Here is a 205,040-nt window from a genome sequence, read left to right on the forward strand (position 1 = left end):
CCTCCCAGTGCTAAGAGAAGGAAATGAAATGTAAAAGATATGCAAAGCGCTTTAAAGTCTGGCACCCTGTAAACCCTCCAAGATTGTTCCCTTAAATCTAAGGGTCTCCAGAAGATGGTTTCTTGAGCACAATATCCAAGGATGAATAGGCAGATAAGAGAAATACCACGAAGAGGAGAAAAGAACTAAATAGAAGTTAAATAAATAAGTGAATCTCTGCTCACCTCCTCCCTTCAACCCCCTTCCCAATATCTGAGTCCAAACATCTTCCTCAGTCCATAGCTTGCTCCATGTCTCCCTTTCCCTCTGCTCTCCTCTCTTCCTGTCTGCCCCATCAGATCAACCAGATCTACATCTTCATCAGCCTAGGACCCTTTACTTAACAACCCTTCTAATTTTGCGTTTTCTTTTTAAAATTGCAGTTATTTAATTAATGTACTGATCTGTATTCAATTAAGGCAATCTGGTACATGTGTTTAAAAATAATTTGCAGGTGAAAAAAATAATAATAATTTGCAGGTGAAGAACTACTTTCTTGCGCCTTCGTGTTATGATTGACCCTGCCTTCTCTTTAACCCTACCAAGGGTTTTGTATCTAAAATTATCAGGTTTGGGACATTTATAGTCTTGTTTTCTCTTTACAATTTAGGGATTTTACTTCCTTTTCTGCTGAGGTGGCAGCTAGAGAACAAAGCCATGGGAATCTATCCCAGGCCTAGATATTAATGATCCCAGCAGCCCTCCAGCACCCCTCTTAAGATGAGTGTGAATGAACTCCTCCATTGTAATCCCTCAGTGTCTGCACACAGGCGTGGGGCCGAGCGGCACCATTCATTAGCACTCACTGCCAAGAGCAAGGCACCTGGCAGTGTAAAACACAGACTAAATAGAAGGACAGAGGAAAGGGGATGGAGTTGTTTTCACTTTTTAAAACCATCCAATTAAAAAAGTACTCTTAGATGTAGCAGGAGGGGAAGAATGAAGGGGGGGAAATCGGAGGGGGAGAAGAACCATGAGAGACAATGGACTCTGAAAAACAAACTGAGGGTTCTAGAGGGGAGGGGGTTGGGAAGATGGGTTAGCCTGGTGATGGGTATTGAGGAGGGCACGTTCTGCATGGAGCACTGGGTGTTATGCAATGAATCATGGAACACTATATCTAAAACTAATGATGTAATGTATGGGGATTAACATAACAATAAAAAAATTTAAAAAAAAAGTACTCTTAGAGCATTGCGCAAAGTGAGACAAGTCAGACATAGAAAGACAAATACTGTATAGTATAATTTATATGTGGAATCTAAAAAAGCAGAACTCAGGGGGGCCTCGGTGGCTCAGCTGGTTAAGCGTCTGCCTTCGGCTTAGGTCATGATCCCAGGGTCCTGGGATCAAGCCCTGCATCGGGCTCCCTGCTCGGTGGGGAGCCTGCTTCTGCCTCTGCCTGCCGCTCCCCCTGCTTGTGCTCTCTCTCTCTCTCTGACAAATAAATAAAATCTTAAAAAAAAAAAAAGCAGAACTCTAAAAACAGAGTAGAATGGTGGTTACCAGGGGCTAATGGGTGAGGGAATCAGGAAGATGTTATTTAAGGGTACAAACTTACAACCAGTAGGTAAATAACCTGAGATCTAATGCACAGCAAAGTGATGATAGACAACAATACTGTATTATAAATTCAAAGTTGCTCAGAGACTAAGTATAAATTATTTCCACCACAAAAAAAGAAATGATAATTATGTGACATGAGAGAGGTGCTAGCTAACGCTACAGCGGTAATCATTTTGCAATATACAAGTGTATCAAATCAACACGGTGTGCACCTTAAACTTCAACAGTGTTATATGTCAATTATATCTCAATAAAAATAAACTTAAAAATCCACTCTCGTGTGTTTTCAGTGTTCAGAACCTAAGAGAATGCACGTGAATAATCAAGCATGGCCAGATTACATGGGAAAAGTGGTTCCACCTTCTCTATAAGTGACCATGTTTGGGAACCCTAACATCCCACCCTACACTTGAGACACATTTGCATTCAGCTGTTCTTGGAGACAAGGCCTATTAAATCATGTGGAATATACCACAGATAATTCTGGATAATAACCATTAGCTAGGAGGAACAAACCCTCTTTTCTCACACTGGAGAGCCCCTCCCAACATTCCCACCAGGTCTTCATCTTTAAAGCAAACTGGAGCTGGGCTTTTCAACACTGGCCACTCATTAGAATGCACTGAGAGAGCTCTTTAGAAAATAACCACACCCAGGCCACCTGCCAGAGATTTGGGTTCCATCAGCCTGTGGTGAGGCCTTAATTGGTATTTTTAAAAAACGTGCCCAGGTGATCGACTCTACTATAGCCACTGGACTAGAGATGGTTCAACAAAATGGCGCCCAGAAGTAGTTGGAATTAATTGGTGTTTTAGCCTTTGGAAAGACATGATACAAGGTTGACCCTCCTCTCTTCACATACAGGGAACTAAAAAATCTATCAGGCAAACACAGAGCTCTCTTCTTAGGTTGCACATGCAGGGAATACTGAGGATGAGCCACTCTACCACACAGCCTCAGTGCTAGATGAGAACTCAGCTATGGGTCAGGCAGACCTGCATTAAATACTGCCCTGAACCCATATTAGACTCTTATGTTACCTTAGGCTGGGCACTTTAGGTTCCCAGCTTCCCCATCTAAAAGCTGGAGGACATAATAATACCCACCTCAGGATTGTCGTGAAATTAAATGGGATAATATGTGGGAAATGCTTCGCGCTAAGCTTGGCACATCTTGAGTGCTCAATAAAGGGTCAACCTCCACACATGGGAGCAGCGGTGTGCGTGGTGTACCACTGAGCCCACTTGAAAACCTAGCCTCTGCTAAGCCACCTAAAATATGATCCCCTAAATTCCTCTATCCTCACAACAAACTGCAAGTCTCCTAGCCAGCAGCATGAAGTTGACAGAGACCTGACAGAACAGGAAAAGGTCAACCCTACAAGCTAGCAGGAATGTTTTTGAATTTTCTAGCATCTCTGTCTCCTCTAGGGATTCCACGCTTATGGCCAAAGCAGAAGGCATGGGAGGCTCTGGGGTTTGCACATACATTTTTTCTTTCTCGGATCTAGCTTGAGGGTTCTCAAATATAACGTAAATAAGAACTACTCTGCAGGACTGAACACACAAAAAAAATACACTGTACCGTACTCTGATAGGTGACTAAAAGACTTGAAAAGTTAATTTTTGCCACAAGAGATTTTGTTTCTTTTGCCTTATCGATTGTTTACTTAAGGTCTAACCCAACTATGAGAAGTGACTTACCACAGTTGAATCAAGGTAGTGTCTAGGAACTGCATAGTATTCATGGTATTACCCTAACGCTCACCGAGTCCTTGCTGTATCTTCAAAGTACCGTACTATGTATAACCTCATTTGATCCTTTAAATGACCTTCTACAGAAGATATTATTATTATTAACTCCATTTTACAGAGGAGAAAACTGAGGGCAACAGAGATTAAGGAATTTGCCCAATGTTACATAGATAGTGAGTGGTCATATCAGTCAAGGTGCTAGCCAGAAAAAGATGGCGTATTCAAATTAAGCAAATTGTACAGAGTTGAATCAAGGAACTATTTAGAAGGATATGAGAAGGGTGTAGGAAAACTCCAAGGGATAGTGCAGACCCCCTGGGCTGGTAGAAGTAGAGCACTATTACCTGCCCTAGTCCTGAAGGGAGGTGACTGGAACCTAGAGGTGAGGGCCATATGCAGAACAGGACCAGAGACCTTTGCTGCCACAGCCACCTGCTGGAAGGGGACCCGCGAATAACTAACCTGATCCCACTTCCCTCCTGTTCTTCTCTCCCCTCTGGGGCTCCCTATTGGCCAAAGCTGGAAGCCTGAAAACACACTGAAGCATCTCAGGCCCAGTCCTTGCAGCCTGACCTCCCTGGGGAGGATAGCAGGACGGAGAAAAGTGGAGGATGGAACTCCAGGGCCAATGGATGAAGCTGGGGTGGAGCTGGGATGCGAGTGTGGCAATCTTCCTGCAGAACCTCGCTTTTAACCTCTCACTGTAATAACAACGCCATCGTTATTGGAACAGGCTGCCGCCTTGACATGCAGGGACCTCCCCACCCAGAGGATCTTCCAGCAAAGAAGACTCAGCTACACCTTTAGCTAGAAGAGTCCCCAGATGGCCTCAAAGGTTCCAGTCCTAACTTTGATAATTTTCAACATTCTTCTGCAATCATTATATCATTAGTGGAGCTTAGTTGCACCACAGGGAGGGATAAAGACTCTCCCTTCTCCTATTATGCTCTTCTAAGGGATGCATTTCCTGTCTTGGTTCTCTTTCAGATTGCTTGAGATTGGTTACTGCATCTCAGTGTAGGGTGAGGGGTGGGGGAGATTCCTAATATAGAAAAGAAAAAAAAAAAAGTCCTACACCATTTTCCCATAAAAGGCTGTAAATAAGCCCATTCCCTCTCATGATGACAACAGAGGAGAAATGTTTCAATGTTCAAAGTTTATCAGAAGAAAGTGACCTAGAGAGAGAAATGGCAGTCAAGTGACCCAGGGGTTGCCCCCTCCAAAAGGGACTGCCATTTAGTAATGTCTGAGAAATCTAAATTTGACTTTTGTCCCCTGTATGCAATAACCAGTTCATCAGACATGCTCTTAAAGATTATTGATGTTCCCTAGAATTTAGGAATGAGAAACCCCCCCACCATCAGCTCATTAGGTGAGAAATACACTGCTGTGGTTCTTTGCGAAGTCAGAACCACCCAGCGAACAAATCTGTGTTTTCAGGTTCCGTGCAGTTTGTTCTGGTGCAGCACGTGTGGGTGCTGAGTCGAGCAGGCCTGTGCGTCAAAGCCCAGCTCCTCCCCACGTGGCACTGAGTGGGCCACCTCATCCCTTGGAGATGAAACTCCCTCATCTATGAAATGGAAACCATTCTTGCAGCTGCAAAAATTATGTCTATAAAGCAGATGTCACACACTAAATGAACACACTGTCTGCCCCACACCTTCCTAAATAGCCAAGGAATCATAAGCTGCACATCTGGATCTGTCTTTTAAAACTTTGGCCTGATAATTGGGGTGCCTTGGTGGCTCAGTCAGTTAAGTGTCTGACTTTGGCTCAGATCATGATCTCGGGGTCCTGGGATGAAGCCCCGTGTTATGTAGGGCTCCGGGCTCCAGGCACAGTGGGAAGTTTGCCTGTCCCTCTCCCTCTCCCTCTGCCCCACCCCCTGCTCATGCTCCCTCTCCCTCTCTCAAGTAAATACATAAATAAATCTTTGTAAAAAATTTTAAAAGAATAAAGCTTTGGCCTGATAATTAAGACTACAAGACTAGACCCCTTTAGGCTAGGTGTGTGTGTTTTTTTTTAAGGTTTTATTTATTTATTTTAAAGAGAGAGAGAGAACGCGAATGTAGCGAAGAGGGGGCAGAGGAGAAGGGAGAGGGAAAGTGTGCAAATCCTAAGCAGGCTCCACGCTCAGTGCAGAGCCCAACACCAGGCTCAGTCTCACAACCCTGAGATCATGACCTGAGCCAAACCAAGAGTCAGAGAAATCAAGAGTCAGACCGAGCCACCCAGGTGACCCAAACGTTAGGTTTCTTTTTTTTTTAAATATATATAAAATAGAGGGGATATTGGAGGCCCTTTCATCCAGACAATTAATGTGGGTATGCTAATTTTTCAAATAAGTGAGCTATTTTTAGGATGAATGAAAATTATTGTATAATGCTCCTATTTTAGAAGAATGAGAGTATCCTCAACAGCGTTGTCCCCGAAGCCAAGAGCATTAGAGAGAGAAACTGGAGAAGCCTGACACGACATGGAAAATGAAAAGGTTTTGGAAAGAGAGGGGGGCTTAGGGAGGTAACCGGTAGGAGGAGAATTTTCGCATGGCAGAGAATGCCCCAGGTCAGTGTATTAAGAATGCTGAGGTGGGGGCGCCTGAGGGGCTCAGTCCGTTAAGTGTCTGACTCTTGATGTGTTGACGCAGGTCATGATCTCGGGGTCATGAGATTGAGCCCCGTGTCAGGCTTTGCACTGAACTCGGAGCCCGCTTAAGATTCTCGCTCTCCTTCTCCTTCTGCCCCTCCCCCTGCTTGCTCTCTCTCTTTCTCTCTAAAACAAGAAGTGCGGAGGGGGTCACAGCAGGAGCGGGAGCATAGGCTTCAGAATCAGACTGACCTGGGAACCACTCATCTGTATTTGGAGCAGTGAGTTTCAAGTTGAGCTCATCAATCCTCTTGCCATCTTGAATGAGCTTGAGTAGGTCACTTAACCCTCTGGACACCAATGGGGTGGTAATGAACCCCCCCGCCCACTGGGCTTGGATGAGAACCCAGCGAGGTAACCTCACATAAAGCACTTCACACCGTTCCTGGCACACGGTGAAGCCACCATCATCTTTATAATGTCAGCCTCCTGGTTGCGGCCGCTCTCATCACTCAAAGGTGGTGAATAGTGGTGACCCTTCGGATCCAGCGACACAGTATAGTGACAGATGAGCCTTGCCTGCGATTCTGTTTGTCCCACTGTGGTCACTGAGGAGAGAATAAAGGAAATCATCCATCTCCCCGGTATCTGGAGCAGTAAGACGCACGTTGAGTTTATTCACTCTTGTTAACACACATTAGCAGAAGAGGAGGGAGTTCTATTTTTACTTACTCTCTACGCTGATGAGAAAGAGATGTTACTTCATAGAAATCTCAATTCAGACTGAGAATTTGGTCTAAATATAATCCATTCTTGAGGCAGAAACCATCTCATTAAGTAGAAAGCTCGGGAAGACGAAAATGTTTGTTAGCTACACTTATGTCCCGATGAATTCTAATGGGAAGAGTGTGACTTCATTCCATGTTCTTAGTACAGATGAAAGAAGAAAGGAGACAATGGGGAAAAATGAACTGTGAGTTCTTGGTATATCATTCCTGTATGTCAGCATCTTCCACTACGTACTACGTACGACATGGCTTGAGGCTAAATGTCAGGGTTGGCACAAATTCTTTACGCCCACCATAAAAACTATAAAAATCTGAATTAGAATGACTGTCTGTTTTTTAGCAGCTTGATCCTATATAAAGTCGGAAGTATTTTTTGAGAGTGATTGCTGGTGTTTTAATTTCTACCCCCCCCCCCCCCCCCGCCATTTCTTCTAATCATGGCAAAGAATGCCAGTTATGCATCTTTCCCTTTGTTCCGCTGGGACATTTTACAATATTCCATAGTGACATCTTTCTGCTGGGCTAAGGGTGGAGCAAAAACTGTTTATCTTCGGGGTGATTTCTCCACTTGACACCAGCTCACTGTGGTTAAATGCGAAATGATTTGGCCAAAGGACTCAATTAAGGACCCAAGTCAGGCTCTCGTGACCTCAGAAAATCCAATGATGGGATTTGTTCTCTATTCTCTATTTGCTTCTTTATGAAATTATATGATTATTCTAAGAGAGGCTTTGTACCAAATCCCAAAAGTATCTTTCTTATAAAGTTATTTTCCTTATTAAGAGAACGAGAGTTAGCAACCAGGTAATTTACTTCTAAATTGAGATTATAGATTCAGAAATCTTTTTTTTTAATCAAAGGCTGAATTATGCCTTTGCATAAGATGCGTACATTAGAAGCATCCCAATTCACTTGGAGGTTTCATTTATTAGCACGTGGATGTTGTTTTATTTCCAACACCCTGTTTCCCTTTGCAGATAGGGTTAATGAAGTCCTTTCTTTCTTTTTTGTTTGGAATTACCTTTTCCTAGAAACCATAAATGCAGGAACACAACCCTGGTTTTTTTTTCCCCCTCTGAGATGTCAATTTCTAATGTTATTCTTCACCCCAGAAAGCTATTCCCTAATTTTATCTACTGACTTTTTTTTTTCTTTGTTGACAACACTTTCCCTCCAACCTAGTCCACAAGCCTCAGCATAAACACTCAGTGAATTGGAATACAAACGTGAAGTGAGCCCTAAAAAACTCAGCCATTGAGACAGTCTTCTTCAAATGCTGGGCCTCCACCGCACATCCGGGCAGGGCCCTGCCAGGGAAAGCAAGCCCTACTGCCAAGAAAAGCAAAGAGAAACCACAAATTGCTACTAAACCACTCCAAAATGTTCTCGTCTTTCCAACAGCCCTGAAAAGATAAACTTCCTCAAGCCCTAGGGATCCAAAGTATTTCACTCAAAATTTTCACAGGATACTAAAGAAGGAGAAAAATATATGGCAGGCAGGAGCAAAATCCCAAAGCTAAGTGTCTCCCTTCTTTGCATCTTGCACTGGCTGTCAGCCTTCTTTTATCTCCTCTCCATTTGCAATCATTCTCCATTAGAACAATATGTGATTGTGTCAGAGCAATGCCACTCAAGGTCTTCCTGTCCAGGTTAGAAGTGCAGTGGAAAAACCCCAAGTCCAAGCCAAAGGCTACACTGGATGGGTTGATGACCTCACAAATAATTCCTAGTGCACATGTAGGAATTCATGGGGTTTGACACGGACAGGGGGATCCCGGCCGTGCCCGCTCACCTCGTCCCCCGAGCCTCCCGGGTGGCAAGGGACCATGGGACTCCATCTCCAGCTTCATACCATACCGTGGTCCTCCTCATGCTTGCCGATCTGCAGCCTTCCTGGTTTCTAGAAGTTCCTCGAACCTGCCAGGAGGCCTGCTTCTCAACACCTTTGCACATGCTCTTCTCCCTATCTGGAATGCTCTTCTCTATGGCCCCACTCTCCAGCTGGTAGGTAACTCAGGGAGGCAAGTTTGACCTGACCCTCTAGATTAGATCAGCTTCCCTTGCTACACAGTCTTACAGCACGCCGTATTTTCCTTCCTAGTCCTTACCATGATTTCTCATTTCTGAAATCACATGACTGAGGGCAAACACTGAGCCTGTTTTGTCCACCTTTAGTATCTCGGTCCTTCGCACATAGTAAGCACTCTACTAATTTTTGTGGATTAATGAATGACAGGCAGGTAGAAAATCAATGAACTCACAATTTTTTATTGAATTCAGGATGGAAGAAATTGTATCGACTAATATTCGATATAGGATGTAAATATGGAAGGCCCATTAAGTTTTGAGTAGGTGGCGAATTTGACAGCATGAAAATTCTGAAATCCCAAAGAACCATAAAGATTCATATTCAAACCCCATACCCATAACTTCAGAGGACAACATGTATGATGCTGGAAGGGGGTTGGTGGGATAGCTGCACATTTCCTACCTGTCCAGCGGAGCCCGGTCCCTTTTAATAAATCCAGCCCCCCATCCCACTCTGTCCCCCCCCACACACACATACATACATGCAGATGGGAAATGTAGAAAAAACCACTGTAAGACCTAGAACTTCGTCTCAGAAATGTGTCCAGACACCTCCCACTTACACAATCCCATTGCTCCTTGCTCTCAGCCTTTCGGTTCTTCTAACCTGTGGTCCCGTTTATTTCTGTCCACCCTTTCCTGCAATCAACCCCACTCCGCAGATTATCAAACTTATTTCCGCATGCTGGGATTCTAAGACTTCTCTTCTCCTCTTGGACCCTTGTAAGTTTTCTCCCAACTGGTTCCTAGATCTCTAATCTCCTGCTCTTGAAGAACAACAAAACGACAACCATAACATCGGCCGATATTGACAGAGTGCAATGGGTCAGACACCGTCTTACATGCTGAATTCATGTACGCGTTATCCTCATATCATGTCACTCCCATTTACAGAGGAGGCAACTGCAGGAGAGAGATGGAGCGTCACGCTCAAGGTCACAGTGTGCAACTTGAGAGAGCTGGAGTTTGAGCTCAGGCTGCGTCTTCTAACCACTGCCTCTGTCTGTACAACCAGCCTGATGGGACTTTCTAGGATTCCACTTCTATCCTTTCCCTCCTGGAGACATCCCGTGAGCTTGATATTTGCCAATGGGCAATAAGAAGCCAAATTATTAACACTAGCATTTGCGATCCACCACCAGCTGACTTCGCCTTGACTGCCCTTTTGCCCTGGCTGGCCAGCCTCACCCGTCTCTGTAATAAAGGGCTCGTGTTGGGAAATAATTGGCCCTTCTCCAGGCCATCCCTCTCCAAGCTTGAACTTAGGTACTTGCCAAGTTCTTTCTGTACTTATAATATCCTACTTCCTTCCCATCCACCACTCCAAAGACTCAGATGAAGTGCTAACTACCCTGTGAATGACGAGTTAAATGGAAATGTTGGCCTGTGTGGATTGCCCCTTCGTCCCAATCCCCGCTGGAGTTTATGTGAGAGAACAGTGTGACTTGACTAGTCAGTTGACTAATCAGTTACTAGTCAGTCCGCTTGATGTGTAAGCCTGGCCACTCCTAGGGAAGGTGAGAGTCTTGCCTAAGTCATACAGACTTTACTTACATTTTACATATCAGGTAAATGTCATCATAGGGTATATAAAACTTAAGTAAGATCTATATGACTTAGGCAAGACTCTTACTTATATGCATAGAAGTATATATATGTGTATATACATTTTTTTTTCCAATGACCTCCAGCCAAAGACCGCCAGAAACACACCAACAGTTAAGCAAGTCAGACTTAATTACTCTCTGAAATACCAGAGAGTGTATTTCAAAGAGTAATGTTCATAGGGAGCTGTGGGGTATATTACCAAAATAGAATTAGAAAGAATGTGTAGGATTTGAGCTTCTATTAGGTGATTTGGGGGAGGTTTCAAGGAAGCGGGGCTTTGTTCTGGATTGGGTCCTATCAGTAAGGGGAGGCAAATTCTATAACGGCTACCTTAATAAATCTTATCTAAAAGGAAAGAAGACTAGCTCAAGGCTAAACTGTAATTGGTAGAAGCAGTGGTCACACATATTAACTGGAGGGAATATTTGGTATTTTTGTGGTTTGTATGGTGACCTTGCTTTTGTCTGTTCATAGACAAGATGATGTGGTCTTGTTGGTGTCTTGATCCATCACAGTCACAGATGATCTTGACCGATATTGGCATTTTGTGAAATTAGTGACCTTCAACATGAGAACACCACAGCCTAGCTACGAGTGCCAGGCCAGCTCCTCAAGAACACTCGATGTTGGGGGCTGCACGTGCATAAAAGACTAAAGAACTACTGTAAAAGGAATTAGAACCAAACTCTTCTGGCTGAAGCAGGAGTCTTCTCAGGCTTCCCCCAGACGCATTCTGAGTTGACAAACATGGGTCCGGCATTCATATTCCGTGACTTGCGATGGTTTTTTTCTAGGTCAACTTAGGGGAAGCTGGAACTGTGCAGAGTTCCCTTCCTTGCATGATTGCAGGGGAGAGCGGGCACAAGAGAAATTTACATGAGATTTGAAGAGGAGAGTGGAGCAGCTACCTCCATGCTCTGAAAGTCGGTGGCACACCAGTCGCCGTGACAGTTCATATACATTGTCACTGATCCCCCAGCTCACCTTGCTGGGGAGGGACAGCACCCGGGCCCACAGCTCCTCTGGCACCTGCTGGAAATCCTCTTCTGGCTTCTCTGAGTGTCCTGGATCAGGTGTGTGTACAGCTACATGCAAGGGCTGTCAGCTTCTCCTGAAGGTCATTGAGATTGGGGACAGCAAGGGAACATGTGGGCTTCCCTTCATCCTCGGAGGTCTCAGCTTGTCCTTGGCTCTGCCAACTTCCCATCCAGCTTTCTGGCCCTATTGACTTCAGGTTCAACACCAGATGCAAAGGCAACAGCCTCCCACAGGCTTCCCTACCATTGCCCACAATTGTATGTGGTCATTATAATCCCTTATTCTATAGGATTCGTAGAAGTTCTGATTCTCAGAATAAACCCTGACTGGTGGACCACTCCAGATTCCCAGCTGAGAAAGAGATCTCTCATCCTTAGAGCTCCATCCTAGGATGTCAGGGCCATGTCATAAAGAGATGGATAACACTCCTATGGCACCAGATAGGGCCAAGGGACAGGCTGCTGTCTGACTCTCGTCCTGACCTGGAGGTTTAGGTCAGTGTGGCTGGGTGCTTGTAGCCCAGGAGAGCAGTGCTGGGATGGGAAGATCTGGGGGGTGGGGTGGAAATGATCAACCAAGTACCATGAGGCAGGATCACCAGGATTTGGGGCCGGATTCAGCTTCTGAAGGGATCAAAGTCATAGCTGAAATGACATAAATGTGAACCAAATCTGAACGGTGGGGCAAGGATGGAAAATGACACTGAGTAGGGATGCCAAGAAAGTAGGGCACTGATGGTCCGGGTGGGGGGTCAGGACAGAGTTAGAGAATAAGGTGTGCACGCGCACGCACCCACGTGGGATGTGCCCACAGAAGCACAGGTGCAGGCTCTATGGATCTGTGCCCAGCTGGACAGCCCTGTCCCTGCCAGGTACCCTAGGCACCAGCTGTGAGCCCTGTGCTAGGCTTGGCGCTCCACATGATATTTCACTAGGTCATCACAGCTACCACAAAAGACAGATTTTATTATGTCAACCTAACAGTTAGTGAAACTGAGGTAGAGATGTTAGGTGACTTGCCCAAGGTCACTTAGAAAAAGAAGTTGAAAAGCAGAAATTTAGGGGCACCTGGGTGGCTCAGTTGGGTAAGCGTCCGCCCTTGGCTCAGGTCATGATCCCAGTGCCCTGGGATCGAGTCCCACATCGGGCTCCCTGCTCAGCAGGGAGTCTGCTTCTCCCTCTCCCTCTGCCTGCCACTCCCCCTGCTTGTGCTCTCTCTCTCTCTCTCTCTGTGTCAAAATAAATAAATAAAATCTTTCAAAAAAAAAAAAAAAGAAAGAAAAGCAAAAATTTGAATCTAGATCTCTTTGCTCAGATTTCCACCGTACCTCTCAAGATCCAAGTTTTCTAGGCTTAAAAAATAGACGGAAAAAACCTTCGAGCAACCTGGTCGAACCCAGTATTTGTCGAACCCAATGCTCCAGCCCCAGTTAAGGCCTCAGATGACTACAACCCCATGCCAACCTCAGTTCCCTAATTCCTGACCCACTGGAGCTCGGAGAAAATAAATACTGCCTGTTCTAACCCACAAGCATTAGATGTTTGTTACTCAGAAGTCGATAACTAATACATTGCTCTTAGATTAAGCCAGGAGAAAGGAGGGGGGTACAGATTATGGAAAGCCCCAAGAAAGCCTGACAAAAAGATAAGGTACCAGAAACTGTCTTCTGGCTCTGGGGACGATGTAAAGACACAGAGTTGGTAAGGCAGTTTGGAAGACAAATGTATCCTAACCTCCTGTGTTGGGGTTAAAGACCCAGAGATCAAAATTCTCTCCAATAGGTTGAGAAGGAGTAATGTTCCTGTTTGGGTGTATAGGAGGTGAATGCCTTCCAGGGTTCCCTGTCCCAACCCTGGGCTCTCAGCCCTCATGAAGTACAGAAAAGCCCCCACGGTAGGAAGGGGAGGTCACGGAGAGTCTGGCTGGATGGCTGGCCGAGAAGGCTCTCAATGGGGCAGTGAGACCCAAAGCAGGGTCTCAAAGGGGGTCACCCCCACATCTCAGGAGTACCAGTGTCAGCCAGGGGTGAGGAGGAGCCCACACCAACAAGGAGGACTGCCGGGACCCAGGGAAGCAGAGAGAACACGGCCCAAGTTTCAGTGGTTACAGCCATAGCACCTGAGGTCAATGTCAGCGGAACGGCCAGGAATGGGAAAGACCCACCACACACACCTAAAAAGCCAGCAGGCCCTCGGGAGTCCTAGTGTGTCCCCATGCTTGAGGTCCCCAGCCTCCCCAGCACCATCTGGGAGGGCAGGAGACTGGCCAGGAGAGTAGGGAAAAAAGGATAAAAGGGTGAGTAACCCCCACCCCCAAAAGTGAATGTTACTGAAAAGATCGCTTCAGGGACTGGATTGAATTCATTTTTTTCCCTCCACTATCCAGTGGGAGCCAGGTGGGGCTTGAAAGGAAAATCCCATCAGTTACAGAAAACAGGGAAGCATATCTCAATCTAGTGTGAGTAAAGAGGTGATGACAATTCAGAAGCTATGAAAACATGTCATCAAGATTGACGGAGGTTCAAAGCTGAGTTTTGTGCTTGATCGAGGACATGAGAACCAGAGGGGACACTGGAAATCATCTAATCCTTGGTATTTTCCTCTGTTTGTGCCTTACCTGATGGCCCCCCATGTCGCTCCTCCTCCAGCCCATAACTCAGCACATTCAGGGGCTGGTATTGAAAAGATGGCATCAACTTTGCCGTACTCATTGTTTGGAAATAATAACTTGAGGAGCTATTCTAAAGGGCTGTCACCAAGCCATTGCCCTGAGAAGCAGCGTGCAGAAATCAGAGCCACAGTCCATTTGTTCTGTAGCTCAGAAGCCAACCCTCGTTTTATTAAAAGACGTACAGGGGATTGAGAAAGAAAAGGACCACACTTTACTGTGGCAATGTACACAAACGCCGAGGCCACATCCAAGCCCTGCCGTCCTGGGCTGTCCCACACGCAGCTTTCTGGAACGTGGTCTGGCCAGAGTCTTGGAAGAGACCTCATGAATCTCAGACTTCTTGGCCAAGCCTCTCTCGGCCAGAGCTGGCCATGACATTGACTGCAGGGCAGATGGGCAAGGTCACCGGGCTGGTGGAATGGGGACCAAAGCTTTGCTCTTTGCATGGTCTCTTTGGCGGGGACTCGGTTCTCGCAAGCAGCCCTGGTATCTTCCACATGGCCTCCACAGCCAGGGACGCAGTGGCCGACCCGAAGGTGAGCTCTACTCACTCTCCACTGAGTTTCGATCCTGAAGTCAGAAGCCCTGGGCCGGCCGAATTCACAGGCAGAGTCAAGCTTCAGGCCCACACGGCCTCGTGCAACACACGTACGGATGGGATGGGCGCCCGAACAGCGTCTCAACGGGCCTGAGGCTCACTTCATGTTTCTCTCGATCCAGTCTTTAAAAGGCAGGACCCTGCTGAAGGCCGTGGAGAGGCTGTGGCTGCAGGTCTTGTCATAGCTCCAGCTGACCAGCCCCACCAGATGCCAGCGCGGCTCGGGGGACGCCCGTCCCGGGAACGACACGGCAGCGATGCCCCCCGTCTCTGCCGGGCAGATATCAGAGGGGGCGGCGGGGTCCCGGTTGGCACAGAACATGTTGTCCGTGACACTCACGGGGATGCCGTGCTCTTCGTGCTGCTCCTCACACAGCAGCGAGTCCACCACCCTGACCGCCCCCGAGCGCAGCGTGTCGTTCTTGAAGCCAGGGCTTCTCGCGTCTGCCAGCACGTTCCAGCCGGCCACAGTGATGCGGGACTCCTGGAAGGAGGCGCTCAGGTCCCGCGGGGCTGCGAGGCAGATGGGCTGGACGCGGGTGCTGACGCGAGCCTTGTCCAGGAGCTTCAGGATGGCGATGTCCGTGTCCAGCAGGATGGGGTCGTAGTTGGGATGCAGAATGACTGCAGAAATCTATAAATGCAAGAGACGGACAGCAGTGCTGAGCCATGACTGCACAGGGAATAAGAACAGGCAAGCCCCGGGGCTAAATAACCGGGGGAAAGTGTCTTGGAGACAGCTGCAGTGGTTTGGAGAGACTCTGCTTCAGGGGTCATAGAAAACAACTGCTTTCTTTGGGGCCTTGCGAAGTGAAATGCCCACTGTTGCCCGGCAGGTGGTGTTAACTAAGTGGGGTGGCAGACGGGGCTGCAGAGGACGGTGGTGCCTACCCCACTCTAAAGTGGGGAGTGGCCCCTCTGCTCCAGTGACCACTGCCAGGCCAAGAGGGGGCCAGCTTTCTAACTTTGTCAGAGAACAGACTCCAGATCTGCATCTGAACCTCCTGATTTTTAAATGTTAGCAAATAACTGGTTAAAAAAATGTATGTTAGCACTACGCAGACACAAACCCCTAAAAGGCTACCAGACTGCAACCTCTGGCTCGCTGTAAACGTCTCATTCATCGGGAAGCCAGTAAGACAGAGCCACACCCAGAATGTTCCACAAGACTTTTCCACAGTCTTTGCTCATTGTCCCAACCCTTGCTGATCACCCTCTTTGATGGGGGCCTCTAGGAGCTTACATGTGTGATACATTCTAACATTTTTATGTACACGTTCTATTACTTCAACTGTATTTGGGCACATTTCCTCAGGGCTTCTCTTGTGTCAAACTAATCATGATATGCTGGTCTGTCTCTTCCACTAGCCTGTGGATTCTTCAGGGCAAAGACCATGCCTTATTCAGTTCTGTATCTCTTCCCTGTGAATGGCATACTGTGGGAGCTCAACAATGAATGGATAGATGGACAGATGGATGGACAGATGGACAGATAGAGAGGTGGGTGGGTAGGTGGATGGAAGAGAGGGAGGGAGGGAGATAGAAGAATATTATAGATTGATTAGGAGTATCTTGGATAAAACCTTTCTAAGTCCTCGAAGCCTACCTCATACAATGCCCTAAACATAATAAGTGATTAACTTTTGATGACCACAGTGATAGATGATATTTATTATAATCTTATTTTGAAAACAAAAGGAAAAAGACTCTGCAGTCTTTTTTCCTTTCTAGTCTCTATGTGAAATACTGGACGCCTGCCCCCTGCCAGGCTCTGCCAGGCTCCGGGCTGGGAGCTAACATGCCAAGGTGTCGGGACTGACAGCCACTGCCCTCCCAGTGCCTGGAGTTTGCTGAGCCAACACCTGGTTTCCAGGTTACAGCCCTCTCTCACCCGCAAGCTCTGGATGGTCTTCTCATCTCGGTCATCATCCCGGTAGAATTTCCCCAGGACAACTTTGAGGTCTGCTGTCTTGATCATGGTGACCCTCCCCAGGTCAGTTACGCAGTGGGCAGCCACCACCACGGTGCGCTCATTCACCAGGGCGCCGCTGCAGACCAAGAACCACGTGCCCTTGTGCAGGCTGCCACCATGCACCCCGCTGGCCCTTCTATAGATGGCCGCCTGCCACGGCCAGCGCAGCCCCTGGCTCTTCGGACCAGTGACGTTCTCAGTTTTCCCGCAGACTGTGGAGAAAGCACCAGCTCAGTCAGATAAATTCAGACTTTCCCATACAAAGGGGAATGTGTGGCTCAACCAAGAGAACACACATCTGGAAAGGTGGGCCCCATGGGTGTGATGACCACTAAGCATCTAAGATGTTTTCCTTTTCCCATTAAATAGTAATCAACCATCTTGACATGGTTGGCTATCAAGTCTGGGGTTAAGATGGAAGGCTTGGGATCCCAGGCACTTTCTATCAATAGGACTTTGGACAAATTGCCAAATCTCTTACAGCCTCAGTCTTCTTGCCTGCAAAATGGGTCTTGTAATCACATTTGTCTCATAGGGTTCTTAACGAGACTGGATGATGATCTATGTAAACAGTCAGACTCATAATATCATGACTATCGTTACAAACTTGACCACAAAGAATTAAGCCATACTGTTCTCCTTTGACAAAGAGGGTGGGGAAGGTAGAATTTAGCATGTGCCAGGCTCTTTTCCAGATACTTTCACGTATTACCTCAGTAATCATCACCATAATCTTATGGCTACTTAATACCTCATCACCTAATCAATAACTACCTATTCAATACCATGGGATGATAAGCATGAAAACGGGCTCAGACAGGGTATCCAAGATGGCATAAGTAGAAGCCTTCTGGTATCGTTAATCCCTCCCCTACTTGGTGCTTAATGATGGTTCTCTCCCTTTCCTCCAAGTGAACATGACAAGAGTTATCCACAAGGAGGGGTGCCTGGCTGGCTCAGTCGGTTAAATGTTAAATGCCTTCAGCTCAGGTCATGATCTTGGGGTCCTGGGATCGAGCCCCACAACGGTCTCCCTGCTCAGTGAGGAGCCTGCTTCTCCCTCTGCCTCTCCCCTGCATGTGCGCACGCACTCTCTCTCTCTCAAATAAATACATAAAATCTTCTAAAAAATAAATAAAAAATAAAGAATTATCCACAAGGAAGAATGCCCCTCTCCAAAAAAACTCATCAAAGACCTAATGAGTTAGTTTCTCCCGAGTTAGAAGTTTAAGGCAAAGGAAGGAAGCTCCAACTGTGGAATATGAGACAGAACCAAGCTAGGGAATTAGCTGGAGGCCCACCGGACAAGGACCCTTTCCCAAAAAGTCTTCAACTGGGTCGATGGCTTTTCACAAGCAGCCACGGAAGCCGGACGCCGCGCCCGCCCCCGGACAAGGCCCGACTCACTGGGGACGCAGGACGGGGCTCGCCCACTCCACTTCCCGGTCCGCAGGCACGTCCTGCGGCTGCTGCCCAGGCGGCGGTAGAAAGGCGAGATGCACTCGTACTGGAGCTGGGTGTGCAGATGCTGGAACCCGGGGGGCAGGTCTCCAAAGGGAAGGGCTGGCTTCCTGGTGGGGGCGCCCTGCAGCTTCTGCTTGCTCAAGGAGGCCGAGTAGAGCTGGTGCAATGGCGTCTCCCTGCATGGGGGCCCAGAGAGGGTCATTGTGGCCCCTGTGGTCTACGCGCCCACCCCCACGTAGACATTTGGTCACAGCAGAAAAAAACATGGCTGTCTCCTTCTCTGTGTGTCTCTCTCCCATCTGCCCCTTCCCACCTCCCCAACCATGCGCATGCGCACGCACACACACACGCACGCGCACGCACACACACACACTTCCCCTCTACCACCGAGCAAATTCTCTTGCACGCCTCAACCTTCGTTCCGTTCCTCCATTTCCATTTCTGGCATGCCTCCCGCTGCCTACGATTTTAACCAGAGGATAATATCTGGCATAATAGCTGCTATCCAAGGGTACCTGGTCCATGTGCACAGAGAGAAATTAACTGTGAAATTAAACAGGAAAGGAAGTTCCTTCTGAAGACCGGCATCTTTTTTTCCTCCAAACATTATCATAATGGGGCAATATCAGGAACTGACTTGAACTAAACTGTGTAGATACAGTAGCTGGATTTCGCAATCAGCGTCTGTAATTAGCACACCTCAGAGAATAGGACCTTCTCAGGGCACACTGATTGGCAGAAATACAGAGCAGTGTGTGTAAATGTGAAAAGGCCTTTTAAATGAGCCCTAGAAGCTGAAGCCCCCCAGAGACCACTTGGGGATTCTTGGGGGAAGATGTACACACGTTGGACAACCTGCGTTCATTTTAATCAGCACATAACAACCACTAACTGAGAAGTCAGAATTCCTCTAGGAAACAGTGTGTTCATCTCTGTTTAATGAATGGGGAAAGGAGGGCTGGAGGGGGAAGTGGGAGTAGAGAAGGGCACACAGGAAGCTAAGATGGTACCCAAGGCAGCACTGAGCAATTACGACTCCCAACCTGGTGTCTCTACTGTGCCATCCGATGTCATCCGAAGAAATCTATTTCATGTGTCTGTATAGCGCTTCCCTCAGAGCAAATGTTCCATCCACATTGATTTCATTCAGTGAATCTTTAGCTCATGTTTAGAACAAGGTCTGCCGTTCAAGGAGCTTCCGAACTGGCAAACCAGCTCATCTTTTGGTCCATCTGTTGAAAGACTACACTGCCTCCTGGGGTCCTTGGGTGACTGGGCTGCTGGAGATAGGTGTATCCATATTCCAGCAGCCTATCTTCCAGAAAGATCCTTAAAACCAAGTGTTAGGCTTGCTTTTTCATCCACATGAGCCACCTGGCACCTCGTCACCTAGCCTCCCATTATAATTGCCTTAAAAATGCAAAGCCCAGGGGTCTTTTTTAGTAGTTCAGGGGCTCCTCTACAAGACGTTTCGTTGGAAAGAACAGGTTCATCCCACTTAGTGGAGAGTCCAGCTCCAGGCAAATCATAAAGATCAGGAAAAGATGGAATTTGTATTTCACTGTCACTGTTCCCAAGGAAATGCCTTGCCTGAAATGGGAAAGACAGAGATAGAAGGAAATATCCAGAGGAAAGGTGAGAGATTGATGGCTATCCTGCTTTCGGAGTATTTGAGGTCACTTGGCTGGGGTCAGTTCCAATCACTGGGATTCGTTGTTACCGGTCCCGAAGGCGATAGCTGCCGCTAACCGCTGCTCATTTGCGTGAGTGGTCGGCTAAAGCCTTTACATGGGGCTAGGCTGCAGCTTCGCGCATACGGGAGCAGACCCTGAAGACGCTGAAGACTGAAGATCCTGGATTTGCATCCTGGATCCACATTTTGCAATGTGACCTGGGGCGAGTTAATTAATTTCTCTGAGCCTCACTTTACCCATCCATAATAAAACTGGTAATAAAACCGACCAGAAAACGCTAATAATAGTAATACCTACCTCAGAGGTTGTAGGAAAGATTAAACGAGCTAACAACGTGGAAAGCACTCAGAAGAGTAACTGGCACATGGCGAACACTCAATAAATGCTAGCTAGCTCTGTGTGCTGCATCTAATCCGTACAACAATCCCCAGAGACTGGCGTTTTTAGAATTGCCCTTACTTTTCAAAGGAGGAGACTAAAGGCTTAGCAAGTTTAGCAACCTGCCCAAGAATACAGTGCTTAAGAAAGACTGAACTCGGTCTTGAGCCATTATTTGTCAATCTTGTTCATTCATTCATTCACTGTTTGGGACGGTTATTTTGGGTGGGGGGGTGCCTCCCCTGCAGCAAGCATTGCTCTTGGTCCCAGAACTTGAGCATGAACGAAACAGAAAATGTTCAGGTAACTTTGATTTTTGTAGGGTTAGGTAGAGACAGAAATTGAACAACAACAACAAAAAAAACGTAGGTAGGATGACAAGTAGGGCTGGAACTAAGCTGAGACCTGAGGCACAGAAAATGCAGGAGAGCAGAGAAGTCAGCTTTGCAGTCAGGGCTGAGGTGGGGTTATGATTCTTCTTTTAATTGATCGACTCTTTGAGGTTGATGATGGCTTTGTTTTTATGTAAAGTGTAAAAGGAGAAAACATTAACCAGTACTATAACATTTTGGGGGGGGGTTCTTTTTTTTTTTATGTTCAGCTAGCCAACATATAGTAAGTACATCGTTAGGTGTTTTTTTTTTTTTTAAGATTTTATTTATTTGACAGAGAGATAGAGCCTACGAGCACAAGCAGGGGGAGTGGCAGAGGGAGAGAGAGAAGCAGGCTCCCCACTGAGCAGGGAGCCTGACACAGGGCTCGATCCCAGGACCCTGGGATCAGGGCCCGAGCCGAAGGCAGACGCTTAACTGACTGAGCCACCCAGGCGCCCCTAGTACATTGTTAGTTTTGGATGTAGTGTTCAACGATTCATCAGTTGCATCCTTCAACAGATGAATGGATAAAGAAGATGGGGGGGTGGTTCTTATTTTCCAAAGGACAGTCAGGGAAGGTCTCTCTGCCAGGTAAAAACTGAGCAGGGAGCGGACGGCAGCACGGCTTTAAACCTCACGGAAACGCAGCAGAAGCAGGGTCCAGACAGAAGGGCCAAGGCTCTGATGCAGCACTTTGGGGGGAGGGGGCGGGGACAAGCTGGGCGGCCCGTGGGCCGGAGTGGAGGGGAAGAGGAGAATGGTATGAGATGAAGTGAGAACAGTTTCTCCTACAAAACGAGGAGAGAAGAAGCAGAACCGGGCCGATTCTCTGCCCACCGGTGGTCCCCACCTCTGTCTTCCCAGGAGGAAGGCCGGGCAGGCATATCTGAGGGCTCCCATCCCTCACTGGGGCTGGTCATTTATCTCTATTTCCTGGGTGCCAGTGGCCTGCCTCATCTGGTTGATTACCACCAAGAAAATCTTGGTTGCATGGTTGCCAAAGCTGCTTGCATGTGGCAGGAAGGCCACCTCCCTAGAAGCTGCCCTAGGCAACACACAGCAATTTCAGGAAGACTCAAGTATTAAAATCCAGTTCCTCAAAGGTCATCTTCAAGTCTCAAGATCCACCAACCACCTACTTTCCCACGATCCCATGAACTGTGTCCACGTTCCAGCAGTTGCTACCTCTTGGCCAAAGGCAGCTGGCTCATCAGCCTCCCTCTAACAGGCCCTATTCTTTCATGAGCAGTCAGCATTGAGTGTCCCTAAAAAACCCCAGACTGTCTTTGGCCAAACACAAGTGGGGAAAAGGGGCGGGAGGGGACACACGCATTCCCCTTGAAAGCAGAGCTCAGGTGTTTCGACCTCACCTTGACTGAAACTGCATAGGAAGAACTCTGCGTCTCACCAAGTCTGAGATCTTTGGTTCTCGGCAGGCTAGAATGAAGGAGAAAAGAGGGCATCAGCTTTTCCCATATTAACTGCTCACGTTCATTCAGTTCAGATTCATCCCTGACCACCCTTTCTGGACACCCCACAGAGGTCTGAGAGAGGAGGTGTGCCAGCCAAGTTTGGACAACCCCCCCGCAAAAGAGCATGCTGCCTTTCATCGAAATTGACAACCCCCTCTGAAGAACCCCCATGGAGGACGCACCTCTGAAAAGCCACTCCACCTGGGTGATGTGAAACCCTGGCAGTCATTAGACTGGGACTCTCTGTTCCCACAAATATCATCAATGAACTTGATGGCACGTGGAGTCACAGTCAAAAATGAAGGTTCTAAAATATATTCCAACACAGGGAACTACAAGGCTCTCATTTAAGACCAGATGGCAGTGTCAGCCATGGGTAAGTCTTGGGTAGCTGCTTCCTCTAGTTCCTTCCTCTGAAACCGAGGCTCTTAATGATTATTTGAAGGCACCTCAAAGCCCAGGCTTAATTTTGCTGAAGTGTCTTTTTCTTCACTTTCCCAATCAAGCAGCCAACATTCATCTAATTAGCAAACTAGAGAACTTTGGTTGTTATTAATTTGTAAGAGAAGAGTTGACAAAAATCTCCAAGGACATATGAAACACTGTTTCCATACTTAATGAAATCAAGAATCAGAGTCTGTGCTGGTGGGGATGAAGGTCGCTTCTGGCTAAAGTCTAAAGTGATTTATTCCTTTCACAAACCGTTCTCTTTTATTTCTTTTCCCATGAGCTGGGTTGTTGACAAACACCCAGAAGGGAAAGTGGAGGATTAAGGCAATTATCTGGGTAATCTAGGCCAAGGACATGCTTTTCTTCCTAGGAAACAGCCAGATAATTGTGACCTGCCCCTAAAATACAGGGGCTGTTGACCTGGTTCAGTAAAAAACTACGCATCCCCACTGCCAAGGGGTAAGTTTCAAGCTTCTCTATACAACGTTCCATGTTTCCTGGTCCCAAACCAACCTTTTCAATCTACTTTCCAGATTCCCAGTTGGCCCCACTTTGAGTTTACCATGATCCTTTCACTTCTGCCTATACTCCTTGTCTTGTTTTCCTTTGTCTTATGATGGGAATATCATCCCAACTGCTCTGCACCTCTTGCAAACCCTTCCCAGCTTCCCAGATTGGCTTGGCTCCTACCTGCTGCCTACAACTGTCCCTATTTCAAGCAGTATTGATCGCTCCTTTCTCTCAACATACACTGCTCATCCATTTCCTCTAACTCTGCCTTGAATGCTGGAGGTCTTGCTATCTTATTAAGATGTCTTCCATTATGTTAACATCTTAAACCTCCCACCACACAGGCTGGCAGGGATAGTGTGTCTATTTTGTTCTTTTATTTCCTGCACCAACTTCCTATTTCATAGAGAGTAGATAAATGTAGCTACATTGGAGCCCATTGACTGCCTCAATTTTGTTCTTGGGTTTACATATATAAAACCCAGCCCTGTCATCTCCCCTAAACTGCTCTGATAACTTTGTAACTCTTCTTGATCACAGTGAGAAGCTGTGATTAGGATAAGCAGGTCCTCTGGAGGTCCGAAAAAGAAGCGTATGTTTTCAGGGATGGCCTTCCACCTAGGAGTGATAGATGGTTCCAGTGAGAACCTAAGAGGGAAAGGCATTTTTTTAGGGGCTCACACACATGTAGGGAGCTACCAAAAAGTCCAGCCACTCCATCTATTTCTGTGGAAATATACTTCACAAATACTCGTCAGTTACCTTTTAGGCAGATGGGCTGTTTCCCCGACCACTCTCCATTCTGCTGGCAAGTTCTCTTCTCATTGCCACTAAGAACGTATGAGTTATTACAAAAGAAGGACACGATGGTGCCAATTTTTGCATAGCGCCCGTTGATAAGCCCCGGGCCTCCTGTTACTTTCTTGTACCCATTGACTGGGCCCCCAGGGTCTGAGCAGTTACTTTCTTCAAGGACTAAAAGAAAATAAAAGGGGGAGGGGGAAGAGCAATTAAAAGTGTGAAGCGTTCCATTTTAGAACCGGATCTTTTCATGTTTCACTGAATTAAAAATGCAGCAATGTGGAGCCTGCTAACGATGGTGCCCACAGGACTCAGCAAGAGAAAACTCATAACAGAAAATGCATGTGTGAGACATGCCCTCCCCTTGCTTTAACGATCTGTTCTTAAATCGGGAAGTATTTCATTCCCCATATAAATAAATTTGACACCACAACTGGCTCTCCTGTGACCTTGTTCATTTCTTTCTCAAGCTGTGGGAGCTGGGCAGGCCTGGACAACACGAACATTGCACCTAGATTTTATGATCAGTACACAGGGATGATTGTTTCCCAGTGTCGTTGTATTATCTCCTTCATTCCCTAAAGCTTGGGCAATTAAACAAGAGTCTTCAGTTTCCTATTTGTGCTGTACCCAGAAAGCAGAACTTACTAGAAACAAGGCTGCGTATATGAAATGAATTTAAGATTTTATATTTCATCTGCAGGGACACAAGTGTGCTGAGATGTATAGTTCGAAAATACTAGAAGATGATAGAAATTCAGAGATACAAAGAAGTTCCCCTGATCTCCAAAAACATGCTTTCCATCTAAACATTTAACAATATCCATTGCAAAGGCATTTCTTTTTTAGAAAGAAAAAAAGATTTATTTGAGAGAGAGAGAGGGTGCATACGCATACAGGTGGAAGGGGCAGAGGGAGAGGGAGAATCTGAGGCAAACCCCCTGTTGAGCATGGAGCCTGATTCAGGGCTTGATCCCACGACCCTGAGGTCATGACCTGAGATCATGACCTGAGCTGAAATCAAGACTCGGATGCTTAACCAACTGAGCCACCCAGGTGCCCCACCCCCAAGGCATTTCTATTCTCTAACTCGTGTGGAACAGCTATGCAAAGTAAAAGTGGCAACACCAGCTATTCTGAGCACTGAACAGATATTAGACAAATCCTGGAAAGATTCTATCAGATAACATATTTTTCTCAAATGGATTACAGCACAATGGTGAATATTACTCGCCTAAGGACACAGAGTAGGGCCCCTGAGGAATTCAACCTTTAATTACTGCGTTTGGGTACCAACTGCTCTGTAAGCCTTCCTGGTCTCTTTTTAATCATTTCTTCTAAGATACAGTCTCATCCCTATGAAACAGTCCCCAAGCAATGTGATCATGCATCTGACATGCTTTTCTTCCCGTAACTGTCCCAATTACCTTTTAAGCAACTTGCATGCTTGCCTCCAGGCAAGAAAAGAATCTCCATTCATATAACACTTCTAAAATATTTGAGAATGGGCGCCTGGGTGGCTCAGTTGGTTAAGCGACTGCCTTCGGCTCAGGTCATGATCCTGGAGTCCCGGGATCGAGTCCCGCATCGGGCTCCCTGCTCGGCAGGGAGTCTGCTTCTCCCTCTGACCCTCCTCCCTCTCATGCTCTCTGTCTCTCATTCTCTCTCTCAAATAAATAAATAAAATCTTTAAAAAAAAAAAAATAAATAAATAAAAAATAAAATAAAATATTTGAGAACCGACAATTAGTAAATTTCCCTATGTGCAATTTGGCAAGGTTGCTAATATTAGCCAAATTACTCGTTTGTCTACTCTAAGATTGCTCATAGACCATGTGGCAGATGATTTCAATGATATTCTGTGTGCTTTTGGGCTACTTACTATAAGCAGTTTCCATGGCGGGGGACTCCAAAACCCCATTTTAATTGTAAAAAAATGGACCTCACTGAGGGAGTCTTTCAAAATACCAACATGGCATAGGGAGGGCAATGCACCTTTTGAAACATCAAGTGTACTGAGAAAGCCCCCTGGAAAGTGCTTGCATTTCCAGGAATGCCTCTATGATGGGGGAGGGGGGCAGGCAGAGAAAGCATTCCATATTGCGTCAGTGATGGGATACCTTCTTTTTTTTTTTTTTTTTTTAAGATTTATTTATTTTAGAGAGAGAGAAAATGAGTGCATGAGCAGGAGGAGGGGCAGAAGGAGAAGGAGAGAGAGAGACCCTCAAACAGACTCCATGCTGATCACAGAGCCCGATACGGGGCTCGATCTCATGACCCTGAGATCATGACTTGTCGCAAAACCAAGAGTTGGTTGCTTAACTAACTGAGCCATCCAGGTCTCCCAGGACTACCTTCTTATAGTAGAGGCTCACTTAATGCTAAACATGTAGCCCAGAAACAACCAGCAGGAGCCCACAGCTGCAATTATCTCAAAAACACGGTGTGTCATACCTGCAAGTTTTAGAAAATGGAATTCACTGCCAACATAAAAATCAGGAGATTGCTCACAAAAATCCGTTTTACCAGCTTCTGACAAAATTCAGATCTGGAAACCCTGGGCTGTATCACCACACAGCAACAATCAACTGGTATTGTGAAGTAGCTGTCTGCTTCGGGGGGGGGGCGCTGCATGCTTCCCTTGGCCACAGCCCCTGCCTGCTGCCTGACCCTGGTAGGGCTAGACTCCGTGGTCAGTTAGCCTATCAAAGAGCTATGTTTTGTGCAATGCAAGCACAGTTCCTCCTTCATTTTGAGTTTTGCTTGCTAGAGCTCATGGCCAAGAAAAATTCTGGTGATACTTAAGACCAGTCCTAGAATATTAAAAGAAAATGAACAACACTCCAGCCACATCAGCTTCAGCAAAAGGTAAGCAATCCCTTCTACTGTGAGCCTGAGAGGTGGGTTTTCCTCCTTTTGGAAGTAAGGACTTCCGTGGTGCACCAGGCTCCTGCCCCATGATTTCCTAAGTGCAGGATTCTCATGGATCCTATTTCTAACTACATTTAACGTGGGTTTAATCAGCAGGAATGCTGGAGAGTTCTTGAGCCTTTGGAGGTAACAAAGCCTTAGGACAATTCCGGTTATGTGTGTTTCTCCCTGAGGAGGCTTTAAAAGGAAACTTAAAGAGAAACTGAGTCAGGATGTATAAACAAATCTGCCCAAGGCTGGGGAATTCTGCCATATTTCTAGAATTCTTAGATGCCTACTCTTTTATAATGAGACATGTCTGAACTCAGGTCACACGTGATGTTTCAAGTAGCACGTCTTTACTTCCAACTCTCAGAGAAGCTATAATTAAATCAACAGTACACCTTAAACTTGATGAGATCTTAGAATGGAGAACTGTTATTTGATTTTAAGTTATTGCTCATGGATGGTCACCAGGATAGAGCTTCCTAGTGCCGAATGATGCTTACGAGTTAGGGTCTAATGGAACTTAAGACTGTATGGCTGGGGGTGCCTGGCTGGCTCAATGGGACTCTTAAGCTTGGGGTTGTAAATTCGAGCCCCACATTAAGTGTAGAGATTACTTAAAAACAAAATCTTAAAAAAAAAAACAACTATATGGCTAAAATTCAAGAGAAACACAGGCAATAGAAACAGATTTAAGAAGGATTCAGATGCTGTAGTTGAAAATAAATATGGCGAGCATGCTCAAGGAAATAAAACAGAAAACTGAGAGCTTCAGTGGAAGACTGGAAACCTTAGAAACTAACCAAAGGAGCAATCTAGAACTAAAAAGTGACAATGGCAGAAACGTAAAGCTCAGTGGGTGAGTTTAATAGCAAATCAGATACAGCTCACGTGTATTAATAAACTGAAACATAGCTTACAAGAAAGAATTCAGAATGAAGCCCAAGAGTCAAAAAAGTGGAAAATGTAAAGAAACAGTGAGAAGCTTAATAAAGGCATGTACCTGACGTCCCAGGAGAAAAGAAATGGAGTAAAATTAGCATATAGAGATAATGGCTGAAAAAGTCCCCAAAACTGATAAAAGACATCCCCCTACAGATTCACAAAGTCCCAAGACAGATAAATATGAAGAAAACCACACACAGACCTAGTACACAGAACTGCTAAAAGCCAAAATCAGAGAAAAAAATTTTAAGCAGCCAAAGCAGAGAAAAATGGAGACGGGAGAAACATACTCTAAGATAATTATAGTCATATCTCTGGCTTGTAACATCAAAAATGATTTTTGTCTCTATATACTTTTTCCCCCCATGTTTGGTAATCAGAAAATGTAAACATTAAAATTTTTTGTTGTTTATTCTTTTTGTGGTTGTTCGTTATTTTCATTTTTTAAAGTAGCAGGCAAAATGGTTCGGGTCCTCCCTGCTCAGCCTATGAACCCAGCATGCAGTCTGCCTGCCCTGTTTGATGCTCCCAGACCCCCCACTCCCTATACATCTCACGACCGACTTGCATAATCATAGAGTAATCCAACTTCCCTCGAGCTCAGATTGAAATGATCTTTGTCACCAGACTCTGGGGGAGAAAGAACAGCTTTCAGAATCAGAAGATACAGGTTCAAATAATTATTTGGTTCCCCAGTGTCCAGAGTAAGTACACAGTAGGTCCTCAATAAATATTTGTTAGTAGATGGAAGGGATAAAGGGTAAAATTTATCCATTCTTCCACTTAATGAACCGGAGCATGGGAAAATTATATAATTCTCCAAACCTTGCTTTTCTGGTCTGTAAAACGGGATAATAGCACTTATCTGGCCGGGCTGGTTTTGAGGAATAATTTACATAACACATAGTCTCCTTTTCCCCTGTTTGCCTTTATTTACAAAGCACCCGACTTCTTTTAAAAACCAATTTCTCGGGGCGCCTGGGTGGCTCAGTGTGAGGTGTCCAACTCTTAATTTCGGCTCAGGTCACGATCTTGGGATCCTGGGATCGAGCCCCGCATTGGGCTCCCCACTCAGCACTGAGTCTGCTTGAGGATTCTCTTTCCCTCTCCCTCTGCCCGCCCTTCCTCCCCCCCACCCCCGCCCCAGGCTCGCTCTCTGTCTAAAATAAAAATAGATAAACCTTAAAAAAAAATCAATTCCCCAAATTCATACACCTTAAAAAAACCCCACAAGGAAATCTAAAGTCTTATTATTAGGTCTATTTGGATATAAAACAAATATTACACTCTATTTTCTTGGTAATGTCTATGCATGATGGGCCTGCAGACCGGGATTCAGTGTGTTGACTCAGACTTCTGAGTATCAGCCATGGTCTCTATACACTCATCTCTTTTAATCCTGCAAAATGAAGCCTTCAAATTGTATTCTTGTATCAAACATCCACTGGGCATCATTCCCTCTTCCCTCTCATCTATTTCCCGTACTTGCCAAAGCTGTACACTCTCCTAGCATGCTTTTGAATAGAATTCTAAGACTTCCTCCACCCGCCTCTTTCTCTCCCAGTTTAGACATCGACCTGTTGGGTCCATAGACCATCTGCATCTCATCAGAGCATGCTCCCCGGGGTTACATTTCAAAAACTACCTCTTTATTTCCCCTGTGGTTTCTCTTTTTAGAATCCTTTGTGTCTCCCCATTGAACAGATCCTTGATTCGTTTCTATTTGATTTTTCAAGGGCTTCGTGCTTCCTTTCTCCTCAGTGGGATGGATGTTTTCACACAAAGCCAAGTGAGAATGTAAAACATCTGCATCCCTGGCTGAAGGAGCATCAGGCTCCTGCTTTGCTAAGTAAAATATTCCAGGATTAATAATAAATAGCACATTGCCCTGGTCCTTTTGGGACTCAGCCTGGGGACATAAACACACTAAGTTTAGCATGCCCCTACATGCCATTTCACAAACAGAAACAGTACTTGGGGGTGCATTCCTGTTTCAGATAAACATTTAAAGAAAGGTTCGCTAGCCTTGTCTTCTTTTTTTTCTCACGGCAACAGGATGAGGTGGTTCCCTGTGATGCCACTTTACTGAAGGATAGATGGTGGCTTTGAGATGGCCCTTGTAGTGAATGCTATTGGTGCCCCACCCAGGTCCCCTCATATCCTTTTACCAGATCAGCTTCTACACATGAAGCTGGCACCTGCCACCTTCAGAGGACTGCCCTTGGGCATGGGCACCACCTTGCCTATATGAAGAGCTGAAAAATGCCAAGATTTTTGTCCCCTTGCGCCCACTCCAGGGTTGCCTATAGACTGACCGCAAGGTGTATAAATAGCTCAACTCCTATTCCTCAGGGCATCATTTACACTCCCCAGTACCCCACAGGATTGGGCTGAGTCTGGGAGTTGAGCTGAAATCACTCTTGCTTGGTTTCCTCCTCTTTCCCATCTTGCTTCCCCAACTCCCTTACTGGTTGATCTTGGGAGTACCTTCTTTAATAAATCATTTGAGCCCAAATGCTTGGCTCAATGACTGGTTTGGGGGAAAAACTAAGGACAGCTCTATTTTCTTAGCCCTGGGCTTCAGGGCCCTTCATGCCTCCCCATGGTGGCACTCCTAGGAGGTGACAAGATGCCAGAGGGGCAGCCTTCTCAGCCCTGGGCGTGAAGCCCTGCATGCCTTTTAGCTCCTGGCAGATCTCGGGGAGGATGACTGGCAGGGCATCTAGAGAGGTCGGATCTCATCAGAAGGGCCTCCAGCCTCCACAGCTGCTCTGGCTGCCGGTCAGCCCCACACCAGCAGAGCCGTTTTACCTTAGGGATCAGGTGCTCTGAGACAATGGGCTTCTCCACACTGACCAGTGTGCATCCAGAATCTATCATGGGAGGAGTCAGTGCTGTCTGCGTAAAGCCAGCAACCGTTGTACAACCTGAAGGCACAGAGGGGCCCCCGACAAGGACACACTGAATTTCTCACAAGTCCGAAGTATGGGTGTTAGACTTGCATTGAAACTGACTTAAAGCAAATAAAGTTACATCTTTCTCTCCCCTGACTGGTACACTAAGATCCATGCTGGACAGAAGGTAGGTGAGGTGACCAGGTCCAGAAGGTCTACAGGAAATGGACATGATGATGGAGACATCAGAGAGTATGTCAAGATCATGTGGAGACATTTCTAGGAAACACGATTATTCAGTGCACACAAATAACACCATTTTTTTGTGCCCTCTGGTCAGTCAATTATATTGACTATGACAAAAGGAAGTCCACACTCTTCATTCCTAATTTAGGAAGTGGACCCACCTCCCCCTCCCCTTAATAATCACAAAACTCGGGAGGGGGGCAGATCCCAGCTGTGGCAAGTAAAAAGATCCCTTCTTCCATCACATTACTATCCACCAGTATATCTTTGCTCACAAAAATATCTTTTTACAGATAAATGTAGAATTTCAATATGATACACCAAACACCCATGAATATCTGTCTTTTCCTTTTGCTTTGGTCTCGAAGCTGCAAGTTCAAATTCGAAGACAAGATCTATAAAAAGCCCCTAGGAGGTGGAGAATCCAATCACTGCTTTGCCTATTGGAAGTCCGGCATGCCTCTCTGTACAGAAAGACTGGGGGAGGGCCGTGCACTACTGATTTCATGGCCTGATTTTCTTGCACTGTATACTAAGTGAGTGCTTCCTCAGCAGAATAAGGCACCGGAAGATGTTTTCCTGAAGCTTTAACATAGCAATGTTTTTATTTAAACCCAGAAACAGAAGTGATGTCAGTTAACGTTTATTGTACTAAAGTACTTGAGATACCTCAAGGCGCCCCCCAGCCTCGCTAAAGCACTTATTTAAAAAAAAATGGTTTGGAGACTTCCAAGTACCTATTCCCCAGGTCGGATTTTTACCAAAAAAAAAAAAAAAAAAAATTCAGAGGAGTGTATATACACACTATATATATTGTTGTTATATATTTTTTCTTTTTTTTTTCTTACTAGCACCAATTTATCCTAAGTGACTAGTGTCTTTCTTAACTTTGCTTCTAAAATTACATCAGAGCATAGGATCCTAACCAAGGAATAAAAGCAAAGGTAGTCATGGGGGCCTTGAATGAATCTGAAAGGGGAATGGGGTCTCCGCACACACTAGCCAACCCCAGCAACAAAGACCTCATCAGGCAGAGCTGATTGAACTGGGTCGCTACCACCTAGCCTGCTGTGTTATCTGAAAGAAAACGTGCTCCTCTGGAGGGGGGAAGCTGCGTGAAATGGAACCAGGTACTAATTTAGATGCTTCTAAGAATAACCGCTGGGCATTTGCTGGGATGTCTTATCACATTTGTGTTCTCCTTGTGGTACTTTAACCAGGACCCATGTTGAAATTAATGCCGTATGACCAGTCCATCAAGGGCACGATTACAAAAGACCATTAGTGAAGGCCCAGGGATATTTCCTTAGGTTGGGACCACCCACTTTCTAACCCCTGTCAGAAAAATGCTAGGTGGCAGAGTTTGCTCAAATCCTTTAGAAGATTCCAAGTCTTTTAGGAAATACTACAGGCTCTCTTCACAAACACCACTGGGGTCTCCACTCACTTCCACCACCCCACCCAATAAAGAGCTGGGCTGGTTCTCATGCACACACACTTTGTGTGTGTGTGTGTGTGTGTGTGAGAGAGAGAGAGAGAGAGAGAGAGAGAGAGTGCTCATGAGAGAGAGATATCAATTCTTGGGTCTAACACTGGATCTTTTAAAATCAACAGTACAATCATATTTTGAGCATCCTTCAGACAATGCAATCCTGAAAAATGTTATTCAGCATTGATCAAAGGCTTACCTAATATTGTAAAGAAACAAGCAAATGCTGATGGAGCTGACCTGAGCTCCAGTCCTCTATTAAGTTAGCCTCTCAAAGAAATATTTTCATGAGGTATCTTAAGCTGAGTTCTCCCAGAAGCAGGCTGTGAGACAGAGATTTGAATGCCAGTAGTTTATTTAGGTGGTGGTCCCAGGAAGGACAAACTGTAGTTAGACAGGGAAGTTCCCATTATCAAGACAGTCACCACTGGGGGCCACTGATGCTCAATGCCATTGGGAAACTCTGAGAGTGCAGAACCTGCCTCCGTCTTATCTTACCTAAGGGTCAAGGGGTATGATGAATGCAATGACCAAATGCAATCAATCATTTGTTGAAGGATGATGGGATTAACATTAATTTCTCAGCACCTCCTGTCTGCCCATATATATGAACCAGTGGGCTTTGGGAGCCCAAGAAAACCCTTAAGCAGAGTTGCAGGAGTGTGGGTTGGAAGCCAGTGGGTCAGCATACATATTAATGGTGTAAGCTTAAAAAAGCCCAGCTACCTTTTTTTTTCAGGGGAGGTGGAAGGATCTAGGTTTTAGAAATATTTGGTATAAAAAGAGATTAAATCTGTCATTTACAAGACAGAAGTAGAATACATTTCCCCAACACCCATCTTTAGATAAGGAGAAAAAAAGGAGTAGGGGATGTAATAAAATGGGTAATATTTGCACCTCCAGATGAACTTGTGTTCACTTTCACTTAATATACAATTAGGGCCACACCATCTAAGGCATTTCTCTGTTTGCCTTTGCTGCCAGAGAACTCAGAATCAGAGACAGTTGAGGCCGATCATTTCACCAGATGCAAACGTGGACGCTCCATTTCACTCTCTCGTCCCCTCTAATGTTCTCTTTCATTCATTCTTACCCTGCTTCTAAATCATTTTGATTCCTTGTAATTACTATTATTTATACCTTGCTTGCTTTCAGAAATGGTTTGATATAATTTACAAAACTGCACATCAAAAAACATACATTTCTTTTCTCGAAATGTATATGAATGAAATATATTTGTAGTAGCTAGACAGCCCCGGTTAAAAAAAAACTAAGCCAGGGTACTACTTTGTCTCTTTAATAAGAGCTGAATTTCAGAGGTGTAAGATTATCTGAGAATGTCGGCAAAGAAAACAGATCCAAAGTCAACACAATTCGTGACCCCCTTACCTAGCTGGTCTTGGGGGCTGGGTGATGGAGGCATGTTGGTCTCAATTCTTAGTATACTCTTGGTATCCACCCATTCTCACTTGTCACCAAAATCAAGGAAACAGTTTGTGACAGAATTTCCATTCTGTTTGGAAAAGGCTTTAACTTTCCCACTGGGCCTTTGTTCATTCTGGAAACCTGAATGAACATGAGAGCAACACCCAGAGACAAGCACTGGCTGGGCCCTCCTCTCTTCTTCATTTCTCCTGTTCAGCTTATATTTGAGTGTAGTGTCTTTGGGTCAAACCCATTATCTTTAACCTCCACAAAGGTCTCCCCCAACCAGGCATAATGACACCAACTGGATTCCCCACCGCAAACCCTTTTTATCTCTTTCCAGCCAATGGAACTCTGTCCCCCTGAAGTTTTCCAGCCCTCTGTGGGTGCGAATGAGACAGTATCCATGCGAAATTATGCTTGGATGGCACACACTGCTATTTATTCATCCAGCAGCAATTTGGAGGCTGAGGCTTACAATTAGCTATTTGATCTTAATCAGTATTGTCCTTGGCTCCTGGTACACTGTGTCTTTCGGATACCACTTTTCCGGTGTTTGGATGGCCTACTTAGACAGCAGACACTGCCTGGGTCTAAGAGACAGGTCAACTTTGAAAAATGTTCAGAAAGTACTGGCCATTTTACTTTTGTTCAAAATCAACCTGACACATCCTTATTTGGTGGAGTAAATGAGTAACCTACGTAAGGGGTAGAAACTTAGCTACCCTCCACCTGGTGGACCTGCTCAGTGACAGTCTTCTCGAGGCTTCCCCAAATCTCAGGTTTCTGAGTCAGCTACTGGGAATGAGGTGGGAGGTGGATAACAGTGCTAACCTACTGGGGAAAATGTCCCTGAGCAGTGTTTATAGTCAATTTTTCAAAATATAAGAAATACTCAGCATGGAAATCACCCAAACTAGGCAGTTCTGTTCCATTTAGCCTTGGGGATGAAGAGAATGAGCTGTCGAGCACATCTGAGTCCTAAAAGACTTTGCCCACTTAGTAATGCTCATTGCCACCGTCACCATCTCCAAAGGCTTTCCTACAGGAAGTTGTGGCCAGGAACCCTGTGGTATGTGACACTCTCCTCTGCCCTTGAGAAAGGCTAAGACTGGAGTTGTTTTATGGTTCTGCCAAATAGGAGGGAAAAAGTATACTGTATGGCCCTGCCTTATTGTCCCAGTTCCTCGTACCTAACAGACACTCAAAAATGTTTGGCTATATGGGTCTGTAAAGTGACGAGGATCACAGCACCTACCCCGTGGGGACGCTGAGACAATGAAATGAGACAAGGTCAAGTAAAACACATAGCCTGGCCCATACTGAGAACAGAGATGGTAGAGACTACTGTTGTGGTTTTTAATACCTGGATGCCAGTGGAAAGGTCTTATGTTTTGTAGAGGAAGATTTTATCATCTGAAGCAGGGTGAGGGACAGGTAGTGAATGCACCACAAGGCAGGAGCCTTTAGAGAAAAGTGAGGGGGGCCTCTAGCTTCTGTCAAGGGGCTGGTGACGGTCTCCGGGCCCATGGAGGCAGGGATGTTTGTTCCTACCAGAAGTTAATTCTGCTTTGCTCTCACGTTCTCCCACTCTTTGCATCCTCCAGTCTCTTCCCTCGGTGACAGGCAGCCCACCCCCCCCAATGGATTACCTCTTAACCCAGAACCAAAATAAAATCTGCCTCCTGCATTAAGTCCTGCCTCAGTGACCTCATCTGCCAAAGCAAAAGCCAAGAGGGCCCTGTCAGGGGCAGGCAAGTGGAAGGAATTCTTAGTAAAACGATGGTGGGTCTGGCCCTCTCCACCCTGATGGGTGCTCCATCCTGAGCTCTTGGAGACAGTCAGGCTGGAAAGTTGACCGTGTGGCCTCACCTGTCCTCTTATTATCTACTGGAATGATGTCCATAATGAAAAGGATTGCTGGCTCACAAAACGCACCCCTAATATGCCAGCCACCAAGCATCTGACCCTGAATGGGGTATAGCAACGCTTTGGTTAGGAGGCCAGAGGCCAACGCTTTGGTTAAGAAGCCCATGGAGCCCATCAAGGTTAATGCTAAAATGTGACTTCATCTACACAGACTCAGGTTCATCCAACAAGGAATGATTCAAATGAAAAGGAAATGTTTCCCATGAATTATAAAACAAATACCTTGATAACTATATAAAGGCAGCTTTTCCTGTGTTCAGTAATAGTTTTTGCTTTTCAGATATTAATCTAAAGGGGATGGCATTCCTCTAAATACACCAAAAAGGACGTCAGATATTCATTACCATGTCAGGAAGGGAAATAGAGGGGAGGCTCAGGTGTAAGGAGGTGTATGAGAAGGTAGCAGTCCATTAGCTCATGGTCTTCTTGGGCCTCCTCCAATTTCTGAAGGCTCTGGGCTATCAAGTACGTGTGGGTACCAACTATGGATTCCTCAGGACTCTTCCATGGAATTATCCCTCTACCTCTCAAGCCATCTCAAGCCAGACTGCTTATTCTCTTTATTGCCATGTCCCTCTAATAAAACATCTAAGTGATGGTCTGGAGCACCAGTCTCCTACATGACCCCCCGGGGACTGACATACAGCCTACCCCATGTTAAACGAGTGACTTCTGAAAAACCCCATGAGAAAAAGGGAGGCTGACCCCTAACATGATGCTTGGGTAACCTACCCTGGAGCTTCCAAATCCAGTTCCTCCCAGGCATTACTCCATTCATCATTTCTCACAGCCTCATCTCTGGGCTGCCCTGGTTACAAAGGCTCCCCATCCATCATGCCCAGTGTGGGTGTCTTCTGGGATTTAGGATTCCTCTATGACAATGACATTGGCAGTAACTACTTGCCCTGTTAAAACCAGATCCTTCTGCCTGTACCTAAGTGCAGCGGTAAGCAATACTTAGTATCGGCAATGATTTGCAAAAAGCAGTTCACAGAGGAAACTTAGAAAGTTGAGGGGAGAATTCTCCTAAACCCTGGAACCCCAAGACAGGTGTGTCATAATCATCTAGTTTGTAGAAACTGGTGCTGTTCTCCTAGCCCCTTATCTGGAACATTCCCTACTTTCTGCCAAACTTTTAAATGGCCATAGCAGGGGAGGCAAAAGAGGGTATTATGCAAAATGAAATAAGACCGAGAAAGACAAATACCACACGGTATATACACTCATATGTGGAATCTAAAAAAAACAAATGACTAAACAAAAAAACCCAAAAAGCAGAAACAGACCTATAAACACAAAGAACAAATGGGTGGTGGCCAGAGGGAAGGAGGTGGGGGATGGGCTAAATGGGCAAAGGGGAGTGGGAGACACAGGCTTCCAGTTAGGGAATGGCTAAGTCACAGGGATGAAAGGCACAACATAGGGAATACAGCCAATGATACTGTAGTAGCCTCGTACGGAGACAGATGGCAGCTACAGTGGGGTGAGCCTCCCATAGCCTATACAGAAACTGAATCACTACGTCGCACGCCTGAAACTAATGTAACGGGTGTCAACTATGCTCAAATAAGAAAATTAAAAAAAAAAAATGGCTCCTATGATTCAACTCAGCACCTTATGTGGATTATTTCATTCCATTCCCCACAAACGCTCTGAGAAATACGTGGTATTATTTTTCTGAACTTTATAAATGGGGAAACCGAGGCTCTTTGGAGTGAAACGGGCTGCTCAAGGTCATTCGGCTGGTAAATGGTAGGCTAAGAGTCAAACCAAGGTCTTTCTGCCCAGAGAGTCCAAGCTCTTCACCCCAGGATGTACCATCTCACTACGGACAAAGGGGGCCCTGTCTTCCATAAATTAAGGCTAAGCCCTGCCCTTGGAACTGGGTAAAAGCCAGTCCACAATTCCATGTTTACAATGCCTCCCTCCCCTGAGAGGTCTTGGGACAATCTGCACGCATCCCACCACAGCCTAGCATCTTCCGTCTGTGACGGGAGAGGTGAGCATGACCCACTGGCGGGCTTGGCACATTCCCACTGCATCAGTGTTACTGTTTCCATGAAAACCCCAAAGTGCCTAATCACTTATTCTGATGAGAAATGCGGTTGCCCCTTTGAAGCTAAAGTATAAAGTGTGCCTCTCATCTGGGGCTCTTTCTTCCCAGTCCTTGGGACAGGCTAGTGGGAAACCTTCTGGTGCTCCAAACCCCAAACGAATCCGGATTCCCCAGTGTTCTTTAATTGGTGGAAGCTGATTTGTTTTGTTCAAAGCGCGTCAGAGCCCGCAGTGTGAGCATTGTGCCCCAAGATTTAGCCCATTTCATCGTCCTTCATTAGGATGCAGGGGAAAGCCCGGGCATCGATAACTGGGCCAGGGAAACAAAGGCAACATGGAAACTGGAGCGAGGCGATGAATCCCTTGCTCTCCACTTGTACAAAACAAGATTCCCACCATTTACTCAAGAACTTATTTTGTCCTTGTGTCCCATACAAAGAAACAGGAAACTTCAGAGGAGGAAAAAAAGTGGGGGGGGGGACTCGTGGTTTCTTACACAGTGGCCCAGGGAGGTTGGGGCCACTGAGGGTGCTGGCAGGAGGCAAGCTTGACCCCAGAGCTGAGGAGGGGGCCACCCCCCATGTTTTGCTCTCAGAGGAGGTCACCTGGGAGCAGGGGAAAGTTGCTCCTCCTTAGGAAACAGCAGGAGGAGAGATCTGGGGTAGCGGCAATACGGACTGCACGGGGACCTTCAGCCTCTTGACGACTGAAAGAGCCCAACCTGTGTGGGTCGCTTCTTCCTCTTCCTTTGCTACCCCAGGAAGTCCGGGAGCCAGACCTTTCCTCGGAAAACGGAAAATAAATCCATTTTCAATTTGACAAGAAGAGACCCTCGTCTCTCAAATGTGAGTTCTGATACTTATTTTGAGGACTGGTGATTATAACGGCTCATCTTGTAAACTGGTGAAACATTTCGGGGACCATTTTGGCAACACCTCTCCAAAGTTTAAATCTAGGATGCTTTGACCTACCAGTTCAACATCTAGGAATTTCTCTTACGAAAGTACCTCTAACATATGAATCAAAAAATCGGTGTTAGGATATTCATCTCTGCCCTCTTTATAATAATAAATTAAGTATGGTATCAAGTCCATCTTAAGGGATTAGATGAACATATATGATGGTATATACATCCCTACAAGGGAATACTAAGAAAATCACTTGTTTTTAATGAGGTAAACCAACATGAGCTGGCCTGGGGAAAACGTCCATGATGCAGGCACTGAAAACCACAAGTTAAAAAACTGCATGTATACTTTAATCCACTTTTGTCTGAAACAGGGTTTCTCAACTTGGGCATGGCTGACAGTTGGGCCAGATCACTCTCTGGTCTGAGTCTGCCTGGTGCCTTGCACAATGTTGAGCAGCATCTCGGGCCTCCACCCACTAGATGCCACTGACAGCCTCCCCCCTGCAATTAGGACAATTAACAATGTTTCCAGATGTTTCCAAAGGCCCCTGAGGGCGGGAGTGGGGGCCAAAATCACCCTCAACTGAGAATCACTGGTTTAAAATACTGATTTATCGGGGTGCCTGGGTGGCTCAGTCATTAAGCGTCTGCCTTCAGCTCAGGTCATGATCCCGGAGTCCTGGAATCAAACCCCACATAGGGCTCCCTGCTCAGCAGGAAGCCTGCTTCTCCCTCTCCCACTCCCCCTGCTTGTGTTCCCTCTCTCGCTGTCTCTCTGTCAAATAAATAAATATTTTAAAAAATACTGATTTATCAACAACTTAGGTTTGCACATCATAGGAAAAAAGTCCAGAAGGCCCACAGTAACAGTGATTCCACTGGGAACCAGCATGGGTCAGGGAAAATAATATTCTCTTTTTATTTGATACACTGCTGGACAATTTGATTATTTTTACAAGTATATCTTTCTTCTGTAAGTAAGCAGAAAATCTATTTCTATTCCAGTCCCACTCACATTCTTAAATATATACCAAGAAAAGAATGAGAATAGCTTAAATCAAGAGACAGGGAATCGGGATTCTCTTTGGAAAAGAGTGACAGGCAGATTTTACCTGGGAAGGAAAGTCCTTTGAGAGGACTAGATAATGGGACAATAGGACACGATGACATGACCAGAGCTTATCAATTGTTCATCTGTCGAGAACTGCGTCTGGGAAACTGAATAATATGGGAACTGTGGAATTCTAGCCTCGAATTTTGAAGTTGATGGAGATCAGTGCCTTGTGCCCTCTGCTTCAAATCCTTTATCTGCTAAAAGAAACATCCATCCACATTCTCACAAAGACTTAGGGAGGACAGACCACTAAAGCAGCATCTATGAAGTGGTTTCCCCTCGTCAGATTTGGTGCAACTTAAATAAAAGATGGAATTCTCATTCATATTTGATTTGGTGCTTTTAAAGCGATTTTGTAAAACAAATGCCTAGTTCAATTTGGGCATTTCAAGGTTTAGAGAATCCCAGAATACTTGAGCTTCTTGTTCATTTTGAAGCAATTTCCTCCAGGGATATTTTTCCAGTTCAGTGGTATACTCATGAGGAAAACAATAAAGTAAATCTTTTTTCCCCCCTTTTTGTTTTTCTAGCTAATAGGCTACTCTAGAAAACCACTAAGGTTTGTTCGGAAATGACAAGGTAAACTGTCACAGCCAATTTTTGTAATGCTTCCCTCATTGAGTTAGTTGGAACTCCTGCTGAATTTCCTAGAAGAAAAAACAAATCTAAATCTTACAAAAAATAATAAAACATTTGGTCCCCCACATGAATGCCAACAAATGATGTATCAGATATCCACCACCAATACTTTCACCTAGTTACAACAACAAGATACTAAGGAAATTTGGGGTTTTGAATGACGTTTTAAAAAGTGGCTAGAGAGAATTTTCTTGTCCGTCTATGCTGGTGTTCTGAGACCAGAAGTGATTTGAGACAGTTCGTGACTCAAGTTATGAATCAATTCATAATGACACATTTTACATTCTTTTTCATTATATATATTTGTTTTGTTTTGCTTTGTTTTCTAGATAGAATGACAATGCTGAAAAGTCCATGTTTGGCTTGTAAGCAACTCATTAATATCCTAGTCACAACTTTTGATCAATTTCTCTCCCCCCCCGAACCCCCATCCCTACCCCTGCCCTGATTTGACCCAGCTTCTTAAAGCATTTTGGCTTATTTGGTGATATTTTACTTCTCTCCAATTTCACCTTGTTTTTCAAAGCTCTAGTTATTGTGCAATTAGTTAGTTCATCAAGAAATTAAGCTTCCCCCCCCCCTCTTTTTTCTCCCTCTGAATTTAAAAGGTAAAGCTCAGGATTTGCCATTGTTAAGATTCCAGATTCACTCTATACACACATTTTTAAAACAAAGAAAAAGCAGCATTTCTCTTCTCTGCCTCGCACACAATACACCAGGTTCAAACAAGACGGGAACCATGAAGCAGAACATCTTTTTCTAAGCATCCAGCATAACCACGCTGAGGTCACCTGTGCTAAGCCAAAGCAAGGGAAGCTTTCAGCAGAATGCTGTGTCACACTCGAGAGCTCACTGTTGACACTGTGGCTTCCGTCTGCCTTGTTTACAAGGAAAACTCATGAAATTGATTGAAAAATGGATGAACCTTATAGAATGCTATCAGACCAGGGCTCGTTATAGGATGACCCCAAAGTACCTACGCCTGATAGTTACAAGTGGTTGTAGCAGATGCTGCTCGTGATCTGCCCTCAGATGCCTTTTCACCGCTTCTGTGGGCCCCTTGCCTTCCCCATCCCCCAGTCTACATTGTTTTGCTCCTATTGGCCTGCACCTGAGATCTCTTGGACTATTCAAGGGCTACTGGAACCACTCGGCCCACATGCATAGAAAATCAGGCATGTTCTCCTACTTGCCCAGGGCAGCGCCTGGCCAATGGCTGATTGCAGGGGGGCCATGAAAGCCCAGCTGCCTTGCTATAAAGTCAGGACCCACCCAGAGATGTAATTCACATGCCAGATTCCATTGAGGCTGGATTTTGCCTGAAATCACACCTTTGCTTGGCTTCCCTGCCTTCCCAGCCCAGCTTCCCCACTCCCTTGCCAGCTTCTCTGGGACCATGTCCTAATACATCACCTGCACCCACACTCGCCACTCAGGATCTGCTGGGCAGAAACCCTACCTAGGCTCTTATCTGTCCTCCTTTGCCTTTCCCCCAAATTCTGAATCTTCTCGTTCTTCTGTACATCTCATTCCGTGCTGATAGCTGTAGTTCATGACACCTGTTTCCGGTCTCAAATCTCTGTTAGGACACATGTCACACACAAGCCTTGGTTACCAGAGACCCCTGAGAAATGACTTCTGGTCACGGTGTTGAGTTCCTCCTTGCCAAAGGCTTCAGACCATACAACAACATCCTGGAGTCTGTGAATGCTACCTGGAGCAGAACTCCAAAATTCAGATCTTACCACGGACAGGGAGTTCAGACTGAGAGCCACAGGAGGCTCTATGATGGCAGCTTCCTACTGTTGGCCCTTCTTCCGTGGTTTTGAGCTCTGGATATTATCTGAGGCCATCGAAGGCTTATCTTTTTGAGGGGTACTTGCAGCAGGTGAGGAGGTCTGGAAATGTCAACGGGAAGACCTGGGTGGTTCCAGATATCCTGACTCAGAGGCTGCCCAGCCCCGAAAACCACTCGATGGGATTGTCCATATTGCGTGCCACCCTGGACAGACCATCCTAAACATCAAGAAACAACAGACTTCACAAGTTCCCAGAGCCCTCTCCATGCCAGCCCCACGGACACCCTAACTCCCACTCCAGAGGCATACTCACGATTTTCACAGCGCTGCCCGGTGTAGCCTGCCAGGCAGGCGCATTTGTAAGATCCGGTTTTGTCAAGGAGGCAAGTGCCATCATGGAAACAGGGAGAAGAGGAACATGCTGTAAGAGAAAAGGCAATTTCCCTCAGTGTCACTGCACGGTGAGGCAATCTCTTCAAGCCTGGAGCCTTGATCAGAGTCTTGCTTGCCTCTTAAAGTCTTCTTCTTGCAATACTTTTACTTTTTTTACTGGATTCCTGCAACCATTGTTTGAGAATGCCTAAAACAGGTACGTATCTGTTGTTATGTGATATTTTCAAAGGCTCCATAAGTATGCTCCTATGGTCTGAAGAGCCTAAAGCCAACACAAAGAGGTATGCCACATGATTAGGGCAGAAGCATGCCTTTACCCCTCCTATAGGGACTCCAAGGGAGGGAGGCAGCCTGTGGGAACTTTTGATCATCTTTTTTCAAGAAAGCATCCTGGGTATGGAGGGAAACGAACTGGAAGATCGTCATGACACCGTTGAAAATGTACTTGAGAATTTCCCAACATGCATTCCGTAAACATTAGTCCCTCGAGATGTTGATGTGTTAAATGTGTTATTAAATGATAATTAACCAGATTTCTTTACTGCAGAACTTCTCAGAATGTTCCACATCATAATTTGCACTGCATATTTCTCAGAACGCACATTAATGCCTGGCCTTTCCCAAGCTCATCTGACCTCAGAGCCTGCGTCTTTACAGAAGACTATTTTTCTACAGAGAACAACTTTGGGAAACAGTGGTCTGCGTGCTAACCACTAACCCCACATTCATTTACCCTGATATGGAAATACACCGCCGGGCCCAGGTCCACAAGCCCGTACTGAGTGCTCATCCTGCATGAGGCACCGGAGTCGGACATTCTGCTTACCAAATCAGAGCTTTCGGACAAAAAATATACAAGGACTATCGCCTGAAGCATAATAGATTTGGTGTTAGGAAAGAGCAGAAAGTGTCCTAAGACGCTCCAACGGGGGCAAAGTCACAACCCACTGGAATAAGAGAAAAGGTTTAGCGGAGGACAATGAATGGGATACAAACCCTGAGGGCTGGGATTGGATGGGCAGGTGTGGAGGAGCTGACCTTAGCCTGACCTGAGTACAAGCACACAAACTGGGGAACCGGAAGGCTGCTATCTACTTGACAACGCAGACCAGCATTTCCCAGAGTTCTCCGGTGGGGGTCAAGGAACCCCTTCCGAGGAGGAAGAGGCCCTCCTGGTCCTTCCCTTAGTCCCAGGGTCACGGGCTGGTGAGCCACTGCTGCTTCTCCCGGGCTTCCCTGACAGCCAGCCCTGCTGACTGCCAGAAGACCCCCACACCTGTCTCAAGTGTGACCCTACCCAGCCTTGGCTGGCCCTATATTCCCAAGGGCAAGGACCAGCCACAGGCTGACCACACCACAGCACAGCAACCCAGCCTCCAGAACCCCCAGGCCCCCACATCCTCGGAAGGGAGCGGGCACACAGATGAGCAATAACTGTGGAGAGCTCCCGTGAGACAGTCTAAGGGAAGGGCAGGTGGGCGGGGGGGGAGTGTGTGTGCCAATCTTGCCGAAAGGACAAGGCTGCAGAAGGATGACCTCCCACCCCCGCCGCCACCACCACCTTTCCTGAGGCTTTTGTATCATACCTTCCATAGGAAGCCATAGCGATCAAAATGCCACTACAATGCTTACTTGAGTATTTTTAAAAAAACAGAACTTGAAGCCTGAGCTTGGTTTGGAAAGCCGGATGCAGTCCAATCTCAGAACAGCAAGAGTTGAGGGTCCTTCCCTAGGATTGCGCATTTTGCTCATTTTGGTCCCATCCTACTTCCCGATATGAACAGGGCAAGAGTTCAAGTCAGGCTTAGAGTTACTCACAAAGTAAGTGGCATTTACCACTGAGTGAAACTCTTTTAATGCCTATTTTGCAGATGCCAGAAGGAGGCCCAGGGCACACCTGTGGTTGGGCAGCTACTGAGTGCGTCCTATGTACCAGACACAGTGCTAAGTTCATCTGTTTCATCTCCCAGAACCTCCTTAGTGGAGCAGGATCTATGCTTTTTTCCTTATTCACTGATTAGGAAACTGAGGCCCAGAGAAGTAGGAGAATTTACCCCAGGTCACACGGCTTCGTCTGCCAGAGCTCCAAAGCTAATGCTCTTAACCATTAGAGGCCCCCTGGAGGTGAGCCGTAGAACCAACTGCTTTGTGACCTTGGGCAAAGGGCTCGGCCTCCCTCTGCTCCAGCATCTATACAAGGGCATCCATCATAGCTACGCTTTTGGTGAACATTTCTGAAATATACCTTGCCATCTCTTTCTTCCTTCTCAATGTGCAGGTTGCTTCCAAGAACCCAGCTCAGCGGGTTTTAATCAGGCTGAGCAGGGAGAAGGGGAGGAGCACAGAAAGGAGAGGTCTGCCAGGAGTACAGCCATAAAATGCTACATTTGTCTCCGTGGCCGTTACCTGTGATCTCCTCAAAGATGGCATGGAAGCCATCGAAATTCTTGGAGCCATCTGAATGGAAGAGGATATGGAGTGAAGAGTCCGTGCTCCGGATGGGAGCTGGCCGCTCATTGCCGCAGAAGCGCTTGATGATCTGGTCGCTGCTGCTGTCCCCATCACGGATCTCCACATAGTCATACTGGCACATGTAGTCAAACTCCAGGCTCAGCATGACGAACCTGTGGGTAGAGAGGGGGACAGCAGGCAACAGGTGGGCCCCGGACCCTCGTGCGATCCCTGAGCAAGTTCAAGGCCAGATGATGAACAGGTCTCGGAAGAGCGGTGCCACTGGTCTGATCTGACAGAAAAAGGGTCCTGGACAATGTGAGGTCAGAAGAATTTCTTTTAGCCGAGGGGTACCTGTGTGCTTGCGTGCCCAGGCGGAGGGAGTCCCTATTCCTTCAGAGCATCTCTGCACATGCTGGCCTCTCTTCCAGGGGCACTTTCCTCCCAAGCGGCATGGCTGGCTCCTTCCTATCCTCGGGCCTCACCTGAAATATTCTCTCCTCAAAGAGGTTTCCTTGACAACTCTTTCTAAAGGACACCCCCTGTTCTCTTCATAATGGGTATATAAATTTAATTTATCTTCTTTATCTTCTTGATTTTGTGAGAGAGAGAGAGAGAGAGTGTGTGTGTGTGTGTGTGTGTGTGTGTGTGTGTCTGCAGGCACATGCGTACATGCCTATCTCCTTCACTAGGTAAATTTCTTGAGTGTAGGAGAGAACATCTGTCTTCTTCCACCATTGTTTGCATAGGGCCTAGCACAGTGCCTGGCATACAGAGATGCCAAGCAAATACTGGTGAATAGATGGCTGAATGGATACAACAGTAAAATTTTACAATTGGAGGATGGAAAAAGGACATATTGTCTTGCAAAACTCAATAAAAGAACAAAATCTCTGCACATTCCTCTGTTTGATGGAAGGATGAGAAGGCAATGATCTTCTGGGTAGCACTAATTCTTGCCCTAAAGAGTAGAAAAGGTAGCACTGTATCAGAATTTCAGAACTAGGGGAGATCTGATAAATCTGTGATTGCCTAGAAGGGTCTTGGGTTTGGAAATACGTGAATACATCAGATCCAAAAAGCAGAAGATGACCCCCAGCATTCAATTCCAAGGGACAGGATAGGAGGCAGCCCATCCCAGACAAAGAGAGGAAAAGCCACTTTTCAGATAATTTCAAAGGGAATGCCTGGGTGTCAAGGTCACAGAATGTACATCTGTATCTTCTCCCTCATGTTTTGGAGAAGAATTAGGGAATAGACAGAAGAGCTCACAACTGCCACCTGAAATGCTGGGACGGAGGCCTATTTCTACCACTTTGGGTAAAAAGTTCAAGTGCCAGGATTAAACACTAGACCATAGTGACAATCAATATATTTTGAATACACTTAAAGGTCTTCCTAAAAAGAAACCTTTTAACTAGTATTTTACAAAACATTTATCACAAAACCTTTTTGTAAGGGAGTATAAGTCGCATTAATCATGCTTCGTGAAATGTGGTCTAACATCTAAGGACCTGACTTCTCATCCAGATGCCACTGCTTGCTCACTCTGGGCTCTGACAGGTCCGTCCTTTCTCTGGATGTTAGTATCTCTGTCTGAAAAGGGAAGGAGCGGGGACAAGGCCACCACCCAACAGAGACCACAGCTTTCTCCTGAAACCAAAATATGAGATATTGCAAGTTGTATTTATATCTGTACCTTCGTTTGTTCATGTACTTAACATAGATCCACGGCAGGCCTGCTCTGTGGTGGGCGCTGTTCTAGGTGCTGAAAGCACAGCAGTGACCCAACTCGATCCACCCAAGTAGTGCCAGCCCTAACAGGAAGGAGTTCTGATCTGGGGGATGAACAATAAGCAAGGAAACCAGAAGACAAGGTAATTTCATAGAGTATTAAGTGCTGTGAAGAAAATAAACCAGATAAGAGCATAAAAAATGACTGGAGAGGATAAGGTTTTTATACAACGTGGTCAAGGAAGACCTCTCTGTGAACTTGATATCTGGGCAGACACTTACATGATGAAATAGAGCCAGCCATGTGAAGGTCATGAGGAAGAGAGGTCCAGGCAGGGGGCTCTGTTAAGTGCAAAGGCCCTGAAGCAGGAATGAGTTTGGCGTATTTGAAGACCTGAAAGAAGATCAGGGATGCTGCAAAATGGAGTGTAAAGGGGAGAGTGGTATGAACTGAGGTCAGCCAGGAAAGCAGGAGCCAGATCCTGCATGGTGAGGGGGTCTGGATTTTATTCCAAGCCTGACAGGAATGAACAGAAGGTTTCAACAACAGAATCATGACTGGATTTAGGATTTTAAAGGATCACTCTTGTCACAGAGGAGAGAAGACAGCAGAACTGGCAAGAGTGGAAACATGGAAGCCAGTTAGGAGGCCATGAGAGAGTCAAGGTGAGAGATGATGGTGGTAAAAGGAGAGTAGTGGCATCAGAGTCAGAAGTGGATGTGCTTGAGATTATTTTACACGTAAGAAGATAGATTTTGTGGGAGATAGATAGAAGGGGGGGCACCAGGAATGACCACTCACGTTTTGGTCTGAACATTGTACATGTGCATTAGTGTTTCTGTTATTATTATTATTATAACTGGCCAGCAGGTCCTGGTTTGACTGGAGGAAAAGAAATCTATATATTTCCAAGCCTCCCTAGGGGCCTCTCCTAGGCATGTGTTGTGCTTGTCCAATCACTCCACCATTTTGGATTTTTGTTTTGGGAGAGATTTCCTTTGCATCCTGGATCTTGGAAAAGCTCCTCAGAAGCCCCTAAGGGGACCACTGGCCTGGTCCCTAAGGTGCTGAAATAATATGTGGCATTTAACACCTGCCCTTATCATCCCTGGCAGACACCACCTGAAGCCCCTTAAGCAGAATGGTGTGGCCCATCAGGTGTTCCTTATGTTAACCTCCTTCTAGAAAAGTCCAATTAATGAGCCTCACTCCCAACCCCAGATCCTCAAGGAATGAGGAGATCAGCCACTGAGGGCCAGCTTTTGTGAGGAGAATTGAGAAGGGGACCTGTTTTACTGGATCCTTCCAAGGCAGAGTGCCATATGTTGCCCCTCCTGGAGGACAGAGAGCCATCTGAGGAGCCAACTGGAATGTGGAAACCTCCATTAATCCATCCAGAAAATACTTATTGAAAACCTGTGCCCTCGAAGATTAGAGATTTCCATCACTGCCAACCTGCTTACCGGGCAGAAAGGAAAGAACTAAGTGGACAATGTCCCTAGAAATCCCAGAGGTGAGTGGGCCACACCGCTTCCCTAGAGAGGAAAAGGAGAGGTATTTGCCAGGAGAGAGGAGATATACTGGAGACAGGGAGAAGTTCTTTCAACATTTATTCATGCAACAAATATCTATCAAGCTCCTATGGTGTGTACTGCACCATCAAACATCTCAGCATGATGACATTTCGGCTGTTCCTGGCACTAAGATGCAGCAGTGAACAGTTCTCACAGAACAGGACTCTCTTGTGTTGTTTATCGAGAGTTACAATAAAACTGGGTCTGTACTTTGTACTATGACATAAATTAAATATTTGTGAGGACCCCAAAGCTCCATAAGAAGAAATGGCTTATCTTCCACACCAGGGAGAAAATTGGTTTATTTGTTATGGGGTGGTAGTTGTTTTCTGAGAACATTAGTGAAAGGAGCTGATGAGCATACACCCCAATCTGGAGTATAAATTCCTTGAAGATTGGATCTGTGCCTTTTATTTCTTCCCTTTCCTCCTGTAGAACCCAGTCACTGGGTGAATAGGAAGACTTGGTAAAGATTTGTGGGTGGATAGATTGCTATCAGTATTTTGCTTTGTTGGTATTAACCTTGGGTCAAAATTACCTAAGCCCACCCTCCCCCCCATTGTAGGGCAGTGAATGACAAATATATAATTGGCTATAGTTTTCCCATGGAATCGCCAAGAGGTCAAAAAAAAAAGGGGGGACTCAGTGTACATTTCCTGCTTTTTTTTTTTTAAAGATATATCCATTTATTTGAGAGAGAGAGAGAGAGAGCACGAATGCATGAGTGCGAGTGCACGAGCACATGCAGGGGAGGGGCACAGAGAGAGGGAGAGAGAGAAACTCAAGCAGACTCTGTGCCAAGCAGGGACCCCAACGGCAGGGCTCGATCTCACGACCCTGAGATCGGACCTGAGCCAAAACCAAAAGTTAGACACTTTCACCAACCGTACCACCCAGGCACCCACATTACCTGCTTTTAAGAATAAACTGCTGATGGTTAGCCTGTGGTCACTAGGATCCAGGGCCCTCAGTCCTCTTACTGTGTTTCCTTATAACCCCAAACTCCCTAATTCTGACCCAAGCCCCTTACCTTAGCTGGATGATGAACCCAGGCTTGGCATGAATGGTCCATTCGCAATGAGCATTTAGAGGGTAGCTCTCCAACAAAATCTGACCCTTGGAGGCTCGCAGAACCTGGCCACATCCTGGGAAGAGAAGATTGGGGCATGGAAATGGGAGTCAAAAGGAAAGAGACGGTAGAAGGTCTCAAAGAGCCTTTGAACTCACCCCACACCCCTGAGAACAGAGTGGAGAAGGAAATTACTTTCTCAAGCACCTGGCAATATGCTAGGCAATTTGCATAGGTTAATTCACTTAATCCTCCCAACAGCTTGAAAAAAAAGGGAAGTAATATCATTCCAGTTTTCCAGCTGGGAAAATGCATAACAAGAGAGTTAAAGAAATAGCTTGTCTAGCCACTAAGTGACAACGGAGCAGAGATTCAAACCTGTGTCTGAATTGAAAGTCCAAGCCACTCTATCATCCTGCCTCTCCAAGACTGCCATATGCCAACCTGCTGACTCCGCCCTAAAAGGCTTTGGAAGTAGACACTGCGGTCTTTGTCTGAAGCCTCAACCTGCATAAGAGCCCTGGTCTGTGTGCCCTAAAGGTCCTCTACCCCACAAATATGACCCCAAAGCAACTCTTTCCTGACCCCTTTCCATCCAGTTAGAAAATTTGTGTCAATTTGTTCTATATGTAATTATGTAATAAATGTGTCCCTGACACATGACACCAAAAAGGGAAATGATCTCCAACCATTTGGACTGGATTACTGGTTTTCTGGGGTTTTTTCCCCTAGCTCCCAACCCCTTTTTTCCAAACAAATTCTTTTGAATGCCACCAATCAAAAAAACATGCACCCAAGAAGTTCTCCTGCTTGAGGTGTGGGGGTCCAAAGCCCTCTTCCCTTGCTATCACCTTGGTTTCCCCGAGTTACCTCCAAAGAATCATCAAGAAAACCACTGGACTGAGTCATCATTAACTTACATCATATTTCCTAGTGTTAAGATAAGCACAGGTGTGTAAGATCCATCCTAGTTTTACAAAAGGGTTTGGGGGGAAATGTCTCAAATTGGTTTTATAGAAAAAAAATTATCTGGGTCATATAAATAAATGATATCTCCTACCAGAACTGCCAAACTATAATCCTTTGGCTGAATGTGGCTCACTGCCTGTTGTTGTGCATAATGTTTTATTGGAACAGAGCCATGCACATTCTTAATGCCTTTTCTATGGTTGCTTTCCAGCTACAGAGGCAGAGTTGAACGGTTCTGACAGGAGACAGCAGGGCCCACGAAAATATTTACTATCTGCTCCTCCACAGAAAAAGCTTACAGAAATCCAGTTTGACCTCATAAAGTTTAGATACGCAGTTATAGTCAGTAACCCCCCAAAAGTATAAATTCTCATTGTTTAAAAGAAAAGTATTAACATCAGTTGCTACTGCCCCATAGCCGGATGATGGTGGTGATCTTTCTACAACGTTAGGAAAAGAGCTCAAACTCCGCTTTTGACAAGCTGTGAGGTCTGAGGCTTGTTACTTTTGTGGAAACCACTGGTGGGTTGGTTGCGCAAGTCCTGTCTTCATTTGGATTTTTATTGCTGCTGTCCTGGTCTGCCAATGGGAAGCACCATCCACCACTTTCCACCGGGGTTTCTTGTCTTGCTTGGCCTCGCTCTGCCATCCCTCTCTGCAATCCATTTCCCCAGTATTTAATTCTCCACACAGCAGCCAAAGCCACCTCTTAAATAAATAAATCAGATCACATTACTCTCTCGATTCAACCCTCCAAAGGCTTCCCACTATGCAAACACCTTCCTATAACGTCCATGGCTCTGCCTCACTGAGGGCCCAGGCCCACGCCCGCTCATCTGCCTCCTCACACAGCCCCAGCCACACCGGCCTCCTTTCTGTTCCCAACTCAGGGCCTTACCCTTGCTGTTCCCTTAGCCTGGAAGGTTTGACTTCTTCCACATCTCCTTTCTTTGGGAATTAAGTTCAACTGCCCTTTCTTCAAAGAGGCCTCCCTTGACCACCCAGCTACAGTGGACCTCTGTGTCTCTATAGTAACTGTCCTTACTCTATTTTTTCTTTTCTCCATAACACATATCACTAATTGAAATTATCTAGCTTATTTGCTTACTCTCTTTAGAGGAGCTGGGACCTTTTCTAGCTTGTACACCAAAATGGAACCTGGCATGTAGCAGGTGCTCAGTAAATAGCTGTTGAATGAATGAATGATGATATTATCAGCCAGGCCAGGCACTGGCTGAAAGATTTACAAACGTCCTCTCATTTAATGCTCATGAGAAAACTAGGAGAACAACGTTCATCTCCCCATTTCCCAGAGATGGAACACTAAGGATGTAAGAATTTAGTGACTTCCTCAAGGCCAGATGGCCAGGAGGTCAAGACTGTAAGTGACTGTTTTAGCTGTAAAGCACTGGTTAAGAATGGAGACTTCAGGGGTGCCTGGGTGGCTCAGTCGTTAAGTGTCCTGCCTTCGGCTCAGGTCATGATCCCAGGGTCCTGGGATCGAGCCCCACATCAGGCTCCCTGTTCAGCAGAAGCCTGCTTCTCCCTCTCCCACTCCCCCTGCTTGTGTTCTCTCTCACACTGTGTCTCTCTCTGTCAAATAAATAAATAAAATCTTAAAAAAAAAAAAAAAAAAAAAGGAATGGAGACTTCAGAGCCCACTGCCCTTGGTTTGAGACTCAGCTTTATCTTCACCGGCTGTGTGCTTTGGGCAAGTTACTTCCTCTCTCGGAACCACAGGAAACCTGAGTCAAATGGGAATAAAGCTGACACCTACTTCATATGATTTTGTGAGGCCTGAATCAGATTATGGGTGGAAAGCCCTTAGCAGAGACATCAGTAAATGTTAACTCTTGCTGGTTGAAGGCAGAGCAGGGATTTGAACTTGGATCCGTCCAGTACCAATGCTGGGTCTTGGCTGGTACACTCAACTGTCTTGGGGGCTTACTGATCCAGCCCTGTCCCATACCATTTTGAAGCAGCAGGATTCTTCCACCCCACCGGAGAGATACATTGAATCTCCCCGCCTTCCCCCTCCCGGTCCCATTTTCTGAAGTGCACGTTCCTTCTTCCTGCACACCTCACACGCCATCGCCCTCATCCGCCCATCTGCTGGCTACGGAAGTGATCTTTGGGTGTGAGAGACAAAAAAAGAAATCTTCCTGCACAGCCTCCACCCTTTGGGGACTGGCAGCTTCCCAGCCTGCAAGGTGTTAAATCCCAGCTCCCACTGCAAACCTCCTGCAGGGACCCCAAGTTAGAACCAGCAGCAAATGCTGCCAGTCTGCTTCCCTGCAAATGGAAACTGGTCTCAGACAGTAGGGAAACTGGACCTCTCCTCATGTCCTGGGGGAGCTGGTGCCCATCCCTGTCAGGTCCCCTTGGCAGGACCATTCAGGCTTTAGCCAGACCCAGGATCTCATGCGGCCTCTGGAGAGGTTAGGGCCACCATTCCCATCCAGGTGCTGGCCCCTGGCCATGTGAGATGCTAGACCCCTTGTTCCGGGGCTGTCCTTCAGAAGTAGCCAGGATTCCAAATCACATGCCACAGCTCAGTTCTTCACGATGTTTTCCTTCTCACTCTAGGTGGGGAAGGGAAGAATTGGCCCCAAGATGGTGGACAAGTTCCAACCAACCAGACACAAAGAGGCCACTTCTCAGAAATGTGCTCGGGGGAAGGGTATAAGGCACCAGGAAGAGAAGGAAGGAGCCCTACTCCCTTCCCACGTCAAGGGGCTCCTTCAGCTCCCTGTCCACTCTTGTCTCTTCTCGGGGAGCTGGCGGGTCCGGGTGCAGGGCAGACTAAGTGCACCTCTCTGTCTAGGACAGAACAGTGAACACAGCTGAGTGTCCCCGCCAAGGAAGTACTGGTGGCCAACCAAGCAGGTGGTCCTGAGTCTGAAAGACCAGAGCAGGCAATGGGCCCAGAAACGTGCTCAGATTCCCTGACAATGTCTTGCTGCGGGGGAAGTGGGGCGTGTGTGTGTATATGTGTGTAGGGGGTTTTGCCAGGGAAGCCAGACTCTCCCCTGGGCTCTCAAATCCTGGACTCATCTCCAGCCCTACCACCCCCCGACCCTTCTCTGTTACTACAAGCCAACATAGGAGAGGCAGCTAGACAGACCCTGCTTCTGCAGAGCTGAAGGGAAATCTCCATTAATTTCTAAACTGGCAAGAGAGCTGGAAGGTTCCCAACAAAAATGAACACCCCAGCATTCAGACAAAAGTCTCGCTATCTCCAGCATGGGGGATGGGGAGGGAAGAGCAAGAGACAGACACAACACACTTTAGAGACGTGGTTGGGTTTTGTTTTTTTTTTAAACTTTCCTCTTAGGGGTGGTGAGGGGGAAGGACTAAAGAAAGCAAGCATTCAGACATAGAGACATTTGCATTTCCTTCCCTCCTTCAGAGATGACTTGGAAGCAGGACTCACAATGATTAAGGGGCAGTTCGTGAAGCCAGGCTGGGTCCACACTGCCATTCAGCCTTTTACTAGCTGTGTGACCCCAGACAAGTTCTCCAGATTCTCTAGACCCAGGCTTCCTCACTGGAAATGAGAATAATACTAGTACCTTCCACCATGTTGCTGTTTTCTTTTTTCTTGTAAGGATTAAATGAGATAGATATTTATGTAAAGCAATTAGCACAGTACCAGATACATAAAATGCTCAATAAACGGTAACTAATGGTGTTATTTCTCTTGAGTCTTGTCTGGATCTGAGACACTATTTTGGTACAAGACTCATGGCGGACATCCCATGTTCTGACCCACTGCTCCACGGCTCCTAGGAGCCTCCTTACAGCACTGGCTACAGCCCTAAACCCATCAGACACTGGAGCCCGCACACGGATGTCAGAACAAAGACCTCGATGAGGACATGGGGATGACCCACATCCCAGGCCAGGAGCTAGAAGGGAGTTCACACCTTCCACGTGACTTGGTTCATCCTACCATGCCCTGCTAGGCCCCTAAACAGGGACTCGGAATGTGGACCGCAAGTGCCTCCCACATGGAGAGATGATTTAGGACAGAGGATGAGAGATGGGGCTCTGGGGCCTGGCTTCTGAAATGGCATCTTCCCTTTGCTACTTACAAGCTGCAGGACAGAAGGTAAGTTACTTAACCCTTCTGTGCCTCAGTGTTCTCACCTATAAAATGGCTCTGATGAGGATCAATGACAGTATGTGAAGGCACTTAGAACAATGCCTGGTTCATAATAAGTGCTAAGAGATGGCTTTTATCAGGGGCTCAGGTCTTAACCTGGAACAGTCACATGTCCAGGAATAATTCCATGGCTCACCCTATGATATGGCCTATAATCCCAATTAATTTGATACTTGACAGTGATTGTTTTTTTAATTGTTTGCCTCCCCCATGATGTGAGAGCAGGGACCTTGTCTGTCTTATTCATCCCTTTACAGGCATGGAGCAGGTGTTCAGTTAATTGTTAACTGAATGACTATGCCAGATAAAATCAAACACCTCCCTGCTCAGTCAAACCATTTTTAAAGCCCCTCCTCTTTGTCTCAAGTGGTTTGTCCACTCAGGTGAAATAACTGGCCAGCAAGAAACAGCATCTACCACTTTGCTGCAGAAAATCTGTCCTCCCCAAAGTCATCAGAATCTTCGCAAAAACAGCAGAGAGATAATGGAGCCAATGCAACTCAAAAGGGGCTTGGGTAGCACCGAGAATTCTGATTTCTTCATAAAAAAGGATTTCAGTCCTTTTTCCCTGAGCTTCAGTTTGGTTGATTTCTATTAAATCTGTGTTTAAGTTCCCTGATCCTTTCTTCCATTGTGACCAATAGGCTGTGAATCCCCTCCAATGAATATCTTAAGATCTCAGATAGTATAGTTTTCAGTTCTGGAATTTCCATTTGGTTCTTTTTAATACTTTCCAAATCTATCCTGAAATTTCTCATCTCTTCTTCCATTATACCTTTTCCTATAGAACCTTTAGTATATTTATTTTAGTTATTTTATTTTTTATTTTATTTTTTTAAGTAAGCTCTACGCCCAACATGGGGCTCAAACTCATGACCCTAAGATCAAGGGTTACATGCTGTACCAACTGAGCCAGCCAGGTGCCCTATTTTAAAGTTTTTTTAAAAATTCCTTGTCTGAAAATTCCAATATTTGATCGTGCATGGTCTATCTCTTCTGATTGATTTTTTCTCTTGACTGGAGGTTATATTCTCTTGCTTCTTCACAACAGAAAATATATATTTTTCTTTTGATTGGTAATATCCTTTCCTCTATTAGGCAGGGAGGATGAGGACTGATCATTTAGATCCAATCAGAAATTAACCTAGTATGAAGCAAGACCGAAGCTGATTCTTCTAGAGGGGTCTTGAAATTCAAGTATCAGAAACCTAACAAAATCCATCTTTGATTTTCAACAATCTCCGAAATCCCCACCCAACTTCCTATACCTCCATAATTGTAAGACTGGGAAACTGTGAGTTTTAGAGGCTTTGAAATCACCAAGTTTTTGAAGCTGCAAAATGACAACATCCCACGATCTTCTGCTTTCCAGTCTTGCCCTAGTCTCTGCTTGCTCAGCACAAATTTATTGAAGAGAATACTTGGTAGAAAGGAATGTCTTTACTCTGGGGTCTCCTTTAGATGCAAGTTCAGCCACCCACCCACAGATTATCACAAGCCTGGCTAGCCCTGCCTCCTTCTCTGGTTGATCCCGCCCTTCACTGCCCTGCCCTCAGCCTCATAGCTGGCCCCTGGTATGAAGCATCCTGGATCACTACACAGGAAGAACTTAATCCTCTGGAGTTTAGATTTTTTTAGATTTTGTGTTCACAGATACTTGATGGTTTAAAGAAAACTGAATTTTCCTTGGTTTATCAAGTGATTTCTTGCTGTTTGAGCAGCTAGGAAGGTCTTTTTCATGTTCTCCTACACCTTAGCCAGGAACTGAGCAATGATTAAGGAGTTCTTTGACAACGTTAAATCCTCTGCAAAGGCTCAGACATGAATTCCCTGCAGTCAGAGCTTCAGCTATATATATATATACATATAATACGTATATATATAATGTATATAATTTTCATATAATTTTATATGAAATGTAAAATGTTATTTACCATACAATCCTTGTTCTAGGAAGATTACCTCCCCATGTCCAGTATATACTGTCTTGTCCCTAGGGAATTCTACTTTATTATTTTTCCTCTCTGGCCCTACATTGATTTTCTTCTCAAACAAGAAAAAGAAAAGGAAGAGCTCACTTCATGGCTCTGAGTTAGGAGTAATAAGAATAGTGGCCACCATTTATTGAGCATTTACTATGAACCAGGCTCCATATTAAGGGATTTACAGACCGTGCTTCTTTTAACCCTCACAAAGATCCACAGAGGACCACCATTATTATCCCATTCTGTAAATGAGGAAACTGAGATTTATAAAGATTGAGTAACTTTGCCCAAAGTCACAGAGGGAATAAGAGATTCAAATCCAGATCCTACTGGTTCCAAACCCAGCGGTTAACCATCATATAATACAGTCCCCAATTTGGATCCACATGGGCCTCGTTCCTTTCCTGGAAGTGTCAGGACACATAAGTCCAGGACAAGATGAGCCAGTTTTCAGTGACTCCTCCCAGATGATTCTATGGTTCCCTAGGAAGACAGCTCCATACATCAGTAACACACAGCTTTGTGGGCCTTTCGCTCTATCTCTCTCTCTTTAAAATTTGCTCTTGATCATTCCCCATTATGGCTCAAGGACCAGCCTACACAAATCACCATCCTCTCTGATATTCTAGCCCCACATTTTTAGGTATGGCTCATGGCCAGCCCCTCTGCTCTATCCAAAATATGGCTAAGAAGATAAAATGTATTAAGGGTCTATAATTTCTCCCCATAAATCCTCTCTCATCTGGGTTGACTTGCTAACCTTCCAACCCCTAAATTCTCCATAGTCTCTAAGTCTGGGTCACTGCAATGTGAGCTGGAAGTGTGGCATCCTGGGTATCTCTTAGGCCCTCTCATTGCTCATCTCATTTTGGTGGCTAAAACACAGCCTGAGGGCCACGATGAATAAGCTCCACTCTGAAGCTCAGTGGACTGGTTCCACTTAAGACATCAACTTTCCATTTACGAAGCTTTGGGAGGAAGCCTGATTTTGACTTTAAATATCAGCGCCTCTCATAGCCAGCATCTAGATCCCAGTTCCTAAATACTATTCCGCACAAAAGGAACCAGGATTCATAGAGAAATGGCTGGTTCTAGGACCTGGACACAATCAAGGTGAACTTGAAACATTTCGGGGGAAGGGGAGCAGAGGGAAAGCAAGCAATTGCCTAAAGAATGATGCTGTAGAGCTGGCTTGAAGGGTAATTCTGGGACCATTTGAGCATCAAAAAGAAAAATGATGATAACATTACAAAATGTAGAAAAAAAATTTAAATTCATGAGTTCATAGTGCCATAAAAGAGAGAGAAAGTCAGATTTGAGAAAATGATTATTGGTGGATCCAGGTGAAGCGCCTATGAATGTACTATTCTTTCAAATCTTTGTAAATATAACATTTTTCAAAATAAAAAGTTGGGGGAAGGAAGAAAGAATCAGCTCCTTTCCGAAGCCTGGATATTCTGAACTTACTAAACCAATCTTCCTTGGGCAAGAGGACGTGAATAAAGTCCTCTCCTGGGCTCAGTGACCTCCGGCCCTTCTCCTCTTATCTTGGGTAATACAACCTGCCAATGGTTAAAAATGAATCAATCACACAAGGGGTTCTAAGACTGTCGTAAGTTAGACTAATGCTAATTATCACAAAGATTTGTCAAGGACAGTGAGCAAATACAGGGGCTCTAACATTTGCTCAGTACTGAAAGCTCTATAATTAAATATAAAATAGTATGATCCTCTCTGGCATTTGCCTGTCGCTTCTGCTTCCCAGGTTCTATATGGCACCCAAGAAAAAATGCCAGGGCTCGACAGATGCTACTCAGCAGGAAGCCGTCCTTCAGGATTAAACAGCCAGAAAGGATCACTTGAGTGCCATCTACCGGCTAAATGCTTGCACTGCCTCAGCCGGGAACAGGCCGCCAAGTGTTCAGCGTCCTATTAACAGAGGCAGGCGGCACAGGGTGCAGCCTCAGGCAGGCATTCAACAAACGGGGAAATGAATTACTTCCTCCTTTGATTTCCCCTCACGTTTATTCAATTCCAATATGAGGTGCAGGTGATCAGAACCTAATCCCATCATACTGATGTCTTCGTATGGTCCAGCCCTGTTTCCATAGATGGACTGTAAACTCGGTGAGGGCTCATTGTTCTCCCTGATGACCAACCCATAAGAAATGCTCCATAAATGCTTATGGCTGGGATCAAATAACACACAGTGTGTGCAAAGAGGCTTTCAGAACAAGTATAGTGAAACTGAACAAGCGTAACCGAACCAACGCAGAATGAGAGAGGAATCTGACCATTATTCTGTTTGTTTCATAGCACTGACCACATTCCAATTTTTTTTTTTTTGGTCTCTCCTCTCTAAATTGCAAGCTCCAGAATTGCAGGGACCACGTCTGTCTTGCCCATCATTGTACGTCCAGCACCTAGGAGCATCATTCAAGAAATATGTTTTGAATGGATGGGTAGAAAAAGGAATAATGCTCTCTGTTCTCTTTCCTAGGGACGATGACCAGTTGCCTTGAGCCAGTTCTGCTATCCTCAAGAAAACCTTGATTCTAGACATGGACACCATCACTATCCAACCAGTCAGACTCCATATACAGCCAACTTTTACCCGGAGGCCAAACCCAAGACTCAACCAATGGGTGTTACTGGGAAAGGCACATGTACAAGATTTCCCTGGGCGACTGCTATCCTCTGTCTTGTTACTACTTGCTTTAGCACTCTCCTACAGGCGAATATTCTTCCCTTTCTCTGCCCTGTCCCCCTCCTCCTTGGGATGGGGTATACTTCCCTACTTGACTGATCTGGGGCTCGGCCAGTTCGTCGATATGATGTGAGCAGAGGCCTTAAATGTGCCTGTGTGTTTGGCTTGGCCCCTAGTGTTTTTTCAACCCACCCTGAGAAGAATATGTCCCAAGGAGCTGCTCTTCTTTGGGCTAAGCCCTGAAGCTGGAGTGCAACGCAGGCCAACCCAGCTGAAATCAGCTGAACCCCAACCAACCCACAGACCCATGATAAAGGAAAATAAACATTTGTCCTTTTGAGATGGGTTTGTTACACAGAAGAAAAACGACTGGTATAGATGAGCACATTATCACCCCTACTCCCAAAAGCTTTCACTTGGAAATTCTGTCCTATGACCATAACACTCCTCCTGCCTCCGTGTTCAACTACTTTATTACCACTCCGCCTACTTTTCCATCCCACTGACACCGCTAGTCCTCTCCCTTCTCCAGGCTCTTTCTGGTTTCATGTCCTCCCCAATCGGGACAACCCTGTCTCAGCCAACTCTGGGATCCACCAAATGACTGGTTTTATTCACCTCTGCTCCCATGCTGCTAGAGAGCACTGCCCCACTGGCCAGGCGGCATCACCTCTACAGGAAATCCAGCCTCCACTGGGTCCTCAGTCTTGCTTGGACAAGCTTTAATTTATCATGAGCTGGTGCCTCTCCTTGGTCCTCCCATGGCCGTCCCAAATCTCTGGTATTCTCAAGTGGCAGCCATACGTCCACTCTTGCTCTCAGCAGAGATTTCGCTTCCCACTGGGGGCCCCACCAGCGGAGGTAGGATGCTACCGTGGTTAAGAACAAGCCGTCTCGAATCACAGACACTTTGGCATCTTCCTGTTTTACCCACAGATGAGCAAAGGCACAGCTCCGCCATCAGCCCCTTCCGCAACCTCTCCTGTCCCTGCCTCCCCAGGATTAGCTGTTCTCTGGTCTCTAGTCTGGAGCACTCAGCCATACCCTAGTTCCCAGCCTTTCCATGGCTTCTCAGTGCACTTAGAATAACACCTGAACGCTTTACCGACTTTCCCTGCTTCTAAGGTCATGGGTGAGCCGACGCCAGCAGATGGCTCCACCCCCTACCACAACCCCGTTCACTCAGACCGAAAAAGAGCCACCTCCCACATCCAAAGGGGAGAAAACCCCAAAGTTATCTCCTATACCACAAAGGTCAATGTGAAATCTAAAACTGTGCATTATATCTCTAATTATGTCTTTCTTAAACTTTCACTGAAAGTAGTTTTATTTCTGGACCACCCACCAGCTTGGCAATTAAGGAGCATATAGAATAATAATGACATATTTATTGCATTAGTTGAGCTTTTACTATGTGCCAGACAAAGCATTAAGTGCTTCACAGGCATTACCTTACCAAATTCTTGAAACAACCCTATGAGGCAGCATTATTCCCACTGTAAAGAAAAGGAAACGAAGCTGAGCAAGGTTAAATGACTTGGCCAAGCGCACAATGCTAGTGACTGGCAAAAGTATAAAACCCAGGTGTGTCGGGGCGCCTGGGTGGCTCAGTCGTTAAGCGTCTGCCTTCGGCTCAGGTCATGATCCTGGAGTCCTGGGATCGAGTCCCATATCGGGCTCCCTGCTTTGCGGGGAGTCTGCTTCTCCCTCTTCCTGCTTCTCCCTCTGCCTGCCGCTCCCCCTGCTTGTGTTCCCTCTCTCGCTGTGTCTCTCTCTCTGTCAAATAAATAAATAAAATCTTTAAAAAAAAAACAAAAAACCCAGGTGTGCAGCATTCCAGAGCTTGGACTCTTGATCCTTATGCTATACCATCTCCCGGAGCAGCTGCCAAAGGAAGACCAGGGTTAAATCCCACAGCTAACCTACCTAGAAGATCATCTACCAACTACTAAATTAAGTTTTCTAGAACCCGCCGAAAATGACTTTGAAGTTTTAGAGCTGCAACCAAGACCAACACTTTAAAAAATTATCTGTATTCTGGATAATTTAACTCCCAGGTTCATCCAAAAATACCAATACACCCCTTCTCCTCCAGGTAGAGCTCAGGTCCTTGGCTGCAGACCACACAGCTCATCCTTTGCCTGAAACTCTCGAAACTCATGGCATTTTGCTACAGGTTGGATCAGGCAAAGAATACCAATAGTACTCCATCTTCCATCTCTGCAAACTGGAAATATCATTCATAAGAGGGAATTTGCTCAGACTGTCAGCTCATCCTGGTTGCTTCTGATTCAAACAGGGAGCATGTAACATAGGTTTAACAAAATAACAGTTTGTACATTGCTCCAAATCCAGACTCTCAGAGGGATACTCACCGTTGGGGCACTGCGGAGGGGAGGTTAGATTTCCACTCTATATTCAGAGGATTACTGAAACTCAGAGGGGAACCCTAATAAAGATTAAGTAATTCTTAGAGAAGAAGTCGAACCCAGAAAGAATCCCTTTCCTGGGATAAGTGGCATGCTGACAATTTGATGTGGGTTCCGGGAATTGAACTCAGGAGTCCAGAAATTTACCAATAGAAATTCAGATTGAAAACACACTCCAGGACTTAGCATATTTAAAGCCTTATTCACTGCTTGCTGACCACTGTTAACACACAACTGCTTCTGGAATGGACACGAGGCATGCTGTGTGCAGAATGTCTTGGCTGCAATTAGGAGAAAGGAGAAGATTTAAGAGCAGACATAAACCTCCTGTCGCCAATTCCAAACAGATGTCCACAATCCACACCCAGCAGATGGAAACACGTCTTTGTTTTTTATAGTCTTACCTAGAAAGCCCTCTGGCCAAAGCTTTCCAGAACTCAGATTCCAACCAGCTAAACCTCAGTCTGTTGCAAGCTGAGCCTTGAAAGCAGCATGCACCAGAGGGGGGAGCTGCCTTGGGGTCTACTTACGCATGCAGTCTCCTCCGTACCAGCCCGCGTGGCACTCTGCGCAGTAGACCCCCTTCACGTAGAAGTCATCCAGCGTGCCCCCCCATGAGCCATTTCGGCAGGTCTTGCAGTTTTCAAAGATGGTACAACCTGAAACATGTCCCAGCACAAGGATGTTAGATTATGCACTTGCAGGTTCTGATGGGCGGCATGTGAGAGCAACTGGACCTTCTCAGGGCCTCACCTCCACCGAGGGCCTCTGCCCCTAGAAAGGTGCCAGAGCCCTTGGGAAAAAATGCTCATTCCTAGGAAAATGCCAGAGTCACCAGAATTCGCAGCAAGGAGTCTAGGAGGATGGTCTGAACCATCTTCCAAGTCAGTGGCTGATGTTCCACATGCTTATCATGGAATATTGAGAAAATTCAGACAAGCAAAGAGCATGAAATTAAAAATACCTAGAGGTCCATCACCTGGGAACAACCACTGGTAACACACTCTCTCTGTGTATACAGAAAAACAATTTTTAAAAAATTAGACTTATGCTATATACTGTACATTCTGTTTTTGTCACTTACTTTTTCAGGTCCTAATAGAGAGTATCTTCCTGTTCCATCAAATATTCTTCCATGTCCTATACTTCTATAACCAAAGTATGCCATTGGAAACAACCTTAATGCCTAATAATGGGCTTACCCTGGAAAGTGCCGGGCTACCCCCACTAGCAGGCCACACCAGAGAGGGTTGAGTGGTTCCCAGATAGTGGTCATTTTTATAACATGGTCTCTGGGGGGGGGGGGAGGAGACAGTGATGAAAGAGATAATCCAATCCCACTTATCAAAATGGAAAGCTACGTTCTGGCTCTGCCATTGTCCAGCTGTGTTTCCTTAAGCAAACTGCTTAAGGTCTCTGTGCCCCAATGTCATCATCTGTAAAAAAAACGGTTAAAAATTGTACCTGCCTCTTAAGGTTGTCTTAAAAATTAAATTAACATATATAAAGGGCCTGGCACATAGTACATACACCCCAAATATGAACTATGATTCTTATTCTGTGTTCTCATACCTCCACTTGGCTTATCCCTACTATTGCATATGTCATGCTCAATCTTAACTGCCTATTATCTGTTTTCCTATAACAGACTGAAGTCAGGAACTGCATCTTGTTCAACAATATATCCCCAGCACTTAATATAATATCTACAAAATAGCGAGTGTTCAATAAATACTATTTGAGTGAATGAATAAATGGACATATGGATGGATGGATGAACTGCTAATCCGGGCTTCTCAACCTTTTGAAATAACTGGCATTTCCTTGAGCTAATAGCACACTTCTTTGATTTTGGCTGAAATTAGGTTTTCCTTGGCCCGTAGTGTATACATGCAGCATATGACTGTGTGGTTTCTGGAGGACAGAGGCTCATAGTCCTCTCCTTGCACACCACCCTGACGTGGCTTCCCTGTCCCAGTGCTTCTTCCCACCAGAGAAGAGATGTTAACATGATTCATCAGATTCCAGTAAGTCATGTGGCCCACAACTGGGTCCCAGTGGAGTCACTGTGCTTTCTAAAGGCCATCTTCACCCACGTGCCACTTTCCCCTCTTTGGTTCCCTATCCACTGTGCCACTGAGGAGGCAAAGGGACTCAGAGTGTGCACCCAGTGACCCTGCCAACCTTCTCTCTCAGCCCGGTAACTTCAAAGACTTTAGGTCCCAAGCCACAAAAACCAGCCAGGTGATGAAGGTGAACAAGGCTATCACGAAAATACACTCAGGAGCTCACAGCATTGCCACAAAAGCCAGAGGACCGAGTTCAGAGCTATGTAGCCTAGAACCACATGAAAATACACAGGAAACTGGGTCCACAGAGGGCCCCAGGTCTGCTGGAGACCACTGACGTCACTCCTGACATCCCCACCACAGTGCCCCCGGATGTTGGTCTGCCTGCAACCACCGCCACCGGCAGAGATGCTTGGTTGTCTACCATGATGAGCGAAATAACAGAAATTCTAAAACCATGCCGAGATCCCATCTCTCACCCTTGAGGTTGACAAAAATCCACAATGATTGGTGTTGCAAGGCTTTGGAGAAACAGCGCCCTCATACCCAGCTGCTGCGAATGCTAAGTGCAAGGGGGACAAGGCAAAGTTGGCAAGGTGACATACGCACCTCTCTTGGACTCAGCAATCTCTCTCCCAGGGACCTACCCCAAAGAACACTGCAAAAATATGAAATGATGTATGCCTAAGGCAATTCGCTATAGTATTATTTGTAAGAGCAAAAGTCTGGAAACAACCCAAATACTCATATACTATAGCAATCCACACAATGCAGTTATATACAACTGTAAAAATAAATGGAAAAAAAAAAAAAAGGCTTTATACTGTCAGAGAGTGATCTCCAGCAGATATTGTTAAGAGAAAAAAAGCAAGATAGTTAGCAGTGTTTATTGTAGGCTATCTTTTGTGCAAGAAGGGGAAAGATATATAAATGTATATACAAACGTATATTTGCTTCTGTTGTCATATATAGAAAACAGATGGAAACAATAAATCTATCTACATATCAAGTAGGTGATATAACACCACAGACAAAAGGACAACATCGGTTGGCTTTAAAACATAGAATTTTGACTATACATATTGAGTGGGATATATATAGTCTAAGGTCAATAAAAACCATAATCATCAGTGGTCTTGTTAGTATTAATGGTGCTATTACAAACAAAATCAGCGCTATTGCTATTTTGTGCAATTATATTATGCTGTAAGAAAAAGCAATAAGTGATCAGGTTAATATTATTAGGAAACAGGCTGTCCACCATGATGGAAAAGACATACAAATATAAAATCAACAAAGTTAATTAAACAACGCCGGAATATTATTACATTTGAACTTGAGTATCAGCATAGACTCATTTTTTTTTAAAATACCTATTTCCTAGCCCCATCCACTTTAAATAAATAAATAAATAATAGCCCTAGTAAAACGATGACAGTCCAGTAACAAGGAACACGTTAGATGCCCAGAGTGTGGCCTCAGATCAGAATTCCTTAGAGAAATGGCCGATTCCAGGCCTGGGGCAGAAAATACACAAGAAGAGCCTGAAACATCTCGTCACATAGGAAATCAAGGAAGTTTTCAAACACTAGTGTGGTCTTGTCTGAAGAAGACAGGACACAGAGGGGTCTCCAGGGTCCTGAGATGGGGGGGATGCATGCATGAAAATGAATCATGACTGCAATAGATTAAACCACATAAATAAAAGTACCTAAATTCATAATCTCACACACACACACACACACACATACACACACACTCTTTGATCACCAAAAGGGACTGTTAGGGTATCACCTCACTATTTTGAAAATTAGAAAAAGAAGCCTTTAGACAGCCTTCCCTTTCAGGGTAACCAGCTCTTCACTACTTAGATCCAAAGATCATTCCCAGCACCGCTCAAGGGGGTGATAGCGGGTGCCTCCTGGATGACCTAACAGGAAGCTATTGGGTGCAGTTGAGGCAGGTGATGACTGCCTTCTGTACAATGCAGTAAGAAGCACAAACACCACCTCTGGAGTTCTCTTACTTATCATATCATAAAACCAAAGCCCTGCCCTCACCCCAACGGGGACCGCTAAGCTTTTGAAAATATTGAAAATAGTTCAAAGACTTTAATACAACTGCCAAGGACCCCTAGTCGGGAGATCCTGGTTAAGCTCTCAAAATGACCCTATAAAATTTGGAGGTATTCCTCCACTATGTCCCTACAAAGCACACTCACCATCAGGGAATTGGGGCAGTGGGATTTCTTTTAAATCAAATATACAAAGGCTATATACTGAGGTCACTCCAATTTTCAAATTCAGCATTGCTTGCTCTCTTCTAAGAAAGAAGATGGTTTAAAAGTATCATTTGTTTACTTGAGTCCCATTTGCTTTCCACTTCTATAGCTTCCCGCAAAAGAAAGTTCCTGGCAGTTACATGCGTCATTCTGTGTGTTTGTAAAAAAGGGGAAAGGCAGAAATGAGAGAAATTCCCCCAAATACACTTTTGACATCCTTTCGGTCTTCAGCCTAAGGGAAGTGTGTTGGAAACTCTCTGTGTCCTCCTTTTGATCCGGCCTAACAGGGAAAGGTAAGACTCCCCTGGGAAAAGTCAGATATGCCAGGCAGCAGGTAGGAAAGCACCTAGAAATTGTTCAATGACTTGCTAATCACGCTGTAAACATCTTCAGTCTGAGGCTCAGTGTCCACACGGGCCTCTAGGCAGATAGGCACTTCAGTGAAAAAGGACAATCACTGTCCCCTAGATGGTGGGGACAGAGAGCAAAGGAATGCACACTGTGGCCTGGGAAGGTCCCGCTTCACCCTCAGATGCTCTCCTATTACTGGGACCACCTCCTCAAAGTCCAACTCTGAGCCAGAGCATCATGCTTGATTTCTGCTCTTCCTTTCCCCATGCAGCCAATCTCAAATTGTTGTCAATTCCACTCTCTTGCATATCTCTGAAATCCTTCCACCTCTCTCCATCCACAGGGCTTCCTCATTCATTAAGGTCCCCGTGATCCCCTCCTGCCTTCTGTCCTGCCCTTCCTCCAATCCTTTCTCCATACTGCAGCCACAGAGAAAATCAGCTCTCATGTCTTTACACAAAGATCTCTGATGTTGCTAAAATAGCTTCAGGAGATGGCCTGAAGTCATCGCACAGCTTGCAAAGCCTTTCAGGGTCTGGCCCTGTTCTCTCCCTGAGATTGTTCTCTTATAATATTTTCTCTTTGTCTATCACTCTCCATGTTTCTCATCACACACACACACACACACACACACACACACCCCTTCGGCCAGACCAAGGAACTTGCAATTCCCAAAACCCGATGCTTTCTCTCACCACAGGGCCTTAGCACATGCTCTCTTCTATGGCTTGATCTCTCTACCAGATCCCCTCCACCCTGTTCGGTTTGCTGCTTCCATCTTCGGCACACATATCGCCTCCTCCAGGAAGTCTCCACCGCCCCCATCGCCATCCACGCTCCCATGGTACCTCATGCTTCTCTCTCACAGCGCTCACCGCACTGTATTGCAGCAGCCTGCTTACTTCTCCATCTCCCCGGCCAGGCTGCAAGCTTGGGAAATGCAGGGAATGTGTCTTTTATTTAAATCATTGTATTCCCAGTATCTGATATGGTCCATAGGAGCTGCTGAGTCTTTTGTTAAATGAATGAGTGAGTGGATGAATTCACAGCCTTATTAGGGTAATGGTGACAAGGGTCCTAATTCTTCTACTCCCTTTGCCTGAAGTTAGAACAGTCAGGATTATGCCGCTTTTCATATCATGGCGTCGTAGCCTCTGATCCCTGCCTGCCCAAAGGTAAGTGTGCAGCCTCTTCCCGTTCATGACCTCAGAAAACACGAAGGCAGCCTGAGGCCCCCATTCCACACTCACCTGGGTGAATGAGGCAGGAGTCACACTCATTCTCCTCGTTCCTGCAGCAAGGGATGGTGTAACCCACTACTTCCTTCTTTCCAGGGCAGACGCACTCAATCTGATCGTATTCACAGCACTCCCGACACATGATATTCCACTCGGCTCCAGGGCAGGCTTCATTAATGACTGTGTACTCTGAAATGGGAACCAGCAGCTGAAGACAGAGGTTCTGGTAGGAAGGGGTCAGACCCATAAGTACTCTGTAGCCACAAAGCAACCTTGCCTTACAAATGCATTGCCCTGCCCGAATGGGAGAGAAGGCCATGGGACTTCTTCCTAGGCCGGTGTCTCCAAAGTAGGGTGGCCTAACCTGAAGGGTGTTCAAAACCATCCACTGGGGCACAGATGAAATTCTGTTAAAAATAGTTTCATTTTTATTTTTTAAATTAAAAAAAAAAAACAAGGAAAAGAACTCATGTTTTATCAATATATAATCTAAGTGGATATGCACATAAATAATTTATAAACGAGCATACATTTCTTGAGGGTCTATGTTCATTTCTATTTTTGCTGGAGTATATCAGGCTACTGCTTCCAGCTACGTGGGTCATGCCCTGCACAACTCCAAGAGGAACCATCCAACTGAACGACTGTCCAGCACAGCCCAGGCACTGGGGCCACCAAACAAGTTTGGGGAACACTCTCTAGACTAGGCCATTCAAGTTCAAGGCTAATTGCCAAATAGAGACCATGTCATTTCCTCCAAACTTGGCTCCTCAATTTCGCAGCATGCCATTTTTATCGTATCTTCAAAGCTAAAACCAACAGAAAAGACAAAAAGTATCTTAATTAGTATGTTTGGGAGAATTTCAGTGCTTTACCAGGGTGAACTCATTGGCAGAACTTCATTCAGTCCCCAAATACAACTGAGTGTTCTTTCCCATGAGAAAAAAAAAGAAGTATTCCTTTCTGGGTAGGACTTCTGTCTTTCTTTCTTTTTTAAAACATACCTTAAGTAAATGAAAAAGAAAAACCATCTGGTAAAATCTATAAGAGGAATCAGTCGGCGGCTGCCCAGGGGAACCCAGTCCAAGAAACAGACTGAGCTTTGATTTGCTCTTCTTTCTTCCCCACTCTCCATGTCTAAAAGTTTTGCACAAAGACGATGACTGAAGAAGAAATAGGTCAGATATTTGAGGGAGAAAGTGCATCTGCTCTTGTGTGAAGCCTTCCCTTAAAACCCTGGGCAGGGATCCCCCGACATGCTTTGCAGGTCCACAAAAACCCACGGTAGCATCTGCAGTGGCTTCTAGCCTCTCGAATTTCACCGTTTAGCTTTCTATTTTCCTCCTGTAGATTTGGAAGTCTGACACTGAGTTGATCATCCTTAATCTGCCAGGTAGAACCATCTAGAAAAACCATCACCATCTCCTGTCAGCCTCAGGTCATAAGAACATTCTAGCATCAAAGAAAGGAAGCACTTGCAGAATAAGGGACAGTTCCTTAAATGGAATAAATTTAGCTGTATGAAAAATGCTCTTATTTCTTTTCCCACAAACTTTGGCAGACCAGCCAAGATCCTCACACTGGCATTTGGGAATGATTAGGACAGATTATTGTGACACTGTCACTAGCGAAGTTCTCTTTCCCCCACTACTCTGTGGGCCCCTGCAGGACAGACACCAGGACAGACTTAGCTGAGCTTCCTATGTTTCTGATATCAGCTGGATGACATGAACGACATCTAAAATGTATAAAAGAACTTAATGGTTAAAAGTGAGAAAGGGCAGGAGAAAACACAAGGGTAAATCTCCATTGTATTTTGCAATCAATCCTTAGAAATGACACTTAAACATGAACAACAAAAGAAAAACAGGTAAGTTGGACTTTATCACACTTTAAAAATGTTGTGCAGTAAAGGACATTGTCAAGGAAGTAAAAAGACAGTCTACAAAATGGGAGATTTGTAGATTAATAAATATGGGTTTAATATCAAATTAAATATTTGATATGGGTTTAATATCAAATTAAATATTTGATATGGGTTTAATATCAAAAATACGTAGAGAACTCCTACAACTCAACCACAAAAAGACAAACAACCCAAGTTTTTAAGTAGGCAAGTAGCATGAATAGGTATTTCTCCAAAGAAGATAAATAAATGGCCAATAAGCTCGTAAGATGGCTGACATCACAAGGCACTGGGGAAATGCAAATCAAAACCATGAAGAGATACCACCCCCCAAGACTCGGATGGCTATAAGAAAGGAAAATAACAAGAGTTGGCAAAGATGTAGAGCAACTGCAACCCTCATGTATTGCTGGTGGGAATGGAAACTGACTGATGCAGGTGCTGTGGAAACCAGTGTGGTGGTTCCTTCAAAGGGAAACCTAGGGGCGCCTGGGTGGCTCAGTCGGCTGAGCATCCATCCGACTCTTGGTTTTGACTCTGATCATGATCTCAGGGTCATGAGATCAAGCCTTGCATTGGACAGCACTCTCAGAGGGGAGTCTGCTTGAGGATTCTCTTTCTCCCTCTCCCCTCGCCCCTCCCCAGCTCACAGGTGCACATGTTCTCTCTCTCTAGAATAAATAAATCTTTACCAAAAAAGGAAGGTAAACATAGCAATTCTACTCCCATGTATATACCCCAAAAATTAAAATATGCCCTGGACCTTACCTATAAAGTTAATATAATGGGCTTGGGAGGGCAGAGGGGAGCAATGTCCTAGCAATTCTATGTCCTAGCAATTCTACTCCCATGTATATACCCCAAAAATTAAAAACAGGGACTCGAACGGATACTTGTATGCCAATGGTCATTACAGCACTATTCCTAATAGCCAAAATGTGGAAAGAGCCCAAGTGTCCATCAAGAGATAAGTGAAAAAACAAGATGTGGTCTATGATACAATGTTACTCAAGAGTGGGGGATATTACTCAGCCGTGAAAAGGAATGAGATACCGCTACATGCCACAGTATGGATGAACCATGAAAACACGCCAAGTGCTATGCTACGTGAAAGAAGCCAGTCACGAAAGGACAAAGATTGTCTTGAAAAAGTTTTGGAAATAGTGGTGAGGCTTCACAACACTGGGAATGTAATTAATGCCACTGAGCTGTATACTTTAAATGGTTCATATGGCAAATTTTACATTACATATATTTTGCCACATTTGTTTTTTTTTTTTTTAACATAAAGAAAAGCGAGAGACAACAAAATGCTTAGAGGCTCAGGCATTGAGGTCAGACAGACCTGGGTTTGGAATGTCGCCTCTGCTACTTACTGAGAGTAAGAACTTGGCCGAGTTACTTTACTCACTCAGCCTCCGTTTACCATCCAGTAAAATGAGTACATTTTCTCCAACTCAGGGGCCTGCTTAAAGGACTAAATCAGATCATGTCCATAAAGAGCTTAACACAGTGCCCGGTATGTAATAAGCATTCAATAACTAGTAGCTTATAAAGGAAAAGAGCACAGAACACCCACATTTCTCAAGGATCTTATTTTTTAAATGTATAGCACAACAGTTTCTTACTTAAAATGTTTGTGTTGGTTCCCACTGCATTCGGAACAAAGCCCAACTGCTCCCTCTGCTGAGAACCCCTCACTCCCTATCCCTCCAACCCCTTTCTTGACTACGGTCTCCCACCTTCTACAAGTTTCTCAGAACCACCAAGCTCTTGCCCACCTCAAGGCCTTCACATTCGCTTTTCCCACTGCCTCTGTTTCATCCTTTAGGGCTTATTGTAAATGACACCTGCTCAGAGAGGTCTTCACTGACTTTCTCACCCAAAGTACATACCCCCGCCTACCCCTCCACGCTAATCTCTACCACAGTAACCCAGTCGTTCCCTTGCATAGCCCCTACCACAATTTATACTCACTTTCCATGCTTCCACTTACTTGCTTATTGTCTATGTCCCTTATAGGACCATAAGCTAGTAGGAACCACATCTAACTTGTTCACGGCCATAGGGAAGGGTCTGGCACACAAGAGGCGCTCTATAAATACGTGTCGGATGAACCCGCCTTAATGCTAGACCTACGCTACCCTCTATTCAATAGTCAAATATTTCCATTCAGTAGGTCTGGCTTGGAACTACAAGCCAGGGGAGCTGGCTTCACCCCATAATTTCCTAATATCAGAGCTGGGGCACTTTCCATCCATAGAGAATTACTTGGAATAGATGGTCCAGTTTGCCTGTCTTGGGTCCAAATCCCTTGTCTCTAGCCCCCAGCTTGTCCAGCAAACATGCCTGTGGGGTGTGGCTCATGTCTTACCCCCTCTCTCTGTTCACCTTAGGGCAAGCACTACATCCTTCTAGGTTTTCTAAGAATTTAGAAACACTAATAACTCCCGGGAGGGCAATGATAGGATAAAAGTAATTTGCAACTTTTATAAGACTTTATATTTAAATGTAGAAGGCCAAGTAAGGTCTGCTCTACTCCAACAGAGAGCGAAGCCTATCTCCCCCTAAGCAGCAGGCTTGTTCACCTCTGGCCCAGCCGTGGAATATTCTGGGTCTCCTTTTTACCCAGGAATTAATTCCCTAAAATGCCTTCATTGGCATTTCTTTTAACGTCAATGAGCAAGCTCCCCTCTGCCCTCCCAAGCCCATTATATTAACTTTATAGGTAAGGTCCAGGGCATTGTATCATCTTAGCCAAAGGGAATGATCCCCGAAAGCCCATTCTGTCTGGCAGTTCAGCCACCTGGCTCCTTTTCAAGGATTCTGTGTGTGGCATACAGAACAATGGCCCTCCCAAAGATGCCCACATCCTAACCCCTCCAAACTATGAAAGTGTTGCCTGATATGGCAAAATGGATTTTACAGATGTAACCAATTTAAGGATCTTGAGATGGGAGAAGTACGCTGGATCATCCAGGTGGGCCCAACGTCATCGAAAGGACCGCTATAAAAGGGAGGTAAGGCGGTCAGAGTCAGAAAAGGAGATGTAACAGCAGAAAGAGAGACCGGACTGATGTGCTCTGAAGATGGAGGGAGGGACCACAAGCCAAGGAACGCAGACAGCTTCTGGAAGCCAGAAAAGGCCAGAAGACAGATTCCCTCCTGGAACCTCCAGAAGGAATGCAGGCCAACTGATACTTTGATTTTAGCCTTAAAAGACTCATTTCAAACTTCCGACCTCCAACACTAGAAGAAAGAAATGTGTGCTGTTTTAAGTTACTAATAAGTCTGTGGTAATTTGTTACAACACCCATTGAGAATTTGTGTCTTCTCAAAAAAAAATGGTTGATCCACAGCAAGTCATTTAACCACTGAGTTTCCCCACTGAGCACAGTGCCAAGAGTATGGGTGAAATGATGAATCCACTCTTCCGTTGCACAAGTATTTACCAAGTATCCTCGTGCCCCAGTAGGAGGCTGGGTGCTGGGATATGATGGAGAGAAAAACAGACACTGTCCCCAGCCTCATGGAAGTCACGGCTTTACAGAGGCGGCGGCTTTGGGCAAACAGACTCTGCAAATACACAAGCACCAACCATGATAAGGAAAATGTAGGATGCTGAGAACAAATGGATCGTCATAAAGGGGCATTAGCACCAAATCTACAGGACTCACCGGCTCAGGGGGATTTTAATCAAATCACAGGTAGACACCTGTGGAAGTGCTAAGAGGAAGGAATGGTTTTAATGGTTTTGTGACTCGAGCCTGTCCGCTCTGGTCTGGCAAGTCCATCACCCTTCTTTCTCCCCGGCTTTAACAGAGACAAGAAAATGCTCCCAAAATATATGTATAAGAAATTAATGGGTAAGTGAAATGTTCTATAAGAAATATTTAAAGTTGACCACCTGAAGAGATTTAAAAGCGCAGTAAGCAGACAAAAGCAATCTCCTAGGCTTTTTTTCCTCCATTTATTAGAATTATCTTTGCAGAAAGGGCATATTGGTCATTTGGCTTTAGCTGCACAGATTTCAGGGAATCTCAATATGGCGCCGAAGGCCAGTTCCAGAAACTAGCACTGGGAGAAGCCCCAAGAGCAGAAGTTACTGAATGTTGTCATGTGTGTATACTCCAGCACATTAGCATTTGTGTAACTAAAGTGCTTTTATATTGTTCATGTAACTGAATCTTCAACAGGACCCAGTGAGATCGGTAACATATTTTCTTTTAAGTTAAAAGGATGTAGCCCTACTTCCTCACTTTACCAGTGAGGAAAAGCACTAGGTAGGAGAAGTAAAGAGAAATGTCAAAGCTTTTCTAGGGAATTAATTCTGGGAGGAAGAGAGGCCAGTGGATTGTGGCCCTAGGGAGCAGGTGAACAAACCTGCAGCTCAGGGGAAACAGGCCAGGACAACAATTTAAGGATCTTGAGATGGGAGAAGTACGCTGGATCATCCAGGTGGGCCCAACGTCATCGAAAGACTTAGCTTGACCAGCTCCTGGAGGTGAGCACATCTTACTTTGCTTTCCACATTTAGGAACAAAGCCTAATAAAAGCAACCAAGGCGTCCCATCAGTGCTTCCCAGGAAAGAAGCACAAAGAAAACGCCCATGACAAAATCAAGCTCAGAGAGTTCTGGGCACCGTCACATTTATTCATCCCGAGCTCTTTGGCTGGATAAAATTTTTTTTTCTTTAATGAAACACGACACATTTTAACATAAAAGATTTCTTATGAGAGCTTCAAAAATACAATCATAAATAAAGGAATAAAAACTATTCAGGAATAACGTTAATATTTTGCTGTCCATCTTCCCAGTTGTCTTATTTCAATGGACATGTATATCCACATGTAGATACTGACACATGTGGACATATAGTCTTCTTCCCCAAACTGGTAACATATAATGTTCGGTGTTAGAAACTGCTTTTTTTTTTCTTTTCTCAGATCAAGGATGTCTTCTCTTGACACTGCATAGTCTTCAAAAGTGCTTTTAAATTGCTGCATAATTATCCCATGTGTGCAGGTGCCCACCCCTCTCTTTTTTAAATCAGGGCCAATGAAAGCAAGAGAGTCACAAAGGACTTTGGTATCCTGAGCTTAGCCCAAGTGGCCCCCTCAGCTGCCCAGGCAGAAGCCATCCCGGTGTCTCCTAACCAGGGTGGAGAGTCCAGTTATATTGGTCCCGCTTTGCTTCTTCCAGAACTCGCTTTGGAAAACGGAACGCACTTCACCTCCTGGTCCTGCTTTAACAACAGGAATACAGAAGCAATGATGGACACGCTGATGAGCTGGCGCAGGCTCAGCTTTCATAGAGAGGCGATCGAATGAATGAATGGGTGAAAGAAAGCCGCTGACGTCATCGTCACCATCCTCATGTTGCAGGGTTCCTTAGCAGCCTGACAGTCCGCCTGGAGGCTCTCCAGCACTGATCTCTCTCTCTCTCCTGCTGGCCAGGTGGGATACAAGGAATCCCTCAAACAGCAGGTGCTCGCCTCCACAGAATGGCGGGGGGGGGGGGCGGCAACTGTGTCCCCCGAAGCGTAGTCTCCAAGTGCCAGGTGCTCAACACCAGATTTTAAGGAAACATGTTGACACCGATGGCCGTTAAGGTCCATCTGAAAAACTTCAGAGGATTCTTCGGGAAAACAGGGGTCAGCCTATTCCTTACATGATTGAAACATCAGTTGTCAGATTAAAGGCCCAGGCCGAGACCACCCCAGAAGGTGGCAAAGAAAGGCACTTTCATCCTGTGCCCACTTCTCTTTGATGTTGGAACCCCTCTTTCTGTCCACCAAAACCTCCAAGTCCTCCCAGCTAACCACGTGTAATTAACATTTCTACCGAGTCTTTACCATCCGGCATTCTATAAACCTTCTGAGACCAGAGGGAGGAAAAAAGATGTTTGCCTCAACAGTGAAATCCGATTAGACAGCTTGGGCCCCTCAGTCCCAGCCCCCCTCCTCTGGTGAGATCTGCACTCCCCAGACTGAGGACAGCTCTGCAGCCCACAGCTTTCCTGACTGCCCAGGGTCTGGCCACCTGCTCACAGGATCACGATCGATGACAAGCAAACCCCAGGCAGGCAGGACTGTGAGTCAGGGAATAGGGAATGCTTGCTGACTCCGTGTCTCCTCCTAAGTCTTTGAGAACCATCCTGTCAGCCCGAGACCCTCAGTCCCAGCCTGGCTGGATTCCCCACCTCAGTGACCTCAGGCTGCCCCCTCTCACAGCTCCTCTTGTTAATGAGATAATGATAGCTGTGGAGTCAAGCTTTTCATCACCCCCTTTGGGTACCAGGAGTGATAAAACTTTTATGGAGTCCATAGAAATCTGGTTTTTAGGTATGCATACAATGGGGAGGGACAGGGAGGCAAAAATCAGTTTGTCACTTGATTTCCCTGCTCACCCTTTATTAAGCACGCTGCTCTACACTGTGGCTCTTCGTTCATACTTCTAGGCACCCTGGGTCCTGGCACCCCCAGGGAAAACTTCCAAGCCCTGGGCCCATATCCGCTCATTGAATCCTCACAGCCAGCCTTCAAAGTAAGTCTGATTTTCTTCCTTTAACACATGAGGAAACTGAGGAACAGACAGGGTAAATACACTGCCCCAGGTGGCACCGTTTTCAGGTGAAAGAAGAAAGATCAGAACCCACCTCTTTAGGGCCAGAGTCTCATTCCTTCCAACATGCTATCTTGATTCTAGAGAGTTCACGTCTCTGACTTTGCAGCGATAAGAATGCAGCATTGACGAGATGGACACATTTGGGAATCAGACCACCCAAATGTTAATCCTGAGTCTGTCCCTCTTGGATGCTGCTGGACAACTGTAGTAGACGAGACGCCTTAGCCCGAAGCCTCAAGGGATAGGTGTACAGCTGATGGGGCTGTTGACGTCATTGTGACTGAAGAAGGCAATGAGCAGTAAGGGCTTTGAAAGAAAAATTGCAGATTTATCAAGACATTACCATTTTTCTCCGCAGGATACAAAGCCATCCCATCTTGGGCTGAGGCACCGATGGCTAAGGGAGTGAAGGGGCTGAGTAAAAATGTCTTCTCCTGAGGCCCACACATACATGGCATTTTTAGGCAATATGCTCATATTGAAATTGGGGCATTCTGAGCTCCTCCCCTTGCTTCTAGATCCCTAATATCCCCTCTTCAGACACCTATTTAAATAGGACATAGTTTACTTCCTGCTGCTTCTCTTCTAGAAATAGAAATTCTACATCCATAGTCAAAGGGAACAAAACCTAAACTCGCATTTGGCAGAGTCCACAGTTGCCATTATCCTCAACAACTGTGGCGCTGGAAATCCTTGAAGGACAGCTGCTTCTGGGTTATTTCAATTGTTGGAATATGAGCTGACTGGATCTTATTTTTTTAGTAGAATTGGCTACTACGAAAAAAATTTAATAATGCGTCTAAAAGTACTTGGCAATAGAATTCAGCCAATATGACATCAACTGAAGCATTAGAATGGCTAAGTGAAAAACAATAAAACTTAAGCTATCCCCTAGAAATCCAATGTGGATTTCCCTGGACCCAAGAATTCTACAAACTATCCCCTCCCCCCCAGCCCCCAGTCTTCCACACTTCCAAACCCGTCTTTCTGAATCAGAGCATGTCAAGGCCACACAGGAGTCTTGGTCGGCCACATCTACCTCTTTGCCAATAGCTTCCAGAGTTAGTGTTATTGACTTCATGTCCATGGTCAATGATGCCAGGCAGAAGGCAGATTTTCCTTCTACCAGAGCCAGATGACCAACAGCATAGGTCGAGTGTGGACGGATGCTAAGTGCGGATGATGTGTTTATGATGGTACGTCCGGTTCACTAAACCCTAAGCTGGCAGCAGCTCTGGGCAGGCTAGCCCTCATCATAGTTACCTCCCCCAGCTCTGCAGGCTAGAATCACATGAAGGGCAACTTTACGCCTGAGGATTCCTGCCTGGCTCCACCCTTGAATCACGACAGGGGGTCAGGAGCAACATCTCCTGTTTGGGACGCGAGGCCACTGACCCAGAATCACCTACTCTGAAAAACCCCTGACCTCTCGACCTTTCAGTCCCTGCAAGAAACGACCGCTCACTCGCCCTGTTTCAAACATGGAGAAACTAAGGCACCACATGAAGAAGACACTTCCCCTAAGGTTGTAAAGTGGATGCATGATAAAACCAAGGGAAGGAAGCAAGTCTCAAAGAGGGAAACTTATGTTGACTCTTTAGGGAAGTTTTTTCTGACAGAGCCACCGATGAATAACATAGGAGGCAAAGAGGGCCTCAAGGGGACCTTGTAGGTCCCCTCCTACTACAGACAGAATACCCAGTATTTCCTTTCGATTCCCTGTGAAACATGTGCTCGTGGGAAGAACAGCAGAAGGCAGAGAAGGAGACATCTCTAATTTCCTGAGCATTCCTTTTTTGCAAGATGCTTCACTAAGCATTTCAAGTCAATTCTCATTTAACCCCTGCAATAAACCCAAAAGACACTATTATCTTCAGTCTACAAGTTGAAAAGTGGGAAGGCCACATGAAAGAAGTTAAGGAACTTGCCCAAGAAAAGCAGCCATAAACGACAGATTCAAACCCTGGGCCATATTTCAAATCACAATACTGTACACCCCACATATATACATATTCATACAGACACACACATCCACATCTCTACTCTTCTGCGTACGTGTGTATTTAAACACGGACACATCCATACCAAAGATGAATCCCACAATTATGGCAAGTGAGGCCTGAATCTTCGCTGAGGTCACGGGTGACTCGAGTCCACTTAGGTAGGATACCCCTTGAAGGAACAACTGGTCTTACGCCTCACCCATTGCCACTGTAGTTACCCAGTCTGAAACAAGTCAGGGCAGAGAAAGGAGGCAGGCAATGGTAGGGCCAAGGGAGAAGCCGTGTTGCATGACAACAAGAACGATATTTAGCTAAGGCTGGAACAAAGAAGTTCCCAGAAACAGCAAGCAACGGGTTGATGAGCAGCTCAAAGTCACGTGCTGTCTCTATGGGATACGGCCCCAGCCTAAAGAGCCCAGATCACTTCAGGGTGTGCAAGTCAGGGTCCCGGTGACTGGGCTATCCCAGAGCCAGCAAATACCAGGGTTGGAGACAAGCCTCCGGGTGTGTGGTGAGGCAGGTGGAGTGGAGAAGAGACGGTAGTTGGGGATGAATGGTCCTGGGCCCCCGGGGATTAGAAGGATGCTCAGATAGTCCCCTTGTTTGGGAAGGGGAGACTGTGTGACTGTCACCAAGGATACCATCTAGCCGGGAAGTCAGGTCACAGCCCTATGGCCCCCGGGTACTGCCGCGTCACCGTGGCCGCACATTCATCAGATTCCATTTGTCCAATGATCCCAGACCGACCGCATTACTGTCAGCAACCTGAAGATGAGAAATGAGTTTTCTCAATGAATCATGCAGGTCAGTGCTGGCGAGGACGTTTCTCAACATGAACGGGGCATCTCCAAGCTCTTTCACCCTCTTGAGGAGCACTAAGCGGCTAGGGCATCAGACTTCCTGCCAGGCGCTCAGCAGAAGTCTGAAGAGAAGCTCATGTTTCATGGACTTTCAAATTCCCTCCTTCCCCTATCCTAACGGTGAGGTATTCTTCAATGTTGCATTCATTATGGACAAGAGAGCAGAGTTTTCCAAACTATATTCCAGGGAGTACTAATTCCCCTGGATTGTATAAGGTATGATGTGGAAAGAGGTTCTGTGCTTAACCTTATAAAACGCTAATCACAGCTTTCTTTATATGGGGCTTTGCAATATCTATAAATGCTTTGTGCATAGCCAATCTCCACATCCCCCAGACTCTGTTCAACCTAGGTTTTGGCTGTTTATTTTTGCTGAAGCTCTTCCAGCATTAGAATTCCATGAAACCCACTTTGGAAAACGCCAGACTGGACCATCAACTCTTTCAACGGATTGCCAGTGCCTTAAGGAAAAGGGCTCTGTCTTATTCACCATGGCATCTGCAAGCACCGAGGATCATGTCCGGCACCTGGTGGGTGCATGAGCAAGTTTGCTGAATAAATACCTGAACGTGGACACAGGAAGCACGTGTGATTTCCAGGGAAAGGTGAGCGCTGACAAAGAGTGATGTTAGAAACGTCTCTTGCTGGGACACTGTGGGAGTCTCGATCCTGTGGTATGAAGAATCCATTGGGTCCATTCCTGGTGAATATTTTGGTTTCTTGCAGTTAGTAGTTCATTTCCACGAAGACTTGGGATGCTCGCTTGTTCTGTTCCACCGGTGGGCTGGACCAGGGGAGCTGGGTTTGCCCAGAAGGGAGAATCAGGCAGTCAACCACCCACTGGGAGGCAGAAAGCCAGACCAAGAAGTCCTGCAACAAAGTTTCTTTACTGGCAGCCAAGCCCCGCCCCCCCTTCTCACATCCAAGGGCATGTGGGAAAATAGGGGAGTAGACATGACCAGCTAGAAGCTAAGCTCAGGCAACTTGTCCTGGGACATCTCGGGTGTGTTGCACTGTTGCTGTTGATCCTGAGTTAAGATCCTAGCATAAGGGGGATTCATTGATCACCTGCAAAGGGATCCTATGAAGTAAGTGAAGGGGGGACTCTGAAAAACACAAACACTTTAGTTCCCCAGAGTCTTCAAATGATTCATTTGATTTGAAACAAACTGGGCCAGCATTCCCTCCATTTAGTAGTTTTCCATTAAACTGGCTGGAAATTTTTTTTTAACCAAGCATGAATTCAGCTTATGAGGACAATTGCTATGTCTCCCCATGACCTAACGTTGCCTGAATGTGTTCGTCACTCCGTTCTGGCGGCAGCCCCAGTTTTCCAATCACCAAACCAACAGACCAGACTTCTACTCACACGGATACTTGCTGCCAAACCACTAACTCCGCCCTCTGAAGCAGCCAGGACCTCAGAGAGGATGGTGATAAAGACGCCCACCCTGCAGGAATAAGGGCATGTGTCCAAATGCAGAGGCAGGAGAGTGACAGAAATAGGGTCCTCTTTTGCTGCCCAGCTGATGGGGGCACTTCTCTTACCTGCTTGACATTAGTGTCAGGTAGACATTAGGTCCTCATTCAAGGTTGAAATGAATTGGTTAAAACCCATCTTAATTTTACTGGAAGGGGATCGTGTCTCCATCCCCTGCTATATCCATCAACTGCGTTATGCCAAAATAAGAAGGGAAAAAACACTTTCCTTTATTCATTCCAGGCCTGCTTCTCCCATTCCACAACCTGTTTACACATTGATGATCTTGACAGAATAAATCCATAAAGGAGCTAAGCTACAAAGTGTCAGGGCTGGACTTGAAACATGGATCATCTTTAATTCTGTCGCTTTGCAGACACATGAGTCTAATTATAAAAGCTGACCATGAGACAGAGAAATTCTCACTTCCTATGCTGAATCAGAGTAAGACACGTGATCCTGGGGACAGCTATCCCAGAAACTGGTTAGAGTTTTGGTCTGCTCAGCACCTCCTTTAGGACATTTAGAGTGTCCAAGAGATAACCAGATTTCCCAACTAACACCATGCTCCTTTATGATTCAGCCAGAATACAGCCAGCCGATCTACCATAGTTGGACCCAGCGCTTACTGTGACAGTGTTACGGAGTGTTTCAGGGCGTGCGTTATGGAGTCAGACTGTCTGGGTTCCAGACACGGATATCCAGCCATGTGACCTGGGCAAGCACTCTCTGCCTGAGTTCCTCCACGTGTGATTAAATAAATTAAATGTAAAGCACACAGGACAGTGCCTGGTGTTTACCACAAATTGCACAAATTATTTGGGTGGCCAAACTTGCAGTTAGATCCCTTATCTATGATAGGATGGGAGGCCGTTTGGTGTTTCTGTCACAAGGGTGAAGACTTCGAGGTATAACCCCTACCCACTCTTCTTCTTCAACCCACATAGAATTATACCCAAGAAAAAGTGGGCTCTGTGTCTGTCTCACATATAATTGCACCCAAGACAAAATGAGAGGAGTGGAGCTGAGTGGGGAGTAGTAGAAGTCCCTTTGATTAAGAGAGTAGAATATCTCCAGCCAGCTCTAATTCTCTGCCTTCCTTGGGTGGTTTTGTTTACAGGTAGCAGGTTTGCTTTTTCCTACATTTTCACTTCTTCCTCTCTACCATAAACCTAACGCTTTGGCACAGATCTTATGATGGCTGACAAACAGAATTCCTTAAACGCAGACCAGGCTTGGAATCTGCTAGACTTTCTGCCACTGATCTGGTAGTTTTCAATGCTCCAGCTGGCCTTGGGGTCCTCTACTCCATGGAGTTCAGGAACTGGAAAATGTAAACACTGCCTTTCCCTCACCTTTAAAACAAAAAAAGAGGAGAGGGAGCTGGGCTCTTGTGACTTTCCCATATCCCAGAGTGAGGGTAACAAGTCCTCCCCCATGTGGGGGGAAGGGGAGCACAAACTTTCCCCATTTATCACTGAAATGGCACCTCCCCCAACCTGCACATACCCCCAAATTGATTTCAGCTTCTAGAGCTGGTCTCAGGAGAGGCAGGTAGAGAAGTTTCTCCTGCATGGGGATTGGCCGCCCCTAGCGGGGGAGGTAGAAATAATTTCTCACTTAAGACCAGTCATTAGATTCCCCCAGACACCATTCTCTTGGCCATTTCTGTCTAGCCATCTAGACATCTAGTAACCCAGATATAATTGACTTTAAATCAAACCTTCAGTCCACGCCAGTGGTATTCCAAAGCCCTCCCTAAGACTTCGGGATATTTCTGAGACACGCCCATGCCCAAAGGTGCTTTGTCCCCCAGCTTATTGACCCAGACACAATACCCAGCCTCATCCTCTGTTTCCACCAAAAGCTCATGCTCAAGGACACTTACGGGAATAAAACATTTTACCAAAGAGTGGGTGGTCACAGAGGTTCTACGTGTTCTGCAAAACCCACAAGTTAGTATATATTTACGTTCCTTCTTTTAAAAGTCCTGTCAAGCTACTCAACCCCCGCTCTCGTTTCTCCCCATTCAGCACTCAGCCCCCCACCTTCTGGATTTCACTCGCCCTTTCTACCCCACCCTCTCAAGAATGGCAGTCAAAATCTCAAATGCCAGTAGGGAGTGGCTGGTAACATACGTGTGGGTTGAAAAGGTGGGGTGTCTGGCCATAGAGAGGGCCAGCCTACCTCAAAGCATTCAGGTTCAAAACATTTGCAGGCATTTTGACCCAAAGACTGCCAGACCTTCAGCTCTAGTCTCCTTCTTTGCCACAGCCACCCAAGACAGCGCAACGGTGCCACCAAAACTGGAGCTGGCAAGGACCGTCCCCTACCACGCATGTCGTGAAGCTGTGCCAAGCGGACATGTGCATCAGCATGATCGATCCATCTGTTAGATGCGTGGGTTTAAGTCAGCCAGGTACCAGGTGAGCTTGAGCTCAGGAATTAGACAGTCTGGGCTCACCCCACGCTCATCTGCCTTTGTATTCTTTTTTTTTTTTAATCATTATTGCAGCAAAATATAAGTAATGCAAAATTTACCATTTTAATCACTTTTAAGTGTTCCATTCAGTCTCTCTTGCAATCAACACCAACATTCATCTCCAGAACTTTGTCATCTCATAGTGAAACTCTACACCCACTAAGCCCTCACTCCCCCCAGCCTGTCTCCCCCCGCCCCTGCTGGCCACTGTTCTACTTTCTCAATGAATCTCACTGCTCTATATACCTTACATAAGTAAAATCATACGGTATTCATTCGGCCTTTGTGTCTGGCTTCTTTTACTTAGCATAATGTCTTCAAATTCATCCCTGTTGTAGCCTGAACTTTATTCCTTTTTAAGGTTGATTAAGATTCCAGTATATGTATACACCACATTTTGTTTATCCATTGATGGACATTTTGGGTTGTTTCTCCTTTTTGGCTATTGGGAATAATCCTGCAAAGGACACTGGTGTACAAAATCTATGTTCAAGTTCCTGCTTTCAGTTCTTTTGTGAATATACCCAGAAGTGGAATTGCTAGGTCAAATGTTTAATTTTTTGGGGAAACCATGCCTGTGTATCCTTGAACAGGTCACAGAACCTCTCTAAACCCCATTTGTAAAAGGAGGATAATAAGAGCCCTACCTTATCAGCATGGTCTGAGAATTCATACATGTCCATGTGCAGCATTTGGCTCACAGACTGGGCACATCATCCATGTTCAGAGATGTTTCATCTCATAGTCCTCTGAAATTAAGGTACTCAAACTAAATGATCTCCAAAGTCACTCCCAGCTCCCAAAATCCATGATCCCACCATCAAATTATTTTCCTGGTAGAGAAGCCAAAGCTCTCAGAGTATAGGTCAGAGGAACACTGTCTTCATGGTCCCCACAAAAATCCACCCTAGCTAAGATGGCCCAGTTTTCATAGCTCTCTCCTTGGAATTTGCTAACACATCCCATTATCAACCAACATCGAATTTTTTCTTGCCACTCCACTCCTTCCCCCTTGCTTTCTTTCCACATTCCCTTTCTCGGCTGACTGCTCCTGCCCACTGAATAGCTGGGCTTCAAATTATCTTCCCCGGTTGCCTTTATGTTTGTTCCCCACAAGCTAATGCCTGTTGGAAGCAACACTTGCTTCCATATTAAGGTTTCATTCCCCGGAGCCACATATTTTAAATGAGTTTTTCCTCTTCGGCAGGATCCTGCTGGCAGGGCTCCTGCTATTTGGTGAAGTCAGTGGAGTCGGGTTTCTCCGCCCCCCCATGCTGTTTATGTTGGGCTATCACTTGGCCTAATGTTTGCATTCTCACCCTCCAACATGCGTCCCGTGCCGATGAGCAACAACCTCCCGTACCATCCCAGTGGTGTTTATGTTTCATCAAAACCCCTCTTTGTACAAAAGCAATGAGATGAAATCTGCTTTCAGGCTTTTCTAGACCCGGCCAGATTCAGCATTCCAGACGGGAGTGGACTCACTCACTACTTGAAGAAATATTTTCCTTCTCGACTCTATTCCTCCATCTCCTCCTCTGAAAGTGAACTTTCAACAACCGAAATATCCTCACTAGACACATGAAGTTGCTGGAAGTTGCTCCCTGGTTCGGTCAGCAGCTTGACTGCCAAGAAACCAGACACCCTTCCTTCAAAGCTTTTCCATAGCAAAGGGTAAAAGATTCTCGGGTCAGGAGTAAATGTTTGTTTTTTTTTCCAGGTCCTGGCAAGAAGGAAGGGGCAGCTGAGCTTTGTTCTTTAACTTGTATGAGCTTAAGCCATCTCACCTGCCACGTTACAAAAAAAAAGGAAGCAGGGGAGCATTGACGTAGTCAGGAGGAAGCTAAGTTGTTGGAGCCCTGGTGCTCTGGGAAGGAACCGGCCTCCCCTGGAGTTGGGCTAGGGCCACCACGCCCTGGAGGGGCAGAGATGGAGCAGGGAGGAATCCTAATATAAAGTCCTCGACCTACCCCTAGGTGAGGGTCTGTGTAATTATGGATTATCAAGGCCCCTCATGGGGGCTCCTTCTTCCTTCATTATTTATTGTCTTTGGGCTACTCCAGATGCCATTGAGGCAAAATTCAAATGAAACACTCCAGTTTGAGAGAGAGAAGATTTCACCTGGGGCCAGTGGGCTGTAGGTAGATGGAAAGTATTGACCAAAATGGGTTTGTTGGGGTTTTTTTCCCCCATGTATCTTGGCTTTTTGTTCATCATGAAGGGCTGTGCCTATGGTTAAGTCCCCCATCCATACAGTAGGCTGCTGATTTTATGCCCTCACCACCCCACTTACCCTGTTTCATTCTGGGACACTCACCAGCCACTTGCAGCCACAGAGTATGCACCTCTCTAGAACACAGGTGACAAGTAACCAGCAAGGTGACAGGTGACCAGCACGGAAGGCGAGTAGCAAATGCTCACACGCTCTCTGCTCCTATCAAAGCTGCCCTGTTCTGTCACATCTGCCCATGTCAGCCTGTCCTTCCCTCTTGAGGTCCCACCTACCTCCTGACACCTTGCCCCGCTGGAGCTGCATAAATAAGGACAAAGGCTCTTAAGAAGTCCCTGCTTCCTTGTCTGCCAGCGAGCAATGACAAGACAAGCCTGCCATCCCCTCACTGGGCCAAGAGGCCCCCAAGAGCTCTGGGTCGCATTTCAGCCTCCCTCGCCCCGGGAGCTCATTTGACATGGGGTTTGCGGCTCAGAAAATGATAGTGAAAAACACACAAGCCAGGGCTCTTTCTAAACAAACACTGTGTGTCCCCAGAAACGGCTTGCACTTTTAACCTTGGCTTTCTCTTCTTCTTTCTCATTCTTATCAGGAAGGAAGTGCATATATGCTGAGTGGGTAAATCTCCCATGCTGGGGCTCTGTTCTGAAGGGTGTGACAAGCAACATTTCATCAAGCAACATTCACCAGTGGGGGGGTGGGGGGGACACCCTTGCTGCAAGCCTTGCTCTTGATTGGTTTCTCTCCTTCCCGCTTCACCTCTGAGGGGGCTCTTTCCAGGGGAAACTTCTCCCTTTTGCCAGTCAGAGTGGGTGAGTCAGACTGGATAGATTCCCGGAGGTACGTCTGTGCTTTACAAAGATAAAACGAAAACCAGCAAAGTAAACTAGAGCTGGTACCCCTTCCTGAGGCAGTTCAGTCCCACAAGTTGGGATGATAAAACGGTGTCACATTCTCAGGGAGGACAGACGCTCCAGCACCACCAGCCAAGCCCCTAAGATTAGACAAGACTAGAAGAAGCGCTGGCCATCCCCCGCCCAGCACCATCCCTTGGGGCTCCCCAGGCATGCTCCCCACCGTACCGAGGAGGGAAATACCTCTGGGGGGCTCCTAAACGCTACTCACGGTACCTCTAGGCAAAGATGAGATGAGAAGGAGCTGCAGGAAAGTGAGCCCCAACTGCGTCCAGCAGCCCAGGTCCATCGTTCCCAAGCCCGTGCCGGATGAGCGACTGCTACGGAGGGACCGCGGGAGGCTGGGGGCAGGCGGCTCTTACAGGGACCTCCCCAAGCCCCAGCTGAACGGGAGCTCGGGTTTCAGCTCGCCAGGCTCTCCCATCCTCATCCGAGGGGAACCACCTTCAGCCAGAGCGACGTCAGCCCAAACCTCTCCTCTCCGCTGCCTTAACCCTTGCGGGGCCCGGGAGGTGTGGCCAGGCGGGGAGGCCCCGGGCTGCGGCTGGAAGGGACTCGGCGGGGCAGGAGGCCAGCCGGGTGAGAGCAGGGGAGCGGGCAGCACCCTGGATGGGGTCAGAGGTAGGCGGGGCTGTGGCGCCGCTGAGGTGAGGCCTGAAACCCACCCCCACCCCCGCCCGGAGAGGAGTCCTGCCCGGATGGCACACTCTGAGTCTGATTAAGAGCCTGGTTTGGGGGGGGGCTGGGGGGGAAGGGAGCCAGCCCTCCTCCTCTTCCACCTCTATCCCCAAGCTCCCCTCCCCACTCAGCATCTGCTCCAGGTGATCACAATTTGGAAACCTCATCCTTTGCATCTGTAGGCATCTTCCCATGATACCCATCACGGTGTGTTCAGCAGCATAAATAGATCTTGTACACATGCCAGGCAGGGTATTGGGCTCAGGCATAAAAGAACATACAGGACACTGCCTCGGTTGTGACAGTGGCGGTCTAGGCACAGGTGATGAGGGAGCAGAAGGCTGGCTGAAGACAAAGCACAAGCTGACCCCCTGCAACATCCCCCCACCCCCCACTCCTGGGTGGGACACGTGTGACATTCCTCAGGCACTCCTGGCTGCCCTAAAGGAAAAACAAATGGTTATCTGATAGAGCTCACAGTCTTGCAGGACATGAGTCTCCCTCAGTTTACAAGTGTCTCAGCAATGTACAAGGACAAAACATTTCTATCAATGGCCTAGCTTCCAGAAGGGAATGTAGATACAATTAAATGTCCTTATAATCTGCAGCCCACTGACGGATACCTGAAGCGGGCAGTGTCATGCTTCTCCAGGAAGCTCCCAGCTATCTTACTGTTACTGCCTTGCTAGAAGGAAAAACCACCTTAACTTGACAATGGCAAGCCCTCTGGTATCCTGTGAGTCTTCTTTAACACACCTAAATCCTTTTGAAACCTCCCTTTTCCTTACCTCCCCCAACTCCCAAGTATAGAATCAGCCACCCCTCCCAACCCCAGGGCAGCAGCTCTTTCTGCCCACGGGTCCTGATCCCCGTGTTTTAATAAACCACCATTTTGCACAAAAGATGTCTCAAGAATTCTTTCTTGGTCATCAGCTCCGGACTGCACCCTACTGAACCTCACTTATATTCTAAAACTTCATCACAGGGATAGCGAATAGAATCTCGAATAAGGAGAAAGAATGCTTTATAAGGTAACAGCCAATTTGTTTTAATCAATGTCTCTGAGCCAAGCATCTAAGTACCCTACATGTATCAACTCACTTATTCCTATAATAAACCTATCATCTCCATTTTACAGATAGGGAAACTGAGTCACTGAATATTCAATAGTTCATCCAAGGTCACAATGTGAGTAAGTGCTAGAGCCAGGGTTTGAACCCAGGTCCAAGGGCTATTGTCTTAGCCACCAGTCTCTACCACCTCTTAGGATGCTGTGAATATGGCATTTAACCACATGTACACATACAATAGATGGTATTACCCACATAATATGAATGCAGAAACAGATTCAGAGATGAAGTAACTTGCTCAAGATCCCTCAGCTGGAAATGGCAGAGCAGAATTCACACCCAGGTCTAACTCAGGGAAGTGCCGGGGCTTCAGCCCATGCTTGGTCCCAGTTTGTACAGTCCGATGAAGAACAAAAGTTGGGAGAAGTGGGTGATATTCAGGCCCAGGGCAGTGGGAGGTTTACCTAAACTGGGGAAGCTTCACCTGGAGCCTGAGAGAGAGATAGGATCTCAATCCAGGGAGGGGTGTGAGGAGACCTTTTTAAGGGGAAGGACTGAATTTGGCCAGGGCCACTGGGAAATGATGAGTATTTAGCTGTGTATATTACAATTTAATATTTATTCTTGTCCCCAAAGGATCCATGGCAACGTATACCATTAAAATGCATTTTAAACAGTTTTGATAAAAATGTAAGTATCAGAACAAAAGCTAATGCAAGAGGATAGACAATATGTATAGTTTGGATGCAGCAGAGAGAGGAAAAGAGGAAGCAAGTGGTTATGGTGTTTGGATTTCATTCTGTAGTGAATGAGGAGCTCTAGTGGTTTAGGAGCAGGGGGTCCTGGGCCCAAAGCAAAGTTCTAAGAAGAAAAGTCACATTGGCATCCAGACTGAGGGATGGAGGAGGCCAAGACCGGCACCAAGAGCATCCCTGAGACCGTTGACAGATGCCCAGAGTCCAGTAAGCAATGGAGTGGAAGGGGAAAATGATGGGAGAAACTTAGGGAAGGTAGAACCGCCAGGGCTCAGGACAGACTGGATAGACAGGGGCCTGGCACAGGTGCTCTTCTCAGAGAAATTCCTAAATCCCAGCCATGCCTCTGGGGCCCATCACAGCAAAGTGATGGTGAGTAAGAACTCGGCAGTCGGTGACCCGTGTTCAAAACCTTGATTCACCACTTTCTGACTCAATGACTGTGAGATCATACAAAATATGTGCTGGTCTCTGCCTCCAGTTGCTGGAACAGAACTCCTGACACCCTTGTATTTTCTGGGTGATACGAGTGTCTTTTGTCCTAATCAGGCAACTCTGGGTGGGCTCCTGGATGGTGGCTGGTCAGTAGAACGTTCAAGAAGTTGGAATTTTCAGCCTCAGCCCCACCCCCATTCTCTTGAGAAGGGAGAGGGCTGAAAATGGGGTTAATGGTGAGTAATGCCTCCATGAGGAACCCTCCATAAAAATCCCAGTAGTATAAGGTTTGGAGAGCTTCCAGGTTGGGGAACACATCCATGTACCAGTGGGATGATGCACCCCAACTCCACGGGGGCAGAAGCTTGGGACTCTCTCAGACCTCCCCTACCTATCTCTTCATCTGGCTGTTCATTTGTATCCTTCATCACCTCCTTTAATAAACTGGTAGGGGCACCTGGGTGGTTCAGCCGTTAAGCATCTGCCTTCGGCGGTCGTGATCCCAGGGTCCTGGGCTCCCTGCTCAGCGGGAGGCCTGCTTCTCCCTCTCCCACTCCTCCTGTTTGTGTTCCCTCTCTTGCTGCGTCTTTCTCTGTCAAATAAATAAATAAAATCTTTAAAATAATAATAATAATAATAAACTGGTAAATGTAAGAGATTCCCTGAGTTCTGTGAGCCCCTCAAGCAAGTCATTGAATCCAAGGGGGAGGAAGTCATGGGACCCTCCATATTGTAGCCAAATGGGACAGGACTTGTGGGTAACTTGGGGACCTAGTACTTAAGTTGGTGTCTGAAGTGGGGGGAAAGTCTCATGGGACTGAGCCCTTGACCTGTGGGATGTGATGCTCTCTCCAGGTACGGTCAGAATTGAATACAATTGTAGGACACCCAGCTGGTGTTAAAGACTTGCTTCGTGGGGGAAAAAAGTCACACATATCAGAAGTGTCCAAAGTGAGTGTGGTAGAAGTATGAGAGTATGGGATACACCCAGGAAAAGGAAAGGCAGGGTTTTGGGTTTTTTTTCCCAGTACAATGACCTAAACCAAGCTAACTAATGCTCTGAATCTCAGTTTTCTCATCTGTAAATGGAAATAATCATGAAATTTTGAGACAGGAGAATTTAAGGAGACTGTGTACATAATAAGGCCCATAGGACACTGCCTAGCTCATACTAAATGCTCAATAAATATTATTATCTGTATTATGGGCCTGAGTCTGACACCAAGGAAATCCTATGGTATAGGACTTCTTCCTCACCCTCAACTTCCCTATCCAGGCCAAATCTGATTAAAATAAGCACCAAGAATAGCCTTTAAAAGGCGAGGAAATACCATAAGGCAGCATATCTAAGGGTGGAGGGCAGAGGTAAGAAGAGGGGAGGTTCACTTTGTAACTGGTCAACCAGCCCATGTGCTTTGATGATGGGACTGGAGAGGATGTGACTTAGTTTCCAAATACTGTTGGTCTTAGAGCCTCTCAGGAGTCTGTTCCTACCATCAGCCGACATTACCACTTCCTTCTTCTCTCATCTCCATTCCTCCCCCCCACACACACACACTCAACCACTTATCAACACAGATCACCCAGCAGGCTCATCCCTACAGCAACTGTACCCCACCAGGGTGGGACTCTAGGTGATGAACCTAAAGAAGTTCCTAGTGCCAGGTCTTTGCTCCTCCAGGCCCTCACTCCTTTTTCTGGAAACAGGCCCTCATTCCTTTTTCTGGAATGCCCACAGCAGTATAACTATTCCCTGCTAATTTGTTGTCTAATTTGGGTTTGTGAATTTCCTCGGGCTACAGAGTCTGGAAAGGAATTCTCAAAAAGAAGCAGGACATATTTCTCTGGGGAACTCAAAGCCTTGATCCAATGTTACCTTGTTGAACTTCACAATAAACCCAGGTTCACAGAGGGAGGGGGAGCCATGACTAGGACACAGAAAAGTCAGTCATTTGCCCGAGGCCATACAGCACTCCACAAATTTCCATTTTCCTATACAAGTTTAGTTTCCTCTCTTCCCATTATAGTCAACTCAATTTTTCATATCAATAGAGTTCAGTGTTGTTCTAAATCAGGAGTTCTTAACCTAGATCCCATGGGGTCTCTTGGGAGGGAGTTTTGGAGGGTCTTCAAACCTCCCCAAATTATATGCAAAATTCTGTATGTGCATTTTTTGGAGGAAGAGGGAGCCATAGCCTTCTTCAAAGTCTCGAGAGGATCTGCAAACTCCCAACTTATTTTAGAATCCCTGGTGTTCGTAAATCGACATTGAAAAGTTGACAAAATATTTGTTGGATTTGGGGAACGTGGTTTGGTATGCACAATTGTTGTGTCTAGGCTACAAACTGCACAGTGGATATTTGAAGGACCGGCCCTCCCCCTGGCCTCCCCCCCCCCCCCCCATTTCTGCCTTAAAAGCACTTGCTTTGGACCACACTGCCTCCTGGTGAATCGAGCTGGAGCACTTACTACCTGCATATACCTGGGCAGGTTGTCTCACCCATGGTGGTCTCAGTCTCATCTGTTAAGTGGAAAGAATAATGCAGCCTGCCCCCAGAGGGTTGGAGTCAAGCGCTCAGAACAGTGCCTAAAATACACCAAGCACTCAGTAAATGTTAGCTATTTTTATTACCGTTAGCTCCCCGTCCTGCCCTTATCTTGGACACCCACTTCTGGCTGAAATAAATCACCAGAAAGGCGGGGGTGAAAAAGGCAAAGTGCCATGCTGGGAAGTAGGGGATGATACCTGGAATTAAGAATTATCTACTTATAATCAGCACTCGGAAATCAACAGTTGGCTGTAGTAGATGGAGTCAAGCCACCCATTTAATTACAAGTCACAATACCCACTAATTTTCACTTGAAAGGATGAGGCACTCTAGCAAAACCTGTCCCTTTTTCTGTGCCACCGGGGAGGCTGGTTGCATGTGAATACACAGGAAGAAGCAGCAGGGAAGGCTGTCTTGTGCATGCCAACAGCTCCCAAGGCTCCAAGCTCTAACCTCAGATCAGCAGCGGAGCGTAGCCATACTGCCAGGAAAGGCAGAGAAAAGACAGCTAGGGTAGAATGGTCTGCAAACCTGAGAGAAACATCTCAGCCTAACGGGTCATTAAGTTTGGTTTTCATCAGCTGTGCAGAACACAAAGTTCAAGTCAACCAGGGCCAGAGACCGGAGAGGGGTAGGTCTGCGGGAAAGACAAAGGGCCCTTCCACCGGAGAGCCTGCTAGAACTTGCCCACCCTGGAAGTCTCCAGCCCTAATGAATCCCGGCTGTTAACCTACACGAGGAGCAATAATGTTCTGCCTCCGGGTCTGGCCCGGCTCCACTCTGTTTCCCCGGGGGAGCCAGGCTCGGGGGTAGGTGCATCTGTGGTTCTTTCTCTGGCCACATTCTTCCTGGCACAGATTCTGACCACAGGGGCGCCGGGGCGGCTCAGTCGGTTAAGCGGCGACTCTTGGTTTCAGCTCAGGTCATGATCTCTGGGGTCCTGGGATCAAGCCCTGCACATCCGGTATGGATCAAGGCTGTTCTACTCCCGGCTCGGTGAGCTTGGGCAAGTTCTCCAGCCCCTCGGAGCCGCAGTTTTCTCTCGTCTGTGAAAAAAGCTACCTCATCATCTTGGTGAGAAGATTAAAATGAGGCTGGCGTACATAATGGTAGCTCAATCGATGTGGCCTATTATAACTATGTATGGACATCTAACCTTAAGAGTTTTCAAAAAATCCTCCCTTCAGATGTTCACCTGAAATTAAACAGCTATCATTTTCCTCAGGTCTCGTGATGTAAGTCAGGTTATGTTCCTGAATTAATTTGAAACAAATTCACGTCTGAAAAAATAGATTGCCTTGTACATTTATGCTGCTAGTTGGAGGTCTAGGGACAGAGTGGGCCCCTTGTGTGAAGACAAGTTGAGAGGACTGTCCTGAATGGACCCTGTGCAGGTGTTAAAGGAAAATTATCCTGACACTTGTCAAAGACGGTGAGGAAGCCTTTACTCAAGAGACCGGGGCAGTGGAGCCTTGCAGTAGGGGAGAGACCGGGCTCAACTCTGAATATAACAAGGAAAAGTTTGGATTTATAGCCAAGGAACAGGGTAGGGATCAGTGGATGGAGAATTACCAAGAGGAAACTCAAGGGAAAGGGGAGGATTCTGGCAAAACGATTTCACAGGATTCTTGCCGAAAGCAGGCCAGGCTGATCAGATTTCTATGATGGGAGATTCTCACTAAATTGGGATTCTTGCTCTTGAGGATAAGGCCCAAGGATGGGGTCTAGTAAAAAAAAAAAAAAAAAAAAAAAAAACCTTAGAGAAGCCTGACTCAAGTTTGGTTAAGGAGAGAGTCTTTGTCAGGGGACCGAGAAAAACCTGAGGGAGGGGGGTCCCTTGCATTGAATGTCTGGTTCAATCTTGCTATATTTTTCACTGGGATAAGTAGGATTTGTATGTAAAGCAACTTGACTTCTTTCACGGAAGGAAGCCAAAGAGAAAGCACAAATACTTACCCAGATAAAAATCATTTGCTCACTTATTCAGTTCAATTTATTGCATGTCTGCTATGTGCCCATCCTCATTTCAGGTCCTTGGAATATGGCTCTGAATAAAACCTGTGTGGTCCCTCACCTTGTGGATTTGTAAACCAGAAAGCAATGAGACATTGAGCAAATGTGAAGAGCAACATGTGTGAGGACAGAACATTCTAGAAGCATGTAACTGGCAGGGGCAGAGGGGAATCTTGTCTGAGGGTCAGAAACGTTTCCCTGAGGACATGACATTGAGCTTCAGACCTAAAGAAAAATAGAGGGCAGGAAGAGTAGAGGACAAGGGCTGAAGAGGACCACGTAATACAGAGGGTGGGGATGCAGGCCGGCCTTGAAAACCATGAACTTTATTCTCTGGGTAATGGGAACCAGTTTGAGGACCAGTGACTGGATCAGATTTGTACATCAGACTCAGCTCTCTACCTACATCCTGCACCAGTGGGAGACGTGAGAGGCACCATGGAAGTCAACCAGATGGGACCCATGATTCTGACGTATATGAGAATAACTGCAAGAGAGCCGTCAAAGATGACTTCCTGCGGATGATCATGTGGATATGGGGGTGTGCATGGGGGTGCGCTGGAGGAGGCTCCTCATTCTCACTCTCCAGTCACTTGCTCTGGGAGAAGCCAGCTGCCATGCTGTGTGAGCAGCCCTCTGGAGAGTCTCACATGGAGAGGAACCCAACCTTCCTGGCAACGGTGGCGTGAATGAGCTTGGAAGCAGACTGTGCAGCCCTCCCGATGGCCGCAGCCCCAGCCAGCAAGCTGACTGCAACCTCAGGAGAGCCCTCCGTGCCAGAGCCACCCAGCGGAGCAGCTCCCAGCCTCGTGACTCCCAGACAGTGGAGGAGATACTAAATCGTGGAGTCTTACGCTGCTAAATTTGTTACACAACAGTCAGTTACGAATACGAGAGGTTTTGGAATCAGGCAATCCATCTGTATTGCCATACACCCGCAGCCGAAGGGAAACTGCTGGCCGGCCCGAGCTTCAGTGAGAGATGTCCACGGAATGAGATGGTCACAGAGGCTTTCAGCTGCACAGAATAACAAGCCCAGCGCCCGCGGCTTAAACAATAAGTCATAACCTTGTCCAGCAATAAGTCCCACAGGTGGGGTGGCTTCAGAGTTATTTAATTCTGTGACTCAACAACAATGTTTAATACCCAGGGCTGAATTACCAGACGATGCGTATGGCTTGCAAGCATTTATACAAAATCCCGGAACACATAAAAATAGCATGTACTGTTTAGGAATACAAATATATATATCATTAAACTGCTAGAACATACAGAGAAGTGACATACACTACCGTCAAAATAGCTGAAAATGAAAGGCGTCACAAAATATGGGGTATATGATTTTAGCAAAAAAATAAAGGGAGCGAAGGACAAATCTGAAGCAATTGAAGCAAAATGTTAACATCCGTTTATCTTTGGGGAGAATCCATAGGTATCTGTTATTTTCTGTTTTTCATACGTTTGAATTGTTGATAAGTGTATCTCTATTTTATAGTGCTAAGAAGAAGGAGCGATAGGGAGATGTATGAGGGGGACCCAGGAAAATATTTTCTGATGGACAGAGAAGACAAGCATTTATTCTTCAATCTAGGAAAACATGTTGAGTGTCTCCTGTGTGTCGGCCACATTCTAGGCAACAGGGATAGCTTGTGAGCAAGACAGAATGATTCCTGTTTTCATGGAACTTCCATACAACTGGGCAAAGACATAACCAACAAAGAAGGAAAAATCAGAGGGCCAGAGTGCCATGCTAGAAATGAAATGGAGAAGTACGGTAGAGTGACTGCAGAAGGAACTTTAGTTTGCAGAATCAGAGCAAGCCTCCCTGAGAAAGTGACATTTCAACTGAGCCCGAAGTAAAGTGCCATGGGAGCATCTGAGGAAAGGGCATGCCAGGCAGAGGAAACACCTCGTGCAAAGGCCCTGAGTGGGAATGAGCTAAGCGTGCTTGAGGAACACAAAGAAAGCCAGGGTAGCTGGTACACAAGGATACAACCCACACTTAAACAAAACGGGGTAGGAAAGGGGCCAGGAGAAAATGTTGGTATGATCAAGTGAAGCTTGATTAACAATGTCACATTACCTTCTGGGCATCAAAAATCCTTTGAGAATTTAGTGAAAAGCTAGAGGTCCCAGGAAAATATACACATATTGATTCTCGCTTAATTTGGGGATATGTGTGGAGCCTCCGAAGCCTATCCCAAAATGACCTAATTCTTGAATTTGAACTGAAGCAATGCTATTCCCAGACAGCCTTCAGTCCATGAGGATAGGGGATCTAGCCATTTCTACCCAATGCAGGGTATCTCTGTAGGTAATATAGCTCTCCCTACTGGGCTGGCCAAAAAGTCCCGAGAGCTGTGTCAGTCTGAGACTCTCATCCAGGTCCTACCCAAGGAAGCTGTATCTACTCAACCTTCGTTTCCCCTTGCCTTTCAGTTTCAGACCTGCAGAGCAGGCTAAGGCTCTCCCAGCCTACTCTATGTACCCGCCCCCCGTTGATTTTTCACAGGACTTACCACCAATAATTTGTCTTACACTTCTAACTCTGCTTGGCATCAGCTTCTTAGAGAACCAACCAACACAACTGGTACCAGGAATGATCAAAAAGAAGAGGTGGTAAGGTGGGCTGTGGGTTCCAGATCGCTCACCACACAGCTGGCAAGGAAGACTCCACTCCAAATGGTATCTGGGGCACGGATAATTCCTGGCATAAGGTGGCAATCCAAATGCTAAAAATTTCACAGGTGTTTACTTAAAGGAACATCCTGGTGGAGGAGAATGCTTTGGCTGGGATGATGATTCAGGCCTTTGAACATTATGGGGGAGTAACACATTTAAGGACAATGGGAATAGCTGGTTACTGAGCTGAACTGATGCCCTACAGAGGGATAAGGAGAAGCTAAGGGCAATTAAAAACTTAAAAACTACATATGAAAGACAGTGGTCCCCTTCAGTAGCTCCTGCAGGAGAGTGGACACAGCTGAGGGGCAGACTCAGGTTCTGATATTTATAGTCACCAAGCTTCAAAGAGAGTTGAATGCTTAGTCAAAGCTCATCTACTGTGCTAACATCCATGCCCTGGCCAGAAAAACATGAACTCCTAAACATAAGACTGAGTCATCTGGATGGATACTCCCAAAGACTCCCCTGAATCCTCCAAGCCTACGGAGATGGCTCACCTATCCCTAAGAAGAGCTAGAACTCCCTCCTGTGAGAAGATACAGCATAGGCCTCCCCACCACAAGAGAACAGGTGTCTTCCTCACGACTTTGCCCCCAGACCTGCCCTGACAGCCTGATCAATAACCAGGTGTAAATCCCAGTTTAGGAAGTGATGGGTCTGATAAAGAAAGAAAAAGGCAGATCCCAGTGGAGCGGCAGGAATTAATTAGCATGTAGCCACAGGAGTTAGGGGAGTACCCACGGGATTGGATTTTGGGGGTGCTCGATGGAGGAGAACAGAACATAGGAAAAGATGTGCCAAAGTTCATTTACTTGGGGGTACTCTTCAGGGCCGTGGGATTTAATGCCCTGGCAAGAAGCCCTGGCTAGGGGCAAACCTGCTGCTAGGTGACTCTTAGAAACCTGGAGAAAATATTAGCCCATGATGACCAAAGTGGTAATGCCTGAGATACCATAGGAAGATAGTAGAATTAAACAGCTCAGGGTATGAGGCATGTTGGATCGGATATATTAGATGAAGAGAAAAGACCCATTAGAGATGTTGTTCAATGGAAGGACTAAGGGAACACACTGTTCACAAGGCCACTAGGAGCGTACTGATGGGACAGGTGCCGGCCTCACCGTGGGGGTTTCCGCTACAGTCTAGGGCTGGCTCTAGGAAATAGGTCGCAGAACCTAGCTTACTGATAGCAATGAGAATGATGAGGCCCCAAAGCAATACAGTCCAGGTGATGGTGTTGAATCGCCAGAAAGGAGGCAGCCCCCAAATTACCATCACAACTAACAAAATTAAAGGGGCAGCCAAGGGGGTTTGACCCACAAGAATTTGTGGAGATGCAGAATGTGGTATCCCTAGGGACAAAGAAACAGGCAGATGAGGGTGCTACTTAATACACACAATCAAAAAAAGCAAGAATGGAGGGGCACCTGGGTGGCTCAGTTGGTTAAGCATCTGACTCTTGGTTTCAGCTCAGGTCATGACCTCAGCGTTGTGGGATCGAGCCCTGCGTCCAGCTCCATGCTCAGTGGGGAGTCTGCTTGAGATTCTCTCTTTCCCTCTACCTCTGCCCCTCCCTCTGTGCATTCTCTCTCCCTCTCTCTCTTTAATAAATAAATAAATCTTAAAAAAAAAAAAAAAAAGAATGGATGAGCAGGAAGCTGAGGGTAGTTGCCCCAACAGGAAGTCATGAACCTTGTTCAAATCCTGGACCTGAGCCAGTTTTCATGCCCAGAACCTACTGGCTACAGAGGTGGATGGTTCCCTAAAAGGAAGTACATCAGGGGTGCCTGGGTGGCTCAGTTGGTTAAGTGCCTGCCTTCAGCTCAGGTGGTGATCTCAGGGTCCTGGGATTGAGCCTCGAGTCAGGCTCCCTGCTCAGTGGGAAGCCGGCTTCTCCCTCTCCCTCTGCTCCTCTCTCTCTCTCTCTCTCTCTCTCTCTCTCAAATAAATAAATAAATAAATAAATAAATAAATGTTTTAAAAAAAAGTGAAGTACATCAGCAATACCATGGCAAGTAGCTACTATAATGATCCCCTTGATCTTTCCCTAAAAAGCCAGATAAGCATTTACTCAGATGACTGTAGACTGAGGAAAGGGAAATACCCATACATTTTGAGCATTATTGGACACAGTCTGAGATGACATCAATACCTGGAGATCTGAAATGTCATCATGGCCACTGGTCTGGGGCATACAGAAGCAAGTTAATAAAGTGAATCCTGGCCAAAAGCCAGCTTACAGTGCATCCAGTAGGTCCATGGACCCAGCCAGTGATCATTTTCCTGGTCTTCAAATATATAATTGAGATTGATATGCTCAGCTATTAAACACATACATGGGATCACTGGCCCATCATAATAGAAAAACCAAGTAAAAGCCTCTGAAACTGCCTTCCTCTCCCTAAGATAGTGAATCAAAAACAGTATCACATTCTGGGGGGGGGGGGATGGCAGAGATTAGTGCCAGCCTTAAAGATCTTAATGGTTGCAGTAGTGGCAATCTTTCTCATATCTCCCTATCTCAATTTAATTCACCAGTCAGGTCCCTCCAGAAGCCAGATGGATACTGTAGAATGACTACAGATGATCACATACTCAGCCAAGAACTAGTTCCAACAATGATTATCTTGTTAGTCAAGGTATCTTTACTAGAGCCAATGAACGCAGAACTTGGGTAAATGGTATGCAGCCAATGAGTTCTTTTCTATCTCGATCAGAGAAGAGAATCAGAAACAATTTGCACTCACGTAAAAGGGATAATAATATGCATTTACTGTACTGTCCTGGGTTTAGGCTAATCTCCTGCTGTCACAACATAGTCAGAAGAAGTCTGGGCCATCTGGACATCTCGCAGAATTATCACACTGATCTATTACCTTAATGACAGAGCAGAGAGAGTACAAGATGGCTAGCACAATGGAGGCCTTGATAAAGTACCTCACTTCAGTCGGAGAGAAGTCCTATGAAGATGCAGGGGTATAGCACATGGGTAAAGTCTTCAGGGGTCCAGAGATCAGGGGCATGCTGAGAAATACTGTCCAAACTAAAAGGCAAATTGCTGCAATTTTCATCCCCTACCACCCAGAATGAGGTACAGGGTCTGTCACGCTTCTTTGGGTTGGGTTCTGAAGGCCGCACATTACACATCCAGCAATACTCCTCGAGTCCGTCTGCCAGGAAATCTGAAAGGTAGCCAGCTTTGCATGGGGCCTGGAGCAAGAAGGGGATCTGAAGACCATAATACAGGTAGCTCTGTCACTTGGAGCGTGTGATCCGCCAGACCATCTGGTGTTGGAGGTGTCGCCGGCGGGAAAAAACACAGTAGGGATCTCACATCAAGCCCCAGTGGGAGAATCACAACACAGGCCCCCGGGGTTCTGGACCAAGGCCATTTCATCTATAGCATTTGCGTTTTGAGGCACAGATCCAAGAGCGTTACTGAGCCCTGGTGGATAGGAGATATTTGACTCAGGGGATCAAGTGACCAGGAGTATGGAACTGCCCACTATAAGCTGAGTTCTGTCGGACCCTCCACGTCATAAAGTTACACAGGCCCATAGCTGGCCATCCTAAGACGGAAACGGGACATCCAGAATGGATCCCAAGCAGGGCCAAAGGTTTTCCAGACTGCTGTGCGACCCCAAGGTTGCCCTATGGCCAGATGGTTAAGGGAGGGTTCCCAATGTCCAAGCTTGGTTTACAGATGGGACATCGTGGGATGTAAGTACAAGCTGAAAACAGACAGTGGGTATGTCACAGCCACCACGGAGTGGCCTCGAACAATAAGACTGAGGGAAAATCTTTCTTTCCAATGGGAGAAGCTTTGAGTGGCGCGCCTGCTTTGTGTGAAGGAGAAGTGGTCAGAAGTGAGAACATATATAGACTCGTGGACAGTGGCAAATGGCTTCACCGGCTAATGAGGAGCCTGAAATCGAAGGACTGAATGACTGGATCCCAGCAGGTGTGGAACAGCGGCCTGTGGATGGGCATATGGGAGCAGGCACCAAGTATGACCACAAAATGTGACCATGGTGGACAAGAAAGCAGCCACGTGGAAAAGGCATTGAATATTCAAGTAGACAAAAACGACTCCGCCAGTTCACATTAACCGGTTCTTGTCACCTGAGCATGATGGGCACGTGAACAGAACGGCCATGGTAGTGGACACAGAGGTCACGCAACAAAGCAGCCCGGGTGGCTGCTTACCAAAGCCAGTCTGACTACTGCCACCTCCTGGTGTCCAGCCTCTTAGCTCACAAGCCCCAGCGTTGAGCACCTGATATGGGGCTCTTCTGATCCAGCAGGGGTGGGACAGGGACCTGAGATTCTGCATTTCTAACAAGGACCCACACCGTGCCGGTGATCCCAATGATACTGAATATCTGAGGTACTAAGTCTGAGGAGCAAGGACTTAAAGGAGAAGTTGCCTCCACTAAGGTCATAGACTAGGCGAGGCTACTGACAGAGCGACAAGTTCTGTCAAGAGGCTGTGAGGGAGAGTCATGAAGCGTTCAGCAGGGACCACCTTTCCCCTGTGGCAGTAGCAGCTGGGCAGCTGACCCTTGAGAGCTGTCACCACGAACTCAGCCTGACTTGACTGAGAGGGATTTCAAACCAGGCTTCCTACAAATGAAGGGGTTGTTCTTTGCTAAGCAGCTTGGAGGTGCACAGCACGGATCCTGCTGCATCTTGAGGAATTTAGTAACGAAGTCTTCTCTTCCCTCTGCGCTGCTGGCTGAACCACGAGCCCTAAACTTCCAATCCTGGGTGTCCATCAGCTGCACCAGAATTATAATCAGGGAAAGTGTGCTATTCTCCAAGGGAGTTAGAGGTTGGGAGGGACCTGGTGGGGGCTCACCATAAATCCAAGTCCACGCATGCCTCCTGGGGGCTCTGCAAAACTGCTTTACCCCTTCTCCTTCACAGTGGGCCTCCCAGAGCCTCAGGACAGGCGTAAGTCAGGCTGGACCAGGGCTACATGGACACCGAGCTCCTCAAGAATGTCCCCCCGGGTGGACTGGGCCCATTTACCTGTGATTTGGCTCCAGGTCCTTTTTTTTTTCTTATCATATTTCATTGGAAAATCTGATCTCATTTAAGGTTTGTGTTTCCAATTGTGTGTCTGGGCAGGTGACCAGTGGAATGCAGCCAGGGAAATGTAAACAGTTAATGAAATCAAACAAGGTCCACACTTGCCATGATATTTCATGCCTCCAACAGGTCTGTCTCTCCTATTTCCTCCACTCTGCTCTTCCTCTTGGGTACAGCCCAGGTCTGGTCTCCATCACCAGGGCAAGCACCTCAGGGAAACACAGGTGTCTGAAGTCATTAGAAATTCAAATCCATCTGCTGGGCCACGTGCAACAAAGAAGGGCAACTCGGGGTCAGTTAGGACGCGATGGGTGAGGGGCGGCTGTCTGGCCACGAGCCCAGAGGGACCCATAAATCATGCCGGTTTCCAGAGGCCAGGAGCTGTAATGGGGGTCAGGTGAGAGGCCCACCTGCAGCCGGGCGGCTGGATGCTGTTAAACAGTGGCCCCCAAAGGTCTCGAAAGTGGGTGTCTGTGGTTCCTTACACTCTGGAAGCAATTAATGGCTCATGCCTTCCCTTTCTCTGTGTGTCTCCTCGTACATCTCCCCTTCCTCTGCTCTCCTCCTCCCCTTCCTCTCCATCTCTCTTCTCCCTTTCTTCCCTTTTGTTGCCCCCTCTCCTCTCCTCCCCTCTCCCTCTGTCTGCAGCAGAGCAAGGCTCGGGAACGCAAGCGTGAGGCCAGACTGGGAGGTCACTTATCTAGGCAAAGGGGATTTTTCAGCACGTGGCCAATGCACATCAGGCCCTCTGAGACTCCGGGAACCCTGCCCGGAGGGGTGTGGGAAACGGCCCACCCCATCGCTGTTTTAGCACCTGCTCACCTTTCTCCATGGACCTCCCCTCCCTGGCCTCCCCCAGGCCTGCCATTTCCGCTGCTGCTGCTGCTGCTGCTGCTGCGGACCTTCCGCTCCCTTCTCTGACCCCTCTGCCGTGCTGACTCCCAGGGCCCACTTCCTCTAAGTCAGCACAAGTCTTGAGACCACAGGAATGACCTTGAGGGCAGGCCTTCCCGAGTCCAGCGCATGCCATCAGGGGAGACGTCTCGGGTGTGCTGGCTTTCTTCTGTCCCTCCAGTCACACAACACGGAGGCCCCAGCCCAGAGGCCTGCTTGCCTCCTGGCATCAGCCCACCCCTCAAGTGTCAGTGGTCTTGAGGAAGTAACAGTGGTAAACAGAAGCTCCCCACGCTCCCTCAGGCAACAAGAGACAGTGAGGCTCGAACCCAGATCTCCATCCCAGCTGCCCGGCCTTGGACAACACGCCTGTCTCCTGGGCTCCCCTTCCTCATCGCTTCGTGAGGGGTGGGACTGGATGACCTCTAGGTCTATTTTAGCCTCTAGCTTCGGGGGTTTATTCTACACAAATGGGAGTTTCTCAAGCCTCTCTGCTCTGGGGCTAGAAGCAGGTCCCCTATTACAGCCGTTGCCCCACATCCCTGGCAGCTCGCTCCACAGGACCCTAGAGAAAGGACATCAGCCCACAAGATCACAGCCTCGTGTCCCCTAGTGCCCCCGGACGTGTCTCCCAGGGGCTCCCGCACCAAGCGATAAGCACAGACACACAATGCATCCAGTCACAGCGGTTGGGTTTTTCCTTCCTCCCCCCGCCACTCACCTTCGCTGCCCACATCAAAAGCCCCCTGAGAGCACACGAGGTGGCCTCTGAGCTGCTGTTGATGCTAGTTCAATGCCAACGTCCACACAAGGGGGCAACCTGCCACTGTTCCCACAGCTGCCGGCCCTCCAAGTGCCGACGGGTGCCAGGCCTCCCTGAAGCGAGCTGACTGGTCCCTCCCCCACTCAGAGTTACACGGGGTCACCCAGACCTCCAAAAGGCCCTGGGGGTCAGGGACCCTGAGGGTCACAGAGTCTATCGTAAAAACAGTTCCTCATTCTTTTCCTTGGAAGCTTCCTTTCTACGGGACCTAGACATAGTCTGTGTCTGAATACATGGCGTCCTCCCATTCATCTCCTCTTCCTCCAGCGAGGGATGGGAGAGACTTTCTGCAGATCACCTCCTGGTAGTCTCCCCACCACATCTACAGACAAGTCTGAAATCTGTGTTAGGCTCAGCCGACACATCCCCATTGCCCCCCACCCCAAAATGTACACGTCCACATATATCTCTGATTCTGTGATTTCCATTTATACCATCTTAGCAAATAAATCAAAGGAGTGTGAATGTGTGTGAGAGTAAGGGTGTGAGAATGGGTGTGTGAGAATGTGTGTGTGAGTAAAAGGCAGTGTATGGGTGTGTATGTGAGTCTGTGTGCATGAGTGTGTATGAGTGAAAGTGTGTATGAGAGTGTGTGTGAGTAATAGTGAGTGTGTGGGTAGGTGTGACTATGTATGTATGAGTGTGAGAGTAAATGAGTGTATGGGTAGGAGTGTGAGTGTCAGAGTGTGTGTGAGCGTGAGTGTGTGAGTATATGTGGGTGTGTATGTGGGTATGGGGGTGTATATGTGTGTATGGGTGAGAGTGTGTGAGTTTGTGAGTGAGTGGCCAGTGAGAGTGTTTGCAACCGGTTGTGTGAGTGTGTGTGAGTAAAAGTGTGTGTGGGGGTATATATGTATGGGTGTACATGTGGGTATGGGTGAGTCTGTGAGTGTGTATGAACATGTCTGGGTGAGAGCGAGTGGTCAGTGAGAATGTGTGTGAGCATGTGTGCGAGTATAACTGTGTGTGTTGAGTGTGTGTGTGAGCGTGCATGTTCTAAGTTAGGAAGGGACGAAAAGCTCTGCTCCAAGTGGCTCATCCAGTGGGCCAAACCGCAAGATTGGCTAAAAACAGAGAATTCTCTTCTCCAACTCTCCCCTGAATGTATTCTAGAGGCAGGACTTGATCTCAAGAAAACCTGTGACAAAGAGTAGCACGGGTGACTTCTAAAACTCTGTACTTGCTGACAAATAAGAATCAAATTGGTGAGGGAATGAAATAGCATCCTGTAAAGAAAAAGGGCTTTCTTGTGGTTCACATAGGGGGCCTGGAAGCAAAAATATAGGCTAGATGCTCAGTCTGGAAAATCAGCATGGTTCTATTTTTAGAACTAATGAAACAAGCCTTGTATGAGGACAAGGTACAAAACGGCTCTTTTTCTCCTGCTAGGGAGAGGGATTAAAAAGTGGTTCTGAAGACTATGGCCCCAGGATTCTGAGTGAGGAAACCTGGAATGTCGGCCTGACTTCGTGGTCTGTGGTCCCTGCTGGCCACCCAGAGAGGGCCCGGCAGACCATCCGCTCCAGCAAGTATCAATTAATGAATGACTCGATTTGTGACTCGATTATTACCAATACAGTGCACGTGACCAAAAGACCAGACCTAGTCTGGGGTATCTGGGAGGGCTTCCTGGAGGCATGCTGGCTGAGCTATAAAGGAGGGAGAGGAACCGCTGAGATGGGTTCTAGGTGGAAAGGGCAACACTGGCCAGGGCAGGCTGGGCAGGGACAGGGGACGTGTGAGGAGCGAGGCCAGTGGGAACTGGAGCCCAGAGAGCAAGAGCCAGTGAGGCCGGGGAGGTACACGGCTGCCTGTGAACCATGTGAAGGCCTTCTGTCCTTGTTGTAGATAGCAGCCAGTGGGAGGTTGTGGTGAGGTTCCAACATGGTGTCCACGGACCCCCACGCCTGGGCAGTCGCACCTGTGCACATGTAGTCCCCTCTTCCCGTGCACCTGCTTTGGTCAGTCTGACCTACCGCACACAGGACGAGTGATGCTATATCACTTCTGAGGTCAGGTTACAAAAGACTCTGCTGTCAGCATTCTCTCCTGGATCACTCGTTCTGGGGGAAGTCATGAGCCACCCTGTGGGGAACCTCACCAGGGCAAGGAACTCAGAGGCCTCTGGCCAAAAGCCACATAAGTGAGGGGCAGGCAGATTCCCCAGGCCAGCCAAGCCTCTGGTTGACGGCAGGCCTGGTCTGCACCGCAACTGTAACCTCATGGGAGGCCCCGAGCCAGAACCATACACCTCAGCTGCTCCCAGATCCCTAATCCTCAGAAAATGTGTCATGCACAAGCAACATGCTTGTTGCTTTAAGAGGCCATGTTTTGGGGTCATTTGTTACGCAGCAACAGGTAACTAATACATAAGCATAGCAATAGGGTTAGATTTACTAATTGCATGGCTTTGAACAAGTCACTCAACCTCTCTGGGCGTAAGTTTCTTTCTCCACCTATAAAATGGAGGGAACGACTGAGCAATAGGGTATTGGCACAGGAGGAGATGTGGAGGTGATCAAAGTAGGTCACAGCCCCTGAATAAAGGCAGAGCAGTGGCCGTAGTGGGAACGCAGAGTGATTCAGCTCAGAAGCAGGTGGGAGGGGGCAAGGGTAAGGGCCTACCATTCACTGGGCACTCACCCTACGGCGGGCACTATGCATGCATTGTTACCTCATGTAATCCTCCTAGCTGGCCCGAGTGGGGTGCTAGATTACCCCCATTTTACAGAAAAGAAAGTGAGGCACAGAGACATTAAGTCAATGGCAATCCCATCCTTTCATGCTTCTGAAAGTCGTGAAAATGTTGTCTGGGCCTCGAAATAGCTGCTATAAAAGCCGAGTCAGAAACCACTCGTCCTTCTGCCATCACCTTGATTGCTCCCCACACCGCCCCCATCTGCATCCCCTCGAAAATCATCCCAGCCAGACAATCCTCTCAAAATGACCCTATCTATCTCCTGGGTACAACTGTCAAGTTTCCAATCCCACTTGCCTCGGAGTCTGGGGCGGGGGGCGGGGGGGCGGCGAAAATGCCCGTGAGATTTGGCGTCGGTGGTAGAAGCCAACAAGCAACCACACAGCTGCTCTCCACATCATCCACTCCCCTGGAAATGCAGCCGCTGACGGCTTCCCCAGACTCAACGGAATTTGGGGTCTTTGTTCCCGTGTCTAGAAGCACAACAACCTGCCAATTCTGGTAACAGGCTCTATGAAGATGCTCTTGGCTTTCCCCATTGCTTCTGGCACAAGCACTACCGAAGGCTTCTTTATTTTTTAGTTTTTAAGTCTCATTTTTCAGAGGAGATAAATCAACTGTAAAAGTATGTTATGAAAACCACCTTGGCAAGCAAGGTCTCCTGGAGAGGAGCAGGGGTTGCTTTATTTTCCATGATCTCAGTGTAAAACAAATAGATTTGTCCTTTTAAGATGTTCTTGTGAGGTCATCAGGATCACAGTGATTGAAACCATGGCCCTTGGCTGACTTGAGTCCAGAGCATGATCTAATCAGGCCTGGAATTCTCAAAGAAGAAAGAAAACAAAAAGAAAAAAAGAAGAAGAAGGAAAGAAAAGAAAAGAAAAGAAAAGAAAAAAAAAACTGGCCTAGGAATGAGGGTTTCAAAGTAATCTCAATGCAAGGAAGTTTTCCCTTTCCGCTGAAGCCTCCTGGGACTCCTGCAAAGGCAGCCTCATTCTCCACATCTTTTAAAGGTTCTTTTGTTCTGCTAAGAGGGAGTGAGGGTGAGGTTAGGTCTGGGCTTCATCCTTAGGTCTTCATCCTTCTCCCGATGGGCTCAGACCTTTCTCGCTCAGTGGCTTTGCTCGGAAACGTGAGTAGCTGCGTGACCCTGCACAAAACACGTAACCCACCCGAGCCCGTTTCCTCGCCTGTAGAACTGCACACAGAACTCACACGGAGACATCAGGATTATTTCTGGGAAAATGCAAGAGGTGATTGCTATGAATAAGGCGATTAGCACATTGCCGGGCACTTCCGTTCGAGTCCTTCCATAGCAAAGCAGTCTAGCGACCAAGGGTGTCAAGTGACCAACGTTGTCAGAACCAGAGCTGGAGAGGCCACGTTTGCCAGCATCGTTGGGCTAGCCATGGGCAAATGGCCAGGATCTCTTCAAGCCAGTTTCCTTGTCTGCAAAAGGGGATGACAGTGGTGTGTATTGGCTACCTCGCAGGCATGTCATGAGGGCATAATGAAATACTACTTAGAACAGTGCCCAGCACACAGTAAGTAAATGGTGGTTATTGCCACTATGACTGAAAACGATCACAGTGACAATCAGAGCTACTTTCACTAATATTACTTCCCACATAGTATGTAGAGTTCTTTGATCACTAAGCAAAGCAAATCACCTCTGGGGAAAAAGAACAGAAAACGTAATGGGTAGCTCCAAGATAGCAGATGGAATGAAAGGACAAGGAGAACGATCAAGCTTTGGAAGGAGTCAGGGGAGCCCCCGGGTAAGTGCGAGGAATGAATGATGGTATCCTCAAAGTGTTGTTGTCAGCGTGAGTCAGCCCCATCATCTCGGAGTGAGGAGGGTTTACATTTTCACATCCCATCCAACACCAAATCCAGCAGGGAGGGGTAATAATCCAAAGGAAAACCTAGATATTATCAGAAGTGTGAGGCTGGGATCCTGGACAAGCAGAAATAAATGATGCCAACTACCATGGTGACCACTATTGCTACGAATATTAACATTTATAATAATAGTTGTAGTTGCTGCTAATACTATTGATCCTTTAAGACATGGCAAAGCCAATCAAAATGATGATATCAGTGCATATCTAGACCTGAACTCGTGGATACTGATTCCTAGACCAATAGACTAGCCGTTAGATTAGTACCATTTTTATTCCTTTTTTGTTTTTTTTTTTAAATATTTTATTTTAGAGAGAGAGAGCGAGCACAAGCAGGAGCAGACAGAGAGAGAAAGAGAATCTCAAGTAGACTCCACGCTGAGCACAGAGCCCAATGTGGGGCTCGATCCCAGGACCCTTAGATCATGACCTGAGCCGAAACCAAGAGTCAGACGCTTAACCGACTGAGCCACCCAGGTGCCCCTATTCCTTTTTTGAAAAAATTTTTTCCAAAATGTTTTTTTTTATCTTTTGGAAAAATAATAATTTTCTCATAATAAAGTGAAAACCATCATTTCTTGTCTATGTATTTATTTATTCATTTATTTTTTTGAAAGTTTATTACTATTATTATTATTTTAGTAATTTCTATACCCAACATGGGGCTGGAACCCATGACTCCAAGATCAAGAGCCGCACACCCTTCTGACTAAGCCAGCCAGGCGCCCCTCCTGTCTATATATTTAAATGTCTGATTCTGTGCACTTGACCTATTTTATTTCACTAACTGTATTGCCAGGTTGGCTCAGCAGAAATAATTAACCATTGTTAAATAAAGTTTAATGGAAACAATAAAAATTAATGTTGAAGGCATAATAATTCTTTTGTAATTGCTAATGATCAATACCAAGCTTTGATAGTTTTTAATTTTGCATTAGAGCTTCTTTATTTAGTGAATTGGTCATTCAGTTCTCCAGGACATTAAATCCATGCCTGCAATTTGGAAGGTCTGCCCCTGTGAGGCATTTGTGGTAAAGCAGAAGACACAAACACTCACTGGGACACCTCCTGTTTGCTGAATTCTAGTGATTCGATGCATAGGACATCCAGGTGCAGTCACAGCATTTAAAAATTCTTTGGGATAATGTGCTGCTTCTTGAAATAGCTTCACTTTCAGAAACTGAGCTGCTGTTAGACTCTAGCTTAATCCATTTAGGGCTTGTATTTGAAAGCATTGTTTGTTTTCTGTCTTCATGGAGAGCCCAGTCTCTATGGAAAGGCAACCCAATATGCTCTGGGTTAAAGTTCTATCACAACTGCTGGGACGAGTGGGCTTCTCCCATCAGCTGTCACTTGGTTCTCTGAGCCAATCTCTGGAGCTCAGTTTCAGCTGTTCCAGAACACCACTGCCTATCCCTGAGGCTCAAATATTTTGAGCGTGACATATCGCTCTTCTCATTATGAAAAGTGTGTTGTGAGCTCTTTTTCCTGTAGGGGTGATGAATTTTACTGACCTTTCTCTCCACCACTGACGTTTCTGCTGTGCCCAGCAAAACATATCTGTGATACTGGAGTAAGGGGACAGAGTTCTTTGCAGAGCTACCTTGCCCAGGAGGGCTCACTCCTCACCCCACCATGCTAGACGGCATGAGCTGCCTTAATCATACCCAACACACCCGAAGGAAGATGGAAGTGGGAGGGGACTGTGTCCACCCATAGAAAAAGACCACACAGGCCACCAGAATGTACATAATCATCTAGAGACCAATGGACATACCTCTGGCAGGAAAGCTATGGAGAGCCTTATTTTATAATGGCATTGAAACCACATATTAAAGGAAAAATTCCCAGAAGAATTCTTTCCCCATCTTCCTTGGGGATGCATGCTTGGTCCTTTGGTACTGAAGTACTTCATACTTGGTACTCGGACCTCCATTGGACTCAAATCCTGTCTAAAACCTGAGGGCACAGGGACAGGAAATGGGGCTACGGGTTCTAGAGATAAACTTTTCTATTTAGTCATTTTGCAAGAATTTTCACCCTGCACTTTTCTCCTTCCTTTTGTACATCTCCTCTCACAAGCAAGTGTTAGTTAGACAGCTAGCTGATCATCTAACTCACACTGAAGTGGCTGAGCACGAAGAAAGAACTGGAAGGCAAGGGCAATGCATAACTGGAAGGCTTAATGATAAGAAAAATAACCAGTCAGTGCTCATAGATGGGCACTAACTCTGTGCCAAGCATCATAAATGCTTGACTTGGGTAGATTCATAACCATCTTCAGGGTAGGTTCTATTAACTTCCCCATACAGAGGAGAAAACTGATAAGGCTCAAAGAGGCTATGATTTGTCCAAGGTAAGCCCAGCAAAAAAGCTGCCAGAGCTGACATTCTGCCTAGTGTCTCTGAGATGCGATGCTAAGAGAGCTGTCTTCTCTGATATCCACCTGGGCAGTTTTAAAACTACAGATGTCTGGATTCTTCCCGTGATAATACAATCAGAATCTCAGAGGTGGGGAACCAGGCTTTTTTTTTTTTTTTAAAGGCCCCAGAAGCTGATTCTATCTTGCAGCCACAGTTGAGAACCACTGAGACAGGACACGCCACTGCTCATGGAGGAGACCCAAATCAGGTCCTCTTCCTTTCTTCAAAGTCTACAGCAAGACCTTCCAGCAACCGGAGCTCCTTCGCTACTCCTCCGCTGGGTCCCAGGCCAGAGAGAAGCGGCTGCCTTAGCCACGCTGAGTTAAGGGAAAGTGTCAGGCCAGCGCTGGAAACGTCCTGGGCTCCCCTGCCAAGAAGCCAACAGATTTATCTCAGTGTTGGCCCCGGGAGGTCAAGAGAAGATCAGAGGAGAGTCAGAAGGGAAACAAAAGGGTACAGGAAGAAATATGCATGACGGGTCTGGAGGCCATGGGGGTGCGGGGAGGAGAGATCAGCTGCAGGGGGGAGGCCCTGGTTCCTGGAAGGGAAGGGGATGGGGGGGAGCTTTGGAGCAGGGCATTCGTCTGGGAGCCAGGAGCACCAGAACCGTGGCCTCTCCCAGCCTCCCGGGCCTCAGAGAATCAGAGAATCCTGAGGTAACACCCCGGGACAGAAGGCTTCTCTCCTCATGGACAATGAGACTTGTGTGTCTAGGTTTCCTTAAGTAATCCCACATCTGGACAGTCTCCTATGGGCCCTCCCTGGATGAAGCCTCTGTTCCACCCCCATTCCCTTCTCAGGGGGCTAAAGTGGTCTTTCTCAACCGCAGAGCAGGTTAATCCGTGTTCACATTCCTTGCAAGCCCCCTACTGCCCCAAAAGAAATGCAAACGCATGCTGGCTTTGACTTGACCTGGGCCTTTGCACAGACTCTGTCTTCTCCCTGAAGCCCTCTCCCCATTCTGCTTTTTACTCATCCTTCAGGGCTCAGGTTAGATACTGCTTCCTCCAGGAAGCCCTCTCTGATTCTCCCAGTACTGTGCCTCTTTTAGCTCTTATACTGGATTATAAATGCTTGTTTATTAATCAGCCTCCCTTTAGATATAAACTCCATCGAAGCAGGAAATATTACTATGGTATTTCCAGCATCTGGTGCAGGGAAAAATGTCCCCAGCTTTGGGGGGAAAGAATACCTACAAAGAATAACTTGAGAATGCCACCCCCCCCCCATATACATCTCCTTCACTGGCAGAAACATCTCTTTGTCCTTTAGAACAATCTTTGTCCTCCACCCCCAGCTTTACTGAGGTACAACTGACAAATAAAATTGTGAGATATTTGAAGTGTACAACACGATGATTTGATATACATAGACACTGAGAAAGGACTCCCCCAGAGTTAATTAACACACCTATCACCTCACATTTTACCTTTGTGTGTGTGAGAAAGAGAACACCTAAGTTCTACTCTCTAAGCAAATTTCAATTATATAGCACAGCCTTATTAACTATGGTCACCATGTTATACACCAGACCCTCAGACCTTATTCATCTTGTAACTGAAAGCTTGTCCCCTTCTACCAACTCCTCCCTGTTTCTCCCACGCCCTGGCCCCTTTCTATGAGTTCAACAATTTTGTTTTTAAGATTCCACATATAAATGATACCATGCATTATTTGTCTTTCTGTCTGGCTTATTTCACTTAGGATAATGCCTTCCAGGTTCACCAATATTGTCGCAAATGACAGAATTTCCTTCCTTTTTAAAGTTGCATAATAAATAGTCCATTATATATCTCATATCTTCTTTATCCATTCATCTGTCAAGAGGACACTCAGATTGTCTCCGAACCTTGGCTACTTTGAATAACGCTCCTACGACTGTGGGAGTGCAGATATCTCCTTGAGGTAATGATTTTGTAGAACATTCTAAAATTAGAGGTCCTGGTTTGACTTGGGGACACTGAAGTATCTTCAGAGAGATCATAAACGCAGTCTTCAAAGGACTAGAAAAATCACAGAAGGACAAGGAAGATGAGGAGGCCTCCAGTTTCTCCGGGGTCCAGCCTCCTGACCTTGCTCCCTAACAGCCTATCCCGCTCCACTCAGCCACTGGAAGGATCTTTCCAGCCTTGGCTGAGCATGCGCCCCTCTGCAAATGTAGGTACATTTACTAGTCCACTGTGAGTAAGAAGCAGTGTGCGCTGAAGCCTGAGGCCTATTCCAGGAGCTTGTAACATCCTCCAGGCACTCACATTCCACAGCCCCCAGCTCGCTGGTGATCCTGCACCCTGGGGGTTTCAGCCCGCCGGGAACCTTGTCTCCTCCGGGCTTCCGATGGAGGACCGTATCCATCACTCGTCAGAGATGCAGCCACGGCAAAGCACGAGGGTCACCCGAGCACCAGTGGTCAAACCTGGCAGGTTCTGCCCAGGGATTCCTGCACTTCTTTTCCCTTCCTACAGTGTGACCCTCCTGGATCACTCTGCTTTATATGTAATCAATCTCTGGATTCGAAGTCAAAGGACTCCGACTTGAGACCATGTGGTCTTAGAAACATCACAATTCCGAAGCTTGCTCTCTCCATCTGTCCAGTGGAACTGCACTTGCCCCATACGACTGGCGTGGGGAGGCAGGTTAGTGCCCCGGGACACAGCAGGCACTTGGGCAGTGTGCACACTGCATGCAGGTGCCCAGGTGAGGGGACAGGCAGGGGCCAGAATCCAGCCCAGCTTCTACTGACCACGCCATGGGCCCACAGCTGTATCTGCCCAGAGGGAGCATCTTTCAGGAATTTACAGGAATGGACCCTAAAAACGGTCCTGGCAGGGCCTGGCACACATTAGGTCTTCGTAAACATTAGCTGAATCTTGAATTCTTGGCTATGCACACAGGGAGAAAATAAAAGCTATTGTTACTAAAATAGTAATAATCTAAGCACACTTTCCCAGGAGTGGCAATATAGCAGAGTAGCTAAAAATAAAAGCTTTGGAGCTCGACTAGGGTTTGAGCCCCAATTCTGCAGCTAATGATGCTGAATGACCATAAGCAAGATGCATAACCTCTCTGAGTTTCAGTTTTATCATCTGCAAAAGGGGAATAACTTGGGAGGATTAATGGGAACTACCATAATTACTATCTCCTGAATAACTCATGTTTCAAGTGTTCTGAGACCTAGTTTTATGAGGAAGGAGACCCCAGATCACCAGAGGTAATTAAACAGTGATTATTATAATTGGTATTTATTAAAGTCCTAATGTATTCTACGCTCTGGAGGGCTTGTACATCTATTGAGAATTTTCTGCTTGCCAGATAATGTGCTAAGCACTTCATACACATGACTTCATCCATAACCACAATCACCCTAAAAGGCAGATACTATGATTATCTGATCAAGGGGAACTTACATACTAGTTAAGAAAGCAATGAATTAATGCTCGAGACTATCTGAGTAAACATGAAAAAAGATTGCATTTCAAAAGAAGATAAGTACAAGGATATACTTTGAACGAGGTGGTGGCTAGGAATTGGAGATCATTGTTGGAGGCAACCGACATACCTGTCTTTAGAGAATTTGATATAAATATATAATGAAGTATTATATAGTCATCAAAAAGATCATAGTTTACAGGTAGGAATAGGGCTAGGTCTCAAAAACCATGTTAAATGAAAAAAGAAAGAAATAGGATGGGATTTAGAACACAACAGCATAAGACAGTATGTGCCAAACTGTGGGGCAGTCACTGTAGGGCTTTACTCATCAGAGAAGGCACCCCGGCCCTGGGAGCATCCACCATGGACACTGGAGGAAGCCCTGGGTTCCAGATGTGGCCACTCAACATGCACTGAAAGCAACAGTGACTAAAACATGAGCCCTGCCCTCAAGGAGCCCGCAGCCCAGGGTGGTTTCCATGAATGAGAAAGTTCTGCTAGAAAATTCTCTCTGCTGCATGGAAGCTTCTCTCCCACACTGTCTCTCTGGGTTGGTAGACTGATTTTTCTCTCCCGGATGTGCCCTCATAAAGCAGAGGCAATAAAGGCCTGGTCAGAGTGGAGAGTGGTATCAGCTGAACACTGTGCTAGCCATTCTGTAGAAGCTAATTAGCCAATAGAACACTTGCCTCAATAACTTGCATCCGTTCCTGATCGCTGAATTAGGAGGGGCTGCCTGGCATAAGGAAGAATAGGCTCCGGGTTCTGTTCCATCATCTTGACTACCCCCACCTGCCATAAAAGGTCCTGCACAGTGCAACCTTAGTAGTAGTAGTAGTAGTAGTAGTAGTAGTAGTAGTAGTAGTAGTAATGATAAGAATATCCTAGATCTGCAAACACTGGGAGAACTTGAAGGAAAAATAGCCCAAGACTGGACCAGAACATCAGCCAGGACCTCGGCCAGCCCCTGTCCAGCTCCAAGGCCCTGCTGGATGCTAACAATGTATATTTGGTTGCCAAACTCCTCACATCTTAGTAAAACATGTGGCAAATGAATTCTCCAAGATGGCCCAGGACCTCTACTAAACCCCAGCACTGGGGACGCCAATACTCACAGGACGTTCTCACAGAATCCTCAGTCCCTCGGAGCTAATGGTCATTTGATCCTCATCTGCCACCCTCCAAAGTTTGGCCAAACAGTGAAACAAAGTGCTATGCTGTGGCAGTAACTGTCCAGTATCTCTTCCCAGGGGACACCCGGGACTCTGAGCCTGTGCCAGACCGGTTAGGATTCACCCATGAGCTTCGGTGTGCGGCTTCAGAAAGAATGGGGGACTCCGTGATATACAGCAAAGCCGAATTTTATTTTTATTATTTTTTAAGATTTTATTGATTTATTTGACAGAGAGAGACACAGCAAGAGAGAGAGCACAAGCAGGGGGCAGTGGGAGAGAGAGAAGCAGGCTTCCTGCAGAGCAGGGAGCCCGACGCGGGGCTCGATTCCAGGACCCCGGGATCATGACCTGAGCCGAAGGCAGATGCCTAACAACTGAGCCACCCAGGTGCCCCTACAAAGCTAAAGGGTCAGCATGGATTTATTTGAAAGGGTGAAGCAAACAGGGAGAGGCCACCAGCGAGAAATCAGAGTGCTAGGATTGGGGTATGGAGGGGTTCCAGGCAGTGAAGCACCCCCCCCCGGACATCCTTATCTTCCCATGGGTGTGACGAGGAAGACGTTAAGGTCCTTGAGTACTGTACGGCACATAAAGACTACTCGGTTATCCCCAAACTCAGTGACACCCTGATTGCACTGCAACAGAACCCCGCTTCTCCTGTGAACTCGGGTTTTCACATATTGTCACGAAGTCAGAGCAGGAAGAGCAAATCACCCCCACAGACTCCACCCCATTTTTCAGATGGGAAAACAGTCCCAGGGAGAGAAAGTAACTTGCCCAAGGTCAGGGACATCCTGGAAGCCTGAGGAATTTGGAGAGAAGTTGCTGTCTTCCTTTGCTTGGTCTTGGGACTGATTACCCCTCCCAAAAGAACAGGTCATGACTCTCACTGGCCTCAACATCCCATCTAATGGAATATGAGCGTTGGCTGATGTAAAAGGTCATTCAGATCAGTCCTTTGATTTCACGAATGGGGAAAGAGAGACTATTCACCTCCCCATCATTCTAGTTATGAACATCTATCCAACACTTCTCCAATTAGCCAAATCCCTTCAGGGCCCCAGCACCACACAGCAGCCCCAGGACACCTTCTGTAGGTGGGTGACCATCCAGATGGTGAAGCACGACTTCCTAATGACAGAGAGGCATGGGCTTCGAGAGCATCGCAATGGCCAAGATGTGAAAATGCTACCCTAGGGTCAAGGCTGCTGAAGATAACAAAACGTTCTACTTGTCTGGAAATTCACATGTCACTTTTGGGGAGCAATTCCATCACCAGGCTTGGCTTTTGTCCTCTCCCTCCCATTTTGGACATGGGTCAGAAATCCAAGCTCCCATTATTCTTTGTCTTTTTCCTCCCCCTGCTCTAATCTGTTATTAAGGTCACCCCTGACCAGAAGGTCACCCCCATAACCTCCCACAGTGATTCCCCAACTCTGACACTTATTTTTTGAACTCTGTTTCAACTCTACCTTGGCCCATGGGCTGTCAGCCAACCACCCCCCAACCTGCATTGCTCCTAGCTTCAACCCTTGCAGGGGCTCCCCGAGCCTAGCCCCTCCACTCAATCACCACACTCAAAACCTCTGAGCCTCAGAAGGGAGGCTTCCTATTAAAATGTAAAATGTGTGGGCCTTCTGGATCAGCAATCACACTTCTGGGAATACTGACTTAAGGACACAAGGATATATGTCAAAGAATTACTCATTTCAACATCACTTATGATATCAAAAACCCACCTAAATAACAATCTATAGAAGAATGGTTACACAAATTATGGCAGGGTCCCACGTAGCATACAAAATGTTATGCAGCTGTTCAAGAAATGTGTAAACTGTCATGCTAATGAAAAAGCCCAGTTTAGGACTATAAATGAGATGTGTATGTGTAACAGATTACCAGATGGGACTTTCCGATTGCCTTTGAATTCCACTAAGGCCCAAAGCTGAGAACAACCAGGGGAAAAGTCCCCACACATTCGAAGGAGAAGTTCTAGACACATCCACACAGGTCTTACCATGAGGTAGCCAAAGAGGTCTTCCACTTTCAATCCCACTCACCCACCTCCAGGTCATATAAGAAGAGACTGAGATGCCAGAGAGAAAAATCTGGGAATTCACAAGAGTAGAGAACAGTTCTATTTCTCCTCCCTCACCCTTCAGACCGAGGGAGATGCTCCCCAAGAGAACCACCCATGCAATCTTGGTTGGTCTGCTGGGAGGAAAGGTTACACCTCACCCTTCAGCCAATGTGTCCAGGGACCAACTCGCAAGCCCACCACCAGTGCTACCTAAGAAGAGTGACAAAGAGTTCTGGAAGAATCTGAAATGTAGCCCACAGAATTTTGAGCGATGCAGACAGGGAGACAGAATGCCTACCTGTAGACTGGAGAAGTACAAAGGTGGGGGGCTGACCAGAGCTACCTGTGACAGGGCAGCAGCAGAAGCCCCTGTACCTCCAAGCATGTCCCCAAGGCACGAGTGTTCCTACGGGCTGCATCACAGCCTCCCCTAATATCACCAGGGCCCAGACCAAGAGTACAAATGGAGGCCCACATACCCTATGTCTAAATATTTCTAAAGTATGAATTGAGCTAAATAAAACATGTTCTAGGGGCGCCTGGGTGGCTCAGTTGTTCAGTGTCTGCCTTTGGCTCAGGTCATGATCCCGGGGTCCTGGGATCGAGCCCCAAACTGGGCTCCTTGCTCAGCAGGAAGCCTGCTTCTCCCTCTCCCACTCCCCCTGCTTGTGTTCTCTCTCTCGCTGTGTCTCTCTCTGTCAAATAAATAAATAAAATCTTAAAAAAAAAATGTTCTATCATCCTACCTTGACAATTGTAATTCCATAATCACCCGGCAAACCGGATTCAAAGATAGGACTCTCATGATCCTTGGGGTTCGCTCCCTCCATTTCCTGCCACCACGTTCCCACTCCAGCACACGCACACATGAGGACCATCCACATTCCCAGCAAGCAGCACCCCTGGGCCATTCCTCGGGCCTCGAGATGTACACACCTGCAATGAAGCCCAGGTGAACCTGGGAAAGAAACCCGCAAAGGTCTTGGAAGCAGGTCTGAGGCCTTGTAGGCAGGGAGTTTCAGGGTCCCATTACCCAAATGAGGACTAGAAGAACTGCCTGAGTTCCAGGTAGGAACATCCTCATGGATCTGCTGATTTCCCACCCAGTTGAAGAGCTACAGAGAGAGAAGGGCAAGCGGGGGGGGGGGTCCCCAAAAGAGTGGGGTGCCGGGCTGGTACCCTTTTTACTCAAGTCTGGGGGCAGCACTGGGCCAAAAGAACCCTATGGAAGAGAATGGGGCTAGGAGGCAAGTAGACTCCAGGGTGTACCCCAGGGGTAGGGCTCAAGTCTGGGGAGCAATAAACTCATCAAATGGTATAAAGGAGATTAGATTCCCTATGGAGTGAGAGTCATGGGGTCTCCAAAGAGCCAGCATTTGGGCTCTGCCAAACAGATTACAACAGTGCCAATCAAATAAGACGGCACCTCTCTAATTCCCTCTTGCCCACACTGAGGGAGCCCAAAGCCACAGAGCACAGCAGGGTGTAAGAAGTTTGATAGAACAGATCATATCACTGCCATCCCTCCTTCCCCATCAGGTCAGCACTATGCTGGGGTCGGGTGTCATGGTGGGGGTGGTAGGGACAGAAACCAAACAAGATGAGATTCAAGTTCTCATTTCTACTGGGCTGGACTTTTTAACACCTGCTGGCAGTCCGAAAGCTAGGAGGCCATCTGAGATGCCTTCAAGAGATTGAGAAGGGATCGCATTAGAGTACACTTCAAGTAAGAAGTCAGGGGGAGGGGAGGAATCTTACCGCCTACTGACTGCAGCCCACCAAGCCTCACCCACTCAGTAACCACCCCACCCCAAGCCCCCATCCGTTAGCAACACACAGTAGGGGTTACCCCAGAAGAGGATGGATGACACAGGGGAGGGGAAACTTTGACTTTCCAATTCCAACGTTCTGAGTCACTTTTGTTTAAAACACTTTCTAGAAAGGCGTATGAGGTTTTGAATGACATATAATTGCCACCACTTGCCCGATAAGGCACTCAGCAAATCTCTCCGACTGGGGAGTTAAAAATCAGGCCAAACACGAGCTCTAGCTCGGGTATTACTTATTTCCCTTCCTGATATTGCCACAAGGCCCGGCTCCGTGATTTTCCTCGGCGGGGAAAGAAGTTGTTTATTATTCCAGCTGTTGCCATAGCAGGCAGTGTTTCCATGTCACCGTCTTGTGCTGCCCAGAAGTGACACCACTAATACACGTTCCAGACCTGCAATCCCAGGCACTCAGGCCAGAAGGAAATGGACTTGTGCTGTGGCAAAATCCGCCAAAGAGGCCAGCCCTGCTCAGGAGTCTGCATCCCAGGGTTTTCAACCACGGCATCCGTGAGCGGGGGAGAATGGATGGAGCCTGTCTCTGGACCAACAGGATGGGATCCTGAGGAATTGCAGCCAATCTCACGACCTCCCATCCTCCCTCACCCACTCCTTTGGTCCCAGCCAGCAGAACAGACCCCATCTCATAAAAGCCACAGAAAGAAGAAATCAGAAACTGCAGACCAGTTCTTTGAGAGCCTGCCCCTAGGGAGACTGACATAGGCAGCGGGACACGAAGAATCAGGACAATCCTTCAATCCTCATCGAAGACCTCTGCTGTGTGGATATCACCAAGCCTCCCAAACTTGGTGGATGGTGGCTCTCTCATTTATCATTCAAAAAGAATAGTAAATAAACAGGCAGCCAGCATGCATACTACGCCAAGGATTCTTGGGGGCTGTGTCTACTGGCCAACTTACCCTGATTTTGTTTTTGTTGAATTATTTCTCTCCATCCTATGACTCATCTCTTTTGATTCTTGTCTCCTCTCTGTCCCACTTACCACACACTGAACACCCCATTCCTTCAGCCCCTCCAAGTAGTGCTAACTTGTGTAGAAGACTTTTACTGAAGGTTGTAAGCAACAGAATTACAGCAGAGCAAAATATAAGAATTGGGTTATTTTAATCTCATGTGCTTGTATGTACACAGAACACCCCTGGAAAGGTACATTACACAGAGGACCTGGAGTCAGGGGTGGTAGGGAGACTCCCACTTATCCAACAAATTCTGATTGAGCGCCTCATATGCACTAAGCATTGTTCTAGGTACTTGGGATACATCAGGGAACAAAAAGACAGAAATCACTGTCCTTGTGGATTTTTTATTTGGTCAAGGAAGGCAAAGAAAACACACACACACACACACACACACACACACACACACACACATCTCAGTGATTTAGTATAATAAAAATGATGAGTTGGGGTCCCTGGGTGGCTCAGTCAGTAAACGTCCTACTCTTGATTTTGGCTCGGGTCATGATCTCAGGGTCATGGGATCAGATCCTGCACTGGGCGCCACACTAGGCACAGAGCCTGCTTTGGATTCTCTCTCTTCCTCTCTCTCTGCCCCCCTCCCACTAAAAAAATGATGTGCTATGAAAAACAGAGCAAATAGAGCAGGTAAGGGAGCTCAGAGTGCAGGGCAGGAGAGCTACAGTTTAAACTGGTGGACAAGAAGGCCTCAGTGAGAAGGTAGCATTCAAGCAAAGGCTTGCAGGAGGTGAAAGAGTCATGAGGATCCATGGAAGAGCATGGCGGGACAGGGAACAGCCAGTGTGAAGGCCACGAGGTAGGAGCACGCATGGTGTGTTAGAGAAAGAGCAAGGGGGCCAGTGTGGCTGGAGCAGAGTGAACAAGAGGGAGAAGGGGAGGACAGGGGTCAGAAAGAAGGACCTAAAAGGCCATGATCAGGACTTTGGGTTTTCTCTGAGTAGGATAGGGGGCCTGGGATGGGCACGAACTACAGGGAGACAAGCCATAGCATAGAGCCCAGTTAGAAGGCAGTTGTGGCCATTGAGGACAGAATGAGATGCTGGCTCCCACCAACCTGGTAGCAGATTCTGGACATCTTTTTTTTAGACACACTTTATTTTTTAGAGCAGTTTTAGGTTCATAGCAAAACTGAGTGAGAAGTACAGAGAGTGCCCATCAACCCTCTGCCCCCACACACGTACAACCTACCTCTCTGTCAATATCCTATACCACATGGGTATGCTTGTTATCACCGATGAACCTGCACTTACCCATCATTATCACTCAAAGCCCAGAGTCTACATTAGGGTTCATTCTTGGTCTTGTACATCTCATGATACACATTTTTGACAAATATATAACAACACGTATCCACCACTGTAGCATCATACATCATAGTTTCACTGCCCTAAACACCTGTGGTCTGCCTACTCATCCCTCTCTCTCCCCCAACCCCTGGCAACCAGTGATCTTTTTACTGTCTCCATAGTTTTGAATTTCCAGAACGTTATATCGTTGGAATCATACAGTATGTAGCCTTTCCAGATTGGCTTCTCTCACTTCATAATATTCATTATGTTTTCTCCATATCTTTTCATGGTTTGATAGCTCATTTATTTTTAGTGCTGAATAATGTTCCATTGTCTGGATGTACCACAGTTTATTTATCCATTTGCCTACTGAAGGACATCTTGGTTGCTTCCAAGTTTTGGCCACTATGAATAAAGCAGCTATAAGCATCCATGTGCTCATTTGTGGGTGAACACAAGATTTTTAAAATTCATTTGGGTAAATACTAAGGAACATTCTGGATTTATTTTGGTATCAGAATTTCCTAATGGATTAGGGTGTGTAAGAAAAATAGAGAAGGGGAAAGACCTTGGATAAAGCAGTTTGGGGGAAGAATCCAAAAGTTCAATCTTGAACATGTCAACGGAGGAGGTTCATTAAATACCAAAGTAGAGAAAACAAGTAAGCAGTTATTATACTAGCCTGGAGTCCACGAGAGACTTTTGGTTGGGACATTAAGTGGGGAGTCAACGGTACAGAGATTAACTTAAAGCCAGAATATCAGATGATATCACCAAGGGAGTGAGTACAGAGAAGAATATCAAGGACTGAGCCCTAGGGCCCTCCATCCATATCAAGAGGAAGACAAGAAGAGAGGAATCACGAGAACAACCAGTGAACAGGAGAAAAACCAAGAGAATGGGATGCTCCAGAAGGCCACTGAAGAAACTGTATCAAGGAGAAGGGAGGGATCAGCTGTGCAGATGCCAGGGACAGGTCTGTTAAGATGAGAACTGAAAACTAACCATGGATTCTGCAACATGGAGGTCAGCGATCTGACCTTGAACAAGAACTGTTTTGTAGCAGAGACAAAAGAAGGACTGGGGTAGATTTAAGACATGCAATGATATCAGTGGGATGATATCATTCCCCGGGGAGGGAAAATCGATTCTGGGGAGATGGAAAAAGCCTTGTTCTTGTTATGTCCAGAGCACAGATAAACACATAGTACATAAACAACTACACATCAGGATGTCTGTGGTATTAACAAGTCATGGGTGAGAGGAGGCGGTTTAAAAAATGTCCAAAAAGACTCATGGGGGAGGGGGGACAATAATGAAAAAAGCAAGCATGAGAAACACTAGTTCAGGAGAAAATGTGAGGAAAAGCCTCACAGGCAGAGAAGATAAACAATACTCCAGTGAGTTTTGCCGAAAAAGGGGTCACAGAAATGGGAGAGCAAGGGTGGCCAAAGTGGGGTTAAGTAAAGTGCCTCTGAAATATTTAATAATGATAACATACATGTGGTGCTTATAATGTGTTATTAGAGGCCAGACACTATTCTTGACCCTTGACACAGACAGTAGTTGGAGAAAAACCAGTTCTTCCCCTCAACAACCCTAGGAGTGGGTCATCATCATCCTAGGTCTGTAGTTGGGGAAATGGAAGCATGGGGGTGGCAGGGAACTCACCTGCCCAGGATCGTGCAGCCAGCAAGGGTCGGACCTGAGATTTATACAAAGGCAGTCTGGCTCCTGAATCAACGTTTTAGATTTATCATAGGTCCTCTTATGTTGTTTGACTTTGTTCTCTATATTTCCTACACAATCACACATTGTCAAAAACGAATATTTGGGGCGCCTGGGTGGCTCAGTCGTTAAGCATCTGCCTTCGGCTCAGGTCATGATTCCAGGGTCCTGGGATCGAGCCCTGCATCGGGCTCCCCGCTCGGCAGGAAGCCTGCTTCTCCCTCTCGCACACCCCCGCTTGTGTTCCTGCTCTCGCTAACTCTCTCTGTCAAATAAAAAAAAAAAAAAACAAAAAACGAATATTTGGCATTTCTCCCCTAAAACCTATCAGTCGTTCTCTCTTGTGGCCTGTCTAGGGTGTGTGCCTGTCTCCTTCATCTTTGGGTCCTTCTCTCTCTGGATACCTTCGTCATTCTGCTTCAGCTTCCAAAACCCTAATTCTTATGTCTTTATCTCCAAAGCAATTCACACTTGCCCATCCAAATTCACCCAGGAAGAGGGGTGGAGGGGTGGGGGTGAGGGGGGGTCTTACCTTCCTCAATCCGGAAAGTCCATCAAGACTCGAGGTGATTTCTTTCGAAAAAGTTGCCCACTTCTAAAGGGGAATTTAAATACAGTGAAATTAAAAACAGGAATTAGTGCCTCCCCTGGAATACAGAAAGACAGCCAGCTATTTTATTTGTTGGATTATCATTTTTCCCACTACACAAGAATCTCCACTCACCCCCCCCCCCCCCCCCCCCCCCCCCCCCCCCCCCCCCCCCCCCCCCCGCCCCGTGGCATTTCCTCCCACAGACAATGGCTTTATTAACATAACCCAAAAGCAGTTTGGGGAAAATTCATGTTAAAAAAAATGTATCCTTTGCCTTAATTAGAAGACTTTTTCAGAGAAAACTATATTTGAAGATGTTAACCTTAAAAATAAAACTGCCAGTTATTTTACCAGCAAAAGATGGGTTTATTCAGGACAACAGATAATTGCAGCCCAAGACAGACAAGTTAGGGGAAATGCATAGGCATGTCTGCAGAACAAAGCACAGAAAGTTCTTTACTTATAGAGGAAAGGGGGAAGTCGGGAGGGGCTGTTGTAAACAAAAAACCCACTGGAGTAAACTGGGAGTTGGGAGTATAGTGGCTTTTCATTGGCTGAGTTGTGACTGTTTCTCATTGGCTGGGCTGTTGCCAGGGCAGGAGGAGAGACTTTCTTCCTGGAAAGAAGCGCTGTGGTAGTAAAGTAGTATCCAGGGCAAGGTCCCTATCTTCCTGTTGGGTCTACAGGCGATGAGAAGTGGTAGGGCATGGGCAACCCCCCTGCCGGCCTCCCAACTCCACTCAGTGAGGTCTCCCCTTATTATTTTTCACAAAGACTACATTATTTGCACAATTGTCTTAATTCTTCACTTAACAGGTTTATACCAAGTCAGAGGCAAAATGATTTAATTCTGTAGATGAGCCCAGTAAGAATATACCTGTCCATGACAAATTATTTTAATTGGGGCCTACAAAATATTCCAGAATAGAGACACACTTCATATTTCTCCTCATTGTCCAACTCTTAACCACTGAAAACAAACACACCCACTCACCTTTCCAAAGACAAACATCAACTTCAGGGGCAGTACAGTCATCCTAATAGGAGAAGGAGAAATATTTTATTTTTCCCTACAATTCCCTATTTATGAGTCCTTCCTGTTACTATGCAGAATGTCACTTCCTGTCCCCTTTACTCCCAACCCTCACCCTTTCAAATTCTGTCCCTCTGGTAGCAATATGCCCCTAAGTTACCTCCCCCTTGGCTCCAGCCTGAGCTTAGAGTAGCCACATGTAAAGAGAATGTTCAATTCCTGGCCCAGGGCCGTTCTCATCCTGAAGGATAGTTAAAGGTGCTAGTTTCATCTGGATTATGGAATGTCTTGTGCTTTAACTGCACATTTTCCCCCTTGTCCCTGCTCAAGAATCATAAATGAATAGGAATATGCAGGAATGATATTACTTTACAGATAGTCCTGAACCCACTCTCATGTCTCAACCTAAATCATTATTAGCTCATAACCACATTTGTGATGGATGGCAAATAACTCGGAACCTATCTGGCCACTTAATGCAGGTACATGGCAATTCTTTGGTTGAGATCTACTGAAACAGACTAGAAAGAAGGGAAGTACACAGACCAGAGCAAGAGGTTCAGTGAGTCCAAGTGATGAAAAATGGGCATGAGACAGGAAGTAATATGGCTAAGAGTCTGAGAAACACAGCCAAACAGAGGAGGTCTGAAACCTGCCCTTGAGGAACTTTATGACTTTAGAGAAGACATAAAACCTTTTTTGACCCTGGGAGCACCTGGGTGGCTCAGGCGGTTAAGTGTCTGCCTTTGGCTCAAGTCATGATCCTAGTGTCCTGGGATCGAGTCCTGCATCCAGCTCCCTGCTCAGCAGGGAGCCTGTTTCTCCCTCTCCAGCTCTGCCCCCTGCTTGTGTTCCCTCTCAACAAAAAACCTTTTTTGACCCTGGGTGCTCTTTTTGAGAAAGGCATAATAATCATACGTGCCTCACAGCATTGCTCTAAAAAATTACAAGTGACAATACCAGTAAAAGAGTAAACAAAAGGCAAGGCCACATGGTCCTGGCTCCATCCAATGATGCACAACCCATGGAGTCGCAATCCTATGGGAGGGAAAAGAGGAGGCTGCGTTGAAAGTTTTGCAAAATAGTTTCCGTATTATTGATAAAGAAAACATTTCAATCCATTTGCACATTGCACAGATGTTTTAATTTTTCAAATATGTAGCTGGTTTTGCAATAATGTGAAGCTCTTGCTTAGGCTTTATTTATATGATGGGAAACCAATGTTTTGAGACAATAAAATGGTCCATATATCGTTGCATGTTATCTAGATGAGCCATTTGAAAGTATTCAGCTTTGAAATCTATCCCGGATCCAAGCTATTTTGACTAAGTGTTTTGAAGTTAAATAGTGTGAAACTTACCCAGAAATCTTAGGACTCAGATAAATAGGTTTCTAAAGAGTTTTAAGTTGTTTGGATTAAAAACTCTTTAATTTTTAGATAGTATAAAAATGTTACAAAAATATTTTGCCTAAGTGGTCTGGTTTTAAAAAACAAGTTTGAAACCAAACAGCTTTGCCCTGTCTTAAAAAACCACTTATATGTTATGAAAACCACATGAAATGGATCCCAAATCAAATAATTTTAAGGAAACCATTCCAAAACCAGTATTTTGACAAACTTTCCAAATTTAACTGTTGATGGCAATGACTCTCAAAATTCCAGAGAAACCAGATGTAACTTGCATGCTTTCAAACTTCACAAAATGTCTTATTTTTTCCACTCCTAGTTTATTTTAGCTATTTGCCTAGAAGACTCAAAACAATGAATGTAAGTATAGTTTAGCCACTAAAAACATGCAGAGAAGAAAGGTACCACAGTGGGAAGAAGAAAGGACCTGTCTTTGAGTGAAGCCCAGATTTTGATTCCTTTTCTACCGTCTATTATCTATGGTATCTTGGCACCATCCTTACCCAGTTTTGATCTGCAATTTCTGTCTTAGATTGGTTTCTGCCACAAAGGAGAGCATGGGCAAGGGCTTTTATGCAAGCATGCAGGTATTTGGGGAAATGACCAAGGAAAAAGATTGGGAACTGGAAGAAGTACAGCAGGAAAAGAGGGAAAGCCATCACCAGGGGTATCTAGAGTTAACCACCACTGTGGTCAACTGGGTCCCAAAGTACAGGGACCTTCTGGGGGCCATGTTGAAAGCCCAAGGGACAAAAGAGGGGACGGTTCTCAAAGGGCTCCACTGTCCATCCCTCCACCATCCTCTTGCGGATCATGCATGTGTGAGTGCCAGATGGGTCCCTGCAGACTTCCCAAGCAGTTGGGAAGTCCTGAGGCAGTGAAGGGGATCCGAACATGCCACCTTAAAATAGGCTCTTTTGGCATGAGGATTATTTTAAGCTGAAAGCAACTGAGAATCAAAAGAGGCAGAAAGAAACCTTGTCAGGATTTCCCTTATCTTGCTAAAAGCAGCAACTTCTGGGAAATGAGGCTGCCGTGAGTTCCCTCTCAGGGGAGTGTCACGGCCATAAAGAAAACAGAAAGACCACTTGCACCTGCATAAACAAACATCATCACAAACTTTCTTATCTCCTGCTCATTCTCCTAAAAACCTATTTGTCTTTCCTAAAGAAATCTATTTGTTCTTCCCATTGAAGAACTCTTCTCCCCCCTTCCCTTTCCCCTACTAAATTAGGTATGTAATCCTCTAACTTCAACCATTTCATGAGCTAGCTACTTCTTTGGTTAACTTCCACATGCAAATAACACCTTTTCTTCTGTTAATCTGTCTTTGTCAGTTTAACTGCAGGCCTCCAGAAGAAGAACCTAAGAGGGCAGAGTAAAAGTTCTTCCTCCCCAACAGCAGAAAACAAGAGAAGCGAGGTACAGTCTGGACAAGGTGTGGTCAGGTAGGTTACACCTATGTCGGATAGGTCCAGCAACGACCGGACTAAATGGTGGGCAGCCCAGAGGACATGAGCACAAGAGGGGTCCAATGCAGGTTCCTCATCTAGATAACGGGGTTTAAAAAAAAAGCATTACAGGGGTTTCATTGGCGGAGCCTATGCTTCAACATCTGCTACTCCTTGAACTAAAACCCCCTCTCTCCTTATCTGCCTGGTGAGCAATTCCTCATCATCGAATTCCTTATCTCTGTACTTTTTCCAGACCTAAAGTAAAGGAGGCTCCCTTCTCCTCTCCTTGCCTTCCTCTAGGTCCCTGAAAGCCACTTCTGTCCTTCTCTCCTTCCCTTGCCTCATCACCACTACCAGCACCACCACCAATTCCTACACTCTTCTAACATGAAGGGGTAGCTCACCCGAATGTCAAGATTAGGAAAGACTCTCTTTTTCAGGCTAGCCTGATGCTTCCTCCTTCCCCGAGGTAAGCACATCAGGGTCAGGGCCCAGGGCCTCCCTTCTTAAGATCAGTCCTGAGACTGGGCAAGATGAGGCCGCCTTTGCCTCCCCTGAAGACGGTGGGAGGGAAGCAAGAGCAACTGACCCCAGCCACAAGTCCAAACCACAGTCTCTCATACCATGTCACCAGCTCATAGATCTAATGTGCTGGTCCCTAGATGAGGCCTCAGTCTATTTGGTCCCCCTGTTACAACATAAGCTCTACCAGAGCAGGAATTTTTATCTTGTTCACTGATATATCCCAAATGCCTGGATCAGAGCTTGGCACATAGGAGGGTCTCCATGTTTGTTTAATGAATTAATGAATCCACAGGGGAAAGGGGCATGATGAGTATTCCAAAAAACCCTCAATCATCCCCTCCAGACAGCAATGGGCTCTCCGTTGTGCTCCCTTAGCACCTCCCAGTATAGCACTTAACACATTATAATGATTTGATATGAAATCCAGCCCTCATGTTTGGCTTGGAGCTTCCCAAGGGCAGAGATTTTATCTTCTATTTATCTTTGTCTCTCAAAGGCCCAGCAGCACAGGGACTGACTCCTAGAAGGTGCTCAAAAATAACAGCTGGATGGATGACAAAGATAAGGAATGCAATAATGTTACATTTTAATTGTCTTTTACTTCTAATGCCAAATATTCTTTTGCTTTAAAGTTAGAACATCTAACTAACGAATCACTTCCAAGCTTGTTTGAGAACTCTGAACAGAAATGGAAAAAAACAAGATAAGTCAAAAGGGAAAGCCCAATGGGTAAATGTAGACAGTAACTCTTGGCTCCTCAGCATCTGTTTTTGAAATCCAAGGAGCATGAGTGAGTCAAGGGGAAGGGTGTAAAGTTCTCTGAGGATTTGCTAACATTGTTAACAATATTACAATGCCAAAAAGGAAAAAAGGGACTCAAGGAAATAAGGACAGAAGCTGTTAAAACTGTAAAGAAATAGGGGCACCTGGGTGGCTTAGATCATGATCCCAGGGTCCTGGGATTGAGCCCTGCGTTGGGCTCCCTGCTCAGTGGGAAGCCTGCTTCTCCCTCTCCCACTCCCCCTGCTTGTGTTCTCTCTCTGTCTCTATCTCTGTCAAATAAATAAATAAAATCTTAAAAAAAAAAAAAAACTGTAAAGAATAGAGGCACCTGGGTGGCTCAGTCAGTTGAGTGTCCCATTCTTGATTTCGGCTCATCAAGATCTCAGGGTCATGAGATCGAGCCCCGCGTTGGGCTCTGCGCTGAGTGTGGAGCCTGCTTAAGAGTCTTTCTCCTTCTGCCCCTCCCCCACCCACTCACCCTCTCTCTCTCAAAAAAAAAAAAACTGTAAAGAAATATAAGGATGGCAAATATACGGCACCTGTGACAAATAATTCCCCCCCCCCCATGTGCCCTCACCCCTCCCCTTCACTCTGCCATCCTTGGTAAACATCACTGATCAATTAGATAGAGCATATGTTTCCATCAAGGAAAAGTCCTTCCCAACCAAGATGGCAGAAGAACTCAAATTAATGGTTATTCCTGGCTGAGATCAAGAGTTCTTAAACCTAGATGAACTTCAGACTCGCCTGGCCTCTTCATCACCTCAAGCTGCCATAACAAAATGCCACAGACTGGAGGGTTTAACCAACGCACATTTATCTCTCACAGTTCTGGAGACTGGGAAGTCCCAGATCAAGGTGCTGGCCAGGGACGTTTCATTTGGAGATGTCTTCTCTTGGCTTACAGGTGGAAAGCTCTCTGGTGTCCCTTCTTAGAAGGGCACAAATCCCACCCTCATGACCTCATCTAAACCTAAATGTCGCCGCCCAAATGCCCCATCTCCAGATCCCATCACATTGGGGGTTATGGCTTCAACATAGGAATGTAGGGAGGGCCTAATTCAGTCCATAGCATCTGGGCAGCTCCCTAGACATTCAGAGTCCTGAGCCACCCCTTGGGGATCCCAATTTAGTGCGCTGGAGGGGGAGCACAGGAATCTGAGTGCTTAAAAGTCTTCCTGTGAGGAGTATTTTACCACTGGCATGGTTTACAATTGCAGGCGCATGGTGATAATAAAGAACAGACTAAAAATTTTAATTTTTTAATTTTGTGCATCAAAAGACACTGTCAACAGAGTAAAAAGGCAACCAACAGAAGGGAAGAAAATATTTGCAAATACAGAATATATGGACAACACCTAAAACTCAACAATGGAAACACAAACAACGCGAATCAAAAATGGGCAAAGGGCTTGAATGGATATTTCTCTAAGGAAGACATACAGATGGCCAACATGTGTATGAAAAGATGCCCACATCACTCATTAGGGAAAAGAAAAACAAACCACGATGAGACACCACCATTAGAACTGCTACAATTAAGGGGGGGAAAAGCCCCAGGAAACAGCAAGTGTTGGTGAGGATGTGGAGTAATTGGAACCCTCGTGCACTGTTGGTGGGAATGTAAAATGGTGCAGCCACTGTGGAAAATAATATGGCAGTTCCTCAAAAAATTAAAAATATAATTACTATATGGTATAGCAATTTCATTTCTGGGTATTTACCTCAAAATAACTGAAAGCAGAGCCTCAAAGAGTTGTTTGTACACCCCTGTTTATAGCAACACTATGTACTATGGCTATCATATGGAAGCAACTCCAAATGTCCAGATGAATGGAGAGGCCAAATGTGATAAATACATACAATGGAGTATTATCCAGTCTTCAAAAGGAAGAAAATTCTAGCATATGCTGCAACATGGATGAACTTTGAGGACATTATAGTAAGTGAAGTAAGCCAGACACAAAAAGACAAGTACTTACATCATATACTTAGGGTACTCAAAATCATAGAGACATAAAGTAGAATGATGGTTGCCAGGGCCCAGAGGAGGAGGGAATGGGGAGTTACTGTTTAGTGGGTACAGAGTTTCAGTTTTACAAGACGAAAAGAATTCTGGAGATGGATGGTGGTGATGCTTGCACAACATTATGAATGTATTTAATACTATTGGACTGTACACTTCAAAATGGTTAAGATGGTAAATTTTATGTTTGGTGTATTTTACCACAATACAAAACTGAGTTTGAGAAGTCTAGTTTTCTTTAAGTCAAATAAAGCATATTCAAGGATATCGCCTTGGATCTCCAATATGATTTTCTCACTTACATATCAATATCCTTTCTTTTTTCCTTTTTTATATAAACTTCTGACTTAATTTTTTTTTAAGATTTTATTTATTTATTTGAGAGAGAAAGAATGAGAGACAGAGAGCATGAGAGGGAGGAGGATCAGAGGGAGAAGCAGACTCCCTGGGACTCCAGGATCATGACCTGAGCTGAAGGCAGTCGCCTAACCAACTGAGCCACCCAGGTGCCCCTACACTTCTGACTTTAAAATAGCTTTAGATTTACAAAGAATTGCAAAGATAGTGTAGAGAGTGCTCATATACCCCCACAGTATGGTATACTGGTTACAGTTAATGACCTAATATTGATATATAATTAACTAAAGTCCATACTAAAGTATGGATCCAGATTTCCTTAGTTTTCCCTAATATCCTTTTGTTGTTGTTATTGTTGTTCCAAGATCCTGTCCAGGATAGCATATCACTTTTAGTCATATCTCTTTAGGTTCCTCTTGACTGTGAAAGATTCTTAGACTTCCCTTGTTTTTGATGACTAGCTTTATTATTCAGTTATAATTTCCAATATGGTAAACATCGATAGATATAACCCATATAAACAAAAGCTCTTCAGAAATCTCAACAAATGTTAACGCTATAAAGAGGTCTTAAGACCAAAATGTTTGAGAGACACTGATTTAGCCAAGAGGTATTTTTTTCAACATCTACTGTATGCCAAATGGTGGAGACTTTATAACCACAGCGGGTGTGTATTGTCCTTAAGCAGCTCACCTGGAGAGGAAGAAGTGTTGAATTATATTAGATAGTCACTGTAGATTTATTTGTCTGAACACTGAAATGGGGGTGACTCTGGGAACACATAGCAGGTGCGGCCCTTCACTCCGATGATGTGTCACTGTCTCTCTGAGACCGCCCCTGACTCCCTAAGTGGAATACCAAAGGGGAAGGCAAAACCACACAGGGCTGGAAGGCAGGAAAGGCAGCCCAGGCTGAGAGCATTCCATAGTCACACAACCAGAGGCCAGGGAGAGCAGCCGTGCTCCCGGGGTGTTTAACGTGGCTCGTGTGCAGACCACACAGAATTCATGAACAGGGAGGTTGGATGCCTAAAATAACAGAGAATAAATACATGTTGCAAAATCTCTCCATGTTTTCCTATTAGCAGATGATAGTAGTTAACGTCTCCTTGTCACAGAGGAAATGGGCACTGATGACTCAGCAGAGGTGCCTCATTGAAAGAGAAGTGGCGCCATGAAATCTTTGTCAGGATCTTCAAACGAAATCCACCAACACTTCACCTTGCAACATCAGTTTTGTTCCGTGGTGAGTTGTTTTTGTACTTTTATATTCAAACAAACACATATTATATGGCCTAGAACACACAACACATGTGAACTCCTGTGACACAGCATAAAGCTTAAGGACACTTTCTGTTTGCAACGGACTGCTTGGGGACCCGTGGCATGTTTATAAGATTCAGTTATTATTAAGAATTGGGTGGGGAAGAAAAAAAAGGAATTGGGTGGAGAAGTTTGCCTAGCACAATTTGAATGCCAGCCAATCATCTGTCGTCTGCAAATGCCCATCAAGCCCTATAAAGGATACCCTTGGAAGGGTCCTTGTAGCTTCTCACCCTTCTATATCCTTCTTCCATTAGTCTCTCAAGCCAAGTTGTTTTTTTTTTTTTCAATTTTTTTTAAGATTTTATTTTCAAGTAATCTCTACGCCCAACATGGGCCTCGAACCCACAGCCCCAAGATCGGGAGTCTCACGCTCCACTGACTGAGCCAGCCAGGTGCCCCAAACCAAGTTTATTTTTATTTAGGCGTCAGTTGTGTTTTGTGTGGTAGGCAGCTTCTGAGATGGCTCCCAGTGATCCATTCCTCTTGGTATTCACAGCCTGGTGGAATCCCCATCCCTTGAGTGTGGGCTGCACCTAGTAACTTGCCTCTAACAAATAGAACATGGCCAAAAAGATGGCTATTATTCTCAACATTCAGTTTTACAAAGGTTCTAAGTTCTCCCCTCCCCTTATCCTCTCTCTAGCCCTCTCACCTGTTCACTCTGGTGAACCACAGAGCCACACCTTGTGAACATCCCCGCAGACAGTCTCGCCTGGCAAGGAACTCAGGGCAGCCTCCAGCCAATAGCCACTAGGAAACTGAGGTCCTCAGTGCAGCAGCCCACAAAACACCCTGAAGATCGCCAACAATCACATGGAAACATCCTTCCCCAGCTGAGTTTGGAAATGGCCGCAACCCAGATGATCCCTTGACGATAGTCAATGACAGACCTTGAGTCAGAGGACCAGCTAAGTTGTGCTGGATTCCTGACCCATAGTAACTAGAAGATAAAAAGTGATGTTTTTAAGTCACTATATTTTGGGGTCACTTGTTACTTGGCGATAGATAACTAATACATTTTCTTTTGTTATATTATAAATTGATAAAATTTAATAAAAGGAAAAAGTTCTGTGTCTTTGCCAGGCTGAGAGTGTTCCAGAGAATGCAGAGGTCAGGACTGGGAAATCCATTTGTCAGAAAAAACGTTCACATCCATCCTCTTCCTCCCAGGCACTCTATGAAATTGCATTTTTGACATGCGCTGCCCAATTACCTCCTACTTCTGTAATTACACAAAGCCGAAGAAGCTGTATGTTTAAGTGCCTCCGATCCAAGGGCTGCTACTATCCACTTGAATTCTCTAATCTCCCTTCTTTTGCATTCAAAAATTCAATAAACATGCTACCACTTGTCAAAGCCGACATCCTCCCCCATGGCGAGAAAGGCTCTGCACTCAAAGATTTGTATGTCTTTGTTTTTCCCATTCAACTTCCTATTCTTCTTCTGATGTTTACTCTTCCTGTCAGTGCCCCGGATCTAGAGTATGGACTAATAAATAGCGTTTGCCTAATACTGCTGTTTCCCATTAGGGCTTCCAAATTTAGGCTGGATCTGGGTATAACAGGCAAGCTGGAGGGTAGCTCTGTGACAACAGGCATTGGGTTCAAAATTCAGTGGTGCTTGGGATTAGCCAGTCAGCCTTCCTTCCAACCAACCCAGACCCCAGGATGGTCCTTAGGGGCTGGGTTAGCCCAAGTCCTTTGAGAATCAGACTCCAATAGGAGATTAAATATCTGAGGATTTGGTAGGGGAATCATCTGGGAGAAAAAACAGGGAAGGAGGCAGAAAAGGCTGGAAGAGCCACCAGACTGGGATGTGAATCTGGTCGTGAGTGAAGGAGAGAGGGAGGGAAGGTTGGGCAGAAGTGTCTGAGACCACCCCACACTCCAAGGAGGATTCTCCAAAGCTGTCAGGGAGTCTTCAAGCCCAAGTCAGTGGTCAGAGGAGTGCTGGGTCTCCCAGGACCAGGTCTGACTCAGTCTCCCTACCATGCGGTTGCTGGCTGGGAGTAGAACGTGTGGCATCCACATACTCATAGCAGTGGATTTCAGGAGCTGGAGCCCTCGGTCACTTTCACCGTGTGGCTAGAGGTGTGCAAGGAGCACTCTTGTGGCCCCCTTAGGGGCACATGACAATGAAAATTCTGGAAGCGGTGGGGCAGGGGCGTTATTCTGGAATGGTAGCACCTCTCTAACAGTTAACCCTCATAGCTTTTCTTCTTCGTCTTTATTGACAAAATATGATCTTCACGCTGTCACCAAAGGGCAGAACCATGGCACGTTTCATGACTTAGGGAGCTCATTTGCTGTGTTGGCATGCTTCTGACTCATTTCATCCATTCATTTCTTCTTTTATTTCTTCAGTGATACTTTTGAGAGTCTGTTCAGGTCCCGAGAGAATCAATGCTGAACAAGGCATCTGTGGAAATATCTTGTTTTGGGGAAGAGGGATGACAAAAGTGTGAACCAAAATATGAAGACAAAAATTTCTGATTATAATAATACTTCAGGGAAAATAAAAACAGGATGATGCAAGAAAGAATGACTTTTGGGCAAGGGGGAGGAAAACCTATTATGTTCCATCATGCTTTCTGCTCCTTTCTTTTCTTGTCCCTCAGACTCGATTTTGGAACCTTGAGGTGGGGCATCGAAACTGCCTCCAGTTTGTTTTCCTTCCCAGTATAAACATTGGCTTGGACTATTCTCTCTAACTTCCGCCTTCCCCTAATGATGTTATTGCTGGCAAGTCATATTCCTGAAATACTGTGAGCTTCCCCCTGCATCCCTCTATCCACAGGGGATAGGGTTGGTCCTACAGTGATGACTACACATTTCTTCTGGGTTAGTAACTCCTCTTAATTTGTTTTGGACTATCCTGATTTTTCCCTTCATGAAATAAAATCCCAAACAAACAAGGCTCAAACAAGCCATGTGAGAGAAAAGCCCACCAGTCCGAGAACACCAGGCCCTCCCCTAATTAATCACAGTGGTTGAGCATCAGCCACACAACTAGCTGAGGAGGAAGCATGTGGGGGGCGGGGGGGCAGAGTGCTGGGCTCTTTAAGATCTTCAGGATCTTAAACTCTCACTTTCTGTATCAGCTAGTGTATAGATTAAGGGGCTGTAACACAGAGACCCTGAAATACAGGGTCTTGCCTCTAACTTGCTAGGGTTAGTCTCTCAAGCCAAGTTTGGTTTTTTTTTCAATTTTTTTTAAGATTTTATTTTCAAGTAATCTCTACGCCCAACATGGGCCTCGAACCCACAGCCCCAAGATCGAGAGTCTCACGCTCCACTGACTGAGCCAGCCAGGTGCCCCAAACCAAGTTTATTTTTATTTAGGCGTCAGTTGTGTTTTGTGTGGTAGGCAGCTTCTGAGATGGCTCCCAGTGATCCATTCCTCTTGGTATTCACAGCCTGGTGGAATCCCCATCCCTTGAAATACAGTGATTTATGCAACAGAGGGGTCCGTGTCCTTTTGATGCAACAGAATAGTGGTAAGACGGGGGCGACTGGCACCTCTACTCTGTGGGGTTATCCCGGGACCCTCTCAGGGTGACGCTGCACCGTCGGTGCCGGCTCAGCAGTAGCACATCCAGACACCTGCCAGAGGGAAGCAGGGAAGACAGAGGAAGGATGCCGCTTCCTCTTCGGGGAGTGACATGGAAGTCACATGCTTCTGCTCCCATGCCATCAGCAAGACTCTGAGCACATGGCCACGACGAACTTCCAGGGAGGCTGAGAAATGTGGGCTCCCACTGACCTGAGAGCACCCGTGGAGTGGAGGCGCCAGGGAGTGGGGGGAGTCTCTTACTAAATGGGGGAAAGAAGAGCACAGACAGGCTTGGACATTTAGCAATCTAGGTCATGCCTGTAACAAGATTCCATACTTGTGCTATGACTCTGCTAAGGAATGAATGTTATGGGCAGGCTAGCTCTTAATCTTTGTTTGCTTTTCTTCCCCAGAATTTTTCACTGACCTAAACCTAATGATTTTGAACATATGTGTTTTAATACGGGGCCGATGGCTCCCACAGACCCCAGGAGAGCCTTAAAAATTTTTTATGAGAATTTTTTTAAATCGGGGGTTTTCCTTTTGATCACAGTCTTAAAATTGAATGTTACCATCTTGTGCATCATTCTAATGACTCCATATAATCAAATCATGCCGTGGGATCTCAACGGCCTTGTTTGTCCCAGTGGCACAGATGTAGACTTAGCGCAGAAATGTTGGGTTTGTCCCAAATTAAGGCCACATAAATTAATAGTATACTCCACAAAGGGAGTTTCCAGAGCAGTCCAAATAGAAATGATGGAAAAATGGATCGTCACGTGGCACCCAGTAGGATATGCATGCCAAAAGAACTAATGAGGTAGTGGTCAATATCATGTTCTCACTTGAGAGGTAATTTGGTTTCAGCAAAATAACATCATCCTTCCCATTAAATTAATGTCGTTAAATAGAACCACATTGGCTTTTTAGTTTTGTCTGAATTTAACTTGTATTGAATTGAGTTACAGTTGACCCCTGAACAACACGGGTTTGAACTGTGTGGATCCACTTATCCGTGGATATATATATACACGGTACAGTACTGTAAATGTATTTTCTCTTTCTTGTGATTTTCTTAACAACATTTTCTTTTCTCTGGCTTACTTTATTGTAAGATTACAGTATATAATGCGTATAACATACAAAATTTGTGTTAATCAGCTGTTATCAGTAAGGTTTCTGATCAATAGCAGACTAGTAGTAAAGTTTTGGGGGAGTCAAAAGTTATACATGGATTTTCAACTGCATGGGAGGTCAGTGCCCCTAACCCCCACATTGTTCAAGGGTCAACTGTATACTGAACCCAATTTAATTTGCTCGAATTTAACTTGGCTCTGGTTTTATACAGATATCAGAGCTCTAATAACAAGGTTGAACGTAGCATTATAATCAAACAATTGTAGTGTACACTGGGAGGGAAGTGGAAATTGTTTTCTTCTTTCAAAGGGACCCACCCGTTACAAAAATTTAAAGAGCAGAGAGACGCCCGTGTGGCTCAGTGGGTTAAGCGTTCAACTCTTGATTTCGACTCAGGTCATGATCTCAGGATCATGAGACTGAACCCCCCCCCCCAGCCCCCGCAAGCAGGCTCCCCGCTCAGCAGAGAGTCTTCTTCTGTCTTTCCCTCTCCCTCTGCTTGCGTACTCACACACTCTGATAAATAAAGAAATCCTTAAAAAAATAAAGAGCAGAGTTATCATGAATAGTTCTGAAGGATTATCAGTGACCCTTCCTTAGAGGGATTCTCTCCCCTAGACTATGATTCTAGTAGATCCTAAAACGTTTCTGCCCTGGTGACTCTTACTTTAGACCTTGTCCCAGTTCACCACTCAACCTCAATGGCTGCTCTGTTGTCACCACCTTCAGAAGAGTAAACATGGAATTTTTTAGTGTTTGCAGCATTTCCTAAACCAAAGACATTTTGGCCGGGAGGGCGGGTAGGTTACACGCTGACTGCTGCCGAGTTTCTGCTGGGGTAGTTGATTTCTGCTCCCTGAAAGGACAAGGAAGTGAAAAGTTCCTTTCTTTGCCTCCTGTCTTGCCCGTGACTGCAGCTTCGAGGGTAACTATATGACAAGGGCCATAAACATTCCACCCCCTGAGGCAATGGAGTGGGAAATGGCACATATAGAGGCTGGGTAGTGGCGCATGCATCAGTCTACCTGGTGCTTGGAGATCCTTTGGGATGAGAGGTGCTATATAATTGTAAGTTATGGAGACGCTTAATCAACTATTCTCCCACCGACTTGTGTTCTGTCCGTGATTTACTGGCGCCTCTGTTTACCTACAGGAAAATAGTCCTGGTGGAAGGGAGTATGAGGAAATAAATGACTCAGTGGGTGATTAATTGTCCTGGCGCAGCACAGAGTCCAGTACCAAGATCATTATTTCTATTGTATGACAAGAAAGAAAGAAGGAACAGTGAAGCAGTGTGCATAAATAACAGGAGAAAGATTTCCTCGCTGCTCGGGAAAGTTCTGCCATCCCATTCTTTTCAGACTACTACCTGAAGGCGCCTATTCCACAGTCTGAATTCTCATCTCTTTCCTGAGCCTTCGGACGTGACCCTTGCTAACTCTTTTAGTAGGGAGCTAGGGAAGTTTGGGCCGATGGTTCCCATCCTCTTCACTGCCAAGCACAGGGGAGCATGGCCCTGCAACTTTGCCCTTTCTGGAGCTTGACAATACGGACTGTGTCTTAGGAGGCAGCTCTGCACTCTGAGAATAAGAGGCAGTGGGGAGCGTGATACATTTGGATTGAATGAACACTATGAGCAAAGATGGTACAACAGGCAGGAAAGCTCAGGGCACAACAGGGCATCAGCTTTTGGCATCTTAATTAACGAAACTGAGCATTCAACCCCGTTGTTCAAAAGCCCACCACATATTAGAAACACTTCACTTAGAAGCCTTAAAAAAATGCCAGTGCTAGGTCTCACCTTTGACCCATGAAAGCAGAAACTCCGGGAGGGAAACCTGGCACTGAACCTTTGTAAACCACTGATCTAATGGAAACAGGATTCCTGAGCCTTGGAGGTAACTGTTTGGGAGCCTGGGGGCATTGATTTCATTAGGGAGTCCCTCATTAGCCTAAAGAGAACATCAGGGAAGAGCCTCACACAAGCTGCTGGAGGACTGTTCCAGCTCCAACATTACTGCTTCCAATTGGGGAAAATAAATCACGGAAGAAGGATAGCGCCTCGTTTTAACTAGTCTGCGTTTTAATAGCCCATCAGCTCTGGTTTAAATGCTTTTTGATAGCACTGCACAGTTGACCTTAAGCAAAGCACTTGGATTCAACCTTGACATTTACCATAATTAAACAAAGAAGATTTTTCTCATTAAATATTATTTTTGTTTCTTGGACCATGAATTGAATTGTGAGTGACAAATGTCACAGAGGCCAGAATCCTCCAAAGGGAGGATGGGTAGGGTGGCAGGGAGAGGTAGAGAGCCCCCTCCCCCCAATTCTCATAGATACGATATTTAACTTCCTGGAATCCTCACTCACGGAGACAGGAAAGTGGATCACTTCTGGCAATGTCAGCCAGGTCCGTGATGAAACCCTCTGCGCCCTCCTCATCTTCGGCAGGAAGACTCTGACACTTACTTTGTAAAGTATTATCTCATTTCCCTGCCATGCGTCATTGGACCAGAAGTGGGTAGCACAAGTTGGGTCCATCCCAAGTTGGGTTCACCAAAGTTTCCCCAGGAATTGGGAATGGAATCAAGAAAAGGGGAGTACTACTGGGGGAGGGAAGAGCCGAGAAGAGGGGCAAAGAGAGAAGGACAGGCAAATGAGACCTGGAGCCCTGACCTCCCACACCCCATCCAGGTCTAAAGCTCCAGGCTGACATGGATAGAGTGCTCACTGGGCCATCAAGGCGGGTTTGGAGAAACCTAGAAACGTCATGGCTGGTGCTCTGCTTCCCCAAGTACCGCCTGGGAGAGACAAGCCTGTAAGGGAAACCTACATTTCCAAGGGGTGCTGTGCATTTCAAGGGGTGGGTACCACCAGGCAGCATGGGCAGAAGTGGGTGCCTGTATAGACAGGGCCTGGGACAGCCTTACTTCCACCCCTACACCAAGTCTCCCTTGGCTTGGGCAAAGCGCAGAGAAGATCTGGAGAGTTCTCAAGAGCCTGTGAAAGGGGTAGTAATAGTTGCTAACAGTTGAGATCTGAGAAGCCTGCCTGCAAGGACTTGCTAAGACACAGAAGGAAAAAGCTGCAGCAGAGGCTACAGGGAGGTCTGACCATGACTAGGGGCCTGAAGGTAGACAGGACCAAGTCAGAGAACCAACAGAGCCAGCAAACTCCAGAAGCAATGGAAGACGGCTGAGCTTGCACTCCGGGGACTGCAAGACTATTCGCCAGGTCCACCAGGCTTCGCTCTCCTGCAGGGACGCTGGGAGGCCTGAAGCTGAGGCCCAGACAACCACACACAGACAAGGGGCTCCTTCCCCTCTCCCCTGCCCTCCACCTCAGATGCCATCTTGGAAAAGAGCAGAGACCAAATTTCTTAAAAAGTGAAAACCAGACCTGATGGGAAACAGAACTTCAAAATATTTATACCCAACAGGGACTATTTTTGAACTGGAAGAGCCTGAGATGTCTTTCATGGACATATCTGTGTGTTTCTTTTTGTTTGTGGGGTTTTTTTCCCCACGCTTATAAGGGCTTCAGAGTAGAAGGAGATCAATTACTAAAATAAAGATTTCCGGGTTTTGCGCACCTGAGCGGTAGTGCATAAAGTCTGGCCCCACTCCAGCTGTAACAGAGGATGGGGAGGAGACAGGTCTTTCTTGCCTCCATGTCTTGGAGGGAGAAGTATCCACCTCCCCACTCTCCTCCCACCACCACCACTGCACTGGGAGAGAGAAAGTAAGAAACAGTCCCAAGGACACCAGTCACTTTAGCATGTGATTCACTATCCCTGAGGAGCCGTCATTACGATAACACGGCAGCCAGAAACATGAGGGCTGATATTTAGAAAGATGGTTTGAATCTCTCCCTCTATCAACTACAGCGGTTGCAGAAAGCTCTGAGAGAGGCACCAAGAATGCAGTTTGTGGGTGAAGGAGCTGAGCCAGGACGTGGTCTTTCCTAGTTGTTGAGAGACTGGCTGAGGGGCTCAAACGGGAGAGTGTGCCCTTGCTCCTAGTTCTGTCAGCTCCCTTACCTGTTACACTAGAACATTCCAAGAGCTGTTTGAGCTGAGGTTTTCAGAAGAGAGACCAGCCTTGCCAGGACAAGGAGAAGAAGGACCGGAGAGTTGCCAGCGGGAACTCACCCTGTGTCGCTGTGGTGGGTGTAGCACAGCTCAGGAGCTGCCTGGAGAGCTGCCTGTCCAAGTGTGGCTCGGCTCTGCTCACTCCGCGGTCAGCTTGTCCTACACCAGCCTCTCATCCCCTCAGCCCTGTCGTACTGGTCCATGGCTTTTCAGACCAGACCCATTGGTTCCTTAAGTGATATGTTAGTTCTGATACTGTCCCTGGCTATGTACTTGCTAAAAAAGTGCAATCCTTAAAACCTGGTTGCTTTTCAACCACATCTCTACCACCCTAGCTATTTCCGTTCTTCCTAGCTACTGCATAGATCCATGCCACAGCTTGAATCACAACTCCTGCCATCAGTTCTGCAAATTTGGTTTTCATATGGCGACCATTATTGCACACCTTCAATGTGCTAGGCACAGTAGTAGACATTTTATTTTCTTTTCAGTCCAACTGGGTTATATTTTCTTTATTATGTTATGTTAGTTACCAGACAGTACTTCATTAGTTTTTGATGTAATGTTCCATGCTTCATTGTTTGCATGTAATACCCAGTGCTCATTGCAATATATGACCTCCTTAATACCCATCACCGGGCTAACCCATCCCCCCATCCCCTCCCCTCTGAAACTCTCAGTAGGAGACATTTTAAATGCATTTCATTTCATCCTTACAACGCTTATGTGAATTGAGTATTATGAGCCCCATTTTACAGAAGAAATAGAAGTGGAGAAAGGTAAAATTACCTTCCCAAGGTTGCAAAGTGAGCAATTTGCAAATCCATGATTTAAAAACCCAGGTCTATCTTTAATCAGAGCATGTGCTCCTTCCACTATGGTGCACTGCTTCATATGTCTGCTCGACCCACAAAGCTGCCCGTAGCCACACACCAATGCCTTTCCTCCCTCCTGCTGCTGCTGCTAGGGAATGAGAGCCTCTCGATCATTCTGACTTGTCACTATCGTTGTGCGAAGAGAATGACTTCTGGATTCAGTGCTAACTGGATAAATCTCACCCACCCCTGGAGACCCTTCATTTCTTGCATCCTGTTATCAGTTGCCTCAAAACAATAGTGTAAGTGTGTCTGTGTCTTTCAATATACGCTCCTTTGGGTTGTCGATGAAAAAGATGAACTAGATGTTGGAACGTTTATACGCCAGTGCATATTACACTCCACTGCTGTCCCAGGAGACCTGTCCAAATATCAGCTATCATGCAAAAATGACTTAACCAGCCTGTAAATGCTAAACCAGCAAATGCTTTCCAGAATTCTGTCAGTATTTTTTAAGCATCTGAACTGTTGGGCATTTTATAGTTGGTTCACAAGGATGATGAAAGTGGTTTGTCTTGTGTATCCCACTTCCTCGTTTATACTGGTAGTTTGAACCTTCTCTTTTAGAACAAGGCCCTGGTTTTGTCCTTCCTGAACGTTCCCCTGCTTGCCCCTGGTTATGTCTCTAGCTCCTTCGTGTAGTCCCTGCTAAGTTCTTGAGGCATTCATTAATCATGCTTTTCTCCTCTCTAGGTTCTGAAGAAATTGAGAAATACACAAAGGCGTCAGAAAGAGGTCCTAATACCAGGTGTATGGCTGGCAACCCGGACTGGTGCGTGGGGACTGACCCTGGCGCCTGAATGAGTTTTGCACTCCTTCCTCTCTGAATTACACGGAGACATCTCTTCAACAGTCACAGCGGCTAGATAACCGCAGGCCCCTCCCCTCCAGGGCAGAGCCGGCCCCCATGGGCTCACCACATGGAAGAGGCAGGAGCAGAAGGATGTGTGCCGGCTTCAGGCCATCGAGCCCGAGAAAGGCAGCCACAGAGAGTGTGGGAGTTTGAAAAATATGGCTGCAGCCTCCTCCCATCCCTACACGCACGTGCCCCTGCACTATGAGGTCACCCCTTCTCCCCTCAAGAAATAGACGTTCTTTCTCAATTCCCTCTTGAATCTGGGCTGCCCTTGTGACTCGCTTCGGCCAATGGAAAGTAGTGGAATGACATTATGCAACGTCTGAGCCCAGACCAAAAGAGACCTCTGCATTCTCTGTCTTGGAACCCAGCTGCCAAGTGAGGAAGCCTCAGCTGGCTGTCGCCAAGGATGAAAGCCAGCATGCTCCAACTGTAACCTGTGAATGACACCATCCAGGAGCAGCCGAAACCCAATCAAGATGCTAACTGATCACAAGCACATGAGCGAACCCAGTAACACCACAGAGAAGAGAGAATAACAATTTCGACTGAGTCCTGCTCCAATTGCCAGCCCACCACATCTCGAGCAAATAAACTTAGGCACGAACAGAGAGCACGCTCAGTAATTACTAATTCAGCCTCACCGATCAGATCAGCCTCTCTGGTATAAGAGTAGTGTGGCTCTACTACGGTTTTCTATGGAAACATGATGGGTGGGGTAATTTTCCCACCACAAGTGATGAATCCTGCTCCCATCATGTATGCTGAAGTCTTCCAGAAACACGAGGGGACTCTTTAGACACTGACCTTTACGAGGGGGTATTGGAAAGTAGTGTATTTCTTTCCTATTGCCGCTATAACAAATTAACACAAACTTGGTGGCTTAGAATGGCACAGAGGTATTAGCCTACATTTCTAGAGGTCAGAAGTCTGAAATGGGTCTCGCTAGGCTAAAATCAAGGTATCAGCAGGGCTGCATTCCTTCTGGATACTCAGGGAAAGTTCTTTTTTTTTTTTTTTTTTAAGATTTTATTTACTTATTTATTTATTTGACAGAGAGAGACACAGCGAGAGAGGGAACACAAGCAGGGGGAGAGGGACAGGGAGAAGCAGGCTTCCCACTGAGCAGGGAGCCCGATGTGGGGCTCGATCCCAGGACCCTGGGATCATGACCTGAGCTGGAGGCAGACACTTAACGACTGAGCCACCCAGGCGCCCCTCAGGGAAGATTCTTTTCCTTGTGTTTTCCAGCTACTAGAGGCTGCCCACATCTCTAGGCTTATGATCCCCTGCATCTTCAAAGGCAACAGTCGCTGGTTGAGTTTTTCCCAATGACTGACTCTTTGACCTCCCTGTACCACACTGAATGACCCTTTTGATTACATTGGGCCCACCAGGATAACCCAGGAGACTCTCCCTATTTTAAAATCACGTGAGGAGCAACCTTGATTCCCCTTTTCCATGTAACAAACCTATTCACAGTTCCAGGGACTTGGACTTGGACATCCTTATGGGGTGGGGGTGGGGGTGGCATGATTCCGTCTAACACAAATAACAATCACAGAGCAGCATCACGCTCCTTAGAAAGGATTAACCCTCAGTTCTCTGCTTGCACCTCTCCTAACAGTTTCAAAGTACCCTAAAAGTAGGGGAAATAAGAAGCCATATTTTTATGACATCTTGGAGTTGATCATGTAGGACAGAAATGGAACCTTGTTGAAAACAAAATACATTTTATCTCTTGCTTCACTCTAATAGTCCTGTGAAGGCCAAGTTGACAAATGGCCCAGCTTCCCTCTCAATCATGTTGCCAATAACAACAGTGAAATGGTGCTTGGGGCCTTTAGGCTGGACCCTGTCAACAAGACAGGCCTCACAGAGTAAGAGGCAATCTGTCTTGGTCTGTCAGATGCTAGAAGACTTCAGATGGCAATGATGGGGAGAGCACTCTACTCCCCCTGTTTCCATCAGTCTGCGAGGGGTGGGAGAGAAGTAACACAGCAGACTTCCCTGCCAGAAGCCAGAGAAGGAGATGGATACAGTAAGAGTACAGAACTCTTCTGCCTACTAGGCCATTTCCTTCTTGTAAGGGAATGCTAGAAGGATGATTATGAGGACATCTGTACCAGGCAGGCGTGTGGACTCGTCTCATCTGCTGAATGGTGCAAGATACTAAAGGTCATCTCTACGAATGTCATGGGCATGCATTCCCCCAGGCCCCATAAATAAAGAAAGTGAGAGTGGGAGTATCATGTTGTACCTTTAGGGGAATGTGCACAAAGGGACACTATGGGCCAATCATGCTAGCGCTGCTCTTGAGTGTGGGGGGTGTGTGTGTGTGTGTGTGTGTGTTTGGGGAGGATGGCTGAGCACAGACACACAAGAGAAGAAGCGTCTCAACGTGTCAATCAGGATAACTGGACAATGGACTACAGAGAAGAAGTCAATGCCAAGGCAGGGCGCCAGAGGGAGTCAGACAGAGAAGAGAGTGTGAGACCCAGCTATACCCCACCCTTGCCAGACATGAGCGAAGACCTTGGGCAAGCTATTTAACTTGGTTTTCTCATCTATAAATGAGGATGACAATAAATACTTGCTTCCTAGCCTCCTGTGGGAGACTGTTACACTGCATGCCCCCACTGAATGCCCTCTCTCGGTATCCATGCCCTGGCCTTTCTCCCTCCCCCACTGATGCTAGGCTTCACCATGTGCTTTGCTTTGACCGATGGGATCAAATGGGACACGTACAGAGGCTGACACGTGTTTGCACACTGGGGCGTGCCCTCTTAGAAGACCGCCACCACTGTCTAAGAAACCTAGGATATCTTGCTGGGAAGGCCACGTGGAGGAGAACCGAGATCCCCCACTGGCAGCCCCAGCTAATCACCAGATGTGTTGTGACCACCAGAGAGTCACCATCTGGGACCATTTTACCCTAGTTGAGCCACGTGAGCAGATGACTGCAGTGCCGTGAGAGATCCCAAGCAAAACCAAAGAATAACCGCCCCCCTCCAAAGTGCAGAATGCCCATCACATTTGTAGAGATGATCCTTGGTCTACTGCACCATTCAGCGGAGGAGATGAGCCCAAGTGCCTACGTGGTACACATGCTCTCTTTCTAATCACCCCTTTAGCATTCGATTACAAGGAGCAAACAGCTGAGGAGGCAGAAAAGTTCTGTGGATGGATCTTTAATCCGTCCATCTCCTTCTCTGGCTTCTGGCAAGGCGGCCTGCTGCATTACTGCGTTTACTGCAGAATAAAGTTGTTGCTTTACACCACTGAGTTTTGGGATGGTTTGCTGTGTAGCAATAGTTCACTGATACAGGTTCTTGCTGGGATTAAATCAGCTAATGCAAAGCACGCAGTACAGCTCCTGACACAGAAAATGCTCCGTGCACGGTGATGATCACCTTGCCTCAAGTCCAGGTCTATCCAATCCTACCTTTTACCTGTTACCCACCCCCACTGCACCCACCTTACTCCCTTCTCTAGACCCACTCCAACAAACAAAATAATGCCAAGTCATGAAAAATCTTAGGTTTGAATCTTGTTTTCTATTTTTTTAGTGTTTTATAAAATTATTTTCATTTACTAAAGCAAAATAAGTAAAAACGAGATAGTGCTAAGAATCTTCAAATGAAAATCAGTAGTCCCTTGTCCTACACTTCCACCCCCAATCCAACCTCTCGTCATTTTAGAAGGCCCGCGTTCCACCCATACCAAAATCGGGCGAATACCATACGTGCAAAAGCGAACACTGTAAACACAGATGCAAAAATCCTTAACAAAACACTAGCACTCTGAATCCAGCACTATACAAAAAAAATATAATACATCATAACCAAGCCAGTTTTATCCCAGGAAGGAAAAGTTAGTTTGACCCTTGAAGATCAGTTCATGGAGTTTGCCAGGTCAGAAGCAAGGGCATGCCCGCCTCAACTGCCTGCACACCATTTTCCTTCTCTAAGTCCACTTCTGAGAAATTCAACTTGAGAAAATATGCTGAGTACTGTTGGCTTCAGCAAGGACGCCTTGTGATTTGATTATATTTAGAAGGAGTTTTGGCGTATCAACACGGAGAAGACCTTCGGGGCACAAAGACCAGTCAGAAGGCTGGTGCCGATAAGGGATGCTGAGAGACTGCAGCAGAGTGGGGCCAGGGAGGATGTGGAGCAGGAGGAGGAGGGCAGGAGGCTGAGTGGGAGATCGAACTGACAAGATTGGGAGACTATATCAATGGGGACAAGGCGGGGCGGGGCGGGATGGAGGAACCCAGGCCATGCTGAGGTTCTGAGCCTGGACAACTCTGTGAATGGTGATGTTCACCCCAGGATAGAAAATCCAACGGAGAAATCAGGTTTGTGGGGGGAAAGATAGCCCTGTGAAGTATGTTTGCTCTCTCTGACCTCTCTGAATCTGACTCTTCTTCTGAGAGTGATTTCGCCCAGGGCACACGGGGCAGAGCCCCAGATCCTCCATCAGATGGCCCCTGCTCCCCCCTCCCTGCTCCCTCCCTCTCCCTCCTCCCCTGTCCCCATCCACACTAAGCCTCTTTCTGGCCTCAAACTCAGCTGATATGTTCCCACCTCAGGGCCTTTGCCCTTAGAAAGCTTCCCTCTACTTTCTTCACATGACTGCCTCTTTCTCTTCATGGAGGCTTCTCCTCATTGTCACTGGCCACGGAGGCCTTCTCTGACCTCCCAAGCTAAGACAGCCCCTCCCACCAGCAGTCAACCTGCATCACAGTACCCAATTTCTCTCCCTGGTGGTGCTCCGACGCACCTTCAATGATCTGATTTGCTTCTGGGAGGGGGCCCCGGAGCCCCGGGAATCAGCTTTGTTTGCCACTGTTCTCACAGCAAGGGAACAATGCCTGGCACTCAATCGGCTCTCAGGAAGTCCAGACTGACTGACTGACTAGCAGATGGCAGAACAGACACTCAGACCAGGGCAACCACCTGCCGAACGGATACCGGGGAGTTTTCTGGCATGCAGGACCTTCAGGGCTCAAACTGGGGAAGTCCCAGGCAAACCGGGACAGTCGACCCCGTGAACTCAAATCCACACCTGCTAAACCTCTCTCTGGTCAGTGCTCCTTCCTCTGGCCTGCGCTTGGGATTCCAGAACATCTCATGTGAGGTCAGAGACCTCATGTCTCGCATCAGCGACTGACACAAAGGAGAACAACAACAAATATGTGTTGAGTGAATGAATGAATGAATCAATGAATCAATCAGATAAATGAATGGCTTGGGTCCCTTAAGTAGAAGATACACAGAATCACGCTGTGTTAGCTCCTTGGTTTGAACCATGCATCCTCACTGCTCGGCAACATCACGCGGTGGGTCAGCCCATGCATCTCGGCATCCCACGCTGTGAGCTGGAATAAAGTCCTCAGGCAGTCAGCTGCTTGTGCCTCCTGCTTCCCCCCCCCAGTGGGCTGCAGGGTCTTAGCGGTAAAGCAAAGGCCCACCTCAGAGGAGTTCGGACGGGCTCACAAAGCAGGGCCAGGGAAGACGCAAACCCAAACCCAAACAGAGACTCTAGACAAGTGGCTCACATACACTGGAAGGTGTTTGCTCCTTGGGGAATTTTGTTCTTACTCGTTCAAGTCTGAGGACAAACGCTACAGTCCTGCACAAAGGGATGGAAAAGGGCGAGAGGCACGAAGGTAGGTCAGGACGCCTCCTCTCCCCTTGGGCCCAGTAAGGCACTGCAAGAACGGGAGAAGGCAGGTGTGCACGCCCAGGTAGCACAAGTCTGGGGCTTAACTGGGGTAGCAAAACTCTGGGAATGCCACCTTCCCAGGGAAGGGTGGCAGGGAAAACAGACAGCTCTGGTAGTCAGGTTCTGAGCCAAGAGGCAAGGGATAGCACCTTCCTGTGTGGGACACAAAAATACATGTTCAAGGGCTCAGAGGCTCCATAACAAGAGACAGTGAGCATTCAAGCCCAAATCACCCGAGTCTGAATCCCACTTCTGCTGTGTAACACATGTGTGACCTTGGGCCGACTATTTAACCCCTTTAGACCTCAGTTTCCTCACCTGTAAACTGGGATCTCTCTGACAACTAGAGATCCTGGATGTGCAGCACTTGGCACGTACTAAGCATTTGTAAATGGGGGCTGTGCTTATGGTCGTCACATTACAGGTTTACATCCAAGGGAAAGCTTCTCAGGCTAAGGATGGTGGGTAGGTCTGTCCCTGAAGAAGGAACGATTATTAATCCAGCCATGCTTTATGAGCGGGCTCCGGGATCCTCACGGCGGGATGGGAGTTATGGGGCCGGTGGTTTGGGATGCTCTTTTTTTTTTTTTTTTTTAAGATTTTTATTTATTTATTGAGAGAGAGAGAGAATGATAGAGAGAGAGCATGAGAGGGAGGAGGGTCAGAGGGAGAAGCAGACTCCCCGCTGAGCAGGGAGCCCAATGTGGGACTCGATCCTGGGACTCCAGGATCATGACCTGAGCCGAAGACAGTCACTCAACCAACTGAGCCACCCAGGCGCCCCTGGGATGCTCTTAACACAGACCGCCTAAGCCCTCCCCCACACTCCCGTTCGAATTCCTGACTCGCATTTAGACTTAATAGACTTGGATTTAACGAGATAGCTTTTACACTTTAAATACACACCAAATGGCCAGAAATGCACCGTTCACTGCGAATGAGGAATGAGAGAGGCCACCTATGCTGCATCTCTAGTGTATCTCAAGCACAGCTTTGAATAATTAATTTGCTGTTTCAATAATACACAATGACCGGCCTATTAAGCCAAGAATCTTGCATTTATTAAATGCTAACTTAGTGGCAAGCAAACAAAACCTAAGTCAATACTTGCCCTGCCAGTTATTAAAAGCTCCTGTCCCTGAGGATTCGTGGGGGAGGCAGACCACGTGGTCAGGCTGAGGCAGTGAGGAGGAAGGGCAGTGGGGAAGCAGGAGCATCCGGGAGGCGACTCAGAGCCTCACCCTGCTCAGGCGGGGGTGGGGGGGGAGGAGCACTCACTACTCGGACAGGCTGAGGTCGGTGCCAGAGCAACCACCCAAACTTCCCACCAATGGTGAACCACCCCTGGGGCAGCTAGCTGGAACATCTGCTTTTCGTTTGGGCCTTCTGGAAGCTATTTATTGCCCAAAGATGGGGCTTAGAGGCAGGAAAGGTGTGTAGAACAGGATGGGGGTCCCAGTATGAGGCCCTCTCTCACCGCAAGCAAGGGAGAACAGAAGAACACGGTCCTGTGTTGTAGCTGGCTGCCCAGGACGGATGTGAACGGTATGGGTTTACACATTGTTACACCAGTTAGAATGGCAAAAATTGACAAGGCAAGAAACAACACATGTTGGAGAGGTTGTGGAGAAAGGGGAACCCTCTTGCACTGTTGGTGGGAATGCAAGCTGGTACAGCCACTCTGGAAAAGTGTGGAGGTTCCTCAAAAAATTAAAAATAGAGCTACCCTATGACCCAGCAATTGCACTACTGGGCATTTACCCCAAAGACATAGATGTGGTGAAAAGAAGGGCCATATGCACCCCAATATTCATAGCAGCAATGTCCGCAATAGCCAAACTGTGGAAAAGAGCTGAGATGCCCTTCAACGGATGAATGGATAAAGAAGATGTGGTCCATATATACAATGGAATATTACTCAGCCATCAGAAAGGATGAATACCCAACTTTTGCATCGACATGGATGGGACTGGAGGAGATTATGTATGCTAAGTGAAATAAGTCAAGCAGAGAAAGTCAATTATCATATGGTTTCATTTATTTGTGGAACATAAGGAATGGCATGGAGGACATTGGGAGAAGGAGGGGGGAAATACGAAGGGGGGCAGAATTCAGAGGGGGAGGCGAACCATGAGAGACTATGGACTCCAAGAAACAAACTGAGGGTTTTGGGCGGGGGGGTGAGGGGATGGGTTAGCCCGGTGATAGATATTAAGGAGGGCATGTACTGCATGGAGTACTGGGTGTTACACACAAACAATGAATCATGGAACACTTCATCAAAAACTAATGATGTACTATATGGTGACTAATATAACATAATAAAATAAAAAAAAGAGTATGGGTTTTGAAGAGAAAACAATTAGGATGCTTTCGATGGCACATAAAAGCAAAGCTGACTCCAAATAGTTTAGACATTAAGGAATGTCATTCTCACCCAATAGGAAATCCAGAAATAGGTTTCTCAGTCGGGATTAGACTCGGCTGCATATAAAATACAAATAGCAGTGGCTTAAACACAATAGAGATTTATATTCCTCTCAAATCAGAGAAGCCCAGAGATAAACAGCCAAAAGCTGGTATGGCAGCTCCACAGTCAGCCAAGGACTCACACTCTCCACACGGCCATCTTTAGCACGTGGCTTCCATCCTCAAGTTAGCTTCATGGTCACAGAATGGCTGTCACCGCTCTAACCATCATGTCCACATTCCAGGAAGCAGGAAGATAAAGAGGGGTGAAGCAAAGGGCCACTTAACACTTTCATTAGCTACCTGCATTGACACAGGAGTCTGGAAAATGTGGTTTTATATCTGTGTACATTGCTACATCCATCAGTATAGAGTTTCTGTTGCTAAGGAGGCAAAATAGAGTGGACACTGGAAAGGCAACTAGCAGTTTCTGGCTGCTGGAAGCTCCTAGGATGGGCCATTTCGTGACTCACCCCACCATCAAGGACCCAGGTTCTATCTTGGCTCTGTCATCTTGGCCTTGTCCTCAGATTGGTAGAAAGGGCTATGCAGCAGTTCCAAATGTCTCATGCAGATGTGATAACATGGTGAGGCCAGGGGGGCAGGGCGGTGGGGAGAGCATGTGGAGGCTGGGCTCAAAGACCAGATGGAGCATATTCTAGCTCTGGACCTCGGGCCATGGACTGAATACCTCCAAGCTGAGCTTCTTCTCCTCGGTCATGCCTACCTTGGAGGGTGTAGTGAGGCTCGAATGAGATCATGCACGTCAAGTATGTGTGCATATCATTTTACAGTTCCGTATGTATCCCCTGCTCCACGCTTGCGAGACACAATGCCATAGGCCTTAGTTTCTCAAATACACAGAATCCTGCTCAAGCTCCCTTTCACCAGATTGGAAGGAATCCCAGTCATCACACTTTTGAGGCTTCTCCTCCCCAGGGTTATCAAGTCCAGAAAGGACGTTCACCAAACCATCCCTTCCAAGCAGGAAGCAGTCCTGAATCACTCGGTCTCCTGTTTCCATTGCTGCTATACTTCGTAACTGCTTCAAACAATTAAAAATAAGACCACTTCTGACAGTGATCAGGCAGGCCCTCCACGCAGGGCACTCCGAGTGCTCTATGTAAATGAACGCGCTCAGTGTCACAGAGCTGCTCTGGGCCCACGGGCCTCCGTGCTGTCCTGGGCTCCGCTCACCGGCTCCCTGCTGGCGCCAACAGAACCGCTGAAAGAGGCATCCATCTCCCTGGCTGGCTCACACCCTCAGAGCCGACCAAAGCCCTGGAGGCCCCTTGTCTAGCCCCGGTGACCTTGGTTCTTCATGTGCAATCTTCCCAGCACCTCGTAATCATTCTCCGCCACAGTCCCCCAGCCATAACCTCAGAGGTGCTGTTCTGGAGTAGACCCAACCCTCCATCCTGAGCAGAGTTCACACTTACTGTCCTGCTTCTCAATTTGGGGAAATCCACCATCCCTCCTTTTGCCATTTTCCTCTCTCAACACCATCCACCACAAACATGGACCACTCCTGCTCCATCCTCCCAAACTTGAACCTGACAGCTCCCTAATATCCCTCCCACCCCTCCCCCATTGTGCAGAGGGCCTACAGGTGGCAGAAAAGTGGGCTGACACCACCACCACCCTTATAACTGTGGTCGACTCAGACAGCCTAAGCTGATCAGCATTCTCTAGCTAGTCCAAGCAAAAGGAAGCTCACCCACCCACATTGCTGAGGGGGATCTTCTCCGTCCCCAGATTCAAATGCTAGTCTTTTCTAGAAACACCCTCACAGACACACCCAAAAATAAGGTCTCACCAGCTCTCTGGGCACCCCTTAGCCCATTCAAATTGCCACGGAAAATTAATTATCCCACCCTGGCTCCCGGCTCTTAATGATGCACGTGCCCCTCCCCACTTCCTTTCCATCTCTACTGCGACAGACCAAGCTCAGACCCTTCCCATCTTCATTCCCGGCCCACCAGAGCAGCTTCTTAATGGTCACCCATGTAATCTATCTTTTGACAATCTAGTGCCATGAAGTATGAATCATTCACTCTAAAGCATTCCCTTGGTCATTCCAGTCTCCTCAAAACTGCATGCTGAGTATAATGAATTTAAGCACACCAGGAATATATAAAAACATTTTTAAAAGAAAAAGAGGAAAGTTCTCTTTCTATTCAAATTCCCTTTCCCCAAGGTTACTGCTGGTAACAGGTATGTATCCTCCTGGACTCTTTCCTAGGTATACACGTATTTTATACTTTTTTTTTTCCCCAACCAAGCACAGTATAGCTTTACTAACGTGACTACACTGCAGGAGGGACTTGCCCTGAAATCACATAAAAAACCATCTCTATGTGATTCTTTAGGGGCCATATTCACTCGAAGTAATGGAAATTTAAATTCAACGGCCCTGCTGGGGGAGTGTTCTGAAGCCCACAGCTCCCATTTTTGTTGCTGTTGTATTTCTGTTGTTTCAGTCTCTGCTGGTTTAATTAGTGCACGGTAGCATCTGAAGCAACGTCATTTCTATTCCAGTTATGGCCAGAGGCAGTTAGCACAAAATTCACAATATTTTTAATTCCAATAAAACTATTCAGTCTAATGGTCCTGTTCCAGCAACTTTAGAGGTTAGAACACCGAGCATCTGAAGGTGCAGACAGGGAAAAAAGACTTCCAATTGGAGGGGTGGGGGTCTCAGAAAGAGGGCTCTTCAAAGGGCTCTCACGGCCGGGTAGGAGCTCCTGGCAGTTCATGGAGCCTTGGTCTCCCAACCATCCCCCGAAAAAGCAGCCTCCAAGGCTTGGCTTAAAATTGTGTTCTGACAGTGCTGGCTTGGGGAGAAGACCTTGTATCAGAATTCCCAATCTGTTGTAGTTAAGGCTGAGACTGCTTTTGGTTCTGCAAGTGGTCCCAGAGCCCCCAGTGATGGGCGGCAGAGCTGCTGGGTCTGGGGTCCTTCTGAGCTGGCTTTCCGACGTGGAGAACGTGGGAGGTCCCAGTGACCTGGTGACACGCTGGCCGAGGTTTCAATCTGGCTCTACCATTTAAGAACTGGGCCCACTTGAGGGATACACTGAAGCTCTCCGAACCCTGGTTTTCTCGTTTATCAAGAAGGGTTAAAAAAAACCCACCAAAAAGGGTTTGTGAGGATATGGGAGTTGCCGGGCACGTAGCCAGACGCGGTAAATGGGACCCGTTCTTGGTCCACCTGTGGTTTTTGAAGACGAGGCTTCTGCCTCCAAATTAGTAGTTTCTGATGATCTCCGCCCAATAATACCCACCCCTAGGAAGAAAAAAAAAAGTCACAAGGAACAGGTGGGTGGCCGGGGAGAGGATTTACTGACACTGGGAAGGACGCTTATGGGGCTAACAGGAGGGGAGGCAGCCAAGCCAGGCCCGTGTGGTGCTGCTGTTGCCAGGAGGCATTACAAGGACACAGAGCATTTCTCCAGCCCCTCCTGGACTGGCTGTCATCCCTGCTTCTCACTTTTTCCTAAAGCTCTCGGGCCCTGGCTGGCCGCCGCTTTCCTGGGAAACACAGATGGTCAGCATAGAAAATGCAGTCTGGGTCTGAGCTCGCCTTATACAACACTGGCTGAATCATCCTGCCCTAGGGTAATAAAATGCTCTCTCTCTCTCTCTCTCTCCCTCTCTCCGTCTCTCCGTCTGTCTGTCTCTCTCTCATACACACACGGAATATATCCTGCGTACCTTCCATGTGTTTCACATATCCCGCCTTCCAACCACCGTAAAATAACAGCTCCTGATAGAACAATCACAGATATCCTATTCCTTTTCTTTACCCTAATAATAAAGGTCTCAAACCCCCTTCCTGATCTGAGAGGCATCGCTACGCAAATTTATGGAAATGTTGGATCTGCTAACTGTGGGAGTCAAAAAGACAAGTACTGGTGTTGTTGTGTGGGTGCGTTTGCCACCACAATCAACGTTTATTCAGACCCAAGGCAGATGTGTCACCCGTGATGTGTCACTAGGCACGTGAGTGACAAATGATGCTGCTTGGTTTTGATTTTTATTGGCTCCTGATAAAAGGTGCCTAAAATACATCCTGTTGAGACCGTACACCATAACTCTACCTAATTAACTGTTAGAGTTTTCTCATTATTATTTGAAAAGTAAGCGTACCTGGGTGGCTCAGTCAGTTAAGCATAGGACTCTTGGTTTCAGCTCAGGTCATGGTCTCAGGATCCTGGGATGGAGCCCCTGTTCCGGCTCCGCGCTCAGTGCGGAGTCTGCCTCCCCCTCTCCCTCTGCTCCTCCCCGCCCCCCTCTTGCTCTCACTCTCTCGAATGAATAAAAAATCTTAAAAAAAAAAAAAAAAAGTAACGAAGGTGATAATTTGTCAAAAGTCAAACACAGAAGTGTTGAGTGGAAGATGGTCCAGCCCAGAAGTGCTCCCTTAGAGACTACCTGCCCTGTCACGTGGTAGAAGCTGGATGAGCCAATGGGGAAAGGTTTGTTCCAAACCGGACCAATCAGGTTCGCTGCCCCTGGACTGTAAGAGCTTGAATGGGCAGCGCTGGGGGCTGAGACATCTCACACCTGCATCTCTGGGAGAAGGTCCTCCTGCTGATCTAGCCAGGGCTCCTTAGCTCTGGTGATTTCCAGTCCTCAATTTCCGGCTCTTCCATCGGTGACCTATTCCAACGTCCTTCCACCAAATCCCACTTTAGCTTCTTGACTTAGCCAGTTTCCGTTGCTTGCCACCCAGCCCCTCAACTGATTCAAGTGTAGCAGGTACACATTTTACAATCACACAAAGACGGGGAGTACCGAGATGTCCTATTCTGTATTCTTCTCTATCTGATCCTAACTTTTAACTTGACCCTCCACACACACCCATCAATACTTATGCACCATGCTTCCTCCAAGTACTCTAGGACAGGTAAAGTAAAAATGTATACAGTAAAAAGTCAAAGTGCCTCCCTCCGCCCACCCCAAGCACACACACGTCTTGAGGAGTAATACTATGGACAGTTTATATGTATCCTCCCAGATGTGTCTCTACAAGGCTGGGTGTGTGTTTTATGATATCAACTGAATGCCTACGATGTGCCAGAAACCATATTGGGACTTTTCACCTACTCTGTTTTACCTACTCCCATAATCTCATTTAATTCTCACAGTACCCCCATGAGGGAAACATTAATATCCCATTTTACAAATGAGAAAAACAAGGCGGGAGGACTTCTATGTAGTCCAGTCCCTCACTGATCCTAAGGGGCATGCAGAGCTGTCAGTATCCCTAACTAAATGACCCTCTCGGTGGGAAAACATGGCAAGGTCAAGGACCCTCTTTTTAGCCTGTTGGCTTGGTTTTGCCCTGTGCGAGCAAGGGTATCATACATGGGAGCAGAGAACCAAGAGAAAGCTTTTTGTTTCTTACTATTTCTTCTTTGCCAATTCTGGGTTGTTTTATGATTTCCCTCCCCACCTCAAAAAAGTCACTTAGAAAATAACCCAGTGATTGGTGATTACCCTCACTTTCTCTCTCTGACTCCCTTTGGTTAAAGCCCTTATTTACCCTCTGGTTATTTAACCAACAGAAACAGGCAAGCAAAGGAAAAGATTTCAAAATAATCCCTCTCTTTTCCCCCAATCCTTCTGATTTTCTTTCCCTCCTCCTTTCTGTCACAGATGCCAGCAGGAGAAATAGAAAGCACTGCTTAACAGGAGAGGAACTTTTAAATATTCTAGCTCTTTAGGAATTGTCCCTGGGTTCTTCCTTCTGCCCTCCTTACTGGAGTTTTAATGGACATTGTAACATACATATAACATGAATGTGTAACCATGTGGAAAACCAGGATAGTGACAGTCTGCAGATGTGAACAGAACCGAGCAAAGAGGGACCACCATGGGAAAGCTCTGATGTGGAAGTCAGGTAAAGTGTGCTCAAGTTCCAGGTATGCCAGGAACTCGCTGTTTACCTTGTGTTCATTACACAACCCTCTGTAGCTCAACTTTCTCCTCCATCAAAGAAGAACAGTCACCCACGCCTGCCCCCTACTCCTCCTTCGCAGGCTGTCGTAAAAATCCACCAGACTGGCATGGGAGAGCGCTCGGCAAAACTGCAAGAAGCTATATAAATATATCACCATCATTAATCCTCAGCCTTTCCCGTTATTCCTTAGGCCCATACTGTCCCTAAAATGCAGCCATTCTTTAAACTCAGGCAGGCAAGAAATGGCCTCTGAGGTTTCTTGCTTCCTTTTCCCCTCCATTGAAATGAAAAGGAACCAGAGATATTCAAGAGCACGTCTCAGTTGTCCGCTGTGTGACAAACATGCCCGGCCCCACAGAGCACCTGCCTGCTTCCCTGTGGCAGTCTCAGAGTTGGCTCTTGGGAGGGGAGAAACCAAAGGAGAAATTACAGTTGGCATTCTTGCATGCAATGCTCAGGCTATTCTGGTCCTGAGACAGCAATGGTATGGTCCGCGGGACTATTAGGTCAACCCACTTTTTTTCTAGCCTTTCTTACCCCACCGGATACAATATCAACCACATGGAGCTTTCCAGCCTGCACCATCTCCCAGTAGATGGGCTCCATCACGCAGCCAAAGAGAGCTAGAAATGAGCACCTGTTTCAGACATGCTTGGAGAAAGGCAATGTGTCAGTGCCAAGGAAGAGACGAGTTCCTAGTCAGAGGCCTCTTTGCTAACTCTCCGGGACTCTTCTCAGCCCCAGGAGGCCATGGGCCATTGTAGGGAATGTAACTTTGCTCTCTTGGCACACCAGGGTTGGAATTCGTCTTCTGCCACTTAGCAGAAGTCTCCTGAGCCAGGTGTTACTTGTCACAATGCTCCAGTTTTCCCATCAATGAAATGGGGGAATAACAACTCCGGGACAGGATGGGGTGGGTCTTACAGCTTAAGTGCACAGAAAGCTCTCAGCACCCTGCCTTACACGTAGGAAGTACCCTGGAGATGTTGTGTCCACCAGAATCCCTTTCCCAGTTTGATCGTGAGAGACATCTTTACAGTCTGGAACCTGAGGTCCTGAGCAAGCCTGAATGGCAGGAGTGGCCCTGAGTTATATGAAACTCAGGGGAAATCTGCCTGTTTCTCCACAAAGGGCAGGAGGAGAGACAGGAGGGGAAGGACAGCTCAATGTGACACCCTCCACCCCCAGTTTGGGGAGCCCTGCAGATCTTCAGCAAAGTCACTAAACTCGTACCTTTGGTCCAAGTGCATTTGGTGGAGGGGGAGGGATTAAGACACTGAATTTCACAGCCATGTTAATGTGTGCTGGAGTCAAGGCAACAAACAGAGAAGCAGGAAGCAGATGCAGAAGAACAAGCTTGAGGAACAAAGCCCCAGGGACTCTCAGAAATGGAGTCCCTGCACCCTCCCAAACTGCAGGATAGGAATCTGGATAGAGATGAACTGAACTTCGAAAGAGCGGGGCAGGTTCAACCAACAAGAGGGAGACACCACGGCTGTATCATCATCTCGACTGCCATCACCACCAGACGTTATCGATCGTCCGCCTATGGGGTGCAGAAAACTGGCTTTAGGCAATGCCAGCCGGGGCCCACGAGGCTGGCACATTCCCAACCAGGGGCTGCGTTGCTGAAGAATGTGTAGCTGGCTTCCCCTCATCTCATTGTTGAAACGTGAAGCTACGTCTCCATTCACTGATCCCCACCAGACACCAGCGAGCGCCTGTTAGTTACCCCTTCTGGCCCCTTTTCAGTCCCACGGTGATGACTTTTCCCGGGGCTGCAAGTCCCTCGATCTCCCACTCAGGCTGCTCACCGTTCTGCTGACACTCCGGTCTGCACTGCAGTGAGCCCCCACTTATGAATTACTTACCTGCTGGCCATCATTTCAATGTAAATGGATTTTAAAAAGCAGCGAAGAATATATTTTCATTTGGAGTTAAAGCATCCATTTTTTATTGGGAGTTTGAGTCTGGTCTCGAAGAGACCGCAGAAGAATAACTCCAAGGCTAATAACGCTAATGATTATGATGGCGATCCCAGGAGCAGGCGAGACCTCACTGGCAGCCTCCTCTATCCCGGCTTCGCTGCCTGCACTATGTTTTTCTTTTTCTTTTTTTTTTTTTTCCACGGCCCATTCCATTAACACCCACCGCCTATGATGGAACCATTATGATAATATCTCTGCTCTCGGAAGCCTCGATTGGTCTTGACACATTATCAACCTAAGAGCTCAGCCACTGTGCACAAAGCCCTATTTATAATAACTCCTGGCAGAAGCCACCAAAATAAAACCTGGTGCTTATGGGCCACCTTTCATCTGAGAAAATCAGCAAGCTTTACAAGCTTAATTAAGCTTCAGCCTCTATCTGACTGATGAGATGTGCAGGGGCCCAAGGAAGCGGAGCTCGAGCAGCATGGCTAATTGCATGCTGGATAAAGCTCTGGGTGGCGACGAACAAAGAAAGCAGCAAAGCCAGCCGGCAGCACCTTCTTTCATGGGAAATGTTTGTTGAGTGAATGTCTTCAGGCTGGGTGCAGACAGCCATCGTTGGGCCGTGGAGAATCCCTAACCTGGTGCTTCTCAATCTAGGGAGGGGGCCTGCGAATTGTTTCTTATATCCAAAGCGGATTAAGCTAATCCCACCTACTCAAGTGCTGTTAAGGTTGAGGAAATGGAGCTCCTGAAAGATATGGTAATCTGCCCATGGGCTCATGGCTGCTGAGCTCCCCTGTGGTTCCCTCTGCTCATATGAATGCCCTTCTCCCCCAAAGCCTGACCTGCAAACCCCCCCCCCCCCCCGCCCTTGCCCTTCAAGACTCAGCTTCACATCTGCGTCCTTGGTGAAGCCTTCCTGGCTTTCCCTGGCGGAATTTGCTGCCCCCTCCTCCACGCTCTCACGTAGTGTATGTTTCCGTAATAGCTGGAGCACTTACTAAAGGCTTACATGTGCGTTTCAACCACACAATCACGTAATGAGGCAGGTACAGTCATTGCCTCCACTTTTCAGATGAGCTAACAGGCCCAGAGAGGTTAAGTGACTTTCCCAAGATGACACAGCTAGTAAGTGCAAGACTTGGCCGGGCTGCACGGCACATGTCCCTAAAGGCATCACCGTGCCGCCTGCCCAGGAGCACCCTTGTGATGGGAGAGATCTACTTATGGGTTCGTCCCTAGTCTGGTGTGTAAGCTCCTCTGTGAGAGGGACAGCATTTAGGAATCTTTTGACTGCACACCAAAACCCCAGCTCAGTGTGCGTTCAACCACGTGGCAAGTCCGGAGGAAGGGTGGCTTCGGAGTTGATTAATTTGAGGGCTTGGCGCCATTACCAAGAACCCAGGCTCCTCCTTCCATCTTTCTGCTCTGCCACCGTCAATGTGTCCACTTAGCTCCCCTTGTAGTTATGCGGTGACTATCCCAAGTCCAAGCCCTCAAATCTGGATCTGAACCACGGAGAAAAGGGGCCATATCTTTTCCAGAAACCTCCCTGGGGACTCCAGGTCTCACTGGCCAGAAAGGTATCATAAGCTTATGCTTAAACCTAACATGGGCAAGAGGACTGAAAGCACCACGACTGGCTTCGCCCAATCAGGGTCCAGCCTCGCTTCCAGCACCAGGTGCAGGAAGGAGGATGAAGAGCTGCCAGAAAGAAGGAAGGGAAGAGGAGGCTGAAGAGAAGATAGGCAATCAAAGCTCCCGACGGCGTTAAGGGTGAGAGAAAAGCAGATGCCCCGTCACTTACTGCCCAGTTCTTGGCCTTCCACATATGAACAAAAAATGGCAGTTGAACTAAATTATAGCAGAGAAAGAAAACTCCTGTCCCTAAGTGCCAAGCCCAGAATTTTTACCACCACACCCTGTAACTCGAGCATGATGCTACGGGACTGAGATGCGTGTCAGCAATGGCTTTCAAATTTACTAAATTAATTCACCAATGCCCTAACCTTTAGATTCTTGCTTCTAACACCTGTGGCTATAGGAACATTTTTCAAAAGCAGGTCAAAAGAGAGCTACGTGGAATAAAGAGGTTCATAAAAATGTTAGTCTCACCATAAATTACACGTTTATGTCAACCCTGACTTTCTTTCCAGAAATACAGTGTTTTCTTAAAAGTGGGACTCATTCAGGCAGGCAGACGAGTTGCAGAGACTCTCACATTTCCTGACCTCCTTCTAACTGTACAGTAGGATTTACCTGGAACAAGGTGTGTACATACCTGCCTCTGACAGCCAGGAACGTGAGGGCAGGATCAGTTAAGCAATTCTTGAGCTCATAATCTAATAGAGACATACCAAGAAAAGGAAAATGATCCTCAAGCAGGAAAATAATACACCCTAGGGGGACAAAGAGTGGGGAGGAGAGAGACCCAAATAATACAACTATGGCCCAGAGAAGTTAGAAAGCTGCCCAGGGTCACAGAGCTGGCCATCTCACGCACAGAATTACACAAATACTGTAAGCATGAACTCTTAGTCTTTTAAGCACTGTAAATATAGGGGCTAATTGGGGCGCCTGGGTGGCTCAGTTGTTAAGCGTCTGCCTTCGGCTCAGGTCAGGATCCCAGGGTCCTGGGATCGAGCCCCACGTCGGGCTCCCTGCTCAGCGGGAAGCCTGCTTCTCCCTCTCCCACTCCCCCTGCTTGTGTTCCCTCTCTCACTATATCTCTCTCTGTCAAATAAATAAATAAAAATCTTTTTAAAAAAAATAGAGGAACTAATTTAATCCTCACAATAAGCTACAAGGCTTGTTACTATTAATTCATATTAATCATCAGATGTTACATAATTGTTACCGCCAGTGTTAGTAACACCAATAAGACTATAACTGCATTTTCCAAATGAGTACGCTGAGGCACACAGAGGCCAAGTAACTTACTTAAGGTTACACACCTGGGAAGTTTTCAACCCAGACAATTTGGCTTGAGGGTCCGTTCTCTTAACCGTTTCAGTTAGTAGCAACCTTTGAGAACATTTCAAAGCAAAATTTAATCTGAGTTAAGCCTACTTTGCTTAAATGCAATAATTTTTTCTATCTGACATTTTCCCAGTATTTTTTTTTTTGCCAAGGGTTTGTCCTCCATCATTCTGGAATCTCAGCCTGGCTGTTTACTTGCTATACGACTGCGGGCCTGTCACTGGCTAAGCCTCAGTGTTCCCATCTGCAAAGTGGGCACATTCCTATTTGTTGGAAACGTGTGTGTGCCAGATGAAGCAGATAAAGCCCTGTGCCAAGCCCATCATAAGCACTCAGTGTTTGCCGCCAGCATTGTAGTGCTTATTAATGTCTCGCTAGCACTTCCTAACAACTGTGTGAGGTAGGCAGGATTTATCATCCTCATTTCTCAGATGTGGAAACCCAAACTCATAGAAGGGAAACAACCGGCCAGAAAGGAAACAGCCAGAATGTGGAAATGTCAGACTTGGGACATGTTCCAACTCCGAGCCTCCTGCCCTGCTCCCAGTGCTCAATGCCACCTGCCCCCTTTCCCAGGAGGCACTGTTAAATGAGCCAGATCATTCTTCCAGTGGGACTATGGAAAAATTTGAAGCAATTGCAAGTCGAGGCTCAGGGAGAAGCTCTGAGGCATGTTTAGAAAGTTTTCAAGGTGAAAACAGGTTCCTAGGTAGGGACAGATGAGCAGCACCTTCCCTCATCCCCAAGCAACTGCCAGAAGGGCAGGAGGGCCAGGGGTTGCACATTGTGATGAACGGTGCTCTCCCAAGGAGCCGCAGGGCTTGGCCATGAGTGGAGGAGGGGAGCATCCCCAGGCTGGGAGCCTAAGGCAAGTGGGAACATTGTCATCTTACAGGTAAACCAGACGAGCGTGTTCAATATTTTAACTCTGTCTAAAATAATCAAATACTACTTTAAAATGGCATTCCACTTGGGGTTTGTTTTTTAGTTTTTATTTGGTTTTAGTCCTTTGGTGCTTTTCTGTATTTCGGTGCACTTGCTCAAGCTTCTGTTAGGGCTTCCCATCGTGGTACATGGTGCATTGGGTCCTGTGGCTGCAGGCAAAGGGCTAGGATAAGGTCAGGCCCTCTTCCAAGAGGTAAGATCTTAGCCAACTTCTTTAAGACCCAATTTCTTCATGAATATCAGGAACATGATGGAAAGATTCTGGGACTTGGAGTATCTGTGTTTGAGGCCAGCCCTCCTAAAATGAAAGTCACCTGCTTCCTCTTCCTACATTATGCCGAGCCTTCACTGATATTTTTCTCCTTTTAAAATGAAAGTTTTTTTTAAGATTTTTATTTATTTATTTGTCAGAAAGAGAGAGATTGAGAGAGAGAGAGAGCACAAGCAGGGGGAGCAGCAGGCAGAGGGAGAAGCAGACTCCCCGCTGAGCAAGGGGCCTGATACAGGACTCAATCCCAGGACCCTGGGATCATGACCTGAGCTGAAGGCAGGCGCTTAACCGACTGAGCCACCCAGGTGTCCCTAAAATGAAAGTTCTTATTCTGTATCTTTCAGTAGTAAGTTGGTTTTTTTCAAATCAATACATGCCACTTGCAGAAAATCTCATTAACATTCCAATGATTTACTCAGCAAATTGTTATTGAACACTCACTAAGTGCCAGGCCCTGTGCCAGGCAGCCCTGAAAAATAGACCAGAGGAACTCCTCAGACAATGACAATGAACTATCCGTTGTAATTCAGAGACAGAGACACCAACTACTTTGGCTTTCCCCATAGCACCTAGGACATGTCACAGGCTGTGATAGCCACCTCATATGCTCAGAATTTGGCTGAAATAACGAATCATCCTCTTAAACATGCATACACATTTCTCTAATTAGATGATATTCCACTTATGCCCACAAGGTGGCAATCTTGCTCACGGTTTACCCAAGCTAAAAGCACTGCATTAAAAAAAAAATTCTCAGAAGTTAAACCAAAAGATAAAAAATCAAATTCAATTTATTGAGCACCTATTTAGTGTAATACACTATGTTAAGTGGTAAGAGAAATAAAAGGTTAAGAAATATTAGTCCCTGCCCTCTAGGTTAACATAGAGGGTGAGGAGATTACACAGAGCAGGAACAGTACCTTTTAATGAATTACTATGTTTTGATGCCTACATATGGGAGCCATAGTGACCGCAGCATCAGATAAGATGTATAAAAAAGGCATGATACAGCTGCGTGGTGTGGAACAGATTCAACAAAGACTCCACACTTCAGCCAATATGGAAACACTTGAGGGTATACAGGGTCAGCTCTAGAAGGCTCCAGATGTGGTCTTTTGATGCCTCTGTTCAGCCACAAACATTAGGGTGTCTGCCCTGTAACTCTAAACATTCATTCTTTGGAGAATAAAATATAATCGGTGCCAGCTGATGAGCTAATAAAGTTGAAAACCCCCATGTGCACCTGATGGGGGATAAAAAGAAAAGAAACACATGTAAAAAAACAGATTTCTAACTCCTGCTTCCAGGAGGTGGAGTCCACCTCCACCCCCAATCTTGCGTCTTACCTGGGAATCTTGGTTTGGATCTGGGACACACTCCTGCAGAGAGGGAAGGGGGAAGCCAATTCTTGCCCAAGAGCCTTCTTGGTGGCTTGAACCCAGAGGTGGCTGGAAGACAGTGCGGTTTCTTTTGTCATTGTTTTGGGTTTTTTTTTTTTCTCCCCCCTCCCCACCCCCCCCCCCCCCCCAACCATTTATTTTTCCCTGAAACCATTAAACCAGCAAGTCAAATGTAATATCGGGATTTTTTTTTTTTCATTTGAATTGAAAATCACATTTGGAGAATCAAGTGGCTAAATGACAGTGAGTTAAAAAAAATGAAAATGCTGGCAACTTGATAAAAAATAATGAGCTTTCCTGATGGAGGGAAAATCAGGTGGCGTGCTGCCAGAAGGTCCGAGTTTGAATTTTATTTAGTTTGTGCACTGGCTAAGTCCGCCGTATTGAGCAAGCCTTTTCCGCCTCAGTTTCCTCCTGGGCAAAATTATATCATTTCTTTGGAGAGAGAATCTCTGACACCTCTCCCTCCTGCACAAGGTCAGATCCTGGGTTACAATGTTCTCATAGCAACCTGAACCTCTCCCTGGAACGTAAGCTCCAGGAGCACGGGGAGATTCTGTGGGTTTTACTGCCCTGAGACCAAGCTTCGATGAACGGATAAACGAACGGCTGGGAGCTAGCCTAGGTGTTCTATTACTTGCACAGCGAGGTTTAATTCCCCGTGAGTCCCTCGGGAAAGATGCAACGACCAACCTCAAAGCGCACGCGCCCGCAGTGACCCGCGGTGGTAGGCGCGCTCGAAAACGGGGTGTCGGTTCAAAGTTGTCTCTAACCGGGCTGGAGTCACAGTCTCTGTGGCTCGGAGAGCTTCCCGTGGATTTACATAAGGCAGGGTGAATCACACCGTCGGAAAGCGACGAGCCGAAGGAACCCGCCCCAACCCGCGCCTGGCGGCGCCCGGAGCGCGGCAGGGGTCACTCGGAACTTTGCAGGAGGCCAGGCGCTGCCCCGGCGCAGGGGACCGGGCGACCACTGCGATCCCCGCCGGGGCCAGAGCCGCGTCCCTCCCTCTCCCGCGCCGCTCGGGCTCGGCGCCGCCCCCTCCGACGCCCCCGCGCGGGCGCCGCTAGCCCGGCTTCCACCAGGCCCCGAAGTCCCCGACCGAAGTGGGGCCGCCTCTCCCGCTTGGAAGGAGCCATCGCCGCTTTAAGGGGAAGAGGAGGGGAAGGGGCGGGGAGCGGCGGAGGGGGAGGGGAATCCCCCTCGCTCCCACGTGGTCCGGGCGCCTGTGAATCGCGCCCGCCCGAGGGTCTCACAGCGAAATACAAAAGCAGCTGGGAAGCGGCGGCGCGGCGAGTTCCCAGCGCCGGGCAGAGCCCCGCGGCCGCGATGGGGCTGAGGCGCCCGGAGCCCCGGAGCCAGTACGCTGCCGGGCCCGCCTCGCCGCCGGGACCGGGGCGCCCGGGCTCGGCTTGAAGCGGCGGCGGCCCCGGCACGGCCGGGGGGGGGAGCATGGGCAGGAGGATGCGGGACGCCGCCGCTGCCGCCGCCGCCGCGGGGCTCTGGCTGCTGGCGCTGGGCTCGCTGCTGGCGCTGTGGGGCGGGCTCCTGCCGCCGCGCACCCAGCCGCCCGAAGACCGACTCCCCCGGCGCCCGGCCCGGAGCGGCGGCCCGGGGCCCGCGCCTCGCTTCCCCCTGCCCCCGCCGCTGGCGCGGGACGCCCGCGGCGGCTCCCTGAAAACTTTCCGGGCGCTGCTCACCTTGGCGGCCGGCGCGGACCGCCCGGCCCGGAGGCCCCCGGGCGAGCGCGGGCGGCACGTGCCAGCCGGGCGGCCCGGGCCCGAGGGGCGCGCCGCGGTGCACGGGGGCGTCTTCTGGAGCCGCGGCCTGGAGGAGCAGGTGCCCCGCGGCTTCTCGGAGTCGCAGGCGGCGGCGTGGCTGGAGGCGGTGCGCGGCGCCCGGGTGGTGGCCCTGGAGCGCGGCGGCTGCGGGCGCAGCTCCAACCGGCTGGCCCGCTTCTCCGACGGCACCCGCGCCTGCGTGCGCTACGGCATCAACCCCGAGCAGATACAGGGCGAGGCCCTGTCCTACTACCTGGCGCGCCTGCTGGGCCTCCAGCGCCACGTGCCGCCGCTGGCACTGGCCCGGGTGGAGGCTCGCGGCGCGCAGTGGGCGCAGGTGCAGGAGGAGCTTCGTGCGGCGCACTGGACGGAGGGCAGCGTGGTGAGCCTGACGCGCTGGCTGCCCAACCTCACGGACGTGGTGGTGCCCGCGCCCTGGCGCTCCGAGGACGGCCAGCTGCGGCCCCTGCGTGCCGCCGGGGGCGAGCTGGCCAACCGCAGCCAGGCGGAGCTGGTGGACCTGGTGCAGTGGACCGACTTGATCCTTTTCGACTATCTGACGGCCAACTTCGACCGGCTCGTCAGCAACCTCTTCAGCCTGCAGTGGGACCCGCGCGTCATGCAGCGCGCCACCAGCAACCTGCACCGCGGCCCCGGCGGGGCGCTGGTCTTTCTGGACAACGAGGCGGGCTTGGTGCACGGCTACCGGGTGGCGAGCATGTGGGACAAGTATAACGAGCCGCTGCTGCAGTCGGTGTGCGTGTTCCGCGAGCGGACAGCGCGGCGCGTCCTGGAGCTGCACCGCGGCCAGGACGCGGCCGCCCGGCTGCTGCGCCTCTATCGGCGCCACGAGCCTCGCTTCCCGGAGCTGGCCGCGCTCGCCGACCCCCACGCCCAGCTGCTGCAGCGCCGCCTCGACTTCCTCGCCAAGCACATTTTGCACTGTAAGGCCAAGTACGGCCGCCGACCGGGGACTTAGCGTCCCCTGGAAGAAGAGAGGGAGAGACCCCTGGCTGGGGAGTGGATGATGGGGGAAGGGCCGTCGCCTCGGCCACCGCCTGGGACCGGCCAACGCCCAGCCAGCGGCCCCAGCGGAATGGAGGCTGAAACTTCACGGCTTCACCCACCTGCCCCTTTCAGCCTCGCGCTGTTTCCTTTCAAAGTTCGGGGAGGACGAACTCACCGGGGCGAGAAGTGTAACAGCCCCTCCGCCCAGCCTATAAAAGGATTCTGCCCTACATCCGCACGGAGTTTGGATCCGAAGAAACTGGCGGCCGGAGTCTGGCCCCCGGCTGGCCGTCTCCGTGGGAGATGCATCCCATTCCCTGACCCCCTCATTCCCCTTTCCGAAAAAGGAAAACTTCTATTTGAGCCGTTGAGCTAATTGTGCATTTCCTCCCAAACGCCGCGCTGGTGGCCCCGGAGCAGGGCTGTGACATTGGCTGGTGGAGCCCCCTTCCTGTGTTCTGCCTTTGTTCCAGCACCGTTCACGGTGAGATCACTGTTAGGAGCGGGGGGGGGGGGGGGGGGGGGGGCCCCGGGGGGGAAAAAGGGGGGGGGCGGGCCGGGGGGGGGGGGGGGGGGGGGGGGGTCCTCCAGACCCTGACAATTTGTCTGACTTGTTCCTTACCACATGTCTTTTTGGCCTAAAGGCTACAAATGCAGGACCGGCCGTATGCAGAGTCAAGTAATGAATTTCTTCTTCCTCCCCCCTCCCCTCCGACCAAAATTTTGACAATGATGATGTTCACCAGAAGAAAATGAATTTCATGCACTTTACTTTGTTTTTATTTTAGTTTTTTATTAAGAAAAACTTTTTTATTTGACAAAATTTGCCTTCTGTGTATATATGTGCATAAAGTGTGTTGTAAATATACTAAACAAACTTATATTTCAATAAAAGGGAGTTTAAAATTTAGAATTTAATTTCTCTGGTTTTAACTGTGGGAGATCTCTGATGCCCTACCTGCTTTTAGAATAAGCTTTAGGGTTTCTCCCTTGTGTGTGTGCTTTTTAAAACAAAGGATGCATATATATCCCAGTTGTGATTACCGGAACTAACAGAATTGAACAAAGACAAGAGCAGTTTCTCTGTCCTGTTCACTCAAATGAACCCTAGTGCAGGAAATTTCAGAGTTCAGTAGAGAATGTGGGGGAGGGAGAGGGAAGGAAAGTATTCTATTTCCTGGCAAATAAAACTGTGATATAAAAGGATTTCACTGTGATATATTCCTATATTAATCATTTGGCAAATATGATAGAACCAGATGTGCAGACTAAAATGACAAATGCCCCCTTTTTAAGCCTAACTACAATGGGCACGTGTTGCACGTTTTTTTCAGCATTGTAATTACCATGCATCACAATATGTACAGATAACAAGTGGAGCACATATTGCAAACAGAGAAAGTCGTAAATTAATTGTTCTCTTTAACCTCCTGGCATAAAAAAAAAAAAAAAAAATCTCCTGGCATAAATTCCATTGCATCCAGGAGATCAGGACTCCTCCAACCCTCTTAAGAGGTTGTGTTGGGTTTTTTTCCAGGTACTAATTGCATAAGTCCCTAGAACAGCAATGGTGAGACCAAGAAAGTGGGCAGTACTTTGTATGGGACCTTTGAATCCTTACATTTTGGGGACTGCAGACTTAGAAATACTTTCGGATTGTCTTAAGCTCCTTTTTTGACCCATGGTAGAAGAAGAGAGGGGTTTGGTTTGTGTTTGTTTTACAACCCACCGGTGTTTCATCTTGACGTTTTATTTGATGTCTGGATCCAAGTGATCTTGCCTATTATCTTATTTTTATTTAATGACTTTTAACTCAAAGCAACTTTTGGTTACTCTAATAGTTATTTATTTGATGTGTGTTTGTGAGCCTAGGGTTTTATAGACTCCTGAAGATAATTGAATCTCTGTGGGTTCCCCTTCTCACTCCGCATTACAACACAGCCTGTATGATTTCACTATTTAATACCATCCTTACGCTTTCAGTGCCTGATGCTAAGTCAAATCTTATTTCAACTGAAAAAAAAGTAAAGTCCATAAACTTTGTGGGATAAGCCAAATTTTTTCATTAGTGCAGCCACAGAATGTACTGATACGGGAAATATCTTTTTTTTTAAGACTGTTCACATGAGACCTCTGATAATTACACCCTTCAAAAAGCATTTTCCATTTCTGATGATTGATAACTATATAAGATTTGCTGCCTAAGCCAACCAAGGCTGTTCCCAGAAAAGGATAAATATTTAGCAACCTGCATTTTTGCCCAACACGTTCATCGAGGAAAACAATGAGCAGAAATAAGTTTCACAGATCATGCAGGAAATACACCCTGACTCCCGTGTAGAGTCAAGCCTGGTGAGTTCTGGGCCAGCAACATTCCCTACATTCCTCTTAAACTTCAGTTCCGAGCCCAGACTTGGCCATTAACCCAAAGCAAGAAACTAAGCATGATTTAAATGGCTCTTCTCAGATTCTTTAGTGAACCATATCTGCCTGTTCGAGAAATAAGTTTAATTACATGGTGGAGTTGGTAAGGGAACCAGACTTAATTACAGAGAACAGGCTTTAACTGTTGCTATTCCTCGTGGATAATCGGTAGGCTATGGCATGGAAAGATCAATTAAAGATTTGCCATGGTCGGTGAATACTGCTAGGGCCAAATCATTTTTCAGATGACAAAAAAAAAAAGAAAAGAAAACCCAAACTTTCAGGCTGCAGCATGATGTGGAAAGAGTAATGGATTCTGCAGGCAAACTATATTCTGAATTCTGTCCCTTACCTATTTACTTTCAGCAAATCATTTAACTTAGTTCCCTCATCTATGAAATGGAAATTCGATCAGAGTATTGTGGGATTTAACGTTAACATATAAAACATAAGGGGCATGTAATAGGTACTTCAAAAAAAAAATTCACTTCCTCTTCATCTTTAAAAAACCTCTTGCCCTTCTTACACTCAGTAAACCCCAACTAATTTTCATCATCAAAACCAAACCTAGCAGTTTCCAAGGTCAGGTTCAGGGTTTGAAGTGTAATAAATGAATTCAACAAAGTACCAAGGACCGTCTCCCGCCACTATACAAAGCACTGGATAAGGCCAAGGGCACAGGTTTGATCTCTACATGGGCCTGCCAGTGTGGTTTCTGCACCCCAGCAGATGCCTCACACCAAAGCAGCTATCCTCTAAATATAGGAGGGTAATTTTTTTTTAAGTAAATGGCTTGTTGCAGATCCAGCACCACTTCTAGAAAGCATCAAAAAGTGATGACTCTTTGCAAGAACAATCCTCCTCCCAATTCCTTCTGCCAAGAGAAAGTAGGCAGTTGACCTTTTCTCCCTGGATTTGAGTATTGATTAATTCCCTTCATCAGTGACATAGTTCTACACTATTAAGAGTATTTGCCCTCCTGTCTTCGAGTCAGGAAGGAAAACACATTATTTTAACACATCTCAACTCTTCTCAACCTGCCTACGGCTGCAGCTAGGAGAGTCCTGTAAGGCCTAAAGGTTGATTATGTGGATTAAATGAGTAAATATTTGTTAATATTCTCAGAACAGTGCCTGGCACATAATAAACGCAATTTAAGTGTTTGTTTCTTGGTGAGGGAGATCACTTTCTCCTCTAAGTCAAAATCAGAGGCACTCTCGGTCCCAGGCAGGATCCTCTTTCATAATCCTTCTTTATCTTTGCAGCTATATAGAACACTCTCTGCATGCTTCTATTTTGGCTCAGGAAGACCAGCCAGAGTGCATGAGTCTGGCAGAAATTACTTAAAGCCCACAGTTGTCAGCTGGTTGTCTCCTTTCCGAGAATGTCTTCTATGCGAGTGGTCACAGGCACCTCCTCTTTTTTCACGGGAGGCTGTGATTCTGTTTCTCATGTGGCTCTTCAACTCCAGGCTGCAGTGAGCTGTGGAATTTTGCACCTTCTGAGCTATCCAGTAGTCGTGGATCATCCAAGCCCCAGTGTGGATTATTTGTCCATCCACACACCTGCTCCATCTCACAGACCCACTGATGCTATATGGTGAAAGGTTGGCAGAATTAGTAGTGAAGGAGAAAGGGGAGTCCAGTTCATCCAGGAGCATAGCCATTGCTCCAGAAGGGACTAGAATGCCAGCTGCAGGGTTGGTATGGAAACCACAGAGCATGAGTTGACACCCACCTCTAAGTATGCTTCCCTCATTAGAGTCGAATGTTAAGGATCCTGGGAGTCCCAAGAGCCGGGGCCTCCTTCTGACTCACATGTCACTTGAGAAAGTCATTTCCCCCCATCTGGTTCCAGGTGTCTTACCTGGAACAGAAAGTGTTGGAGTACATTGGTGACTTTCCCATTTTTTTGACCAGAACTCACAGTAAGGCACGCACTTTACATTGTGAACCAGCATGTACACACACACAAACACACACACAGAGGCATACAACTGAAACAAAAGTTTCTCAAAACAGTATATGCAAAATGCTTTTAATATTCAATTCAATTTTAGTCTATCCTTCCTCTCCCTTTACTTCCCAGTGTTAGCTGTGACCCTCTAAACTGATTTCATAACTCATTAGTGGGGCACAGACTACCCCCTGCAAAACACTGGATTAGATGATGATGGGTAAGCTCCTTTCCAGCTCTAAGATGCCAGAGAATTCCATTTATAACCAGTTTATCACTGACTACAGTTTTTCCCCAAAAGGAACACAGGCTTCAATTTGGTATACTCTTTAAAAAACAGAAGACTGAAGTGCTTTATTTCAAAATATATTTGGGAGAACTGCTCCAAATCTTCCCTAAGTTCTGCTTATAAACACCCTTAAGATTCCCTTAATGGGGAAAGTAACTTGCAGTCTGTTCCAACCACGTGTGAGCAAATAGTGCTGTTGTGAGGCTTTGGAGGGGGAAAAAAATCCTTTGCATCTCTGCCTTAACATGGCCCAAGGACGACTCAAGAGGACAGTTTCTTTTCTGTGTATTCATAAAGATCAGATGTAGGAGTCATAATTTTTTAATGTGACTGTTTTACCAATTTCTCTTTCTATGTCCTGCTGTGGGGGAAACTGCATTAATAAACTATGTCTCAATGCTGCCCAGCTGGAATATTTTTTCTCTGCAGGACTCCACCAAATATAGCTAAAGGAATGCTCATTTTATTTATCTTTTCAACTTTCTTTCCATTTAGGATATGTCTTCTTGACACTTTTGAAATTTTTCTCTTAATAGCACCTTAATGTGTTTAGGAGAATAGAGAACTAATTGTTCATTGAGTAGTAACAACAACAAGAAAGAACTCTTTTCCCCCTTTCTTTGGTGCCATATGGTACCTTTTATGGTTTTTGCAGTTATTTTATACCCTATCCAGAAAAATTAAATCGCTTATGGAACTGGTATTTTTCCAGTGCCAGCTCAGAGCTTTTCCTTTGCTGAGAAATTGTGGGTTAATAATAGAGAAATGTCACTTTTAATTTGATGGTCCCACATCATGCATTATCTCTGCCTGTTTACACCCTACCCTCAATGATTTTTTTTTTTAATACTCATTAAAGAATGTGTCCCCAGTCTACAATGGCCTGGAGAAGCAAGGCGAGCGGGTTATGACCATAGCCATGATCTTTTTTTCTTTTTTCTTTTAGTTGTGATAAAATATACATAACATAAAGTTTGCCATTTTAACCAGTTTGAAGTGTACAATTCAGTGATATTCTATTATCAGTGTCATACAACCATACCGCAATCTATTTCCAAAACATGTTCATCGCGCCAGACAAAAACTCTGTCATCATTACGCAGTAACTCCTCGATTCTCCTTTCCCAGCCTCTGGTAACTTCTAATCTACTTTCTGTCTTTACGAATTTGCCTAGTCTAGATATTTCACATAAGTGGAATCATACATCATTTGTCTTTCTGTGCCTGGCTTCTTTCACTTACACAGCCATGACCTTGGTCATGGAGGCAACACGATAGAACATAAGCAATACCATTTGGGAACTGGCAAAGCTGGATTTGAGTCTGATTTCCACCATTTCATAAATAGCCCTAGACTTTCAGACGAATTGAGGAACTCCTCATTTTTCCCAGCTGGAAAAGCAATGGGAAGACTAGATGTTCTCTAGAATCCCTTTCAACTTTAGAAAAATACCATGTGTTTACGTACGGCAACTCTGTAAATGAATTCCATCCCTAACTTCCAATTTCTTTTCTCTTGAAGACACAATAACTTTTTAAGTGCCTCCTAAAAAGTTCCAGCTCATGTCCTAAGGACTGTGGATTCAATGGTGAGGAAGATAGGTGAGGTGCTTGCCTTCAAGTTACGTAGAGTCTACTGAGGGAGCTGGAATGTTATTGAGCAGAGACAATATGTGATCAATGCTATGACAAAGGAAAGTACGACAGACCATGTAGCAGGACTTTGTAAGCTGCTCTGGGGGGAGGTCAAGGAAGGCTTACAAGTTGGTCTTGGGTTTATCTTTGAATTTACAGAAGTCTTGAAGACAAGGAAACTACAAAAGGAGAGATTTTTTTATAGTAATTCTGAAGACGTCCTGTTGACAAGATCGCAGGGAGGTTTGAGTCCCATGATAGTGGTTTAAGCTTAGGTGTTGTTTTTTTTCGTTTTGTTTTTTGTTTTTGCAGCAGGGATGGCACCTGCTTTCTGCAATATGACATACACTTAAGTATTAATCACCCTGAGGTTGGGTTCATGGGCGGGGTTATGCTGTAGGAATTTCTATCATGGGGAAATTACTTCTGTCAATAATAACTCCTTTTTGATGAACACGTACTAACAAATGAGTCTTTGTGTTGGGCATTTTGCAGGGAATTAGCAACGATAACTTTGGATGGAATATTTATTTTACAGATGTGAAAAGTAAGGCTCAAAGCAGTTAAGGTCAAAGAGGTAGGGCCGCTGCTCAAAGATAGATCTAACACCAAAGAATAGGTTGGACCTTTTAGTTTTTCCCTCTTGTCTTCCTTTCTTTTTCCATTCCCCCCTTTTTCTTAATATTGGTCTTTTGTAATTGGTTTCTTTTAAGATCTTCTCTTTGGTTTTGGTGTCCTGTAATCTCATTATGGTGTATTTAGATGTGGATTTATTTTTGTTTTTCTCTTATAGGAACATGATGTATTTCTTAAATCTAATGAGTCTTTTTTTTCAGTCTAGAATAAGTCTCAGTCATTATCTCTTCAAATATTTTATCTCTCTTATTCTTTCTATTTTCTCCTTCCTGAAATATTACTGGGCATATGTTAGGTCATCTTTTTCTATTCCCCCATGGCCCAAGTTCCAGTACATATTTTCCATCTCTTAATCTTTCTACCCTGCCCTCCAGGTAATTTTCTCAGATCTGTCTTCCAGTTCACTTATTCTCTCTCCAACAGTGTGTAAGCAACTATTTTATCCAACCCTGAAGTTTTGTTTTGTCTTTCTTAATTCAATTACTTTATTTTTATTTCCAAAAGTCCTTTTTATTTTTTTTAATATTTTATTTTTAAGCAATCTCTACACCCAATGTGGGGCTCAAACCCACAACCCTGAGATCAAGAGTCGCATGCTCCACCAACTGAGCCAGCCAGGTGCCCCATTTTTGGTTCTTTTTTGAAAAAAGAAATTGCTCTTTTTAGAGCTATCTTGGGTTCATAGCTAAATTAAGCCAAGGTACAGAGATTTCCCGTACTCCCTGCCCCCACACATTCATAGCATCCCCATTATCACCATTTCCAAACCAGAGTTTCCCAGCAGACATTTCCCACCAGAGTTTTCATGTGTTACAAATGATGGACCTATGTTAATATATCATTATCACCCAAAGTACATGTTTACATAAAGTTTCGCTTTTGGTGTTACACATTCTATGGATTTAAACAAATGTAAAATGACAGGTATCCACCATTATAGTAACATACAAACATATAGTTTCACTGCCCTCTGTGTTTGCCTATTACTTCTTCTTCTATTACTTCTTTCCTTCCCTCTAATCCCATTTTATTGTCTCCATAATTTTGCCTTTTCCAGAATGTCGTATAGTTGGAATCATACATGTGTAGCCTTTTCAGATTGAATCCTTCCATTTAATAATATGCAATTAAGGTTCTTCCCTGCCTTTTCATGGCTCTATAGCTCATTTCTTTTTAGGACTGAGTAATATTCCATTGTCTGGATGTTCTACAGCTTATTTATCCATTCACCCACTCAAGAACGTCTTGGTTGCTCCAAGTTTTTGGCAATCATAAATAAAGCTGCTATAAACACCCATGTGGAGATTTCTGTGTGGACACAAGCTTTTATCTCCTCTGGGTAAACACCAAGGAATGCAATTGCTGCGTCATGAGATAAGATGCAATTTACTTTTGTAAAAAACTGCCAAACTGTCTTCCAAAGTAGTATTCAGTTCTTTTTCAAAACTTCCCATTTTTTTAATATTTTCTTCTTTTCTCACGTTTTTAAGATGTATTCAATCAGTTAATGTATTCAATCCCTTGAAAGTGTAGATCGGATTACTCTAGCATCTGGGGTTCCGGGTGGTCTGCTCCTGCTATTTGTGTGTCTCCTGACTTTTGCACAGATAGGGTTGCCATGTAAAATTTAAATTTAGCCTTAAATTTTAGGTAAACAATAAATAATTCTTTAGTATAAGTATGTTGCATGCAATATTTGAGATACGCTTGTATAGAAAATTATTTTTTGTTTCTCTAAAATTCAGTTACCTGAATGTCTTGCTTTGTTTTGTTTCCTAAATCTGACAACCTGACTCACAGAAGCTTTGTATTTTGTGATTTTGGAGAGTAAGCTCATGCTCATCCAAGCTTTTACCTGTGATGCTCCCATTTTGTTTGGATTGAAATACATCCTTCCCAAGACATGTCATTTCCTTGTGTCAGGCAACCCAGGGTAAAAGGCAAAATTGGCTCGCTTTTATATTAATTATTTTGCCTGGAATTTGAGGCTCTGGATGATAGTGTAAATTTAAATACTAAACGTGTATGACAACAGGAGGAGCCTTCCCAGAGACTTTTATTTTCCCCAACCAGAGTTCAGGCTAAGATGAGCAATCTTTTCTCACACTGCCCTTTGCTGGAAGGATAGAATTTTTTTGAGGGTCTTAGCTTTATTCAGGGTGTTGGAAAGATCCAAATTCCCCACACACCCACCCCCAGCTGAAGCATATTAAGCCCAAATCACCTGATAACAAAGATCACACACACACTCACACACACACTCTCACACACTCATACACACACATTCTCACACACTCATACACACACACTCGTACACACACACACGCACACAATCAGGGCAGCCCCAGTTTCAGTTCACACCTATCACTCCAATTTTGATTCTCTCTTTGTTTTGGCCCCCTGGGGATTTTCCTTACATTTTGATGAGCTCAGCTATGCATTTAAAAAGATGTTTGTTATATTTTATAAAACATTTATAGGAGTTTTATAGAGGGAAGGTTTTTAGGTCATGTAGTTCGCCATTATTGCTGGAAACAAAGTCCACCTGATCGCTTTCTAAACCCTGCTCTCAAATTCTGCTTGCAATAAGCTGTCCCTTACTTGAGGAGTAAATGCCCTATTTGGTTATTCAGAAAGATTTCCCCACAGTGGAGACATTTAATAGGATTGGACCTGAAATAATCCATGAAACAAGTGACCCAGGAGTCAATAACAAATTCTGTTCTGTTTGCCACTGGCAAGTTTGAGATATAAGCCAGGAAAATGATTAAAAGGGAAGACGAAAGGCAAGGATTGGGAATGGGAAGACGGCGGATAAGGAGGGATTGTTAAAAAGAATCCCATGTGGTAGAAGGGCTAGGGGGCAGCATTTGCCCCTGGAACACCCGGCCCTCAGATTGACCTTCAATCAGCATCTGAGCTGAAGTGATGCCAAATTGAGGCAAAAGAGCTGGGCCTCCGCCTGGTACATTTAGGATTAAAGGAAGGTCAGGTAACTTCAAGGAAAATGACTTTCCATCTGCAGTCAGCTTCCTGCCTCCACCATAGCTCCCAACTAGGCAAAGTCCAGCCATTACCACTTGATCTTTGGCTGCTTGACCCTGTAGACCAGGCTCTGCCGACCTTGGGAAGAAAACAACACCTTGGCCGTCACACGTGCCTCTCGACCTTGCACTTCAAGAGGCAGCACGTTCAGTTTTATCATTTAGTGAGACCATCTCTCGGGACCTATTAGCAACATCAAAATGCTAATGAAGAAGAGGTTGAGCATCTCTGACTTCTCAAGGCATCAAGCTAATAAAAGATGTCCTCCAAAAAAAGTTGCTGAATGGCTCTGTTTTCCTCCATGTGTTTGCAGTGGAGACCTATCTGAAGTTTCCCTTTAATCTATATTCATGACCCAACTCCACAGGAAGTGTGTACCCTTTCAGATGCTGTGATCCTGGGTGCATGACTCATACCATACGAATTATCGTAATGCCTTTAAACTTAGCAACTCAGAAGCCGGTGCTCCACGTGAAATCCCGGTTGGGTGATTACTCATGTGATTACTCATGGCTCAGGTATGTTCAGTATATATCGGTACAGTTATGTTGGTTATTAGACTATTGAAATACTTCCAGTTTGGTTGATACATGCCTGCTGCCCTGAATGCCCAGAGAGCCTCTCCCACTTTCCCAAACACCCCAGTCCTTCTCCTGAACAATGCCCTACACCCATGATCCAGCCGCTAACAGATGAACACCTAGAGGAGCAGGAAGTCTCTTGGACCAGTGTCCCAGGACTAAGACCAACAGCAAGTTCTGATTGCTCCTTATACAATTTGAATAACACCCCCTGGGTATAAGGTGTAATAAACAATGGAGTCGTCATCTTAAGCCCTATCTTTGGTTGCCCTGCCTTATTCAAAGCCTTCATTTATTTGGCAAGCAGACACTGAGCATCTATTCTTTCCACAAATATTTCCTGGCTGCTTACTTTGCGTCAAGCACTGTGTTAGGTGGTGGGGACAGGTCAGCAAACGGGAGACATAGTTTCTCCTCTTCTGGAGTGTCGAGCCTGGTAGAGGAGACAGACATTAAGCAAATCATTACTGTAATAAATGGGATGACAGGAAAATACATGGCCCTATGAGAGTATTAATAGGGGACAACCTCACATTGGAGGTTGAGGGATGTGGCATTTAAACAGAGATCAGAGCAATGAGTGGAAGTCAGCCAGCGTAGAGGGGAAAAAAGGGAGTGGAGAGAGCATTTCAATCCGAAGGAATTGCATATTTGAGGCTCGGAGAGAAGGAGTTTGCTGTTCAGAAATGAAAGAAGGTCAGTGTGATTGGAGAGTGTGGTCTCAGAAGGAGAATTGCGGGATTTGAGGCTACAAAGGTAAGCAGGCAGCTGCCCAAGTGCCAGGCACAGAGGGCAGGAGATGGATCACGTGACCCCTGCCCCTTGGGGAGGCTACAGCTTGGTAGGAAAGAGCTGGAATCTAGAGATTCTAGGTTCTGACCCTGGGTCCTCCATTTTTTTGACTCTGTGACCTTGGGCACTTACTTACGCTCTCTGACCATCAGTTTTCTCATCTGAAAATAGGGATAATTAGAAGACCTACCTTTTATGAGTTAACACATGTAAAGCACTTAGAAAAACGCCTAGCACGTAGTAAAGAAACAGGAAGTATTAGGAATTGACCCCTAGGACACAAGTAAAGGCACAGGCAGATTAAGTGGTTTCTTTTCTACCCATTTCCACCCACTCATATAGTAAAATAGTCGTGTTTAATAATTGTGTTTAAAGACACCTCACATTGGGGCACCTGGGTGGCTCGGGGTCGGTGGAGTGTCTTGACTCCTGCTTTCGGCTTGAGTCATGATCTTGGGGTGGTGAGGTCTAGCCATGTATCTGACTCTGAGCTCAGTTCAGAGTCTGCTTGAGATTCTCTCTCCCTCTCCCTCTGTCCCTCCCTCCGCTCATGTGCACTCTCGCTCTCTCTCTCTCTCAAATAAATAAATAAACAAAATCTTAAAAAAAAAGACACCTCACATTGTCTGTGTTACTGTCACATCAGTTCACGAGAAGCTTGCTTGTTGACCCCCCTTCCCATGAGTCATCCTATGAAAAGCCAGTTTCACATGTCTTTGGGGGTTCACTAATGATTCTTCCCTGAACTAATTTCTTAGCATATGCCTCCAAAGACAAGCCACAGAAATCTGCTGATAAAGGGAGATCATCCAGATAGTCAAAGAAACAAGACCATCATCTACAGAGCTGCTAAAAAAAAAAAAAAAAAAAAAAAGAATGAACCAAAGAGGATGAAACCACCTTTCTGAAATCGATCACAATGAGGAATAGAAGGAAAAAGAAATTCAAACTAGAAAAGGCACACCAAGGCCCCGAAGTGCTTCTGACAGGTTTACAAAAGACGTTCCCAAGGGCTTAGCTGGTGCCCATAGAAATGGTCAGGGTCCTGGGAGGAAACAAATAGCCTTGGGTTGCCATCCCAAGATTAGAGGTCCCTGGGGATCCTGTGGAGCTGTCATCAAAGCCATCATGGCATTAATCATTCTGGGCAGGAACGGCGGCGGGGGGGGCAGAGATTGGAGGTGAAAAGGGCCGATTGAGTTCCTGAGTCCTTCCCCAGAGAATGCCCGCGTGGAGATCACTGTGTGAAGTGTGCTCTCCTGAACTCGATGAACTTTGGGATTATTCAAGCTAAAGACAGGCAGCTCGTCCCTTGAGGTTGTGTTCTGCAGTCTGGCGGGCCTCAGGGGTTTTTCGCCGATCTATGCTTCCAGCACCTTCTGTGAAAGACCACACATGTGAAGTTCAGTTGGCAATAGCACCCCGTTTGCAGAGAGGGACCACAAAACATTTCCCCACCCCCACCCCCAGAGGACTTGGCAGGTAGAAGGAGCATTTGTCATGGTTGTGGCCACCCGGCGGCCATTGCTTCAAGAGCATCTGGTTTACTTTGGGAAATTACCCTGTTGTGGGTGGTTTGATTGAGTCCTAAATCTAGACGCCCTCATATAACCGACAAGTGGGCATGTGGTCTCAGCTCAGTCAACTGGATTCTTCCTCCTAAGACTTTGCTTCTTAAGCAAGAAAAAAACCGAAAGCTGAAAGCCTATTTATTCTGGCTGGTGATGGAGTGGAGGGGTTCCCTACCAGAACTCTCTGCAGCTGTCTGGCACCTGTCTGTGCAAAACTGTCTACTTCAAGCCCCCTTTGAAGCCCGTGAGTGCATCATTTGTTACCATTTGGGTATTTTTTTTAAGACTGTACTTATTTATTTGACAGAGAGACAGAGACAGAGAGACAGAGGGAACACAAGCAGGGGGAGCAGCAGAGGGAGAGGGAGAAGCAGGCTCTCTGCTGAGCAGGGAGCTGGACGCGGGACTCGATCCCAGGACCCGGGACTCGATCCCAGGACCCCGGGATCACGACCTGAGCTGAACGCAGACACTTACCGACTGAGCCACCCAGGCGCCCGAACGTCTCTGTTTCTTATGTTTGCCAGAGTTTGTTTCTGTGGCATACAATGAAAGACTCCTGACTAAAGAGAACATTCAAAAAGTAGGAGGGGTAGAAGGAATGTCTGGAAAGATCTCCTCTGACAACACATACTGCGCCTGCTACATCGCCATGAGGATGGGTAGGGATGAAGACTAGGGAGTCAGGGGAGGCAGAGTATCTGCCTCTCCCCATCAGCTTGATTGGAGAGCAGCCTTTGACCTTTCTGGCACCCCCGTTCTCGCCTGGCCCCAGGACCTGTGCAAAGGCAGGCTTAGAGGCCCCAGGAGTTCTCTCGTGCCCAGCAGTGTGTTGGTAAACGTTTAATGAGCGGGTTTGGGGAGGAAGAAGGGAGAGAGGCTGATCTGCGGTGTTCACCAATTTTCCTGGTGTAAAAACTCCCACCGTGGCCAATTTCAGGCTAGCAGTGTGCTGTCCCTGAATGAAGAGTCAGGAAGAGATGCGCACCGAAGTGAGCGTGAGCCTGCTGCGCCTCTCCCCTCTGGCTGTAGTAGTTGCTTAGGAAAGCTTCCGGGTAACTATCACGACTAACTTTTATTAAACATTTTCCATTGTTCCCTTCCAGGTACCATTCTAAGCACTTCACAAGTATTAACTCATTGGATTTAATCACGACCTCTGAGACACGTACAATTCTTGTCCTGTTTTACAGATCAGGAGACTGACAATACAAGAGAATAAGAAATTCTTCAAAATCATAAGGCTTGGAAGCTGAGGTGCCATGGTCTGATCCCTGATTATTGACTCCAGGGACATCTCACTTAACCATGACACTGTGCTAATAGAATCAGATTATGAAAGGCATCTGCCTTCTAGTGTGGGAGGTGGCCTCAGACTCAAACATCCTGGCAGAAATGGCAGTGGCAACATCCCCAGGTAAACTCAACACAGATATTTTTCTTTTTGAGTCCAAATTTTATTTTCTATATATACATTCTGATTATTTATGCCCCATCCATCACCAAAGGATGAAAGGTAGCTTGAAATAGTCCTGTCTAATAACTATTGAGTACCTACGTGAACCATTGACTTGTCCTAAAATTTGCCTCTTCTCACAACAATCCTTTAGAGACAGGAGTTATTCTACCGATTAGCTCATTAAGAGTTGATCTACCAAAGCCCATATAGTTAATAAATGGCCAAAGCAAGGTAGATTTTTTTCTCATTCTCTTTATTTCATTGATGTGGAAACAGGCACAGAGAAGTTAAGTAATTTACCCCATGCGACATAATTAAGCAAGCCCCAGTCTGTCTGCTGCCAGAGCCCATGATGGTCATACCATCCTGGTGATATTTCCCTCTAAGCAGACCCCCGATAGTGCAGCTAGAAGTAATTTTCCTAGAGAGCCCTGTCTGGGTGGCTTAGGAAGGGGACTCTGCCAAGTGCCCATTGAAGGGCCAACTACACTTCCAGGACTCCGAGGGCTCCCTCCTAACCATTTCCTTAGGATCTACTAACCTCCTGCCATTTGCTCATGCACTAAATCAACACTTTTTCCTCTGAAAATCTCCTCTCTCTGCGAAGGTCAGCAACAGGTTAAAGGAACGTAAAGAAGCATACTGAGTTTGGTTTCTGAATAACGGTGACTTCTGATCTTCTCCTGCAGCTTTCCCTGCGGGGACGGGGCTGGATGGGTAAATTGCGTCACCAGAGTGCAGGATTCTCCTCGTGTGTGATGCCTGAGCTCGCTCTTTGGATACGTACACGACCCAACCTGACGGCCTTGACAGGAGTGATATGGATGAGGTTCTCCCGTTATTGGTGATAATGAGACTTTTCCGGTGGGTCTGTCAGTTACGGAACAATCGATGTCATCCGGTAACTGGCAGCTTCCCAGCTAAACCACCGCTCAGAGTCAGGGCTGCGGAAACATCGTATGCTTTGAGGAAGTCACTGATGGTGGTTCAGGAAGGGTTAACACATCCCAATGTGCCTGGCGTAGCTCATCCAGCAGAGAGAGGAGGGGGTGTTCGGGGTGGGATATGTGTCACATTCAGACACGTATCTATAGCAAAACAGTCGAGAAACAGTTTTAAACCGCATTGTTCCCTGTTCTGGTTTGCATACTAATATCTTTGGGATTACTTTCCCAGCTCTGGCAATCAGTCACCTGTAACTGGGGGGGGAAGCAGGCGACAGAGAGCCCCAACGACTGAGTAGCATGCCCCCTGCTTTTATGGAGCTGCCTTGTAGCTCCTTGAACTAATCTGGGGACTGATGATGAGGCAGTCCTGTAGGAACATCTGAGAACCGCCCAGGGTACCTCTCAACACCTCTTCTACTCCAAATAATGTATACAAAAGACGCCCAGATTCAAAAAATTAAACATAGAATTGCCATATGATCTAGCAATCCCACGTCTGGGTATATACCCCAAAGAATTGAAAGCAGGGAATTTGTACCCCTATATATATAACAGCGTTATTCACGATAGCCCAAAGGTGGAAACAACCCAAGTAGATGAATGGATAAGCCAAATGTGGTCTATGCCTCCAATGAAATATTATTCAGCCTTAAAGAGGGATGGAGTTCTGACTTGTGCTGCAACGTGGATGAAAGCGGTATGCTAAGTGAAAGAAGTCAGACATAAAAAGACAAGCACGGTGTGATTCTACTTCTCTGAGGTCCCGGGAAGAGTCAAATTCACGGAGACAGAAAGTGGAATGGTGGTTGTCAGGGGCTGGAGGGAGGGGAAAATGGGGAGTTCGTGTTTAATGGGACAGAGTTTTAGGGAGGGAAGGTGAAAAGGTCCTGGAGATGGATGGTGGTGCCAGTCACACAACCATGTGAATGTACTTAATGCCGCGGAACTCTACACTCCAAAATGGTTTAAATGGTCAATTTTATGTTATATGTATTTTACCACAAATTTAAAAAGAGAGAAATGCAGTATAGCACACGTACTGTACTTACAGATCATGAGCCAAATGAAAGCAAGCGCAGCCATTCATTGTTGTAAAGTGCCCGAAAGTGTTAGCTAAATGGGCGTGCTTTTCTCACCCTACTTAATCTTCGGGAAGGTATCGTCAGCTTCTTTTGACAGAGCAGGCAATCAAAGTTCAGAGGGGTGCACTAAGTTGCCCAAGTTCCACTACGGTGCTAGAGCAGAGAGTTTAACCTTGATCTGCCCATCATCAAATGCAGCACGATTTACATACTCCTGAAATGCCTGGAAAAAAAGCCCCATTCTTTCAGGGCATTCGTAAGCAAAGCAGTCCGAGGAAGCCGAATTCACCTGCTCTCTGAAACACGGGGCACCCCCAACCCAGAAATACTTTCAAATTCACCAGTAGAAGTCAACTTATCATTTGCAGAACTAAAATATACAGACGCTCTGACAAAAGTTAAGTGGAGAGAGACCCGGAGAATTTCCCTAATAAAGATGCAACTATCTGTCATGTGTGGCTTTGGTTGGCTTGTAGAAATAAAGTCACAGGATTCAAAGCACTCCACTGTAATCAAGAGGACCACGCCTGATCTGCATTGGTAATAACCACAAACCACCCGTTATTTTCCTAACCCCAGTTGGAATAACTTCCTTATACCTGGCCAGGTCTCTCTGTTGGTTTGAAATGATGTGTCCTCTGCAGTATGTTTTTCTTATCCGTTTGAACATCTTGGGGATGTGTGTTTTTCCCAGGTATTGGTGTCACCTCCACTATTTCTGTTAGGGTGTTCGTTATAGCCTCAGCCATGATCATAACTGTGGTTAATACCATGGGCTCGAGGGTCTTAACTGTCCGGGCACAGATCCTGGCTCTACCACTTACTGGTTTTATGACCTTGGGCAAGTCACTTCTCTGTGCCTCTGTTTCTTTATCTGTGATATGGGGATAATAATAGCATGTGAGTCATTGGATGATTGTGACATTTAAACTCTTGAATACATCAATGCATCTCAGTTCCCAAATGCCAGTGATATAGAAAAGGTCTAAGATCATTTATCTTTAGAAGTGCACCCATTACTATTTCAGGAGAGGGAGAGGCAGGGAGTGGGAGATGAGGAAAGGTGGCTTTGAACCAAGCATAAGCATCACACATTTTCCTCTGGTACCAATTACTGTGATAAATTGAAGGTGACAAGTTATTTTATGACATAAATGCAAATCAGTATCCACTTCCCTGTTATTTTCCGTTGCCCTGGCACTTTAATGGTCCCCATAAGTTTGCTCCACTTGCCGCAAGTATTGGTATGTTCACAGTCAGCCAGAGAATTTATTTTTAGGTGGGGAGTGCAATGAGCTGAGCCCACCGGCTGACTTAGAAAAATGATCGCATTCCCACCCACAAATTATTCACAAAGCTAGTTAGCATTTGAGTTTTTGTTGGTGAAATAACACAATAAATAGAGATTTGTCAACGGGGCTCATTTCCACCTGCCAGACTTGACTCTAAATATTAGGCACTCACGCATTTGTTGGTGCGTGTGTGTTTATGCGTGTTTATTAGAAAAACGAAAACCTGCCCCAGAATGTAACATTCCCCACAAATGCCAAGGCGCTGAGATGGGCTGCTCCTAAACCCAATGCCAGGGAGAAAAGAGGAGGGGCCAGCACTTCTCGGTGCCTGAAACTCTACTCCAGGGATTTCAACATGAAAGGTGACAAGAAGGAGAGAACCACTATTTGTTTGCTTTTCACCATTGAAGCTGATTTCCTGTCCTGCCAGTTCCACTGGCCTGTCATCCCTTCTCTTTTGATGTTGATGGGGTGGGGTGGGGGGCGGAAAAAACAAAAAGTAAAGAAAAAAAAGAGAGAGAGAGAGAGAAAAGAAGACCTAGGAGATAGGCAGCCTTGTCACTCTCAACAGGACCGTACCGCCCCACCTACTGCTCTCAAGCATGTTGGCGTTAACAGTGGAGGCTCTTAAATACACTGCTGGATTAATTTAAAATACAACTTCAGAGACAGCCCCTAATTGTTAAAAGTGCTTTTATAAGGGCATAAAGATAATCACAGAATTAAGTCATTAAGAGTCATAATAAGGAAACTGGTGTACAAAATGCAAGGCGATCTCCAATGTCACGGGACTGCTGGAGAGCTTGCGGCTGCATTCATTCATTGACCTGTTAACCAAATATTTAGTGAGCCCCTACTACCCCACTCCGGCCAGGAAGCCACCAGAATGTCCCACATGCTGAAGGTTGGTAGCTTTTTCTTTTTTCTTTTTCTTAAAGATTTTATTCCTTTGAGAGAGAGAGGGAGATAGGGAGAGAGAGAGAGCAGGAGCGGAGGGGAGGGGCAGAGGGAGAGGGAGAAGCAGACTCTCCGCTGAGCAGGGAGCCTGATGCGGGGCTCAATCCCAGGACCCTGGGATCATGACCTGAGCCGAAGGCAGACGCTTAACCGACTGAGCCACCCAGGTGCCCCGGTAGCTTTTTCTTTTTAAATTTTTCTGCTTCGTCCCGAGAATTGCTGCTTGACTGTGCATGAGTTTGTGTGTGTGTGTGTGTGTGTGTGTGTGTGTGTGTGTGTGTGATGCAATCAGCATGCAAGAGCAGGGCAGGCTGAGGGAAGCGGGCAGTGAGACATATTTTTCATGCATGCCGCAGAGAAAGGAGCCTTTGTACCAACACCTTTCCTTAAGTGCATTGCATTAGGCATTCCATTCCGTCTGACAAGTTGCCACTCGGAGACACAGTCTACTCCTCCCCCATCCTCTAACCTGAAACCCGCCATTGCTTCATATCAAATGTTTAATTTCCCATTGTTTGAAAGAAAATGGTACATAAAGCATGCGTTGCCATGGATGCAAAAGCCGAGGATGCACAGAGAGGTTCCCGAAGCCTGTAACTTTGCATCTGCCCAGGTAACAAGGTGCTGAGTAAGTCAGAGGTACAACTGACCCTCCCAAAGACACTTCCCGTGGAGAGTTCTTCAGCTGTGGCCATGCACTGGTATATTCACCCGCATCAAACTCTCCGTTCCGCCTAAAGAGGATGTGCCTGTTCTGCGGTCAAGAAGGGCATTTTCTTCTCCATGGAATGCTTCCAGGGTTCAAGGCCTTGGCCGGAGGAAGCTTGTCTGAAAAAGTTGCGGAGCAATGCTGTTGTCATTCCCGAAGAATGAAAGCAAGGAAGTTTAGTCTGCGCACACTTAAGTTTAGGTAGTAGCTACGAAAGCCCAATAGGCCTTCCGTTCCACTCCTAGGTACACGTCCGATAGAAACGCATGCAGATCTTCACAAAAGACATGCTCTAGAATCTTGATAGCAGCACTAAGCTCAATAGCCCCAAAAGGGAAATGGCCCACACGCCCAACATGACAATGGAAGGCCCGTACACAGACTACCGAATAGCAATGTGCACAACAGGAATGAATCTCACGAAGGACAATGGCGGAGAGAGGCCAGACCCAAGGAGGACCTGCTGTGTGAGTCTACTTACACACAACTTCAAAGTAGGCAAACTGATCTGTGGGGCTAGCTGCCCTCAGGGGAGAAGGAAGGAGAGGGTACGGGGAGGGCTTTCTGGGGGGTGCCAGCAACATTCCATTTCTTGAGTAGGTGTAGATTTTGTGCACTTTTTTGTGTGTGTAATAGATTTCACAAAAAATAAAAAGTTAAGAAGAAAAAAAACCCTTAATGTTGGCCTTGAGGCAAGCAAGGACAATTAGCTCTCTTGGCTCCATGTGAATGTGCGGTTTCCTCAGGGCCACTTCAGGGAAGGCTGAGGGGCAAATCAGGACAGTCAGTCAGCTCAGGGCGGGAGGGAGGCAAGGCTTTCTGCTCCCACCCGGAGGCTCAGGGGTCCTGACAGTGAAGCAGGCTAAATCACTGCCTCAGTTTCCCGAAAGTACACATTCTTTTGGAAGATAAGAATTCACAATGGCCAGTGGTTTTTCACTTTTTCTTCTGTTTTTAAAATCAATTATCAGAGGCATTTCCCGAGGCACACACATGTTCACATCTTTGAAGTGGGCGTGTGCCTCAGTGTTGATGACGGGAAAGCCTTGTGTCAGTGTAATTGGGCCCATTTTTCCTGTTGCATCAAATAACAGTGTGTCTTAGATTTCCCACAGCACAGAGGTGTTTTGCTTCTGCCCTCTTTGCTTCACTAGAAGCCAGCACTAGATCTCTCGCCCCCTTTCCTGGCCTGGTTTCAGGTTCAGAAGGGCCACTGAGAAGCCCCTAAGGAGATATTTGGAAGGCAGGAGAGAAGAAGCCATTTTTCTCTTGAGGTAGTTATAAGCAGACGCATGGGTGGGCTGAGATCTGCGGTGGCTTCTGGGCAGACCTTTGAGGATCCCCTGCTCTGGGATAGCCAGACCAGACAGTCAGAGGCTGTGTAGGGGAGGAAAAAGTTTTGCTGGACCCTCTTAAGGTGCCTGGTCAGGTCTGAAAATTCAACTGACAGAGATTAACAGAAGAAAAGCATACAACTTTTATTGAATGTTTACATGTACCTGGACGCCTTCACAGAGAAGGAGGACTCCAAGAAGCAGTATATTTGTGAAGAACTGACAAGACAGAGGGGTCTGGGTTAGCGGAAGTACAAGGTAAAGAAGTTGCTAGAAGATGAAGGTAAGTTTAACAAGGTTTATCTGTAGAGATTTCTCAGCCCCCAGTTCCCCATCTCTGGGGATCAGAACGTCTCCTGGTACAGGGACGGCACTTTTCACTCCGGAGTTTCACAATCCATTTGAGGAAAGAAACGGGGGAGGTTGCATGATATTCCTGCTTTGCTGTTTCTCAAATTCCTTCAGCTTAGTCTGCTAAGGTGCCATATCTGGGGGCAGTGTGTCATAATCCCATCAGCTGCTTCTCTGAACTTTGTTCTACCATCCCCTCTTGCCTCCTCTCAGTTTTATAAAACTTTAATTCCCTGGACCATAACCTTCAATCATGGAGTATATTGAGTGGCCTTTGTTTTCCCGACTGCTTATCCTTTCTAGAATAATAAAAAGATACACACAAAGGATTCTACCATTCTAGACCTAATGTCTAGACTTTGAACAGTGCTGTGAAGCTTCTACTAATCTCTGGGGCTCGCCTGAGGAGCTGGCTTCCACAATTGAGCTGTAAAACCTCCATAATCCCACCTCCGGCTCTTTCTGTGACCTCACTCATCTAACACCCATCATCCCTTGCTCTCTGAGCTCCAGCCAAACGGGATCATTTTTGGTTTTCAGTTCTTTGACATGCCTCATTCCGCACTGACTCTGAGACACCCCACTCTCTCTTCCCCTTATCTGGGGCCTCTTACTCTTCGGTGCCCTCCCCCTCAGCCACCTAACATTCACCCTCGAGGCATTAATTAGTCACTTCCTCAGGGAGGCTTACAGTCTGGTGGAGTCAGGCATTGCAAATAGTAAGTAGGAAGGAGGCACTACAGGGTATCATTAGAATATGGAGCGGGAGGCCTAATGTATTCTCAGAATCACAAAACACCTCTCGGTTTTTCTGTAAAAACCCAGTCCCAAAGACAGTATTCCCATATCTCTGGTATCCAACACCCTCCCTGGGACGTGGAGGACACTGAGTAAATATTTGTTGGTATTCAAACCCTCCCCCCCCACTTCATGCGTAAATAATGTATTTCCCTCACAACAGATGGGACTCCGTTTTATAGCAGGTGGGATTGACAGCAGAGCAGAAGGAATTCACATATTCATATATTGGGCACTTTCCGGTGCACTCTGCATGGTGCCAAGCACTTTGCCTACATTACCATCATTTAAGCCTTATGAGAACACTAAAAGGTAGATGCTATTAACATCTCCGCTTTACAAATGAGGGAACTGAGGCTTACAAGGCTAAGAAACTTGGCCAAGGTCGGAGAGCTGCCCAAGTCTCAATCCCTCATCCCCTATTTCACAAGTAACTGTTTATGATGTCATATGTCCCTCACGTGGCTGGCAAAAATGTCTCAGAAACAACAACAGTTAATTTCCATAATAATTGTGTGAGGTTGTTTTGAATGTGTCCTGATATTCTATTTTGTCACTTTAGCAATGACGGGCTTGCATTTCTACATCGCTTAGCTACGGTGGCTTAGTCTTGACCTCTCACCTCCCCCGGCTTTTTGAAATTGCTTCATTTCTCCCCCCTTCAAAGGGAGCCAGCCCTGCCTGGGTTAGGAGGCCACAACAATTTCCTTCCAAATCCCTCTTTTCTCAGGCTGCCTTGAGATTACCCGTTCTCTTGGAGGCTGCCCCACCCCCATCCCTCAGTAGCCTCCAGAGCGCATGGCCTGCCTGCAGAAGCAGGTGGGGAATTAGCAACATTGTGTCATGGCCAAGTGCAGTACAGGCTCTGGAGTTGAAATATCGGTTCAAATCCTGGCTCCACCACTTAGCGTGTGAACTTGCATTAAGTTACTCTCAGCCTCAGTTTCCTCCCCTGTAAAATGCAAATGAGAATAGTATCCACCTGATGAGGTTGTTGAGGGGTCTAAAGGATGAAACAAAATACTGAGGGAATTAAACAATGTAACAAAATGCGCGGTGCTTAGAGCAGTGCCTGGGCGACAGCAAATGCTCTATATATGTGAGCATTTATCAGTGTCCATGTCTCATACCTGAGAACTTGAGACAGAACATCAGCAGCTTTATCCCGTGTTCCAACTGCAACCCCAGACCTCGTCTCTGTTTTGTGTTGTTTTCCTTCTCCCAATGATCCAGAAGCTAATACCCCCTGGGCTGTTTTGCAGTAAATTCAAGGAAGCTTGGATCCCAGGAAAAAGAATCACTGTACCCCACTGCGTGAGCCCTTGGCACCCTGAATTCAGTAAATTCAGGGAAGCTTGGAATCCAGGAAAAAGAATCCCTGTACCCCACTGCGTGAGTCCCTGGCACCCACCTTTTCTGGAAGGGTTTTCTTCCACACAGCAGTGCTAGCATCTTCTCTCACTTCTCACCAGTGCTCCGGTGGCAGAAAAATTCATTCCCCCCTCTAACTGAATCACAGCTTTAATAAAGCTATTGTATTTGACCACAGGCTTAGGAAACAGTAATATAACATAATAAGAAAAGATCATTAAAGTTCTATAAAGCGAGCTTTCAGCTCCTTCATTTCCAGTGTCCCTGAGCCTTAGATAAGGGATAAACATTTTTTAATCAAAATCTAAATAACAGTAAACCTCACTTTTCATTTCATTTCAAGTATTTTTCCAGTTAAGTATGGGGTGTTTTCTAATTTCCTGTGTAGATCAGATGAACTATAGAAGTTGGTTGTTGATTTTTTTCTTTTTTTTTTTTATGTTTTCGGGGCACTTTGCTGACTGCAATTTCAGCACATGTCTTTGGTAAGTTTGTCAGAGAAGTGAGCCAAGAATGATTAAAATTCTGGAGACTGATCTGTAAGAGAATAAGAACAAATCAGCACTAGGAGGAAAAACACTTATTGGAAGGATAACTGGGTACGTAGCTCAGACAGACTGAGGAAAAGCAGACATTAATTATATGATGCAAAGGGTTATGGTTGCAGAATTTTTTATAAAGGAAAATAGATGCCACCCCATTTTTGCTTATGTGAAAGACAGTGGTTATGGGCACAAGCCCAGAAGTCCCAGGCAGAGACTCAAGTCTTGTCTCTGCCATTTGCATGCTGGGGGACCTTGGACAAGGAACTCAACTTCTGTGAGCCTCAACTGTCTATGTGCAAATGGCAGTAATAAAAGCTTAATCATTCATAAGACGATCATGAGAAGTCAAGATGGACAGTGCACAGTCCATCTTAACACAGTGTCCAGCACACCAGAAATCATGTTTTTCATTATCGATGTTTGTGGCGATAATTCTTCATTTCTCCCCCTTGTTCAATAGTACCGTATTTTGAACAATGAAAAATTTCCAACAGAGTTGTTCAAAGGGAACTTATTTGAGACATTTTTAAACAGTCTGGGTTAAAAACAAATACTGTATTATTTCATTCATATGTGGAATATAAGAAACAAAATGAGCAAACAAAGGAAAAAAGACACGAACAAAGGAAAAAAGATACAAACAAACAAATCGGACTCTTAAATACAGAGGACAAACTAGTGGTTGCCAGAGGGGAGGTGGGTAGGGGGATGGATGAAGTAGGTGAAGGGGATTGAGAGTACACTCATTGTGATCAGCACCGACTAATGTATAGAATTGTTGAATCATTAAATTGTACACCTGAAACTAATACAACACTGTATATGAGTTATATTTCCATAAAAAAACAGTTTGAGTTAAAACATAAGAAACCTAAATCATGGGTAAGCCCGAGAGTAGACTAGCAAAAGGGGATTTGACACTTCATCAACATCATCATTTAAAAAAAAAATTCTTTACTGTATTTTATGGAGTCCAAGATGCATATTTTTCCATGTTTGGCACCTCTCAAATTGAGAAGTCTTACAATCCTGACCAGGTTTTCTTTCCTAGTGCTATGTGGAATGAGTAGTGCCTATTCCAACTGATGGCAACTAAGAATTGCTGAGATAGGGTTTTAAGCATTCCACCTCCGGCTGTACTTTATGAGTAAATAAGTCCAGTCTTGGCCCTAAATAATTTACAAGGTGAGATGGACAGTGTCTAAAGAGCATTGAAACAACTAAGTCAACATTACATAGAAACGGAGAATTTGCAGTTCTTTGTTAGCAAAAAAAAAAAAAAAAATTAAAATTCCATTTCACCATTTACTTATTGTGTAAATCTGATCAAGCTACTTAATTTCTGTGAACCTTGATTTTCTCCTCTAGAAAAAGGGCCTAATAACATCTCTTGAAAGGTCATGGTGAGGGGCGCCTGGGTGGCTCAGTCGTTGGGCGTCTGCCTTCGGCTCGGGTCATGATCCCAGGGTCCTGAGATCAAGCCCCGCGTCGGGCTCCCTGCTCCGCGGGAAGCCTGCTTCTCCCTCTCCCACTCCCCCTGCTCGTGCTCTCTCTCTCGCTGTGTCTCCCTCTGTCAAATAAATAAATAAAAATCTTTAAAAAAAAAAAAAGAAAGGTCATGGTGAGGGTTGAACACGTAGAAGGTGTGTTTTTCATGCCCCCTGGTATCCAACCTGATGTCTCTCTCCTCCCTGATGCCCCCACACAGAGCAGCCAGACCAGTGTAACCTCAAGACTTCTGTCCTGGACTCCATCTAGGACAACATTTACTGCCTCAGCTCTGGTTTCAATTAACAAGCCATAGTCCCCCACTCCTTTCCCTCTCTGTGGGTTTCTGCCCCCCATCTCTGCCCTGTAGCTCCCTGGACTTACAACTTCTCATTCTCATTGGCAACTCTGATGCTTGTTGCCAAATTGGATTTCATAAGACCCTGCATGCTGCAGAATACATACCTCGTAAGCTCCATGAGGGTAGAGCCATGACTTTCTCATTCATCGCTGAGTCCATGGTAGCAGTTACAGAAAGATGTGGAGGAGAGGCTCAGTAGCAGGTCCCACGGGCTAAAGTCCAGTTGTCAACACGGTTGCATTCCTGCCTGCAGGCTCTAGGGGAGAATTTGCTTCTCTGTCTTTGGCAGCTGTTGGAGGCTACCCACATTCCTTGGCCTGTGGCCCCTTTTCTCCATCTTCAAAGCTAGAACCAGATTGAGTTCTTCTTGCAACACATCACTCCAGTTACCTCCTCTGCCTCTCTCGTCCATTTTTAAGAACCTTGTGATTACATTAGACTCGGCTGGATAATCCAGGATTATCTTCCCATTATAAGGGCAGCTGATTGCCAACCTTAATTCCATCTGCAATCTTAATTCCCCTTTGCAGTGAAACATAATGTATTCACAGGTTCTGAGGATTGAGACATGGACATCTCTGTGTGGGTCATTACTCTGCCTATCACCTTAGGTTAGGTTTTCATTTAAAATAGCAAACATTTGTGAGAGCCTCATGTGCCATACATAATGCTGGCTAAGCATTTTGCCTGCATTCCCTGCTTTTATCCTCACAATAACCCTAGGAGGCAGGAACCATTATTGTCCTAATTTTAAACATGTCGGAGCTAAAGAACACAGGGATTTAAAAGACCTGCCCAAGGTCACAGAGCTAATCAGTAGTAGAGCTGGGATTTGAACCGAGGGCCAAGCCTAGTCCCAAGGCCTTACTCTTAATGGCTAAACCATATAATTACGGGTGGTGGCAAGAACATTTATAGGAGTAGATGAACTTGGATGAGGAACAGAGGTTCAAGATAAAAGTTCCAGAGAGTACCCTAAAATCAAAGTGGTAGTTTGATGGAGGGGTTTCATAATGAGTAGCCATACTTCCTCAGTCCGGAGCCTTTTCCTTGCAAATGACAGAAAGTCCCACCAGGACAGCTTATTCTAAAAAGGGAGATCAAATAACCCCCCCCCCAAAAAAAAGCAAGATTATGACTTCAGGCATAGCTAGATCCAGAATTTGAGAGATCTTATCAAGAATCAGTTTTCTTGGGGCACCTGGGTGGATCAGTCGGTTAAGCATCTGACTCTTGGTTTTGGCTCAGGTCATGATCTCAGGGTCATGAGATTAAGCAGTGCACCAGGCTCCATGCTCAGCACAGAATCTGCCTGGGATTCTCTCCCTTTCCCTCTCCCTCCCCTCACTTGGGTTCTCTCTCTCTCTAAAAGAAATAAATAAAATCTTTAAAAAAAAATCGGTTTTCTTTTTATTCTTGAGTCTGCCTTCTTCAGAGTCGACTCTTCAAGTCCATGAGATGGTGGAAAAACAGTCGCAGTGGCCCTAGCTGCTATATCCTATCAGCTTTTAGGTGCAGCAGGGAAAAAAGTGAATGTCTTTTTCCAAAAGTTCCAAGATGAATTGCCTTGCCCCTCATTGGCTCTGCCAGAGTCTCTGGTCCATCTTGGCGGTAACTACTGTGGTCAGGTGAATGCACGTGCTAATTGCTTAGTTATGGGTTACATGTTCCTTCCTGGAGTGAGGGGTGGTCAGCATCACTAGAACAATATACACTCAGGGGAGTGGGGAAGGGATAGTTTTGACTGTAGATAACAGACTCACTTACTTATTATCTCACATAACAAGAAGTCCAGGGGCAGGCAGTTCCAGATCAGATAAATCCAAAACTTAATAATGTCAGGTGTCTGGGCACTTCTCTGCGATCCTTTAGGTTTACCACTCATGACCACAAGGTAGTTTCCACAGCTGGTTCTACACAACAAGATCATAAATCAGGAAAGAAGGGAAGAGTTTTCTCCTTACAAGTCTTTTTCTTTTGTTCAGGAAAGAAAATGTTTTCTGGAAGCTCCCCATGAGATTTGTCTTGATGTCTCACTGGTCAGTGCTGGGTCACTTGTTTAGCTTTTTGAAGATTCATGCCCCATATCTGAGGACAATAACATCTAAGTATCTGGGAAAATCAGGGCTCTGTTAGTCAGGCAGAATGGGGGGGTTGAATTTTGGGTAACCAGCTGTGTCTGCACCAGGTCCCTGGAGGGAAATTGGGGACTGGTCACCAGGAGGAGGCTGAGAGGATACTGGTTGACAAAAACAATGGATTTCAATTTGGGTAAAGTGAGAGCAGAGAAGGTTTCAAACCCTGGAGCCCCCTAGGTGCTCACTGGGGAGTTTATAAAGTCCATAAACCAAACTGAGAAGTGGGATTGCCCCAAAACTTTAGGTTTAAATATATGGACTGTCAGAGCTAGCATGTACAATAGGATTTCGGTGATTGTTTGGAAAAGTAGTCACAATGATCCGTGCCACTCTGCACGCTCTATTATAATGTGACTTTGAAAGTCTTCAGGACTTGGAGTCTTTTTCTTCCCCCCAGGAATCTTGACTGGCCTCCCACTTGCTTTGACAAATATTATACAAAGTAACACCGTGTGACATCTGGCCTAGGCCTGAAAACGCTTTGCAGTTTCCATTTTTGCCCTCTTGGAAGCCAGATGCCCTGTCATGAGTCTGTTATCCAGCTGGAGGGCCCTGCGGAAAGAGAATGGCCCTAGAGGATGACAGTTCATGCAGAGAACCAGAGCTGACCCATATAGCTGCCAACCAGGTTAGTGACACCATTCTGGATGTTCCAGCTCCAGCTGAGCATCCAGCGGCAAGCAGCTGCATGAGTGACCCCAGCCAACACCGTAAAGAGCAGAAGAACTGCCCAGCCGAGCCCAGACAATTCGCGAGATCCTGAGACATAACGGATCATTATTGGCTTAAGCCCCTGAGTTTTGGGGTGGTGTGTGGCATAGCAATGGGAAATTGAAACAGGAATCACTTCCAGTTCACACATTTCACAGAGGAGGTTAAAAACCAAAGAAGGGAAATAAATTGCTAAGCGCCACACAGCTCAATCATGGCAGAAACATGGCAGGCACCCGGATTTCTGCTTTCTCAGTTCACTGCTCTGATCGTTAAACCTGGCATAACTATTTTCATACAGATGAAATGAGTGCATTTGCAAGCCTTGCTGGTGTGCATATACTGTAATAGCTTGCACTGAGCTAGTGTGTATTATGTGCTGGCACGGTGCTAAATGCATTATCTCATTTAATTGGCACAATGAGCCTCCAAAGTAGGTCTGATGCAACCCTCCATTTTAAAAATAAGATAACTAAAGTTAAAGAAGAGAAAGAGAGAAAGAAAGAAAGAAAGAAAGAAAGAAAGAAAGAAAGAAAGCAAGCAAGCAAGCAAGCAAGCAAGCTTGCTCACAGTCGCTCAGCTAGGTAGGTGGTTGAATCAGGATTCAAATCTAGATCTAGCAGGTTCCGAAGCACTTCCTCCTATAACCATCCTGGAACATAGCTTCCACTGACCCATAAAAGCATTTTTTCAACCAACCAAGTTTTTCTTTCTTGCACGATGCCCGACTCTGCATTTCACGTCTTAAATGTGCCTCCAGGTCATGATGGATTTCAGGATGAAGACAAAGTACATATGTTTGCATCATTCTAAGAGTTTTTACTTACTGGGCATTTGCTCGGGGTCACTAAGATTCCTTTTAAGGTGAGAAATAAAAAAAGTCTTGAGTTTTGATCCCTCCCAAGAGCTATAATCATGGCACTTGCCACCCTACCCCCACGCACCATCCACTCTGCATCAGGATTCAATGGGCTCTTCTCACCCTTAAATTACCTTGTGAAGTGAAGGATGGAAATTGTAGTGTTGTGGTTTAGCAAATTTGTATGAGTCTTGCTGAGCAGGGAGAGAGAAAATAAGAAAGGAAAGAGGAATGGAAAAGAGGGGATATGCATGAAAGAAGTTGCACAGGTGAAAGGTAAAATATTGGTCTATTATTTGGGGCCGAGAAACCTAAGACTGCCTTCTCTCATCACCTTATTAGGATGACTGTATGACCCAGTGTACCCAGGACAGCTTTGGTCCATGCCTAGTGTCCCAGCATGATGGTCAATAGTGCTTATTGCACTCTCAAGGTATCCCAATTTGGATGATAAATCATATGGTGGTCCTTTCAAGCATGTTCTACTCTCAGCCCACCTGATCAGTTTTCATGGAAGAGAACTAGATATGAGATGCTATGAAGGATGCCAAGGTCACCAGGGTCAAAAGACATGGCCCCCTGACCTCAAGGAGTCCACTGCACGGTAGGGGTGCCCTGTAACAGCTTTTCAATGTGTGAAGCACGGTAACAATGGTGCTATTGGGCACACTGGTAGGCGGCAGCTGGGGGAAGAGCTGGAGCAGTGCATTATGGGCAGAGGGAGTATTTGGCAAAGACATGGACGCTTGGAAAGGCGTGGTGTGGTTTAGGGAACCACAGAAAGCAATCGCTCCTAATGGCCAATTGTAAGGCAAGATTCTCCTCCAAAATATTTTTCAGAAAAGGGTCACCTTGTATTTGATTTCTTCCCAACTCTCTCATTTTATGAGGTCATCTCCTGGTTACTTTATTTTAGATAAAAATAAGTTACAATTTGAGGAAGAAGATGAAATTGTTTGAGAGAGAGAGAGAGAGATTTAAAGATGTAATGTGTCGGTAGTGTTATTCCTTGCCTCGGATATGTCCTCAAAATTGTGAGTGGGGGCGCCTGGGTGGCTCAGTCGTTAAGCGTCTGCCTTCGGCTCAGGTCATGATCCCAGGGTCCTGGGATCGAGTCCCACATTGGGCTCCCTGCTCTGCAGGAAGCCTGCTTCTCCCTCTCCCACTCCCCCTGCTTGTGTTCCTGCTCTCGCTATCTCTCTGTCAAATAAATAAATAAAATCTTTAAAAAAAAAAATTGTGAGTGGTACATGTCATTATAAAGTGGCCTTTTAAAAGTCCGTTAAAAAAAATAGCACATGGCTACATTGTGGAGAATACACATGTATACACCTGTAGGAGACTTTTTAACAATGTTCTATAATTATATAAAAAGGCACAGGTACATGTGGCTTGTGATAAAAATTCCAGTGGCAGCATCATTCACGGTTTCAAAAAGTTCTATGTTACAAACAACATCCAAACGCCGTGAAGACAATCTGCTTTGAAAAGCTGCGTTCTGTGACTCAAAAAGTGGCTCTAAGTGATCACGAGAAAAGCACTGTTCTCAGCGCTGCCCGTGGAGTTAGTATGATTATTTCATGAAATTGGAGAGACAAAAGGAATAGACCTTTAAATTAATATTTCATGTGCTATTCAACTTAAAACTTAACTTTTAAGTTAATATGTTAAATATTACTAGTGGATGTGTAAAATGTTCAGCTATATCCCCAAACATTTATACATTCAAGTTGGCCCTTAGAGCTTTTTGGGGTGGTCCTCATGAGAAGATGGGAGAATTGCCCTCCACTGGGGTCACCTGAGGTTTTGCATAGGCAATGGTTTGTTCTATTGGGGACCAGCCTGTAGAGTTGGGGGAGTAGCAAGAGATGACGTTGGAGAGGTGAGCAGGTGGTCAAATCCGGGATGACCTTGTGTGGCATGCCAAGTCTGCAGGAGGCAATGGAACTCTTTGAAATTTTGTAAGATCAGTGTATCTTAATTAAATTTGTGTTTTGGAAGGATTACATTGGTGGTAATTCAAAGGGTTGACCCGGAAATGTAAGAATATCAATTTCTGGTGGAAATACAAGCGCACTGGCAGTGACAGTCCCATTGGTCTTGTTTTATAGTGGCATCCTCAGGGCCTGGAAGAGTGTCTGGCTCATGGAAAGCAATCAAACCAGGTAAATGAAAAACCTGAGTGAATGAACAAATGGCCCACTCTGAAACTCACTGTTCTTACTGCTCATTTCACCCTCATCAGAAGAGGTTAGCTCAAGAGTTTTCAGGATGGTTTTCCTACTTTTGACTCTGTGTCCCCTCTGGTTTAATGTCTTTCCCAAGGGGAGCCCTTCTTCTAACCAATTCCACTCTTCTGATGTCTCATCATTATAGTCTGAACGACTACTATGGCTATATATTACCTTAAAACTTTTGTGCCGAGGAGCCTGGGTGGCTCACTTGGCTCAACATCCAAGTCTTGGTTTCAGCTCAGGTCATGATCTTAGGGTCATGAGATTGAGCCCCATGTCAGGCTCTGTGCTAAGCATGGAGCCTGCTTAAGATTATCTCTCTCCTTCTCCCTCTGCCTCTCCCGGTTCACACTCTTTCTTTCTCTCTCTCTGAAAAAAAAATAAGTAAAAATTTTTAAAAATTCAAAAAAACTTTTGTGGAAAGATACCACTTTTAAGGAGCATATTTAGGGAGAATAAGTCACCTGCTACCTGCCCATCACCCTCTACTCTTAGTCACTTCATTGTGGCACCTCCCCAAATAGAAATTTCTTCATTCCTGGTTAGGCCTAGAAATTGAATCAGGATATTGAGAAAACTGTCTCACTCTAGGGACTAAAATAAAGTTGGATCACTACCCCAAACTGTATACAAAGGTGCCCTCCAGGTGGGCCTCACTGTGAAAAGTGAAAACATGGAAAGATGAAAGAAGAAGTTGTATGTTCTTGGGGCAGAGCAGGACTTCTTAAACAAGATGGATCTGACTCCATCAAAACATCAGATCTCTATTTGAAAAGGACACTGCTATAGATAGTGTTAATAGACGGGTGACAGATCAGAAGATATTTGCAATGTCTAAAACCAACGGGGGTTAATATCTGGAAGGTACAAGAAAATCCTGCAAAACAATAAGAAAATGGCAGATAACTTAATCAAAAATAGGTAAAAGCTAAAAATAGGTTATTTATTGTTGAAATAAGTTTTTAGGGGGCACCTGGGTGGCTCAGTTGTTAAGCGTCTGCCTTCAGCTCAGGTCATGATCCCAGGGTCCTGGGATCGAGCCCCGCATCGGGCTCCCTGCTCAGTAGGAATCCTGCTTCTCCCTCTCCCACTCCCCCTGCTTGTGTTCCTTCTCTTGCTGTGTCTCTCTCTGTCAAATAAATAAATAAAATCTTAAAAAAAAAGAAAGAAGTTTTTAGGCCCAAGATGGAGCCACTCTGCCCAGGAGGCCATGTTTGCAAACTTTTATGTTCCTGTGACTGCTCCACGTGACCAGAAACAGAATATATCCTGTCAGCCAATCCGCAAACACCAGTCCAACTCTGGGTTCTCTACTTATTTCCTGTTCCTTGATTTTTCTAAATAAGACCAGATATGTAATGCAAGCCAATCATGCCCTGTTTCTGCATTATTGCTTCTAATGCTCTGTATAACTTCCAGTTGCCCAAAATCTGCTTATGAGGCACTGTACTCACCCAATCCATGGATTGTTTTCCCTTGAATAAAGAACATCAAACTCACTACTAAATTGTTTTTGTTTTGTCATTTGACACCACATAACAAGAGTATAAAGAGCTATTCATCTTTATTAGCAACCCCCAAAATGCACATACAATACCACAATGAGTTATCACTTTATACCCACTAGATAGAAACACATTAGAAATTCAGGTAATACCAAATGTCGAAGAGCGGATATCCAAGGTTTTAACAATCACAGCATTGGGGAAAGAAAGAAAGAAAGAGAGAAAGAGAGGAAGGAAGGAAGGAAGGAAGGAAGGAGGAAAGAGGGAGGAAGGAAGGAAGAAAAGAAGAAAGGAAGGAAGGAAGAAAGAAGGAAAGAGAAAGTAGGAAAGAAAGAGAGAGAAAGGAAGAAAGAATTCTCGAGTGTCCTATTTATATAAAGTTTAACACGTAAACAGAACGGATTAGTTTTTAAAGATATCTACATTTTCAAGGACATTTATCAAACACATTAAGAGAGTTTCTGTTAGAAGAAGTTGGGGGAATGGACGATAAAGGGAAAATAAAATGAAGTTAAAACAAAGTGAAATGAAATAAGAAAGCTCCCTTGCACAGACTAAAGGTGGGTTGTGCATCTGCGTAGCATGATTAAGTAGTCCATCTGCACCTGAGTTCCAAAATAAATAAATAAATGGATAGAACAAGCCTGGGAAGATTTCCCCTCATAATCCCTGATTTACAAGTGTAGTCCACTAACTGCTGAAACACAAAGTCTTTAATTAGTTCCTGTCCATAGGTGACTGCTTTTCCAACTGGAATAAATGGAAGGCAAATTTCGAGATTTTTCTCACTCCCAAAGAGTACTGCTCTTACAGTGATTAAGTGTCTGCTCTCATTCCCTGAAGCCCACTCAGATAAAAGCCAAGACCACCCCTACGAAAACATTTCCAAGGAGAGAAGTTTGAAAACATAATTTTGCCAAAAAAAAAGAATTAGCATCATCCGGAGGTTAGGGAGCTGGCTTGAAGACCAGGGAGGAAGTTAGAGATTAACTCACAATTGACTGGATGTTCTTTTTTTTTTTTTTCAGTTTTCACATGTGTTGCTTTAAGCAGCATACTTCTTATGCACCATTTAAAAAAAAATTGCTTCATTTTGTTTATTGTGACTGGATGCTTTTTCAAATAGCTCTCTTGGCATTTAGTTCCTACATGTTAAAATGGGGGCATCCACTATCAGGGACTTTGCAGGAAGTATCTTAAGAAAACTAAAACAAGTATCGAAGGCATCTTGAATTCTGGGGCTGAATGAAATGGTGATTATGAAAATGAGGTATTTTTATTATTTATTGTGGCTATAGGAGTTATTTAATGCTATGAAGCAAGTAAAATACTAAATGAAGTAATTAAAATAGCTCCATCAAAGCTAATCTGGGGTTGTCCTTACACATACCTTATTTTTTTAAGGGATAGGAGTGTTTAGGGCATTACAATATTAATAAGCAGTGAACCATTCACTTGTCAGAACTGGATGAAATGAAAACGTTCAAAAGAGTGTCGGGCCGAGGCATCATTTTGGCATTCAACTTCAATAGGCTTTTGAGGAACAGAAAGAGGCCCAGGCTTAGAGCCTTTCTTCTTTATATTTCAGCAGGGTTGGGATTGGCCAGGGAATATCATATTTCACTGCACTGACTTTAATAAGGTAAGATGTTGGCTAATATGATAACAGCATGAGATGAGATTTAGGTGATCTCAGGGGCTTGGGGCAGGGGGAATGCAATCAGTCACTAAAGTGATAGTCTAATTACGTAAGAATGGGACCAGCTGAGGGGGTGCAAATACCTTCCCTGAAGCAGTGAACTTAGAAATTCCATACCGTTCTCTTTCAATTTCTAGACTTTTTTTCTGAAATTAAATGTACTATGTTATGAATCTTCTAAACCCAGCTCATCTCTTCGGAACAGATAAAGGGGATAGAACCTGATTTCACAGCTGGAAGGGAAAGCCAGGTAAGGTTACTGGGCAATGGCTGTCACCTACTTATACCACAGGTGAATATGGTAGGATGGAATCAGATACACCTGAGTTTGAATCCCACCTAGGCCACCTTTGGGTTGGGTAGCGTTTAACAAGTTTCTTTGCCTCTCTGCAAATAAGTTTCCACGTGTGTATAGAGTCTAATAATTGAAGAGCTATCACCCACATAAATTAACAGACCCCTCATTTTTTTTTTGAATACAACATTTATTTCTACAAGTCCCACATGCTCTCCCTGGCTAGTATCAAATGCAAGCTGCCCTGTTCTCCACAGGAGCATCTTGGAGATGCCTTCCAGCTACTGCGAACCACAATGGCAAGACAGCACCAATGCCAGTAAGACAGCCCCCAAGATGATTCAAAGTTCTGGGGTAATCTATTATACACGAGTTTACAATGAATACATATTTTATTATGAAGAGTGAGGTGCTTCTGTAACAGAAACCTAAAACGTTGGAGTGGCTTTGGAACTGGGCAGTGGGAGAAGCTGGAGGGACTTGGGAGAGAGTGTTAGTGAAAGCCTGAAAAGTCTTGAAGAAACTGTGAGGACAATCCTGATGGCTTTTGAGAAAGCTGTAGATGAAGGGGTAAGGGGATATAAAGAAAACCCTATTGAAAACAGGAGGAAACAGGTCCCTGTAATGTAGGAGCAGGAAGTTTAGCAACACTGTCACCTGTAGGAATGTGGAAGGTAGAAAATGTGTCTAATTAATTGAATGTTCTAGCTAAGTACATTTCCAGGTAGAGCGTTGAAGGTGCTGACCGATGTCTTCTTCCTTATTACAGCAAAATGTGAGAAGAAAGAGAAAATCTAGAGAAGGACTAAAAAGAAAAATCCAGAACTTGCTAGACTTGAAAATTCTCATCTTCTCTAGATGAGGAATAATGCTAAAATGAAGAAATGGTTTCCAGTCAAAAATAAACTCTAGGATCCTGCAAGGAGCACATCGTCAAATGATGAAGCTGAGAATGTAGCTATAAAACCCTTTGTTCAGACCTTAAAAAGACCTACAGCAGTGATTCAGAGGATTATTCAGACAAACAACAGGGATTCAAAGAAGCTGATGTGTAGTGCCTTAGCAGCTTCTGCAGAGGGACTCTTCAGAGTAGAGAAGCGCTTATCCTAGAGAGATCTGTGGGTATGGCTTCTGAGCAATGGAGTGGTGGCTCAATTACAGTCATAGGAGACTCACAAACTTTTAAAAGAATTGTATTGGGAGAAACACTGCCAGTGTGGACTAAAGGGGACAGAGACAGTACAAAATGAAAAGGAGCCTTTCAACCCCCTAAATTCTACTAGTAGGAAGTGGACTGATAAATTACATAGCTGCAAACATGGGCTACTTTTCACAGAAAAGGAAGGATGACTCAGAGAGTGGAATCAAGAGCCCAAAGGGTAAAATCAAAAGCCATGGAGAACCATTTCCTGGCATGAGTAGGACCGAGCCCTAATCAAGGAATTTCTAACCTGTCCAACTGGATTTCAGGTTTACTATGGACCAGTGACTCCTGTGCGTCTCCTATCTTTTCTCCTTTTTGAACAGGAGCGTCTGTACCAGTTATCCTAAGCCTGCCCCACCATTGTAAGTTGGATGCAGGAACATAATTATTCAGATGAAGAGGAACTATACTTTAGGAGCTTCATTTAAGACACAAGAAGCTTCATCTACAGCTTCACCTGATTTAAATAATAAAATTCTGGACTTTGAGCTGATGATGTAATGGGTTGAGATTTTAGGGGATCTTGGGAGGAAATAAACATATACTGCATTTGAGATGTGAATCATTAGAGACCAAAGGGCAGACTATGGTAGCCAGCATCAAAGATGGTTCTGAAGATTCCTGCCTCTTGAGGTTCATGCCCTTGTGTAGTATCCTCCCACAACGAATAGGGCTGATCTCTGTAACTAATAGACTATGTTGGAACTGATGATGTGTGACTTCTGAGCTTAGGCCATAAAAGACATTGCATCTTCTACCTTGCCCTCTCTTGGATCATCACTAGCTTTGGGAGAATTCAACTGCCGAGTCATGAGGACGCTCAAGCAGCCCAAGAGAAAGTGGTGAGGCTTCCTGCCAATAGCCATGTGAGTGAGCCATCTTGAAAGCAAATCTTACTTTTCTAGTTAAGCCTTTAGGTGACTATAGCCCCAGGTAACATCTTCACTGAAATCTCTTAAGAGATCCGGAGTTAGACCACCTACCTAAGCCACTCCCATATTCCTGGCTCACAGAAATTGTGTGAGATAATAAATGTTTATTGCTCTTAGCTGCTACTTTTTGAGGTAATTTTTTATGCAATAATAGATTAATATAACAAAGTTTCTATCTCTGGATGCTCCCAAAGATTCCTGGGGAATCATACCATTCTGGTTTCTGTGCAGAGGGGTACAGAAGGTCTGTCTGAGTCTGCCATACCTCAATGACAGAATTTTATGAAGTCCCTTTTGAACAGTTCCATCAACTTCTGCCTCTAAGATCATCTTACCATAGAGGATTCAAAGAAAGATTGTGAAGTGTTAGATACTGAACAGCACAGTACGATCTTTTCACTCTCTGTCAGATAAAACTAAGAACAAACAACAACAACAATATGACAACAAAAAGACATCTGTCCCTCCCCACCAAACACCCTGGACATAAAAATCTTCTTTAAGACATTAAAAAATTGTTTTCATTGAAAAAATATTTTCTAAATGTGATAACATTATGTTCGTATCACCTGTTATTTCCTTTTAAGCCTGGGGTGGTGGAAATAACCAAGCAAGAAACACTCACTATTCACTAGGTATATTAATGTTGATATTTGAGTTGACATTTGTTGAA

General features: G+C 46.1%; 2 protein-coding genes across 5 annotated transcripts; one reads left to right on the forward strand and one right to left on the reverse strand.

Moving 5' to 3' along the window:
• Nucleotides 1–14,275: 14,275 nt before the first annotated feature.
• PAMR1 (peptidase domain containing associated with muscle regeneration 1) lies at nucleotides 14,276–164,409 on the reverse strand. Of its 4 annotated transcripts, XM_032413902.1 has the most exons (15): nucleotides 164,325–164,392; nucleotides 161,065–161,125; nucleotides 125,255–125,332; nucleotides 124,256–124,298; nucleotides 123,202–123,264; nucleotides 67,640–67,816; nucleotides 62,219–62,347; nucleotides 49,395–49,509; nucleotides 45,011–45,228; nucleotides 42,525–42,632; nucleotides 23,812–24,024; nucleotides 21,988–22,054; nucleotides 18,115–18,347; nucleotides 16,627–16,919; nucleotides 14,276–15,369 (listed from the first exon to the last, which is right to left on the reverse strand). In XM_032413902.1, exons 6-15 carry the CDS (start codon nucleotides 67,767–67,769, stop codon nucleotides 14,833–14,835), a joined length of 2,043 nt encoding a protein of 680 aa, XP_032269793.1. In that variant the 5' UTR covers nucleotides 67,770–67,816; nucleotides 123,202–123,264; nucleotides 124,256–124,298; nucleotides 125,255–125,332; nucleotides 161,065–161,125; nucleotides 164,325–164,392; the 3' UTR covers nucleotides 14,276–14,832. The 4 variants fall into 4 exon arrangements, with proteins under 4 accessions (XP_032269793.1, XP_032269794.1, XP_032269795.1 ...); XM_032413903.1 differs by lacking the exon at nucleotides 161,065–161,125 and having other exon boundaries at nucleotides 164,325–164,409; XM_032413904.1 differs by lacking the exons at nucleotides 123,202–123,264; nucleotides 124,256–124,298; nucleotides 125,255–125,332; nucleotides 161,065–161,125; nucleotides 164,325–164,392 and adding exons at nucleotides 83,633–83,734; nucleotides 86,346–86,362.
• Nucleotides 164,410–165,830: 1,421 nt separating this feature from the next.
• FJX1 (four-jointed box kinase 1) lies at nucleotides 165,831–167,683 on the forward strand. Its single transcript, XM_032413905.1, has one exon. It carries the CDS (start codon nucleotides 165,831–165,833, stop codon nucleotides 167,136–167,138), a length of 1,308 nt encoding a protein of 435 aa, XP_032269796.1. The 3' UTR covers nucleotides 167,139–167,683.
• The last annotated feature ends 37,357 nt before the right edge of the window (nucleotides 167,684–205,040 follow it).

The sequence above is a fragment of the Phoca vitulina genome, unplaced genomic scaffold, assembly GCF_004348235.1.
Source record: "Phoca vitulina isolate PV1807 unplaced genomic scaffold, GSC_HSeal_1.0 scaffold16, whole genome shotgun sequence".
In the NCBI taxonomy this organism is placed as follows: Eukaryota; Metazoa; Chordata; class Mammalia; order Carnivora; family Phocidae; genus Phoca; species Phoca vitulina.

Excerpts from the sequence above, each read along its gene's own strand:
- PAMR1 (XM_032413901.1), bottom strand. The coding sequence starts at position 86,418 with ATGGACCTGGGCTGCTGGACGCAGTTGGGGCTCACTTTCCTGCAGCTC. Across the intron at positions 22,055-23,811 it reads ACAGCCCATCTGCCTAAAAG|CCTGCCGAGAACCAAAGATC; the intron begins GTAACTGACGAG and ends CCTTCATTCTAG. Across the intron at positions 16,920-18,114 it reads AGCCCCGTCCTGCGTCCCCA|TCTGCGGGAAAACTGAGAAC; the intron begins GTGAGTCGGGCC and ends CTTTCTCCACAG.
- FJX1 (XM_032413905.1), top strand. The coding sequence starts at position 165,831 with ATGGGCAGGAGGATGCGGGACGCCGCCGCTGCCGCCGCCGCCGCGGGG.